The 267,208-nt window shown below is 40.3% G+C and overlaps 7 protein-coding genes and 2 long non-coding RNA genes across 10 annotated transcripts; 5 read left to right on the top strand and 4 right to left on the bottom strand.

The window, feature by feature from the left end:
• Nucleotides 1–18,167: 18,167 nt before the first annotated feature.
• Nucleotides 18,168–21,394, top strand: LOC124291983. Its single transcript, XM_046729061.1, has 2 exons — nucleotides 18,168–19,236; nucleotides 19,280–21,394. The coding sequence occupies exons 1-2, from the start codon at nucleotides 18,253–18,255 to the stop codon at nucleotides 21,392–21,394; spliced, it is 3,099 nt and encodes a 1,032-aa protein (XP_046585017.1). The 5' UTR covers nucleotides 18,168–18,252.
• A 6,810-nt stretch (nucleotides 21,395–28,204) lies between these two features.
• On the bottom strand, nucleotides 28,205–34,365 carry LOC124291995 (out at first protein-like). The gene is made up of 4 exons (XM_046729072.1): nucleotides 34,070–34,365; nucleotides 32,872–33,006; nucleotides 31,698–31,875; nucleotides 28,205–30,883 (listed from the first exon to the last, which is right to left on the bottom strand). Exons 1-4 carry the CDS (start codon nucleotides 34,277–34,279, stop codon nucleotides 30,687–30,689), a joined length of 720 nt encoding a protein of 239 aa, XP_046585028.1. The 5' UTR covers nucleotides 34,280–34,365; the 3' UTR covers nucleotides 28,205–30,686.
• A 2,343-nt stretch (nucleotides 34,366–36,708) lies between these two features.
• On the top strand, nucleotides 36,709–53,398 carry LOC124292010 (protein SMG9-like). Of its 2 annotated transcripts, none has more exons than XM_046729081.1 (13): nucleotides 36,709–36,873; nucleotides 38,444–38,527; nucleotides 40,251–40,494; nucleotides 42,635–42,729; nucleotides 43,311–43,423; nucleotides 44,621–44,732; nucleotides 46,013–46,108; nucleotides 47,168–47,253; nucleotides 48,022–48,119; nucleotides 48,731–48,838; nucleotides 49,572–49,685; nucleotides 49,877–50,009; nucleotides 52,738–53,398. In XM_046729081.1, the coding sequence occupies exons 1-13, from the start codon at nucleotides 36,805–36,807 to the stop codon at nucleotides 52,814–52,816; spliced, it is 1,431 nt and encodes a 476-aa protein (XP_046585037.1). In that variant the 5' UTR covers nucleotides 36,709–36,804; the 3' UTR covers nucleotides 52,817–53,398. The 2 variants fall into 2 exon arrangements, with proteins under 2 accessions (XP_046585037.1, XP_046585036.1); XM_046729080.1 differs by having other exon boundaries at nucleotides 40,248–40,494.
• Nucleotides 53,399–53,780: 382 nt separating this feature from the next.
• On the bottom strand, nucleotides 53,781–54,491 carry LOC124292008. The gene is made up of 4 exons (XR_006902341.1): nucleotides 54,465–54,491; nucleotides 54,230–54,351; nucleotides 53,906–54,019; nucleotides 53,781–53,855 (listed from the first exon to the last, which is right to left on the bottom strand). It is a non-coding gene; the product is annotated as an uncharacterized LOC124292008 (long non-coding RNA).
• Nucleotides 54,492–64,028: 9,537 nt separating this feature from the next.
• LOC124291998 lies at nucleotides 64,029–217,018 on the bottom strand. Its single transcript, XM_046729074.1, is given in 22 exon segments — nucleotides 64,029–68,336; nucleotides 68,732–68,878; nucleotides 69,724–69,918; nucleotides 71,340–71,488; nucleotides 72,409–72,598; nucleotides 73,854–73,996; nucleotides 74,490–74,597; nucleotides 75,210–75,286; nucleotides 75,783–75,927; nucleotides 77,317–77,345; nucleotides 77,347–77,420; nucleotides 78,130–78,288; nucleotides 81,227–81,326; nucleotides 81,849–81,926; nucleotides 83,244–83,366; nucleotides 84,272–84,364; nucleotides 89,970–90,197; nucleotides 90,806–90,893; nucleotides 92,595–92,686; nucleotides 111,826–111,919; nucleotides 212,952–213,016; nucleotides 216,852–217,018. Coding segments are annotated over 22 exon segments (6,705 nt in total). The 5' UTR covers nucleotides 216,903–217,018; the 3' UTR covers nucleotides 64,029–64,059.
• LOC124291999 lies at nucleotides 155,011–176,712 on the top strand. Its single transcript, XR_006902338.1, has 3 exons — nucleotides 155,011–155,022; nucleotides 173,352–173,355; nucleotides 176,616–176,712. It is a non-coding gene; the product is annotated as an uncharacterized LOC124291999 (long non-coding RNA).
• Nucleotides 217,019–218,830: 1,812 nt separating the features above from the next.
• Nucleotides 218,831–219,310, top strand: LOC124291982 (proteoglycan 4-like). Its single transcript, XM_046729060.1, has one exon. The coding sequence runs from the start codon at nucleotides 218,831–218,833 to the stop codon at nucleotides 219,308–219,310; it is 480 nt and encodes a 159-aa protein (XP_046585016.1).
• A 6,982-nt stretch (nucleotides 219,311–226,292) lies between these two features.
• On the top strand, nucleotides 226,293–246,327 carry LOC124291981 (coatomer subunit delta-like). The gene is made up of 15 exons (XM_046729059.1): nucleotides 226,293–226,405; nucleotides 228,059–228,098; nucleotides 228,867–229,090; nucleotides 229,563–229,742; nucleotides 230,723–230,916; nucleotides 231,456–231,547; nucleotides 231,892–231,964; nucleotides 232,763–232,850; nucleotides 240,199–240,252; nucleotides 241,459–241,498; nucleotides 242,368–242,591; nucleotides 243,472–243,651; nucleotides 244,829–245,022; nucleotides 245,528–245,619; nucleotides 246,215–246,327. Exons 1-15 carry the CDS (start codon nucleotides 226,403–226,405, stop codon nucleotides 246,289–246,291), a joined length of 1,755 nt encoding a protein of 584 aa, XP_046585015.1. The 5' UTR covers nucleotides 226,293–226,402; the 3' UTR covers nucleotides 246,292–246,327.
• Nucleotides 246,328–248,533: 2,206 nt separating this feature from the next.
• LOC124292011 lies at nucleotides 248,534–253,952 on the bottom strand. Its single transcript, XM_046729082.1, has 6 exons — nucleotides 253,733–253,952; nucleotides 252,176–252,475; nucleotides 251,362–251,484; nucleotides 249,773–249,794; nucleotides 248,721–248,776; nucleotides 248,534–248,559 (listed from the first exon to the last, which is right to left on the bottom strand). The coding sequence occupies exons 1-6, from the start codon at nucleotides 253,950–253,952 to the stop codon at nucleotides 248,534–248,536; spliced, it is 747 nt and encodes a 248-aa protein (XP_046585038.1).
• Between the last annotated feature and the right edge of the window lie 13,256 nt (nucleotides 253,953–267,208).

Raw genomic sequence — 267,208 nt, 5'->3', positions numbered from 1 at the left:
CTAATACCCAGTGTTTGATGTCTGTATTGCTGTTCGTCCTTATTAAATATGTTCATAAGGGCATGCTACCATTAGCCTTCACACAGGGATTCAAACCTGGGTCTTGGTGAGATAAGTCTTTACCCACTATACTACCCACTGTGCCAGGTACCACATCTTTATGAGACTTGTCAAAGGATGTATGTTGTGACCAGGACGTGCGTCGCCTCCGTGGTGTAGTGGTTAGAGCATCCGTCTGGAAAACGGAAGGTAGCGGGTTAGATTCCCGGCCATGTCATATCAAAAGACGTTAAAATATGGTACTTGTTGGTCCCTGCCTGGCGCTCGGCAGCAGTGGGTACAACAAGGACTGGTCTGCTCGGAGTCAGTATAATGAGTGGGGTATCCATGCTTAACTGTGGCATGGTATCTGAGTGAGTTAGCACTGTAAAACCAGCTGAAGTCTAGGCTAGTAAAAGCAGCCATGCATACACACGCACGTCATCATATGAGTGAAATATTCTTAAGTAAGACTTTAAACCCCGTTTCACCTCACCTCACCCAGGACGTGTGTTACAGTGACACTTGTCATTCATGCATTCAATTCCTGGTTTATGTGTCTTACAGTTCCCCATGATATGGCTTTCATGTTGTTGGCAGTTCATTGAATTTCGTACCACTTCACATATGTCCGACTCTTGTTGCCTTATTTCACAAACTGAAAGATCTCCAGTGAATGTTTTGTACCCTGTCTCAGAGCATGCTTTTTGATCTGGTTTTAACTCTGCGTGTCTGTCTCATTTGTAAGTAGGTTGCATGTGGATTCTACCACCAGGATCATTTGATTTGAGTGATGTTTTCAACTTAAACCATGTTATGGTTCATAAGGCATAATTTGTGTATTGTTTCATACAGACTTCAAGTGCCCAAGGTTGTTCTTGCACATGTAGAACAGCCAGCAAATACCTTATACTGGTTTAATGGAACAACATAGAAGTGTGTGCATGTAGAATGTCAGGTTCCTGTTGTTACTGTCATATTCAGTGAGTGAGCAATATTCCAGCAATATTCCAGCAATATCACACCAGGGGACACCAGACATTTGCTTTTCACATTGTACCCATGTAGGGTATCAAATAGTGTTTGGAAGTGGTTAAAATTTCATAATTGGTGATTGGTTCATTACAACCGATCAATCATCGGAAATAATTGGTTAGCGTCATTTATCAATTTATCATTTATTATTTTGTTTGTTAATGCGCCCCCCAAAAATGAAATAAAGAAAAAACATATAGTTCTTTGGTGTTTTTTTTATTTGCCAACTGCACAAAATGCATTTGCAAATAGAGGATGACTAGTAAGTTAGGAACATAAATTTCGAGGAGTCTTTAAGATAAATTCAATCATGACTTGGAACGAGCTTGTAGTGCTTATGAAAAGTAACAGACAAAACCAACCTTGTGAAAAATATTGTTAATGCAAACAAGTGTTCTCAAAATGTTTATGTTCGATTATGAGAAAATATGATTGATTGCTTGGTTGTTTTGGCACTGCAACCAATATTCGCTTATTACATTATTACATTCGCTTTAACCACTACTGCACTAGGCTACTGCACCGCCCCAGTCCTGCTCAGAGTTTCAGTATAGTGGTTGACAATATGGATTACCTCACACCCATGGCAGGTAAAACCTAACAGTCATGTTCTTCTCAAGTGACAATTGGACTTACTGAAGCCAAATCGTGCACTTTTTGTAATAATGGTTCATCCAAACAGTTTTGTTGCATAATATTTATGTGAGGTCAAGTGAATTTTTCAAGTGCAATTTGTCTTTGGATATATACTATTCAGCATGCATATCCCATAGGGATAAGATATGTCACTCTATTTTAAGACTTGACATAGTATGAGAATCAGTTTCGTGTGTGGTGGGAAGATACCCCTGTCAAAAGTGGTGTGTTTTGTGTTGTCCTGTGCATAGAGCTCAGGTCACAAATCAGTTGGAGTTAAGCAACGTTAAGCGTGGAGAGTCCTTGGATGGGTGACTGTGTTTGGCATCGTGACTCCTGAGTGTTTCTAGGACTTCAGTCCTACCCCACAACAAAGCACATGTGATACATGAGGTCTTACCTTAGGCAAGTGAGTTTGTTAAAAATGCTTCTGTTCACCCAGCAGAAATGGGTACCCGGTGGGACAAGTCATGTAATTATTAACCTTCTAGCACCTCACAGACAATATGGGTTATCCGGGGTAATAATTGTCAGCTTGTTATTAGCGCTAGGAGTATTCACCAAGTGAATGGAGTTATCGCATTATAAATGCACTTATTATGATTATTATCAAAAGTGGCGTACAATATTTGGATTTGTCAACCCTGGCATAAGTTCAAATACCAGCATGGACAACCGACAACCAACAACCTCACTGTGGTTAAGGACCCGAAAACAACCTAATATCTGCAAGTGCTTGAATGATCTGTGATACGGAGTAGCCATATTATATTCAATATATTCATGGCCGTCAGGTAACAACATGTTTGCTGCAGACTATTGAGGCAAAGCATAATCATATCGGCAGTTTTGATGAAATAGTTATATACTGTTCAATATGTTTGGTGAGACTGTTCAGAATTTCAATCAATGCTTCTGTGTCAATGCTGTGTTCATTGCCAATCAGAAAAATATCAGATTAACGTTCTTCATTATCCGCTTACAGTGCCGTGATATTCCTGCTAGTACATGCAGGTGTAGAAGTTGGAGTAATTATTTCCGACTTAGGATCTATGTTTTGTACACTGTGTTTTCCTGAGCCACTGTTGTCCTTCAGAAACAGTTATACTATAAAATAGAATAGAATAGAATAATACTTTAATGCCTTTTCAGGAATTTGTGTTACATCGGCAGAGCTACTGACACATTAGAGAGATACCAAACATATTTACATAAATTCTTTGATTTAGGTATCTTCACATTTGTTTAAGAGAGATATGGTACTTGGAATAAAGGATGTACGGGCTTTCTTAGTTTTCACAGTTGGAACTTTGTAGCGGCGGCCTGAAGGGAGGAGGTTGTATTCCGAATTTAAGTAGTGAGTACGGTCAGATATGATTTTGACAGCCGATTCACGATTTGCCGCTTATATATTGATGATAAATATTCAAATCTGACTCCAGCGATTTTACTTGCAGTGTTAACAATTTTGTCTATTTTAGATTTGAGATGAATAGAGAGACCCGTACCAACAATGGAAGGAAAATGTTAAAATACTCTGAATAAATGCTACATAAAAAGGTGACATCACAGATGGGTTAACATTAAAAGATCTCAGTTTACGTATGAGATGAAGACGTTGTTGACACTTTTTGTATAGGGCTTCCGTGTTAGAGTTCCAGTTCAGCTTAGAGTCAATGAAGGTTCCCTGATACTTATACTGATACTATCCTTCAATCCCTGTTTATTATTAATGTTTCATGTGTAGTAAACAATCAGAACACAGGCTGTGGAGACAGTCATTCTAATTTGAATACTGTTGTTGAAGGTTTTGCTGCACAAACCCGGATCATATATATATATGCTGATAATATACAAAATTGTAATTTTTCTCAAAACTTGTATCATGCAAAGTGGTGAATGTTATGAACAAGTGTAAATTATACACAAGAAGATAAAGACTGCTTGTAGGTTGCTCTACCAACATGGGCAATGATCTTCAACGACTGTTTCATCCTGAGGGCAGTTTGTAGACTGACATATAGTACATATAGTCCCAGAAATACAGTTATCATATTTCCAGATACCAAGATATATTAAAAAATCCAAATGGAGCCCACACAATATTTAAATTCTGATGCTATGTAGACTTGTCAAATCATTTTAGACTTAAACTTAGTAGGACTCGAATTTACTTTATTATTGGGGGTAACATTCCCTCTGGGTTGTGGTAGCCATTTCCTCCTCCGCTTCGTGGTGTATTATAGACTATCCCTAGTATACTAATAGAATTTTTAATGAACTACCTTGGTAATGTCCCGATGAGAACCAGCAGTTACATCCCTTAATGCACTCTCTTGAAAGTCCGCCATCTTGAAGATTCATATTTTCCTCTGTATCCACCACGTGTGAACCTGTTCGGACTATGGTTAGGAAAATTTTCACAAGAGATTCTTTTCAAGTGTGTCAGAACTTGGGAGACAGACTAGGCATTGTTTTCAAGTTATCATTAGTAAATGCAGGCTCCAGATAAGGGCCGTATCGGCGTATGTACGGATATAAAATAAGCACGATACGGTAGGAAATAATTTAGAAAACGTTCCAGATACGCACCACAGCAATGGTGTACGGTCTTAGAATCATTTACAGACGTATTTATCTGAAAAAGTATTGTTTCATTGCTTATTGACCTGTTTACACAAGAGTAGCAATGTTGTGGTGCATATATGAAACAAAACACAAGATTACTGATACTCCATTAAATTCCATTCGTACTCTAAATGTACTCTTATTGTTTTCCAGTACTCCTATATTGAAAAAATAAGAAGTACATATTCCTGATCATGAAAAATTATCTGGAGCCCTGTAAATGTTTACATATTTCTAGAGTGTTGACAGTGTTGACCATCAGTAAGTGATAAACATGGCATTATTGAGTACTTGACATATTCAGATATGATTAGAGGTTTCAAATGTCCAATGTAAATTTAAATAGCATTCGTCCTGTGTGTCACTCAACAGCTGTTAGTATACAATGGCAATACCAGAGAATCACAAGTCTTGATTATCACATGAAAAATGGATTATGTTAAATGTTAAAGGAAAATAGTCATTTAAATTTTTATGAATGGATTACTGAGTAATAGTCATAAAACCAGGTGTCATCACTAAATGGATGACCTAAATGGATGACCTCCTAATACATGTACCAAGGCAACTAAGTCTGATTAACAGAGAAAGAGATTTTGGCAGCTTGACTCCTGAGATATTCTAGGATTTCTGTGCTGCCCAACAATGAAGCACATGTGGTCTCACCTTAGGCAGGTGAGTTTGTTCAAAATTGCCTCTGTTCATCTAGAAAAAATAGGTACCTGGTGGGATAAGTCATGTGACTATTAACCTTCTGCCCTCACAGTTTGGGTTATCCAGGGTAATAATGTCCATTATGTTATGTGCGCTTTGAGTATGGTCATGCGGTGTGCAAGTCCGCGCTATATAAATGGCTCTTTTGTGATTATTGTTATACACACCAAGCATGGTAATCATTTTTTTTTTATGTGTTTCAAATTTTCTGCGGAAAATAGGGGCAGTGGGGTAGCCTAGTGGTTAAAGCATCTGCTTGTCACGCTGAAGATCCGGGTTTGATTCCACACATGGGTGCAAAGGGTGAAGCCAATTTCTGGTGTCCCCGCCGTGATATTGCTGGAATAATGATAAAAGCGGCATAAAACTAAACTCACTCACTCTGCTGAGAATATATTAAGTATTCAGACTTAATTAATGTCAGGTTTTAGAAGAGGCATAGCTCTTTGATCTTTTATCACATTGACTATGTGTCTCTTAAATACCGGATTTTGCTGTATAGTATTTACACATTTCCATGACGGTATCAACTTTTCAGAGGACACTAGTCCATGTCATTACCGAAAACCTTGACTGAATCTCCAACACGTTTAGGAAGACAATCAATATCCTAGAAACTGTACTGATCTGTAAGTAGCGCTGAAAATCTTGTGTCTTTTTATGGATCTTTGTATGTTTTAACTTATCTATACAAAATTCCCATGTTGTTTACAAAAGTGATATTTGATTTACAGTTTTTTCTTGGAAAACGTCTAAATGAAATAGGAAGTGTTTATTTAAATATCATTTAGTCGTTTATTCTATTTGGTAGTAATCACTGAATGGAAAATAAAGTTCACTCATTTTCATTAATTGCTAATATTGACCCAGTCAGTCCAATATTTACATATGCATGATGTGGTAACACGTCAATGTTGGTTTCCATGTTGGCATGTCATGAAGAAAGACATCAATACTCACATAAATGCCAATTAGTTTTTTCTCTGGTTAATGACAAAGCACTGGGTGACAGTCTGTGTGTCGTCTATGACAACGACTAGCTACATTCAGGTAGTCAGGGACATCGGACACAGCCAGCCTTAGCGTAAGCCTCTCACACGCACAGTCACTATGCTGCTGTGGACACCTCCTTGTTCAATGGCCGGCTGGCACCCTGGCGAAGTCAGGTGGATGTGATTTAGATAGTCGTTGAGTTCAGGAAAGACACGGCCATGTGTGGAAACACTTCTCTGCTACCTGTTTCAGTGTTTATTGTCATGGAACAGTGTTAAACATACTTGGAGACAACATGACATTCAGGTAGGTTGTCACACAGGTACTGAAATTGTCACCTCTCTTCCAAGAGGTATTTCTACGTTTTATAGCTTCAATGATACAACTTTTCTAGGAGCAATTTATAAGCGTTATTGTGAGTTTGTCATATACATGTCCCTATTTTAATATTTAAGTTATCACCCCTTAATCAAGTGGTATTTCTACATTTTATAGTTTTATTGATATGTTCTTTCTAGATGTAATATTATTAGGACTGCTAAGCGGTGGACTTGTGACAGACACAACTTTAGTTTAGATATTCAGGTTGTCTACACTTAATCAAGTGGTATTTCTACATTATATGGCTTTATTGATACATCCTTTCAAGGTGTGATATATTAGCAGTGTATGAAATAAGGCCAGTCCGACCGCCCGAGACAGACTAGATTTCTGACGGACGGTCTAAATTTACAACTAGCCAGCCCGATGGTCTTGTAAAATTCTTAGATATTCCATACATCTGAGTAAATTCACCATATCTTGGTGTTTGGTCTGGTTAAATCCATTTTGGGCTGGTAACTTTTTGAAGGGTAACTTATTTCATACACTGTTTATTAGTGGATTTGTGACAGATACCTCTTTAGTTTAGCTATTCAGGTTGTCATGGTATTTCTACGTTTCATAACTCTATTTGTGACTCCTTTCTGGGTGTGGTATATTAGCTCTGCTAAGGAGTGGATTTTTGGCAGACATGTTTTCCTTTTAACATTTAAAATGTTTGATTTGCAGCGAATATCATCTAAACTATTAAACCTCACTGAAACTGTTAAAGCTTAGATGCAACCAACAAAGAAAACATAATTAAAACACAATTATCATTTATTCATGACATATAATATACTTTGCTGATTATGAAAATAACCCAAATAAACAAAATTATAAGAGTACAATTGCAAATCAAAAGTGCAATATTTTGTACTTGGATTTACTACACTCGAAACGAAGCACCCGGGATACCGAACCCAGTCAGAGCAGGTGGGCGTGCACTTAAGTGTAACAAAGTCTTTCATTGGCTGGTTCATTTGCCGATGTGCTCAGGGCTCTTTGTGTGTGTATGGGCATCCCGGTTCAAGCCCGCACAACCTATTCACTGTGCATGCGCTATGTGCGCTGCACAGCACAGCTGTCGAAACTACTTTTCACCCCAGCTGGCGTGTTTTTAGTGAATCGTTTGAATTCCGATTTCACTGGATTTTTTTCATTGCGTTATTTTTCAACTTTACAAGTTGAATTTGCATTTTTGATAATTTGTTACTGTAAGTCCATACCGAAAGGTATCAGAATCTGCAATATTGTGTTTTGCGTTGCATGTAAGCTTTAAATTAAGTCTGAAACTTAAACCAATAGTCTGAAGTCTGAGTATACTTCTTTTGGTCCTTAGCTAAAAACAATCCCTACATCAGTGATACAATCTTATGTGTTAACTCGAAAGATTTAGCACAGATCCAAATCAAGGATAAATGTATGAAATATGTTCTTGTTCTCGAATTTTGCACGGCATTGTTTTGAAGAAAACAGTCATTTCATGATGGTAAATTACCAATTTTAAATCCAAGCTGAAAGACCCTTTCCTTTCCTAGGTCCTGTCATTGCACTTCAGTACATGGAACTATTTGAGATTCTTAAACTTCGGTGAAGTCCTGAAATGTAAAAGTAACTCTTGCAGTTGGATAAGTTAGAATTATCAGATCATATACTCAATTTTCAGTATTAAAGTATTTATTTTTCATATTACGATCCATACAATACTTAGATATTGAATATTTGGGTGGTCCTTAATGGTTTTTGTTGAGTATATTATTCATTTGGATCAGATAGAATTGTCCGATCATATTTTACAGATGGATAAGACAGAATTATTGGATCATTGTTTTTCAGTTGGATCAGTGGAATTACTGGATTATATTTCTAAGCTGGATAAGTTAGAATTATGGAACATATTTATGAGTATGAGTTGTTACCTAGGCTTTGTGATACCTATGTTGTTGATATTGAAAGTCAATGTTGGATTGCTTGTTTTTAAATTGTGTGCTATGACTTTTTCTATCTGTAAATAATAATATAATGAATAAATATGTTGTTTTTTTAAATCCCAACTCATTTAAGCTTAGTACTTAAAATGTCCATGTATGTTGACTTGGTCTCCTATATGGCACCCGTGAAGGTCAGGATTAGAATATTGATCTTCAGTAACCCATGCTTGTCGTAAGAGGCGACTAACAGGATCGGTGGTCAGACTCGCTGACTTGGTTGACACATGTCATCAGTTTCCAATTGCGCAGATCGATGCTCATGCTTTTGATCACTGGATTGTCTGGTCCAGACTCGATTATTTACAGACAAGCCGCCATATAGCTGGAATATTGCTGAGTGCGGCGTAACACTAAACTCACTCACTCACTCGTTGCTATATGGCTGAGATAATGCTGCTCAACTCAACTCAACTCACTAGAGATCATGCAGTGAACAGGCTCTGGGGGGTAGCCTAGTGGTCAAAGCGTTCAGTCGTCACGCGGAAGACCTGGGTTCGATTTCCCACATGGGTACAATGTGTGAAACCCATTTCTGGTGTCCCCCGCCGTGATATTGCTGGAATATCGCTAAAAGCGGCGTAAAACTAAACTCACTCACTCATGCAGTGAACCATCTATGCTGGGAGTAACATTTACTCAGGAAAGCCTGAAACATGCTGGTTCAGCTTGGATTTGAAGGTTTTCATGTTTGTTATTCTGGTATTGAACTGTCTCACTACATCCAGTATTAAGCTGCTGCCTTTCGATGTTGTACCAGTTGATTATATTGGTAACTCTTTCAGCGGTATGTTGACATATATTATTTTGGGTTATGTAGGACTTGCTATTGATAAAGATCATCGAGAAAGAGATCATAGGGGTCGATAATTGTTAAGTAAATATCAATTGATTCTTGATAAATATTGCAGAAACTTTGAGCAAATATGTATAATGAAGTCTGAAAAATCATCATATTTCATGTCACTAGTGGGTGGTGACACAATCATGCATGGATTGCTAGCAAAACCAGCATTTAAAACTTAATTTAGAACTGGCCCTTGAATAGATACATCGTTCTGTGTATTGTGAGCGTAAATTAAAACTTTTTTTTCCTCACAATAATAAACAAGATATAACAGTTTTCATATCAATAATCATTAAAAAAATTCCAAACAATATTTTAGACTATCAATATTTTTAGCAAGCCTTAGTATTATTGTAAAATTATTAAATTTGTCATTGTGATGTCAAATGTTGCTTTCGAGTAAACTATAGGTTAAATCCATTATTACTTATGTTGAATAGTAAAAATTGGCAATATGAATTTGATTTTGTATGGTTTAGAAGTACGCCTATACAGGCCCAGGGTAGCTAATACCAGGAATCAGCATGCACAGTTACTTTAGATGTTTCAGTACTTCGTTTAACACATATCCCGACCATGACTTCCCGGACGGTTTGTTTCGCTGTTGCCGTTGACTGTGGTAGCCTACTTGTAACGTGTGAGATTCAGGTAGGATCATCGGCTTACACAGGCGGTTCGAGCACAGGCAGGAAAGAGGGGAATAGATATTATGTTAAGTACTGAAATGTTATTTTAAGAAACAAGAGAAACTTGTTAATCCGTGTCTCTTCTACAAAGTCTTCTGATATACTGTTAGAAAAATATCTATGAAAACTATACTGTATTCTTATGTGGATTTTTTATTATCAGAATTTTTACCAGTTATCCTGATAATTATTTTGTAAATGTTGTCTTTTAAAAGGGAATAGTTGAAATAGGTTTGAAAATAAATTTAGTTTGAACCATCATAAATGAATAAACGATTTAAAGATAGCATGTTAATGATTAACAGTACATGTATGTCTGAATGTGTTGATTTTGACTGCTGTTTGAATCTTTCAAACAAATTATTTTTAATATTTCAAGTTTGTCAGTTTGTCAATGGAACTAAATCAAATGTGAATATAACATGTGTTTTCATGTCTTTGGTGTTAAGTTCATAGGGGTGTTCGGGTTGGCACAATAAAAAGTAGTCATACTGAGTTATGTACAAGACGTTTGATTTACCCTGCACAGTAGCAATCCTTAGCTGCTAGGATTTGCTGGTCGTTGGTTTAAATCACTGGATTTACACTGACAGTGATTCAGTGATACAAATACTAAAATGTGATAGATCTAGACTACTATCAAGGGAATAGTTGCCCCATCTCATTGTCATCAAGTTTATAACTGTATTGAACTGTAAACTGTTGACTGCCGACTTAATTATTGATTGACGTTCTACAATCGGCAGATATGAAATCAGCTTGAGTAATACGGGGTAAAACAGGCCAGGTATGCATCCTTTTAAAGCCGGCTTGGGTAACAGAGCCCAATTAATACAGGTAATATGGCAGGATAATAGAGCAAAGGAAATGCAGGCTGGGTAAAGCAGGTCAAAATAATATAGGCTTGGTAAAGAATGCAAGAGAAAAGAACCCAGTTAATACACCATGGTAGTATAGCACAGGTAAGAAGGAAGGGTAATGTTGTCCTGGTTATACAGGTGGGTAATACAGGCCTGGTAATATAACCCAGTATTACAGGCACGGTAATATACAAGTTGTCCTGATAATACAGGCAGGGTAATATACCCAGTAATACATGCCAGGTAATGTAGTACCAGTAATACAGGCAGGGTAATTTACCCCAGTAATATGTGCCAGGTAATATACCTCAGTAATACATGCCAGGTAATATACCCCAGTAATATGTGTCAGTTAATATACCCCAGTAATGCAAGCCAGGTAATATACCCCAGTAATATATGCCAGAATATACCTCAGTAATACATGCCAGGTAATATACCCCAGTAATGCATGTAATACATGCCAGGTAATATACCCCAGTAATACGTGTCAGTTAATATACCCCAGTAATACGTACCAGGTAATATACCCCAGTAATACATGCCAGGTAATATACCCCAGTAATACATGCCAGATAATATACCCCAGTAATACATACCAGGCAATATACCCCAGTAATATGTGCCAGGTAATATAGCTCCAGTAATACATGCCAGGTAATATACCCCAGTAATACGTGCCAGGTAATATACCCCAGTAATATGTGCCAGGTTATAGCTCCAGTAATACATGCCAGGTAATATACCCCAGTAATACGTGCCAGGTAATATACCCCAGTAATACGTGCCAGGTAATATACCCCAGTAATACGTGCCAGGTAATATACCCCAGTAATATGTGCCAGGTAATATAGCTACAGTAATACATGCCAGGTAATATACCCCAGTTATACGTGCCAGGTAATATACCCCAGTAATATGTGCCAGGTAGTATAGCTACAGTAATACATGCCAGGTAATATACCCCAGTAATACATGCCAGGTAATATACCCCAGTAATGCGTGTAATACATGCCAGGTAATATACCCCAGTAATATGTGCCAGGTAATATAGCTACAGTAATACATGCCAGGTAATATACCCCAGTAATATGTGCCAGGTAATATAGCCACAGTAATACATGCCAGGTAATATACCCCAGTTATACGTGCCAGGTAATATACCCCAGTAATGCGTGTAATACATGCCAGGTAATATACCCCAGTTATACGTGCCAGGTAATGTCATGCATACTGATCTGTCGCTCCAGATCGTTGGTGCATACATAATGCATGCTTACGGCACTCCCTGCCATTTGCATCTTTTGTTCAGCTGATGGAATTCTTTCTTTGTGCTCATGTTTATGTCAGTTGATGTGAAGAAGGTAGGTCAGTTCAATTACAAGCCATGTGCCAGTGTACACTAGTCATCTGGATGCCTGTGACAGGTACAAATGCTGTAAGACCATTAACCTCAAGACACCCAGGACTTCTTACTGTCTATGTACAGCTTTAAGCTTGGGGAAACCATGTACTGACTACAGAACTGGTGGCAGTTTCTCATACAGGTGAGCTATCGTATATATATTTATATCTTGAAAAGTTCAAACAAGATATGCAGATATATATCTAAAGAAGGTCAGTTATCAAAATTCAGACAAATTGAGACAATTTCTTTGGTATCATGCTTTTGCACAAATTGTTGAACCTGTCAAGTATGCATTCACTTCTCTGGTCTAAGTGATTGTAGTTTTATACTGCTGGGAAGGAGACTTGTATTTAGCTCTGCCTTCATCAACTTCATGTATCTCACTGTGTATATAATGTGAGGTTGGAGGAAAACTCACCAGAGATCCAGGTTGTGAACATTTGTTGAATATAGGATTAGAATCCAGAACTAGTCTGTCTTAAGTCCCTGAACCATATTATTTTCCCTACTGCCTAGCCCTCCCTGCAATGCTAAAGCCATAAATGAAGCAAGTCTAGATTTCCTCAGGTTCAGGAATCTGATTCTCATTATTATAGGATATTTATATTTATTTAGCGCACATATCCAGGCAACTAGTGCATGCTTAAGACGCTGGTATTTTTTCCCTTGATCATTGGATGTCAATCTCGTATTATCGGCACATCGTATTATCAATCTCAACTCCCTGGGGAGTATAAAACTCTTGCTGCCACTAGGCACACCGAGTTATTGTGGCTTTCTCATCCTAACGAGGTACCCATTCACAGCTTGGTGGACTGGGACACATAGTCACAGTACTTTGTCCAACTTCACTGCATGTTGCTGTGCCCGCAGCTAGGTGTTTGCACGTATTCATGTGGCCACCATCTGGTCGGATTCATGGGTTTTTTTAAGTGCACAGGGTTGTGCACCGTACACTAGGGGTTGTGACAACACTGAAAGAGTCTGCACACAAAGTTGACTCCAAGGTCTTTACACTCGGTCACAGGTGGGCTCGATCCAGACACCTCAACCTCGCAGGAGCACTAGCCTGGTGACTTAGCCAGCTCGCCCACCGCGCCCCCAACATCTCCCAACTCACTGGGGCTCCTTTTCAATTTAAATGGGTTTGTTTGTTATTATCAATTTTATATATATTCAGAGACTATGCGTTAGTCTACCCAGAACCAGTTGATAAACAGAACGACCTGTGCCCCCTTATACCACGAAAAAGACATCACCATACACAGTATTCATCTCCGTGATACAGTTCATGTTTGTAGCTAGGTAGGGTCTATCTTTGTAAATAACTCCCCTGTGAAGATCAGGGTTAGAATATGATATTAACTAGCGAGCTACAATGAAGTTCAGTTTATCTTTCCTGAGAGAATTAATGTTATTGATCCCGAACAACTGAAGTGAACGAGTGATCCATGACAACTGAACAACCGAATCTTGTTGAATCTAGGATTAGAACCCAGAACTAGTCTGTCTTAAGTCCCTGAACCACATTATTTTCCCTACTGCCTAGCCCTCCCTGCTGGGTGAACTGGGACACAAAGTTCAGTTTATCTTTCCTGAGATAAATTAATGTTATTGATCCCGAACAACTGAAGTGAACGATTGATCCATGACAACTGAACAACCGAAGCCAACGAAGGAACTGTGACATTGATTCCCAGCGGAAAGATAACCATTATTCCATTGTTAGAGTTGGATATTTTTTCCGTATCTATAATCAAATGTACTGCAACCATCTGAAGTGCAACCATCCCTAACCACCTTAAAATGTCTAGTAGCTGTAACTCAAAACAAGTGTATCGCTACGGAACAACAAACAGCCTTTCAACATATGAGATTGTGCAAAATAGTTTGATGTTACCGTTCAAATGTAGCATGTTTGTATCACTGACACTTGTACAAAAACAACATGCAAAACATAAAAAAGTTTTGTTGCTTTCAGTTCCTTCGACAAATACTGGCTGACATTTTAACAAGTCAAGTATTAGAATGTTGGCATCAGTATGAGAATGTTGGCATCAGTATGAGAATGTTGGCATCAGTGGGAGAATGTTGGCATCAGTAGGAAAATGTTGGCATCAGTAGGAGAATGTTGGCATCAGTGGGAGAATGTTGGCATCAGTGGGAGAATGTTGGCATCAGTATGAGAATGTTGGCATCAGTGGGAGAATGTTGGCATCAGTAGGAGAATGTTGGCATCAGTATGAGAATGTTGGCATCAGTGGGAGATGTTGGCATCAGTATGAGAATGTTGGCATCAGTAGGAGAATGATCAGGCATTAGTAGATGTTGGCATCAGTATGAGAATGTTGGCATCAGTAGGAGACGTTGGCATCAGTAAGAGAATGTTGGCATCAGTGGGAGATGTTGGCATCAGTATGAGAATGTTGGCATCAGTAGGAGAATGATCAGGCATCAGTAGGAGATGTTGGCATCAGTAGGAGAATGTTGGCGTCAGTAGGAGATGTTGGCATCAGTATGAGAATGTTGGCATCAGTATGAGAATGATCAGGCATCAGTAGGAGATGTTGGCATCAGTAGGAAATGTTGGCATCAGTAGGAGAATGTTGGCATCAGTAGGAGAATGTTGGCATCAGTATGAGATGTTGACATCAGTAGGAGAATGTTGGCATCAGTAGGAGATGTTGACATCAGTAGGAGAATGTTGGCATCAGTAGGAGACGTTGGCATCAGTATTAGTATTGGTGATTGTTATGTCAATCACTGGATTATCAGGACTGAATTATTAATGAATGCGACATCAAGCAACAAAGATCCTAATCACATACTGGTTTTATTTTCGATAACATTCACAGAATGACATGAACATAATAATAATACTAATAATGCTAAATTTTGCGCCTAGAATCCAACACGATGTCGCTCTCTGGCATTACATTACTCATTTAGGGAAAACAGTTAAATTTCACAATCAAAATTTGCATATATTAAATAACTTTTCTCTGAACTGGAATACACTATTGTGTGATGACATTCGCGTATGTAGCCTGTATGTATACACCTGTGTTGTTCTACATCTTTGCCGTAATCGACTTTCAGATGGGAGCTTGCTAACTGCTAATGACTGCTCTGCTATTTATAATGTGAAGAATATTTAGTCAACATGTACTGAATAATTCACTATCTTAAACAAAATAGGAAACTTGGTTGTGTTTGCTCTCATTGAACTGATCTGCAGAGTATCACCGCTGACTGAGCAACATCGATATCCTGCAGTTACAATCAATGTCGTCCAATTTCACGAACTCGCTGAAGGAAATAGTATTGACTTGACAGTGTTTTTGTGTTGATAACTGGACTGTGAAGCATGTCCATTGTCTACTCTATAGGTGTTGTCGATGCTGTTGTTACGAGCATTGACAATGTTGCTGAAACAATAATAATTGATGCAGTGGTTGAAACAGTGGTTGATACAGATGATGCTGATGTGGTTAAAACAGTTGTTGATGATGTTGCTGATACAGTAGTGGTGTTCCGATTAATTGAAATAATCGAACATTGGTCGAAGTGACCAAACGACCAAGCAATCGATCACATTTTCTCATAATCAAACACATCCAATTACTCTTATTTCACTCTTTGTTAAACTGGTCTTCTTGACCTAGTGAGTAGTGCCTACTTCAGTCTCTGGTCAACTGGTCTCCCTGACCTAGTGAGTAGTGCCTACTTCAGTCTCTGGTCAACTGGTCTCCCTGACCTAGTGAGTAGTGCCTTCTTCAGTCTCTGGTCAACTGGTCTCCCTGACCTAGTGAGTAGTGCCTACTTCAGTCTCTGGTCAACTGGTCTCCCTGACCTAGTGAGTAGTGCCTACTTCAGTCTCTGGTCAACTGGTCTCCCTGACCTAGTGAGTAGTGCCTACTTCAGTCTCTGGTCAACTGGTCTCCCTGACCTAGTGAGTAGTGCCTACTTCAGTCTCTGGTCAACTGGTCTCCCTGACCTAGTGAGTAGTTCCTATGTCAGTGCTAGTCAACTTGACTCGAGTGACTATTGCCTATTGACTATTTATATTAGCAAAAATATCATCACAATAAATCTACACCCGATCCTAATACTTGAAAATTTTCCAATTTGTAAAGTACTTCACACAAACATAAATGACAAACATGGTAATATAAGACTTGGGCTTACACCCATGACTGCCTCTTCACAGCATGCTGGCTATTAAACACAACCTAGATTTGTTCCAGATCCTATCTCACTCTGCCCATAAAACCATTGCATGTTGCTATTCATGTAGACACACTGCATCAAAGCCTGCCCAATATTGTTATTGGGATATCAGACTTGCTGTTTATAACATAGAGATTTGTATAACATAGAGATTTGTAGGATGATTGCCACGAGAAGGCTGTATATAATTACTGGGGGTTGATGAAATCAGTAAAATTGTGCTGGTTTATCAAAACTGGAGCTTGTGGTTGAACATGGTTTGATAATGTCTGTATTACTTTGTGGTGTTTTATCAGCTTTTGCAGCAGGTTCCTGTTGTGAAATATTGCTGTAGTTCCTCAAGCTGGTGGCACTGTAGGATATAGGTATTTCAGTCTGGGAAAGATGGTGTCCGGATATGGAAATCAATGTAGGAAAGCATTAATTTGCAGTCTGAGTTGTAAATGACGATGGGAGATTGTGTGTAGATAACCAGACGCTGTGAATAGTAAGCCTTTGTTCTCGTGATCGCCGATATCCTATGTCTACCGGGGCCGTCATGGTGTATGAATTGGTTCAAGGATTGCCCTGTTTGTGTTGCCAACTCAACATGCTGAAACATTCAACTTGTGTTGTGTCATGCAGCCAGCTAGGGCCAGAATAGGGCCCCCATGCTACCAATTGATTTTACATAAACTTGTTCAGAGGCCCAGATAAGCTGCGTATCTGGGTAAAATGCGCATAGAAAATTTCCAATTACGCATTGAAAAAATAATTGTTGCGTACCAAATATGCATTTAAAATGTTAGATACACAAAAAGTTTAAAACAAATGCGTACGGAATATATTTATAAAAATTGCTTGCGTAATGAAAAAGACATAGATTGCTATCAAGTTGTACTGTTAGTAATAGGACTAGTGTTGTACTGTCAGTATAGGATGAGTGATTTTTTATGAAATCATTTCCATTATATTAAAGTTGGTTTTGATGAGGTATGACATAAGGCAGAACATACCTGCTTAGTAAACTTACTCAATGACATATACTTAGGTCAGTAAAATGACTGAAATACGCACATATTTAAAAGCAGTGGGTAACGGAAAATGAAAACCGACTCAATATTCATAATACCCACTCCAAAAAAATACAGTGGGTACAGTACCCACATGAGCTAAATCTTATCTGGACCTCTGGTTGTGTGTTTGTTGTATAATGCCGCACTCAGCTATATTCCAGCTATAAGACGATGGTCTGTAATTCGACACTGGACTAGACAAATCAGTGATCAACAGCATGAGCATCTATGCAATTGGGATACGATATCAACCAAGCTTGTAGAAACATAATTTCAATCAGTTCTAATGTATAATTGAAAGCAACAGTAAAGTTGGGTCTTTTTATAGTACATGTATTATACTTAATTATGATCTGCAGAAAACTAAAAACACTGCTTTTATTAATTCATTTATTTTTTCACATTTCAGGTTTCATTGGATTCGTAAACCAAATTTAAACAATGTCTATTGATCTGTTTTCTTCGTGACTAGTTTCATGAACTAGTTATCAGCCTCCTTGTAATCTGTGTGTGTCTATTGCAGGCAGCAGCAGCAGCAGCATCCTGGCTTCCTTCTGTGTGTGGTGGCACTAACATGGTCGACGCTGCCGTCTATTATATTGAACACTTGATACTTTGATCTATTGTCTTCGTGACTACTTTCATGAACTAGTTATCCGCCTCCTTGTAATTTGTGTGTGTCTATTGCAGGCAGCAGCAGCAGCAGCATCCTGGCTTCCTTGTGTGTGTGGTGGCCCTAACATGGCCGACGCTGCCGTCTCCTGCCTATCATGAGTGTCAACCAGGATACATCAGGATACGTTAACAATTCACAGGGTAAAATACACACGCAGAACGCCGACCTACTTTCACTGCTTACAGAAAATTCCAGTGACAGTTTGACCCAGAAGTCCACTTTCACAGACACTCACAGAAGCCAAAGGAACAGTAAGGCTCCTTTAGACGCAAATAACAATTCGCAAAGTGAACAAGGGTCTCCTTTAGAGGAAGATACAGAGAGTGTTGGTAGACAATCCCAGACATCGCAGGTTGTATCATATAGACGGGACTATCCCCAACCGAAACCCAGTGCACTCCTCCCATCAGCTCGAGCTCCTTCCACAGATATAAAGGACGCGGGAAGGTCGAGTTCGACTAGTGTGTATGCTGTAGCGAATCCTGATATACTCAGAGCTTCAGGCCTCACACCTACTCAGCCAAATCAGTACTTTCCCAGATATGTTTCTCTCAAGTCCAGATCTCAGGAAACCCAGCTTACTTCTGCTGCTGTAGCAGAGGAGGAAGAAACCACACCGACACCGAAGTCAAATAGTGCGTCTCCAACGCCAAGGTCAGACACTGCGTCTCCAACGCCAAGGTCAGACACTGCATCTCCAACGCCAAGGTCAGACAGTGCCTCTCCAACGCCAAGGTCAAATAGTGAATCGCCAACGCCAAGAACAAATAGTGTTTCTCCTACAAAAGAAGCAGCTCCTGTGTCTGTGCAGTCAGGCTCCAAATTAATCCATTTTCCTGACTCCCTAGAGTTCACAGAGACTGACCTAGAGAAACATTTAACGTCCTTGTCTCCAGATCCAGAGGCTGAGAGTCGAGATCGAGATCCATCTCCAGCCAAGACTCCATCTGTTGTTGTTCAAGAGAACACTTTTGATGACACCCCAAAACACAAGGACAAGGTTGAAATAGATAAAAACTTTCTGCAAGTTCCTGTCAGAAAGTCCTCAGCCGGAAGCCCAGAATCGGGAGAGTCCCGTGTTTGAGCGAGACTCTCTCTCCTCCAGTGTCGGTGCAGAGGAGGTGGGAAGTACAGGGAGGACTGCTGACTCAGCAGATTCCAGCAGGAGTAAAGTTTTTCTGTTAAGGAATGAGTCACAGAATACTATGAGTGCAGCTAGAAACCGGAAAGTTTACGTGGAATCTCCAGCTTTCACTCGTGATGAAGAAGATGAGTTCCGATTTGTGAGTAGTCGCGTTGATGATTACCAGGATATGAGTGACACCTACAGGCAGCTTGATGAATCAACTGTCCAAAACAAATCCAAGAAGAAGAGTAGTGGCAAACACGTGCGGTATCAGGATAGCGATAGATTTGAAGACAAAAACCAGCTTGACCTTGAGGAAGATGCGAGGGCTGCTCACAGGTCAAGTCAAGGTCATGATGTAACTTACAAGTCAGCTTTAAGAAATCCAAATCGACAAGAATCTGTGTTGAGCCCTGCTAAGGGTTTAGTTCTTCCAGACAAGCCAACATTTGACCCAAGAGATGAAGAAGAGCTGGACCGTGAGTCCAAATATCAGGATGTGTTGAAACAAAGAATACATCAGAGCGGACAGACATTAGAAAGTGCGGAAATCCCTAAATTACCTTTATCCCCTGACACGGATCATGACTTCATGCAAGATTCTCTAGATATGGCTGGAGATAATTACCGTGAGGGCCGAGGCAGTGGACCCCGTGATTCCATGGAACTGTACCCAGGGCAATCTGATCGAGGTGTTGCCCCGAGATATGGACAGATGGAGAACACCACATGGAGGAACCCACCTCCCCAGCCTTTCTCGGCCCCTCCTTTCGAGGCGGAGAAGGAGGACGTAGGGGGTCAGTTCCATAGACAAAATGCTGTGGATGGGTACACCTCAGAAACAGACTACCGCCATCAACAACGGAGAGATGACTACCCGGAACCTCCAAGTGAACCTCCCTTCTATCCACAGGAACATCAAGGATATCAAAAGCATCCCAATCAACTTTCAGGTCGGACATACCAAGCCCAGCCTCAGTATTATGAGCCATCTCCTCAAGGGCAGCGAGACTACCCTCATCAACAGCAGTTTCCGACCTCTGGTTACTATGACAACAATCAAGGATACCCACAACGGAATCCTCATGTTTCTTCCTTTATCCCCGAGGATAGAATTCATCAATCATATGATTCAGAATCAAGTTATCGTCCTCAGTACAACGAATATGAACAAGCTAATCCTAATGGCGATTACATGTACTATGATGATGCAAATGGTAGGCCTGAGAATGGTCAGTATGACAACAGACCTGAGTTGAGAGGAGGATACCCCAACCAGAATAGAGTTGATCGATATGTGAATGAAAATGTGGAACCAAAGATGGAAATGTCAAGTCCACAGAGGCCCATGTATGATTATGTCACAAATAACAGGTTTGACTACGGACGCCAACCACCAAAGTCTTACAAGCAAATCAGAGATATCAAAAGGGAGGAAAAGTCCAAATTAGATACTTTTTTCATCAAACCCAAAGTGAAGCCTAAACATGATGAGGCAGGGCAGTCGTCTGCTCGGACTGTGAACTCTTTAGATGGAGCAGACGCACACCGCCCTCCCAGACCATTGAATCAGAAACCTGCCTCAGCTGAAGATTTGTGGGCCCAGAGAGCTGCTAAACTGCAGCAGAGGTCGGCCGGGAAACAAGGCACAAAGAAGAAGCCTGGATCAAAGCTTGTCAAATATCCCAGTGACAGTGGGTTGTCTGCCAACCCCAAAGTACCGTTACCCCGTCCAGCCTTCCTGCCTCAAGCTGTGAATTCAGGTCCACATAACTATGCCTCCCCTCCACACTCGTTCCCATCCTCCCCCCAGAGGCGCCCCCTGGAGCTGAAGCCGATATCGCAGGAAGTGATAACATCAGATGGTCAAAGGATAAGTGTGGACGTCAACCTGAAGCTTATGTCTCCACCACCAGCGCATCACCATTCGGACGGCTACCTGAACAAACAGGCCTACATACAGGACGTCACTGACCCAGTCGGTCAAGCTGGACATCAGTACATGGACCATGTCAACCAGCAGGTGAGTGAGTTGATGCTGTGTGTTCCAGAACAATATACCAGCTTTGTCACAGTGGCCAGCAAATGTTCTCCGCCATTCCAACAGTGAAAGAAATTACACACAATCAGAATCTGAGCAAATTGTTTCAGGAAATCATGACACAGATGTAATTCTACTTACTGTATATGACCGTTGATTTGCCGATCTTGATAACTTGACCCTTAAAATCAATATCAAAATGGTATGTCCAGTATGTAAGCCGGACCACCAACCTTCATACATTTTCTCATCGTGATTGGGGTAGTGGGGTAGCCTAGTGGTTAAAGCGTTCGCTTGTCACGCCGAAGACCCAGGTTCAATTCCTGAAATGGGTACAGTGTGTGAAGCCCATTTCACCACGATATTGCTAAGAGCGCCATAAAAAATATACTCACTCACTCATTCTCAGTCATCGGAAATAGAGTATCCCGCGCCCTCAGCCAGACAAACGTTATTTCAAGCAAACCTCATAGAGTTATGTCCCTTAGAGAGCTCTTTACGAATATCTTATGCACAACTTGTGTTTGAAACCAGTATTCAGCAAACACAGACAATCAATTTCAGGCAAGTCTAAAGGGATAATAAGTCTTTTATTGCATCAAAAGGAAGCTAAAGTGAGGGCATATGCCCCAGTATATAAAATATAGGCCTAAATATTCACGAAAAAGCGTAACATTATGCATATATGTTGAATGTATTATTTGTCCCCATGTTTCCCACCTGGATTAAAGAATTGTTTCAAAGTTGAAAAAATAACATCAGTCCATGATAGGCTGCTTATGCCTGAGAGCCATAGTGTTTATAAAATTATAGAGTTTGTTTACTGACAGATTGGATCTGTTTTCTGTCAACTCGTGATGAAAAGAACTGTCTCTTAGTAGATTCTCAGCTCTGCTAGTTTGCCTTCTGCAGACCGTTCCACATAAAGATTAGTTCTGGACTCGGTTTGGATTTTATTTCGTAAATTTCAGCAACAGCCTCAGATACCTACTGAAACTAAAATGTGTAATGTTTAGACATTGCATGGCCATGATTCTGTGTTGAGGTAAGTGTACTTGTACAATTTAAACTATTCAAACACGATAGCAGATGCCAAATATCCCAACTTGCATACTACAAAAGATAACATGATAAAACAGGCATGACAATATCAGCTCCAGATACTCTACAGTGTTCCCTGTAAGACATTGATGGTTGAAAGAGGCAGCTTTACCAGAAATAGGAAAGTCATCATGGATCTACAGGAATGTTCCTTTTAAAAACATTACTACTTGAAATAAACCAGTGAGAAAAATATCATTGACCAACATTTAAAACAAACCTCTATTTATTTCCAAGCTGGGCAATCTAGACTTATCAAGTTATTTCTGAACTGAGTTAGATTCCATATTTAATTCATTCTGTAGGATCTGGGAGACAGACGACAGAAGGTTTGGGTGGTCATTGTGTATTCTGAATCCATTGTATTTATCTGTATATTTATGTAAACTTTGATGACAATTTCTGCTTTGTCATTTATGTGATCAGGGCCAATTAATTGATAATGTATTGGTAGTTTGGTGAATACTGATGCTTGAGCAGACTGAAACCCAGTGGTTAGGAGGTAGGGGTGACAGGGTGGTGTGTGTTAGGGTTTGGGGCCTTTTGTACTGTGTGTGATTTACTCAGGATCACAATCTAGCCCATCATATCTGTTCGATTCATGAGGAATAAACAGAAGTTTGATTACGACATTAAGTACAACTCACTGATTCATCAACGTTATTTTTAGTTATACAGTCCCTCCTGGAATCGGTGACAATTTTTTAAGAATTCTGCGGCAAATTTAAGTAAATTCTGCATCCCATTTTTGAAAATTCTGCAAAAAATTCTGCAGTTAACAACTTGAAGAAAAAAAACACTCAAAATAATGCAATTTCAATCTTCAAAAAGATTGATTTTGCGAACATAATTGCAGTGTCAAATTCAAATTATATTATTGTAAGGTGCTGAAGAAAATATTACCTTATGAATAAATCATCTTTATTCATGAATATTTTGAAAATATCCATATAACAAATGTCTCAGTTCGTTTTCATGTAACTAATCATACTTTTGACATTTACCCCCTACTTTTCATTTCGGTTGATAGTCAATCTTGATTCAACTTTCAATATAAGTGAATTCTGCAGCAGAAAAATGGCAAATTCTGCATGAAAATGAGTTTTCCTTGGACCATACGTTTTTCTGCATCAAAAGGTAATTTCCGTGATTTATTCTGCAACCGCGGAATCCAGGAAGGACTGATTATAGGTCAAACAAAATCAAAATGAACTGACAATCACTTGTGTCATTCCAGTTTGAATATTACTCATTCATATCTATGATTAGAGAAGCAAAGTCTCTAAGGAATTAAAACTTACGCGTAAAATATGATATCGTTCGACAATGCTGATGGTATGAAATCACCAGTAATCTCAGGCAGTAGTATCTCAGTAGATTGAAACCTCATAAATTCAAAATTAGGTATAGCGATTTCTATTTTTATTATTTAGCCTTGAAGCAGAAACATATAATTTGATGATGCATGGAGTTGGGTTACTTCCAAGGTATCAATTACTATCATTTAATAATTCTATTTTCTTAACCAGTTAGTGATAGCATCATATTGTAATAGCCTTGTTTTGTTGCTGATAATGACATTGTGATTTGTTGAGGACCTCTTGCAGTCGTCTGTTGTGAAAAGTTACCCCAAGATATTCCTGGATTAGTGCAGGGAAGACTTTCACCATGGGATATCAGGACTTGCTATGCTCCATGTGTTGTGAAGGATTACCCTTGGGTATTCCAAGAGGACAGGACAGCTGGGAAGACTTTCATCTTGGGGTAACAGGTCTTGCTCTTACCCATGTGATGTGTGGGGTTACTCTCAAGTATTCCTGGAGGACAGGACACACATGGTAAGACTTTGACCCAGGGGTATCAGGACTTAAAATACCCTTGTGTTGTGTGGGGCTACCATTGGAAGACTTTCACCGTGGGATGTCAGGACCTGCTCTACCCATGTGTAGTGTGTGGTTACCCTCAAGTATTCGTGGAGGAGTGGACACACATTGGGAGACTTTGACAGTGGGGTATCACTATACTCCACTTGTGTGATTGTGTGAGGCTACCCTCAGGTAATCCAGGACAGTTGGGAAGACTTTCATCCTAGGATTATCAAGTCCACTTGATGAAACATGTCCAACTAATGTATTACAGTCATGTATAAACCTTGTAACTGATGTAAATGGAAGTGTATTATAGCTATCTAGATGTGCACAGATGTATTTGTTCATATGCATTAAAACATCACATACTCACATACTGTGTTTGAGTCTTTGTCATGGAGGAAGGCAACTTACCCAACCACAGTGGAGGAGTAAATATATTTTTACCCAAATTTGTGTTTTATCAGAATAAACTGTATGATTTAATAGATTTTTAACGAAATTTTTAAAAGCTCTTTGAGGATTTTTTAGCAGAACTGGGACATTGATTGTCTTGATTTGAAAAACAATTAAAAACATATACAATATATGGATATACAACATACTAATTGCTGCAGTGAATACACTATGGGGTGAATATGATGTTTCTCGAAAATGTGTTTAAAGAATACAAATCTCCTATGTATACATTTTCTGGTATCAAGAAATTAAATAACAAACGTCATGTAACTGTTGGGCTTGAAAGATTTCAATGACATTTTTCACATTGCCGAAAAACCCCAATACATTGTGACATTGAGACTTGCAACCCAATCACAGAAGCGAAAGAAGCTTTGGCAAATGTCACAAGTTACACTACTGCATGGCTTGTAAATGTTCCATGAGTTCAAAAAATGAAAAACATTCTTCAGAAAAATATCTGTAAATATCTGATTCTATTATCATGAATGACATTAAATTCACGAATGATTCTATTTATAGAATACACAAGTGAATTGTAACAGAACTAATAATAATCCTTGTTTGTCCAATATTGTTCATTCTATTCTGATAAACACTCTGGATCCATTCAACGCCATCTTGTTTTGGAAATGACATCACCTACTCAACAACTCTTATCAACTTCACGGGGGCTGTGGGGTAGCCTAGTGGTTAAAGTGTCTGCTCGTCACGCCGAAGACCCAGGTTCATTCCCCACATGGGTACAATGAGTGAAGCCCATTTCTGGTGTACCCCGCCGCGATACTGCTGGAATATTGCTAAAAGCGGTGTAAAACCAAAACTCACTCAGACGTAACTAATTTGATATGATGGACATTTCAACATTGATTGTTTAACACTGCACTCTGCAAAATTCCAGCCATTCCAGCTATATAATCGCTCTGGACCAGTGAGCGGACTTTACGCAGTCTGTATATAATCAAGTCTGGACCAGACAATCCAGTGATCAATAGCATGAGCATCATCTACGGAATTGGGATCTTCACGGGTCCCAGATCAAGAATCGAATCTACTATGATTATTATAGATGATGCCAATTCTAATAATATTGTAAACAGAATCATGTGGTTATAGAGCATCAGTCACTGTACAGTCAACATAAATACTTTGTGGCCTTAGTCTGATGAAGCATATACACTCATGTCATGTACATGTGTAAGTGGAAAATTACAGTGTAGATAGACAAGCATCCTAAGCTAAGGGAAGTAACTCTAATTTGTCATCCAACCAGCCAAATAGCATGTTTGCTGTATAGGGATGAGCTGCCCCAGAATCCATGTGTTCCAATCCCAGATGCACACTGATAAAGGGCGGTAGCCTAGTGGTTGAAACATCATCTCATCAGGCCGAAGACCCATGTTTGATTCCCCACATGTCTACAATGTGTGAAGCCCATTTCTGGTGACCAAGCCGTGGTATTGCTGGAATATTGCTAAAAGCAGCGTTAAATTTAACTCACTCACACTGATAAAAGATTACACTTGTCAGCCTCAGACACATACCTAAACATTTTCTGTTTCAATTTTTCTGCATTATTACGCATATTTTGGAGATGGTTCATACATTTCAACCAAAACAGTGCCTGGTACTTAAACTGAAAATCTAATTGAAAATTAATGCAAAAAAAGGACCTGGAAATATCATTTCACATCTCAAATGACTCACAACAACAACTGATAATAAAGTCTTTTATTTAAATATAAGAAAGCATATATAAATATGAAACACATGATATCAAAGCATGACATTATATATGACCAGCACTTATCATGCTTATAGAATACACTGAATACAGCATACATCCGGTGGATATCACACTGTTACTATGACAATGTGTGCAAAAAGTTCATTCGGTGGATATAACAATACTGTCACCATAGCAACAGACACATATATGAAACTTTTGATTTAGAGGGAAAAAACAGGACTACTTGAGAAGATGACATTATGAGAAGGGCTGCGCAATATAACCGATTTACCGGTTCAGACATGAAAACTATACGTATTGCGATACGCTGATCGAAAACCGGTATTTTGACATGCATTCGGAAAACTTCGTAACACTCGGAAATCTTCGGATATTTCCATTTTTTAAATTGTTCCTTTCCTTGTTTCATTTGTGCCAAACATTATTTACATTTTTATTTTGTCATGATTAAAAGTTTTTATTAACGCCTAATCAAGCATTGTGATTTTGTTGCGTTTTTACTTTATAAATCAAGCATTAACTCGATTATACATATTTTTTGTTAAAGATAACTTCTTGCAATATATTGCAATACATATCGCAATACAGGCTTTCGCATCGCAATTTATCGCAATATGAAAATTCCTTGCAATACCCACCTACTAATTATTAGTAGTGAGTCAGTATGGTTTTATGATGATGTGACAGGTATAAGACACCACATAATCACATCCAAACACTGTAATGTCAATACAGACAGGCAAGACAACTGGTATTTTAAAGCTAGATTCTACAATGTGACAACAGCAGGAAAAGAAACCTTTCAAAATTTCCAACTAGACCACAGGACCACAGTCTACGTAAACTTAGGCTCAGTATTTTTCGTTACACTGCTATACTGAGTCTTAACAAAACCTAGTAGAAGGTCGTGTCAGCTAACCTTTGAGCGACCTATGACTGTGCAATCAAACATGAGATGGACGAACAGATTTAACCATTCAGACAACGACTACTTGTTAGGGTTCAGCGGGACTTACAAAATGGTTTGTATTTACTCTTCCCTGGTCGCCGACACCGATCTATCAATAAACAAAAATCTGCATAAAACACAGATATTTGACCTGCAGTATATACGCTTATGGGTTTCTAATGACATGGTTACTATTAGCTTATATTTTTGCAAGATGACTTCCTTGAATATTGACAAAAACGCTATTTTCAGTGACTGTTTACTCACGTCCTCCATGTGTATCACTCGGAAGCGATCGTGCGGAAAATAGCATTCGGAATCGTTCAAGTTTTTTAGGTAAAGGTTCAAACGGTATGTTTAACTTTCACGATTTGGTAAGCTGTGTTCTGATTGGTCAGTCCAAAAGGTTAGCTGACGTGACCTTCTACTAGGGTTTGTTAGACTCAGTATTGCAGTGTAACGAATAATACTGAGCCTAAATTACTTAGACTGACAGGACCAGTGAGTGGACAATAATTAGTGGTCTTGTCTGTACTTCAATGGTCCAAAATAACATTTGTAGATTTAAATATCAATACAAAATTCACTGGCCACCAGGAACACTGCAGACTTATAATTTAGTGGTCCTGGTGAATTTTTACTAGCCAGGAACCACAGGATCAGCATAGATTTCGTATGCTGCAACAGTCACAGCAGAACGAACTCTTTGTGATCCTGGTTTTACAAAGAAATGCAACTATGGAAACCACAACCAGCATGGAATAGAATTTTATCACAATCCTGATTCTTTTTTATAGTTGAGATAACCACGATTTCCAACCTTTTTGCCAAATATATATCGTTCCACATCTAATACTGGTTGTTCATTATAAGAACTTTGGTAAACAGCAACAAAATCGTTTCTTCTGTGAATTTAAAGTCTAAGCCATGGAAATGGGAGGTCTAAATTCGTTCCAACATTGAGCCATCCCCCCACAGATGAAGATAATATGAAAGTATGAAATTCATCTTAAATGCAATTTTCTGAAGGTATGTAAAACAATACAGAAAAAATGTCTGACTCTGTTTGCTAGCAGTGTGTTGTGTCTGTTCGACGTGCGTCTCCAGTCAATGTGAGTCGGTGTTCTTGTTTCATGTGAGTGAGTGAGTGTGTGTTCCTGTATCATGTGAGCGAGTGAGTGTTCTTGTGTCATGTGAGTGAGTGAGTTTGGCTTTACACCGCTTTTAGCAATATTCCAGCAATATCACATCAGGGTACACCAGAAATGGGCTTCACACATTGTACCCATGTGGGGAAACGAACCCGGGTCTTCAGTGTGACAAGTGAATGCTGTAACCGCCCCTTTGTGTCATGCAACATGCTGTATGCTATATAACTGTCACAACATCGTTACATCACATACATGTGCTTGATCATGATAATTGACCTAAATTTTGATTAGGAATCAGATGAAGAATAAAATGTCATTAAGACTTTTCCTTAACATCACAAACAAAACACTACAACACATCATCGTACACCATCTGTACATGGTTACAATACATCTTGTAAATAGACTATCCTTCTCCCAATACAACAACGACAAAATGTAGAATGCTTTGGCTCATCAGAGTGAGTGAGTGTGTTTAGTTTTACGCCGCTTTTAGCAATATTCCAGCAACATCACGGCAGGGGACACCAGAAATGGGCTTCACACATTGTACCCATGTGAGGAATCAAACCCGGGCCTTCGGCGTGACAACGGACGCTTTAACCACTAGGCTACCCCACCGCCTCTTGGCTCACACAAGGTAGGTAGCCATTAACGTCATCTCAAGACCTACCTCTTCAAACAGCTCTGAACTATGTGACTGTGCGCGCCTCGAGCATGCATCAAGCATGGAGTAACATGCAATACAAGTGTCCTATTATTATTATCGTTGTTGTTGGACATACACAAGGTGGGTGATGTATGACTTAAATACCAACATGGAAGCTCTCCGATTGTCCCTGGATTGTTTTTGATTAATATTTTGACTTCGGAGTTGTACCAGGACAATCCTGATTATAAACAGTAGTTGTAAAAGGTCTACATGACATGCAGGGTAGATTACTTACTTGGTACATGATCTTATTTATTTATTTATTTATTTATTTATTATTATTATTAATTTTTTATTTTTTTTGCGGGGGGGGAGAGAGAGAAAAGAGGCCATTTACATTGTACATGCTTCTCCATACAAATTATCTTCACCCCCTAGCCTTATTATGAACGGTCTCTTATCAGGAGAGATGGGTCAGGAGTCATACGTTTTGTTAAGGGTCAGCATAACTTTCGTATTAAACAAACAGAACATATTGAGGACATGCATAAAGTGCATATCATAAATTCTAATAAGTTGTATTGGTAGTAGTAGGGCTTGAACAACGAGGAGAGTTCTATGGATATACAACTTCTTTGATATAATATGAGCGACGTTTCGGTGTAGCTACTCATATTATATTAAAGAAGTTGTATATCCATAGAACTCTCCTCGTTGTTCATCACACCAACTTCTAAATGCTACTCAAACAAGTTAGTAGTAGGGCTTGGTCACCGAGATGCATGTCTGTGTCTGGTAAATATGCATTATACTGCTGATCTCAGGGATTTCTTCAGGATACACACTTCACAAACAGGTTTCTTTTTTCAGCAGTTCCCTTTTTTCTTTACATGAGTATGTAAACATACTATCTTTTGGCTGTTTTGGCAGTGTTCAATAGAAAGCTGATCTAAGACAGTTTAGTTTTTTAACAGCTCTGGCAGATTTCTTAAACAACATATATGGATAGTAACATGATTAAAATTTGACCACAGTGGTGCTACACTTTTTGCTAGGTAGCTTCAGCTCCTGTAGCACAGACTCAAGTCCACAAATACTCTTTGGTAACACAAATTCAACATCATTACATCCGTTTAAGCAGTAATCCTAAAATTAAAGTTAGGAATAAGCATCGATATGAAATCCTGCATTTAAAGATTAATTTCCAGCTACACAATTAACCATCCTATCACCTTCGTTTTTTTCCACTTTTTGCCATCTTCTGTCACTAATATTTTCCCAATGTCATATAATAGCACTTACTTTTACACCTCTGATGTATAAAACAATCAAAATGATGGGTGTTCACGTTCACGAGTCATCCCACAGACACCACAATCGTTGCCTGGCAACATGTTCGAAAACAAGACACCTGCGACAGGTCTTGATGCCTCAACGGTAGCTGACGACTTTGCCAGTGGAGTCCTTGCCTCGGCAGTACTTGAGTCCACAAGGGTACCACCCCACACACATCTGGTAGTGACACAGACACGGCTTGCTCAGGTCGTTGGTATCATGACATCGTGCGTACTTGGAGGGGTATGTCTTCTTCATGGCCGACATTAGAGTATTATAGTCTTTATTCAATGCTGAAACAATGGAAATAACATGATGTATTTGTTGCCAAAACATACATTTCTTTGCAAACATGCTGGTATCTTGTTCCCATTTTATATACAGTATGAATAGATTTCATCCTAAAATTCATTTTGCCATACCACCAAAGTCTGTTACCTTCATCTCCTGAAACAAAAGAGAGAGATAAAGAAATGGTTACTGGGGCCATTTCTTACCTAGGGGCGGTGGGGTAGCTTAGTGGTTAACGCGTTCGCTCGTCACGCCGAGGACCCTGGTTCGATTCCCAACATGGGCACAATGTGTGAAGCCCATTTCTGGTGTCCCCCGCCGTGATATTGCTGGAATATTGCTAAAAGCGGCATAAAACTAAACTCATTCACTCTTACCTAGATTCCCCATGGATAGACAAGCATAGTGTATTACACTAACAACAATATGTTTGTATTGAGATGAAACCCAGTACAACTAGTACCTACATTTAGATATAGTAAAAATGGGTGTACTTATACCCATATATGGAAATCAAAATCACTGGCGAGTGGGGACATAATTAGGCTTGGACTACCAATTAAACACTTGGGGACATAATTTGGCTTGGATTACCAACAAAACACTGTCCTTAACATAACTTAGAAGCAGCTTTGTGTATTGTCTGTGTAAATCAACACTTTATACTCATCACAATAGTTCATTCAATATATCGATGACACAATTTTTGTATCAATAATCATTTACAGTTTTTCCTATCGACGATTTTTCCAATTATCGACCTTAACAGACAACCCTAGTGTACCTCCATCCATACACAGTGGTGGGTGTACCTACATCTAGATATGGTGGTGAGATCTCCCTCTTTGAAGAATGTGGTTTCCCTCGCCTCCTGGCAGATGTTAAACACATGTGGACTAATCATGTGACTTTTGTTCAGGTCGGTCAACAGGTCATACACCATCAGGTCAGGGCCCTTTTCCTCCTCAGGGCTCCTAATAGCAGTTGGATTTTTCTGTAAAAAGAACCGAAGTGATCATTGAGGTAACATTTAATACAAGTGTTAAACCATTTGGATTACAATATAGGATTCAATTCCAAATTTCGTGCCCTTAAAGGGCATATTAGGAAAGAATTGTGATAGTGTTCAAAAGGTATCTATAAAATCCAGTGAGTGAGTGAGTTTAGATTTACGCTGCACTCAGCAATATCCCAGCTATATGGCGGCGGCGGTCTGTAAATAATCGAGTCTGGACCAGACAATCCAGTGATCAACAGCATGAGCATCGATCTTCGCAATTGGGAACCGATGACATGTGTCAACCAAGTCAGCGAAACTGACCACCCGATCCCGTTAGTCGCCTCGTACGACAAGCAGAGTCGCCTTTTCATTATGATAAAGGTTTTTCATATAATCTGCTTGAATAGTCACATCTACAAGTGATAACATTAGTAGTTTAGATACAAGGTTATAACTATATTATTATTAACATCAATTGTGGAAACTATATTTCCATCAAATTTTTGCTGTGCCAAATATCTTATTCAGACTGGTTGTTTGTTATTTAATGCCATGCTCAGCAATATTCCAGCTATATGGTGGTGGTCTGTAAATAATCGAGTCTGACAATCCAGTGATCAACAGCATGAACATCAATCTACACAAATGGTATATGATGACATGTGTCAACCAAGTCAGCGAGCCTGACCACCACTAGGTGCCTCTTATGACATGCATGGGTTGCTGAAGACCAATTCTAACCCGGATGTATTCAGACTGTGTCAGACTGAGAGGTAGCGATTCTACTAGTGAACAATGTAGTTCAGACAATTGTAAAGGTTTTGCACAAAAAGTTACTAGGCAATATAACATTGCAACCTTGTGGATATTATATGAATTCCATGCCTTGTGCAGGACATGTGAAGGCTACTCAGTTACCACAGTACCCTACTGTGGCACAGACCAAGTAGAACAGTATTCACATGGTTCACGAGAGCTTCACTACCGTACCTGTCTGAGTTTTGACATGGCATCTGATGAGATGAAGTCATTCTTGCTGAATCTGCTGATGAAACACAGGACTTGAAGCTGATTCTGACCCCGTTCTTCTTCTCCAGCTACATATGCCCGGAAGATTTGAACTTCCTAATAATATAAGTAATAACAAACATGGATTATGCTGTAATTGAAAAAATATATAAGAATTGTCTATAACCATGACAACAGGTTTCTTTCCGAGCTGTCAATATCATGGAGTAAGTGGGTATGGTTTTATATCGCATTTAGCAATAATCAGATGATCCAGCAATATCACAACAAGGAACAACAAAAATAGACATCTTACATTGTTCCCAAGTGGGGAATTGAACTCGGGACATCAACATGATCAACCTAACACTTGAACAACAAGGTTACCCCACAGCCTCTTACCGCAGTGGAGACAAACTCAGGTAGACAAGATAAAACTCTGCCCCTCCTGTATATCATATATCATGGAATGTATGAACAAAATCTTGAATGAAAAAGCATTCCTGAAGATGTTTTGTCATCAATAATATGATGAACATGATGAAGGACACATACAAATATCTCATTTGGGGATTTTCCATTTCTTGAATTTGTTTTTGATTATCAGATTTTATCTATAAGTTATCGTATTAATTAGAGGATACATGTTCGACCCATAGCAAGAGTCATGCATTTTTACTGGGCACACATTCAGATTTCAATTAGCACCGAATCAAAGTCAAGATGGTAAACTGGATGTTAAGCTTGTCTAATGAGTTAACCTAATTACCCAACACCCTACCACAGAGCCATGGGCACTACTACAATTCATCAGCATGTGATTGTCTACCTTTAAGCACATGGAGAGTTACTATTTTGTCTGCAAAACTTGAAATCCGTTGTACAAAGTGTGCTCTTATTATATATACCTAACCAACCTCACAATTTGGTGTTAAAACCTAAGGGTCCTGGTGGAGTGTTTGACCACAAAAGGGTGCCTAACCCTAAAGACCGTAAATTGGCTCTTTAGGTAGCGCTGGAGGTAACCCCCCTACCCCTAACACAACCAACCCCAAGGATCGGAGAGACACACGAAACGACAACGAAAGTCGACAGCCTCAGCCAGTTAATAATTATTAGCTATAGCCTAGCCCCATAGAAAGCTTCATCTGGTAAATAATTGTTGTCAAAACAAAGTTACCGATTTAAAGTCAATAAATTGGGTGATCAGTGTTCCGTCTGTATTCTGATACTCGAGAGTGACGGTGTCCTCCGTTGTGTTGGCCTGTATCGACTCGACCAGCACGTCGCCACCTTTGTTCTTGACGTTCACAACCAGCTGACAACTGACCAGGCTCGCGCACAGCACCAACACAGACGACGAAAACACTGGAATTCTAAACCTATCCATTCTTCGAAAACAAAACTTATGAAGTATCAAACTTCAGTTCATTTCTGTACTTGTCACTTGGACACCATTGTTTTAACCTCATCAAACCAAAAAGTGTTATATTGTTCATGGCCTGATTGATGGTAATTTGTCAATATTATTCGACACTTGTGATAAGATAAATTACTTTAGACATGGTATTTAGACTTGATATACAAGATATTAACAATATATAGTATTTAAACCCAAAGAAATACAATCCTATTTGTACTTGAGGTTATATTCATGGTGCTAAATTTAGGAATTACGGAAACGAAAAGCGACTGCCAGACCATTCAGTTCACTTGACTTTCATGATGTGACTGAGTGTATATCGCAACTTCGTAATTTCCAATCTTTAAACGTTTTAATGACTTGAGATATGACTGAAATATTGACGATAAATCTTAAACAACTAACACCCTTGATAGTATTGGCTAAGAATTTGAGTATTTTACCAAATCAAATTTCAGCTGTTCCCCTCTACTCCTTACTGAATGACATTTTCTGAGGAATGCACATGTATCTGGTGTGTTTACATGAACAGTTAGTGTTGAAGGATATTCGGTACATGATGTGCGTCCTTTTTTTACAAACTCGAGCAATAAGCTGATTTGTGTTTCTTGTTTGAACTGAACAAAGAATTTAATACAGAAGGAGGCTTGTCAAAGTCGAATTTCTTCCGCAAACATTATAACCTTTGAGTGAGAAACATTTCACCATCAAATAAACTTGTACATAATCGAGAAAGATTAATGCGGGCTACGTTTGAATATCTCTTTCCAAATATATAGATAGTAGACATTTGCTTGACTGAACGTGAGTGAGTGAGTGAATTTTACGCCGCCTTTTGCAATATTCCAGCAATATCACGGCGGGGGACACCAGAAATGGGCTTCACACATTGTACCCATGTAGGAAATCGAACCCAGGTCTTCGGTGTGACGGGCGAATGGTTTAATCACTAGGCTACCCTACCGCTCCAGAAACGTGAGACAAAACTGAGTGACACCAACCCTGTGACATAAACAGTTTCGTGGTAAAATGAAAATCCTACAGAAGCTTTTGTTGGCAGAGTTTCCTCTTCAGATATGATGCCGACATTGTGTACAAATGGCTTTCTGGCCAACTGATTGGGATAAACGCAGATTTTCATTTAACTATGTCTATTTTGTTTTGTGCTATACAAATTAACGGTTTAGTCGTTCCGAACATATACGAATAGATTCGTCAAGATGAAGAAACACTCCACCTCCAAACATTAAAATGACGCGAACTGAATCGATCATTGCAGCGCGTCGTTCAGTCTTTACTTTCAGTTCGGAAACATATTATCTGTCAGCAGATGTTTTAACCTTATTTGCTGATCAGTATAATTAGCGGAATGTTACCAGAAACTCAAGTATACATGTAGCAGGGCTTGGAGTCCCACAGATGGCAACCTTACTTTGCCAGCTTGCTGACGGGGTTAACCTCTTTGGTCATGTGGTCATCCGACTTCGAATCAGAAGGTCCGTGGTTCGAATCCCAACACGGGACTCGGACATTTTATGGCCGCTACATATACTTAGTCTATATGCAGGAACCAATGCTTATCGTAAGGCGACTAACGGGATCGGGTTATCAGGCTCTCTGACTTGGTTGACACATGTCGTCGTATACTATTGCGCAGATCGATGCTCATGAAGTCGATCACTGGATTGTGTGGTCCAGACTCGACTATTTACACACCGCTGACATGTAACAGAAATATTGCTGAGTGTGGCATTAAACAACAAACAATATATACTAACTTTAAATATTGCCTGCACGCCATTGCCCGTGACTAGTCATATACGTGTGTGGTGCCCTTAAACCTACAATGGTCTTAGGTGCACAGGTTTAAGGGCACAACATATAGTGCTACGCTTTTTAACGTTTCAATCTTTTCGTTCAAATAAAGAATGCGATCACGAGCTAATATGAATGGCGAACGTATCCCCCTGAAACAAATGAAATTTTAACCACATGCTCAGCATCCCCGTTGACGCTGTCGTACAGGCGGTGGTGTAATAACGCGTGTGCTTGTTTGTTTGTTGTTTAACGCCGCACTCAGCAATATTCCAGCTATGTGGCTGTGGTCGAATCTGGACCAGACAATCCATTGATCAACAGCATGAGCATCGATCTACGCATCTGGGATAAATTCTAACCGATTCTTTTCGGGTTCACGGGTGAGAGCGTGGATGAGACATAAAGGCAGGAATAGATTTGAAGCAGGATCACTCGCCTCCATCTCCTCCACAACCCACCCACCCGGTCTTTCTGTTTCAAACGTATACAATTAACGCATAAAATTTGAATGGTACTTTTGTGTATGAAAACGTGTAAGCATTACTTGTTTCGTTTTAGTGTTTGGTCGCTCTTTTTGTTGTAACTACTTTTGGTGTTGCAGACGAAAGTGAAAATTGGAGCACGTTAATATCCAAGCTCCTGAGGGTTATTATTAATCTTGTCAACTGACTTCGATGTCGGACCCTTTAGATCGAGACAGAGGAGGAAGACGCCGCAGAAGACGAGACAGACCCGGAAGAAAAGTATGACGTTTGTGCCGCATGTCCTATTTTCGATCAGCAGTGACACGCAGCTGCTGTCTGGGGTGTTTTCAACAACTTTTTCTTGGTATTATCAAGTTAGCTATAAAAAATGTTACCGAATTACATGAACTACTGCCGTTTTCGTATGCTGATGAAGGTGTCAGAGAATTGCTTTCAGAACCTGAGTCGTATTTGTTTGTAGCAATTCCAGACCAATATTAAAGAAAAGCTCATATTCAGATGCTAAAATATGAAATCAACGATAAAACATAAATTACTAGGGTGCATGAAATACCAGTCTTGCAATAAAAAACACAGTGTATATCACCTGCTGTCAGCTCCTCAAATTGTCCATATTTCAAATTTTGTTTAATATATGCCACCAGCTAATACACTCAGGTATGATTGATGCTGCTAAAATGTATGTAATAAAAATACAAATGCATATATTTCCTAAGAGAGTATCTTAAGTAATACAGAAACTGTTCATTTGGTCTTCTTTGACCAGACAGTCCAAGTTATATCTGCAAACCATACAGATCCATTCACAAGCTACATTGATAATGGAACTTACAAGTAGTTCTGTTAAGCATTATGAGTTCTGTACAGTGTCAGTAATTAAGTCAGAATGAATCAGGCGATGATGATTTAGTTGATTGCATGTTGACCCCAACAGTTTGGGTCATTGAAATGCGGCCACCTGGTCACTGATTTGTCTGGTCCAGGCACAATATTTATTTGACTAATTTTAAATATGCATTACAATTCCTCAATGAATGATAGCCTCATTCTTCATCATAGCAGTAAATATATCTGCAATCAGTATCTGTGGGCACATAAAGTAGGGTTAACATTTATAACAGAGAGGAATGATATGTGCAATGATATGTACCATTGGCTCATAAAACATGTTTCTATATGTTATGACATTTTGAAAAGTTGAACTTTGAAAATAAAGTTAAAACAAACCATTTCCTTCAATTTGGGATATCCGTTAAAATGTCCATATCTTGATTTCTTCCAAAGTGTTTCCACAGCAATGCTGAGAGTGCATGGAACAAGGGCCCCTCATGAAAGTAAAATTGTATATGTTTTTCTTTTAAACCGTAGTTTTAACTCCCCATACTCCCAGTGATTCTAAGCCAAAGAGGGGAGGTGGGGTAGCCTAGTGGTTAAAGCGTTCACTTGTCAAGCCGAATACCCGGGTTCGATTCCCCATATGGGTACAAAGTGTGAAGCCCATTTCTGGTGTCCCCTGCCATGATATTGCTGGAATATTGCTGAAAGCGCCGTAAAACTAAACACACTCACTCAGTCACTATGCCAAAGAGTTTTTAATGATAGCTTTTGATGTCTCCTATACATATTGATTATAAAACAAGAATACACAGGATGGAGTACACTAACAGATATTTCTTGCACATCAAGCCTTGACTTCAACAAGTTGTTTATGTCATATTTAATGATTTTTGTTATCCTTTTATAAAATACTGTGATGTTAACAAGAAGTAATTATAATTGATAGGCTGTTTTATAGCACTATGTTGTATGTCAGTATGTTGATTTTCAGGAGCGAGAGCGTGAACCCGACCAGTCTCCTGCTCCCAACAAACTTCCCATCATCCTTGGCCTTGCGAAACCAGCAGTTGAACAGGTACACTGACAAATATCTATCTGAGTACTTTGAGAATTAAAGTTTAACTTTAATATTAACTTTAACTGTCAAGTGCCTTTGAATTTGCCTTTCTTATTTAAATCAGGATTTCAAAAGTATTGTATGGACCAGTGATTTACATTGAGTCCTGTATTTGAGGGTCCCTGGGACTCATACTCTTAATTTTCAGGGATCCTGGTCAACAAACTGGGGGTCCCAGACGCTTAAATATTATTATTAATACTGTTATTGTATTGTGTATCATGATCATCACACTGTTACAGTAATTAAATTGCAAATAATACCATAACCCAGCTAGCAGAAAACACGGTCATAACTTATTGTCACTTGATTGGAATTTTTACAAAAAGTATTTGGACTTTTTCTGATTCCCAGTGGATGCGCTAATAAATTTGGTTGTGTCCATTGTCAATTTTTATGCGTATAGGACGCAGGAATTCGCGTCCAGTAAATCCCTTTCTGGATCTCTACTGGTAATATTCTAGCTTAATAACAGCAGCCCAAACTGAATGACATCTGCGACACACATACCAGATGTTGATGTATTGGAATGTCATTGTGGTAGGCAAGTGGTTAAAGCATATGCTCATCTCACCAAAGTCCTGGGTTCATTTCGCTTCTTGTATGAAGTGTGTGAAGCCTATTTCTTGTGGCCCTGCAGGGGTGGAAATAACCCATTGCCCGACGCCCGAGTCCAGTGTTTTTTTCCGTCGCGCAAGCAAATTTGTATATCACACTGTACCTATGTCCAGTTGATATTCCAATGTTAATTATGTTGTTTATTTAAAAAATCAACAAGAAAACGGCCGGTATAGTGGAAAAATGATCAGGGCAAGTGATTTTACATGTGCCACTGTACCGGAGTACACTAGCAATTTTAAAGTTATTTCCACCCCTGCCCTGCCGTGATATAATTGAAATATTACTAAAATGAACATAAAACCTGACACTGGTTAATAAGAAAATATTTCATCCATAAAGTCTAACTTTATAATTTTTCGAGGAGCCTCTCATGGCACATCTAAAAGTTCAGCATGACAAATGAGTATATTGCGTAATCTCTCAACCTTACTTTTCACCAAACTGGAAAAAACAGTTTTATTGTTTGTCATCCCAAATTGAAATCTTTTCTCCATTGTTATCCTATGATTTCATGACAGACAATGTGTTCCCATCTTGGGGGGGTAACGGCAAATGATTATTTTCTAGCTAGATCATAGGATACAGTGTTCACGAATAGCGTCTGACCCTCTGACAAATCCGGCAGATTCGCCAACGGTCCGATAGAAGCCTACCACCCGCCAGCCCCAGTGTCTGACTGTATATTTCACAATGACTTTGACTGAAGTTTTTATATGTGACATTGTGACACTTGTTTGCTGTTTATAAATCTAATGTATGTTAATAATTTTGATGCTAATTATAAGAAATGTTTAATCTGAAATGTGTGTTTAATTGTATTCTATGGGTCCTGTGAATTTTCAATGGGTCAGACAGACATCTGAAACTTACAGGACCCAATGTCCTGTTACTTTGAAACACCATTCGTGAACACTGAGGATACAAAAAAACATAGATATCTAATTGTCATCATACACAAACAGATGTAGATAAATCAAATCACAAAAAACCTGGATGTTAGAAGTAAGGTTGACAAACTATAATTTTTAAATATTGAACTACATGTACTTCTGTATAGCAGGCTTCAGGAGGGGGCGCAGGAACCACAGCAGCCATGCAGACAGCCAATCTCTCCCAAGGAGGTTTAGTCAACAAGGCACAGGAGAAACCCATTGTTGTGCTTCGATCTCGAGATGAAAACAGGCCTGCACCTACCACCACAGCCACCAACCAGGCAACCACCACCAATCAAGGGGAGGCAACTATGGGGCCAGCAGCGTATCAGATTCAGCGCCATTCCTCTGTTGGACATTTAGCCTTTGAAAGTGAGTTTTTCTTATTTAAGCATCATTCACTAGCTCTGTCTGTACATTATGGTTTTGAATACTGTACATTCCTCCATTACCATGAATTAGTAAAAACGCAATCTAACTCTTATGCATATTACCTCAAGCTCCGGCTTAAAACAGTAATAAAACGGAAAATACTCAATGAACGCGGCTGATCTATAATCAAAACATCATACTCCGCTCTGTAGGAGGTTTTTGCAGAATTTTTTGTCCTAAAAATAAAAGGCTTGTTTAACAATCTATCATTAAAATATTGACACAGTTTTATTTTGCACTATTTGTTACGAGGGAGGAGTGCAGAGAAAGGGCTGCACAGCCAGGTGTTCGAGAACGGATGGAGACGACATACAGCACAGGTTAATGAGTTGACCTTTAAGTGGCAGATCATCTACTAATAAATGGACCCAGTCCTGGAGAGAGGCCGTTTGTCAACATAAAAATTGGGTTGATGCGCCCGGCCGTTAGGCTTCCTGTTGCCTTACATCCAGGCGGGGCGACCTTCAGTGAGTTCCTTTGCCCCTGCACTCAATGAGGTAGCAGCTGATCATAGTCTCCTGGACAACAATGGCATCATCTCAAGAAAACTGTTTTAGGCTATGCCAGTGAAGTTTTGCAGAATTTTTGTCCTGTTTCTTAACACCTATCATTAAAATATTGAACACAGTTCACTTTTCTGGCGGTCAAGTTACGAGGGCGTTTAGGAGTGCAGAAAGGGACAGCCAGGTGTTTCTCTTGAGACAGCGGATGGAGATCGACACCTCAGGTTAATGAATAAACAACTTCTGTGGACTGCCTCCGCGGCCGGCTGAGTGAACTGGCTGTCCCTGTCAATACTTTAATAACAAGATAGTTTGTTAAACAACTTTTATTAAACTTCGGTGGTTGCTCAGCAACTTTTACAGGACAAAATATTCTGCAAAACCTCACAGAGTGGGTATGATGTTTTGATTATGATCAGCCGCTCGCATTGAGTAGGTATTTTATGTTTATTAGTTTTCGGAAGCTAAAATTGCAATTCACTCCGGTCCGATACCGCTTTGCAGCCAAACGGACTGTAATGCATAACTGATTTGCAAGTGTAGTAAACACCAAATTAGCCCTTGACAACAAGTTTTCCTTGTGTATACATGATTCAGGTGCACTGTGAGTACATTATAGGATAGGACATTTAGGATAAAACAAGGACTGTGCGTGGGTATCCATGGTACACTGCAACATAATGTGCTTCAGTCCAGACCCATGAACATCCAGGTTACAATTGGTCTTCAGCAACCCATGTTTGTCGTAAGAGGATTGGGTGGTTAATGCTCATGCTGTTGACCACTTTGTTGTCTGGCCCAGCCTCGATTATTTACAGACTTCCACCGTATAGCTGGAATATTGCTGAGTGCGGCATTAAACAAATCAGACTAGAAGAAACACAAGCCTGCATAAGCACATGCACACCTTTGAGACAGTGTTAAACCCATTTCACCTCACTGAGGAGCACATTATAGCAAGGTATAAAATATAGCCGGTCCCACCGTCCTGGACGGTCTATTTTTGTGAAGGATGGTCTATGAAATAAGTAAGGCCGTCCTTTGGTCGGCGGAAATATTGGAAAAACTTAACTTAACTTGATTTGAACTCTGTCTTAGCAATCATGTTCTTTCTTGTTACAAACCATTTTCATTGATGCGACAGAGTTACTTCCCTTTGGCTGTTTACCGAACCAAGTTTACAAGCTAGCTTTCTATTGGCTGAACAGATTCCGCTAAACCAATCATGCTTAGTGATACTAAGCTCCAGCAATACTTTTCTAATGGTGGTAAACTAAAATGTTACGAACATTTCTTGGCTTGCCGCCAGGGAAAACCCCCAGCAACAACAGTAACACAATCAGAAAAATATTGTGATCAAACAACTTTTGTCGATTTTTTTATTGTTTTAGTATTGGGCACTGGCTGTGTTTGTTCATAACTGGTCACTTTTTTGGACAGCCAGTCCTGACAGACAGGCCACATTTCAAAACTGTTTTATACACTTGTTCTAGATTTCTGTGACATTGCACTAGACACCAGCTGTCCGCCATAGTTCAGGAGACAAGTGTTAATGTTCACTACTGATTTCGTTACAGACAGCTCCCAGAACCGCCTGGCCCCGCCCCCTGAGATGAAGCACTGTGTGAAGGTTGTGGACGATTCGTTCCGCTGGTGCGATGCAGGAATTGAGGTACATAGAGCCGACATAGACCTTTGAGCACTGGTTTTGTGCTGGCAAATAGAGGGTCATAGTCAGCAGTTCTTGGATTTAAACATAATAATATAAATCATACATGTAACTTATGATATATTTGGGATTACACTTTTTCAGTAAAGTACAAATTCTAGAACATTTTGGGTTAAAGTTGTATCCAGGATTTGAACTTACACACTCAGAGTCAGGCATATGATTACCAGCACACAAAGTCAGCCATCTGACCCACTCAGCCATCTGACCCACTCAGCCATCCTGGCTGCCACAAAGCTGGAAGTCGGACAACTGGTGGTCTAGATCACACACTTTTGACTTTGAGATTTGGGTTCAAATCTCAGATGGACTCAACCCCCAAAGTACTAGAATCTGTATTTTACTGAGAAAGTGTAATCATAATAAAATATGATACATTTGACCACTTTCTAAATGGCATTGTGTATTAAAAAAACACACATCTGGGATTTGCTTTTGATGTTGGGACTGCAGATGCCTCTGTAACAGTCCTTGTTGGTGTTTGGCGATGTGTGTGCTCCTGTATCTTGTCTGTTTTATGGCAGATGCTGCTGGATCAGACAGACTTCCTTGTAGTGGGAGTCCTTGGCCCGCAGGGCAGCGGCAAGTCGACCATCCTCTCTCTCTTGGCGGGCACCTCCCCTCAAGACTCATACAGGTAAACCAGTGTTGTCATTCTAGGTGAAATTGGGTGAGGTGAGGTGAAATTGGGTTTAACATCACGCTGGAGAATATTTCGCTCATATGACGACGTGCATGCGTGTGTATGTGTGGCTGCTTGTACTAGCCCAGACTGAAGCTGGTTTTATAGTGCTAGCCCACTGAGATACCATGCCGCAGTGAAGCATGAATACCCCACTCAGACACATTATACTGACTCCGAGCCGACCAGTCCTTGATATACCCATTAATGCTGAGCATTAGGCAGGGACCAACAAGTACCATGTTTTAACGTCTTTTGGTTTGACGTGGTTGGGGATCGAACCCGCGACCTTCCGCTCTCCGGGCGGACGCTCTAACCACTACACCGCGGAGGCGGTGTGTCATTCTAGGTATAAAAGAGGTGTCCTTGTACAGGTATCCGATTGTCATCATTATAAACATAGTAGAAGTGTCATTGTACAGGTATACGATTGTCATCATTATACTCATAGTAGAAGTGCCCTTCTACAGGTGTCTGATTGTCATCATGATAATCACAGTAGAAGTGTCTTTGTACAGGTAGGCTGCCTCCGTGATGTAGTGGGAGCATCTGCCCAGAGAGTGGAAGGTCTGGGGTTCGATCCCCGGCCACATCATACAAAAAAGTGTTAATATACCGTCCTTGTTGGTCCCTGTCAGTGTCTGGTGCTCGGCATTAATGGGTACAACAAGGACTGGTCAGCTTGGAGTGAGTATAATGTGTCTGAGTGGGTTATTAATGCTTCACTGCGGCATGGTATCTCAGTGGGCTAGCACTATAAAACCAGCTTAAGTCTGGGCTAGTACAAGCAGCCGCACATACACACACACACGCATGTCGTCATATGAGCGAAATATTCTCAAGTATGACGTTTCAACCCACCTCACCTTGTACAGGTCTCCGATTGTCATCATTATAAGCATAGTAGAAGTATCCTTGTACAGGTGTCTGAGTGTATTGTCTCATGGGGGTGGTGGGGTAGCCTAGTGGTTAAAGCGTTCGTTCGTCACGCCGAAGGCCCGGGTTCGATTCGACACATGGGTACAATTTGTAAAGCCCATTTCTGGTGTCCCCCCATCGTGATTTTGATGGAATATTGCTAAAAACGGCATAAAACCATACTCAGTCAGTCAGTCAGTCAGTCAACATTCTCTCATGTTTCTGTACTTGCAGGAGCTATGTGTTCCAGCCTCAGACAAAAGAAGTGAAGGAGAACGGAGCGCATCAGACAAATGGCATCGACATGTATGTGACACCAGAGCGGATCATCTTCCTGGATACACAGGTACTACTTTATAGTGGTTGATATTATCTCTTTGAGTGCATTTTCATGTTATTTTTGTCTTGCTAGTGCAAAAACCATCTGAGGACATCCCATTGCCATGATCCATTCTAACCAATCAGAGCCTTGCTTACCAGAACAGGAAAATGACATGTGTTTTCTGATGGTGTAAGTTTGATAATGTTAACATGGAACCGGAGTATTCAGAACAGCAGCTATGGGTTGTACAACTGATTCCATGTAAGTCATCATATATCCTTTGTCTCAATGGGATAAGGAGGGGTGGGGTAGCCTAGTGGTTCAAGTGTTAACTCGTCAATCCGAAGACCCGGACAGGTTCGAGTCCCCATATGGGTACAATGTGTCAGGGGTTGATACTGTACTCGGGTACAGTGGCACATGTAAAATCACTTGCCCTGATAATTTTTTTCCACTATACCGTCCGTTTTCTTGTTGCTTTTTAAATAAACAACATTATTAACATTGGAAAGTCAACTGGACACCGTACAGCGTGATATACAAATTTGCTTGCCTGACAGAAAAAAACACTGGACTCGGACGTCGGGCAATGGGTTATTTCCACCCCTGCTGTGTGAAACCCATTTCTGGTGTCCCCTGCCGTGATATTGGCTGAATATTGCTAAAAGTGGCGTAAAACCTTACTGACTCATTCTCATTCAGTCACACTTTCTTATTCACTCTCATTCACTGTAGGCCGCCTCCGTGGTGTAGTTGTTAGAGCGTCTGCCCGGAGAGCGGAAGGTCGCGGGTTCGATCCCCGACCATGTCATACCAAAAGATGTTAAAATATGGTACTTGTTGGTCCCTGTCCAAACAACAAGGGCTGGTCGGCTTAGTCAGTATAATGCGTCTGAGTGGGGTATTCATGCTTCACTGCGGCATGGATCAGTGGGCTAGTACAAGCAGTCGCTTCAGTCTGGGCTAGTACAAGCACATGCACACGCCATATGAGCTAAATATTCTCAAGCACGACGTTAAACCCAATTTCACCTCACCTCACCTCATTCACAATGTGTGTCACTCTCATTCAATCACACTTTTACACTCACTGTGGGGCTCATTCAGTAGCTCACATGCTCAGACTCACTCACTCACTCATGAAGCTAATTGTGAATGACCCTGTCATGATGTTGCTGGAATGTTACTCAGATTACTGGGATAGTTCTGCCTTGCCATAAAACAACACTCATACTTAGATTTTACAATATTCTCTCACATTTTGTCTGATGGCTGATATGAATTATTTTCTGTGTCATCAACAGCCAGTTCTCAGTGCTTCCATCCTTGACCAGATGATACACCAGGACAAGAAGTACCCTACAGAGTACACCTCCGTGGAGAACTGTATAGAGATGCAGGTAGGTATATGTGACAGAGTACACCTCTGTGGAGAACATCCAGGAAGATCTGGGTTAGAATTGATCTTCAGTAACCCATGCTTGTCGTAAGAGGCGACTAACGGGATCATGTGGTCAGGCTCATGGACTTGGTTGACACATGTCATCGTATTCCTATTGCATAGATCACTGCTCATGCTGTTGATCACAGGATTGTCTGGTCCAGACTCAATTACTTACAGACTAGCGCCATATACAGTCGAGCACCGTTGTCTCGATATTCATGGGACCAAGAAAAATTATCGAGTTATCCGAACTTTGAGACATCCAACCAAGTCATACATATCTTAACATATCACTATGAAAGAAAACAAAACACTTCTCAGTATGTTTTGATTCGAAACTTAAAACCGTTATCAGTAGTGTTTAGTCAGTAACAGTGGGTACTTCCCTAATTAAATCTTTCTTAATTAAACCTAATTAAATAACAAACAAGTGACACCTTCAACTCAATTAGCTCTAATTATGTTACACTACCACATCCCTTTGATTCATGCTGCAACGCGTGTAAACGCGTGGAAACAATCTCAGTTCAGAGGGATGTCATTGGTTCCCAATTGCAGATCGATGCTCATGCTGTTGAGCACTGGATTGTCTGGTCCAGACTTGATTATTTACAGACTGCACGCCATATAGCTGGAATATTGCTAAGTGTGGCGTAAAACTAAACTCACTCACTCACTCAATTCAGAGGGATACTTGCCCATGAAAGGTAGGTGAATATTGAGTTTCTTTGCAAATGTTGAGTTAAAGGGGTAATTTTGTTTGTTGGGACCATGAAATTATATCGAGATATCCAAAATATCGAGACATCTGTATCGAAGTTAAAAGAGCTGGAATAATGATAAATTATGAAGGATGAAGGATAAGGGACTGAGATGTTATATCGAGACAACCGAGATATCGAGTTATCAGAGTTCGACACAACGGTGCTCGATTGTAGCTGGAATATTGCAGAGTGCGGCGTAAAACTAAACTCACTCACACAGCACTGTCTAGTCACTCATGTGTGTGTTCCAGTCCCTGCAGATGGCAACCTTCCTGATGACCGTGTGTAATGTGATCCTGGTGGTCCAGGACTGGTTCACTGACGCCAGCTTTCTTAGGTCAGTCAGGGTGGAGTGTTCCTCTGTGTGTCGATAAGTTGATATGTTTGGGTGTCAATGTGTTTGTGTTGGTGTGCCAGTGTATCGGTGTGTCATTGTCAGTTTTGTGTCAGTTTGTTGATGTGTTAGTCCCAGTGTCAGTTTCTGTGCCAGTCTGTTTGTGTGCCATTGTGTTTGTGTGTTAGCAGTGTTCGATATAGCCACTGGCCTGCTAGCCCGTGGCTAGTAAAAATCCAGTCGGGGAAATAAATCTCCACAGTCACTGGCCCGACTGGCTAGAGACTTTTCGTGGGGCGAGTTTGTAAATATAAACCCTACTCATATATATATTTACTTGTTGAGTTATAACACACTTTTAAATCATGCATGTTTATGGCCTAATAAAAATGTTCATCATATCAGCAGCTTAATGATGAAACCTGTGTCTACATTCAAATTTCGGGCTTGTGAAAGTCTAGTAACTTTCAGGTATAGCTAGCCCTAATGGCTTGCAAAATTTGGAAACTATTTCGCACACTGTGTGTTAGTGTCCATTTTTGTGTCACTTTGTTGGTGTGTTAGTCTCAGTGTCTGTCTGTGTGTCAGTATATTGGTTTGTCAGTGTTTGACCTCTGTCGTACAGCTTGAATTGTGCTGACCTCGGCTAGAACAATATTCATGTTCTACTGTCAGGTGTGTATTTGTTTGCATGAATAAGTATGCATACTTCTTTTGTACTGATATTGATGAATCTAGTTGGGTTTGAGCTATATCTCTGCTCCATTGAAGGTTCCTGAAGAACGCTGAGATGCTGAAACCAGCCACTCCGTCTGGACACGAGGGCTCCTCACATCCTGAAGATGCTCCTGACTACTTCCCCCATGTTGGTGAGTCTACAGTATAAGTTGGAAGAGTATCTATGAAAGCTGAGTGCTGATGGCAATTGGTCTTATATATGCCACCTAGGTGGAAAATTACAGGAAGTTAACGATATAATCTTTGTATAATGAATGAATTACCACCACCATCTCTCATTTCTCAGACCCGTGAATAGCCTTGGGGGATAGAACAGAATATGACGCTCACATGTACTTCATACCCGTGAAGATCCGGGTTAGATATGATCTTCAGTAGCATATGCTTGTCGTAAGAGGCGACTAATGGGATCGGGTGGTCAGACTTGCTGACTTGGTTGACACATGTCATCGTATCCCAATTGCATAGATCGATGCTCATGCTATTGATCACTGGATTGTCTGGTCCAGGCTCGATTAATTTACAGACCTACGCCATATAGCTAAGCTGTGAAGCCCATTTCTGGTGTCTCCTGCCGTGATTGGCTGGAATATTGCTAAAAGGGGCGTTGATCACTGGATTGTCTGGTCCAGACTCGATTATTTACAGACCGCCGCCATATAGCTGGAATACCATACAGCGTAAAACTAAGCTCCTCCCTCACTCACTTCATCTTGCAACCTGTTGTGTGTTACTGTTACAGTGTTTGTACAGAACCGAGCTAACCGTGACGACTATGGCCTGGAGACTTACAAGATGATGACACAAACACTGAGCAACACGTTTGACATGACCAAGCTCAAGTGTACAGGTAGCAGATATGTCCCATACCATCACTGTATTGACTACTTCATTCTTGGTTTGTTATGGATTATATATATCAGCCAGTTTACTTTTCAAACCCTGCTATGGCCTATCATCATAGAATATCTATACTTCATATCATATGTTTATGACACTAAACAACAACAAATTGATGACGAGGGATGTTGTGTATGATGTCTTGTACAATGTCTTATGACAACAACAAATTGATGACGAGGATGTTGTGTATGATGCTTTGTACAATGTCTTATGACAACAACAAATTGATGACGAGGATGTTGTGTATGATGTTTTGTACAATGTCTTATGACAACAACAAATTGATGACGAGGATGTTGTGTATGATGTTTTGTACAATGTCTTATGACAACAACAAATTGATGACGAGGATGTTGTGTATGATGTCTTGTACAATGTACCATGACAACAACAAATGTACTTTGGGAAATAATAATACTTTAAAATAATAAAAAAAATGTTTATGACACTTAAACTGTTTTTGGGGTGGTGCTGTGATAGCTTAATGGTAAAAGCCTGCTCGCGTCACACTGAAGACTCCTGTTCAATTCCTCACATGGGTACAATGTGTGAAATATCATTTCTGGTGTCCCCTGCAGTGATATCACTGGAATATTGCTAAAAGCGGCCTCGCGTTATTTTTTATTTGATGATCCGCAACATTTGTGTTCCTGTTTGTGTGATGTGTGTTATCTCTGCAGGCACTGTCAATATGGTGCGAGGCAGCGTCATCCCCGGACTTACCTCCAAGACAGTCAAGTCCGATATGAATGTCTTCTGTATCCCCCAGATGGAGTACTACAAGCTAGAGCCAGGTGGGTGTCATAAATCTTACCTAGTAATGAAACATTGAACCAGGTGATTGTCGTAACTCTTATTCGTCAAGCTATTTCAAGCTAATTCAAGGTATTTTGTCAAGCTGGAGCCAGGTGAGTTTTGAAACTTGATGAAACTTGCACCACAAGTTGGAATATCATAACTTTTACAATTTACGGTATATTTTCAGAACCTATTCTCACCCTGCTGCCAGAATACCGAGGCTTCCCTACATTCATATCCCTGGTTCGATCGCTGCGGAACCAGATCTACTCCCTGCCACGCCACCTCCTCACACACACTACATTGTCTGAGAAAAACTGGTGAGCAGGGTATTGTTGTCTGTAGCCACAATCTGTGGGCATTGTTCTCTAATGGCAAAATCTGCAGGGAATTGTTATTCATTGGAACAATTTAGAGGACATTGTTATCTATAAGAACGATCTGTTGAACATTGTTCTTTATGGACAGTGAGAAGGGCATTGTTCTCTATGGACATAGTCGGTAGGGCATTGTTCTCTATGGACATAGTCAGAAGGGCATTGTTCTCTATGGACATAGTCAGAAGGGCATTGTTCTCTATGGACATAGTCAGAAGGGCATTGTTCTCTATGGACATAGTCAGTAGGGCATTGTTCTCTATGGACATAGTCAGAAGGGCATTGTTCTCTATGGACATAGTCAGAAGGGCATTGTTCTCTATGGACATAGTCAGAAGGGCATTGTTCTCTATGGACATAGTCAGAAGGGCATTGTTCTCTATGGACATAGTCGGTAGGGCATTGTTCTCTATGGACATAGTCAGAAGGGCATTGTTCTCTATGGACATAGTCGGTAGGGCATTGTTCTCTATGGACATAGTCAGAAGGGCATTGTTCTCTATGGACATAGGAGGGCATTGTTCTCTATGGACATAGTCAGTAGGGCATTGTTCTCTATGGACATAGGAGGGCATTGTTCTCTATGGACAAAGTCAGAAGGGCATTGTTCTCTATGGACATAGTCAGTAGGGCATTGTTCTCTATGGACATAGTCAGTAGGGCATTGTTCTCTATGGACATAGTCAGTAGGGCATTGTTCTCTATGGACATAGGAGGGCATTGTTCTCTATGGACAAAGTCAGAAGGGCATTGTTCTCTATGGACATAGTCAGTAGGGCATTGTTCTCTATGGACATAGTCAGTAGGGCATTGTTCTCTATGGACATAGTCAGTAGGGCATTGTTTTCTGTGGACATTGTCAGAAGGGCATTCTACATCATGGGCACATTCCATAAGGCATTCTTCACCATGGGCAGATCCCATTAGACATTCTTCATCATGAGCATAAGGCATTCTTCACCATGGGCACATCCCATTAGACATTCTTCATCATGGGCATAAGGCATTCTTCACCATGGGCACATCCCATTAGGCATTCTTCATCATGGGCATAAGGCATTCTTCACCATGGGCACATCCCATTAGACATTCTTCATCATGGGCATAAGGCATTCTTCACCATGGGCACATCCCATTAGACATTCTTCATCATGGGCATAAGGCATTCTTCACCATGGGCACATTCCATTAGGCATTCTTCACTATGGACATAAGACATTCTTCACCATGGGCACATCCCATTAGACATTCTTCATCATGGGCATAAGGCATTCTTCACCATGGGCACATCCCATTAGACATTCTTCATCATGGGCATAAGGCATTCTTCACCATGGGCACATCCCATTAGACATTCTTCATCATGGGCATAAGGCATTCTTCACCATGGGCACATCCCATTAGGCATTCTTCATCATGGGCATAAGGCATTCTTCACCATGGGCACATCCCATTAGACATTCTTCATCATGGGCATAAGGCATTCTTCACCATGGGCACATTCCATTAGGCATTCTTCACTATGGACATAAGACATTGTTCATCATGGGCACATCCCATTAGACATTGTTCACCATGGGCACATCCCATTAGACATTGTTCACCATGGGCACATTTCATTAGACATTCTACATCATGGGCACATTCCATAAGGCATTTTCTTCACCATGAGCACATCCCATTAGGCATTCTTCATCATGGGCATAAGGAATTCTTCATCATGGGCAGGGCATTCTTCACTATGGGCATAAGGAATTCTTCATCATGGGCACATTCCATTACACATTTTGGCGACTATGCTTGTCGTAAGAGGCGACTAACGGGATCGGGTGGTCAGTTTCGCTGACTTGGTTGACACGTCATCGGTTCCCAATTGCGCAGATCGATGCTCATGCTGTTGATCACTGGATTGTCTGGTCCAGACTCGATTATTTACAGACCGCCGCCATATAGCTGGGATATTGCGGAGTGCGGCGTAACACTAAACTCACTCACTCACTCATTACACATTTTTCATCATGGGCACATTCCATTAGACATTCTGCATCATGGGCAAATTTCATTAGACATTCTTCATCATGGGCACATTCCATTAGGTATTCTTCACCATGGGCATATTCCATTACACATTCTTCACCATGGGCACATTCCATTAGGCATTCTTCATCATGGGCACATTCCATTAGTCATTCTTCACCATGGGCACATTCCAAAAGGCATTCTTCATCATGGGCACAATCCATTAGGCGTTCTTCACTTTGGGCACATTCCATATGGTCCCCATCTCCCCTAAACTTTTATGAGAGCCATAAAGATTGCATGTTCAGTGAGTTTGATCTTCCTAAACATTGTACCCTGATCTCGTTCACGGTCCTGACTGAAAGGCTACCCTGATATAGCCACAGTATTGCAGCTCCATGAGCAACCACGAAACTCTCACACATGACATACCCCCATGAAAGTTCACACCAACGTCAGTTTTTATGTTTATCCAAAGAAGAAAAACAGATTGAGGTTATGTTGTTTGGTGAACTCTTGAACTACTGATTGCCTGACCACGGTCTGTAGTGTAGGCAATATTTGGCTCACGCTCATCAGAACAGTTTCAGTATAGAAAAAACTTGAATGCATGTATTATTGTTTATGATTTGTGACCTCCTCTTGTGTCCAGGTTTCACTATGCAGCGAGGATGTGGGACACTGTCAGAAAGTCCCAGCTGCTGTCTGAGTATAACAGACTCCTGCCCTGAGACACCCCCGGCAGACGGCAAAATCTTGCCAGATGGCAGACGTTCATCCGTATGACCTGAAGCTCCAGACAGCAGACGTGCATCTGAAACTTGCGAGAGAGCAGACATGCTTCTGCAATTTCCCAAACAGCAGACATCTACCCTGAAGCTCCAGACAAAAGATGTATGTTTGAAACTAGATGGACAGCAGGCGTGTAACTGAAATTCCAGACAGCAGATGTACATTTGAAACTTGCCAGACAGCAGACGTCTATCCAGAAGCTTGAAGCACAAGATATAGCCTGATACTTGCTGGACAGCAGACGTAAGTCTGAAACTCTAGACAACAGATGTGTATCTCCGACTTACCAGACAACAGGCAGATGTCTGAAACTTCTCAGAAAGAAGACAGTTGTCAGTTTGAGACAGGGTGGTGGATAATATGCAGTACACTGGTGGTTGTCTCTGGTAGTCGGGATTTGGGACAGCAAGAGATTCAGTAGAGGAAGGCGTCAGGACATAAGGACAAGGAAACTGTTAGCATAACTTTCATAGCTGTGATTGAATCTGAATATTTATATAGTTTACAGTCAATCTAAGGCTGAAAAACCCAGATTAAGTTATTTTTGTTATTTTAGAATAAGTGCTTGAAATATGTTATTTCCAGAAGGTGAACCCAATGGAGATAAACATGGTCACTTATATAGTACATGTGACATACAGATGTACCTACAGTGATGACATACAGTTGTACATACTGTGATGACATACAGATGTACATACTGTGATGACATACAGATGTGATGTACATTCTGTGATGACATACAGATGTACCTTACTGTGATGGCATACAGATGTACATACTGTGATGACATACAGATGTACCTACTGTGATGGCATACAGATGTACATACTGTGATGACATACAGATGTACCTACTGTGATGGCATACAGATGTACATACTGTGATGACATACAGATGTACCTACAGTGATGACATACAGATGTACCTACAGTGATGACATACAGATGTACCTACTGTGATGACATACAGATGTACCTACAGTGATGACATACAGTTGTACATACTGTGATGACATACAGATGTACCTACTGTGATGACATACAGACGTCCCAGACTTCAGCATCCAACTATGCTCCAACTGTTGACACGCTGTAATGACGTACAGACGTCCCAGACTGCAGCACCCGACTACGCTACAACTGTTGACAAATTGTGATGATATAGAGACGTCCCAGACTGCAGCACCCGACTACGCTACAACGGTTGACAAATTGTGATGACATACAGACTGCAGCACCCGACAAAGCTACAACGGTTGACAAATTGTGATGACATAGAGACGTCCCAGACTGCGGACTCGACTACGCTACAACGGTTGACAAATTGTGATGACATACACACTGCAGCACCAGACTTTACAACGGTTGACAAATTGTGATGACATACAGACGTCCCAGACTGTGCAACCCGACGCACTACAACGGTTGACAAATTGTGATGACATACAGACGTCCCAGACTGCGGCATCCGACTGCTGACAAACGGTTGACAAATTGTGATGGTATACAGACTGCAGCACCCAACTTCGCTACAACGGTTGACAAATTGTGATGACATAGAGACGTCCCAGACTGCGCACCCGACTACGCTACAACGGTTGACAAATTGTGATGACATACAGACTGCAGCACCCGACAACGCTACAACGGTTGACAAATTGTGATGACATAGAGACGTCCCAGACTGCGGCACACGACTACGCTACAACGGTTGACAAATTGTGATGATATACAGACGCCAGCACCCAACTACGCTACAACGGTTGACAAATTGTGATGACATAGAGACGTCCCAGACTGCAGCACCCGACTACGCTACAACGGTTGACAAATTGTGATGACATACAGACGTCCCAGACTGCGGCACCCGACTACGCTACAACGGTTGACAAATTATGATGACATACAGACATTCCAGACTGCAGCACCCAACTACGCTACAACGGTTGACAAATTGTGATGACATAGAGACGTCCCAGACTGCGGCACCCGACTACGCTACAACGGTTGACAAATTGTGATGACATACAGATGTTCCAGATTGTAGCACCCAGACTCACGCTTACAACGGTTGACAAATTGTGATGGTATACCTGCAGCACAACTACGCTACAACGGTTGACAAATTGTGATGACATACAGTCATAAAAAATATGGTATTGGTAATACAGTGTTTTGTTTCAATCAGAAAGGATAGAGTAATTTGATAAGGTGTCTGTTTACGGTTTTGCCTAAAATTGAAGCTAAGTTTGTGAATGTTTCCAGGGTTTAGCACACAACAGAATGTGATATATATAAACTGCAAAAATAATGCTGCAAATACTTCAAAGAGCCAAGTCCTGCCACGTACACTCAAAATTTCATGGCACAGTATGAGTGTCCCCTAATTCTCCAGTCTTTTTATCAAAATAAGATGATTAATAAGGATTTGATCGGTTACTTTCAGTGTATTTTTGTCGCAGACTAGTGAAGACGGTAAGAATGAATACACAGGAAGTGGTCAACTTTCAGATCGAAGCTGGTGACTGTTATCACTGGAGCTCGTCAGTGAAAGTGTTTGAGGAATCAAATGGCAATGTTTGATTGCACAGGGTGTGCAATGTCAGACAACATCCCTGATGAGGGATTAATATCAGCATTTATCAACACTTTATACTTTTCATGATTTGTCACTTCTTGTGATGCTATCGTATAGTAAAATAGTCATGTTAATGTGTGTTACTACGGTAACTGCCCCTTTGATTAAAGTGAATAAATTCTACTCAACTCTATTTTGGGTCATATTATTTGATTGAACAATTTGATGCAGTTGCCAGTGGAATTTGAAGGCAAAGCTCATTTTGTTTTCATATACAACATAACACTCCCCAGGTAGTTGAGTTGGTTAAAAAGTATGCCAGAAAAAGAGAGACATCCGTTGATGAAGGGAACACTCCAGTGCCTTGAGCATGTACTAGTTAGCGTGGATATGTGCGCTATATAAATATCCTATCATCATCATCATCATGACAATAGTTAATCAGTGTGTGAATGTAATGACATTTGTGCTCTATGATTCTGTATGTTAACGCATTGATTGTTTAGGTCAAGGGGTCAGATATCGCATGCTGGTACTGGTTGTTGGACTGTAAAATGTTATATTGCACTTCTTGGTGCTGTGAGACGGTAGCTCAGCGGTTAAAGCGTTTGCTCATCATGCCAAAGGACAGGGTTTGATTCGCCACATGGTTACAATGTGTGAAGCCCATTTCTTGTGTACCACGCCGTGATATTGATATAAGGGGCGTTAAAATAAACTCGCTCACTCACTCTTGATGCCGTCATCAGTTCTTTTGGTATATATACTACCCATCAAAAGTTTAGACTCACTAGTGTAAATGTAGCCACTTACTTCAGTCAACTGTTCTAAACTAGATTTTGAAAAATATTCCATACTGTTTAAAGGTACTGTTGACGCATCAACTGATGTATTGTAAAACAAATTCGTAACATTGAAAAGATTATTGTCATGAGTTAAATAAATGATGAAAATTGGCGAATTTTTAACAACACTTTACACCCAACGCAGCTGTTCATATCCATGATATTTGCACATGCTTTTCTGCAATTTGATCAATAATGCTCATGCAATTCATCAGCATAAGGTTTGCAGTTGGTTCCCCCCAAGTTAGGGGAGAAATACATCTACGATGTAACCACACCTACCTACCTACCTACCTACATACATACATAACATGTAGTAAATGCTTTAAGTGTGTCTAACTTTTGATGGGTAGTATATGAGGTGGCACTTTTCAAGGTATGTGCTTAAATATCCAGTGTTCTTCATTATAGGACAAAAGCAGGAGAAACCGAATTACTGGTGTTCTGCTGAGAGGTCTGAAAGCGTTCTTTCCATTGATATTTGCCCAGTCTTTCCTGTTAACATGTTGCTTGATCTTTTGGTGGTGTAGGAACTTGGTGGGGGTAAATATTCTGTTTCTCAATATTCCTCTCAGCTTCAACTGTGCAACATTCATTATCTCCCGCAACACATTTTGTGGGGGGGTATTAAAATGGACTCCGTATGTGCGCCCGTGCACATTTGTCTTTTCCGGGAGCAGAACTCTGAAATCGTTTAATATTTCTTCACCAAATTAGCACATAGATAGATCTGGTGGTGTACTGGTGACTTTGGGTAGTTTTGGATTTCTGAATTAAATATTTTTGGCGTTTCCATGGCAACAGATTTGACTTAGACTAAAATTGGTGGTAGTGCTCTTTTCCAGAGCAGAACTCTAAAACCGTTCACTGTTTCTTCACCAAACTTGGCACATACATAGGTCTGGTTGTGTACTGGTGCCTTTTGGTAGTTTTGGATTTCTGAATTAAATATTTTTGCATTTCCATGGCAACAAGTTCGACTTCGACTGACATTGGTGGTAGTGCTCCTTTCTTGAGCAGAACTTTAAAAACCTTTCAATACTCTCCTTCCACTTTTCTATATACACACCAAAACATTTGACATAATCATAACGCGTAGACAAATTCATGAAGAGTATTTTGCCATTGCTGGGGATATTGATGACTTTGTCTTCTTGTTAACCTTAAAGTTTTGGGGTGAGGTGAAGTTGGGTTTTACGTCGTGCTTGAGAATATTTCGCTCATATGACGACGTGCATGTGTATGTATGTGTATGCGCGGCTGCTTGTACTAGCCCAGACTGAAGCTGGTTTTATAGTGCTAGCCCACTGAGATACCATGCCGCAGTGAAGCATGAACACCCCACTCAAGACACATTATACTGACTCCGAGCCGACCAGTCCTTGTTGTACCCATTAATGCTAAGCGCCAGGCAGGGACCAACAAGTACCATATTTTAACGTCTTTTGGTATGACGCAGTCGGGGATCGAACCCTCAACCTTCCGCTCTCCAGGCGTCGGACGCTCTAACCACTACACCATGGAGGCGGTCTAAAGTTTTGAAGAAGAGTGAGTGAGTGATGGGTTTACACCGCTTTCATCAATATTCCAGCAATATCATGGAGGTGGACACCAGAAATGGGTTTCACACATTGAACCCATGTGGGGAATTGAACCCGGGTCTTCATCATGACTAGCGGACGCTTAAACCATTAGGCTACCCTTTAGAAGAACTATTGCTGATTCTCTGTCAGCCAACAAGAAACAAGAAGCACAACATGTATCAATGATCAATTTATTATTATGAGGTACCTCAGCTCCATACAACGCTATTGGTCTAAGGTCATGTGACACACAGCACACTCGCTTCAATATCATTGGCTAACATACGATGACATCACTAGTTTCCATGGTAACATAAATACAGCGAACCACATGAGTTTATTCTGAAGCAGTGGTCAATAATAACAATAGGTGAAGAAAGATACTGTCGGTGCTGACTGATCCAGACAACTGGTTCAGGACTTATCATTGCTGTAGTTAGCTCCACATTAGCCAACAAGACATGCATTATAGATTGCCTGCATCTAATGAGAGTGGCTCCATACTGATATTATCAACAATAAAGCATATTGGTCCTAAGTACAAGGTCTCCATGGCCTATCTAAGTGGAGACGAACTCAGGTCTCCGGTGGAACAGGGCACAGATTTTTAACTCTATGCTACACCCTTCTCTTCAATATCTTAACATACACATGTCCATATTTATATTTGTGCTCATAACATTCTACATAAATCTGATAAAATAATGTAATATTTACATATTTTGTTTTCCATTAATTAAATGATGTTTCAATAGATTATTTTATTCTTTAGGAAATATTTTAATGTGAATTATAGGAAATATGTAATAGAGGTGAAGGTAAATGGGTTCTTCTGATAAATAGTTGCTCCTTCGAAAACCTAATAAATTATGAAATAACGAAATCCCAATTAATATTCAAGAGATGTACATTGTCAGGGGAGGTCGCTTATATAGCTGGACTATTGCTGGCTGAAGAATTATGTGAATGAGAGAAGATTAACCTGTTGATTCTTGTAGTCTCTGTCTGTGTGTGTGTGTGTGTGTGTGTGTGTGTGTGTGTGTGTGTGTGTGTGTGAGAGTGAGTGAGTGAGAGAGAGTGAGATATGTTGACCCTGAACCACTTCTCTAGCTCATCGGCACCGACAGTTGTTGGAACTGGACAACTAATACAATAAACAAAATAAATAAACATCTATTTTCTACAGTAGTGTTAGTTGACAGTAGTAATGGCCAATTAACCACTCATAAGCACGATATTCAACTGACAATATGGAAATTATACTCTGTTATCAACAAAACAGCTGATTGGTCAGAAACTGTCACATGACCAATTTATAGCTAGATCATTGGTTGGTTTGATGGAGTGACACTGTCCAATTCTGTACAAAGATTACATAAATTCTGTTATGATCTGGCTCATGACTTGTATGTTGTGAAGCTGAAACCTTGTTCATCAAATCTATGAAATCTTTCAGAGATATTATCTTGGAGTAATGTTATGAAATATATAAAATTAAAGAAAATATTGCCATAAATATCTGTTGTCATATTTTGCATGATATAACCTAGTTATCTCCCTTTCATAACAAGGTAATTTCTAAACAATATGGGACTTTTTCTAACCCTCAAAAGCAACACCTTTATATTTTCTACTAGATGATGCTAAACACATCTCATCTATGAGAAATCACACCAGTCATGAGTCATACGTAAATACACTGCCGATATTCTATGCATACATTTCATGACTATAAGTCATTGGATAATATATTTGATTATGGGTTAAAAAGATACAAAGCGACAATTCCTGAATAAAGATAAAACTGTTCAAGATATAATCTTTCCGGAATGTTCACTCTGAACTTTGGCTGGAATTGTTATCGGAATGAACAGCGTCCTACAAGGATGACGACGACGACCGTGGGAAGTGCAGCTACCATGGCCAATATGTCCCCACAGTAAATACAAGATACAGGTGGGGAGGAGATGTCTGTACAATATTGGGAGTTATCTGTCAGTCATGTGACCATCATGTGACCATGTACACATCATGCATAGAAACAGTGACGCTCCGTTGCCAACTGGAACTTATGTCACTCCATCAAACCCTGTCACTTTACACCACCAAGCTGTTTCATCGGATATTAAAGACTAGCATTGTAAGTCACATGCTACCTTCTCCAAACTCTAGGGAAACAATTTTACCCTGAAACAATAACAAATAAACACATGTTCATGTATAGTTGCAGGTACAGACATCTGGAACAAAAATAATTGCCATTTCATGAAAGTAAGCCGGTTAAAATTTGAAATATTTACAGGTTCAATTTGGAGGCTGAAATTCAGGGCCCACTTGCACAATGTGATGTCTGTGCTGCGACTACGGGAATGACAATCATTGCAGTAGTAATATTGCTGTCTTCAAAGTGAGCCCGATCTACTTTAATATGAGATTGTATTTTGAATTTTTTAATGTCAAGTTTAGATTGGATTTGTTTCAAAGAAGTTGGAGGGTTACATCCATGTCCCCAAAACTGACCAGATTCAACACACTACAGGAACAGATGCAGCTAAGAGGATGCGATCATGTATGTAAGTACAGAAGCGGGATGACGACGATGCCATCATATGTCAGGTCGAGATGTCCACTGTTTGTGCAGGAGACGTCATCACAACTAACAAGACTCCTATTGTCTTAAACATGGCTCCTTATGTGTCAGCACTGAGCAGTTTGTGGACTGACCTTGTCCCAAGGGAGGTAATCAGGGATTCTGTTCTTAGGTAAGTTAATGTCTGACTTTCTGGATAAAACTTATTGACACAGAAAATTGGACACACTATACTGTAAATCATGAGTTTAATCAGATACTATCCAGGGCCCCCGTTTCTCAAAGCGATTGTAGTTCTACAACAGTCGTAAGTCAATGTTAAAGTATGAGTGTTACGATCATCTTAGCTCTATTTTCGCTTTGAGAAATGGGGCCCAGATCTTAAAAGGTTTAAATTTGAGAACCCAGATCAAAGATACTGAGTGACAATTATGTTTTTGATACATAAATGTTTATGTTTTGACCTAACATTAAATCTCTGATGGAAAGAATTACACATACTTCCTACTGGTCTCCAATTCATTTTAGTAAAGTCACAAATCATCTTGACCAAAACACAAGAGACCATAAAACAGACTGATTGGCCACTCATGCTACACTTAAGCATGAAATAGGCTGGTCAACTATCTACAGTGTTCTGGCTGTCTGTCCATGATGGGATCAACGGATCTCCTGCACACACAGCTGTCCATCCTGTGACCTGTCAGAAGGCACATGAATACTAAAATATTGCACTTTCAATGCTTAAACCAACAGACAGTGTTACATACAGAACAGCTAACTAAGATTATTTATATATATTCTGCAAATATATACACTTTGTATGCAAATAAACAAGTTTTCAACAAATGATTCGCAATCTTCTCATTGCACTTCATTCTGGCTGTGATCAGTCGAAACCGGTTCTAACCAGTTCTGACTGAACCTGCTTCTTGTTGGCTGTTGTCTGTTAGATGGCTGATCTATGTTGTATTATGCTTCTTCTGAGACCAGTATTACAGAATCGGCAAGAATTAATAAAAAAAATTGCAGATATATATGCAAAGTTAGTATTTCATAGACCATACAACACCTTGTGCAGAAAGTTGCTCATATGTTCTGCTGAGAAAACAATCCTCCATCGGACGAAGAAACAACTGTACAGGTCTTAAGTAATAAAAACATCACAAGGTGGATCCTCAACTAAAATGATAAAAATAGTCTGGATGGAGAGAGATGAATGAACAGCGATACTTCCAAATACTGTTTTAGAAACAAGTACTGCCCAGTAACAGAAACAGAAACGGAAATCAAAACTGAGTAGATCTGGACACAAACATTGTCTATACTGGTAGTGGTGGATTATCATATCCATTGAAGCAGACGCCTAACAAACAAGGGGAGGTAACTCCTGTCAGCATCTGTTGAAGACATCCCTGAGGTAACACACACCAATATGTTGACAGTATTAGAATGCCTTATTCAAAATTGAAACAAACAAAATCAAATCCTCACACATTTTCTCATACTTGATTTTCATCACTGCTGCAATGTGGACGACAATTTTATTTTACTTGTAACATAGGTTTTGAGTCGTTTCTCAGACAGTCTTCAGGACCTATATACAGAAAATCAAAGGGAAGGATTTCAACAAGAGAGGAGATTTTCTGTGAATGACACATCCGAACTCGTTAATATACAATGTGCCTCTACTGAGCAGATCAGACCAGCCATGGTATGTGAATGAACTATACACAATGAGATATGAAAACCTAAAATCAGTATTTACAAACTCTAATGCCGAACTAGTTTCTAATATATTAAATGCTTTGATATTCGTGTACAAAAAACATGTTTCATTCCATTAATGATTTTGATTTTGATTTCGGTTAAAAAATATAAATAAAAGGCAAGACATCGATAAAATGATAACGACAGCGAATTGAATATTAGCACTTGTAGGCTGTGGTGGAGATTCACCATCATCTCAGCTTGCATTGCAGTCTCTACATACAGCAGTTGACCAGAAACCTCCACTCACAGACATCACACGCGTATCACACAATGAGTATCTGTCGCCTCCATCCATTCAAACACACATTTCATGGTGTTGTTTCAATACAGTTGAGACGGTATGAGCAGGGACGGAGCCTTACATTAGATCCAGTAGCCTCCTCAGTATCTCTGGTAATAGATATGTCAGGAATGGGAGTAAATCTAAGGGTAGTGAGTGAGTGAGTGAGTGAGTTTTGTTTTACGCCGCACTCAGCAATATTCCAGCTATATGGCGGTGGTATGTAAATAATAGAGTCCGGACCAGATAGTCCAGTGATCAACAGCATCGATCTGCGCAAATTGGAACCGATGACATGTGTCAACCAAGCCAGCGAGCCTGGCCACCCGATCCCGTTAGTTGCCTCTTACGACAAGCATGGGTTACTGAAGATCAATATTCTAATCTGGACCTTCACAGGTTCTAAGGGTTGTAATAATGGGGGACACTGATAGTGAACTTCCCTTTCAAAGTACTACTGAAAAATGGTCTACAACCACTTTGAAAGTGAATATGGTTTTGTGCTGCTTTTAGCAATATTCCAGCAATATCATGGCAGGGGACACCAGAGATGGGTTTTGTACCCATGTGGAGAATTGTACCCATGTCTTGAGCGTGACGAAATGTGGACACTTTAACCATTAGGCTACTCCTCAGCCCCACAACCACTTTGGAAACAGGACCCTTTTCAGATGAGATCTGAGAAGTTCATAAATAAAGTGTTGGACAAAAACTGAAACTTTATCACTGAACCCTGCTTAGCTGCATGTTGTTTCTTTTGAGGACAGAAGTTTAAAAACTGAAATAAATGGGATCTGACGATTTTTCAGAAGTCTGATCAATAGTTTGGAATAATCTTGATTCTGGCTATTGGATCTAAGGTTAAGCTCTATCCCTGCAGTAATGAGTAATTTGGTCTTGTAGAGATTATTTCTTGACCCCGTAGAAAGGTTTGGGCCCGAGCCTGAGAGGCTGATTTTTGACACCTCCTCCTTCATTGATGGCGATTGCTGCAGAACTAGGAAGCTCCAGGCTGAATCTGTAACTGGGTGGGGTGGAAGCATCCACGGCAGGGCGTGACACAGCTCCTTGACATGGGGACACACTTCGCACACGACCTCTCGTTGACCTTGGTTTCACAGGAGGTGACCTTTCATCTTTTTGTTGAACTTGAACTTGACCTTGACCTTGCTCTTCCTGATTTTTTTGCCTCTCGAAATAATCCATGAGTTCCTTGATGCTACCCCTTCTCTGTAGTCCTGATCCTGATTTCTCGTGAGGACTTTCGTCGCTTACATGTCTGATGCTTTGTGACCTAGGGTCAGACCAGTCCTGAGACCTGTTCTTGTCTCTCAGGACTGTGTCGCTGCCAGAACTGGCATTGTAATCACTTGACCGACTGTGGAAGGAACCGTCCATGTAGTGTGACCCTTCTGACTCTGACGTTGATGATTCACTCTGTGTGCGCCCATGTGACCCGCTCCTGTAGCGGGGTGGCTTACTGAAGTTGTTGTATTTCTCTTTTCGCCTTGCTCTGTACTCACGCCCGACCTCAGCTGGGGGAAGATGGAGGGTGACGCTCTTCCACAGCCCGGTCATGCAAAACCTTCTGCCTAGTTGGTGTCGGGCTCCTTGATGTGATCCTGTTCTCTTTGTCCGAGCCCATACCACTGCGTCTCATCCTCTCGCGAGATCGTGACCTCCGACTGAGACTGGTGTGTACGAGACGAGGCGAAGGGGCTGAGGCCTCGTCATCAGTGTCCATGTCTCCATCCAAGCTTCTCAAAGCGCTGGAGGGCAGGGACATGGACAACTGGGGAGAAGGCTGACAGTCTTCATTGGGACTGGAACTGTCAGCCAGGTTCTGGTCCGACCCCTTCTCAAACAGATCCATCAAAGACTGCATCTTTTGACTTCGTTTCACTCGCAACGATCCTGTGTGGTAGGTTCCAGATTCTTCAGAATCAAGATCTTCAGGTCCGAAAGTGTCATGGCGTTCAGCTGCAAGTTGGAGGACTGATTCATCCAGGGACGACCTGCTTCCAATCATGTCCTCGAAATGTCGGGTTGCCATCACAGGCTTGGACGTCTTCACATGGAGGGGCTGAGAGTACTCAACCATGTTGCCCTCTTCTATCATCAAAACATCAGGGTCGGGGGTGAAACGAGGATGAAGTGGGAGTCGCTGGCGATGTGAATCAATGTCTGAGAAAACATCGTCCTCCTGACTTGAGATTCCTGAAGGGTCAGCATCAGAAGGACCTGTGCTGGAGAGGTCAGGGGTCACAGAGTCTGACATATCATCCACACCCTCTGCCAGTTGCCGAGGTGGATGTGGAACTCTTTTGGCACGTACAGTCTGTATACTCTTTTTAAGGTTTGGACGTCTTTCTATCACTAACTTAGCATCTCCCTTTTCGGATGTAATTTCTTTCACGATAACTGTCCTAGAAATATTATCCTGGCCGAAGGAGAGCGGGGGAGTTTCCTGTCTCTCGCTTCTTTTCACTGTGGGTCTTTTGACCTCCATGACCTCTTGGCTTGGAGGAGCGAGGTCGGGCATTTGTCGTGGGGAGGGGGCGCGAATTTTCACAATGGGTGGTTCCATCAAGGACCCCCCATACAGAGAGGGCATGTCATCACAATCAGGGGGAGGAGCATGTTTTTGCTGGCGCTTCTTTGGAACAGGCACTGACTTCCTTTCTCGTTTGACAGGAATCTGACTCTGATGAGACACAGGCTCTTTTCCAGTCATTTCCTTCCCAGAATGCAACACGTTTTTAAACACTTCCGACCGCACCTCATCAAAACTTTCAACTTTTACAACCCCAGTTCCTCTACTTTCAGACTTTTTGTAACTACTGTGAACATAATTGTGACTGTTTGATTCAGATGAAAGCATCAGTGACGTCTCCACCTCCATTACCTCAGAGTGGTACGAGGATGACTGAGGGTTGAGGGTGAAGGTCACTGAGGTGTCAGGAGTCACTGTACTGTCAACCCCAAACTGGGAGTGCTGCTGTAGGTTACCGGAGTCAATACTGTAAGAAACAGAACAGGGGGATGTCCGGTCCGACTGAACACTGTCGGACATATTGCACACATGATCCACATCCATCATCTCACTACTCCTGTCATGATCATGTCTATATGCCATTCTTTGATGGTATCTTTTCTCGGGATCCTTCCTGGGAAATGTTTTAGAAGAGTATGCGTCTGAAACCTGTTGTGACGTCTTGTCAGCAAGTTTGGATTCGGTGGTTGATCGCTTAATTGTTGATTTCTCCACAGTGAGAGTGTCATGGACGACATGGACTTCAGGGAGTGACGGAGACATGTGGAAGTTGCTTGGGGAGACGCTTCCACGGTAGCTGACACTAGGATACTGGGGGTCTCGGTGTCTGGAGGTCGGGGAGTGAGGAGGACCTCCAGGCTGACCTCCTGTGCAGTAGAAGTCTCCTGGCAGTACGAGTCTATCTCCCCCAAACCGGCCATCATGACTCCCCCTGTGGTCCAAGTTCTGTACAACATTGGGAGAGGACCGAGGGCTGAGCCGAGGACTGCTCTCTACTGAGCTGTTGCTTGCTGTATATGGGATTCTAGGACTGGATCTTCCCATGCTTTGGGGGCTGGTGATATTACCTCTTGGTGTTTGAGATCTTAATGTTCCAGTGGGTGTGTCCTGACTGCCACTATCTGAGAATATCGGACTGTCCCTCCACGTGATGGACTCCTGGTCCACCATGTCAGAGTCTCTGCCGCCGGAGGAGCTGTAGCCGGGAAGGCTGGCATTGCTGTTTCTTAAAGAACTTTGCACCATGGCAGAATCCGATATGTGGCTTTCAGAGAAACTTTGTGGAAAACCTGTGGCAAAGTTTGTGGGCTGAGAGTTGTTGTGACACACATACTCAATGCTGCACTCACTGTTGTCTTCTGACTCTGTCTCTGTTGATGACTCGGAATCAGAAGAGGTGGTTGAGGAGGAGGAGGAATCTTCCTGAGCACATATATCTGCGACATGAGCCCCTGACCTAGAACTAGACTCACCAGAAGACTTTGCTGGAGCCTTCAGAACCCTTGGGGCTGCTACGATTTTCAAGTCAGTAGGTTTAGCAATTGAAGTCTGTTTGCTGCTGTTGTTTCTTTCACTGAAACTCACAGCACCTGTCTGCCCATTCACTACACTGAAACTCACAGCACCGGTCTGCCCATTCACTACACTGTCACGAACAGTCCGGTCTTGATGTGGTTGTTGAGCTGATGGAGGAACTGTTTTCACATTCCCAGAAACAATCTCAATTTGATCAACAGGTGAAAACCTCATTTTAGGAACACTACTACTCTCCTGTTTTTCTACTTTATGCTTTGTTGTTTTGGATTTGTCTATTCGAGCATAGTCAGGGATCTCACTGGGGAAATCTGTCTCTTGTGGATTTGTAGGTGTGAGCACATCTTCTGATATATGGAGAGGGGGAAGATCGTCGACAGGGCTTTCATGCCGACCATACCCTTCTTCCTCCATCTCCAGTGCACGGTCAACATTCCTCTTGAAGGCATTGTCAATCTGCATGTTGATCTCCTTAAGGGTGCGGCTTAACGGTGAGTCTGTGAGGCTGTCTAGAGAAGCGCTCCGTCGGCGCCGAGCCTCTCCCATCGGGCTGTCATCACAGAGGCTCAGGTTGAAGCTGTCTGCGGACTGAGACAGTTCACTGATTGTCACAGACGACAGGAGGTCGGACTGACTGCCTACATTCACATTCTCTAATGATTTAGCTATGTCTGACGGCACACTTAAACACTTCGACATTTTAGGCTGGGGCTGACTGTGATGCATTTGCTGTAAATTGCTCTCCAACGTTTTGATTTCAGAGTTCAAACTTTTATTGGACTCGGGTGTTTTTATTTCCTTGTATTCATGAGGACCAATTTCTCGAAATTCGACTGGGCGGTTGGGAAGGTGTTCAGTCTTCACTTCCATTGGAGGAGCATGTTTCTCCTCTAAAACCTTCCCACCACCGGCTTTCTGGATGGTCTTCTCAGGAGGAGAAGGAATTGTTTCATAGATACCATACTGCATCCCAGTGGAGGTCAACTTATTGTCCAGTTGATCAATCAACTCACTCATACTAGAAGGAGATCCCATGATCATGGTCTCCCGAACTTTTGGACTTCCATTTTGTTGTGAGTCCTCATCCGAAAGAATCTCAGCGTGATCGTGATGCCGTGAGTAGAAATACTGTGTAATGATTGGTTCATTTTTATTTTTGTCACCACTTTTCTCGGATTCATTTTGTCCTTTTCTCCTAGCACCAGGACTTTCAGGCAGCTGCACGGTCAGGATGTCCTCCTCACTCGAACCAAGGCTGATATTTTTCTCAACATTTGCCTTCTGTTTCTTTCTCCCAATTGGCGGCATTTTAGCGCAGCGTTTCTGTGGGCTGATCTCCTCACTAGATCTTGGTGGTTTTCCATCACCATTTTGGCGCACCACATTTCTCTGAATTTGAGGAGAGTCGCCTTGCAGACTGCCCAGCCACCGATCCGTCTGCTCATCTTCATCACAGCTGCCGGGAGATGAATCCATATCCCGGCCCAGCTCAAGGTGGGGACTCTCTAGCGAAGGCTGAGACGAGGTTTTATGCCGAGATGACACTTTACGAGATTCACTAGAGCTCCGATCATTGCGGGGTGTGTTTGGAGCAGACGGCGTTCTACGATGTAAGGCCTTCCTGGTAGAATCCCCTCGAATAAATGACTGTTTCCTCTCAGGCTCTCCCCGCTTCTCTGACCTTGACCTTCGACCAGTTTGGTGAGGATCAATGCCTTGCTCTGAAACAAAAGAACAGAAATTTAGGGTAAAGAAACATTTACCAATTTGTCTAGTGTTGAAAGTATACTGGGGTTGGTTGGTTGTTGTTTATCGCTGCACTCAGCAATATTCCAGCTATGTGGCAGGGGTCTGTACATAATCAAGTCTGGACCAGACAATCCAGTGATCAACATCATGAGCATCGTCCTATGCAATTGGGATACGATGTGTCAACCAAGTCAGCGAGCCTGACCACCCAATTCTGTTGGTCGCCTCTCACGACAAGCATTGGTTACTGAAGACCAGTTCTAACCCAGATCTCCATGCTGCTGGTGGTTTAAGAATGATCAGACCATATTGGGGCTGGTACATGTTTCAACAGGTCAATATGCATCCATTGAGTTGATGCACCCACCATGAGGAGTCACGGACAGGTCCACGTCGATCGGGACCTCACGACCGCTGTTGGTGAAAGGGTTGTCATAAGAATGATGATGGAGGATGGCTGTGGCGTCGGATGACAGGGATCGCTTGTGGTGACTTGTGTGCGGGTGCTTCTCTTCTAGGGGGAAAAACGAATTAACATGAAATAATTAAAGCTCTGCATGCAAACACTAACACCACTATACAACTGTGTTACTATAGGCCATTACAGACACCATGCAGACATGTGATATTGTTGTTATTATCCATGGAAGAGTGAGTGAGTTTAGTTTTACACCACATTTAGCAATATTCCAGCAATATCACGGCTGGGGACACCAGAAATGGGCTTCACACATTGCACCCACTTGGGGAATCGAACCTGGGTTTTTGGCGTGATAAGCAAACGTTTTAACCACTAGGCTACTCCACTGTCCCTATCCACGGGAGAACATGGTTATAATAAACATAGACCATAATAACATAGTGCACTATGTACTTGCAGTCATAACAACCTATATCAAATTATCACTTATGCCAGTAATTGACTTTAGGAAAATATTTTGAATTCACAATTTTTATAAACTGTAGTTCAAAATTTCAGGACAATTATTCAAACAAACATAGCATTAAATAATTTTGTCATATTTAGGTTTAACACTAGTTCCCAATTCAAACACACACAACAAATGAATATTAATAAAATAATTTCTAATTAATATTTTCTTTCAATGCTAGTCCATAACTTAATAAGTCGAAAAACACAAATATTTCTGAGTGACAAAACATGCTACATGCAAAACCAAACTAATTTACTTCTAATCTAATCTGCTAATCTACCAATGATGCTAAGAGCCAAGCAAGACTCAAAAGTCTTTGGCACAGACGTGTTCCTGGGAGTGGGGTCGGGCGGGGGTAAGTGACAATGCATGCTGTCTGCGAGTGTATGAACCATCACAAGGTTGAAACAGTAGTGCCCCGTACCTCCGTAGACATTGACGACCATGAGGTTGTCGTTGACCTTGGAGCACCTGCTGCTGGAACTCCGACTGGAGCTTGCCAGAGAGAGCAGAGACTCGGCACTCTTGGCCGTCCGGAGTCTCTTCTTCCAGTTGTGGACATCCTCCTCCGTCAGGGCCTTGGCCTGGCGCGACCCCACGCCACCAAGACTCACAGTGTCTGCAACACAACGCGGGGTGAGTAGGAGGGAGGCCTGGCTTGAACCCCGAACAATATGTCAGGTGTATGTGGCTATATCAGCTCTGAACTGTAAATTGCCGCTCCTTAGTTGATTAATGATAAAGGAGCATAATGATTGGGTCATGGGGGAATTGATCTCAGTGCCGGAAGATTGTAGAAGTCTTATCACCTCTGATACCTTTATAAACCAGTGCTGACAGACAAAGGGTAATATTGAAGAATAGATAGGGTTCAGTGGATCCTGGCACAACTATGGGACATAACTCTGATAGATACTTGAGGGACCAAAGTTATTACAGGAGGAGTGATGTAGGAATGAGACTGAACAGAATGAGAAGAAGATGTGACAGCAGTGACAGCAGTGACCAAGTACGTGTGCCGCTTATGCTGTACCCTAGGATTTCTGTCTGTAAATTATGGAGTCTGAACCAACCAGTGATAACGAGGACTAACTGGGATGTTTAAACAGAATTTCAACTGAATTTAGATTTAAGGAGAGCACGTGAGTCATGAGAGCACGAACGAGTTGAGTGTCAGAGAGAGGAACATATCTTGAGCCATACAAGCATTATCTTGAAAGGGAACAAATATGTATGACTTCAGGTACTATTTCGTACCCTGAGGCCAGAATGAAATAATTTCTTTCAGTCTATTAAGCAGGTAAGCTTTGCTATAAATGTCCATACATTGATACCAAGAAATGATATCAACTGACAGTTTCAGAGAGGACTGAAAGTTCTCACACAGTTTAATAAGCAGGTAAGCATTGCTGATGAATGTCCTTCATTTAACATTAGAATCTACTGAAAATGATATCAAGTGACAGCCTCAAAAGAACTGAAAAGTTTTAGCACAGAATGCTGAGGCTAGTAAAATTTCTTTCAGTCGAATAAGCAGGTAAGCTTTGCTGATGAACGTCCTTCACTTAACACCAGAATCTATTGAAAATGATATCAAGTGACAGCTTCAAAATGATATCAAGTGACAGCTTCAAAATGATATCAAGTGACAGCTTCAAAATGACAGCCTCAAAATGATATCAAGTGACAGCTTCAAAATGATGTCAAGTGACAGCCTCAAAATGATATCAAGTGACAGCTTCAAAATGATATCAAGTTACAGCCTCAAAATGATATCAAGTGACAGCCTCAAAATGATATCAAGTGACAGCCTCAAAATGACTGAAAAGTTTTAGCACAGAATGCTGAGGCTAGTAAAATTTCTTTCAAGCTATTAAGCAGGTAAGCTTTGCTAATAAATGTTCCATCCAATCTACTGAAAAACATATCAAGTGACAGAGGTAACTGAAAGTTTTGGCATGGACTGCATATAGGTTTTCTCATTAAAGATCTGAGACAGTAGCAGCAGCAGTAACAGCGACAGCAGCGTCGTAGTCCTACCCAGCTCCTTGTGGCTGCCCTGGATGCTGGACTTGCGGGCCTTCTTGATGCTGCCAGCCCGGGGCTTGGAGAAGAAGGATTTCCACCCGCTCACCGGCGACTTCTTGTTGCCCTTGGACGATGTCTCCTTCACTGTGTTGGCCTTCTTCCTGTAGAGGTAACATGTGACACTGTACTCATGTGAAAATCACAGTATGTTGACACTGAACACTCTAACAACCCTGGCTTATCTCTTCCACTGCATATCTCAGACAGTGTTTGCAGACAGTGTTTGTCAGTGTTCATTAGAAGACAGGTAAAGTTTGAATTTTGAGAGAAATACAATGATAACAGAGCTCCCCTTATATATATGTTTGTATATTTCCTGGAAATAACACTGGAGTGAGTGAGTGATTTAGCCTGCAGCCAGCAATAGTTCACCTATATAAATAAGTGAGTGAGAGTATGGTTTAACGCCTGTTTTAGCAATATTCCAGCAATGGTGGGGACACTAGAAATGGGCTTCACACATGGTTCCCATGTGGGAGATGATGGAATGCTTTAACCACAAGGCTACCCCATAATGAGGGAAAGCTTTAACCACAAGGCTACCCCATAATGAGGGAAAGCTTTAACCACAAGGCTACCCCATAATGAGGGAAAGCTTTAACCACGAGGCTACCCCATAATGAGGGAAAGCTTTAACCACAAGGCTACCCCATAATGAGGGAAAGCTTTAACCACGAGGCTACCCCATAATGAGGGAAAGCTTTAACCACCAGGCTACCCCCAATGAGGCTACCCACATAATGAGGGAAAGCTTTAACCACAAGGCTACCCCATAATGAGGGAAAGCTTTAACCACGAGGCTACCCCATAATGAGGGAAAGCTTTAACCACCAGGCTACCCCAATAATTGAGTCTTGACAAGACAAACCAGTGATACTGTTCTCCTATGTCTGGCTACAATGAAATGCAATGAATCAAGTGATACAGTCTGACCAGCTTATCCATTTAAAAGAGAACTCATCAACTGTTATTCCCAGAGAACTGATCCACATGTGTTGACAGATATTGTTGTTTACATTACCTGTATCCAGGAAGGTCGATGACCGTATGGTATTTGGAAGGCAGACTGTCAGGGCCACCCCCAACGTCGATGTAGCGCTGGTTGGGGTTGAGTCCCCCGAGGAAGGCCCTCTCCCTTGCCTCCTCCAGGGTGAGCAGACGGGTGGGGGTGGAGATCGCCAGGGACTTGGGCCGCGGCTTCTTGTGAGATTCTGTAGAAAAACACAACAACTTTAAAACCTTGCAAATCGACTGCGACTATACTCCAATACTTTGACAAGGACTTACAACAGGTTCAGTGTAAAATGGTATCCAACTGATTAGGGGGCAAGTAAGACTTCAAATTTGCAGTTGTAAGACTTTGGCCCAAGCCTTATGAAAACGTCCTAAGCTTTCATGTTTTATACAAACTGCATTTAAATCAAATCTTCAAGATGTTCTGTACATTTTCAGCAGTGGTCTAGAATGGTTACACTCTTGTAAGTGTATGATGAAATATTTATGACTGATTGAACAGTCACATTCTTGTAAAAACTGATACAGGTTTGGAGGCAGGTGGTACAGACATCATAATGGCATAGTGCCACTTGATAAATTACAATTGATGTTGTTCTGGCCCAATTACTAAACTGAGAGTCACAAAGTGGATGTATATGTCCCTGTAGTCTCGTGTTGTACAAGACAATTCTGAGTCTTTGAACGGCAGTTTGAGGCGATACACATAAAGGCAAGAATTTATGGATGTCATTTTTTTTATTTTAAGGGATGCTACGTTTCGGAGTTTATTCTTACTCATTCATCCACCTGAAAAAGGAGTAAGAATATACAGTCAAATCCCGATGAGTCGAATGCTGGTGTCTCGAATATTATGCATAACCTCGAAGTACCTGTCGGTCCCGACCATTCCCTGTTATAGTTGTCATCATTTGATTTCCGGTTACACGAATTCGTCTCAAAAATACACACAATGACTCGAGAAGGAAATTTGGTCCCATGAGATTCAAACAACAGCAATCTTGTATACATAAGCCGAAGTCAGTCAATGAGAAGTTGATTGGTGTAGCAAACTGATCCAATTAACAAACCAGCGTGGCTCACATGCACCTTTCCGCCATTGACGGGTGAGTTCAAAAGGCAGATTACCGGTAGTGATTTCATGGAAATCACTGTCTGTGCTAATCAGACTGGAACTGATAAGGTGCCCCTATTAGTGATAGGGAAATCATTAGGTAAACAAATGCTTAGGTGGAGGAATTAGGACTGGATCATCTTTTTTTCTACCCTCACAGACATACCTATGTCTCGAATACATCGATAAGTCGAATTCGACTCATCAGGATTTGACTGTACTCTGAAACGTCGTGTTCCTTAACATAAAGAAGTTGACATCCATAAATTCCAACCTTTAAGACAATTCAGTTTGTGAAACTGCTCACACTGCAACATGGTAGACTGGTGAATACTTACTCTGTAGCTCTGGTGATGAATATGAAGGCATTTTATCACTGAAGATGATATCACAGTAGCAGATGAGACACTCCGTCACCACGGCCTGTATCCCCACCCCCTGAAGGGCCGCTGCCCTGCCCCCCATCTCAAGCTCCTTGGACCTGCACACATCAACAGCAAAGTAAGGAAAATAGTTGGCTCATCACGCCGAAGACCCGGGTTCGAATCCCCACATGGGCACAATGTGTGAAGCCTATTTCTGGTGTCCCCCGCCGTGATGTTGCTGGAATATTGCTAAAAGCGGCGTAAAACCAAACTCAGTCAGTCAGTATATAGGCGACATTTCGACATAGATTCTAATGTCGTTGTCAAGCAAGTGGTGAGTGAGTATGGTTTTACACCGCTTTTAGCAATGTTCCTGCAGCATCATGGGGGAAGGAGGCACACCAGAAATTGGCTTCACACATTGTACCCATGTGGGGAATCCCGAGAGAATAACTAACTTTAGAAAACTGAAAATAATATATACATGACTTAGAATGATCAGATTTCAGAAGGTTTAACCCAGAATAAATCTTCCCACCAAAAAATGATACATGTTAACTCTCAAGTACACTGCCATGCCAACAAGTCTTGACATGCTGATGACAGTACCTGAGAAGGTTGGGTGCCCAGACAATGGCCAGGTTCTTGGAATGCATGCCAGTGTCGGGGCCGAAGCCTGCCACCCTTGCCAGATGACGCATCAGATACTCCGTGGTTCTGTAACAAACAGGATACACTAGTCAGCAATATCAGTTATATCACATCAGTCAGTAGTCAGCAATATCACATCAGTCAGTAGTCAGCAATATCAGTTATATCACATGTCAGTAGTCAGCAATATCAGTTATATCACAGCAGTCAGTAGTCAGCAATATCAGTTATATCACATCAGTCAGTAGTCAGCAATATCAGTTATATCACAGCAGTCAGTAGTCAGCAATATCAGTTATATCACATGTCAATAGTCAGCAATATCAGTTATATCACAGCAGTCAGTAGTCAGCAATATCAGTTATATCACAGCAGTCAGTAGTCAACAATATCAGTCATATCACATCTGTCAGCAATATCAGTTATATCACAGCAGTCACTAGTCAGCAATATCAGTTATAATACAGCATTCACTAGTCAGCAATATCAGTTATATCAAAACATTAAGTCAGCAACAGCTATATCAAAACCTTAAGTCAGCAACAGTTATATCACAACAGTCAGCATTTAGCAATATCGCAGTTATATCACAGCAGTCAGCAATATTATAGTAATATCACTATTATCTGCAGTCAGCAACATAATGACAGCTGTAATGATGTCGACAACAAAGCCCACCTGTAGTGAGGTGGAGGAAGCTGCTGCACCACATCGTGGATCTTGAGGAGCTTGTTGTCCTCGTCCCGAACAGCATCCTGGAACACAAGAAACACTGAGGTGGAGGCACACATACAGCTTCCCAAACATCTAGTAGGGAGGTGTTGTCTTACTAGAGTGTATTTACACTATACTAACATCCAGCTTCACCCAAAACCCAAATTCACATAAAAACAATCCTTTTTCAAAATTGATAAATAATCGTCTCCAGTGATCACGAATAACAAAATGAATTCATGAAGAGGTATGGTTTGATTCATAAAATAATTAAGTGCAACGTAACAGCTCCAAACCACACCATCAAGGTTGCACGGTTGGAATGTAACTGCAGGAGCATGCTTACAGCTAGACTTACACTTAGTCTCTGTATGTATATAATTTTGATAGAAACGAACACTTTCTTTTCGTAAGGGAAATTCAGCCCTTAACCTGTGGAATTCTATACTTGCTTCACTAAGGGCTTCAGCATTGCAGAAAGGGCTAGGCAGAAGGGAAAATATTGTACTTCAGGAACTGTGAGACAGACCAACTTACAGCAAACTTGTCATACAGCTGGTATGTGAGGAGAGGGTTGGGGAGTTCACGGAAGTACATCTTGAGGAGTGAGCTGATACTGTGGATGTCCTGTAGGTAGCAGTCGGCCGTCAGATCCGGTACACGGTCCTCATCAAACGCCAACCTGTCACAGCAGATATACGGAACTCACGTGACTGATGAGAAAGCGTAGATGACAAATCTCAGATCAAAGAATTAACCAGCTTCACATCAGTGTGACATCATGCTCTTTATGCACCTACAATTATTCTGACAAAGCTGTTGAATAATCAAATTCTTGATACATACATCTATCTGAACATATTCATAATAATGTACCCATGAAGGTAAGGGTTAGAATATTGATCTTCAGTAACCCATGCTTGTCATAAGAGGTGGACCAACGGGATCAGGCTCGCTGACTTGGTTGACACATGTCATTGGTTCCCAATTGTGCAGGTCGATGCTCATGCTGTTGATCACTGGACTGACTGGTCCAGACTCGATTATTTACAGACCCCCGCCATATAACAGGATTATTGCTGAGTGGGGCGTAAAATTCAACTCACTCACTCACTATTCATGAGTGAGTGAGTGTTGTTTTAGACTGCAGTCAGTAATAGTTCACCTATATCACAAAGTGAGTGAGCGAGTGAGCTGGGTTTTAAGCAGTGTTCAGCAATATTCTGGCAATATCATGGAAGGGGACACCAGAAATAGACTTCACAAATTGCATCCATGAGGGAAATAAAACCTGGGTCTTTGGCGTGACGAGTGAACACTTTAACCACTAGGCTACCCCACCACTGCTATATCACAAAGGCGTCCAAGTATAACATGGAGGACAATAAAGTGATCAACAGTTAGGGCAACCACTTCCATGCTCACCAAGCAAGGTCACTCGAACCATACTGGTCAACTCTCAGAACAAGGACTGTGAAACTGAGCACTTTCCTCATAATCAGAGACATACACATCCTCGATAATCTCCAGGGTATACGTTACGATCACTCTCTACTATACCCTGGATGCATCCATGGCTTTGGACGATGATTTGATTACCTCCCTTGGCTGGCTTTTTATCCAATCAGGTGCCTACGCTGGGAAGTTGAGCATACCACTCACAACTCACTTTCGCTTCTTAAATTATCTAACCGTTTCAACTTGGCAACACAATTGATGCAGAGGTAATCTGTAAGTAGTAGAAGGAGTTCTTTCATATATTTTTTTTTAAAGTTTCAGATCTGTGAATTTGTCTTTATTATTTCACCAAAAATCTGAGTGGCACTGCGAACAAACCTAGCGACTGCGACCGCTATCTTTGTTGACACTGGCAAGCTCGGTTGTAACGGCGGCTTAGCTGATTGGCTACTGTGAGAATGTGGAGCCAGCCAAGGGAGGTAATAAATCATTGCCCCAAGCCACGGATGCATCCAGGGTATAGTGGAGAGTGATCGTAACGTATACCCTGGAGATTATCGAGGATGACACATACACAGATAATGATGTTATACACTCTCCCAACTGTACATACCGGAGCTTCTGGATGTTGGAGGTGATGCCGGGAGAGGCGGTAGATGCCGTCCACGATGCCATGCTTCTCTATCACCTCTGTACAGCTCTTCAGCACCAGCGGGACTGCAACAGACACAACACATTGTACACATACAGCACAGAGTATACTGTCCCAGTAGAGTCTGGGTAACAACATTCAGCAATACGCTCCAGCAATATCAACGGTGGAGACCTGACCCGGGTTATCCTCCAGTGATTAGAGAACACATACCAGCTATTACAAAATTCAGTATTTTTGTGGATATTTTTCTTGCAATAACACAAAAAGATAAACTTCCTTATATTCATTGGTCCTAATGACAAGGTCCTAGGGTCTCAGCTGACATGGGACCCGTGAAGATCTGAGTTAGAATTGGTCTACAGCAACCCGTGCTCGTCTTAAGGATGACTGACGGGATCGGGTGGTTTGGCTTTCTGGGACCCGTGAAGATCCGGGGTAGAATAGGTCTTCAGCAACCCATGCTTGCCACAAAAGGCGACTATGCTTGTCGTAAGAGGCGACTAACAGGATCGGGTGGTCAGGCCCGCTGACTTGGTTGACACATGTCATCGTATCCCACTTGCGTAGATCAATGATCATGCTGTTGATGACTGGATTGTCGGGTCCAGACTCGATTATTTACAAGCTGCCGTCATATAGCTGGAATATTGCTGAGTGCGGCGTTAAACAAACAAAGAAACTCAGGAATCTTCACATGCTGCCACACAAGGGAGTTGTCACCAGGACTTGGTTGGGAGAACCGGGAGTCAGAGAGAATGTTGAAGTACTTACTCAACTCCCCATCATTGCCCGAGTTGAGGAGGTGTTCCCCGAGATCGCAGCCGAAGACTCTCTCCTTGACGATACCGGACTGCTTGAGCTGGTTGCGAGCTGGACGGGTGGAGAAGAACGTCCGTAAGAAGGACATCAACTTGCCATGCTTTTTCATCACTGCAAAAACAACATGCATAATGCTAGGTTCATGCATCAAGCACACACACAGGTAGGTAGGTTAGTGTTGTTACAGAGGGGGTTGTCTCCCTTCCCTCCACATGCTGGGGTCAATACAGGAAGTGGGAGGTTTGGGGTAGGAGTATAGTGTCACTGAAGTCACCATTCGACTAGACTGATGCTTAGTGTCTGAATATATAGAATTTTGATAGTAACAAACAAGCCCATTTAAAATGATAAAGAGCCCTAGGGAGACCAGAGATTCAGAGGAAATCTAAACTTGCTTTATTTAGGGCTTTAGCACTGCAGAGAGGGGCATGGCAGTAGGGAAAATAATGTGGTTCAGGGACTGTGAGACAGACTACCTTTTGACATATCTTGATACATTCCTACAGTGTAAAGAGCTGGCAACATCAAAATGTTACTGGCCCAAAATGTATTTAACCAGACCAGACAATTTGCAGAATTCGCATCGGTAGGTATCGTTGTTTTAGTGATAATGTCAACACAGTGCTTTGAGCTTGGGATACGATAGTTCAATGTTCAAACAGTACTTGTCAAGTCTAAATGTAATGATAGATTTGAAAAATTGATTTTAAGATATGGTGAATTTACACATATGTATGGAACATGTTATATAAATTTTTTACCAGATCATCGGTCTGGTTAGCTGTGAATTTAGACCGTCTGTCAGGAATCTGGCCCATCTTGGGCTGTCGGATGGGCCTTATTTCATACACTGGTAAAGGTGCTAATCATCCCCAATTTTCAGTGTCCTTGATAGAAATTTTGGGCCTTAGATGCAGCCATAGAATAAATCTGGGGTTGAATGAATGAATGAATGCCAATCTTCCCGCCACATTCTGTAAGGCTTTGCATACTTAAGTCTGGACCAGAACATGAGCAGATGTTGAAGGCAGCAATACATCTGATGAATGGAAGGTACATGTACTAAGCATAACCATTTCAGGAGGGGGTTGTAGCCCAGTGGATAAAGTGTTCGCTTGTCATGCTGTAGCCCGGGTTCGATTCCCTACATGGGTACAATGTGTGAGGCTCATGTCTGGTGTCCCCCGCCGTGATATTACTAGAACACTGCTTAAGCAGTGTGAAACTAACCTCACTCACTCACAACCATGTCAGGTAATTAAATAAATCATCTAATGCATCGAGTCAAAACAAATCCAAGATTCATGCAAGTCTGTGATAACCAAGGATTAAATAAACCTCCTACTCATGCCCACCTACATAAAGGGAAAATATAAACACTGTTGTTAGTGATATACCACTGGTTTAGTAGCACATACACAGCTTCAGTAATATGCATACAAATCAGGATATATCTTAGACAAACATAGATGAATACATATATTGGAACACAGAAGGGGTGTTGAAAGCAATTGTTGTCAGGCACGTTATTCCACGTTACTTGTCTTTGAACAATCATATTAGCCTATGTCACTTGTCTAGTCATAAGCATGTTATTCCATGTCAATTGCCTATTCACTGGCATGTTATTTCACGTCAAGTGTCTATATACAGCCTTGATATTCTAGGTCACTTGTACAATCATATTAGCCTATGTCACTTGTCTAGTCATGAGTATGTTATTCCACGTCAATTGCCTACTCACAGACTTGATATTCCAGGTCACTTGTACAATCATATTAGCCTATGTCACTTGTCTAGTCATGAGCATGTTATTCCACGTCAATTGCCTACTCACAGACTTGATATTGCAGGACACTTGTACAATCATATTAGCCTATGTCACTTGTCTAGTCATGAGCATGTTATTCCACGTCAATTGCCTACTCACAGACTTGATATTCCAGGTCACTTGTACAATCATATTAGCCTATGTCACTTGTCTATTCATGAGCAAGTTATTCCACATAAATTGCCTATTCACTGGCATGTTATTCCACATCAAGTGTCTATATACAGCCTTGATATTCCAGGTCACTTGTCTTTGCACAATCATATTAGCTAATGATAGTCCATTCATCATGCTAATCTGGACTCTTAATATTTCTTGGTTTCAATGTCATTTTCAGATACTGCACTTAATAAGTTCAAGTAAAAGTAGCCAGTGCATGGCCAGCTAATGTAATGTAATATCAACACCCCGGTTAACACTTCCAGTAATCAGGCCCACAGTGCCGTTGTACAAAGGGGTCTTAGCGCTAAGGTGACCGTAACTCACATACCTTAACATAGGCTTAAGGTAGCCTTAGCGCTAAGCCAGAATTACTACATACCTTAACATAGGCTTAAGGTAGCCTTAGCGCTAAGGTTGTTTTGTACAACGGCACCCAGGACACAACCATGCTGTTATTAACTCATGCACAAACTTCCAGCCTTAGTCAATCACAAAATCCTCACATTCATGAGGCAGTTCAGATATTCCATCCATTCAAGTTTTTCAAATGTTCCAATTCAAAGGATATAAGTACACACAGCAAAACATGCTATTTTAAGGAAACAAACTGATAATATTTTATGCTGAAGAAAAACTTGCTAGTAGGAATATCATCTGAATTCTTGCCAATCACAAACCTAAAATATCGTGAAATGTTTAGGTCATAATTTGGTTCACAAACATTACTCATTGACACAGGGATTATTAATTTGTAAGCTTTTTCACTCAAATTAAAACTGTAAAAAATCAGATGAGGACAAATCAGATCCTTCGATTTGTCATTTCTGATAAATGTACAGAAAATGGAAGAAAATTTATACTGAATTCCCATCAAAATAGGTTTTCATCAGATACTCTGATATTGTTTTATAATTTCTTGAAAATGTAGAGAAAGTAGTTGATAACTGATTGTTGGAATCCAGTGAGTTCCCCGCAATGGTGTAACTGCACGTAATGGATGCTGTGACTCCTAACTAACTGCTTGCCTGTACATCAGCTGTTTGAGGGTCTACTTACAGGGCTTCTTGGAAGCTGGAGGTGGAGGTATACGCGATGCCATGGATGGCGGCACCTTGTCCCCGATCACCTCCACACACTCACTCGGGAAGAAACCAACCTGCCAATACAAACATTGACTCAATATTGTAAATTGAAAGGGTTGGTTGATTGGTTGGTTTGTTGTTTAACGCCGCACTCAGCAATATTCTCGCTATGTGGCGGTGGTCTGTAAATAATTGAGTCTGGACCAGAAAATCCAGTGATCAACATCATGAGCATCGTTCTATGTAATTGGGAACCAATGACATGTGTCAACCCAGTCAGCGAGTCTGAACACCTGATCCCGTTAGTCACCTCTTACGACAAGCATGGTTTACAGAAGATAAATTCCAACCTGGATCTTCACGGGTCAAAAATAAAAGGGAGTGTGCCGTTATAGGATTTGTTTAAATATATAATTACGATAAATGGATTCAAAACCAAGAGATCTCGCAGACTCTTTACTGTGCATGGACAGAAGTAAATTCTTTCATAAATCACAAATTTGAATGAAATAATGTCATGAAATTATTAAGTTTGACTAATGTTTATCGCTATATTTGTAAGTAAACATCCAGAGTTTTGGATGGTGCCATATTACCTCAAACCCTCTCTTCCCTCGCCACCAAATGGTATCATCCGCTGGAGGCATGTCGATCACAGACACAATGTCCCCCACCTGTAACAGGGAGCATCTCATAATCAGTATTACTTTTTCAAGACATGCATTGCATTGCAAGAGTAAATTGCGAAAAGTGAAAAAGTGAATTTACTGTAAATCTTGAACACAGTGACATGGTTTGATTAGACGGATGAAAAAATTGTGTCTGATGAGTGAGTTGGTGTGTAAATATTTAACATTACATCGGCAATATCTCAGCCATATTGTGACGATGTGTCTGATGACATACAAGTGTTGACGTTACTTCGAGTAAAGAAGGCAACAGATATCAGTCAGTTCATTGACCATTTCAGGTACCACATGTTATCAAGACTCCTGTCAGCCATGTTCTCCAGCATATGTAAATTATTTGTTTGAAGTGGCATTCTAGAAGTTGGTGGTATAGAGATGACAAAGCTTTATGTATGATCAACTTCCTTATTTTAACAATGGCAACGTTTCGGTATAGATTCCAATACCGTTATAGGCTTGAAAATGGTATAAGAGTGGGTGAGTGAGTCTAGTTTTATGCCGAACTCAGCAATATTCCAGCTATATGGTAGTGGTCTGTCAATAATCGAGTCTGGACCAGACAATCCAGTGATCAACAGCATGGGCATCGAATGAAAATGGTACAAGAATCGTCGCTATTGTCAAAATAAAGATGTTTATCATCCTTAAAGTTTTGTTATCTCCAATGGTGAGGTGAGGTGAAATTGGGTTTTACGTCGTGCTTGAGAATATTTCGCTCATATGACGACGGGCATGCGTGTGTATGTGTGTGTGCGGCTGCTTGTACTAGCCCAGACTGAAGCTGGTTTTATAGTGCTAGCCCACTGAGATACCATGCCACAGTGAAGCATGAATACCCCACTCAGACACATTATACTGATTCCGAGCCGACCAGTCCTTGTTGTCCCCATTAATGCCGAGCGCCAGGCAGGGACCAACAAGTACCATAGTTTTACGTCTTTTGGTATGACGCGGTCGGGGATCGAACCCGCGACCTCCTGCTCTCCGGGTGGAAGCTCTAACCACTACACCACGGAGGCGGTATCTCCAATGGTAAATTGCTGACAAAAAAACCCCACTTTATCTGAACACCTTATTTGACACTATATTTATATTTAACACTGTCTCCCATCACTGTGCTTTAACACTGTACCTAATCATTGTATTCATGTATAATACTGTAGTCAGGGTAACCATGTAACAATGATTCTTCTTATTCATTGGTTCTGTCAATTGACAGGTCACCTTGACCTCAGACAGGTCACCTTGACCCGAGACGTGCCAGGTGACGCGTAATGTGTGTTTAAATCCTTCTTGACTTACATCGAGAGATATTTCATCTACAGCTTGAGCATTGTAGCGCTTGACAACGTGTGCAGCAGCGATGGCAGGGGTGTTGATACCGGAATCGTCAACAGCAAGCAGGCGATTACCTCGATTGTCAATCTGAAACATGAACATCAAGAGGGATGTCAAGAGAAGTGAGTGAGTGAGTTGAGTTTTACGTCGCTTTTAGCAATATTCCAGCAATATCATGCGAGAGACACCAGAAATGGGCTTCACACATTGTACCCATGTGGGGAATTGAACCCGGGTCTTTGGCATGATGAGCAAATGCTTAAACCACTAGGCTACCCCTACCTCCCCTCGAGAAAAGAAGTCATTCATGAATCTTTGTATTAAGAACGTAACTTTTAGGAGATAAACATCATGTGTTGGGTTATTTCCGGGTGTTATTGAGTATTTGAAGCACGGGAATTCATTTGGATCCGACGGCATCAGCTTCAAATACTCAATAACACCCGGAAATTGGCCAACACATGATGTTTATCGACATTGTAAACACAAAAGTAAACCAAAAGGTCCACACATATTTTTGTGTCTGCAATCATTGACATCGAGTTCGGGTACAGCAATGAAATGTCATCAGCCGGCCGTTTCGGCTCTCTCCCATCTGGAACTGCTCATTTGTGACGTCATTCGAACTTTATGCCACAATATGATTTGAATGACATCATCACAGCTGACGACGTAACAATACAGTGGTGTGAGCGATCTTTGTATGTATTATTACGCAGCAAATTTCCGGGAATCAAATACCATTTGATCATGTTTTTCAACCAATCAGATTAAAGAACACAGTGACTTTTGGTTTACAATCAATATTATCATTTATATTTGACTGTGAAATGTGCAACACAACATTCATTAACATCCATCATAATGAAGATAAACAGAAGGAGGCTTCAGAAACATGGCCATGTGAGAACATGAAAGCAGGTCTTTGATGGAGAGTTAACATTTAAACCACTAGGTGACAGAACTATCTATAGAGCTGTTCCACAGCCTACCTCTAACCAGTTGAGCACCGACCCACAGTTGATCATACTTCCAGCAATCTCTGAGAAGTGCTTCAGGTACCTCCTCAACACCCTCTCCAATTCCTGCAACATCAACAACATCAGTGAAAAACACGCACAAAAACATTTGAGACTAACACACTGGGCATGTTATGGAATTATCGATGATCTCTCTCACATGATCAGATCTTTCAATTCAGACATTATACAACCCAACTGAGAGATTTGACCTTTCAGTTGACCACTAAGCTGACGATTCAGATCTCCTAAGTCAGAGTTCAGACCTCAGTATGAGAGTTCAGGGCCCCGTTCCTCAAAGCGATTGTAGTGCTATGACAGTCGTAAGTCTATGTTAGAGTATGTGAGTTACGATCATCTTTGCACTACAATCACTTGTAGGAACGGGGCGACGACCACCAAACTGAGTATTCATACCTCAAAATCAGAGTTCAGACCACCAAATTGTGAGTTCGTACCTCAAAATCAGAGCTCAGACCACCCAGTTGCGAGTTCAGATCTCAATATAAGAGCTCAGACCACCCAATTGTGAGTTCAGATCTCAATATCAGAGCTCAGACCACCCAATTGTGAGTTCAGATCTCAATATCAGAGTTCAGACCACCCAATTGCGAGTTCAGATCTTAATATCAGAGTTCAGACCACCCAATTGTGAGTTCAGATCTCAACAAGAGAGTTCAGACCACCCAATTGTGGTTCAGATCTCAATATCAGAGCTCAGATCACCCAATTGTGAGTTCAGATCTCAATATCACAGTTCAGACTACCCAACTGTGAGTTCAGATCTCAATATCAGAGTTCAGACCATCCAATTGTGAGTTCAGATCTCAATATCAGAGCTCAGACCACCCAATTGTGAGTTCAGATCTCAATATCAGAGCTCAGACCACCCAATTGTGAGTTCAGATCTCAATATCAGAGTTCAGACCACCCAATTGTGAGTTCAGATCTCAATATCAGAGCTCAGACCACCCAATTGTGAGTTCCAATTTCCAAATTCCACCATCTTTAGAACATAAAATAAAAACCAACATTCATATATAATATCATGACAAAGCACATGCCTTAGAACAGCTCATATTCCTGTAGAATAGAAAATATGACGAATAATCTCCATTTGCTCTTGTCACAAAACATCAGTGGCAGCATCTAGGCTGAAGACGCTAATCCAGCATGACACAAGCTCCTCTGAATACATGGATCAGGTAAGAAACAGTTTGTTCAGAGTGATCCGGAGACACTAGTGATCCTTTCCAAACTGGGATGTCTTGTTTAGAATCAGGTAACTTGTGTCAGGTGGGCTTGTAATATATCTGGACTTGTGTGTCCTGTTGTTGAAATCACCACACAATGAATGTGATTAGAAATGAATCACTGTTGGTAGATGCACTGGGCTCCAAGACAACAGAGTTGTCTCCCTTTGGCTATAGTAATCCCATGAACAAATCCTTGTGATGAATAATAGCTTGGAGACATTAGTCATAGACAAACAAGAGCATAGTTAGATCACTGCCACACTAATTATCTTAGCCACTTACAAGAAAGTCTGCCAGCTTGTTGCTGACCGAAAGTACATGTTTAACTTCTTGAAGAGGTCAGGAAATAAGTGATTGTTCCTGCTGTAATCATACACCAAATATAATCTTCTTAAACCAATATTCATGATTTGATCAAGGTTACAGTAACATAGGAGTGAGTGAGTGAGTGAGTGAGTGAGTGAGTGAGTGAGTGAGTGAGTGAGTGAGTGAGTGAGTATGGCTTTACGCTGCTTTTAGCAATATTCCAGCAATATCACGGTGGGGGACACCAGAAATGGGCTTCATACATTATACCCATGTGGGGTATCGAACCCGGGTCTTCGTCATAAAGTCATCCTTAGACAGATATACTTGCCTCTATCCAGGTCAGAAAGAATTGTTTATCAGATTTCTCTGAGCTTGTGTTACTTCAAATGCAAGTTGTGCTCATTGTATGGATATATAATGGCTTCATAATTATAACATGTGAGGGTAAGTTTTTCGAGGTTGTACTTGACACTTCCTGTATTAGCTGACCTTTTATGTGATGATTGACTTCACTGGAAGATTATCCATGTGTGGTTGTCCTGGTTAAATAGGCAGACATTTTCTTGCAAAGATTTGTCAACAACTTATGAAATCTTGTTGACACATTTCTCCCACCAACCACCTTGACAATGTTTCTGACACTGTCACCACAAGCTAGGAATAGGTCCTCAATTCACTGTCTAAAAAATATGATGGAACAAATCTTCACATTCATTGTACTAGTATCTACCGATCCATATGACTGACATTACATGTCATGTTTCATTGGAGTACACCTGGAGGAAACACATGACAACACAAGCACCTGTCATGTCACAATCACATGACAGTCCTGTAGCGCCACATACAAGGCGGAACTCTTCAAGTCAAGCCTGATGTTTTTTATCCAGTTCTGAACATCAAAACTTCTGCCCAAATGGAACCTTTATGTCAGAAGTAAGATTCTGTCTCAGTGAAGTTTGAAACAAATCTTGACAGACTCAAGAATCAATATCCACGTCACATGTTGTCTTGATGCGGGATCTGTCTGATGTACATAAGAACACACTCTGATGCAAGCTTGTCGTCCATGGCCATGGGCTTCAGGCTGAGAGTCACCTTTATCTTTTCATCTTATTCACCCATTGTGCATAAACACTGTCACCAAACTCCACATTGCAACTTCCACTACACATCCTCTTCAAAACACGACTAATCCTTCATCTCTGAATCTTCTCAGGAATTACTGTCACTATATATCATTATTACAGTATATTTATATAGCGCACACATCTACTCAACTAGTACATGCTCAAGGTGCTGGTATTTTTCCCTCGATCATTGGATGTCAATCTCAATGGCACATCGTATTATCAATCTCAACTCCCTGGGGAGTATACAACTCTTGCAGCCACTAGGTGCACCAAGTTATTGTGGCTTTCTTATCCTAACGAGGTACCCATTCACAGCTGGGTGGACTGGGACACATAATCACAGTACTTTGTCCAAGTTTACTATACGTTGCTGTACCCGCAACTAGGTGTTTGCACGTATTCATGGGGCCACCATCTGATCATATACCAACAGGGTTGTGTAATGTACACTAGGGGTTGTGACAACACTGAAAAGGCTGCACACAAAGTTGACTCCAAGGTTTTTACACCCGGTCACAGGTGGGCTCCATCCCGACACCTCAACCTTGCTGTATCACTAGCCTGGCGCCTTATACAGCTCGCCCACCGCGTCCCACCGAAAAACAACTAATTCATTAACACGTCCCCTCCAGCACCTTAGAATTCAATACTCCATGTTCATTCAATCAATGTGAAAAGTCATATCAACATTGTCAAGTCCATGTTTCTTGATTACAGTTTCTTCTTCTGCAGTGTCCAATATTTCTAGATATTCCTCCGATGTTGACAGAACTCACCTGAGAAATCAATATTCCAATACTCCAATATTCCATAATTCCATTCCACAATCACATGAAACGATCCAGATTTCTTGATAACGCTTTCAGTGTCTCCACTGCTGTCTCTAGCATGTTGAGATATTCCGCTGATTATAACTGAAGTTATATATCAATATTTGAACCAAACCTCCAGATTTCGTGATATGCCTTCTGTGTCTAAACTGTTGTCTCCAGAATGTTGACAGACGTTATGTCAATATTTCCACCAATTTGTCCATCATGAAAACACATGAAGATCCATCCTCTCTATCACCGAGCTTGGCAGTTCCACTAAATCCATATCACAAAAACATGAAACAGAATATGCCCACAAGTTCAGGTTTATGAAAGTTTCTAGAATAAAATCCTCATTTCCTTTCGTATGATGAAAACGGCAGTAGTGGTTCGAAATCTGTGAACATTTTCCACAGCTATAACTTCTTAGCTGTTGCCATTAACAAGCCATGGCATTTGTGGAAGTGTGTTGTCGAGAGCTGTTCAAACCAGGCAGTGACTCAGCCAATCACAACCACTTTACATGTCGTACACAGGTCTTGATCAACACCAGAGGGAGCCACACAATAACATGTGCTTTTCTCTTCACCACTCATTTTATTCAATTATCCCCAGGGTGATTCACATGCCTGATGACTTCACCATCATATGTTCACATGAAATGATGACATCACATAATTATGTGCACACAAAGTGATGACATCACACTTTCTATGAAGGACTAACATGAACACAAATATAATATCAGAAATCACTGTTGTCAAACTCATTAAGAAGAAACTCAACACATTGTGTATTGTTTAGACTAAAGGAACATTAGGCTTCACTTTTCAAGTCTTTGAAGAACCTCATCAAGATATTTGAAAAGTTACTTATAACATCCATCTTACACCATTTTGAAAGTGATGACAAGATACTGCGTTGTAAAATTGAACTGTCATCTTAACAAGACATGTTGGGTCAAAGCCCCCTAAAGCACTTTACCTGCCTGGAAACTCAAGTATGTATGACTTGTAAAATCACTAGCTGGGTGCCCATACATGGGCATTAAGTCAATTTCACACAGGGTTCATGTTACACAGTCTAGACCTAGACCCAAACATGGGCTCTAAAATTTAAACACAGTCCTGGATCACAAAGTGATCTTACAGCTATCATGATGGGAGATTCAATTGTCTCAGTGCGTAGATGGCTTTCTGAGACCGGTTCCCATGGCCTGTTTCATCATCAGGATGAGATGGTTTCAGGTTAACTACCTACGTATCTAATTGCTTATTCCAAGAACATCCCGAAATTAAGTCCAGCTGCTCCACTTCACGCTGATGTAGTCCAGGGCAGTAAACATTTGCCTAACATTTCCCTGAAGACTTTGTTTGGTGCCAACAACTATTTTCATCTGATTGTTGGCAAAGGAAAACATTGCACCTTGGCTCCAACTTATGTAAAAATATTTACATTAAAAAGGTATTCTTGCATGTTTACATGACAAGAGACGCATACAGATATTGTAAGCTAAAGGTTTGGTACACCACCAAGGAAAAGAGGTCATATTCTCATTTGAGTTCATACTAGCCGGGGCGGTGGGGTAGTCTAGTGGTTTAAGCGTTTGCACATCACGCCGAAGACCCGGGTTCGATTCCCCACATGGGTACAATGTGTGAAGCCCATTTCTGGTGTCCCCCGCAGTGATATTGCTGGAATATTGCTAAAGGCAGCGTAAAACCATACTCACTCATACTAGCCCTTGGCCTAGTCCAAGGTTAAAGTTTCCAGCATGGACTGTTTCATAATTACTAACATTTAATTCTAAGAGCTATCAACTGGCTGAGTGAGTGAGTGAGTGAGTGAGTGAGTGAGTGAGTGAGTGAGTGAGTGAGTGAGTGAGTGAGTGAGTGAGTGAGTGAGTGAGTGAGTGAGTTTATTTATTTTTTTTACAACGGGGAAACCAGAAATAGGCTTAACATATTGTACCATGTGTGGAATCGAACCTGTGTCTTCGGCGTGGTGACCGAATGTTTTAAGCCCTAGGTTTTCCCGCCACCCTGACACAGTAAGACAGCTCCGTTGTTTTCCAAATATGTAGAATATTGCATATAACCACAACAATATCTTGACACCCAAGTCCACGATGGTCATGATTAATGTCTGACATCCAACAAACCTTGTTATTCTTGCTGCTGTCCACCTCTTTCTGCAGCTCAGGCAAATGGCTGAACTTGCGGTCAAAGATACACTTGTGGAGCTGCCTGTCCAACATACGAAAGTTGCTGTATGTCCGCCGCACGTTCCACGTCTTGTCGTTGGACTTGACGCGGAGGAGGTACGAGTATTCCCCATTCTCTTCCTCATTGTGGTGGTAGTTCTCCCTATCTTCCTCACAAAGCTGGACCTAGGGGAGATAACCAGGAAACTACAACACCGTCTGTACGGGAATCTGGAATCATTGAAAGCTACAAATTTTTGTATGGACAATCATCGGAATATCCTTATCGCAAAAAGGTCACTTCAAATCAATACCATAAAATCCCCATCTAAATGGAGCCGACATGGAGATGGTACAATCCCAAGATTTGTGTTGGTAACTAGGGGTGGGTATTGCAGAGAACTTTCATATTGCCATATATTGCAATGCGAAAGCATGTATTGCGATATGTATTGCAATATATTGCATGAAGTATTTTTAAACAAAAACTACTTATAATCGAGTTAATGCTTGATTTATAGAGCAAAAACACAACAAAATCACTATGCTTGATTAAGTTTTAATAACAACTTTTAATCATGACAAATAAAAATTTGAATACTATTTGGCACAAATGAAACAAGGAAATATCCGAAGATTTCCGAGTGCTACGAAGTTTTCCGAATGCAAGTCAAAATACCGGTTTTCGATCAGCGTATCGCAATACTTATCGTTTTCATGTCTGAACCGGTAAATACCGGTAAACCGGTTATATTGCACAGCCCTATTGGTTACTTCTGTAGTTGCACACTTACCTCTAAAGGTCCAAGCTCAACCGACTCATAATGGAAGTGAGCACATTCCTCCAGCTTTGGGAAGCGTGTAGAACCGTCGAACACCCCACTGTGGACATAACACACAGTGTTGAGTATATGGTACAAAAATGAAAAAATACTGGCAATATAGTTGAAAATTTGAATAGGATAAAAAATCGGTACTATGATTTTATTTTGTGGTCTGTGGTCCAGGGCTCTAGATAAGGGCCGTATCGGCGTATGTACGGATATAAAATGTGCACGATACGTTAGGATATAATTTAGAAAACGTAGCAGATACACACTACAGCAATGGTGTATGGTCTTAGAATCATATTTATCTGAAAAAAGTATTGTTTTATAGTTTATTGACCTGTTTACACAAGAGTACCAATGTTGTGGTGCATATATGAAATGAAACACAAGATTACTGATACTCCATTAAATTCCATTAAGTACTCTAAATGTACTCTTAAGGTTTTCCAGTACAGTAAGGAGTATGTACTCCTGATGTTGAAAATTTATCTGGAGCCCTGGTGGTCTAATGTTGGGCCTCAGGTCTGGTACTTATATATGGTTTAACATTGGCACCGAGACAATACTGAATTCTATTGTCTAATTCCTACTAATGTACCTGTACTAATATTGTCAAATACAGATGCGATATAAGGTATAACATCAGCATTATTACGTTTTGGTATAGGTTCTAACACCGTTATCAGGCAAGTGGTAAACAGAATATGAATTGACAAACATCGCCTCCCTGTAGTAGTGAGTGAGTGAGTCTGGTTTTATGGCTCTTATAGCAATATTCCAGCAATATCACGGCAGGGGACACCAGAAATTGGCTTCAAACATTGTACCCATGTGGGGAATCGAACCCGGGTCTTCGGCGTGACGAGCGAACGCTTTAACCACTAGGCTACCCCATCGCCCCCCTCCCTGTAATAAAGTTGTTTATCCATATCTCGTTTTCCAACATAACCCATAACATAAAATGTATGTCTTTTCTTATCATGCACTCAGTAAACTCACAAGTATCAACGTTCTACCAAGGAATCATTTTCTAAAAAAGAAATTCACTTCTACAAGAGCCATTAGGTGTGTTGATGCAGCTGTAGGTACAATGATGCTGGACATCTGGCCCATCTTGGGCAGGAGGACATTCACCTGTCTACACATCACACATACACAGGACCATACTTGTAAATACACCAGATGCTTCGTGGACCCAGCTTATTATCACTCCCTGGTTTGGGATTTACATTACAGACCAGGGTAGACTGAAGCAGATGTAAACAGTGGTAGCTGCAACCATTACGTAATGTCACAGAGTGTGGTGTGGTGTGCACTTAGAGCTAACATATGCAGCGTTTGTAAGTGCTGCAATGTTATACCATGGGAACACATCAAATTGTGTCAAGTGCACATAGTGGGACCAAACTATGTATGTTAACCCATCTATTGACCTAGATAGTCTATTCATCTACCGACCTTATAGTCTGCCTACAATCTACCGACCTGGATAGTCTGTCTACCATCTACTGACCTAGATAGTCTATTCATCTACCGACCTAGATAGTCTGTCTACCATCTACCCATCTAGATAGTCTGTCTACCATCTAACCACCTTGAGTGGTGTCGTATTTCCATGCTACTGCTGCTGCTGCTACATCTGGACTCCAGGCTGGAGGAGCTATCATACACTGGTAGTATATCTAACATCTACCCACCTAGATAGTCTGTCTACCATCTACCCACTTAGATAGTCTGTCTACCATCTACCCACCTTGAGTGGTGTCGTATCTTCATGCTACTGCTGCTGCTACATCTGGACTCCAGGCTGGAGGAGCTATCATACACTGGTAATATGCCTCCGCCCTGAAACAAAACCAGAATACATTACGTCAGGAACAATATTAGTATTGATGAATGATGGATCTAGAGGTAGTGTTTAGTAGTGTTGGGAATTGGTTGAAATCTCACAATTGATGATTGCTTCATTACCAACGAACAATCATCGAAGAATATTGGTTAGCATCATTTTTCAGATTTTCCTATCCAGGTTGTTATTGCAGATATTTATAACATGATGCAACTTGCTACTTTAAAGTGATGACTAATATACCATGACCATAAACTTCCCGGAGTCTTCAAGAAATATTCAGTCATGACTTTTCAGTTAGTGTAGTGAGTTTTCTAAGAATTAAACAAGTTTGTAGGCCCTGACAACTTCGAAGATATGTTCCACTGTCAAGTGTTTCAAAGACTAAAACAGTGTTCCCAAATCGTTTGTGTTCGATTATGAGTAAATGTAATCGATTGCTTGGTCGTTTGGTCACTGCGACCAATCTTCGATTATTTCAATTAATCAGAACACCACTAGTGTGTAGGGGAGACTGGTGTGCAGTGTTAATCTTTCATCCCCATCAAGTGTGTTGATTTTGCTCTCCTCACCGAAAGTTGGAACATGCCAGGGTGTTCCTAAATACAGAGAATATATAATTGAAGAGTTGTTGCCCTTGAACAACTCTTCAAGTTGAATCGGCACAATAAGTCTAAAATCAATATTATCTGTAAGATATACAAGTTATCCCACATTAGACAACAGGTTCTTCCTAAGCATAAGTTCATAGCCTTGTCTGATCTCATTCAGGGCTACTAGTTCCATGGAGCACCCTGTATCAATATCACTTTGCCACAAACGTGGGTGAGGTCTTACTTCTTCTGGATAAACAAAAAAAACCCACCAAGCTTCATGTTTAATTCAAATAGTTTGTGAGTACTTCCCTAAAGACTATTGACAGTGCCACAGTAAAGGTCGCCAGCTTCATCTGGAAACTATCCTGGTGTAACACATTTCTAAAATACTGGCAAAGTTTAACAAGATTGTATTAAGGATTGTTCCAATGAGGAGTTGTGAACTGTCTTGCCTGAAACATTCCGAGAATAACATCTGTGTTGTTCCACCAGCTGGAAGTAGTAGGCAATTACTGCAGTAAGATTGTGTCAAGGCTCGCTCAGTAAGGGTATCAGTTCTCACAGACACTGAACGACCTTCTCATGAGGTACAGCTCTGAGTGACAGTTGTAAGGCAGATAGTATCTCGCAGTGTCACTGCAGGGCTGCTGTCAGGGCAACAGTACACAGTGGCAGTGAGAAAACAATTAGTTCTGCTTCTCCATAAGCGTTCTTTCTGACATAAGACTTATGATGCATGTCTGAAGATTGATAAACATCCCGTTGTGGACAAAGTGGTGACAGGGCTCCATCCTCTCCTTCCATTTCGGTATCAGGTAATATTCAGGGTACAACTGATTGTTTATAATTACATTAATAAGTGAGTGAGTGAGGGAATAGGAGTGAGTGAGTGAGTGAGTGCGGTTTTACGCTGCTTTTTGCAATAGTCCAGCAATATCACAGCAGGGGACACCAGAAATGGGCTTCACAAATTGTACCTATGTGGGTAATTGAACCCAGGTCTTGAGCGGACGCTTTAACCATAAGCTACCCTACCAAGGAGGGAATAGGAGTTATTGAGTGAGTAGGACTGACAGTGTATGACACAGACATAGAGGTGTAAGCGACTGAATGAGAGTGAGTGAAGGTGTAAGAGTGAGTGAGTGAGTGAGTGAATGAGAAGCTGAGCGAGTTTAAAAGTGAGTGAATGATAGTGACAGGAAATGGGAGAGTGCGAAAGTTTAAGAAACTGTATGAGATGTAAGTAAGAATGGTTTTACATCATTTACATGTGAGTGAATGAAAGAGTGTGACAGTGATTAGAGAGTGAGGAAGGATAGGCGATTGAATGAGAGTGAGAGTGACACTGACACTGAGAGTGAGAGTGTGAGTGAGTTGAGTTTTACGCCGCACTCGGCAATATTCCAGCTATATGGCGGCAGTCTGTAAATAATCGAGTCTGGACCAGACAATCCAGTGATCAACAGCATGAGCATCGATCTGCACAATTGGGAACTGATGACATGTGTCAACCAAGCCAGCGAGCCTGTCCAACCGATCTCGTTAATCGCCCCTTACGACAAGCATGGGTTACTGAAGGTTCATTCTAACCTGGACACTGAAAGAAAGGCAGGAATGAATCAATGTGTAAAGTTACCACAATCATAACACTGCTGGGGCGGAGGGCTAGCCTAGCGGTTAAAGCGTTGGCTCATCACGCCGAAGACCCGGGTTCTAATCCCCACATGGGCACATTGTGTGAAGCCCATTTCTGGTGTCCCCCGCCGTGATGTTGCTGGAATATTGCTAAAAGCGGCGTAAAACCAAACTCAGTCAGTCAGTCAGTCATAACACTGCTGGACACTTAGACTGACTTTGGTGTGAGCAGCGACTGTGGTAACCACTTATGTACTTGATACACAGAACTGAAACTGCTTATTGTTGGTTCAAATCTAATATTTCTTTCAGTCTGCAGACGCATTACCAATATTTTGAAGAGAAATCAATGTGAATATACATAACCCAGCCTAACACTTAGTCTCTGAATATATATAATTCTGACAGTGACAAACAGAAAATGAGACCTGGTGAGATGGGAGATTTGTGAGGGAATCTAGACTTGCTTCACACAGTGGTGTAGTGGTTAGCATGCTGGGCTCTCACGCCAAAGGCCTGGGTTCGAATCCCGGTGGAGACACCAAAATTTGTGACCTGGGTCTCATACTGTGTTGTGTCCCTGGGAATGGCACCTCATCCACATTGCACTCAGTCCACCCAGCTGTTCAAATTGGGTACCTGAGAAGCGAATGTACGGACCTATAAGGTCGCCCGAAGCTCTTAGTAACGGCTTTGAAAGTACAATTCTGTCAGGGTAATAATGTAACGCCAGAGAGCAGCATTGTGTTGAATTCTAGGCGCAAAAATTAGCATTATTATTATTATTTAGGCCTTAGCATTGCAGAAAAGACTAGGCAGTAGGGAAAACAATGCGTTTCAGGGGCTGTGAGACTAAAACATCCCCCGAAACTGTCATGGATTGGGATGCGTCAGCCATACCTTGTCCCCGGTAGAATGAAAAGGTGTCCCTGAAGGCATTTCTATCAGAGTGAGTCCCAACAGTCAGTAAGTACACCCAGTAATATATTGCCTCATTTGGCTCCCAGGCTTTACACCACCCATGGAGGAGCTTCATCCCAACCACAAGGCGATACATGAGACAGTGAGTGAAACAAGTCATACTACTTTCCTGTAAACTGATCCACACATCCTCCACTGCTCCAGAACCAAGAAACAGGCCATGCTCTAACAAAGAGACCAAACTGCAACCCCTCCAACCATATTTCAAAGATCGCCACTCACTTTAGTGTTAAGTGTGTCTGGGTTGGATATCAATACCACTTATCATAGATCTCATCCGTCAAAATGACAAAATGTTCGCTCATTTCTGGGGAGAAACTGAACTACAGGTCAACGATTAGCTCGGTGTACACATCCAATCAAAACAAACATTACAAAGAAAAAACACCATTTAGACTGACAAAAGAAACATTTCAACGTACAGAAAGAATGAAGACAATACATTTTTGACTACTGAAAGAAATTATGATTTTAAGAATTATGAATATCAATAGGAGTGAGTGAGTAAGTGACATCAATACCTATTGCCCATGTAGTATTATTTGGTACTTAAACAATAAAAACGACACTTTACTGAGTTTTCACTAAATGTCCACCAATGATGGTCAATATAACAAATTTCTTCAAGAATTATTTTGACCTGCACACTGCAGCAAAATATTGCTAAACTGTATTTCATTATTTCCCCAATCTTTTTTGACAAGATAGTTATAAGTAATGAGATGGTATAGTCAAGGTCACATGTATTTCACTAACAGCAGGACCAATAAGTGAGAGTAAGTGAGCGAGTATGCTTTTACGTCACTTTCAGCATTATTCCAACAACATCACGGCAGGACACCAGACATGGGCTTCACACATTGTACCCATGTGGAGAATCGAACCCAGGTACTCAGCGTGATGAGTGAACGCTTTAACCACCCGTCTACCCCACCCACCCTATCAACAGTAGACTATAAGAATGAAGACAACTGAGGCAAAAGCATCGAAAGTTTACAAAATCAACTCTCAGTGACATAGAGACTATTCAATATCCTCCAGGTGATGGTAAATGTCTGAGATTACATTCCGTCTGGTGAGTTAAATGTGCGCATTATAACCCTTTTGGGCCTACCTGGTCTTGCTGCAGCAGCCAGAGCTGAGTGCCAGTGAACAAACCATTTCCACTCAACTGATGCACCATTCTGAGAATAACCCTCGGCAGATACACAAATTATATCTTAGGCGTGGACAAACATTAAACTTGTATAGCTTACCATTACATACATGATTGTGCTGAGATCTCTGTCTGCCTGGGGAATACGGAATGTATCATGTGGAGTATATCAGCCATATCACACAGTATACCATGGAATCAGTGGTTGGAATCGGTTCTCCAAGACCTGCATCATTGGGAGTGATACACTAAGAACAGGTCAATGGAAATCCTGGAATGCAATCGCTGCCTATATTTGTGAACACTGACAAATTGACCTGGCCATGAGGCAGGGCTAGAATAAAATAACTGGCAATTCCTTTCAGCACACAGAACCAGAATAATTCCCGAGCCATCCTGCTATGACCACAGCTTCATTTCATGCCTTGGGTGCAGGAGGGTTTGTAATGATATTGCAGCTGTCTAAATGAACGGTCACAATCCATTACCGTCCATAACACGCAGGGCAACTGCACGATCTAGTCCAAGAGATACACATGGCTGCAAAATAGCCAAACAAATAATGGACCAATGAAATACCCCAACAACATAAGTGAGTGAGTGAGTGAGCAAGTGAGTGAGAGTGTTTAACACAGCATACACAGTGATACTGAAACAATATGATGGGACCTGTAATTAAGGTAATTGGGGTCAGACATCCCAGTGGCTGATGTTATGAGCTACATGAAGACAAGCAACTGGCTGAGTAACAGATGTATCTGATCCAACTCATTTGTCTCTTATGACAAGCAACAGTGTCCTGGGACACTCCACAGAAGTAGAGCCTCAAAAATGGTTGGATGAAGGGGAATAGATTTATAACCATACCAGCTAGACTGGAAAGTCTTCCTAATACATGCACTGTGGGAGTCTGGCTCAACGTGAGTGAGTGAGTGTGCGTGGGACTGTGGGAGTGAGTGAATGAGTGAGTGAGTGTGTGTGGGAGTGAATGAGTGAGTGTTTATGGGAGTGAGTGAGTGTGTGTGGGAGTGAGTGAATGAATGAGTGTTTATGTGTGGGAGTGAGTGAGTGTGTGTGGGAGTGAATGAGTGAGTGTGTGTGGGACTGAGTGTGTGTGGGAGTGAGTGAGTGAATGTGTGTGGGAGTGAGTGAGTGAGTGTGTGTGTGTGTGTGGGAATGAATGAGTGAGTGTGTTAGGGAGTGAGTGAGTGTGTGTGGGAGTGAGTGAGTGAATGAGTGTGTGTGGGAGTGAGTGAGCTTTAAGCAATATTTCAGCAATATCACAGTGGGAGACACCAGAAATGGGCTTCACACAATGTATCCTCCTAAATAGTAATACTGGAATAGTCACTGTGAGTACAATCAGTTACCGTTAACTCACAGAGTCAGCTTCATGGTGAGAAACTTTATTCAGCTTATGTCTTACTGAAACATACATTCTGTTCCTGGCTTATGTCTGTGGGGAATCGAGCCCGGGTCTTCAGCATGACGACAGACACTTTAAGCATCAGGTTACCCCATTGCCTCTTCAAAGTTGACAACAACCATGGGTATGACTAGTCCAGTCCGACAAATACCTGCCCAATGGGTAATGACCGAGATGTGTGATCTGTTTGGGCTCCTCATGCCAGAGCTTTTACACAGCATAGTTCCGCTATATAAAGAGAATGCTAATTCTGCGGAACAGGGAGCCTCGAATGTGATGATGTGTCTAACAGAGGGAGATATTTCCCTCACTGCCATCCTAGGCCGTGGTAAACACAAGAGATGAATCATACTGGCAAGCCTGTACACTCAGGAGTGTATCAGGATGATCAACCTGACCCATGGTACATCTGATATAAGTGCATTGTTTTCTGCCGCTGTCAGCTATTTACGTAACATGGCAGCATGTATGTTAACAATCTCCGCAAGACAAGTGCTTGAAAGCCTGAACAAGTGATTGATACCACAAACAAACGTTTGAACATATGTGCTTCATAGTATGATTGGTTGGGTTGTTGTTTAACACTGCACTCTGCAAAACAGCATAAAACCACATTCACTTACAAAATATATTTATATTCAACATATGTGCATGTGAATGTGTTAATAAAAATAAAGTTGTTTGGCCTTATTTCCTTCACAGTATACCAATACCTAGAAATCCTTCTAGTTTGTATCTTATCCATGAAAGAGAGTGAGTGAGTGAGTGAGTGAGTGAGTGAGTGAGTTTTAGTTTTAAGCCGCTTTTAGCAATATTCCAGAAATATCACAGTGGGGGACACCAGAAATGGGCTTCACACATTGTACCCGTGTGGGGAATCGAACCCGGGTTTTCGGTGTGACAATTGATTGCTTTAACCACTAGGCTACCCTACCGCCCCTATCCAAGAAAGAGACACTTGACCTTGTGGCAGTCTCCGGACAGATAAGCAAGACTTAATCAGAATCAATTTCCTCTGAATGGCCACATTTACGAATAACTGGTAGATTGAAAAAACATACTCTACACCTTTCTGAAAGATAAATGCTTAAACTTTGTGACAAAAAAGCAGAATGACTCAAACCCATAATCTACAAATTTCATACCCTTTAAGTTCCATTTCCCTAAAGAATGTCACACACAATATCTTTTTCATTTTATTTGAAAAATAAAACCACCCCAAAACACTGATAAAATCTTTTTTTGTGCAATAATCTGAACTCTACTAGATACAGCAAATCATGTACAACAAAACACATTGTTTCAATTTCATTTCAATTTAACCAAGGGTCATAACATGTTGATAGAATGTGAAACAGTTGTGAGGTCATCAGTACCAACATGGAACACTATGTGTGTGTGTTGCATTGCTAGAAGGGGGGGGGTTGGTGTCATGGAGTGTCTGCCAAGTCAGAGAGAAAGACTTCATCTGTTTGTTTTATCTGAAATAGGGGTCGTAGGAGTCAATGAAACTGTGAAATCCTTGCATGGATGGAGAGTCTTGTCAGATTGGTATGTCAGATAGGTCCATCTTCTGTTGTATTCCAGCTCTTCCATGTAACGGCCAGCTCTCTATCTGGACACACAACCCTTCAATTGACATTTCAATGTTTATGTAATCATTTGACCTGGAGACGAAAACATCCACCACAGAGTTTTTTCTCTCTCTTCTACAGTTTTTACAGCTGTCTTTTTTCAGAAGCCCTTTACATAGAAAATATGTTTTGTGAGTCACTAAGTCTGTTGTGTTTAATGATGCTAATTATAGTCTATAGAAATACTCTCGATAAAAACACACCAAAAATGTCTCTATTACACAACCTTATTTTTTTAATAAACCTGAATTGGGTGGAAATGTGAACTTGCATTTCCTTCAAGGGATAGTGTTTTCCTAACAACTATAATCTACAAGAAGAGGACATAAGTTGAATTTAGCATTATCATAATGTGACTTACAGCCCGAACAGTAATTTTTAATAGAGGTAAGCATTCAAAGAATTTAAATAATGTCAGAACATTTGAATAACCAACCTGAGTTATTCACATTATATATTTAAGGACAAACCTCATGCCCTGATTGGCTGGACTTTGGTATTGAACAAGGTAACCTTATAGAATTATGACGCTTGTTTAATTCCCTAATAACCTTCAAATTATAAGCTGCCATATAGCTGGAACACTGGTGAGTGTGGCGTAAAACTAAACCTACTCAAATTCTAAACTTACTTAAAACAAAATTTTACTGAGCAGCATAAGACCAGAAATATTTATTTTGCTGTATTACATGTTTGTTGTAAAACTCTTTGTCAGGATAAAACTGAAAAAAACCCAAAAAACATTATACTAAATACTTACTGTGGTTCTGTAATTACCTCTTATACTCTAACATTAAATCTAAGCTTTAGTATTTATTGCTAATCCCCTGGAATGTGGACCTGGCAAAATCTCAAATTCAAGAGCGTTGCTCTGGCAACCTACTTAAATATAATTTAAATGTTTTGGTTACCATGAAGTGTGGGCTGGAAGTGACTTCATTTTGAGCCTGACTGATGCCAGACATGAGTCCTGAAACAGGAAGGTGTTGTTACCTCCCCTTTCTCCGCTCACATCAACTGGATGACCTCTTGTGGCTGTTTCTGACAGAAGCTGACTTCAATCAGAGGTAGTCTCGGCTCAGTTGCATAGACTTTCATGTATCTGTGTCTTTCAGGTGAGGTGAGGTGAAATTGGGTTAAACGTCATGCTTGAGAATATTTCGCTCATATGACGACGTGCATGCATGTGTGTCAGTGTATGTGTATGTGCGGCTGCTTGTACTAGCCCAGACTGAAGCTGGTTTTATAGTGCTAGCCCACTGAGATACCATGCAGCAGTGAAGCATGAATACCCCACTCAGACACATTATACTGACTCCGAGCCGACCAGTCCTTGTTGTACCCATTAATGCCAAGCGCCAGGCAGGGACCAACAAGTACCGTACCAAGTAAACAAGCAATGCCGACCAGATGGTTCGGTAAAAGAAAACATGATAAGGTAGAATAAAACGTTTTAAAGTTTGTGCATCCAAATAATCATTATTTCAGATTATCGATCTGCAGTTTATTTGTAATCAAAAATGGTTTATTTTGACTTAGATCAAAACGATTAACCGATCCTACGATTAATCGACCCAGCACTAATATGTTTACTATTTTGTGCGTGTACGGGACTCTTGCTGCCAGACCACCAGAAATGGACCTTACACATTATATGTACAGGAATTGAACCTGGGTCTTTGGCAACTGCTTTAACTGGTATCCTATCCCAGTACATGGTCTTCATATTAGAGTGAGTAAAGCACTCATGCAGTTTGTGAAAGTATCGCAGTGATCATGTTTGGGATGCCAAGAACACTATGGGGAATCAAACTCAAGTCTATGGTGTGACAGGCCAACACTTTACCCACTGGGCTACTGGCCACTATGTTACTTTTTCTTTGGGTGTATTAATCCATCATTTCTGTTACAAGTTAATCCAGTGATCAGAACGAGCTTCAACTTCAACCTTCAACTGTGTTGTTAAAGACACAGATTCTTCTTGCTAACCTTGACCTGTGGGATTTCTGGGTGAAAACAACTGTACATAAAGGGCGGAGAAAGGAACAGCCTGGTGTTCTAACCCTGGATTGAGTGATGGGTTGGCTGTATGGCAGCCAGCTTCATGTAAACACTCCCCAGTGATGTGCCCAACCTAGCACTCACTGGTTTGTTCTCAATATGCAGCATTACAAACATACATCAACTGCCTTTGTCCTATACTATTACTGCTATCATCATCATTATCATCATCATCACACACTCCATCACCATCCATCATCATCACATCCACCATCATCATCATCATCATCATCATCAAACAATCATCATCACACACTCCATCACCATCCATCATCGTCACATCCACCATCATCATCATCACATCGCCATCATCATAATCAAACAATCATCATCACACACTCCATCACCATCCATTATCGTCACATCCACCATCATCACTATCATCATCATCATCATCATCATCATCACCACATCAATATCATAATCACAACACTCATCACTATCATAGTAACCAAAATCATCACAAATTCCATCATCATCATCATAATGGTAATCACCACTACATCACTGAATTATACTGGATAATCTGGATTATATATTTATACACCTCAAAAGTGCTTCAAAACATTTTAAATTGTCTGTTTCTGATCTCTTTAAATTATGCATGCTTGATGAAAACTTGGAGAAAATGAGGTTATTTGAAGTTGACTTGAACATCCTATAACTCTCAAAACTAATTTTCACAAACAGTAAAATCTGTTTAAATTTTCAGGCAAAAGAGATCTCTTAATGATAATATCACCTTTTGATGCTAAACCAATTTTATTGAGTAGCTGCTTTTGAATTACCCCGGCTTCAGAGGGCTTCCAGTACAGAGTGCATAATGACCTCTAACTACAACAACAACAGCAGCGTCTCCAGCACCATCTCCACCACCCCCTAGACCCAGCCATCACCATCTGTGAGATGTGTGCCACCAGATGTACAACTCATCTAGCTCTTCCTTCCAGCAACTCTCACAATCATGGCCGCCGCTGTAGCTCACCTGGATTGTAGCACACTGTTGTGGAGGATTTGTTTGCTTTCAGTTAGACTAACATCTAGTCTCTGAAAAGATATTTTACAGAAAAACGGATCCTAAATGGGGCCTGTAAGTCTTGTGAGGTGCTACTTCTGGTACTAAGCTGGTTCCCAGCTCCCTTTGCGCATGTCAACTTACGCTATGCAAGACAGGGCCCAGCTTACTTCCGGTACCAGATTTCCGGTGACAAGTGTATATATTCAAGAACCAGTTTGGGTTCAAAATTGCACAACCGCCCAGTATGACTTTACTAGGCCGGATCAAGTGTACAGCCATACTTGGCTGTCACAGCTGTTGACAGTCATAATAGTTGGTTAATTTGGGGATGGCTAGATTGGAAATTTGTTATTCCTGCAAGGATTATTGTCTCCTTACTGTCAACTGACAACCATGAGACCATTGGAAAAGGTATGAAATGTTTGTCACCGGAAGTAAAGGACTCGTGGAGTGTCGTGACCTACTGACGGGCCCTATTATAATCGTAAAATATAATGAAAAGGAGCCCAGAGACTTTCTTCATTTTCAGAAACTTTGGTAATCTAGACTTGCCACATATTCTAGACTTGCATGTGAGAGACACCAGAAATGGGCTTCAGATATTGTGGGAAATTGAACCCAGGTCTTCGGTGTGACTAATGCTTTCCCCACTGGGCTACCCCACCACCCTGGGGCACCAAGGAAAGGCACTGGCTTGGGACACATGTTTACCCAGTGAGTGAGTGAGTGAGTGAGGAGAGTGAGTGGGTGGGTGGGTGGGTTTGGGTGAGTGAGTGAGGAGTTGGTGAGTGAGTGAGTGAGTGAGTGGGTGGGTTTGGGTGAGTGAGTGAGTTGGTGAGTGAGTGAGTGAGTGAGTGAGTGAGTGAGTGAGTGAGTGAGTGAGTGAGTGAGTGAGTGAGTGAGTATGATCGTAAGATGCTTTTGGTAATACTACGCTACATTACATTGGGGTGCACACATAGTAAACACTTGATATCCTTCACCTTACAGTTACACTACTTTGTTACAGCCCACCTCAGCCACAGTGCAAAAATCCACCCATCCCCAATACACTACAGGTGGTAGGGCCTGCCAACATTCTTGACACTCTCGTTGATACACGCAAGATGATGATTCACTCACACACACTGTACATTAACAGTAATCCACTATACAAGACAATAAACTGCTCCATCATGGACACACGTAATCTGATAACAGACATGATCAACTCATGAAGAACAATAAAAAACAATGAAGGACAGTGAAAGAACACAATATGTCCTCAAGGGAAATAATCCATCAGTCTCAGTCACAAACATCTACATATGATGAAGTGTCTCCTGTATTTTACCACAGGGGAGACAGAACGTTGTCAATATCACCATCAGTAATAGTACATGCCGACTAGAAATAACCATGACTGCACTCGGGTAACAAGTGAGTGAAAACAACAGCAGTGATCAGAGTGAGTGAGTGGGTGGGTGAGTGGGTGGGTGGGTGAGTGAGTGAGTGAGTGAGTGAGTGAGTGAGTGAGTGAGTGAGTGAGTGAGTGAGTGAGTGAGTGAGTGAGTGAGTGAGTGAGTGAGTGAGTGAGTGAGTGAGTGAGTAGGAGTGAGTGAGTGAGTGAGAGTGAGTGAGTGAGTGAGTGAGTGAGTGAGTGAGTGAGTGAGTGAGTATGACCTACTAATGCCCAGCAGTTTCCTATGCTAACCCCATAGTATGAGTGAGCCCTGAGAGTAACATAGCTCTGAGCTTCTGTTATAGCAAGGAGTCATTCAGTGCACCGACTTGAAGCTCCATGTTAAACGATCATATCTATATTTATACACACTAAACATGCGACCTAAGCCTGGAGATTTTACAACAACTATATACACACAATACCTGTTCCAGCACTATATCACTCCATGTTTCATCCATCCATGATTAGCATAGCACATCCAGTGAAATACGCCTTGTAATGACCCCCACATGTCATGTGACTGACCAGTGGTCAAGCGTTATAGCCATTAGCTCCATCAACATCAAACTATTGCCCTTTTGGGGGCTTGGTCCGCTTAGCTCTCCATTCCTTCCATAGTGACTGACTGACTGACACAACACTAAAAGCTTCAAGCATGGGTACATCCAGAGCTGAGCTTCCAGAGTCAGTGAGCTTAGCAGTGGCAGGTCGTGAGACGAGAAGCTTCAGGCTTCATAGAGCGAGTCTAGTTTCACAACGATGACGAAGCTCAGGGAGGGCCACAGTCTCCCCATCACTTTCACATACGTCATCTGCGTTCTTCAACACCGTGGTATTGCTGCATCTATTTCAATAATGACGCAAGAAATATGACCTACGAGCAACAGTTACGTGCAATGATTCCCACAAATAAGATATTGGATAACCTAAACATTCACCTATAAAACAACATGTTTGATCCTCCACTTGACGATGTTATTCTAGTTTTTAATAAGACACCAAAATTTTGGTTGGTGATCGCTTGGCAGCACCTTGTCCCAACTGGAATGAACACTGCCCTTCTATCAAAGAGAATATTTTCCAGTGATGTTGAACTTTCTTGATCCACCCTTAGTTACAGTGTAATACTAAGGCCTAATGTTCCAGTAAGACTTATTACAATAGGCGTGGTGGGGCAGCCTAGTGGTTGATTTTGATTTTACAGGAAACTGATACACATTAGAAATACCTTGCAATGACAGTAGGTGTTAATTACTCTCCATCACGAACCAAACCTTTCCCAGTGTAGTGATGTAGCTAAGAGTTATCTCCCTCTGATGGTCAGCCCCACATTTGACCAACCTTGTGTGTATTCACTACTTAAGTATTATATGTGTCTATAGTTCCTTAAAGTTGGGGGCAGTGGGGTAGCCTAGTGGTTAAAGCGTTCACTCGTCATGCCAAAGACTCAGGTTCGATTCCTCATATGGGTGCAATGTGATAAACCCAAACTCACTCACTATTACATTAGTTTAAAGGAGTTAAATCTCCGTATCAACTATCCAGATCTATTTTGTACAGATATATTTACTTTCTTCTAGTTATAAAGTTTAGTGAGCACATACTCCCACACAACATAATGTCACAGCATGTATGTGGCGGCCACTACAAGAACTCTGATACAAATTGATTTTAACCACAAATAAAATCTCCTGTCTACTATACCAACTGAAGGCCACACAACATCTGTACACATCGAAACATGACTGAAAACGACTCTCAAACACAAATGTGGGCTGGTAACCTTGCAACATACTCTGTACATTAGTGGTGGTCCGATTAATTGAAATAATTGATGATTGGTCACAGTGACTAAACGACCAAGCAATCGATCATGTTTTCTCATAATCATCCTTTGAAGATGTGAAAATTGCAAATACATTGTGTGCATTTTGAAAAAATAAACAATAGAAAAAACTATGTTTTTCTTTGTGCATTAACAAACAACCAGGAAAATTTGATGAAAAATGCTAACCAATTATTTTCGACGATTGATCGGCTGTAATGAACCAATCATCAATTATGAGATTTTAACCAATTCCCAACACTACGGTACATACCTTTGACAATTCTTCAGTCAGAAGGTCATATCACTGTGAAGACTCAGCACAAATACTCAACAACTTGTTGTCCTAGAGACATCCTGCATCAGCACCACAGCAAGAGCTTGTCATCACTCCACATGGACACATGGGCTAAATAATTATCTGTGTGGCTATAACCCCGGCTGTTGTATACGAGGGAGGTAGTAATGTGTATATCTCCCTGTGAGGCATGCATGCCCACTGTGTGATGAACCTTGTATTATAGGGTTAATACCCACACATAATGCATTGTGTCATGTAGCTACCAGTCAAGTACACCAGTCACATGTGGACGCTGGATTAACCCTGCTTGTTTACAACCTTATTCCACAGACGTTCATGTAAGAGGGCTCAGGCCAGCCAGGAACAGTATGTACGTTTCATTAAGACATAAGCTGAATAGAGCTTCTCACCATGAAGCTGACTCTAGAGTAAACTCTCATTGTCCTGTGACTATTCCAGTATTACTATTTAGAAGGATACATTGTGTGAAGCCCATTTCTGGTGTCCCTGCCGTGATATTACTGGAGTATTGCTAAAAGTGGCATTAAACTAAATTTACTAACTCAATCACTATTTAGTAACATTTTGTATGTTCTTGCAACTCAATAACATAGGAAATCTAGTGAAAGTAATGTTAAGAGCAGGTGTCTGCAAGTTGACTCAACACATTTTGGCACAGACTGCATATATAGTATCTGTTGTCATAGAAAAACAAACCCACAAATTGAGTCTCGAAAGTGGAAAGCATCACGGTCACCATTATAAAGAAGTAAAACCTACTGAAACCTACCTACTTTCTGTTGTTTGTTGTGTAACGCCACACTGAGCCAAAACGTAGCCATGACCAGACAATCCAGTGATTGACATCATGAGCATCAATCAATGCCATTAGGATACTATGATACACATTGAGCCTGGCCACATGATCCGGATGTCGCCTCTTGTGCCTATAGTTTGTTTGCTGTTTAAGCCATACTTAACAATATTCCAGCTATATGGCAACAGTTTGTAAATAATCAAGTCAAACCAGACAATCCAGTGATCAACATCATGAGCATTGCGGTTGACGCAAATTGGGATACGAGTGAGTGAGTATGTTTAGTTTTATGCTGCAATCAGCAATATTCCATCTATATGGCGGCGGTATGTAAATAACCGAGTCAGGACCGGACAATTCAGTAATCAACAGCATGAGCATCGATCTGTGCAATTTGGAACCGATGACATGTGTCAACCGAGTCAGCGAGCCTGACCACCCAATCCTGTTGGTCACCTCTTACGACAAGCATGGGTACTGAAGATCAATTCTAACCTGGATCTTCATGGTCATCTTTACTAAGCAGCACCCTAATCTGCTGGGACCAGAACTATCAAACATCTGCACCAATGGGTGACTTTGAATAATTCAATCTGAACCAGTAAATACATAACTGAACTATGAGCAACTATCTGCACCTTGCGAAAATAGATCACACACTGTCATTCCCATCCCATTTAAGCTGCATAAAAAGACTGCTCCCAATTCTAACCCGGTGCTTCACGGGTCTTGTGCCTATGGATGTGATGCTGAATATGAGCATGAGTCTTCCGAGTGGTCATCCAGCTAAGTACTCACAGGCGCCATCTTCCACTGCCCTACTCAGACAAAAGGAACTACAGATCATGTCACTTCCTGAGCAAGTCCTGTACCTGTCTAGGTTTTGACAACAGGATCAGTGCCAGATTAACATCACTGGTCAGGCAGAACATTTGTTCTGACAACTGTCAACAGATTTATCACACATTCCATACAAAGTGATCAGTTATTCCTATAAAGCACTTACACATCTCCTTCAGGGGTGGTTAGGTAGCCTTGTGGTGCCTTGGATGGTCATGATATTGCTGGAATATTGCTAAAAGCGGCGTAAAACCATACTCACTCACTCTCTAAACTTATCCCTCACACACTATTAAACTACAAGTCAATCTTACATTTTTTTATTTTTATTATAGGATATTTATATAGCGCACATATCCAGGCAACTAGTGCTTGCTCAAGGCGCTGATATTTTTTCCCCTCGATCATTGGATGTCAATCTCAATGGCACATCGTATTATAAATCTCAACTCCCTGGGGAGTATACAACTCTTGCAGCCACTAGGCGCACCGAGTTATTGTGGCTTTCTCATCCTAACGAGGTGTGCATTTTTAAAAACAGTTTTGATGAGATATTCAGCCAGCAACACAATGAGTGAGTGAGTTTAGTTTTACGCCACATTCAGCAATATTCCAGCTATATGGTGGCGGTCTGTAAATAATCGAGTCTGGACCAGACAATTCAGTGATCAACAACATGAGCATTGACCAGCAACACAATGAGACTAGATGGCCTATGAAAGATCATCAAGTTACAGTGACTAATGACGGGATCTGACTGCAACTGATGACAGACAGACAACACTCACAGTTCACTGACAGACATCACTACTCAACACTGTAAGTCGGAGCCATCACAGCGAGTGACTCACGGAGTGGCATGGGGGGAGTTGGGGGGTCACATGTAGCAGCCCAATTAAATAACATATCCTCGCAATGTACAATGAGTGAGTTTGGTTTTACACTGCCTGTGGGAATATTCCAGCAATATCATGTCCGGGGAAACCAGAAATGGACTTCACACATTGTACCCATGTTGGGAATCGAACCCAGGTAACCAGCATGACAAGCGACCACCTTAACCTCTAGGCTAGCCCACCACCCTCACAATGTACAAAACAACCAGGGCAGCTCATAGTTTGGAAGCTGACACTGGACAAAACATAGTGTTCTTGACTCTGTGGTTGGAAGGTCCAGAGTGACCAAGGTTAAACAGTATTTCAGTTGCATCTTGGCATTTAAGTCAGAGACTTTTGGGATACCCACAGGTAACATTAGAAACATCCTTTACGAACCTGTGATCTGAACCTGTGAACTGAATCTAGAGACTGCAGATTGTGCAATGACAAACACCTCAACAGTTAAGTGAAGGATTCAAATCTCGACCACAAACTAGCACGACACAAAGCTCAAGAACAAACTGGAATGACCCATATCTCAACAGCAAACTGGAATAACCCAAACTTAAATAGCAAACTGGAATGACCCATATCTCAACAGAAAACTGGAATGACCAAACTTCAATAGCCAACTGGAATGACCCATATCTCAACAGAAAACTGGAATGACCAAACTTCAATAGCCAACTGGAATGACCCATATCTCAACAGAAAACTGGAATGACCCAACTTCAATAGCCAACTGGAATGACCCAAACCTCAACAGCAAATTGAAATGACTCAAATCTCAACAGCAAATTGAAATGACACAAACCTCAACAGCCAAATGTAGGACAAAATCCTAGACATATAACTGTGGCCTGTGGTCTATGTGATACTACAATTGGGAATAAAGGGACATGCTGTAGGAATCAACTAAAACTGCCATGTACTGTAGATGCTGACCACTTTGCGAAAGACCAGCACTGATCTCAAGGATCATACTGGTGTACAAATTCAAGAACAAATAACCATCAGATCCTGACATTGACAAGGGACATAACTCCACAGCTTCCACACAACAATGAGAGAATGCACACTGCAGAGCAGCAAGGATAGATGTAAATTGAAGAAAACTGAAAAAGTCTAGATGGGATGCTGGACCATGTTCAGGAAATGTGGGCAGTACTGACAGACCACCCAATTAGCCAGCCCGAAGCTGGCCACAGTAAATGTTAGTGCTAACAACTGTCTTACTCCACCAGCATGGCCATTATTTCAGGCGTGGCCTCATCCTCAGACATTAACACTGATATAAGGGGAAACCAGATTGCTGTAAAAATATTGCCATGTAATTAGCCTCAATCCACTTTCAACCTGACATGTTCGTTCCACAAGCACATATATCCATGGCTGGAAACACAAAAACTTCACAAGACGTCCTTTGGGGATGGCCATGGAGGAAAATGAAGCCAGTACATATTAGGTCATTCCCAAAATGTATAATGTAGGGGTGTCGCGATACATTGATACATCGATACATTTTTACTGACGATACGATACGCGATACATGCTTGCATGTATCGATTCCTATTTTAAAACTTTATCGATTCAAATTTTTATGCTATATCCATCTCCTTCAAAGTCTTGATAGTAAAATTATACGAGACCGCTCCGATAAATAGATGTAGCTAGCTTTACTTAAAAAATAGGTTGGAAACTAACAGCTTTTGTGATTGGCTAGACTATTTTGATGGACCAATCAACGAGCGCGTACGTTGCCGGTAAGGTAATGCTATGAAAAGGCGCGAAAATTATGTATCGCGATACGTATCGTACCGTGACCTTAAAATCGTGATATGTATCGTATCGTGAGATTGGTGTATCGTGACACCCCTAGTATAATGTAGCATTCTTCTGTACAAAAAGGACCAATCATCTGAAACTGTTAGTCGCTTCTTATGGCAAGCATGGGATGCTAAAGACCAATTCTAACCCCGGATGTTCATGGGTCAAGTCGGAAGTGAAAGGGAGGCTGGGTTCATATACGTCTTCTCAAAAAAAGTTTAAACCTTGGGACAAACTGTGAAGTCTCTTGATAATGCTACATTTTAGAAGTAAGCGAAATATGTAAATAAAAACAATAAACAGTAAAATAGTTGTTTGATTGGCATTTTAGAAGATGCTATCTGATGAACATAGAGAATTTCCTGGGTTTCATCTTCTTTCGTTTCAGGGCTTGTTCTGGCCCCATCATCAGATGAAACCCAGGAAATTCTCTATGTTCAGTAAATTAGTTCGTGAGAATTGGCAAATATGGAAAGGCAGTGGTCTCAGCACCTGTTTCTTCACATGGGTGGGTCATAGTGGAACATTTGTACATTGATTTGTGTATGTTATGAATGCATATTTGCGTGTGATATATTTCGTATCAACCATAAGGAGCTAATGTAGTGTTACAACACTGCTGCAGAGTACAAGCTTGGAGTCACATGACCATGGTATCACTGGTCTAGTGGCCTAATGACTGTGTGTGACACTCACCTTGGCATAGTACTGGCTGGCTCCGCCCTCGGAGCGGATGGTGCCGGCACTTGACTTGCGCTGCGGAGCATCTTCTTCTGTTAGTGGCACATTTCTGTCAAACAAAGAGTGAAGAATAAAATGACCATCACACTGTCCACCAAAGGATCAAACAATCAATAGACGCCAAATGTCAGCGACATAGATCAATATATAGATCAACTGTGACCAAATATTGCAATTTGTAAGAAGCAGGATGTTACTGTGTGCTGAAAGATGTTCAGAACCGTGAGGTCAAGCTGTGCAACCAGTGGTAACTGGGCTGATCTTAAATATGTGGGAGGCAGTATGTGTCTTAGTTGTTTAAAAGGAAGGGGTATTAATGCTACGGTAAAACACATCATGAGAATGGACCGGTGACCGAATGCAAGTGCAACAATTCATGCAATTGGAGAAAATAATATTCGATGAAACAGAATGATATATGATGACACAGAATGACACAGAATGACACAGAATGACACAGAATGACATGCACAGCATTTCCAGTATATGTCACTACTGGACTGGACATGTATCTACATAAACAGCGAGTGAGTGAGTGAGTGGTTTTACGCTGCTTTTAGCAATATTCCAGCAATATCACGGCTGGGGACACCAGAAATGGACTTCACACATAGTACCCATGAGGGGAATTGAACCCGGTCTTCGGCGTGATGCGCGAACACTGTAACCACTAGGCTACCCCACCGCCCCTCTACATAACAGAAAGGGTTACTGTTCAACTACACACAGAAAAGTAACAACACTGATCGTCTGTCTAACAGTCCCTGAGCTGCAGTAATTTCCCTTCCTTCTAAGTGAAACAATTTTAAATATCCTCACATTCTGAATTTCCCATCCCACTGGGGCTCCTTTTCAATTTAAAAGGAATTATTTGTTCTGTGACAATTAAATACATTCCGAGACAAAGCGTTAGTCTACATCACTATACATGCTGGCATGAAACAAAGTCACGAAGGAAACAGTTTCTGCAATAAACTTGACAAAACAAAAATTGCCGAATTCAATTGGATTCAGAGATTAAATTCCCAATGCGCTGCAATCTAAATGAAACGTCTGGCATAAGATGGAGATTGGCGCTGTAGTCCTCATTCCATAAGTCAGACAGGCATCGATTTCACAGAAACCCACGACAATAGCAGATTAGTGACATCTAAACATTGATTAAAGAGGAAGGACTTTCAAAGGCTTACTGGTTGAGTAGGGTGTGTTTGCTTAAATGTTCCTTTCAACAGGTAGGACAGAAACAGCAGGTTTTGATCACACCGTGTATAAATGTACATAATAATAATAATGGGCATTTGTTATACGCTATAATCCACACACTAGTGCATGCTCAAAGCGCAGATACATGGTATACTAACAGAGGATACTAAACGACCTTCCGTGTAATACCATTTTTATTAAACAAGTTAAAAATTTGGTATCAAACAAGCGAAAACGAGTTTGATGCTAAATCTTTCACGTGTTTAATAAAAATGGTATTTTGGCTAAGGCCTAACTCTGGTACTCCTTATTATGATCTGATCATCAAAATTTAGAAAGGTATAGTAAATATAGCCTGGCGGTTATTTTGGTGGCCATTTTGAGTTCTGGGTAATATATTAAAATTTCTAATAACATGCCATCACTCTAGAAGCAAAAGCGAAACAAAAACAACTTGTTTTAGATACAAAAATAATGTTAACTTTCAATAAATACATCACCACCACTCAATTCCATGAAAAGTTGGAAAAACGCTAAAATACCCCTGTCTCAAAGAATAAGCTGTAAATCATTCTATTACCACGATATGACCATACAAAACGACTTATTTTGTGCCCAAGACATCACTCTAGGGGAGAAAAGTGTAAAAAGACATCAAAAGTATCAACTTCGGTTATAAATGGAAACATTCGGTGTTCATTTCTATGTAAATCTAAGCTCTTAGAAGGCAAAACACGCTAACACAAAATGGCGGCCATTTTGATTTTTTTTTAAAAACAAAAATATGTCAAATAATTTTTACATCCTTTAGCAACACTCAGAAGTAAAAATAACTGTGATCAGATTGATAGTAGTAAAAATGTCTATGATTAACTTTGAGGTGTTGTCGGGCAGAAAACCAAATGTGGCGAAAATGCTTGCAGACCCCCACCACACATATAAAGGCCTGTGAAAAAAACCTGATACCACAATCGGAGTGTATTACAGGCCTTTTCATGAGCCCAAGACATCATACTAACTGAAAATAGTGTCAAACAAAATCAGTACTGGGGAGGCTACGAAATCCTATTCCTAGGCCTCTTTTGAGAGTCTCCTCCTGGACTAAATCCAAAATTTCACATGGAGGTCAGAGAAAGGATAATCAGATCCCCTTCAGACAAGAACCTATGATGAGAAGCTAAAGTTTCCACCCTACACCACAGGGCAAATCCTGTCCTAACAAAATCTTGCACTCAACGGACAACAAGAACACCCTGTCATCATGGCCGACTCGATTATTTTACCGACTGCCGCAATATAGCTGGAATATTGTTGAGTGCGGTATAAAACTAAACTCACTCATTAATGTACAGATCCATCTCAACGATCCACGTTAACCTCAAGGACACAGGTCGGTCAGTAGAGCTGTGACGATATATCGTAGTATCGATAATCGTGATACTTTATCTGACGATAAATATATCGATACGTTTTTTTCGTATCGTGATATGTATCGTTGACCTTAAAATTGTTAATTTTCATTAGATATTGATGGTTATGTCAAAATTTCTTGATATTAACATATAATTTTTAAAGAAAATAACTAAAGAAAGCATATCGTGATATGCATCAAATCGAATCGTATTGTTTCAAGATATCGCAATACGTATCGTATCATGAAATTTCTGTATCGTCACACCTCTATCACTCAGTACCGCAACCTCCAATGGAACATATTTCCATGAGTTTCAAAATATACATGACAGCCATATCCTTGTACAAACCCAGCAATAAACACCTCCAGGAATACCCCCTACACCGATATGCCTTAGTGCTATCTCAGCTTGTATAGGTATGCAGGACACTGATATACCGCTAGGAACTCTCAAATACTAGTCTTAGTCTTCCTCGATATCAGCCATGATTTATAAATATCTGAAACCTGTTTTTCGTTAAAACTTGTGACAATGTGCCATTTGTATGTAGTTTTGTCTTCAAGAATCAGGCATCATTTGTGATATTTCTGTTCATGCCTTAATCAATCAATCTTTGTTCACCCATATATACTACTCACATTTTGCTAAGGATCACAAAAATTCGCAAATTTACTTAAATGTAGATTTATAATTTGAAATTGTATCCATTTAAAACTGGGTAAATAATGATATGGTAACACATCTGTAGGAAAACAGCCACTTTAAGCTAACTGTATGCACTTGATACATGAGTAACCATAAAAATGGTTCTCATGGCACCAATCAACCATTTTGCAAATCATGGAACGAGTCATTGACAAGTACACAACACATGTCAATAGCAGGTAGAGGATCCACAAGATGCAGTGACATACTGAAACCTAGGATTCATGCTTACAATAGGCTTAGATATTTAAACCAAATTTGACCCCACATCATAGTTTTCTGTTGAATCAATGATTTGATCCTTAGCAAAGTGTGAATAGTATGTATACATGAAACCTTAAAGCATGTTCCACTGTGATAATTGTGTCAGGTTGTCTGCTTGTTGCCAAGAGATTGTACTACACAGACATATCAAATGAGTTTCCAAAAATATCCCGAATATCTCAAAACTGGTTTTAATGAAAAACAAATTAGTATGTAACAGAAGTAGCTGTCTCTGATATTCTCATCAATGTCTTCATTGACATCAGTATTGGTTCATACATATCAGGGAACAGTTATAACAAAACAACACATTTTACTCAATAATCTTATAGTGGCATGCAGTAGCCTGTATGTTGCCTACAAGGTACAGGCATGAAAGGAATTAAGAAGTGATAGATCTATTTCAACAGATAACAACTTTTCTTATTCTTTTTACAATGTTTCAGATAGATTTCTTGTTCTTCTTCAAAGGTGAGGGGCGGAGGGATAGCCTCGTGGTTAAAGCGTTCGCTTGTCACGCCAAAGGCCTGGGTTCGATTCCACACATGAGTACAATGTGTGAAGCCCATTTCTGGTGTCCCCTGTCGTGCTATTGCTAGAATATTGCTAAAAGCAGCGTAAAACCATATTCAGTCAGTCAGTCTTCAAAGGTTATTTGTACACAACTAAGTCTGGACAAGGCAAACCAGTAAGCAACATATTACCAGCAATGATCAAAGCCATGAATATTCAATAACATGTCATCAACCAAGTCCACAAGCTAGGTCAGCTCTCACAACCAGCATAAGCTACAGGAAAGCTATTCTAACCTGGCACTACTTTCACTGAAACCACCAATTCCCAGACCAACAAGGAGACTTACCAAGTGTGGCGACATATATTCTTAATTGCTACTCCAAGTGATTACTTTGTATGTACACTATAAACAAACTTTTAAATTTAACCATATATTGAGATACAGCTGTCACTGATTGAGAACTTTGGTGGGGTTGACTGCACTTTATGGGTCCCTGAAAATTTTACGCCATTTTTTGTTTACCCTTGCGATGGTTAGGGTTAGGGTCCCAAAGGCAGGGACACGTAAAGTGCAGGTGTACCCTTTGGTGTCAACCTAATGACTCAAATGTACATGAACACATGATAAGAGAGAGAATTACCGACAACATTAAAACCATTAAAAATCACTATTTTAGAAAGACCTAACAAACACATCTGAGAGAACAATTCGAGTTTTCAACTACAGTGGCACCCGGCACTCATCGGGACTAAAAAAATAGTCCGGTTTAGACAGCGTGCCGGATTGTACAGATGACATGGTTACCTCCAACTAGAAGTGTACAAGTTTCGTCACTCTCATATACATTGTTCTATCACAATAAAACGTCAACCTACCAGTTACATGTACAAGTATACCCATGCTGAACTAAGATTAAAATGTTTTTGTCGGCAACCATGTAGTCTCAACGCAAGATTAATTGGTGACAATACACATCCAGCCGAATCCTCGCCTCGCGCCGGATTAGACAGCGCTGACTACAGTATAAACCAATATTCGGGCGGCTCATTTCATGCCAAGATTCAGAATTCTGCTGCCGGATTGCAGCAGAATAAATGATGATAATCACACTAGCTACGGATGGGCCTGAGATTTTATACCGGTGTTGACAACTTGCCGGATAGGACAACTGCCGGTTTTGACAGCTTCCACTGTACACTATTTTGCCTACATCTATTTCTCAAATCAAATGTCTCGAGACTTTCATTTAGTCCAACTAAAGTAAGAAATACTTCAGAGTTATGAAAAATGGCCAAAGTTCAGCAGCTGTTTTCCATGTGTTACTAATTATTTGTATTCAAATGGTATCACAACACTGTATCTGGTCGTCTGACATACTGTCATATGACAACCCTGTCACACATCCTCTAAGACTTGACAATGAACAGATGACATTCAGCTCTTCATCAGATCACACAGGACAATCTAATCTACATCACAAACATCTTAAACTATCTGAAAAGGCCAAACTGTCTTTGATTTACTTTTCCAATATTTTGTCACATGCTTATGGCATGTGATGCCATCTTAGGTAACGCCTGTACGTGCATAGCAACTGGTAGACAAGGCCTAGTTACGTCTCTACGTGCATAGCAACACTACACAAGGCCCAGTTACGCCTGTATATGCATAGCAACACTGTAAAGCCTAGTTACGCCTCACATGGGAACTAGCAAAGCGGACCAAGATACATCTGGAGGATACACAGTGACACGAAGCAGACCAGACAAGACACTGTCTGAAAAATTACAAAAATTCCCCGTGGAAACTTCAGTTTAACATGTTCATAAATCGTGTTGAACACGTCGCCTGGAGGGAAAATCCCATCCTTTCTATTAATGTACCATCCCTTGGCATAAAATATTTATATATTCTAAAAGTCAAGCATGAGGAAATGACTCAGCAAATCTCCAGCCTGTGTTTTCCATCACAAATAATATATGGTGCAACTCAGAACTGGGCACAGAAATCATACAAGGTGTGAATGATAAAGTGAATGTGTTTGTCAATTCCGTGTGAGGCCACACATCTTAATGCAGTATCAAAGCTCTTTGAGGTTGGATGAAGTTGGTCTAGACCAGCAATGACAGTAATTTTAGTCTGTTTGGAGTTGAAAGTCAATAAATAATATTGGAGTTGAAAGTCAATAAATAATATTAGAACTCCATAATAATGGCATTTGTTGAAATTTGAAACATTAATCTCCTTAAACTATTTAATCCTTGGTATCTTTTGGTGAGTGAGTGAGTGAGTGAGTGAGTGAGTGAGTGAGTGAGTGAGTGAGTGAGTGAGTGAGTGAGTGAGTGAGTGAGTGAGTGAGTGAGTGAGTGAGTGAGTGAGTGAGTGAGTGAGTGACCGACCAGAAATGGGCTTCACACATTGTACCCATGTGGGGTATCGAACCCGGGCCTTCAATGTGACGAGCGAACACGTAACCACCAGGCTACCCTACCGCCCCACACAACTGAGTGTTTAAACTGTAGGAGACAGATTGTAGAACATATTTGTACCAGAAACCAGGAGCTGTGACCCTGTGTTGAGTACAATGAAGTCAAGGACTGGTGAACTAATTAATGTGATGGTTGTAAATACTATTACAGAGGGTAACTAATCGCGACATCATCTCGGTACCGTATTGTCTGACCAGCATCACCTTGTGTCTTATCATGGCTATGTAGAGCAAACGGTTCCACACATACATGATGCATTCACCAGAACATCTCTGATGACTTTACATAACCAGTAATCACTTAACCTGCGAATCCTATAGAATCCTTCACATCACCTTGACTTACATATGGTTTCAGCAGTAAAAGTTGCTGAATTTCACACTTTTTCACTTCTCATCAACCAATAACTGCATCCTCTACAAAACTATCCCTTATTAGTCGTTTCTCCATGTATCTTAACAAAACCGCCCATAGAAGATTCCCTTGATATAACCCCATCTCATTCTACCTCAACCCTACCTCCTATCATTATCATCCCCAGTACTGCTCCACCTTCAATCCCTTCAAACAACAGACCCCTTTTTCCTTACAACTGTACCCCACTTATTGCCATATATTCCCATACACCTTTAATTCCTACACATGTGAACACCATTCTGTTGTAATTATATCAGTCAATCCTATGTTAAACTCCAACCCTCAAAATCTCCGCACCCCACACCACATGCAAACTCCTGGTCCCTCTCCCCATCTCACCCTACACCCTCATCTGTGGGTCCCTCTCTCCATCCCAAACACATACCCTCACCTGCTGGTCGCTTTCCCAACCCTATTTTATATATTCCTGCTCCACAACCAGTCCAACTTCCATTCCTTAAATACCCCACCCTTAAGTCTCCTCACCCCATACTCCCAACTCCCTCCCCTCCAATCTCACTCCCCCTCTCCCCATGTTCCCTACTACACCAGACTCCTCTCACATGTTTCGTGCATCAGTTATGCAACCCGCATGAAAGGCAATCCAGTCTGTGATGTTAACCCTTGAGAGGCTGACTCAAGTAAAAGTGTTCCTCATATCTCACCATCTAGCTATGGCATAACGCTATTATACCTCACATGCTACATAACCCTTTTGAAGTAGAACCCTGGAGTATAACATCATCAGATGCACACATGGAAATGGTTAATTCTACAATGTGAAAGTTCTCCATGCATACGCAATGTCCTGATGTCTCACACACAAGGTCTGCAGTGTCTAGTGCAGCTGCTTCCTGAACTCACGCAATGACATTCTCAGGAACCAAAATGTGAAGTATCTGTACCTTCTGACAAATACAGGAACCCCAGGGGACCCAGGGCTTCTTGTTATTGGATCCACAGGAATCCAAGAGTTGAGGGCTCAGAGATCAACATACTGTTTTATTCAACATGCAGATATAATTGTCTGAAAACTGAATTCATATCCAGAAGAAGCTATGAATATTTTGGTTCTGTGATCTGCGGGATTAGATCATAACAAAAAACTATGTCAAGGGCTGGTTTCTTACAGTTCCTTGAGGTGGCAGAGTTCAGTATACAACGCAATCATTAGTCTTTTTTCACAGTCCATGAACTGCTTAATTTCCCTTCTGCTTTCCTTCCCTGATTTCCTTAGGTTCAAGATTTCCTTAGGTTCAAACTCTTTAACCACTAGGCTACCCACGCCTCCCAAAATAAATCTTTAGTATTGATGTGCACAGATGGATGAGGTATCAGAAACAGGATAGACCCATGCTGGATAATCACATTACTTGCAAGTATTTCTAGAATCCTTAGATAATAGACTACATGGCAGTGCAAGGGTATGAGGCTTGTCTCCACATAATACGAGCAGTCGCTCTTCCACAGGTTTATTCACAAATGTGTTTGGTTGACCTCCAGATAGTATCATCACCCCCCACTCTCAGTGTGAACTGCGAGACAAGCAATATAGACTGACTGAGTTTAGTTTTATGCCGCTTTTAGCAATATTCCAGCAATATCATGGTGGGGGACACCAGAAACGGGCTTAACACATTGTGCCCATGTGGGGAATCGAACCCGGGTCTTCTGCGTGACGAGCCAACGCTTTAACCACTTGGCTACCCAACCGCCCACAAGCAGTATAGAAGACATTCCTGTAGTGCCACCAAAATAACAACATTACGACCAATTTACAAGTAATGATAACCTTGATTACACAATTAATAGCGACAAAAACCTTTCCACAATCCTAAAAAATATCTGATAAAGCTAAAGTCCATTTTATGATTCTGACCACAGCATCAACATGTGTCAGTCAGTCAGTCACAATCAATTAGTAACAATGCCAATGTGTTTCGGAACAAAACACTTATGCACATAGACTAATCCCTGACTTGTCCCTGAATATATATAATTTTGATTGTAACAAATAAACCCAATTTAAATTGAAAAGGAGCCCCAGGGAGACCAGAGATTGAACCTGGAGAAATCTAGACTTGCTTCATATAATTTAACCAGACATTGACAATGGCCACAGTGAGAGCTATATTCATATGGTGGACATAGGTTCCAGACACTGACAATGGCCACAGTGAGAGCTATATTCATATAGTGGACATTGGTTCCAAACACTGACAATGGCCACAGTGAGAGCTATATTCATATGGTGGACATAGGTTCCAGACACTGACAATGGCCACAGTCAGAGCTATATTCATATGGTGGACATAGGTTCCAGACATTGACAATGGCCACAGTGAGAGCTATATTCATATAGTGGACATAGGTTCCAGACATTGACAATGGCCACAGTGAGAACTATCACTGTCATACTTTATTGGTTCATAAATAAAAAGCAACCAGCCCAGTTGTACAATCATAAAACGATATTTTAAGATAGCAACTGTATCATAAAGATTGTGTTTATGAACCAGAGGCATTTAATGATAACCCCAGGTGTTTACAAACATAGTCAGCATTTCCTTCCCCACAACTTCACAATTCAACAACATTACAAGAATATCCTATACTACTACTATTAATTGTTAATCTAAAGAACCCCTAAATGTATATATTTTAGCAAAAGAACCTAGCATCCTAAATCTTGAAACACAGAAACTAGTAATGATTACTCCCACCATTACTCATGTCACTCCCAATCATAAAGGCAAACGTGAAACAAGGACAAGAAATCCTACTGACAGTTATTGAAAAACAATATGACCTGCACTGTCAGATTATAGCTGATTAGGTCAGTGTAACCAATCTGATCAAAAATGTTTGAATCTGGACAGAACCTCACTCTACCTATATTTATCAGTAGACTTACTGATTACATACCTTTTTAACTTCAGTGAAGAGATTTTAAACCAGATTTATACGGTTATATTCTGTGTACACATAAGGCAGCCATTATGACCATCGAGTCACCATTATGGTCAATTCTGAAGATAAAACATCCATTCTGACCCTTTAGAAGATAAAACCTCAATACTAGCCCTCAAATTACCAATACCATTAGTTCTGAAGACAAAACATGAGCTTTGACCCTTGAATCACCATTCCGGTCAGTTCTGAAGATAAAACATCCCTTTCCGACCCTTCTGAAGACAAACCTCAATACTAGCCCTCAAATTACCAATACCATCAGTTCTGAAGACAAAACATGAGTTTTGACCCTTGAATCACCATTACGGTCAGTTCTGAAGATAAAACATCCCTTTCCGACCCTTCTGAAGACAAACCTCAATACTAGCCCTCAAATTACCAATTCCATCAGTTCTGAAGACAAAACATGAGCTTTGACCCTTGAATCACCAATCCGGTCATTTCTGAAAACAAACATCCACAAGAGCCCTATCCCAAGACAATCATTTTCATTTCCTGGTGAAATGGTTAATTATATTCTAAAGGAAAAACAAAGCGAAGAGTAATGATAAGTCTATTGCCAGCCACTTGACCTTCACTTCCTGTTATAGTGAGCGTATCCTAGGTTAAGTCAACAAGCTCGTACAATACTTCCGGGGTTGCACAGTCTCGATAACAACTGCAGCAATGAAGACTCTCAACCTGGACTAACATTTTGTGTCTGAAATAGAAATATCTGAAGAGTGTTTCAGTTAAATATTCCGGCCCCATTTTCCTGAAACAAACTTAAGTTTTTACTCAAATTTCAAACTGAGTTTGACAATTTGAAACAGCTGAGCTGCATTTTAAAAATAAAAGATGCCAAACAATTTATGTAATCTTTCCACTAAACTCAAATTGTATAGTATGTTTGAGTTTAATATAGATTTCAGTTCATTCTGGGAAATGCATTTCTCAAGTTTGAGTAAAAACTCAGACTTAAGTTTGTTTCGAGAAATCGGGACCAGGGCCTAGATTTTCGACGGACTGACTGACTGAGTTTGGTTTTACGCCACTTTTAGCAATATTCCAGCAACATCACGGCGGGAGACACCAGAAATGGGCTTCACACATTGTACCCATGTGGGGATTCGAACCCGGGTCTATGGTGTGACGAGCCAACGCTTTAACCACTAGGCTACCCCAACGCCCCTCTAGATTTTCGAAGCTCTCTTAGCGCTAGGATAGTCGTAAGTTAATGTTAATGAATGGCACTTACAACTATCTTAGCGCTAAAAGAGCTTCGAAAATCTAGGACCTGGTTAGATAAAAGGAGCAAAGAGAATCCATTCACTTATCTTGACGTGACATTTCTGACATACTAGGCAGTTTGTGAGAGAAAGCAATTTCCTTCTGATTTTCTTAATATATGGTGTCAGTTGCATGACCCTAAGGTTAATGACAGGCACATCTGTGGTTGAAGAGCATGACACCATAAAAGTGAGGGGATTGTGAAGGGGAAGGCAGAAAAACACCTCCTCAAGTTACCCTTACCCTCCCAACTCCCTGGCTGTGTCTCAGGCATCATGTGTGTCATAAGAGGAAACTAACGGGATCGGGTGGTCAGACTCGGGATCGGGTGGTCAGACTCGGGATCGGGTGGTCAGACTCGCTGACTTGGTTGACACATATCATCGTATCCCAATTGTGTGGGTCAATGCTCATGCTGCTGATCACTGGATTGTCTGGTCCAGACTTGATTATTTACAAACTGCCACCATATAGCAGGAATATTGCTGAGTGCGGCGTAAAACTAAACTCACTCGCTCAGGCATGATTGTGTATCATCGCTCATGTTATCAACCACTGGTCCAGGCTTACGTATTTACAGACCAGGCATGAAATATCACTCACTCACTCACTCCAGAGATTCCAGGTCGTATTACATCCCATGCAAATCAGACTCAGTTACCTCCATGCCATAATACTCCGATAGTACAGGATATTTAATAATTTAACCCTACCCGACTATTCATTGGATAATTGTGCAGTTAAAACATCTGCCTGCATTTCCAAATGGAAGTCACTTGGTTCAGTGTCACCTCCTACCATCTAATCTGATGCATGGATCAACCAAAGACACACCTTCACACACGCATGCACACACACCTTGCCTAATGCTATGGTCTGATCAGGGTTTACGTAGCCTGCTTCTTACACATTATTCCAGCCTACTATTCAAATTCTTGCAATAAATTATTAAGCAGTCGCTCAATTTGAGCTATTGAGAATGCTTTTTCCACGCATAGGTTAATGACAGATTTAAATAACACAGATATTCTCTTTCAATGTGTCAAACAACAAAACACAATCAGTATTCAATACAGTAGTCTGGTTTAGATAGTATTAAGCAATTACAATCATTTTGATGTGTCTTATGACATTCAAAAAGCAATCTTGTCACAAGCATCAAGATTATTTGTACATCCTCATCATCATCAAATATGAGATTTACAGGAAAAACATTCAATCACTGTCTGAGATTATATTATTGTTCAACAAGCGTAAAGCAAGACGGTGTCGGATGTTCCGGTTAATACAGCTATGTGTAGCCTAGCTGGTGAATAATTAACTCGTAGCTCCATGTAATGGCACCTGGGGAGGTGTTTGGTCAGCCATTGATCCAGTATGTTCCCCAGCCCCCCATGTCATCCTCTCCCTCATCTCTATGATGGTGTCAGGGATGCTGAACATGTGCTATCAGCTCAACAAAAGGTCTGAGAGTGTCACAATGTCACCACCAGTAAGATGCAGCTGACTATGACTGCATCCCACATCCTGACAATCCTACAGCGTGAAAGCAGCATGAAACTCAATCACACAAACCCTTAACAATCAATAAATGATGAAGTAAATGGATCAAGCTGGAAACCTATTACAGCATTACAATGCATGCTGCAGCACCCTGCATCCCGGTGAATATGACTCGTATTACCGCTAGTATGGCAATGCATGCTGGACCAACCCTACACATGGTAAAGATCATTGAGACTACACACATCAACACACATCTCATAACACTCCCATCCTACCTCTTCATACTGATGCCAGTCCGCTCCAAAGTATGTCCACAAATTTACATCCACAGTCAGTCATTATGGGGTCTCAGGAGAACAAAACAAAGAAGCAGCTTGGGGAAGGGTGCACATATCCTTCTGTATCCGTCCTCTCTGTGTGTGTCTACTAACTAGGCCACAACACATGCTCTGTCTCTCCCACCTGACCCCATGACCCTGATGCAATCGGCAATGGCTAATGAAGTAATTGGAAATAATCTTCCGGAAATTACAGATGATAAATTCCTTCACTTGGAAGAGGGGAGTTTCCAGCATCAGAGTTCCTCGTTATACCACAGCATGTTCAATATAGCCTAGCTGTGTCCCCCCTATTCCACGGCTTCCTACAGCACCAGCACCAGCCGTGTGAATGGCTCCCTCAGTCACAGATCCCTCCTTGGGGGACAATAGGAAGACACTCTAACACTGACAGTCACCAGTGTTTGCCTGTCTTTCAAAACCAATAAAACCAAAATAATCCAGTAATTTTAAAACATCTGTGGGTGTTAAAACGATTCAAGTTACACACAAAATTCAATTGTCTTCATCAGGGTGATAGTTAATGTGGCAATAAATCACTTCCAAAGACCAAAGCAATTAAAAACCCGGCTATCAAAACTTAATATGGTGATTATCCAGAAAAGGTTCCAGAGAGAATTAAGACAACACAACATCACACCATTCCCGAAACTCCAGTCTGAATACTCCACACTTTGCTACACAATAGCTAGGACCGAGATCCTGATCCGCTACTCAGGGAAACAATTGTGACCTTAAGGACAGCACAATGAATCTGAAAGTATATCTCCACCTCGTGCACTTCCCTTCCTCCTCCGTCAGTCAATACATCCTGACTGGGGGATAACCCGGCTGCTAATTTACAGTTACAGGCACTCCTCTCTACTGCTAAAGAAAATTAGGCTGGCAATGAAACCCTGTTTAGAGGGAATGCCTGCTCCATCTGGTGGACTTTCCCAGTCTGCAGGCATCACTGCTGTTCTACCATGTGTGGGGGATACAGGGTTAGCATCCCGTTATGTAACTGCTGGCCGATTCCCACATCTCGTCTTACAAGTCAAAGCTGTAAAACAAGCTCAGGGACAGGAGGAAGTATTGAAATTTGTTTATTGTTGTCCAAGTGTCAAAGAATGCCTTAGACCATGTGTGAGATATGGCGTATAGCTTCTCCTTACATAATGCTTCTGCCAATGTTCAACATCTCAACTTCCAGAGAAAGCTACAGGGCAGATTCAGGCAGGTTAAAAACTTAGTTTACCACAGTGTCACACGATGTCCTTTGGGACAAAAGTTGATGATGCCCTCGTATTTCTACACTAGCAGACAATCAAAACATGGAATATATTGGACTTGAAATATCCTTGTCCAATAACAACTGAATGAACAAATGCTTAAAATGCCTGTTTAAATGACAGAGAGGAAGTGGTAAGAATTGTTTTGCACATCAAACACACTAATATGTTTTGGAATAGTGTCTCTAATACAGATTCTTAACACCACAATAGCTGAAAACACCCAACAAATCTCTAACACTTTGGTGAGTAGAATTTATCAAGTTCCTGAAAATGAAGTGATTTTCTGGGTTCATTTCTTTAAAATCGGGAAAATCAGCTCAAAACAGTTATTGTATTCTTGGATATAACATGATATATGTCATGTATTTTCCCACCACCCATAGCTAACTTAATTTGACATATTTCTTCCAATCAACAACAAGGTCACAGAATATTGTCCCTGTTTTTGCATTTGTACTTTGTACAATTGTATGATACAAGTCAGTGCCAATCTACCCCAAACCTCCCTGACACATGGCCAGCCAGTACAGTTATTGTATTGGTGGATATATCTTGATATTCATCACAAATTGTTGATCTGTGGGTTCCCACAACCCATAGCTTACTTAATCTGACTTATTCGTCCAAACAACATGTTCACAGAATATTGTCACTGTTTCTGCATTAGGATCATTGCATGACACAAGTCAGCGCCAACCCAGCCTCCCAACACATGGCCAGCCAGGAATGTTGAAGAACAAAGTAGATGGATGCCCTCAGATTGTACGTGTATACTCTGACATACACCAGCAGACCATCAAGAAGACCATCAGGAAGACCATCCATCTGGTCTGGTGGCCAGTCTCTCCTGTCTCAGTCCTTAGTAATTAGGCCAGGCAGAAACTGAAGCCAGTAAACAGCAACTGCCTCACTGTCCTAGACTAAGGCTTAGTCTCTGAATATATATAAATTTGATAGTAACAAACAAGACCATATATATTGAAAAGGAGCCCTAGGGAGACCAGAGATTGCTTTATTTAGGGCTTTAGCACTGCAGAGAGAGCTTGGCAGTCAGGGGAAAATAATGTGGTTCAGGGACTGTGAGACAGACTATCACTGTCCCTGCAATGCTCAAATTCTAAATGGAGCAAGTTTAGACTTCCTCAGGTTCTGAATCTTCCATTACATTGGGGCTCCTTATCAAAGTAAATGGATTTATTTGTTATTTGTGGACCAGCCTGTACATATAGGAAGATCTGGAAGATGAGACAACGAAGGACAACTAAACATTATAGTCTGTATTACAGTCTCTGAAACATAATATTTTCCCTTCTGCCTAGCCATCCCTGCAATGTAGTCTGTTTTACAGTCTCTGAAACATAATATTTTCCCTACTGCCTAGCCATCCCTGCAATGTAGTCTGTTTTACAGTCTCTGAAACATAATATTTTCCCTTCTGCCTAGCCATCCCTGCAATGTAGTCTGTTTTACAGTCTCTGAAACATAATATTTTCCCTTCTGCCTTGCCCTCCCTGCAATGTAGTCTGTTTTACAGTCTCTGAAACATAATATTTTCCCTTCTGCCTTGCCCTCCCTGCAATGTAGTCTGTTTTATAGTCTCTGAAACATAATATTTTCCCTACTGCCTTGTCCTCCCTGCAATATAGTCTGTCTCACAGTCCCTGAACCACATTATTTTCCTACTGTCTTGTCCTCCCTGCAATATAGTCTGTCTCACAGTCCCTGAACCACATTATTTTCCTACTGTCTTGTCCTCCCTGCAATATAGTCTGTCTCACAGTCCCTGAACCACATTATTTCCCTACTGCCTTGTCCTCCCTGCAATATAGTCTGTCTCACAGTCCCTGAACCACATTATTTTCCCTACTGTCTTGTCCTCCCTGCAATGTAAAATCTTCATGGGTTCCTCACTAGTCAGGGTATAATGAACCAGAGAGGCTGCCTAACCCTGACTAATCTCTAACCAGGCAGATGTCTTGAGTACCTGACTACAACAACTAACAGCAGCCCGGCCCAGCTGGACACTAAGCAGAAGCTTGAGAGACTGATATACATGGTTAATGCGGTTGTTTGCTGGCATTTATACCTTAACACATCGCAGTGTTTCTGGACATTCAGGGACAGATGCAAGGGAATGTAAGTTATGCTGCAGTGCAATATGAACCTGGCGGGGAAGGGATGACTACAACATAGTAGGACCTGTCCAACAGTCTGGACACACACCGATGCTTCAAACACAGATAAACCATGATGGCAGACAGGGGAGTAATGATGGTTGCATCAGTAACACGGTGAGAGGAGACCAGAATTCTGGAGCTTCTTTAATATGAATTCACCTAATGCAATCCAGATGGTGTATGGATCAAGAAGAGCACGAGGTCTTGGAATGTGGGAGGGTTGTACAAGTGAATGGGGAAGGGTTGTACAAGGAATGTGGAAGGGTTGTACAAGTGAATGTGGAAGGGTTTGTGGAGGGGTTGTACACATGAATGTGGAGGGGTTGTACAAGTGAATGTGGAAGGGTTGTACAAGTGAATGTGGAGGGGTTGTACAAGTGAATGTGGACTGGGCAGTCCAAGTGAATAGGGAAGGGATAGTACATGTGAATGGGGTGGGGGTCGAGAACCTCTCCAAGGCATCACTACCCCAAAATCAAGGTTCCGAACAAATTAATTAGACATGAACAGAAAAGGGCAGAAACATTACCCCAGAATCCTTGACTCAGCCGGACTGTGCCAGGCTGGTGAGACACATACATCCTAACATGGTCTGTTACAATTACTGACAGAACCAATCTATCAACAGCAAGACTGGACAATGATCTGCGAGACACATATATCCTAAGATGGTCTCTTCTGATGACAGAGCCCATCCATTACCAAGCTACGCTGTAGAGGTATATGCAGGGATGGACTGCCAGGGCAGCTGCCATGCTGGAGAGAGATGAGTACAGGCAGCTGGAGCAGGGAATGGGACGGGAAGGGAATGGGGCGATTGTTTTATTAAATATATGGCCCAGAGTCTGCCGAGACTAATGGCATCTAATGCTGTGTTCAGCACAGGGTTAAGTTTGCACAAATGTACTTCCAGTGTGAACAAATGTAGAGAATGGACACAGAAAAACAATATCCATTTGACACCAATAACATTGAATGTGCCTACAGTGCTTCCAGATCAGTTGTGGGTGTCTGTTGTCGATTTCATCTGGCAATCTGGACCACTGTCGACATGATCATTAAAGGTGGAAATATTCATGGACGTTATGTTTATGAAGAAAACTGCATTTTGGAACATATTCTTCCTTCTTCATGAGGTGAATGATGTCGGTTACAATTTCCCAGGGATGTAAATAACTTTAAAATTGCTAGTGTACTCCGGTACAGTGGCACATGTAAAATCACTTGCCCTAATAATTCTTCCACTATACCGGCCATTTTCTTGGTGTTTTTGTAAATAAACAACATAATTAACATTGGAATATCAACTGGACACCGGTACAGTGTGATATACAAATTTGCTTGCCCGACAGAAAAAAAAACACTGGACTCGGGCGTCGGGCAATTGGTTATTTCCACCCCTGTTCCCCTAATTTACTTCCAAATGCCATTCAAGGACTTCACATGATCATTGATTCAAGGCTTTACACGTTGTACCCATCGGGAGAATCGAACACAGGTCTTTGGCGTGACGAGCAAACGCCTTAACCACTAGGCTACCCCCCCACACACCCCAACCCCCTGACAGAATGGAAATGTCAGTTACATGTGCCCTTTCGATGGTTTAACTATTCAAATAGTTTTCCTAGCCTTCCAAGAAGTCCTTGAATTTGTTTAAAACATGCAGTACAACAAATCATCACATTACTTCACAGGTTCCTCATACTGCCTGCACCCCTTAAAGATCAGGGTAAGGATAGACACTTCATTGTATCCCAATTGCGTAGATCAATGCTCATGATGTTGATCACTGGATAGTCTGACTCAATTATTTACAGAACCGTTGCTAGTATATTACCGAGTGCATTGAAAACAAAACCCCACCAAAACCCCCCATATTGCCTGTAAGGACCTTCTTATGAATTATTGGTCATCCATTGTATTCGAGCTTTCATTAGCCAAGGTAAAACACTGTGTACAGTGACTAACCAGCAGAGGGAATCCATGGCAATATCTCCCTCAAAGCCGAGCAGCAGTTTCCCATCATGCTCTAGGGGTTAATGGTGTAATGGGGCCATTAGCAGGAACCATCTCCTTCACAGAATGCAGCAGTGATAGCTACCACTGTTATAAGCTGTATTTGTCAGTAACGATAGGGTAATACTATAAGCTGTGGTACAGACTGGTGTTTCTCGGACACGAGGAAGTAAGTCCCCTTGTGATTGTGTTCATAACTGATTGAACTGATTCTTAACGGTTTATGAACACAATAATAATTCAATACAGGCTGATCAATGAAACTTAACCACAGACCACATATCGGTATTGCCTCTGACTTAATAACACACTTTCTTGTGCTATAAATACTATCCCCCCCACCACTTCACATATAGGACAAGTTCTCTACATGTCCCTGACCCACATTAAGACTGGGATGTAAGATTTGTTCAAATGTTTGGCTTGGGGAATGGGGGGTCGAGGAACACCCCCTCACTTCCCCTGTGAGATCCTACAGCAGGATGTTTATTATAAACACCTATCACTCAAGTGCAGGTTATTTCCTGACCATATCGGAGATCCTACACACAGGCTACATGCAGTTGTCAGGGGAGCAGTTTTCCTACACTATACCACTATTGTCCTGGCTTAATGGACCCTACATACTAGAGTCTGGCGTAAGCAAACCTGTGAATGATGGCATGAGCAACAATACTCTGCTTTGGGTCACAATGACCTGCAATGACATAGATCACTCATTGTAACCAGGCCCTGATTTCTCGAAACAAACTGAGGTTTTGACTTAAGTAAGAGTTTTTACTCAAATTTGAAAGCAGGAAAATGCATTTCCCAGAATGAACTGAAATCGATATTACACTCAAACATAGTTGATAATTTGAGTTGGGTAGATAGGCTACTTAAGTTGTTTGGGCTTTGTTATTGAAAAAAATGTAGTTGAGTTAAAAAAATCAGCAGTTTCAAATTGTCAAACTCAATTTGAAATTTGAGTAAAAACTTCTTTTTTTTTCGAGAAATCGGAGCCTGATGTTCATTACACTGACTGACTGACTGAGTTCGGTTTTACGCCGCTTTTAGCAATATTCCAGCAACATCACGGCGGGCAACACCAGAAATGGGCTTCACACATTGTACCAATGTGGGGATTCGAACCCGGGTCTTCGGAGTGACGAGCCAACGCTTTAACCATTAGGCTACCCCCGCCCCAGATGTTCATTACAGGTCGATGAGCTGCCATAACAGGTGCCCTCCATGATGGTCACCTATCAGATCTTTGCTCGTCACGCTGAGGTCTCGGGTTCAATTGTCCACATGGGTACAATGTTTGAAGCCCATTTCTGGTGTCCCCTGCGGTGAGATTGCTGGAATATTGCTACAAGCGGCATAAAACCAAACTCACTCACTCAAATATCAGATCACAGCACAATCTGTCAGGCAGCATCCGGTGTATAATTCTATTGATCAAGTGCATGTTTCTCATGATTCAATATGTTTCCTATGATTCAATGTTTTTTTGCATGATTCTGTGTAAGATGAATTATTCAACATTCAATGGATAATGAACATGACTGAATGCAAGGATGCCCAATGATGCATGCACGATTCAAGATTCAATTTAAATGTTTCATGATTCAATGGATGATTCCAATGATTCAATTCATGGTACTATCAATCTGTCCTGAAACCAGAAAGTCTGCATCATGTGATCTCCATATAAGGCAAGACACTATAGCTACTGCTACTGTTGATTGTCAAGGCACTTCCAGCTATCATCACTATTTAAGAAATGTTCATCAGTGACAAGGCGGTGAGTTCCTGTATGTAGAACAGAGAGTCTGTAGAGTCTGGTTGCTGGACCTACCAACTGCAGGTGCCCTGGTAATTGCCTGTAGGAAGTGCTGGGAGGGCAGGTAGTGTACCCAGCAGGGTAAACCAACACAGTGTGTGTATATCAGGGGCAGCCCAACACCAGGAACTTTGTCCAACATCTTGTACACAGACAAAACACATCTGGTCAGCCATTGCTCTTAGACTTGGTTCTGTTCTGGTCAGATTTACTTGATAGATCTGACACAGTTTGTTGGACATTAAAACTGATAGACTTGATACAGATGTAGCCTAACATCATAGACTGAATACTGATGAGGTTAGACAGCTGATAGGCATGGTGCAAGTCTGGTCAGACAACCCTGATAGATCTGGTCAAACATTACAGATCATTGGCTATATACAGAACCATCTCTGTGATCAATGCTCAGATCTTGAGGATGAAGAACACTATTTCATGTCTTGTAGTAAATATTCAGATGTAACACACTTCGGAGATAAACATACTATGTTCAAAATCAGAGGTACATAACAGAATTATAATAGCTCTAAATTTGATTTACCACTACAGAAAAATTTAACCTCCTGTTTACAAATAATGAACCAAATAGTATAGACATAATCTGCTACCATATGTACAACCTTATACAAATATAGAAATTGTCCGAGGCCATTATACACATTTGTTTTAGGATATGTATTGTTACTCTGATTCAATATATATCTCGTTTATGTAGTTTATAGAATATTGTCACTGTTTCTGCATGGAACTTTTACGCAATAAATATCTTGTATCTTGTATCTACAGGTCTCTTGAAAGAAGGGGTGACATTCATCCCAGACTCACAAGACAATACAATTTCGAACCCCCTCAAGGGTACAATGTGTGAAGCTTATTTCCAGTGTCCCCTGCCATGATATTGCTGGAATATTGCTAAAACCTTCTAACCTTACTCATTCACCCACTCCCCTTCTGAAACACATGATGCAGTGACCACATGAACCTGTTACGCTAGCCTTGCTCCAAGGCTGTACTGAGTGCTAAGCCCAAGGATGTATGGTAATTCTATCTTTTAAAAAGGCAAGTCTAGAAAAGCGGACAGTATAAGTCTCCTATTTATATTTTTTTAGAAATGATATTTTAAACTCTTAATTATTACCTTAGAGACTTGTGCAAGTCTAACGTAACCCTTAGTGATTCAGTTCCATCTTACCTAAATCAATGACAACAAGAAGACAAAGTCATCAATATCCCCTGCAATAGCAAAATACTGTTCATGATTATGTCTACGAGTTATGATTATGTCAAATATTTAGGTGTGTATATAGAAAAGTGGAAGGAGAGTATTGAAAAGTTTTTTAAAGTTCTGCTCCAGAAAGGAGCACTACCACCAATTTCAGTCTAAGTCAAATCTGTTGCCATGGAAACGCCAAAAATATTTTATTCAGAATTCCAAAACTACCAAAAGGCACCAGTACACCACCAGATCTATCTATGTACCGAGTTTGGTGAAGAAATATTGAACGGTTTTAGAGTTCTGCTCCGGAAAAGACAAATGTGGACGGACGGACGCACGCACGGACGGAGTCCATTTTAATACCCCGCAAAACGCGTTGCGGGGGATAATAAATGTATAAGGCTGGTAAATGGGCTGCACAATGAGCTATCACATTGCATGGTGTCACACTGCCGTATCACACAGGCAGAATAAGCCTGTTTATTGCATCCTCTTATCGACTCAGGATTCTTCATACTCTGCGGGGAGTTATGAGCAATTATCATCCACACTGTACATGTGAGCCCAAGCAGGTTGTGTTAAAACAACACAGAAATGATACCACTGATATGTGGACACTTTGGAACATGTTCTCATGTTAGTTAAATGGGCAACACTGACAGGACATTAGTCTGATCTTAATTAGTTTCCTCTCACAAGCAGCTTGGTTGTTGTCGGCCTATTCTCATTCTGGGGATCTTAACTGATAGGGAAAGTATTCTGCATATTCAAATTATGGTGAACAAATTCACACTTATATCAATGAAAGAAAGAAATTTTAACTTTTCAAGTTAGAGGCAATCTAGGAGTTAAAGCTTTTGCACGTCACGCCGAAGACTTGGATTCGATTCTCCACATGGGTACAATGTGTGCACCCATGCCTTGCATCTAGGCTACACTGAAGGCAGCAAATGTACAGACTTATCGTTTAGTACAGCCTTGCAGCGAATGTACATCAGATGTATCATTCAGTACTGCCTTGCAGCAAGGCTACAACATAGGCAGCAAATATACAGACTTATCGCTTAGTACAGCCTACAACGGTGACCGGAAAAAATCCACCCCACCCTTCTCAAATTGCTATTGTTAAAAGTTTTAGTGTGTCCTGATCTTCGATCAAGTTGTTTTTCTCAAGCATTGTTTTGATAGCATTTACGTTTTCCTAATTGGCTGTTGTTCCTAGATGTTGTTTCAAACATTAAAGGTTTCTCCATTTGTCACATTTTGATCACTACTTTCCTCTTTCATGTATCATTAAGTAGTCTCACACTTTGATCAGTACGTAATCCCCTTAAAGAATTAAGATGTTTTTGCAAGCCTGATTGGAGCCCTTTATACTTTTTATATTGTATATCATAATGTATGTAAAATGTTTAGTCATAGATATGTCTGAATGTGTGATATATTTATATATGTATTGATGCATGAATGATTCATAAATGTAAAATGTGAAAATGTGCAATTGTCATATTTATATATGCAAAAATGTGCTTACATATGTATTTTGGTTGTTTTTGTTATCGATTATGAATGACTGATATGAATATAATTCATTTCTGTGACTAAATATGTCATAAGTTTTTTTTTTCTTAGGGTGGAATTTATTAGGGGTGGATTTTGTCCGGGTGAATTTTGTCCTAGGTTGCAATTTTGGGGTGGTTTTTGTCCGGGTGGATTTTGTCCTGGATTCGCCTACAACAGGGGCAGCAAATGTACAGACTTAAAGGTCACATGCAACCAAAAACTCAAACATAATTAAAACACAATTATCACTTATTCATATATGACATATAATATACATTGCTGATTATGAAAAAACATATAAACAAAATTATAAGCATACAATCGCAAATGAAAATTGCAATATTTTGTACTTGGGTTTACTTCCCTAGAAACGAAGCAGACGGGATACTGAATCCAGTCAGAGCGGGTGGGTGTGTACTCAAGTGTAACGGCTGGGTCATATGCCGATGCCCTCATGGCTCATTGTGTGTGTATATATAGAGATGTTGGGTTTTGTAAATACATGCTCATTTTTTGTGTAAAGCACTTTGCAATCAACAGACATCATAACATGTCATGTGTACAAGTATCACACCTGCCTGTCTGTGTAATTACATAATGTGACAGAGACCGAACTCGGGCCATAAATCAATGTGTTTTGTTTATGGTGTATAGCCTGATAGGTGTTAAGTTCAAATTGCATGTGGTCAGTTGTGTATTGAATATTGTCATTAGCAGACAGGCAGGCAGACACATAGGTGTCAATAAAACAGACATTGAGTTTTGTCTGTGACAACGACATATCTATATCACAGTTAAAAATTCTGTCAACGCTAAATAATGACATTGCTTTTAAGTATCGAACTGAGAAAGTGATTCGGTAAGAAGAACGTGTGGTGAAATAGACAAATGAAATTATATAAACAGTTAAATCGGTAATCTACTGTCATAACATATAAAAAGCTTGCGCTTGTGAAATATCAACAAAACATTAGAAAAATAGCTCACATCAAAGCCTTCACCGAGTATTCACCGCCAGCGAAGGTTTTCCGTTTTTTAAATGTCGAACACCTCACTGGTTGACACATAGCTGAGTAGATCTAGATCCTAACAAGGTTCTTTTATGTAATGAGTAGATTATTTACTATTTGTTTTGATTAGACTACTCCTGCTCACGACCGTATAACCCAGACAACCCGATTCGAAGCTGCACGAACCTATTTCACTGCGCATGTGCTATGAGCGCTGCCCAGCTCGGGGAAAATTAGTGAATCGTTTGAACTCTGATTTCACGCGGTTTTTTCCATCACGTTATTTTTCAACTTTATAAGTTGAATTTGCATTTTTGATGATTTGTTTCAGTAAGCCCATACCGAAAGGTATCAGAATCTGCAAAGTTGTGTTTTACGTTGCATGTGACCTTTAACCATCAGTACAGCCTTGAAGGAAAGCTACAACATAGGCAGCAAATATACAGACTTATCGTTTAGTACAGCCTTGCAGCGAATGTACATCACATTTATCATTCAGTACAGTCTTGCAGCAAGGCTACAACACAGGCAGTGAATGTACAGACCTATCGTTCAGTACAGCCTTGCAGCAAGTCTACAACATAGGGAGTGCATCTACACACTGAGAATGGTGGTATAACCGTGGCACAAGGCTCCAGGAGAAGATCACTGTGACTCATCCCTGACTCAGTGAATGCAGACATTACAACCGTGCTTCCTTCCACTCTGTGGCCTCCCGTCCAAAATCGTGTTATGCTTTCATAATTCTCCCCCCTTGTTAACGCAGCCTCTGTGACAAGCCTGACAGAATATTGAATCAGTTGTCACAGAAAAAGCGATGAGACATGCCTAATGACCGACATGTTTTAATTTTACTATCTCCATCTCTAACACGTTTCGGAATGCATCAGGACCCATCATTGTTGAAAAATCAATGGTTTTAACAGCAAAGTCCACATGCAGACAAACTCATGTATTGAAATTCAGCCACAAAAATGAGGTGAATGTATGGATTATGTCATTCTAGCAATTCGCCAGACTATGTGATGGTTAAGTGCTCTTGTCTCCCTTCATTCATCACACGGTACAAGCACTGAAATAGCTTTTTTGTAATGTTCTTTTAAAGTCTTATGAAGCACAAGCCAAATTAATTATTGGACCAAAGAATTGGCCTTAGTCCAAAGACATAACTCAATGGGGGCGAAGGGAAAGGGAAGCGGGACGGGAAAGTGGGGTGGGAAAGTGGGGTGGGTGGGGAGGGAGTCAGGGTGGATAATGTAATGGTGAAGTGAGGATTACCGTATACCAGTATATCGGGACATGGTATGTTTGACTGGTGCTCTAACTAGGGGTGGGGTTAAAGGGATATGGGGTGTTGTGTACGGGGTGTTGTGTAGGGGGTGAGAGGTGAGGGATGGAAGTATTAGATATTGAGAGGAAGGATATGTAGGTTTGTAAGGATAGCGTTATGGCCTCTAATTCGGGTAAGGTTTATAAAAGTGTGTTTGGTGGAGAGGCAGTTTGATGGGGGTGTAAAGGGGAGAGGAGTGATGGTGTTAAGTAGCAAGTGGAAGTGGGTGAGGATGAGGGGGATGCGGTTTGAGGTGATGAAGGGATGACAGGGTGAGAGGGGAGGAGATGTGAGGGGGTGAGTGTAAGAGAAGGTTTAGGGATGAAGGGGTGTGGGGGCTGGAGGTATTAGGTGTTGACTGGCAGATGGTATGTCAGTATATCAGGACTCTATCAAGGACAGACAGGAGGAAAGAGTGCATGTCTCAAGAATCAGCTTTACATCTATGGTGTTGATCCCCGAGACTAAACATGGTTCTGATTCCTGGTGTACAGAATCTGCCCTCCATAGCATCGTGATGACACACTGAGTGCACCAACATGTGCTGCAGCAGTCATCAGTGCAGCGTGACATTTACACCAAACACCGGCACAGATCAGCTGATCCTCATTGTCTCATGCAGGCTCTGAATGTCAGATTGGGAAACTTGGGGAACTACACTTGGAGAAGGGAGCCCAGAGATTACGAACACCGTGTGTATGCGGATATGTGAATGTGGACATTTTGGATAAGGAGTGTACTAAACTACAAGTCAATCTTACATTCACCGGTGTGTTTTTTAAAACAGTTTTGATGAGATATTCAGCCAGCAACACAATGAGTGAGTGAGTGAGTTTAGTTTTACGCAGCACTCAGCAATATTCCAGCTATATGGCAGTCTGTAAATAATCAAGTCTAGACCAGACAATCCAGTGATCAAAAACATGAGCATCTATGCAATTAGGATACGATAACATGTGTCAACCAATTAGCGAGTCTGAATTCCCGATCCCGTTAATTGCCTCTTACGACAAGCATGGGTTATTGAAGATCAATTCTAACAAGGATCTTCACGTGTTTTGGATAGGGATGTCAGCCTGTATCAATATATGAATGCATTGGTAAATGTTTCATGTGGATGCTGTATTGCAACACATTTCCGAATATTGACAATAAAGTAATAACATATCCATTTATCTTGCCTCACACATAAATGTCATTTTCTGATAGGCTGAGCGCTCTTCTATTATTTTCAATGTACCTCGCTTACAAGCGAGTAACACTTTCTATGTACCCTACTGGGACTCATTTGGTACTTCGAAGTAGTAATTCTTTATCTCGAATAACACTGAGGCGCGTATGATGTACGGAAATTACTGATGTTTTGCGAATGCAAATCGATGGAAGGGAGATAACTCTAAAAAGAAAAAATCTTGTCGTCTTGTAGTCTGATACTCCATACTATGATCCGATACCCGTGCTTCAAACAGTTCAAAATTACCATTGAGGTGTTCGTTAAGATAAATACGTTGTTAACTGGCCCCTCGGGACCCATGGGTTGACGTACCCTCGATATTTCTTTATGTTCATAACATAACAAACATCGAGGGTACATCAGCCCATGTCCCCCTCGAGACCAGTGAACAACTTATAATATCAAAATTAACATAAAGGCTGAAAACTCAATTCTTATCATTTTATGGAACAGTAGTCTATTTTTAAGATTGAATTGCAGGTCTACATGAGTAACATTTATCTATACACTAACATTAATCTTTTAATTATGATAGTTAATTTATTGTTTAATAGTTGTCAAACAGTCAAGTAACATTTGACGCATGGCTAAATTCGAATTCTTCTTCGCCAAACCCACTTTAAAGAACGCTACACCCCAACATGCATTTTGTAGATCACGGTTATTAATCAATGCCACTCATTAAAATAAGTTTATCATGCTCCAACATAGCTCACGAAACCACCCAGTAAGCTACATACAATGGTAATAGACATGGTTGAGCAATACAATATATTCCATACGCCAAGCCGTGACGGTATTCATACTCGAAGTATTGTAACATGAATAGAAAGAGCATTGCAATACATACACAGAGACCTGCCCCCTACCGATAACTGTTTACTGCTTATGTTGTGACATATTCTACGCCCGTACTTATATACATATAATGCTTCTGTGGTGCTCTTCTTTGATTTACACTATCGTTTGTAAAGCAAATTCCATGTCTAAGAAGAAAACTAGTTCGTGAAGTGGGCTTGAAGTTTGTCCCTACACAGGTGTACACAGTAAAGGGAATTACGCTGCTAAGTTATTTTTTTTAAAATTTGATTTTTATGTGGCTTCACCAATTTTTTTTAGAATAATTCCAGCAGCCACTAGGTTTTTCGTGCATGCTGGGGCAATGTGTGTTGTTGTTTTATAAATAGAGGATACTAAACGCCCTTCCATGTAATACCATTTTTATTAAACGATTTAATGATTTGGTATCAAACGAGCGAAAACGAGTGTGATACTAAATCTTTCATGAGTTTAATAAAAATGGTATTTCACGGAAGTTAGTTTACTATTCTGTAAATTACTCTCCAACATAAATTGATAGAAACTGCGGCAAAATTGCCTACAGTGTGATGACTCTCAGCTTTCTGTGAGTCAAGCAAGGTCTGGTACCATTACGACAGCGGCTTTAGCATTGTGACGTCATAACTGTAAACCATTATGATGTCATACGTCTAGCGGTATTACACTAGTGTAATATTGCCGTAAAAATATTACACTGCAGTATCTTCCACGGGCGAGTAATAAGTGTTAATTGAATATGGATATGACATGTTATGTGCAGTATGTACTTTGTTGACAACTTTTTGGGTCTTGATATTCAAGATTTGGGGTTGTCATAACAATACCTCAGTCTTATGATGCCCTAGATGTTTCAGTTAGGATAGCCACATGGACTCTATGTGTGTCAGACACAATACACATGACGAACCAGCTGAACTGGTGTCATACCAAAATATCATTCATGTAAACAATCGATTTACAGAAACACCAAGTCAACATTGTATTTGATAGCTTTCAAATAGAAGGCAATATCAAACAAATAGTGACCACCTGAAAACTCAAAACAAAGAAATAGTGAGAAACATGTTGCTTACAGTTTACAGATAAATATTGGTCATCCATTTTGTCATCGGCCACTATAATATATATACAAGCATCTGATTTGTGTCAATGAAGCCAGAATACTGGTACAGCAGACCAAGGGTAACACCAAAAACTAACAAGGACACAACTAGTCCTTAGAATTCTAACTAAAAGCAAAACACTTAAAAATTGCAAAACACAAGTCCTGAGTATGGCATGGGCAAGTGCTGTTAGCTGGTTGCCACAAGGGAGATAACTCCTCCCACCCCATGAGCTGACAAGCACACAGCTGCAAAAGTCTGCCAGCGCTGACTCAGTGATGGGGAAGCTGTACGTGCATAAGATACCATAGTAAATAAGCATGTTATCACCTGTCACCATCTTCATTACAACATTTGTGCCTGCAAAGTAAGCGGTGTAGAAAATGTTGAAAAAATAAACATATAACTGAAGAATTGTGCAAGACATTTATTTCACAACATGCTAAATATGAAAATACACAGCATGCATGATACACAACAACAACTGCAAGCAAATTAAAGAAACAGTCTAAACTGTAGAACATTTCTAACATAGCACATCAAGGGGTATGATAGAGATGACACAATAACAGTGTTAAAAAAAGCCTGTCTGGGAACTGTTCAAAGACAATGCATTATTAAATTCTTACTGTCCACTTAGTGAGCGTTTTCAACATGGATGGTAGTGATGAAGCCGTGACAACACTGAGAAGCTACATCTATCACAGAATACAACAGCAACCAGGCTAAAAACAGCTGGAATATTAACTTCAGCTGAACAAATACTTCAGCCCTTGGGATAAAATACCATTGTCAACTGACTAGGAACTTCAGCTTTAAGCTGACATACCATTATCAGCGGAATATGAACTTCAGCTTTAAGCTGAAATACCATTATCAGCGGAATATGAACTTCAGCCGTAAGCTGAAATACCATTATCAGCGGAATATGAACTTCAGCTTTAAGCTGAAATACCATTTTCAGCTGACTAGGAACTTAAACTTTAAGCTGAAAATACCATTATCAGCTGAATAGGAATTCAGCCTTAAGTTGAAAAAAACATGCATTATCAGCGGAAAAGGAACTTCAGGCTTAAGCTGAAATACAATTATCAGCTGACTAGGAACTTCAGCCCTCAGGCTGAAACACCCCCTTCTGCTGAGTAGGAACTTCAGCCTTTGGCTAAAATACCAACAGGTGACCATCGGCTGCTGAGCTGAGGTCAGTGCTCAGGAATACAGCTAGGTACAATGACCAGAAAGGCCAGGTTACGACAGTTCAATCCACGATGCAGGAAGTTGGTGAGCATGCAACACACTGGCAGGAAGTGAATTCTGGGAGGGATACATGTACCAGTACCTGAGGTCAATTAAGGTCATTCGTCTCGGTCGAAGACATGGTCGCTTGCGTGGTATTTGTGGTGTGCCATAGATGTTCTGGACGTCGAACATGCTGGACGCAGATTCCATCAACATGGGCCTTGGTCTGGTCCTCCTCCTTGTAAGTAATCCACAGGATAAGACACCTATCCAACTGGCAAGAAATCCTCTGGTCTTGGACAACTGTTGATAATGCCACTAAGCCATTCAAATCCTGCACACAGCCGTTCCACAAAAACTACAGTTCTTCAATAACACATTTCTCCTCGTTAATCTCACTTCCTCATCTCTGTACACAAGGTATCCAATTTAATGACAACGAGGTGCAGGAAATCAGTTATTCTGCATCATCTTCGCCGACTTTCTTGAAGAAAGCTCGGTTACTAAGGAGTCAAAAACACGTCGTTCGTCTTCCTCCGACACGAATAACAATCCTTCATTGCCATACGGTCAAAATCAGGCTACAGCGAAAGTGTATTAAATCAATTGAAACTTTTTGTACAAGTTTTTGGGTGGTATCAGATTGATACACATGTTAGTCGAGGCGTACGAGGACCTCCCTCCGCTAGGGATTCCACAGCGTCCATATTGATCTATCCCACGATCCTCTACTCCTCTCTCTCAGTAACTGCAATGGTGGACACACATTTACATCAGGATTTCAACCAGCCCTACAAACGACTATTTGGGGGCAATTTTGAAATAAAGCAATCTTTCAACTGTGATTTATGATAACATGTTATGACAACTTGGTTGAACCTTGCTGTCTGGAGGGCAACTGTGATTTCAGGGCACAAGTGGCTTAGTCACCAAAAAGAGTTTTTGTGAAATGGATTTTTTCAGTAGCATGGATTATTTAGAATTGTGGCAAATTTTTTGGTTTATAAACAAGAGAATCATGCATGTGAACTTACCCTTTGCCCTACAAAAGGCAAGCACCTGCTGATTCTTCAGAGAAGGTTTACACTGAACATGCTGTTTAGTGTTTCTGACTTTATCTTACTTGATCTGACTTTGACCTGATTTGTATGGTAGTCTGTACCATACTGTTTAAGTCTACCTGACAAACTATAAGCATCAATTTCAGTAGTTTATAGTGATGATACCTAAACTGACCGACTGACTGAGTATGCTTTTACGTCGCTTTTAGCAATATTCCAGCAATATCACGGCAGGGGACACCAGAAATGGGCTTCACAAATTGTACCCATGGGGGGAATCGAACCCGGGCCTTCGGCGTGACGAGCGTATGCTTTAACCACTAGGCTACCCCACCGCCCCGATAATACCTAAACTGTTATTAATTAATCTTACCAGACAAAGCAGCATTTTACTAGACCCAGTTTGGTTTTAGTGTCAGAACATACAGTTGGAGAAGACTTCACTATTTGTTCCTTATGGGTGTAACATTTCACAACAAAATTCAGGCACTACAAGATACAAGTTAACACACAGTCCCTCGGCCAAAGCCTTTATCTTCAATGGAACGTTGAATGCTGTTCATGTTTGAAAAACGAAATTATGACCACTCTTACTATGTTAGGTTGCGTAATATTGTTAGGTTCAGTCCAATAAGTTAGTTATCTTTGTCCAGCTTGTACTACTTATAAATTACTAAAAATCTCGCTAAATATTTTCATTAGATTGCCGATCTTAATTCTTAATGACTGCCCCTGTCCCTGATAGCCTAGTGGTTAAAGTGCTTGCCTATCATGTATCATGCTCAAGAACCGAGTTTGATTCCAAACATGAGGGTACAATGTCTAGAGCCGAATTTTGGTGTCCCCTGATATTGACGGAATATTGCTAAAAGTGACTACAATCTAACTCCAGCCAAATGGTATTTTCCTCATCTGCAACTTCATGGGGACAATTTCATCATGAAACTCTATAAGTTACATACTCTCACCATTGTCTGATCTATAATGCTTGTCATACAGAAAAGTAAATTTGCAAAAACATTTACGTACCTACTCGGTACTGATATGCCAGAAGTAGATTTTCAGGGACGACCTTGAACTAACTCACAGCCTCCAACCACTGTCAGCGTCTACATCAACTACTGTACACAAGGTAGCATCACATTCTGGAGCCAGCTGACCATAAACATGAACTTAATATTGTTTCTGTTAAGTAAACGGCCTGCTTGAGTTTCAAAGCATGTCAATAAAAGACCTCTATTTCACCTTTTTCACTTCAAAATTAACTTTGGGATACAAAATTGGAGACATTTCCAATTTTCATCCATGCTTCTAGAAGATGTTCTGACTGATGTGTAAGGTATTCACAGACTGCTGCCCATAGCAAGGGCACATTAACAGCCTTAATACAGGAAAGGCACAATTAGTCATTTAGACTAGAAAGGTATCTTATTAACAGCTAGACTGCCTCAAAGTTCAAAACTAAGTAGGTTTATCTCCTAATTAATGGCTCAAAGACTGGTTGTTACTTGGTGGTTCTGAATTCTGATCAATGCCATTCTGATATGAGACAATTACAGCAATTATCTAAATAAACTATCTGTCATAAAAGGAAACAAATACTAATTACAAAATTAAGGATAAGGTTTCCACTTAATAACATCCTCAGAAACAAAACAACATTTTGGTATTCATTAGTCACTTGCAATAGAAATATTTCTTCAAGATCATTTGGGAATTAAATAAACACTTGATGCAAATTTTCATTAAGAATTTTACTTTATTAGAAGTCTTTAATTTCTTGATAATTCTTGTATGTTTAAAATGTTATCAGAAAAAATATCATTGTGTTGAAGAATGTATTTTACCAAACAAGAAATATAGTAATACCAGTGATAACCCAGGCTAGATCGAATCCTGCTCTTCGTATGTCTCCAAGACATGAAGAATTAAAATTGGAACCTTGCTCAAATCTGAAATGGGTCATCAAGTCTAGATTGCTTCAGTTCAAGGAAATTATTAATTGTTTGGGCTCATCTTGATTTTATTTAGTTTTACTTTGACAGACCTATATCTTAAAATAATCTGACTATAATGTCAGTCTATTCACCTCCCTGTGTCAGAGTGGCAAGCCAGGTGTCATGACGCCAGACAGACTGCTTTCAACACAAGGACAAACATTACCGGCTGAGTTGGCTAGGTCAGGACTGGCCATCTGGCAACCTGAGGCTCCGGAACTAGGCTCCCCAGAACCAGGAAACAATCTGGACCGGGCCAAGAGGAGAAGACCATGTCCCATCATCTTACTGATGAATGGGAGGGTCCAGAGTCTCCCTACCACGCTATTTATTGTCAGGTGGTCTGTGTTTGTTTACAGAAACAAATGACAGAGTGTTAGAAACTAGGAAGGTACTTGAGGAATTTGGCTGAAGTAGTTACTGAATGGACCATAAATTACATTTAACATTGGCTATGATGTTAACCTCTGTATTTTATCTTTTATTTTGAGCAGTACATGAATTATTTTCTCTTGAATAAACAAGAATGTCATCCAGGTAATTTAGTTATTGAGTGTGGACAATTTACTTTAATGGCAGATGGAAGATTACATGAATTATTGATGCAATTCAACTTCAGTGTTTATCATTATTATTGTAAATTACATGATTCCAAAAATGATAGGGTTAGTACACAGGTCACTGGTGAATACATAAGTAATATCATTTGTGAATAGCAATATAACACATCTCATCACAGTGCTATAATGTTAGTAAATAACCTCATCTTTATCCAATTGGGGGTTAGATAACAAGCTTGGTGAATATTTACCGTCTGTTATAGTGAGGGGCATCAATGGCAGCCAGTGGTGCTCCAGTGTTTTGTACTTCCAGCATTTCTTGTCAGTCCTGTAAGTCGGACCACAGACCTTTGCTTCAAAGCATATTTCTGGTACAATATTCCAATGGCACATTATCCTTTATCGAATAACACTGTTTGCCCATGATAAAACTTTCTTAGTGAAATATATCCTCTTCAAGTTGCTCAAATTTGGTATTAATCCTGAATTTCCAACATGGCGGTCACTGACGTCTGCTTGTGTCTTCCAGTTCTGGTTACATGTTTTACACACTGGGATCTAAGTTCTGAAAGAAGATGAATTATGATGATGTGACAACAAAGATGACAAAAGTGCAAAATTAAAAATAACAAATCAAGAAATAATGTGACTGTGCAAACAAATAAACACATTTAAGGACATAATAACAGTTATTTTTATAATTCTTATCCAATTCAAACAAATCACAAGAAAGTTTAATTTGGCTATTGAAGTTATTGATTTTCCAAGCAGAATTTGAAAGACATGGGAATTACAATATTGTCAGCTCCCTGCACGCATTAACATGCTAATTTAACCAGATACAACTCCAACTCACACTTAGAACCAAGCACCCTTCACAATTACCATTCAAACACACCAACAAGTTGCAAAAATGTTCCAGAGAACACTTCAGAACAGATCAAGTATGAAAAAGACAAAAATACAAAATACGGTTGTGCAACTGCACAGCCAGCACAAAACATGAGTGAGTATGGTTTTGCTTTTAGCAATATTCCAGCAATATCATGGGGGGAGGGGGAAACACCATAAATAGGTATCTTACATTGTGCCCATGTGGGAAATCAAACCTGGGTCTTTGGTGTGACGAGCGAAACACTTTAACCACTAGGCTACACCATCGCAGCGCATGTCATGGATGTACATCTTCATATTCCACACAATAATTTGAAGTATATCTGCAGCCAGCACAATGCATGGATGAATGGCTGCACAGCAAGCAGATCAGCACAGAACAATATCAGAGCCTACAGCTCATCGCCATCAATCTGAATGATAAAGTGAACATCACAGTAATCTCTCAGTTGAATGGTCGAGTGCTTGACTTCGCTGTCCTGGATTCCCAGAGGGAAGGAGGTGTCAAGGGCAAGGTTTGATGTTGTCACAGCTCGATGAATCCCTCACACACCTCAATAATCACAACCACTTGTCCCACCTCTGGGACTGTCTAATACACCTGACCTGTCTGGCATGTGCGATATTGCTTCATACAGTCTGGGAGATATCAACAATAATGCACCGACTTTTGCAGACCTTCAGTGACACGTGAGTAACCCAAAGCTGTGAGGGAATCTACTGCAGAAATCAAACAAGCAAAGAACTATCAAACGATAACTATTGACTGATCATTAAACTGTCATTATCATCTTCTTTATCAGCAAATCAAATGATCCTACTGATACATGGTAATGAGTGGTTTAATATTTCCAGGCATACTTCATTACACAAACTGGCTTTCTACCACTTCATTCCAACCAGCTTTCACTGGCATACAGATGGCTGCTTTGGAAGACAATTAGTGGAATCTCCCAATAAACACGTTCAAACCAATAAAATTCAGTGGAAAATTCAAACAGAATCTATTAATCATATTTTGTGCTGCTTTCACTCAGTCAGCAGAATGTCTTCACTGCAAAATGCGATGACAAGATAACAGTCATGTCTTGGCACCGTAAAATCCTTCATCCAGAAAAACAAAATCGAATATGTCTACACATTAAGAAGCAGTTTGGCGGATCCCAGTGCGCATCTCTCAATCTCTCAAGCAGGAGAGTTCCTTATCCTAGCGTCTCTCTCTGGGAGGTAAGTGACAGCTAATAGTCTTGTTATCTTTATTAGGGTATCCTGTTAACATAGGACGTACATAAACTGGCTAAGTGATTGAAAAACCTGGACTCATCCTACAGAGACATGCAGACTCGATCAGCTACGAGACTGAAGCAGACGGCACTGGCTGCCATCTTGTTTTCTCATTCAGATTGTGGGATATTAATATTTAGTTTACGATTCAAGTTATATTGTGATATGTGAAACTTTATATGCTGTAACTACGTTCATTCATTTGATCATGAATGGTGCATTCAAAGACTTCACTTCCTGTATAATCAACTGTCTATAACCTTTCAGCTTCTTTCAATAAATGAAGTTTTATAGAAATAGTAATATGTAGCTGGTGTTGGGATTGGTTGTAAAATGATGATTGATCAACCAACTGGTGTTTCTTCAAAACTAATAATTTACGGGGTTTTTAAATGTAAAGTTTAGTTAAACAAGGTCACAAAAATGTAATGTACTTCAAACGACAATTGCCTTGAAAGTCACAACCCACACAGGAAGAATGATTGTCTTGATTACAACTGTCAGACAAAACTCAGAGTATCCTGTGGTCTGAAATCCTATAAATATTAAACTTTAAACATTACAGCTTTGTCAAGGCTCCCTTGACCTTCATGCCTAATTTAAAACACTGATGTGCCTTGCTTTTCCCTTACATAAAATGAGTCTTTCTGCGGATTAAAATTGAAATCCAAATTCTTACAGTTATGTAAGCATGGAAAAAAGTATGGCATGATGCAAGATCTTTTACAAACCTCACATAGTTGCAGAGTCTTATATTTTCATAATCATGTTAAAAGAGCTCCAGAATCAACAAGTCAGCATTATAAATCTTTATATTTCCTTCCAGTGGTGTGTGGAATTCCCTAAACAATCACACTTAACACCCTCACAGTCAGATGTATCAATACTTTACAAGTCTCTCTCGTGAAAAGTGCAAATAAACCGCCAACTATTGATTTAAAACACCCTCAAAATTTGCTCTATTTGGAACTGCAGGATCTAAAGCCATGTTCATCACCAATTTATTGAACAGACCGTTCTGAACCAATGAAGTTTCAGTTGTATCCCAGCTAACCAATCACAACAGGTTTCATGATTGCTCCCTGTAGTTAATTAAATACCCCATATCAGCTGAGATCCCCCTCAAGGTGACCACTAACACTATTGATCAGTTTTCCCTAGGGACCAGTCATTGTTGTGTTTTGTGTAGAGCTGCACCAATTTCAATCAATGTTACAAATAGACGCAATGAAGTCTCCCTGTTGCATTGACTCGGACCACAGTAGCTGTGAGAATCTTGGTTGATGATGAATGACTGGAATCGCCATTCATTTACACTGCTGTTAAGTTGAGCCAAATGTCCATTATCAACCACTGTTTGATACGAGATCTAAAAGAGGCATTATCAATAGATTAATTTCCATATCTCATCTCATTAACATCCCCCTGTGTTGATAATGTCCGTAACAACCGTATGAAAAGACACATGTTACAAATCCTTCATACCAAATCTGCAAACATAATCACTCTCCTACATGATCACATGAATGTGAATTCTGACAGAATAATTTTTTTGACATTCTTGAACTGATATTAATCAGGGAATATAAAACGGACTCCATGTGAATGACACAATTATTTGATACCAAATCTGAAAACCAAATAATATTTTATGATAACATCAATGATTTGACGTAGAAATTATGCATTCTTTAAATTACTTTTTTGCCAACCAGCTGTTGAAATCAATATCCTCATCCTCCCCTAAAAAAGGTTCATCAGAGTGCAAATCACCAGTCAAAAGCAGCAGAATTTGAGTTGCACTGACTTAAAATATATTCTTTTTACAATGAGACTATTCCCATTACATTTAACCACTAAGTCAACTAAGAGCTCACCACCTCCCAGCTACCTACAATACAGCAGACACAATTCTACAGTTGTCACCAACAGCGGAACACCTAATATATGTTACAATAGGAGACATTGCCAGGTGGAACCAACTGAAAGTTGCAGATCGCAGAATTGCAGAATGTGAGTGACACAATAGTACATCAATAGTGATACAATAGTACATCAATAGTGATACAATAGTACTGCAATAGTAACACAATAGTACATCAGTAGTGATACAATAGTACTGCATAGTGATACAATAGTACTGCAATAGCGATACAATAGTACTGCAATAGTGATACAATAGTACATCAATAGTGATGCAATAGTACATCAATAGTGATACAATAGTACTGCAATAGTGATGCAATAGTACTGCAATAGTGATGCAATAGTACTGCAATAGTGATGCAATAGTACTGCAATAGTGATAAATAGTACTGATAGTGATGCAATAGTACTGCAATAGTGATAAAATAGTACTGCAATAGTGATAAAATAGTACTGCAATAGTACTGTAATAGTACTGCAATAGTGATACAATAGTACTGCAATAGTACTGCAATACTGATGCAATAGTACTGCAATAGTGATGCAATAGTACTGCAATAGTGATGCAATAGTACTGCAATAGTGATGCAATAGTACTGCAATAGTGATACAATAGTACTACAATAGTGATACAATAGTACTGCAATAGTGATACAATAGTACTGCAATAGTGATACAGTAGTACTGCAATAGTAATGCAATAGTACTGCAATAGTGATAAAATAGTACTGCAATAGTGATACAATAGTAATGCAATAGTACTGCAATAGTGATACAATAGTACTGCAATAGTGATAAAATAGTACTGCAATAGTGATGCAATAGTACTGCAATAGTGATACAATAGTACTGCAATAGTGATAAAATAGTACTGCAATAGTGATATAATAGTATTTCTTTCAATCAATGGACTCCTTTAATAGTCATCCTGATACACAATACAGCATCGTATACACCACTCTTCTCCAGGCTGTATTCACATAATCCATAATGAGAGCTGGAAAACCAGAACTGTTAACGACTCCAAACCAATTAGTCCATTACGTGCTGAGCTGGACCGATTCCAAAAGTGCCAGCCCACAGAATAAAGTTCCTTCTGAAACGACCTCAAAACCTCATAGAACAAGTTCTTACACATCATACTACACACTCAAACATGATAGCTCCACATTTGGGACGAGCCCTTATATCACCACATCAGCCACTGTTCCTGCGCTTAGAATCAAGAGGAAAACTGAATTAACCTGAGTTGAGGTAGCCAAACAGAAATGAAACTATTTCATACGTTTTTCAGAAACACAGCTTTGTAGTGAGTGGCCATGGTTTTACACTGTTTATAGCAATAATTCAGGGTTGTAACATAAAAGAGAAGACAAGAGAATCTTTTATGAAACTGAAGAAATTCATTTCCAAACTTCTGATACAAATTTTCTGATGGTTTTGCACAATTTTCAGTAGGTAGAAGAAACATTATAGCATCAGTCTCAAAGAATAGGATTCAGGATTAGTGGTGTGACGATTCATCGATACGCATAGATCCATGAGCCACCGATACAGTGAATCGATACAAAGTTTTACATTGTCGTATAACCCGATACAATACTTCAAATGAGCCACGATACATCAATGTTAACTTTGAATATTGCCGAATCGCGACATCTGTCAATAATAAAAGACTTACTTTTGTTTGATGATTTAAATGTATGCTTACTTATTTTCCCTTCTTAAGTAAATGTCTTCTCGGAAATTCTTGCGTCAAGAACTGTGTCAGACATAGTGCTCGCATGTTATCAACAATCACAAAGTCCGTGTATAAACTTAATTATCTCGTTTCCAAATGAACACTGAACAACGCTGGCGGAATTTGCCGAAATACCTTAAAATTGCTTTTGTTTTGATCCATTATTATCTGAATATTTGGAACAGCAGGAGACACCTTATATGTAATTCAAACCTGGGTTAGGCGTGAAAAGTGGTCTAAAGTGCCATGGTGGTGGGGTAGCCTAGTGATTAAAGTGTTCGCTCGTCACGCCGAAGACTCGGGTTCGATTCCCCACATGGGTAGAATGTGTGAAGCCCATTTCTGGTGTCCCCTGCCGCGATATTGCTGGAGTATTGCTAAAAGTGGCGAAAAGCTAAACTCACTCACTCGCTCAAAAGTGCCACATTATAGTTAACGATCTAAATTTACAACTGATAATACTACTTTTGGCTTTCTGTAATGGCCCAGGGGAAATGAAGCCAAAGATTATGCTGTGATTTCTGATCAATACGGTGAGATTCCTAGACACAGTGACTCACCCACTGCATCCATCATTTCCTGGATAAAGCTGCCCCCTGCCACCATACCCAGGACATAAATCCCCTTCTTTCAATTATCTCTCCCTACATGGCCCCATCTCATGGTCACATGAAACCTTCCATGACTCCCCTAGTAAACGGTCATTCTGTGTCTTCGTCTCCCATAAATTATGATATTTGACTCTGAATAAGCCATATCACAGAAAACATCAGCCTATAACAGTCTTCAGGTTGAGATTAGTGAACTCTTCAATGCTATAATCCTGCCACCTCATGTGATAGATCCATACTGCTGGCTCCATAAACCAATCTTTGGTAGTCTTCAGTCAGACTGGTGAAGTGATATAATTCTGTAAATGTATGCAATTCGTGAATGAGTGAGTTGGGTTTTATGCCATTTTTAGCAATATTCCAGCAATACCATGGCAGGGGACACCAGAAATGGGCTTCACACATTGTACCCATGTGGGGAATTGAACCCGGGTCTTTGGCGTGACGAGGGAACGCTTTAACCCCTGAGTGTGTGAGACATACCAGAAGACCAGAAACTCATACACCGTACATACTAGTATTGCTCTTTTCATGAACAGTTTTCTTCCGTGAACTGAAAAAAGTGTCTTAAGAGTACAACTGGAACAATAAATTAAACATTTTCATCTTGATTATCGGTGATAACTGAGGTAAATTCTTCAGTCATTTATCAATTCAATTCAGCATTTGCGGCCTCAGGCCCATATACATATAAACATAATGTCACACATACGTACATTGGTAATGGAAATTTAACATATTTGGCATTTATGGTTTACATTTTTTCTTTCATTTTTTCGTATCTGATAGAAATGGTGTGTTTACAAAATTTACATAAAACAAAATCAACTTGTAGTTGACGAGACATCTTTCTGTCCATGTTGAATGTTCGGTTAAATTATAATCGGAATTCAATTGGATAAGTTTTACCCAAACTTACCAATTTTTAAACATGTCAGAGTACATCCATACCCACATATTTGTAAAGATCTGTACAAAGCTGTGGTTCTGTACAAGTTCTAAGCTTAACTGACAGGCTGTGGAGTTTTCAAATGACAGAAATAAATCATAAGCACTCAGCTCATTATACACATTCGTAATCAGCAAAGCTTGCACAGTGAGTTTACTGTTGTGGAAGATCAACAAATCCAGCAAATATCATCAGACAAAGTGAGAGCATGACGACAGAGTGGTATCCTCGCCTCCACAAACACCAGGCTTTGTCCACACAGGGATCACTTCTCATCAGGCAATTTCTAAATCCCATCAGCACACACAGATTCATAATAACACGATCAGCTTAAATTCAAGCTGTGCCTGTTAGTTTGTGCATTTGTTAACTCAGCTAGAGAAATTGAGTGAGTTTAGTTTTACGCCGGCACTCAGCAATATTCCATTTATATGGCAGTGGTGTGTAAATAATCGAGTCTGCACCAGACAATCCAGTGATCAACAGCATGAGCATTATCTACACAATTGCGATATGATGACATGTGTCAATCAAGTCAGCGAGCCAGACCACCCAATCCCGTTAGTCTCCTACGACAAGCATGGGTTATTGAAAATCGATTTTAACCCAGATCTTCACGGGTCCAGGAGAAAGAGACAATCCATTTTTTCTCGACTGACATTCTGACTATTAACCAAACTACTGTATGTTGCTTCACACTGCCAAACAGTGTAGTCAATCATCCCTCTACAAGCAAATGTAGCATATGTTATATTAGGTAGGTAGATTCCAGTACTTTTACAAGGTCTTTGTCCACTGACATTCATACCAAACTACTGTATGGTGCTTCACACTGCCAAACAGTGTAGTCTATCATCTCATTAAAGACAAATGTAACATATGTTATATTGTGTAATACCCTTTCTCGGTAAAGTACAGATTCGAGGTTGAGCCCCATCTAGAATTTGAAAGCCACACTCTCAGTGTGGTGGCGATAAGGTGCCTGATTCTGAGAGTGGGTTTGAATCCCGAAGGGAACTCAACCCAACAGAATCTGTACTTTACCCAGAAAGTGTAATCCCAAATATAACATATACTCATAGAAACAAATAAGGGAACACATGAAAGTACAAATGTTCCTTTATTCATTTCCAGAATTCCACTCACAGTGCACTACATACCTTATGAGGAAACCTGGGAAAGAATAAAGGAACACCTGTACTTTCATGTGTTCCCTTATTCGTTTCCATGAGCATATGTTACATTTGATCAATTTCTAAATGGCATTGTGTATTCATCAAAACAAATGACTATTCTTTACACTAACTGGGCAATCAAGACTAAGCAATATTCAGGTCATCAGAGCAGTACCTATACGTACTGAAGGTGTCCTGAAATACCCAATTGAGTACAGATTTGTTCTAGAGACTGACGACCCAGATATTTACCCTAACAGATACACACATAGACATTATTTCAACTGTATTGAATAGCATATCTCTATATCAGATACTTGTAAAGCCATGTACCTTCACACAGAGCTTCTGTTGATATCCATGAGTCACGATCTCAAACAGAATAGTCTTGTCACAACAACATTTAGATTCTGTCACTTAAAATACTGACTGTCAGTGACAGAAATATCTTCTGTTTTACCCCAAAATAGATCTGTTCCTGCAGTGTTTCCCCTCCTTAATCCTGCTGGTGTATATATCCCCAGGACAGTCAAACCCAGGCTACACTGAGTGCTGCCACATACATACATTACATGTTGATGGATGGTCAATTAAGGACGTCACTCACCTATGTGTTAACAGCAGATAATCCCAGGAGAAGGTATTTACTTTGATCAGCGTGGTATAACTAGGTTATTACCCTGACACTGGCTGACAACTCAAGCAGCAAGTCCTCTGAATGGTTGTAGGATCACCTACAAGTGCAACGACAACATTCCTAGGAGTGTCTGTAGCTTTAGTGTTTGAAGACTCGTAAGACAAAAGGTGCAGTGAGTCCTCTTACAATGTCCCGGCAAATGTCCCACGAAGCTCCTCACTCTACGTCACATGACACAGTTCAATCAAGCGTGACACGGACAGCTGTTTGATATGGTGCTAATACTCACCAAACCCGACACACACCTTTAATTATACACTCAGCTAAGCAAATAGTTTAAATTCCGCAGCGTATATAACAACATGGCCTTGAGACTTGCAGTATACAAGACGTGTGGGTATATATTTAGACAATGCATAGCAGTGTGAGGTATTTGCAATTCTTCCTGGCTCAGCCAGATGTTTGTCAGCATGTACCAAGTAGTACTACAATAGACAGAAATATCCGCACAGCTGCAGTATCAGATTACGATATCAGAAACAATGAGGCAACATTGAGACAATGCGACTGGCCACAACATATGATAATATTACACCAATACTTTCAGCCTAACAGTTTGTTATTAATATAATCTTGTCTCTTGATAACCTGCACACATCACTCAAACACTTAGCTATGACAGAAAAGAATGAATGTCCCAGAAAAACAGAATATATTTACCTCAGCAATACAATGGGACAACAGTGAGTTTGGTTTTACGCTGTATTGCAGCATTATCACAGCAGGGGACACCAGAAATGGGCTTCACTCATTGTATCCATGTGGGGAATTGAACCTGGGTCTTCGGTGTGACGAGCAAACACTTTAACCACTAGGCTACCCCACCACCCCCACAATGGGACAACAGACTTTCAACAGCATCTACAGTACACCTCAAACCTGATGACTCTTGTTGGTGAATATCCAGTATTAATTGAGACCTCAGCATCAGCAACAATGTTCCACAATCTTCTGACACAACTACAGCATCTACACCAACACCTCAAACCTGATGAATCTTGCCTGTAAATATCCAACACTGATGGAGACCTCAACATCAGCAACAATGCTCCAGCATCTTCTGTTACACAACAGCATCAGTGACACTACCACAACAATGTAAGTGACACAGTTCCCTGGCTAGGTATGAGATGAACATATAGCTGCATCTTAGCAGGACATGCAGTGACAACCCAGTACATAATCTCCGTCAGCTATTGGGTGTAAACAACTTACGTGTGCTCCGACAGTGGCTTGAAGCAGACATACCGGTCCTGCGACAACAACACACGAGTTTGACGTTCAAGTCTCAAGAGTTGATTAGTAAACAAACGAAGATGAAGAACTAACATGGGACATTCCTGTGTAATTCTGAGCTGTGATGAACGGGATGAAACGAGGAGTGTACTGGGGAGAGAATCAGGGTAATGCTATTGTTCTAAGGGGGGACTATCTCAGGATGTCAAGTCAATCTGCTTCACCTGAGGTACGGACAGCCAATCAGCCAGTGATACAAAATGTGGATCGACAGATCAGATAATACTAACAGCTAGTCTCTGAAATGAACATATTTTACAGAATATAAAAGTTTTTAAATTAAAATCATAAGTACAATAAAAAGGAGCCCAGAGACTTTCTTCATTTCTGAAGCTGTGGAAATCTAGACTTGCCACATAATCTAGACTTGAGTGGGCTTTCTTGGATATATTTGCTTCAGGGTCTGTATGACAGACTAACGATTAGATTGAATGGACAAAATTTTCTCTTATCTGTACTGAATAAAAAATGGACGTTTACAAAATGCTATCATTCTATATAGGATATTCTTCAAACGCTTTAAGGCAACAAGTAGATATTTTTTAAGTTATCTTGTTAGAATATTCTGGTTAATTCTCAAAATATGGACCACTATGATGTTATGTTCAATTTGGTGAGTGAGTGAGTTGGTTTAGAACAACTTTAACCAATCATATCACAGCATGTCAGGGTCATTCAGAATGTTTGTTTGTTTTGTGTTTTTGTTTTACACCGTACTCCACAATATTCCAGCTCTATGGTGTCATTTTGTAAATAATCGAGTTTGGACCAGACAATCTAGTGATCAACAGCATCGAGATACATTGGGATACAATGACCTGTGTCATCCAAGTTGCGAGTTTGACCACCTGGTCCCTATAGTCGCCTCTCACGACAAGCATGGGCTGCTGAAGACCAATTCTAACCCGGATCTTCACGGATCTCATGCAGAAGGAAAGTCGTAAGAGGTGAATCCCATGACAACAGGTATGGTATAAACAGACCCATGATAATACAAGTAAAACTAGGATTCAAACCCACGACAGCAGCCTGGCCTATGGTCAGATGACCATGCATATCCCAGCAAGCATGTGATAAGATAAGCAAGTTGAGATGGTGGTTCATCACTGATGTCCAATCTTAGTCTGACCTGAGGTTTGATGACCATATCCCAGCAAGGAGAACAAGGTAAGCTAATGTCCTGGTCATTGTGTGACCAGGGCCCAGCATGGGGCAACTGCATGGTGGGAGTACATTTATATTTGGAAACAAACTGACCTTCAGCAGCCAGGGTTCATCAGTGGTCCACACCTGGCACTCTATGCTCCTATACATGGGAGAATAAGTTCCTTATGATGAAAAAAGCACAGGATTTGTGTTTGATGTTTAGGTTGAAATCAAGACATTTTGGCATTTTGTAGCTAATTTTAGCCATTATATATAGAACTATGCCTTTGAAAATGTTTTGAACAGTCCCTGAACCACATTATTTTCCCCTCTGCCTAGTCCTCCCTGCAATGCTTAAGCCCTCAATGAAGCAAGTCTCGATTACCTCAGGTTCTGAATCTCGCATGTGACTGGCGCTCCTTTTCTATTTAATTGGGTTTATTTGTTACAATGAAAATGATATATTCAGAGACTGGACGTTACTATAAAGGATCCTGTGCTCCATTATTTCAGTAATTTCTTATTCCCTTCCTCATAAGCAAGATTGATGCTTAACTTATGCGAAACTTTGATACGCGAAAGATTGATGCGAAACTTAACATCATGACACCTCTATTTGATACTGCTTTCTAATTCATATGGAAGCCATCTAGTATTACTGTTTGGAAGGAGTGAGTGAGTATAGTTTTATGTCGCCTTTAGCAATATTCCAGCTATAATATAGCTGGTTTCAGGCATTTTATCCATATCGGGAATCAACCCCGGTGTTTGGCGAGGCAAGTGAACACTTGACCCACAAGGCTACCCCACCTCTTCTTGTTTGGAAAGAACCATACTTTGGTGAAGCAAGAGACACATTTAGTGAAAAACTCCCAGTTGTGAATGAGCCATAATTCATCCAAATGGCTAATGTGATCCCAGATGTTAATGTTTATGTCCATACCACATTATCTTTAAGCTGGGAGGAAAATATTACCATGGATATAAAGAGCAAGAGTATGTGATCAAATGTGTTAAAACGCTTTAGCCCGCTACACTGTCAAGTCATTTGGCATATGTTAGAGCTGTGCTGTGCTGTGCGACTGTAAAAGTACCAGTTAATTATGTGTGTACAGTGGTGGCCGGAAACCTGGCGTGTTGGGCTACAAATGCCCCACATGTATGGAAATATGATACTGTCACCAGGGCTCACATGTCTCACACCATTGTGTTGTGGACCTGCTAATTACAGCCACAACATGCCAGCTCTGTGTGGGGTCGAAGGAATTAACAAGGGGAGGTGGTGAGGTTGCATGGCCAACTCTGTGTAGGGCCAGGGGGACGGCTATGGGTGACAGCGTGGAGACCAGGGGCAGGTGGTGAGGTAGCAGGGCCAGTTCTGTGTAGGGCTAGGGGGACTTCTATGGGTGACAGCGTGGAGACCAGGGAGAGATGGTGAAATGGTGAGGTAGCAGGGCCAGTTCTGTGTAGGGCTAGGGGGACTTCTATGGGTGACAGCGTGGAGACCAGGGAGAGATGGTGAAATGGCGAGGTAGCAGTGCCAACTCTGTGTAGGGCCAGGGGGACTTCTATGGGTGACAGCGTGGAGACCAGGGGAGATGGTTAGGCGACAGCAAGGTGATGAGTGTAATATGGTGACTACAAGGTGGTGAAGGAGAGCTGGTGGTGAAGAGGGGGTCATGGTTAGGTGACAAGGGGGTGATAATACAGGGACCTGTAATTGAGGGTATCAAGGAAGTCAGAACAGATAACAGGATGTTTCCATTACTGGGACCACGTTTCGAGTAGCCGAACCCTTGGCTGACAGAGCTTTGTCCAAAATCTGATGACACTGTCACAGTCATTTAATCAGAGGGTATGCCAACACCACACACTGTAACATCCCACCTTGTATCACACACCAATATATTCCACTGACGTAAAGAACCTGCTGACAGTTTCCTCATCTTCTAAAGGTTGACATGCCAACACCATACACTGTAACTTCCTACCCCGTATCACCCGTGAAGGTCCGGGTTAGAATATTGATTTTCAGTAACCCATGCTTGTCGTAAGAGGAGACTAATGGGATTGGGTGTTCAGGCTCGCTGACTTGGTTGACACATGTCATCGGTTCCCAATTGTGTAGATCGATACTCATGCTGTTGATCACTGTATTGTCTGGTCCAGACTCGATTATTTACAGACCGCCGCCATATAGCTGGAATATTGCTGAGTGCGGCGTAAAACTAAACTCACTCACACCTACCCCATCTTAACACTGATGTTAAGAACCTGCTGACAGTCCCCCTGTCTTCTATTGGGAGGGAAATGTCAACACCCTATGCTGTAACATCGCACCTCGTATCACACACCAATATCTACCACACTGACATATACCATACATGCTTTTAAGAGGAGCTGCTGATGGGGAAAACATAGACACCCAACACTTAACATCCCACCCGTATCCCATACCTGAAGTCCATCCCTATCACACACCTGTAGCCCTGTTATTCGACCCTCTGTGAAGGTCAGGAAGTTCTACATAACAGAGGGCCTGGAAGCCCCTGACATGTCTCTCACTGAGCTGTCAGATAATGCTGGATTCCGCACACAACATCCAGGCCTGGTTCACTTTGATCTGACTCTCACACTAGACATGCGTTACTCTGTGTGATAAGCAAGGTATTGTTCCGTACACACTGATCTACATTCATGACAATGGATGAAGGTATTTATATTAGCTGTAACACACTGTATACCACATGGGAAATATTTCTGTGTAATCTGGGAGACAATGAAACAAGAAATGAGCTAAGAAACAACATGATTGAACTTACAAAACAAGTCTTGAATTTCAAATCCAAGCTTGGCAATCATAAGTAACCTACTTTTGAAACTTAAAAATAACTTTCTGCTCTGTGTAAAGCAGAGGTTTTTTTTATGTAAATGAATATCAGTTTCAAAATAATTAATAAACAATATCTTGCTTTTCACTCCTGAAGTATGGCTTGTTTATTTGTTGTTTAAGTGAGTAAGTGAGTTTACTTTTACGCTGCACTCTGCAATATTCCAGTTATATGGCGGTGGTCTGTAAATAATCGGGTTGGGGCCAGGCAATCCAGTGATCAACACCATGAGCATCGATCTGCGTAATTGGGAACCAATGACATGTGTCAACCAAGCCAGCGGGCCTGACCGCCCGATCATGTTAGTCGCTCTTACGACAAGCATGGGTTACTGAAGATCAATATTCTAACCCGGACCTTCACAGGTTTTGTTGTTTAAAGCCGCACTCAGTAATACATGTATTCCAATAAGTACTGGTCTTATTGCTGACAACAAATAGTGTAGGTCCTAAGAAATACTATAATGCAGGTCTTAATCTCATGTTTTGTTGATCAAATCACCAATGATTGCAAGGGTTGGTACCATGAAAAAGTACTGAAACACTCATCACCTTGAGCTACAACAGGAATGAAGAGTTATCTGCACTTGGCTGGACCTGGATATGCTTGTTACACCTGTTCAGTGTTGAGTGTTTCTCTGTTGTCCTGGGTATGTTTACAGCCTACCCGGCATGTCCAGTTATATTGCTATAAATCACACACAGGGTCACTACTGTCAACACGACTGTAAACACACTTGCCCTACAAACTCTTGCTTTCACGGAGGTATGTGAAAAATTCAGACTGCACATTTATATTCCATTTACTTCGTGAAATTAATGTGGATGTTTTCAAAACCTGTTTTAATAAAACTAGGACGGAGATATAAATACACCTGTTCTACAAAGTAAATGTAATGCAATACTCAATAGTGCTCAGTGTGTAGTGATTGTGTGTAGTTTGTGTGATTATTGGAGTATGGGGGGGTACGTGGAGGAAATATGGTATTGAATTATTTAGATGGGTTTTTTTGAGAGTTTACCCACTCAAAAATTGAGTTGCACCAGGTGCAAGTTCAGCTAATAGCAAGATTGCACTTTGTATTATAGGGTTGCACCAGTGCAAGTAACAAAGTACTAAATCGAGCCCTGTGTAAGGTAAGTCGTATGTGTGTGGTTGGAGTGAGTGAGGGAGGGTGTGTGCAACTGAGCGAGCACGCGTGCATGTGTGTTGGAGTATGGGGCCATGATTTATGTGTGGCATGTTAGGTTCGCAGGGAATAACGTGATTGGATGGTCAACTGACTTGGTTGAAGCATGTTTGTTGATACTGAATTCTTTACATGAGTGCCAATGATGTCAGTCACTGACTTGTCTGGTCCACACTTGATTCTTAACAGACCATTGTCATACAGCAGGAATATCAGTGATTTGCGCTATCAAACAACACAGAAGATCCAGCCACAATATGCATATATGAATTCAGAGGTGAGGTGAGGTGAAATTGGGTTTAACGTCGCACTGGAGAATATTTCGCTCATATGACGACATGCATGCGTGTATATGTGTGGCTGTTTGTACTAGCCCCGACTGAAGCTGTTTTTATAGTGCTAGCCCACTGAGATACCATGCCGCAGTGAAGCATAAATACCGCACTCAGACACATTATACTGACTCTGAGCCGACCAGTCCTTGTTGTACCCATTAATGCCAAGTGCCAGGCAGGGAACAACAAGTACCATATTTCAACGTCTTTTGGTATGACGCGGTCGGGGATCGAACCCACGACCTTCCGCTCTCCCGGAAAGACGCTCTAACCACTATACCACGGTGGCGGTCATATGAATTCAGAGACCATATGATAGATGATATATCATATGGTCTCTGGTGAATCACAGCTATTTGCATATACAAACATGGACACTCCTTTATGTACTTTTAACATAATACACTTTCCTTAACACAGATTTCTTCTGGCTGAAATGACTACCTCTGTGAGCATATGAACCTCTAACCAACAGAAAACAAGATAAAGGGCACCAGTTTACTAAACCAGTGTCTCAGCATACATACTAGACTAATGCTTAGTCTCTGAATATATATAACTTTGATAGTAACAAACAAGCCCATTTAAATTGAAAAGGAGCCCCAGGGATACCAGAGATTCAGAACCTGAACCTGAGGAAATCTAGACTTGCTTTATTTAGGGCTTTAGCATTGCAGGGAGGGCTAGGCAGTAGGGAAAATAATGTGGTTCAGGGACTGTGAGACAGACTACATTGCAGGGAGGGCAAGGCAGTAGGGGAAATAATGTGGTTCAGGGACTGTGAGACAGACTACATTGCAGGGAGGGCTTGGCAGTAGGGAAAATAATGTGGTTCAGGGACTGTGAGACAGACTACATTGCAGGGAGGGCTTGGCAGTAGGGAAAATAATGTGGATCAGGGACTGTGAGACAGACTACATACATACAACACCAGTGCCAGATTGCTGGTTGAGTTCACCCAATCACATTCCAGGACCTTGGTGTGTGTATATTTCTGTTATTACCATATGTTGCTGGGAGTGACCTCCAACAGAAGCCAGAAATAATGGAGTGTGTCAGACCTCATCCTTTTATCTCTGACAACAGCATATGTTATACAGCGTATTCCATACCAGTGATTACAGAGCTGTATCATGTACTTGGAACCATGCCTGGCAGGAGAGACTAATTCCGCAATTAGTCAGCTAAAGTGATACCTTGAGAAAAACACACCTTCTGCTGGGATCAACTCCCGTACAGATGGGTTTGTTTACAAATTGGTTTCAAGGAGGAGGTAATTATTGTGCTGAGATGATAAAATTCTCACCGAAACTGATCCTTAAAAGAAGTGCCTCAGTTTCAAATATCAGTGGTAGGTCATTCTTGATCCCATCACCACTGGAATGTACTCTGATTACTACATGCTATATAAGGCGATATAGGCTAAGTCCGTACTTTTTCAGGTTATAGACCATGGATCTGTGTGTATATTGTAGTACAGATAATAAACTTGATATACCATTCAATATCCATGGTATATTTTGAACTCATGGAAACCTGATCCACCCAGGAAATATTCTTAGTTTGGAACTGAAAATTGTCTTTGGCCAGTATGTAAGGATAACCTATTATGAGATTAAAATTATACTTGACATCAGAGAACACTGAACGTCTGACAAACTGACATGGGCTATCTGGCTATCACTACTTACCATCCTCAGAATCTGAATTCATGCTTTGTATATAGTAGTTTATGGCCATTGATTTTGCAAAGTGATCGAAATTCAATTTAGGAAAGACAAGAATATGTTTTCTTAAGTAGAAATACACATATTTGGAAGGGCATTATCAATCACACACCAGCAGTGTTAAGCATGAGTGGGTGTGTGTGAGTGAGTGAGTGAGTGAGTGAGTGAGTTTAGTTTTATGCCACTTTTAGCAATATTCCAGCAATATCACGGTGGGGAACACCAGGAATGGGCTTCACACATTGTACCCATGTGGTGAATCGAACCCGGGTCTTCAGCGCGACGAGGACCACTTTAACCACTAGGCTACCCCACCGCCCCTGTTAAGCATGAACACTCTCAATGCTTAACACAACAAAACCTGATCTGTGACAGTAGTCAGTGATATTAACAGAGACACGACATTCTAGAAGTTCATCAGCTGTATAATCACTGTTTACCCTTTGTTCAACAGTCCTCCCTTCACCAGGATTAGCACAAAAGGGAGTCCTCAATAAGGCTAATACATACATTATTTGTCTTCTCAACTGTGAACTTTACCGACATTTTGACTGGCACTGTAAGTGCTGTACAAGCATAATGTATGGAGATATAATATTGTGTCCCAACATCAGACTGGTTGGGTAGGAAAATATACAGTAGCAGGGCTATACGACATTTATACCCTAGCAGTGTTGTTGCTGACAATAACACTTAACTTTAAATGTCAACAGACTCTTTTATGTGCCTTAGCTGAAGTTGTTGCATACTTCGGACCTTGTTGCATATACATGTACATTTCATTCAGAGCTTGCCCATGTATGTTTCTTGTTCTATATATCCTGTGATTACGAAAGTTGAAATGGTTCTACTTCATTGTTTGTTTTAGCTGAAATGTAAAACCATAATAGTAAAACTACCGGTACTCGAACACATAATGCTGAATGATTTAGGTCAATAGTAAGTTCCAAGCAATGTATTGCAACTTTTAGCTGGCAGCAGATAGACAGCACATAGATAGATAGATAGATAGATAGATAGATAGATAGACAGATAGATAGACAGATAGAGATAGATAGAGATAGATAGATAGAGAGAGAGAGAGAGAGAGAGAGAGAGAGAGAGAGAGAGAGAGTGAGTGAGTGAGTGAGTGAGTTTAGTTCTTAGCAATATTCCAGCAATATTATGGCCAGGGGAATAAAACCCGGGTCTTCGGCATGACGAGCAAATATAACCACTAGGCTATCCCACCGCCCTGCAGCAAAAGAAGCAAGGCTTCAAATAAAGTTGTTCGAATCCCCACATGGGTACAATGTGTGAAGCCCATTTCTGGTGTTCACCGCCGTGATGTTGCTGGAATATTGCTAAAAGCGGCGTAAAACCAAACTCAGTCAGTCAGTCAGTCAGTCAAATAAAGTTAGTGAACCTTGGCCCCATTGTTCTCCATTAAAGAAAACTACAAGAAACTGTTCCTTTTCACTTACTCAGTCACACATAATGGGCACAATCTATTGGTATATATGTCCTCCTTGGTGGTAGATATGATCACTGAGTGGAGTATACAGCGGTTGTACCACAGCTCCTGACCCATATACACCCTGTGACAGTGTAATTACATACATGCCTACACAGCTAGACCAACGATTACCAGGACCTTTCAGCCAGGGCATTCTTCTACAATGTTTCCCAAACATATCATCTTCCATTCACCGAAAGGTATGCAGAAAATCACCTAGTTTCCCACGACAATGTAGTCCATATTCCCTGACATTCCACAACAATGATAGACCTGTACAGGTGAGAGAGATTGTCTCATGTCCAGTGCTGGGGGCCATGTTACCAGGTGAGATACGCACATCATGACAAGTTTGTCTACAATGCTCAGCCAGTGGAGCAGTTAATAACACTATTTGCTATACAACTGATCTTAAACAAGCGGACAACTGACCTGTCCAGTGTCCAGTGCTGGGGGCCATCTTACCAAGTGAGATACGCACATCATTTGTCTACAAATGCTCAGTCAGTGGAGCAGTTAATAACACTATTTGCTATACAACTGATCTTAAACAAGCGGACAACTGACCTCGAACAGGATCATAGGTTACCCAAGTCAAGACAGGAAAAGAACTTGTTATACTTCCTTGTGGATTCGCTTTCATTCAGCAACTGACGAGATTGGGCGGTCAGGCTTGTTGACTTGGTTGACACATGTCATCGCATCCCAATTGTGCAGATTGATGCTCATGATGTTCATCACTGGATTGTCTGGTCCAGACTCTAATATTTACAGATCACCGCCATATAGCTGGAATATTGCTGAGTGCGGCATAAAACAACCAACTGATCTTTCATTCAGTAGACTGCAACTCTGCAGAAGATCATTTCTTAAATCTGGTGAAAACTATAATTACATTGTAACCATGAACTGTGTTTATGGACAGATAACTCTTTGCTGTACAAATGCCACACAACATTACACAACATTGATCAATAATATAATAAATCTACACTGATATGATAGAAATGATTTCTTACCTCTACTTTTATTGTCTTAAATCCATAGAGAATAAAATAGAAATATAACTATTTGTCCAATGTGAGCACTGTTCCATATTCAAATCTGATCAAAAAAAGGGGAGATCACTCTCGAACTTCTGAACCACAGTGTTGGCCATTTAAGTGACATTTTGTCCTGTTTCTCCTACAATACTCCTATATTTGATTACTTCCTCACTTAAACTTTGACAGTTAGATGCAGGAAGCTGGAGAGAAAAACGACTCTAACAAACGGGTTTTCCGTGACAATGCAACATGCCTGAGAAATTGCTGGTGCTGCAGGTTACTGGTTGTGTGTGCAGAAAGAAGTGCAGGTTCCATCAACAGGGGAAACGTGGCAAGAAAACCAAACAGGCAGGAGCATCATAACGACAGTTTTTATGCAGCTACAAAAAAGCAAAGTTCAAAACTACCTCAAACTGTTGTTCCTAAATAACAATTTTGACATTTTTTTCAGTCAGAATAACAGAGATGTTGCTGTAAACAAATGTCGAGAGTTTACGAGTAACGCGTGTTCACAGCGTAAGGTGCACAGATGTGCTACTGCTGATGTCTAATCAGAGATACACTGGTTCAACATAATGCAGCTAAATATATTCACATTTGAAACATCTTTTGAAATGCACAGATCTCAACATCAACAGTGATCATGGTGACTCATTCACACATATGTTACTATATGTTAAACATACTGATTAAGTTTGATAAGAATCATTCCCCATGGAGGGAGGGAGGGAGCAAGCGAGTGAGCGAGAGGGAATGAACAAGGGTTGTTCCTTGTTGAACAATACCTGCATGAGTGAGTTGGATTTTACGCTGCTTTTAGCAATATTCCAGCAATATCACGACGGGGGACACCATAAATGGGCTTCACACATTGTGCCCATGTGGGGATTCGAACCCCGGTTGTCAGCGTGATGAGCCGACACTTTCACCATTAGGCTACCCCACCGCCCAATACATGCATGAAAGAAGCAAAAGTAAACAGTGACCCATGCTTGTTGTAAGAGGCGCCTAACCGGATCGGGTGGTCAGGCTCGCTGACTTGGTTGATATGTTATCATATTCCAATTGCGTACATCGATGCTCGTGCTGTTGATCACTGGATTATGTGGTCCAGACTCATAAAGCTGGAATACTGCCGAGTGTGGCATTAAACAATAAACAAACTAACAGTAAGAAGCTATATTGTTCGGATTTGGAGAATGCGCCAGATCAAACATCGACTATCCCTCAACCCAACACAGATGAACATTTGTACCAGGTTGTCAACATGGCGTCGTGGACCCTGACACCCCCTTTCCTTTCACTGTATCTCACACAGCTTAATCGGCCTTGAGATGTGATAACTCTTTTCCTAGCTAGCTCCTCCAGACAATCAGTTAAGATAAGAAACATCTTCAAGCCATGTGATACGGAACAATAGATCCTGCTGCTGATGTTGGCAGCAAGGATAAGCAACTGTATCCCTATCACAATAAACAACTTACTCTGGGAGAGGGGAGAGAAATTTAACACTGGAAATACATTCAACATTCCTCTCCCACATTTGCAATTGTCATTTTGTAGGTATATACATTTGTAGTAAATATTTGTAATGTTAATCAGCATTAACAAGCAGCAAACACAAACCAGATGCTGATCAAATTTCATTGGCCAAAAATAAAAGGAAACATTCTAGTTTCAACAGATAATGTACCATTCAGTAAATAAACTTTTAACACCTAAATACCAGTTTGTTGCCCATTGCTTCATCAATGTCCATGATGTTGATCACTGGATTTTCTGGTCCAGACTCAATTATTTACAGACCACCGCCATATAGCTGGAATATTGCTGAGTGCAGCGTAAAACAGCAAAAAAACAAACCAGTTCTTTGAGTGTGTTGCATTTTTCACTGGTTACACGTCAAATTTGATCAGTTGTAACCACTGCTGATGTCTAAACAATCATGCACGGTAGACTGAAATAACTGGCTACTGAGGTTTAGATGTCAGTCTGCATCAGGTGGAAGCTCTCTCCAGAAGCAACACATCAACCTCTCCTTCACCCATGGAATACAATCAGTCTATCAACAGACATCAGACAGATCTGTGTCATGAGATACACAACAATAGCTCCCCAACGGCTGCTGCAGTCAGAGCACCTGGTATGGAATACACACTGTATATACCTGGCTCGTATCAACACCTGTACATCTGTACATCAACACCATCACAGTGGGGATGGAGTCAGCACCTTCTGCAGCATACTACAGCGTGGGAGGAAGGGGAGGATATACCACTTATTACGTTCACACAAGAAAATATCATATCTCTGAAATGTTATTATATATCTCTGCAATAACTTGAGATAGTTCCTCTGATACCTGCACCATTCAGTCCAAACCAAAACACAGAAGTTCAAAACTGATTCAGTAAAAAGTTTCAGATTTCTCAGTCCTGGAGGTGACTTTCACCAAGGTTATCTCCCCTTGGTAGTTGCAGACGTTGAATCAACGAGGTTAGCGCTTCACACTAGTGTTTTCGACAGTAACAAAGTGTTGTTATTAAAGTATAAAGGCCAAGGTTAATGTGAGATTGCATCCAGCCTAACAGGACATATTTGGTAAAAGTCCTGACTCTTGTCAAGGCTCATGGAACTACTGTCAGTGTAGTTGTTATGGTAACATGAGGGCACCTGCTGACATCTGAGTTGTCATCACCTGTAGGTTTACCTACATTTAAGTACATCAACACACACTATGATGACTGACACCTGTCAGGTGAGATACCTTCACAATTCAAGCACTGACTTTTTCATGATTGTTCATGCTATATTGTTTGGCACATATGCTGCTTAGATGATTAACTATGGCTGTCAGAGATGACATACTTGCTTAATGACACACTGACTTTCAACACTGACTATTTAGTATGATACACTAGTCATTCAATATTTGCACAATAGGATACACTGGTTATTCAATATTTGCAGAATATCATTCACTGGTTATTCAATATATCTGTATCTATATTTCTTGTACCTACTGTGTAAATATTTGTAGCTTATAGAATATTGCCACTGTTTCTTCATGGAATGCTATGCAATAAATATCTTATCTTATCTTATCTTATTTGCACAATAGGATACACTGGTTATTCAATATTTGCACAATAGGATACACTAGTCATTCAATATTTGCACAATAGGATACACTGGTTATTCAATATTTACACAATATGATGCACTGGTTATTCAATATTTGCGGAATATCATTAACTGGTTATTCAATATTTGCATAATATCATACATTGGTTATTCAATATTTGCAGAATATGATACACTAATTATTAGATATTTGCAGAATATGATACACTAATTATTCAATATTTGCAGAATATGATACTCTGGTGTGTGCTGCTGGATAGAACCAAATATTGAAAAAAGCTCTACTGATACAAGACCAAATTGTGAACAGATCATTTCTAAAATATTACAATAAACAAATAAACATACATCAGATCAAGAATACCTTTGTCATTAATCAAATTCTTTCATTTCTAGATACAAGGTACGTAAAAACCATTAATAATTTCACTGAAACATGAAATATATCTGAAATACATCCTACCTTTTTGGATTAATCATGCCTTGAAACATTCACCCCCTTTGTTCAAGCACCTGCTGTTTTCTGTGATAGCAACATGTTGCACCGTTCCTTGTAACAAGAAACTCTGGTGACACAGTGAACACACGACCTAACAGACAATAAACTGCCTGAAAATATCAGGTTATAACTGTTGCTGGAAAAATTAAATATGGGCTGCAACAAAGTCGCACAAATCCATAGTTCTACCTGAAAATCTGTCAATCAATACTATCCCTTTGTAGTGTGGAAGAATCAGGCGATAGTTCAGGCTCACAGAGGCCTGACAAAGGCCAATCAAAAAAGCATCCAGTGATACCATATTACTCAACCGCTTTCATTGAGAGGGTCGTGGATCAATAAACAGCAACTCTTGTGACCTGTCGGCCAGGATGTCAGTGTAGGCTTCAGAATAATTCATGCAGTTATGTCATATCATTCCTGTGCCTTGGAACAGCAAGGAAGTCACATCACTTCTGTGACTCGGAACAGCAAGGATGTCATATCACTCCTGTGCCTTGAACAGCAAGGATGTCATATCACTTCTGTGCCTTGAACAGCAAAGATGTCATATCACTCCTGTGCCTTGAACAGAAAGGATGTCATATCACTCCTGTGCCTTGAACAGAAAGGATGTCACATCACTCCTATGCCTTGAACAGCAAGGATGTCATATCACACCTGCACCTTGGAACAGCAGGGATGTCATATCACTCCTGTGCCAAATGGAACAGCAGGGATGCCATATCACTCCTGTGCCTTGAACAGCAAGGATGTCATATCACTTCTGTGCCTTGAACAGCAAGGATGTCATATCACTCCTGTGCCTTGAACAGCACGGATGCCATATCACTTCTGTGCCTTGAACAGCAAGGATGTCATATCACTCCTGCCCCAAGGAACAGCAAGGATGTCATATCACTCCTGCCCCAAGGAACAGCAAGGATGTCATATCACTCCTGTGCCTTGGACAGCAAGGATGTCATATCACACCTGCACCTTGAACAGCAAGGATGTCATATCACTCCTGTGCCTTGAACAGCAAGGATGTCATATCACTCCTGCCCCAAGGAACAGCAGGGATGTCACATCACTCCTGCCCCAAGGAACAGCAAGGATGTCATATCACTCCTATGCCATGGAACAGTAATGATATCATTTCATTCACTATACAAGCCTGATATATTAACTACATGTATTATAAAAATGTCTGTCACGTGTTTAAACAGTTCAGCAAAAGTACACTTCACATTCAGGAAGAAGATACACATGACAGAGGTCCAGATGAAAGCTGAAGTGGTGAAATGGGAAATGTCCCTTAGGCTTTCAAACTACCATTGCAAAAAAACACTGCCATGCTTCACAGTCTGATTACATTAAATGCACACTCACACATTAGCAGGTTCTAGAGAAGTTCCATCCTCTACAAAATAAATACTACAACTGACCCCAATTACACAGAAGCCAAGTAAAGATCAACTCTGACAGATGACAGGGATGTAGAAAACCCACATCTGCAGAACTCTATCACAGCTTTTGTAATCAATGGGGTCATTGTGAGACCTAAAAAAGTGTGTTGTGGTTCTGATTACCCAACCGACCCTTGAATTCTGGCGCTGACCCTATTTTTTTAAGTGGTATGAATAAAATATGCGTTCAGATACCATTGTTTTTCACGGCACCGATGGACATCGGTCGTTCTGATAAAGTCGACATGATGGCCGCAAGCTGGATTAAATAAATAATTACACATTGATAAATGTGTTATTAGTTTGTACTTTACTTCTAAAAGAAATGAAAAAAATGAAGAAAAAAAATCTGACCTACCTACCCTAAATTTTAAAGAGCTGTAATCGGAACCACAACATTGTTTTATTTGGCCTGATTATTCTACTGAGGCTGTGCTAAATCTTTAATTTTAACAGAAGTGTTACGAGGATCCTGGACTTCATAGCAGTGTAGATCTGCCTCATATACAGCAACAAATATACTGACAGAAACAAATAAAGGAACACAGGAAAATTCAAGTGTTCCTTTAATAATTTCCAGTTTTCATCATCAGCTTTGTATATTGCTGTGGCAGAAAATCTGAGAAGAAATAAAGGAACACTGCCATGAAGTAGTGTTCCCTTATTTGTTTCCCTCAGTATATATATATACCAAGGCATTACTCATGAGTCTTCAGATTTATAGACTAAGTAGTTTACAAAAATATATAAAATATACATATTTCAGAGAGTGGTTGATATTCTTTATATTGCCCACAGCCAGGCCTAGGTGATAGTGTCTTGGAAGGAGGGAAAACCTGAGGTTGATAGCATGAGCATAATTCAGTTGAATCAAAATGACATGTCATCCATCATCATTAGGAAACTCTTACGACAAATCTGGGGAATTTTGGACCTATTCTGATCTTGAAGAATAACTGGGAATTAAAGACAGACTAAAAAATGCCCTATGTCCATTTGAACACTAGACCAACAGCTCCCACAATTAACAGAATATGGAATAACAGATGTGATCAGTTCAGAAAATAGGGACATTAATTGGACATGTAGATTTAGGAGACATCAATATTCCCAATTGGAAGAAGGATCAGCATCTGCATCTCATATGGTAAAGGAGACTGTGAGTGAGTCTAGAAGCAGAGGACATTGACCCCAGCTGGCTTCAGCAGGGGCTTAACCTCCCTCTAACCCTCCTCCATCTCTGTATCCCACTCCTGGAAGGTGATATTGATTCATATTGTGCCGGGATATAACATTAGGTGGTACAGAGATGTGGCATCTAGTGTTTCACTATTTTGAAATGATTTCTGAAACTGGTACCGTGACAATAACCCCAACACATTGTATTAAAAAATTCCATTTTATCATATCTGTTTTATAACCTTATTTTCTGTGAGCATTTTTTAATATGTTACAGGAAAACAAATAACAGTGACCTCTGGGGGATATAAAATAACATCTAGCTGCACAGATGTGTATACAGAAATAGAGCAAGACACATCTCAATTCCTTTTTGGAACATTTAGATTTATCATCAATATCTGGCTCCCACAGTACATTGTGTTGGACATCTCTGATGAGATATCACTGTAATGAAGCAGTTTTACAGTGCTTTGACGACCACTGTGACATCACTGGTTTCTATGGCATCACAATCAAATGTCATCATCTCTCTGTAACTGTAGATTTATTTCATACTCGACACACTGGTTAGTTATCACAGTTTATATAATGATGATCTGGGATAAGGAACAGAATCCTCAAAGCCTTGAGATGTCCAACAAACAGCATATGAGAGCCATTTATTGGAATGTATTGATATTTTTGACGTAAAAAACACAAGGGGAGATCCTCTATGTAATTTGATACATTGACATTCATTCCCTATTGACTAAATAATCTTCAACATAATCTTCAAGTCTAATCAGGTGAGTAGTTCATTAATTTGAATTAAACATGCAAAGTGTTGAAATTCTTTGAGGGGCATTTCAGAAGTTGAGTTGATGAAGAATGATGACAATTTTTATGGATATACAACTTCTTTTATTCTGTGAAGGGCGACGTTTCGACATAGATTCTAATGTCACTTGCTTGACAACAACATTAGAATCTATGAATAAAAGAAGTTGTATATCCATAAAAGATTGTCATCATTCTTCAAAGTGTTAAAAGACAAAAAACATTTACTGATGCTTTAGTCGTGTACCTGAGATGCTGATGAGTATTTCATGCAGGTATTATCTCTGATGCTGCTACAGGTAGGCCACATCAAACGGCATCAGCTGCACTCACCACCTCTATGCTAATGAGTGCAACTAACTTACAGGAAACATCAAAATAATATTTTTTACGTTTAAATGAAGTTTTGAAACATTTAAAATTATTTATCTCGTATCTTCAAACAGTGAAGTGCTTTCTACACTAACAGTGAACATGATCAAAGCCCAGCATTTCATTTTCCTAATATCTTCCTCCAGTTCATTCTGACACTATGGCTGTGCTAATGGACTGACAGACTGACTGAGTTTGGTTTTACGCCGCTTTTAGCAATATTCCAGCAATATCACGGCGAGGGACACCAGAAATGGGCTTCACACATTGTGCCCATGTGGGGATTCGAACCCGGGACTTCGGCGGGACGAGCCAACGCTTTTACCATTAGGCTACCCCACCGTCCCCCTGTGCTAATGGACAAACTGGCTAACGCACAAACATATGGGCAGATATATTTTTTAAATTTACAGATTAACATGATAGGTACATTCCAACACTGTAGTTTCGAACTTTGAAGTGTTAACCTATTCATGGCTGCCTGAAGTAATAGCTAGGTCTCTGCGTAACTCCTATTAAATCATTATTTTTGTTGTTGAGTCGAACCTCGAACCTCCGAGAGCACTTGACATATATGTCCCTTTGACTTGAACACATTGGTGTTTGACTATTTCAACCTCAACAAGATATGCGAATGGATCATTCAGAAAAAGATATTGAAATGATTCCATTTATAACAAATGTTTTGGATTTTGATTGTTATTTGAGAATTTGGTGTCCATAAAGATTGTCAATTCGTCTGTTACATGCCACTGACCTTTGAAGTTGTAAGTTGGGTTTTACGCCGCTTTTAGCAATATTCCAGCAATATCACCGCAGGAGACACCAGAAATGGGCTGCACACATTGTACCCATGTGGGGAGTGAGTGAGTGAGTGAGTTTAGTTTTACGCCTCTTTTAGCAATATTCCAGCAATATCACGGCGGGGGACACCAGAAATGGGCTGCACACATTGTACCCATGTGGGGAGGGAGTGAGTGATTGAGTTTAGTTTTACACCGCTTTTAGCAATATTCCAGCAATATCACGGCGGGGGACACCAGAAATGGGCTGCACACATTGGACCCATGTGGGGAATCGAACCCAGGTCTTCGGCGTGACGAGCGAACGCTTTAACCACTAGGCTACCCCACCGCCCCTTCGGCGTGATGAGTGAACGCTTTAACTACTAGGCTACCCTACTGCCCCTTCGGCGTGACGAGCGAATGCTTTAACCACTAGGCTACCCCACCGCCTTCGGCGACGAGAAAAAACGCTTTAACCACTAGGCTACCCCACCACCCTTCGGGCGTGATTTAATTTAACGCTTTAACCACTAGGCTACCCCACCACCCCTTCGGCGCGGACGAGTTTAACGCTGTAACCACTAGGCTACCCCACCACCCCTTCGGTGGATCGGCTTAACGCTGTAACCACTAGGCTACCCCACCACCCCCTTCGGTGACGAGCTTTAACGCTGTAACCACTAGGCTACCCAACCACCCCTTCGGGCGACGATCGAGCGCTGTAACCACTAGGCTACCCCACCACCCCTTCGCGCGACGAGTTTAACGCTGTAACCACTAGGCTACCCACCACCACCCCTTCGTGATGACGAGTTTAACGCTGTAACCACTAGGCTACCCCACCACCCCTTCGGGCGGACGAGCTTAATGCTTTAACCACTAGGCTACCCCACCACCCCCTTCGGCGTGACGAAGCGCGCTGTAACCACTAGGCTACCCCACCACCCCTTCGGCGTGACGAGCGAACGCTGTAACCACTAGGCTACCCCACCACCCCTTCGGCGTGACGAGCGAATGCTGTAACCACTAGGCTACCCCACCACCCCTTCAAACTTGTGAGATTTGTCAAAGTGACCTGGTGTTTGAACAACTTACATCAAATTTTCTTGGACTAAATATCTGCATCTTTGGATTTGCTCTCGAAAGAGGTAAGCCTCACAACAGCCCTTGTACAAAGATTGCTTTGTGCACGTGGGCCTGGACCCCTGGTACATCATCTTGATACATGAATCTGTCTAAACTCAGAAATGATTCTTCAGTTACGAAGTGACTCACCAACTGTCCAATAAGGAAGAAAACAGCAACCTGCAACCTACACACACGCTTGTCATCAGCTGACTGACTCACTCACTCAACATATCCCTATTCATATCCGGGACAATCTGACACCCCCACTTCATCCTGAAACTGTTTAGTTTTTTGGTATGTTGGTTAACACCATGGCCACTCATTCAGCTGTAGCCTAATGCCGTGTTATCAACAGATGTCTCTTCGCACAGATTTTATAAAAAGATCTAAATTGAATTTTGGATTCAGTGGCAGAGGAGCTGTGGCATGAGTTGAAATCAATATCCGAGATCTGTTGCTTTTCACATCCATTGTTGGCAGGGAGTTTTCATGGGATTGAGTGAGTGGGTGAGTGGGTGAGTGGGTGAGTGAGTGAGTGAGTGAGTGAGTGAGTGAGTGAGTGAGTGAGTGAGTGAGTGAGTGAGTGAGTGAGTGAGTGGGTGAGTGGGTGAGTGGGTGAGTGAGTGAGTGAGTGAGTGAGCGAGCTTTCAACAATATTCCAGAAATATCACAGTGGAGAACACCAGAAAAGGGCTTCACACATTGTACCCATTTGGAGAATTGAGCCCGGGTCTTCAGTGTGATGAGCAGACGCTCTAAACACTAGACTACTCTAAACCAAGAAAACAAGAAGAAAAATGGCCACTTGTTTAGCTTTATCAATAGTCTATAACATTAACTGTGTACTAAAATTACAACTTACTGGAATAAGAACTCTCTATTTTGGGTACAAATATTCCTCTGCTGGGAAATACAAAATAATTTTTTCCACAACTTTTCTAGGAGATTTAATTAATTTGCAAATCCTTAATATAAGGTGAGTATTAATGTCAAGTCTACTGTGGACACTGGATCTACAGAAATATTTTTGATGTACGTTGCTGTCTAACGCTATCACTGGCACAAATTCTCCTTCTGGGTGATATTAAAACATAATCAGACATTAGCCAAAGAGAAGTGAGTTAGTGAGTTTGGTTTTACGCCGCTTTTAGCAATATTCCAGCAATATCACAGTGGAGAACACCAGAAATGGGCTTCACACATTGTACCCATGTTGGGAATCGAACGATTTAACCACCGCCCCTTAGCCAAAGAGGAAGATTATCTTCACCAGGGATGTATCAATGTTGGGTCTGAATGCGCAGCTATCCATTGTCTGATGGCAACACTTCCTGAGTACCAGGAAAGACAGCTGTCTTCAGAAATGACTGCAATTGTTATTTCCACTTCCAAAATTTTCATATCTCTACTGACTGTATTCTAAAGTATCCTGAAGATTTTTATTTAATTTTTGTAAGGCCAGACCAATTGTATTTCTTGTCTTACGGATTCTTGTCCTCAGAAAACATAAAGGCAGGAGGGGGAAGAAAGAAAAAAGAAATCACCAGCCAAAGTAATATTCCTTTTAAATACATTTTTGGCACAAACAAAAAACACATTAGGATTTTATTTGTTAGCGGGGAAGATTCATTTTCTTTTCTTTTCTTATTCTTGATAAAATACGACTGGCGGGTTCCGTAAAACAAGAAATAAATTGGTCTGGCCTAATAACTGTTAATGTTTTATCAAAAGTTGACAAAATTATGAAAATGTCCTAATCCACTTGTTCTTGGTAAAATCCAGGGTTTTATATAGCTCTTTGAAAGTGGGAGTCCTGGGGACTCAGGGCATATTGGGAGTCCATCAATTTGCATGAAACCAATGATCATAGATTCTTCTCATTTGATAATGGTTATGTTATAATTGTGTTACTTTCAATGATTGTAAACAGAATGTTTATATTTTAATATGGTATATCATTACAAACTAAGAAAGTTCTTTCCCGGAAAAAATTATATTGTGTCCACAAGGACGCAGAGGATTTTAGTATGGCGGTACTTCATCAAATTTCTGCATCCAAATACGCAGGAATCACACGTCCCGTAAAACCCCGGAAATCACTGATTACAGTACAGGTCAAATTTGATATAAATAGCTTTTGCCTCTCCAGTTGTATAAGTCGTACTCCCTGAACACATCAATCAATGAATCAATATTTGATGACCACACTGCAAAAAAGCAGAGGAAACTTTCAAAATATCCCGTTCCACTCCTACGAAAGTATATATCAGACGGGAAACAAACAGACACAATGGAAATAATCCAAATTGAACATATATTCTTGGAGATGTAGACAAGAACAAGGACAAGCTATTCAACTGAAGCACACAATAAACACTATTCCGGATGCCTCTGTTGTGTGGTCGGAGCTGACGCTGATGTGAAGAGGATGATGGACAACAAACAGAACTGAACATGTTAGCCTCCTAATTAAACAAGGTACAGGACTTGGAACACACACTGCTAATTAGTGAGAACAAACCTCCACAATGGCCAGAGTCCACATCCCTGCTGTAGACTATCGAGGTACTCTGAGCTTACTCAGATCTGTCTTGTGCACCAAGGTCAAGGCCACACAACTGTCAATAATCCACTGGTGATCACAGCTCACATTCAGAGTTCGCGCACGATAACAATAAGCCCCTGTCTGTCAGGTTACAAAAATTCCCTGGGAATGGTATAACAAGCATATCAAACGTCCAGTCAACCAACAGATGGTGACATCGTAATGCTGCAATCTAAATACCTGTGGCCATACGATACAAGCAGTTTTGGACTTGTTACGCAGAAACAGATTCACTGGAGCTTGAAGTTCATGAATTATTGGTCTGTGTACTCAACGGGTTCATCTCAAACACGCACTATCTGACCCAAAATGGCAACACGTGGTGACATTGACACATACAAAACCTGCAGCGTTTTAATTGATAGACAGCTTGACTGCATTAGCACAGAACAAAACCAAAACCAATTCAACAATTGGAACATGCTGGGCTGTCTCAAACTTGAAAAAAGCAAACAGTGTGTCAATATTGGCAGATATGAGTCATATCATCAATATGGCAGTATCCACATCAATGCTGTCCATTATGGATGTTAAAGCGTCTGCTGCTTAATGCTGGTAATCGGTTGGAATGTTGTGATTGATCATTGGCCATAATTAATTCATCTCAATAAACCAATCATTACCAATAATCAGTCAGCAGAACATCAATACCTGAACATATAGCTGACAGATCATAATCAATCATCCTTCCCACAGTCATCCATTAATGGTTGTATTCAATAATGACTGACTGACTGAGTTTAGTTTTACGCCACTTTTAGCAATATTCCAGCAATATCACGGCGGGGGACACCAGAAATGGGATTAACACATTGTGCCCATGTGGGGAATCGAACCCGGGTCTTCGGCGTGACGAGCCAACGCTTTAACCACTAGGCTACCCCACCGCCCCTATTCATTAATGAACTTGACCAGACAATAGAAAACAAATCATCCCCAGAATCAGACATTTAGTGAATGGATAACCAACAGCGATAAAGGTTCTTGAGAGGCATATAGAAGTTGGTATTCAAGTATAAGACAAAATATTCTGGATGTCAACTTCTTCTTTATTGTATACACAACGTTTCTGGGCTATTCCTTGTCCCTTCGTCAGGTGAATGCTAAAAAACAGATATACAGGATATATATACTAGTAATCCACTGTAACAGCATCAACCCTGCCTTTCGTATCTTATCCCAGCTTATGTATATCATTAGGCTATCAGCCACCCTTTTGTACACCTATTAGACTCGGACCGCCTCCGTGGTGTAGTGGTTAGAGCGTCCGCCTGGAGAGCGGAAGGTCGCGGGTTCGATCCCCGACCGCGTCATACCAAAAAGACATTAAGATATGGTACTTGTTGGTCCCAGCCTGGCGCTCGGCATTAATGGGTACAACAAGGACTGGTCAGCTCAGAGTCAGTATAATGTGTCTGAGTGGGGTATTCATGCTTCACTGCGGCATGGTATCTCAGTGGGCTAGCACTATAAAACCAGCTTAAGTCTGGGCTAGTACAAGCAGCCGCACATACACATACACATGCATGCACGTCGTCATATGAGCGAAATATTCTCAAGCACGACGTAAAACCCAATTTCACCTCACCTCACCTATTAGACTCATTGGCTTCTATCATTTACCCACTTAATCCACTGTAACAACACCACATCTGCTTTTGTATATTTCATTCTCTTTCATCTTATAATCCCCTATTTATTGTATACATGCTTAAAATCTCTCTGGCTTCATGTACATTACTAGTATATATATCCTGTTATCTGTTATTTAGCATTCACCTGACGAAGGTGCAAGGAATAGCCCAGGGCCCCGATCCTCAAAGCGATCGTAGCGCTACGACCATCGTAAGTCTATGTTAAAGTATGGGAGTTACGACTGTCGTAGCGCTATGATCGCTTTGAGGAACGGGGCCCAGAAACGTTGTGTATACAATAAAGAAGAAGCTGACATCCATAACATTTTGTCTTATAACAGTGATAAAGATATCCAAACTGGGTCAAACACCTGTAGAAAGTATTGCGTATGTCAGCTTCTACATAACCAGTCCTTATCAAGAACGTCCTATCTCAACTGGTTACACACATCAGGTACAACAAGTTCCCAGCCACTTACATGAGAGAGCTGTGAGGGAGTTGAAGCCGATCCACTGGCGTATTGTCTACACCTGAGTTGGTAAACTCCAGTTGAACTTGTTATATCCACACGTACCTTGGTATATAAACACAACATCCACATCGGTTCTGTAAAGATTTGTATCACCTTGTCGTGTAGCCCACACAGCTATGTCACCCTCAAGGTAAACTCGAGGTGAATAAATTACTCCAGACACAAAGAAATCTTCTACAAAGGAGGCTGAAATATGTGAAGTGTTTGTTGTATGTTAAACGCAGTCACTACTGCGTTGGGCGAGAGCTGTCATCACAAAGGCCAACCAGACACCAAACAGGCTCTCAATCCGAGCTGATTTCCTCTATCTTAGCTCAATACACAAAGACAGCCAAGCTAGGGAATTATCACGCGTATCTCACTCCCATTGTCTGCCATGATTCAACACTGTGACATCAGTTATCAAAGGCCAATTTATTACTGATACATTACTGCTGTGCAGCTACAGGTTTCTCTCAGATTTAACACGCTGTATCTCAGGATTCAACAGTGGAAGCCTGTTCGCTACGGAGGCTGATCCTCGGCTCCTGCAGCCGTGAGTTACGACTGTTACAGCCGGTGAGCTGGAGGGGGTAATGGAGCATGCCTCTCATTAAGCGTAATTGATGAACACAGCACAGGAAGCTGCGACCACGGGCTACTACCAACAGTCCCCGGAACATCCACCACTAGGCTTTGTGTAGGCACACACCTCAATAATAGGTATTTATTTCACATTAATTTACTCAGGTGAAGAGCATATGTTCTTTGATTTCGTTCGTGAAGCTGGAACACTTTTGTGTAGAAATCTATCTTTAGGCTATAAATATCACTGCTTCATAGGTGAATATAACTACGACTGTGATCAGAGATTACAGAGAATCATCCAATCTTTCAATATAGGAGAATCCTATCCTTATCCTAAAACATTCGTGATTATCTCCAAAATCATCTAAAATTATCAATTTTCTTAATCATCTACAACCACAAATATCAACACTTGTTTATGAAAGATATCATTCATCAACAAACATTCCCCATCAACACTGCCCAGCTCCTTGAGAACACATTCATACTGCCCTCCATCAATTACACATCACCATCAACAAGGAATTGTATACCAACCTATAGGGAATCAGTCCACCGAGGTGTCTGTATATCCAGTTATTCCCCAGTATCAATCATACCTCACAAAACACCATGAAGAAGGCATTGTACATCAACCTATGGCGAGCTAGTCCGAGGAGGTGGTGTGTATCCAGTTATTCTCCAGTACGAGCCGTCCAGCAGGACGACACAGTGTGTAGTGGGTGATACTCCAGTACGAGCCGTCCAGCAGGACGACACAGTGTGTAGTGGGTGATACTATCTACGTTGTGTTACGAGTGTTTATGCCCGTCTCACCCACAGTCTCTCCTACACACACACGGCCTTCATTTCCCCTGCTTCACTTCCCTCTTCTCCTCAATGAGCAGTTGGTCACTCCATTATACCACACATTTGGGATCATGCAGCTGCCTCATTATAACAACTGATTGAACATTTATCAGGGCCATATTAAATATCATGGATGAATGAATTCATTTTCAATCAATTTGGACATGATGTGAACACAATTTTTTGGCTATTTTGTACTTTTACGGAAGAATAAATCAATCTTGATCAATTTCTATAACAGTATGGCTAAAACACTGTTAACAAAGAACGCTAGGGATTCAGCTGTAATATTCCATTAGTAGTAGCTGGTCTTTCGGAATATGCCTGACTAAATCCTTATTTGTGTGCAGCGTCTTAGACTAATGCTTAAGTCTCTGAAAATACATAATTTTGATAGGAAATAACAACTCAATTTTCAAATTGAAAAGCAGTCCCAGTGATAGGAGATTCAGATTCCAGACACTTGGGAAATCTAGACTCACTTCATTTAAAACCACACCATTATGGTAAGAGCTGTTCAGAAAGGGAAAAAAATATGGTTCAGGGAGTGTGAGACAGATTATCAATATCTCAGAAACGGCAGTTGTTTGTAGAGTAACAAAAAGATACAAGCATATTACCGATAAATCATCACAACACAAAAAATATTTTGTATGTTTAACACTGCATTCAGCAACATACAAGCTATATGATGGTACTCTGTAAAGAATCATGTCTGAACCAGAGAATCCAGTGGTCGATATTATGAGCATTGATCCAGATCATCAGGATTTGAAGACACTCTATCAACCCAGTTAGTTGGTTGTCCAATATACATAATATTAAAGCAAAGGGTATTTCATCTTTCAACCTGAGTGAGTGAGTGAGTGAGTGAGTGAGTGAGTGTGTATAGTTTCACACCGCTTTTGCAATATTCCAGCAATATCACAGTGGGGGACACCAGAAATGAGCTTCACACATTGTACCCATGTGGGGAATCGAACCTGTCTTCAGCATGACAAGCGGATGCTTTAACCATTAGGCTACCCTACCGCTGCCTTAAGCCTGAGATAGGAGAACTTGCTGTACGATGGAGCTGACTTCACACAGCTTCACTACACAAATGTACAATAATGCTGATCCTGATTTAATTGAGCAAAGCCAGCCATTATACCTCCATAGATACATCTGTATCAGACCTTGACGGTGTACAGACATTATATAGTGTATGTAACATACGCTTGTCAACACACCTGTCACAGGTGGGGAACCAGTACACAAAACGCACATGTGTGCTCGTCAGTTTACCTGTTGCAGGTGGGTAAACAGGTAAATTCAATATGCAGTCCTCAGTGTAAGCATAAATAGCATAAAGTAGTCTCTGTGATATTATTAAACGTCCTTGGTGCATTGAAAATTGGTGTACTTATCCAAATCATACGTGTTTTCAGAGAAGAGGCAGTACTGAACAATACCGGTTCAAATGTTGACGAAACTAAACTGTTTTCTAGGTACATGTATTCATACAGCCCCTCTCCACTTCTGATGTATTTCTGACACTAATCATATTAAAGGAAATCCATGTTTCCAACAGCTCGTGTATCTGAATGAGTGAGTGAGGTGAGGTGAAATTGGGTTTAACGTCGTGCTTGAGAATATTTCACTCATATGACGACTTGCATGATTGTGTATGTGTGTGTGCGGCTGCTTGTACTAGCCCAGACTGAAGCTGGTTTTATAGTGCTAGCCCACGGAGATACCATGCTGCAGTGAAGCATGAATACCCCACTCAGACACATTATACTGACTCCAAGCCGACCAGTCCTTGTTGTACCCATTAATGCCGAGCGCCAGGCAGGGACCAACAAGTACCATATTTTAACATGTTTTGGTATGACGCGGTCGGGGATCGAACCCACGACCTTCCACTCCCCGGGCAGACGCTCTAACCACTACACCACGGAGGCGGTCGAGTGAGTGAGTGAGTGAGGATTGCTTAATGCTGCAGTCAGCAATATTCCAACTCTAAGGCACATGCCTATAAGTGGGTGAATGAGTGAGTGAGTTTAGTATATGGTGGCAGTAAAGATTGAGTCTGGACCAGACAAGTCAGTGAGTCTGACCACCCGATCCTGTTAGTCGCTTCTTATGACAAGCATGAGTTACTGAAGATAAATTCTAACCCAGATCTTCATGGGTTCCTATAAGTACTCAAGTGTGGACCAGACAATCCAGTGACTGAAAGCATCAGCAGCAAGCTATGCCATTTGTTTGTTGCTAAAAGCTGCACTCAGCAATATTCCACTGCACCTATGTGACTTTGGAAGTGCTTGAGTGAGTATGGTTTACTGCCGATTTTAGCAATATTCCAGCAATATCACGGCAGGGACACCAGAAATGGGCTTCACACATTGTACCCATGTGGGGAATCGAACCCTGGCCTTCGGCCTAACAAGCAAACACTTAAACCACTAGGCTAGCTCACCGCCCCTGGAAGTACTTGAGGGACTAGGGCCTTCTAAATGTCTAACGTTTAGTATCAAGGGTTATGAGAGGGACCCCTAAACTTTCATGCCAAATATTGAAGAATCCAAGAATGCCTGGAACAAAAGAATTTGGTCATGTGATCCCCACAGGTTGTTCAGCATCCTCAGCTGTAGAAACTTGGTGAGTACTAAATATGACAGTCCATACGCCTTCGATGCAAAACACAATCATCTTAAACGTACAGAAATGATTTTGCAAAACTTTTGTTTTGAACCAAGAAACCATTGCACCTGCCATAAAGGTCAGTGAAGGTTATTTAGCACCACAAACAGTGAGTGAGTGAGTGAGTTTAGTTTTACGCCGCACTAAGCAATATTCCAGCTAAATAGCGGCGGTCTGTATATAATGAAGTCTGGACCAGACAATCCAGTGATGAACAGCATGGGCATCGATCTGCGCAATTGGGAACCGATGACAATTTTCAACCAAGTCAGTGAGCCTGACCAGCCGATCCCGTTAGTCGCCTCTTACGACAAGCATAAGAGTTCCCAGGAAGCAGTTTTATCCTCGAAGAGTTCAGTGAATATAAAATTAAAATAATCGAGATTCTGTAAGTATTAACATGGTATGGCTGCACGTTACGTCCAATGCATACATGAATACTGAAATATTTTCCAAAGATGCGTGCCTCCACTGCAGTTGTCAGGCTTCATTTACATCGATATCATTCACCCATACAACTGTGTCTGGTTCTGTTTGGCTGTCAGAGTAAAAGAATGAGTTGTGTATTGATCCACATGATTCATTGCTCAGATTGTTTGGGTATCCTTAACACTGGACTTTGAGAACTGTTGCAGTTTGAGTTTATACGACACTAGTGTTGGGAATTGGTTGGAATCACACAATTGATGATTGCTTCATTACCAACGAACAATCATCGAAAAAAATTGGTGAGCGTCATTTTTCAGATTTTCCTATCCAGGTTGTTATTGCAGATATGTATAACATGATGCACCTTGCTACTTTAAAGTGATGACTAATATATCATGAGCATAAACTTCCTTGAGTCTTAGAGAAACATTCAGTCATGGCTTTTCAGTTAGTGAAGTGAGTTTTCTAAGAATTAAACACGTTTTCAGGCCCTGACAACTTCTAAGATATGTTCCATTGTCAAGTTTTTCAAAGACTAAAACAGTAGTTCCAAAATCGTTTATGTTCGATTATGAGAAAATGTGATCGATTGCTTGGTCGTTTGGTTACTGCGACCAATCTTCGATTATTTCAATTAATCGGAACACGACTATATGACACAACACTGGGTATTGTGCATCTTTTCTTTGTACGTCAGTGTTATCATATGGTCTAATATTAGCTAAACATACCAAAACCCCTAAAACTTTCTAAGATTTAGTTTTTAAATATACAAATAATTATAAATCATAATATAGATTAATTTCCTATAAATATTTGATGAAACATGAAAATGACCTCATCACATTAGCCCCTGATAGAATCACTGATCTCTTAAAACATGTTTAGTTTGCATGACTGAATAACTTGTGAAATGTAAAATATTATTATTACTTCATTTTCATTTTCTTTATTAAGTATCGTAAGTAAGGCCCTGTAGAGTAGAGACCTATCTGAAGAAAGTCTCTGGGCTCCTTTTTATTGTATTTTATTTCAATTTAAAAACTTCTTCTTCTGTAGAATACGTTCATTTCATAGACAAGCTTTTAGTCTGGGTAAAGGCCATGTTGAATATTTCTAATAAATTATATAACATTTAAAAATCGAGGACAAAACCATTTTATGTGAGAATGGTATGAATGTAACATAGTTCATGTATTATTCATACGCAGTAACACCATGGACAAAGGTGGCAAATACGACTATTATCCCGCCACGCTACATTCACCAGACATTATGATGCATATCACATATTCTCCTCAACTGACAATGTCATACAGGAGACAGGACTACAGGTGATCTCTTACAATCAATATTTCACTCGAGGCATGTTCAGGAACAAAGGGGTCCTTTATTCCATAATAACCATCTCAACTTCTCAATTTATATCTCTCGGATCTCGCTAACAAGATCTGAACTTTGAAATTCCATGGAATCTTATTTGACAAAAAATAGCTGTGGACTAAATGCTGAACAAAGTATTTTTGTTCTTTAAAAACAATTTTAGCTTTTGAAGTTTCATTCGAAAATTATACTTCTTTATGAACGAAAATAATTCGTCCATTAAGGGGCACCGTCTTCTGTCAAACTGCCAGAGCCAGCTAGTTATTTGAACAAAGTCATGTACACATTAATCTTGTAGTCACTTACTACCTTCATAATCAGATACAATAACTCAGTTGAATAAAGAGCAATAAATATGTTAAACAGACTGGAAATGGTCACCAGGTTTATACACAGTCCATCTTTAATGAGAGAAAAATAAAGGCACTGAAAAGACTGAGTTTGTTTCAACAACACTGTGAACAGTATTTGAAATTATAATCCTTAAGTATGTCAGTATTCCATATATATATCTTATGGCTCTGGGCCATGAGAGCCGTGCCAATTTACACTTATCAGAGGGGTACACAAAGTCCGCAGTCTAGACTACCAGTTGTCCGACTTCCATTCTTGAGTTGTGGTGACTGAGTGGGTTAGGCAGCTGACTATGTGTGCTGGCGAATAGCTTATAGGTGCCTGACTCTGAGGGTGTGGGTTCGAATCCCGGATGCGACTCAACCCAACACAAGTACTAGAATCTGTACTTTATTAAGAAAGTGTAATCCCAAATGTCAGTATCCCAGTCATCTTGAGTTAATAACCTAGGTGTGTACATTGACTTGGGGGAAACCTTAGGTGCAGGCTACTGAGGCTGACAAACCAAGATCTGAACCAAGTGAACCCCAACTCTGTGAGTAAAGGCACTGACTACTGTGCCAACAAGCTGTACAAACCTATAGATGTGGTCCAACTGATTGTTGCTTCCTATGGTTAACAAGACAAATGTTACAAAATTGTCATTCGAAAAACTGCTTATATTTTGTGTTATTGGAAGCTTCTTACACAGAACCACCATTTCTTCATGATAACTGCAGGAAAAAATTCAGTTATTCCATTATAATATTAGTCTCTTAAACAGTTCCAGAAGCAAAAATACTATGCTAATTTTCCATACTGACCGATGCTTGGAGTCAAATATCGACTTCGTGATGATTATTTGCAAATTGAGCAGTTGTACTTTATCGCTGATAAAGTATAAAATCAAAGACATTTGCACCTTAATGTGTGTCATGTGCGTCTCTGGAGGCCTCACAGGAGCAAGGCTGACCATAAAATGGACTGACCATTCATCATATTCCCCAGTGAAAGTGACCGTTCAGCATAACTAGGTGATAAAACAGAGCTTGAGTTATTATACCATGGGTCATGAATCACCCCAATAAATGGCCTGGACGGAAGATAAAAAGATTGGAAGGCTGTGACTGACATCAACTTGATCAGAAAACCAGTTTCTTCCCCAAATTTATTCCTCCTGAGAAGTCCCGAAAACCATCATCAGCAGAAATGAGAACAAGACCATAAAATAAATTGACCAATCATAATGTAAATTTTGAACTGACCAACCAGAATTAATATGTTCAATCTGACCAATCAGAATGGTAATAAAAGACTTGACCGCAGGCAATCAGGAAGTCCAAATCAGCTGTGAGACCAATCATCCCAATGGACTATAGTGATTACATTACGGACAGGTCTAGCTGCAATGTTTGCATGTGCGAAATGAACAATCGGACAATCTACTGATTGCTTGCCCTGAGATTTACTAATCTGCACAAGTTGGAATTACAATGTAATGGCCAGCATGGTACTGACCGAAGGCAGAGAGGTTGGGCCTCCTGCAGCCATTTTGAACCAGCGACAGAAATGCCATCCTTTCCTCAGCACCAACCTTAACCAGCAAGACAGCTGGTAGGCGAAATATAATCAGAAACTGACACTTATACGACAACTAAACAAAACAGTGATTGATATTTTGAGGAATGATCAACAGAGTAAGTGAGTGAGTTTTAGTCCGCTATAAGCAATATTCCAGAAATATCACAGCAATATCACAGCAGGGGACACCAGAAATGGCTTCACATTGTACTCCCACACAACAGAGGTACGTTGACACACTATCAGTCAAGTGAGTGAACCTTGCTCCACACAGGTGCCTCTCACTAACATAGATCTGGGGAGGAATTCTTACACACAGGTTTTAACACACTTTAAGGCTTGCATCAGATATTTTGGGACAGTCTTTATATACGACTTCTGTACGAGAGACAACAGCACTCTTGCCTGCCCTGCCAGGATGCAGTGTACTGTACCCTTTGACCGACCAAGCGCTGTTATTCCTGGAGAACCGGTGCGATACCATCTCATCCTAAGTGCTTCAAACATGCTCCATCTTAAACCTACTACACACTTGGAAGACAAAGGAGAGGAAGTCGACCACAATGACGCCACCACTTTCTGTGGTTAATGACTGTTATCATGGTTACTGCAAGACCATGCAATGGTGTCTATATTCACATATCTACCAGTATCCGACAGGGATGAAAATAACCCATTGCCCGACGTCCGAGTCCAGTGTTTTTTTCTGTCGGGCAAGCAAATTTGTATATCACACTGTACCGGTGTCCAGTTGACTTTCCAATGTTAATTATGTTAAAATCAACAAGAAAACGGTCGGTACAGTGGGAAAATTATCAGGGCAAGTGATTTTACATGTGCCACTGTACCGGAGTACACTAGCAATTTAAAAGTTATTTTCACCCCTGATCTCAACACTTACATTTTGTGGGAGAAGGCTACAGTATTTCAGATTGGTAAAGAATTTAGCTCTGGTATATTGAATTTCAAAATCTAAAGACATTTTGAAAATATGCGAAACAACATTCACAAATGTTCGATTATGATGTTTGTTTGTACATTTGTATGCTGTTTAACGGCACACTCAGCAATATTACAGCTATATGATGTCGGTCTGTGAAAATCCAGTCGCGAACAGGCAATCCAGTGATCAACATCATGAGCATCAATCTACGCAATTGGGAACCGATGACATGCATCAACCACGTCAGCGAGCCTGACCAGCCGATCCCGTTAGTCACCCCTTAAGACAAGTGAGTGAGTGAGTGATTTTAGTTTTACGCCGCACTCAACAATATTCCAGTTATATGACGGCGGTCTGTAAATAATCGAGTCTGGACCAGACAATCCAGTGATCAACAACATGAGCATCGATCTGATCAACAACATGAGCATCGATCTGCGCAATTGGGAACTGATGACATGTGTCAACAAAGTCAGCGAGCCTGACCAGCCGATCCTGTTAGTCACCCCTTACGACAAGCATGGGTTACTGAAGCCCAATTCTAACCCGGATCTTCACGGGTCCCTACTATCCAGAACTAACGACAGACTGACTGGTCGTTTGACATATGCACACATATAATTCAGTTAAAAACTTCACATGTTATACATACCTCAGTGAGACAATTATGAATCATGAATTATTCATTATCCATAGAATTGTCCTCAACATGTTTTACAATATAATGTTCTTTCTGATGTAGCACAGCTTGCTCATCAACATACAAAAACAATGAATTTCCATTATGATGAACTGTTAAATGATACATGTTGTCATCTCAGTGGCGACGTGTCAATGCCAAGTCACATAAGCCGTAAACAAAACACAGGTCCCTCTATGGATCAACCAATGAAAACTGCTTGTACACATGCATTATCCTGACATGCACAACATGTCGTCTCCAGTGTCCTAGGATCAGACCGGAGATGAGTGATTCAATTACGGAGTGACAATCAGGTCCTAATTGAGATCTTTGTTAGAGTCACATCAAAAGATGATCCTAGCATCAGCGACAGTCTGCCTGGGTCTGATATCATTGACAACACTACCTCCATGGCCTGCAGCTACCCTTCTAATTTATTCCATTCCACATAGCCAGCATTCACCAATTACATTCACATTATAGAACATTTCTTGAGTATTTTTTTACAATGAAATTGCATCAATTTGAGAACTAATAAAAAGTAATTGTTCTTAATTGACTTTGATTTTTTGGTATCAGCGGATGGTGAAGATTTGGTCTAACAGAGAAAACTCCAGATGTCATTGTAGTCATAATTACACTTCAAATAACTACAATTTAGACAAATTTTATGGATAACAACTTCTTCACTTTGTGAGCTGACTTTTCGACAACGGTATAAGAATCTGCATCGAAACGTCGCACTCCCGAAATAAAGAAGTTGTTATCCATAAAGTTTGTTGGATATTGTACTTCCAACTTCTCAAATGACAAATCAAAGTTAAAAAGACTTATAACAAATATCCTTCAGTGACTGACAGTGAAGAGATTTCAAGTGAGCACCTCCCAGATCCAAATGTTTCTACAGCACTTTACACAAACCGTCAGTAAAAACATTTCCACATGCTTGGGAAGAGTGAAATATTTGCTTTAAGCCAAAATACCACATTAGTTGAGACAGATCCTCATCTTCAGCTAATGCCAATTAACTCCCATCTTGTTATGTGGAGGAAGCAGGACTCGTGCCTGTAATTGAACAGATTAACCCCTTTAAGCCCCACAAAGGAACACCTTCTTCGGTGAAGATCAGGCATGTTAATACCACTAGATTTTATTTAAGAATTTACTATTTTCCCATTTACTGGGTATTAAAGTGATAACCGATGGACACAATTTGAGTATAAGTCCGCAGTAGACTTGAATAGTATACTAACTGGTTTTTAGGTCTAAACATTTCTAACACCTTTAAGTTTACTTTCTAGTATTAAGTGAGGTGAGGTGAAATTGGGTTTAACGTCATGCTTGAGAATATTTTGCTCATATGACAACGTGCATGCGTGCGTATGTGTATGTGCGGCTGCTTGTACTAGTCCAGACTGAAGCTGGTTTTATAGTGCTAGCCCACTGAGATACCATGCCCACTGAATACCCCACTCAGACACAGTATACTGACTCCAAGCCGACCAGTCCTTGTTGTACCCATTAATGCCGAGCACCAGGCAGGGACCAACAAGTACCATATTTTAACGTCTTTTGGTATGACGCGGTCGGGGGTCGAACCCATGACCTTCTGCTCTCCAGGCGGACGCTCTAACCACTACACCACGGAGGCAGTCTAGTATTAAGTGACTCCAAATGTTAATTATAGGCAACTGAGACATAATGGAACCATTATCAGCTCTGTAAAATGTCACTGGTGAAAACATCCTCACTCTATGTTTAGCAATACAAATTATAATCAGCTTGAAGTGAAACAAAATCAGACCTGTGAAGATCCAGGTTAGAATTCAGTAACCCATACTTGTCGTAAGAGCGACTAACGGGATTGGATGGTCAGGGTCGCTGACTTGGTTGACACACATCATCGTATCCCAATTGCGTGTATGGATGCTCATGCCTGTTGATCATACGATTGTCTGGTCCAGACTCCGTTATTTACAGACCGCCTCCATAATATAGGAATATTGCTGAGTGCGGCGTTAAAGTAGAACAAGCCAACCAACTAAAGCAGATTCAAACTACATGGCACTGATGGGGTTAACTGAACTACGGAACTCAGAAACATCACACTTGTTAACAAATTTACCAAAAATAAAGAAAATGGAAATAGATACATTAGATAATGACAGATTACTCCATTCTCCAACACAGCTCAGTACGACTGTGTGTTGTCAAGGGAAGCTGCATTTCCAGGGATTGGGAAAGGCAGGGGCCATGGGACATTTTGCACATTAGAATAAAAAATGGTGCATTAACAGTTTGAAGTTTACTATTGATGCAAAGGCAGTGGCCCATTCTAAAATCAGAAAATAGCTAATAATCCTGAAAATAGCCCATTGTCAAAGTTCTCTATCCCAATCCCTGCATTTCCTTCCCCAATTCTGGTCAATGTCAGACTCGTCTGTAATGTGACTTGATTTTCAAAAAGATATTTGTTTATGCAGCTGGAAAACACTGTCATGGTAACCATTCTTTGTTGTTTACTTTTATTCATTTTTAGATTATGCCAAGGAAACGGATTCACTTTGATTATGTAAATAGACATGGCTTGCAACAATACTCGAAACTTGAAACCAAGATTAAGCACATCTAACGATAGGCCAATCTGTTGATATCATTAATTCCATATTGCTCTAGAGGGATGATATGCTCATATATGTCCTGGGAGAAATATAACAAATATCATCTAGTGGTGGATGATGTCATGCATTATTGTAAGCAAAATCTTGATAAGTTTATATAATGTTATGACATTCACTGAATTTAAAGACAATAATCATGAATAAAATATTCACACCGTTTCATTAATACCAAAAAGAGTATAGTTCTATGAATAAACAAATTCCTTATCACCATATATGTGACGTTTCGGTATATTTCATCAATATCATTTGAAGGACAGTTCTATGGATAAACAAATTCTTTATTACAATACATGTGACATTTCAGTGTAGATGTAACACCGTCATCAAGCAAGTCATGCAGACCCTTTTAAATAGTGAGCGTACATTGCCTGTTCATACGACTGTGTATTCCATTGTGAGAAAGTGAGGCAAGATATATATCTATGGACATCATTACAGTTCTTGTTGCTGGTTTCACATCCCCATTAGGCTAGACTGTAGCAGGAACTGACCACATGGAAGACCAGCTCCTGGCCACGCCCATCAGGGAACATCTCCATTAACTTCATAAATTCATAAACCATTCAACGCAGCAAGCCCCGGAACCTGCATATCATAAAACAGCAGGGAGGCAAAACATAGAGGAAGTTGGAGATGGTCAAGACTAATTGAAACAGACTCCATACAGTGCAGATGCCAGTGAGTGGTGCATTACTTATGGCTGTCAGCCCTGTTGTGAGTGTGCAGGAAGTGTATCATGTGCTGTACATCATGGCTGATGTTAGGTACAGTGTAGCCAGCGGGAGCACCTGGTCAACTTGTCTACCTGGTGGGTGGGTGGAGACTTAGGGGCCGGGCCCCAGCAATCTATGCTTGCTTTAATAATAGTGAATATTTATAATGCTCGTAAGCATGCTCATGGCGCTTCATCACGCCGAAGACCCGGGTTCGAATCCCCACATGGGCACAATGTGTGAAGCCCATTTCTGGTGTCCCCCGCCGTGATGTTGCTCGAATGTTGCTGGAATATTGCTAAAAGCGGCGTAAAACCAAACTCAGTCAGTCAGTCATGGCGCTTCAACACATTATTACCCAGGATAACCTGAGCTGCCTATAAGGCGCTAGAAGGTTATAGTCACATGACTCGTCACATGACTCGTCACATGACTTGTCCCACTGGGTACCCATTTTCTGCTGGGTGAACAGAGGCAATTTTTAACAAACTCACTTGCCTACCACATGTTCTTTGTTGTAGGGCAGGACCGAAGTCCTTGAAATTCTCAGTCAAGCTGCCAAACATGCCACCCATCCAACTAATCTCAGACACCTTGTCCACTGTGGTAATGGCAGACTAATCTCAGACACCTTGTCCACTGCGGACATAACTGACCAATCTTAGACACCTTGTCCACTGTGGTCATGGCAGACTAATCTCAGACACCTTGTCCACTGCGGACATAACTGACCAATCTCAGACACCTTGTCCACTGTGGACATGACAGACCAACCTAAGACACTTTGTCCACTGCAGACAAGACCAGTCTGGAGACATCTTGTCCAGTGTCTAACGATTGGTTCAGATTAAATGACAGAAATTACAGAACAAGACACATTTCTATAACTGAACTTCATTGTAACATGAAAATATATGGAGAAAGCCAAAGACTTGTACTCTTCAAGCTCCCTGTCAGTCCTTGCCACATATCACTTATACTTCCTCAGTAGACCTGTATGTTCAGATGATCACGTCTCCCTTGTGCAGCCTTCTGCAGATAGGAAGCAACACAAAGTATAAAGGACGGAAATTGCTTTCTGGTTTCTGCCCACAGTTAGAGAGTCGTGAAATCTCATCCTGGATGTACACAGAGCTCTGAATGCATGTTGAAATGAGCACATCATAAAGGGGAAAATGACGTTGTGTCATCAAAACGTCCAACAGAGGATACACATCTCTGGGTTTTATTGGAAGATGCTTTCACCCTCAGTGATAGAGCTACATACTTCACAATCTGCAACTATAGTCTCCACTACTGAGTCAGCATCCAGTGGAAGATCATCTACACACATCTTAGACAAAAGCATACAGTAAAGAATTCAGAAGCACCTCTTATTAAAACTTCAGGCTGGTAAAATGCAGTAGACTCTAATGGTTTTGGTCACCTAGTGATCTCATGGCAAGAGACAGCAAGAATCAGCTTTTTGACCTTTCCAAATTTGTGATAACGGGTGAGTGAGTGAGTTTGGTTTTACGCCGCTTTTAGCAATATTCCAGCAACATCACGGCGGGGGACACCAGAAATGGGCTTCACACTTTGTACCCATGTGGGGAATCGAACCCGGGTCTTCGGCGTGACGAGCCAACGCTATAACCACTAGACTACCCCACCACCCCATATAATCTTGACCCAAACATACAGACTTGGCTAAACGGAACCATCTTGACCCAAACATACAGGCTTGGCTAAACAGACACTATCTTGACCCAAACATAGAGACTTGACTAAACATAAATCTTGACACCAACACATAGGCTTGGCTGCTATCTGGAGGCCAACATGACTGACTACCATGTCTCGAAGCCCCGTAAACAGGTAATTACAGCATCTATTCAGAGTTTCATCACAGCCCCGGATCTCACTGTGGAATCATGCCAAGAAAAACCACTAACTCCTCAAGCACTTCATTCTCCACTCACAATGACTGATCTGCAAGAACAAAGACTCTCCTGTTCCTGGAACTAGGTTTTTGGTGTCACAGTGATGCTGGCTGGTATTGATGTTGGTTAACCAGACTACAGGCTTGTTCAGCAGTTGCTTTGATCCTACTTGTTAAGCTTGCAGTGGAGTATGTGGTCGCATGCAATCTTTAGCAATTCTCGGCAACCAATGACACAGCCATCACAACCATTAAACATCATAGAGAACAATGAGCTAAAAAATGATTCCTTTGTGTGACCAGTAAACTACTCAAAGCCTATAAGTAAGGATTGAAGTTTGTAGTATTTGAAGTATTTGGTGACATTTATCACTGATGAGTGAGTGAGTTTGGTTTTACCCTGCTTTTTGCAATATTCCAGCAATATCACGGCGGGGGACACCACAAATGGGCTTCACACATTGTGCCCATGTGGGGAATCGAACCCGGGTCTTCGTCGTGACGAGCCAACGCTTTAACCACTTGGCTACCCCACCGCCCCTTATCACTGATGAAGACAATTCTTCATGTGAGCAAAATCTATGACTGAAAACGTGTGAAGATGCGGGTTAGAATTGGTCTTCAGTAACCCATGCTTGTCGTAAGAGGTGACTAACGGGATAGGGTGGTCAGACTCACTGACTTGGTTGACACATGTCATCGTATCCCAGTTGTGTAGATTGATGCTCATGCTGTTGATCACTGGATTGTGTGTTCCAGAATCAATTATTTACAGACCGCTGCCATATAGCTGAAATACTGCTGAATGCAGCGTTAAACACCAACCAACCAACAATGATGAGAGAAGCCTTGGCCAAATATATTTAGACACCAGTATCATCTGATCATATATTCTAGAAGAAGGTTAAAGCTTTATCTTTACTCAAACATTTAACACATGCCATAGTGACTGTCAGTGTAAACAAGGACTTTTGCTGTCATTAAACAACATATCAAGGGTCTGGTTGCTCCTGTGAGTATGCAATTCCTGTAAGTGAGTGAGTGAGTTTTAGTTTTATGCTGCTTTCAGCAATATTTCAGCAATATCATGGCAAGGGGACACCAGAAAAGGGGAATTGAACCCAGGTCTTTGGCATGATGAGTGAACACTTCAACCACGAGACTACCCCACCGCCCCCGGATCTATATGGAAAAGTAAGACTTGCGTAAGCAATCCCAGCCCAATAGAAACCATACATTAACATATAGAATAGTTCTAGTTTTAAAATGTCTTTTTGGACATTTCTTCTCAGGCCTTGTGGAGAGTCTAAGCTGAAATAGTCCCCAGCAATGTAGACCAGTTGTAAGAGATCAATGATTTATTTGATTGGTTGTCATCTCACCAAGATGATTTCTTGAAGAGAACCGTTTTTAAGCTGGAAAATCCTAAACTGAAGCCATGGTAGTGTAGTGACTGGGAGGATTCTCTGCCTACAACACTGAAGTTCCCATACCTCGTTTCCACGCTCTCCAGTCTGGCTTTCACTTAACAACCTCAGCCTACTTAAACAATATATGTCTCATCATATTCCTGCCTATTCTTCCACAACATTGCCAAGCTGATATACATAAAAGAAGCATTAAACGTAAAGACTTGCACTAGGTGGAGTGTTTGGTAACATGCTACATCCATCATCCAACACTGACAAAACTCATTGCCTGGCTGGGTCCCAGTGAGAGGTGGGCTCTGTTACTACACCTAACTTCAGCTTGTGTCGGTCTATGTAACCTATAGGTGTCACCTTGTGTCGGTCTGTGTAACCTATAGGTGTCATTATGACAGTTGAAGCTTTCTCTCTGTTTGTGTCGGTCTATGTAACCTATAGGTGTCATTATGACAGTTGAAGCCTTCTCTCTGTTTGTGTCGGTCTATGTGACCTATAGGTGTCATTATGACAGTTGACACCTTCTCTCAGCTTGTTTTGGTCTATGTGACATATAAGTGTCATTATGACAGTTGACACCTTCTCTCTGCTTGTGTCGGTCTATGTAACCTATAGGTGTCATTATGACAGCTGACACCTCCTTGCTTGTGTCGGTCTATGTAACCTATAGGTGTCATTATGACAGTTGACACCTTCTCTCAGGTTGTGTCGGTCTATGTAACGTATAGGTGTCATGACAGTAGACACCTGTCTGCTTGTGTCAGTCTCATATATAATGACACTTGACACCTTCTCTCAGCTTGTGTCGTTCTATGTAACATGTAGGTGTCATTCCAACACCTGCTCATTATTTGAATCACTGGCTTGCCTGATCTCCACAGGCTATTATCAACAGTCCAAAGTCCACAGCTAAAATACTACTGACTGCTGAAATGAAAACTCACTCTCTCACTCATTCACTCAAACTGTGACTGTGACCGATTATGTGTTATGATACTCCAAAGACATGAATTGTTGCTCATGATTTCAATCACTGGTCCTGACAGGCTATTGTGATACAGCTAGAACACACTCACTCTCGTCACTCACTCCGACTCATGCCGACATATGCACTTTTTACTTTTTCGAGGTACATAGATCATCTCGTGCCGGACCTGTCTGTCATAGTTAATCTGACTGACTGACTGAGTATGGTTTTACGCCGCTTTTAGCAATATTCCAGCAATATCACGGCGGGGGACACCAGAAAATGGGCTTCACTCATTGTACCCATGCGGGGATTCGAACCCAGGTCTTCGGCGTGACGAGCCAACGCTTTAACCACTAGACTACCCCACCGCCCCTCATAGTTAGTCAACATTCTGCTTCCAGCTATAGAAAAGGCACTGGGAAGGTTCAGTTGTCATGTTTAACTGTCTGTTTATTGTGTGCTCAACGCATCTTCATGACGCAACACTGCAGGTTTTTGCTCATTTCCGTCGAAAATATCTGTACTCAGCATGAAGTGCAGGTGCCAGAAGAAATAGTCATGTTGGAAATAACCTTGCAGGCAGCTAGTTCTCTGAGGGTATCCGTGAGATATGATCTCTGGGTAGGCTGACATTCATCCCAGAAATAGATATCTTAGAGAACAACAAATGAAGTCCAAAAGGGGCTGGGAACAATTAATTTCAGCATAACTGATTTAGAGATAAGTCAATCTAGACTTTCCTCATCATGTTGGACTTGATTTGAGCTCTTTCTTCATTTATACCGTTGGGTCTGGGAGACAGGGTTGCCGGGACATTACGATCAAGCATTCCAATCACGTGACAGTTGGACAGCATATGGCTGTGGCTGGGTACCAGATACACCTTAGATGATATGAGCTATATCCAATATACACAGGTCATGCTGTACATGTGCTTTGTCAGGCAGACTAGTCTGTCATACAGTTAGTCTGTCATACAGACCCTGAAGCAAATATATCCAAGAAGCCCAGGCAAGTCTAGAAAATGTGGCAAGTCTAGATTTCCACAGCTTCAGGAAGTCTCAGGGCTCCTTTTCATTATATATATATTTTTTTCACTAAGAGCTTTTTTCTGTAAAATATGTTAATTTCAGAGACTAGTTGTTAGTATAGACTACAGTATGTGAGTGAGTGAGTTTGGTTTTACACCGCTTTTTAGCAATATTCCAGCAATATCACAATGAAGACACTAGAAATGGGCATTGTACCCATGTGGGGAATCGAACCTGGGTCTTTGGCGTGACGAGCAAACGATTTAACCACTAGGCTACCCCACCGCCCGACTACAGTATATACGATGAGTTGTGTGGCTGAAGGTTGCAGTGGTGTTTGTGCCACTGGCAAAGGATCTGATATAATTCAGTTACAACAGAAAGCTTCCAATGTGAGGATGAAAGGGGACGACTTAAAGCCATACTTTGACCGTTACTATTGGTCAATAATGACCACATTCCTTGAAGTGATGACAATATCCACTCCCAAGGGATGATGTTAATCAATTTATAACATGTCCATCTGGCAAGACCGGCTGTCCTATCCCAGTAATTGGCTTAGTTTTATGTGTGGAACTGATTACAGCAGTATACAGCCATCATCACCCTTGGCCCATAGGACATGCTTGGTCAGAGGTGTGGTAATCCTGTTACAGTGTAATATGGCAGTATCACCCCTGTGCATGTGTTATGACAAGGCAGCAACCAATAGACATGGCTGGTAACCCTGTTATAGAGAGGTATAAGTTATAACAGGCTGTTTCACCCCCAGCCCAACTGGTTGGACAAGGTAGCTGTCCTTTTGCATACTACTGGGTACTGGCAATATGGGAGACAAAAGAAACCATCTTAGCCAAAAGTCTAGTCTGTCGTACAGACCCTGAAGCAAATATATCCAAGAAAGCCCACACAAGTCTAGAAAATGTGGCAAGTCTAGATTTCCTCAGCTTCTGAAAATGAAGAAAATCTCAGGGCTCCTTTTCATTATATATATATATATTTTTATTTTTTTTACTATGAACTTTTTTCAGTAAAATATGTTCATTTCAGAGACTAGTTGTTAGTCTACCAAAAGTCCAGCTTAGTTCAATAGTGAACAGACACTCCCAGCCAAATGATTGGAATGAAATAGCTGTCCCTTTGCATACTCCTGGGTACTGGCAATATGGGAAACAAAAGAAACCATCTTAGATAGAAGTCCAACCACCCCAAGCCAAATGTTTTCAGACAAGATAACTGTGCCCTTGGACACTACTGGGTACTACCACTCTAAGGAATAAGAGAGACCATGTTTCAATCTTAGCTTAAAGACTGCCCAAGCTCATAAACAGAACAGATATGGCCGGTAATCATTCAGTAACTTCTGCTGATCTGCATTGACAAGGCTTCTGTTTCCTTGGTCCATTCCAAATCCTTGGTCAGAAGCATGGTAATCCTATTATAGGGGAGCCTGCCCGTATTTCCTCCTGCCCATGTGTTATGACTAGTCCATGGTCATGTGTTAATCCTGTTATAGCAGCATATTCTGACACAGCCGGGATATAATGCTATTAGACAGGCTCAAATCACACAGATCATGACAGTCAATACATGAAGTCAACATGCGAGGTAGAGAAGTAGTGAGCAAGCTTGTTGGTTTTTCAACATTTGAACAGTATGATACATAAGCGAATAGCATACACAAAGCTCAGAATGACTCAGGTGTTTTCCAACAAGTTTGGTGCAACCATTAACCAAGGATATGGTGCTGACAGACTGGGTGGGTGGGGATAATGATGTAGGGAAAAGCAGATCTGGGTTGCTGAGGGATGACTTTGACATAGCACCAATGAACTGATTATGTCAGATGAAATCTGGTGTGTTGACAATTAAGACTGACTGACTGACTGACTGAGTTTAGTTTTACGCCGCTTTTAGCAATATTCCAGCAATATCACGGCGGGGGACACCAGAAATGGGCTTAACACATTGTGCCCATGTGGGGAATCGAACCCGGGTCTTCGGCGTGACGAGCCAACGCTTTAACCAATAGGCTACCCCACCGCCAGTTCTGAGGAACATTCCTATGAAAAATGTCAACTGAAGTTGTTGCAGTTATCAGCAGCAGTTAGAGTGAGTGAATGAGTTTGGTTTTATGCCGCTTTAGCAATATTCCAGCAATATCACGGTGGGGGACACCAGAAATGGGCTTCACACATTGTACCCATTTTGGGAATCGAACCCGGATCTTTGCTGTGATGAGCAAAGGCTTTAACCACTGAGCTATCCCACTGCCCCTCCACTCAAAGAAGTTAATGAACAAGTTAGTGTTAAATAATTGGAATGACCATCATAAGCCTGAATTATAGCATACTTCATACTTTTCTGAAGGTTCACCGAAAGTCTATGTTAAAGTACAGGAATCTATCTGCAGGCTGTGTCCCCTGACCTGACATTAACCAAGGGTTACATCAGCGGACCATATCACCTATCAGTACAGGCTGTTAATTAGGCAGGTCATTAATTATTGACCTGCAGTGTATAGGGTGTGATGCCAGACACACCAGGGCTGGTCCCTGGGGACTCACGGCACACTTGTGTGGGTGGGGCCACAGAGATACCTCCTGGGTTAATTACTGTAGTCTGCCCTTTCCTTCCTGTTAAATCCTTCAAATGGATCTATAGTGTTATACAGGCCGCTTACCTGGGGCGGACTTTGATTCCCGGACTGACCACAACCGAAGACCCACAGATCAATACGTGGTGATGAACGAGTATATTCAAACACAATAATCTTTTATCACTGACCCTTGCTTTACTGATTCTTCCTTTTAGGGTTTAGCTAAATTGGATGACACGTTACTTTTATCTTCAAGTTCAAAGAGCATTGATCTACAGCATGGAGATGACTATTGCTGACTTATGCCCTAGTGGTCTCAGAGGTATCCTTCACGAAAAAGCAGGCGAGCTATTCTCGAAACATTCGTAGCCCTACGAACTTCTTAAGCCCATTCTTAACACATTGGCTACGATCAAAGTTAAGAATTCTTAGGGCTACGAACGTTTTGAGAATAAGGGTCCTGGTCTCCAAGGCAGACTTCAGAAACAGACTTAGAGTTGAAAGTTTCAAAGTATAATCAGTCAGTGTTAAGACAGAGCTACAACAGATGGGTTAGAAACTGAAGGGTCCTATTGGGTCCTATTGGGTCCTTCGGCTTGTTGCTCGTGCAGTTAAATAGAGATCCATAAATCCTTGACATAGTGTAATGAGTGAGTGAGTGAGTTTAGTTTTACGCCACACTCAGCACTATTCCAGCTCTATGGCAGCGGTCTGTAAATAATTGAGTCTGGACCAGACAATCCAGTGATCAACAGCATGAGCATCGATCTACGAAATTGGTATTCGATGACATGTGTCAACCCAGTCAGTGAGCCTGACCACCCGATCCCGTCAGTGTAATGAGTGAGTGAGTTTAGTTTTACGCCACACTCAGCACTATTCCAGCTCTGTAAATAATCGAGTCTGGACAAGACAATCCAGTGATCAACAGCATGAGCATCAATCTTGACATGGGAGTAATGACATGGATCCCCTTTTTTCAAACAGAAACAATGACCGATCTTCAGAAGAAAACTGACTGACACAGGTTGGCTTGTTTGTTGTTTAATGCTGCACTCAGCAATATTCCAGCTATATGGCGGCAGTCTGTAAATACTCAAATCTGGACCAGACAATCCAGTGATCAACAGCATGAGCATCAACCTACACAATTGGGATACGATGACATGTGTCAACCAAGTCAGCGAGCTGACCACCCGATCCTGTCAGTTGCCTCTTACAACAAGCATGGGTTACTGAAGACCAATTTTAACCCAGATCTTCAGGTGTAGACTGACACAGGTGTCTTGACTGAGTTACAGCTTGGTCATGTATTAAACAGTGATAGCAATCATGAACAATTCCCTTGTCATACGGGGCGGTGGGGTAGTCTAGTGGTTAAAGCGTTGGCAATCGTCTATAAGCTACAGACCCGGTTCGATTCCACACATGGGTACAATGTGTGAAGCCCATTTCTGGTGTCCCCTGCCGTGATATTGCTGGAATATTGCTAAAAGCAGCGTAAAACTAAACTCACTCACTCACTCACTCCTTGTCATACATATCATTATGGATGATCCGATGTGGTATCAATGTCCAGCAACCATTTAACTTGCCACCACTGTAACTTCCATCAGTCATAGGCAACTGCAGTGCAGGGAGAGCTAATCAATCACTCCAATAATGACAACATCAGACATATACTCTTACACAAGTCAGCAAGGTGCTCCTTCATTCCTTCCTGATACTGATTCTAGTGATATGACCCTTTATCAAATGTCAGGACGACCCAATCAAAGAGCTAGGATTATTTATATCCCTTGGGATGTATTTACTTATAACAGCTGAGTGAGGCCCAGCTGAGGAAGATAAGGAATCCTGGTTATATGGATGCTGGTGTAAGTCCTGAGGGTGTATCAGATACAACAGCACAGTGTCCGGGAGATCAGGACTCTACTTATAGCCACTCAGTGTATCAGCCATGTAACCTGAGGGCAAACATATACTATAGTCTGTTTGCAGTGAAACGTACCAATGAATTTCACTTTAAACAAAAAGTAAATCAAATTAAGTGAAATTGCGAATCCTCATAATTTTACCTTGCTAAATGAACATTTAAATCTCAGAATTTTATTCAACTTAGGATGAAAGTTGTTCAACAAACGATCATAGATTCAAATCGCTATTATTGGTTTGTATTACAAGGGGGTAAGCGCCGATGGAACAGTGAAATAAATGCACGTGCTGTACGTGATGAGCGTTAACTTAGACCAGCCCTACTTTTTCTCGGTGTTTCATCCCTGTGGACGCTCTGATAAATTTTGTTGCGTCCATTGTCAATTTTTATGCGTATAGGACGCAGGAATTTGCGTCCTGTAAATCTCTGAAGATCTGATGCCTTCTTGTTACAGCAGTTGGAGAGTGCCCACTTCCTGTTGTGAAGCAGTTCCTGCAAGTGCACATCAGTAGCTGACCAACCCAGTTATCTCCTAGGTATTGGAAGAGTTTGGCGCTAATTACATACCAACCCTAGAAGCCATCACATCAGCACATCGGATCAATAGGAAGGCTGTATGTTAAATACACAGAGCAATGATTAACACCAGGCGAAGTAACACATTTCACCATCTGCAAATACTAAAACCTCCTTTTCGAGGGCTTTCTGAAGCATCAGTCTCCTTCCAGTCAGCTGGCATTTCCTTGATTCCATCACAGAGACAGCCAGGTCTCCTCCACTCTACTACCCTAGATCTATACCATGACACTCTTCTTGGGACTCCTCAACAAGTTATATTGATGTTTGATGTTCTTCAACAATTAACCTTCATGTTTGATGTTCTTCAACAATTAACCTTCATGTTTGATGTTCTTCAACAATTAACCTTCATGTTTGATGTTCTTCAACAATTAACGTTCATGTGGATGTTCTTCAACAATTAACCTTCATGTTTGATGTTCTTCAACAATTAACCTTCATGTTTGATGTTCTTCAACAATTAACCTTCATGTTTGATGTTCTTCAACAATTAACCTTCATGTTTGATGTTCTTCAACAATTAACCTTCATGTTTGATGTTCTTCAACAATTAACCTTCATGTTTGGTGCTCTTCACCAGAACCTTCATGTTTGATGTTCTTCAACAATTAACCTTCATGTTTGATGTTCTTCAACAATTAACCTTCATGTTTGATGTTCTTCAACAATTAACCTTCATGTTTGATGTTCTTCAACAATTAACCTTCATGTTTGATGTTCTTCAACAATTAACCTTCATGTTTGGTGCTCTTCACCAGAACCTTCATGTTTGATGTTCTTCAACAATTAACCTTCATGTTTGATGTTCTTCAACAATTAACCTTCATGTTTGATGTTCTTCAACAATTAACCTTCATGTTTGATGTTCTTCAACAATTAACCTTCATGTTTGGTGCTCTTCACCAGAACCTTCATGTTTGATGTTCTTCAACAATTAACCTTCATGTTTGATGTTCTTCAACAAATATTTCATGAAAGAAAAAACAAATTGATCTGGAACTTCAGGACAAGGGATCTGACTTCATTTTGTCATCATTAAAGTATTTGGTCTGGTAGGTCTATTTTTTATTTTGTAGATAAAAGTCTCTAAGGTAATAATTAATAGTTTCTATGAAAACTTCTAACAAATATATAAATAACAGACTTTGTACTTTGCACTTATCCAGACTTGTCTCTTTAAAGGATAGAATTACTATACATTCATGGGCTCAGCATTCAGTACAGCCTTGGAGCAAGGCTAGGTAAAACCCTGCTTACCACTTTTGAGAAATGCCAAAGTATGGGTAACTTACCGACAAATTAAGATCCATAATCAAGTGAATCAGGGCTTCAAATCCATGGTTACATGTCTCTGGACAGCTTATTGATACAGTGAAATGTGGCATATTAGAGTGAGTGAGTATGGTTTTATGCTGCTTTTAGCAATATTCAAACAGTATCACGGCAGGGGACATTGTAAATGGGCTTTACACATTGTACCAATGTGGGGAATCGAACCCGGATCTTCGGTGTGACCAGCGAACGCTTACACCACTAGGCTACCCCACCACCATCTATACTTGACGAACTGTTACAGCAGTAACACAATAGTCAAGTAGTCAGTACTCAAGTCTGAACCAGTCATACCAGTGACTGACATCATGAGCATTTGTCTACACTGGTTGGAGTGAGTGAGTTTGGTTTTATGCAGCTTTTAGCAATATTCCAGCAATTTCCCGTCGGGGGGACACCAGAAATGGGCTTTACACATTGTACCCATGTGGAGAATCGAACCTGGGTCATCGGTGTGACGAATGAACGTGTTACCCACTAGGCTACCGCACCACCCTGGCATATTAGAGTGAGTGAGTGAGTTTGGTTTTACGCCGCTTTTAGCAATATTCCAGCAATATCATGGCGGGGGACACTAGAAATGAGCTTCACACATTGTACCCATGTGGGGAATCGAATCCGGGTCTCCGGCGTGACGAGCGAACGCTTTAACCATCAGGCTACCCCACTGCCCCTGGCATATTAGACAACTGGGGGGATCCTTCCATAAAAAGACTGTAAAGCTTGTGCAATAAATCAGCACAAAATCCTCATTCTAGTGTTTCCGAAAACAGAATGGCACAGTTGTGAAACATCCCATCACACAGAGGTCTCAGGTTCAAATCCCACAAGTTTTGAAGCCTATTTTTATGGCACCACTATTATGGAATCCAATCCTAAGCCCCATGAAAACAGATTACAGCAGCCGGTGAGAGCCTTGTGAAGCTGGTATTGATGGTTGTTTGTGACATCCCACATCTTCAGAAGCTGATACTGACATTTGTTTGTGTAATCCCTCATCGCCATGCCCACGACATCCACCCACCTAATCTGTATCACATTACAATAACCTACTGAAATTAGATCGAATTTCTAAAATGTTGGAACATTCCCGAAAATCAATAATTCAGAATTTTCATCAAGGAAGGTTGCAAATTAAAATGCCCTCCATCAAATGGTTATTGACCTGAAAAAATCAACTGTGTGAATTGTCATGTTGTCATGGAAACTGGTTATTCAAGGAATGAAGCAAAGGTTCTCATTACCACTCAATGACGAAGTAATAATGAGTGTTTCAGTCTTGATGGAATCTTTCCAAGAACCTTTTGGAAGAACCTGGCCTTGACACTTCTTGCCCACAGTGGGGTAGCCTAGTGGTTAAAGTGTTTCACTCACAGCATGAACTACATCAAGCAGTGTTCTAAAATGGGGGTCTTTAGGGCTTTATTTGAATTGAGAACGCGACAAGAACCCTTTGAACCTTTTGCTAAATTTCAAATTTCAAACGTAGAAAAGGTCTTCAGCAACCCATGCTAAAAAGTGGCTATTGCTAAAAGTGGCTTAAAAATAAACTCACTTACTCTTCCCTTCCCAGAGAGACACAGCTGACAAGACACGACATTAGCAATCAGGGGTCCACAGGTTGACCGTGTGTGGAATCAAAGCAGCCATCTGGAAGCACTCTGCCCTTGGCTCTCAACCATCATGTCATTAGTCAAGGAAACAATCCAAGGTCAAGGTCACATTGAATCCAGGGGAAGTGGTCAGTTCAGAGAGCTGACACAAGAACTGGACAAACAAACAACAAGATAACGTTCCCAGGTGGACCTCATCTGAGTCAACCGTCACTGCTACTGCCACCGCAACACCTTCACAGACTTGGAATAAAATATGCTGTACTGTCTGAAGGTGATTATTGTGTTAACAGACATAAACAGTGTCAGCTTGCAGTCCACGAAAGGTCAGCTTAACAATGTCCTGTGAGACAATAGGAAAAGTTTAATGAAAATATTGCGGATATTTTAGATATCTAAACAATGAGTGAGTGAGTGAGTGGAGTGAGTGAGTGGAGTGGTGGAGTGAGTGAGTGAGTGAGTGAGTGAGTGAGTGAGTGAGTGAGTGAGTTTTTGGTGAGTGAGTGAGACTTGGTTGGGTGGGTAAGAGTTGGGCGAGTGAGTGAGTGAGTGAGTGATTACCAGTGAACACACCATCAATAATCTGGTAACTCTTTGCTACGATATCTGAATATCATGATGATTGAATCTCTATACTCAACTTATTACACTCTGAGATTCTCAGGATTAATGTTACTTGCATAAGTTGACCAATTCCTCAGAAACATGTATTCTTCCATAGCTGCCCTTATTCTTTAAAAATATTACCAACTTACCAATGACCTTTCCAAAGTTCTAAGCACACACAGCAATCAGACAATTTCCGCTGATAGGTTCTAATTAAGCACTCACCAGAACATAATCGTTAATACGTCCCAGCCTCACACATCTGGCTGTAGCACAACATGCAACTCACTGAGCTCTTGTGGTGTGGGTTTCATGTAATCCTTACAACCTACAAGGACTATGTATACTGGTGATGTAAAATAAGGGAACATAAAGATTATGATGAGTCAGCAAAATGTGAAACAAGTCGTTGAGCACAATACTAGACTAACACTTAGTCTCTCAATATATATTATGTTGATAGTAACAAATAAACCTATTTATATTGAAAAGGAGATGGGAAATCTAGTCTTGCATCATTTAAGGCTTTAGCATTGCAGGGAGTGAAATAGGGAAAATAATGTGGTACAGGGACTTAGCACAATATATCCTATACAAATTTCTGCTGCATTTGTTACACATTGTTTTCTATCCGTGCAGATCTGGGTTAGAATATTGATCTTCAGTAACCCATGCTTGTTGTTGGAGGCGACAAACGGTATCAGGTGGTCAGCTCGCTGACCTGGTTGACACATGTTCATGCTGTTGATCACTGGGTTGTCTGGTCCAGAATCGATTATGTACAGGCCGCCGCCATATAGCTGGAACATTGCTGAGTGCAGCGTAAAACTAAACTCACTCACTCACACATTGTTTTCTTTGGTCACAATATTAAACTTTAGTTGAACCACAACTGTTTATTCACTTCAGTTTACGCTGATTTTTGAAAAACCAAATCCTTATGCGTCATTAGTTGACATGACACTATTATAAATGGCTGCCGTGCCTGGCACATCTGGTAACCCCCACCCATCAATGACTGACCCCAACATTGAAATAATATGCTTCAAAACCAATTCCTTTTAAAGACTATTTTATCACCGATGTGACAGCGGTTTACCAGGCAAACAGGGACTTGTGTTTATTCAAAACTCAATTATATTTTCCCAACTACTTTCAGATTGTTTTATAACTTACCAAAACACTCATGAAAATACAAGTCGTGATTTATTGAAGTAGTTTGCCAAACAGTTTTGTATTTACTGACGACCCTTCTCAATAAACCCCATTTCTGACTTAACCTGATACATGAAAGCAACAAAACATGCCCACGTTGGCGACTGTCCAAATGGTTCCTTCTCTATCTCAGAGCTGAAGAGTGCATTTCACACACACACACACACCGAAATAAACGGTGCTTTGTAAAAAGTACTGTATCATTTAAGATCGTCTTTCTGTTTATCATTGAATCCTGGTACAAGGAGAACCTTGGCTCACCAAATATGGGGAGAAGGTTTCACTGGTAGGTACAGGTTTATCATCACCCTCACTGTACAATCAATATATCACAGTTATAACACAGTAAGTGAATACAGGAAAAGCCAGTGTATACAACATTATAGACCTGCACCATACTGGAATATAGGCATCAAATGAAACCTAAAGCAATATAACTTTGAAAAAGCAAGCCCATCTACCTTTGGCAGCAGAATAACTCTTTAAGAGGAGTGAAAATATTGCAGAACAAAATACTTTCCAGGTTATGTTAGTCTGACACCACTCCTGAGGTGCACAGTGCGTTAGCCTTGTTCCAAGGATGTACTGAATGCTGAGCCCATGGATGTATAGTAATTATCCTTTAAAGAGGCAAGTCTAGATAAGTGGACAGTACATCTAAGGACCCCAGTCTCTTATTTATCTTTTCTTTTTTAGAAACTATCATTTAAACTATTAATTTTTAGCTTAGAGACTTGTGGAAGTCTAGTGAGGTGTGTACAAACTGGCATATTCAGGGCACAGCTTAAGCTATCTGATAATGAATATGGTTCTATATTGGTCTATGGGGATCATTGCTTCACATGGTTGAAGTACCCCAGGAACATCTAAACATAGAACATAGACATTTTGACAGTTCAAGGGATAGAGATGATATCCTCCTTCAAAAGGACAGTAATTGTCTGTCCAAGGAAGACAGATACCAGCGGTTCTACATCCATCAAATGTCTGGCACACCATGAACACACGTAGGACATGGAGACAAGTCGGATTTCAATGGTTTTATTTCAATGTCAATGTCTAGACTGTGTACTAAAAACGGTCTTTGCATACAGCCCTTCTTCATTCATGGAGGAAGGAAAGAATGCTGAAGAACACCGCAGCATAAGTCACTCATTCTTGACACCGAAACTCTCCCTCCTTAATTCACTGGAAGCTATAGTTTGTAAACACCCTAATGATCACCGTTCTGATTGAAACTGAATGGAACTTGATCCAACACCAGACATTCAAGATTGCAATCGATACGCACCATACACACCTTCAGCCACTCCTAGACTCCCAGAACAACAGGAGGATGAGCATGTAAATGTCCTTCCAGAGAGACTCAGTAAATCAGCAGGTAGTTGAAGGAACGGCTTGAATTATTCTGTTGAATGGTTGTGGATTTAACAGGGATGGAATGAGGTGCCAGGTGATTAACTATCCTCAATCACCAGCAGAGATGCCACACATCACACCTCCAGGATCTTACTTGACTCAGAAATGATGCAATCACACACAGAGAATGGACACAAGAAACTCCTCCGAAGACCAAGATAAAAGTACATTCTGTCCAAAGGGATCACAATGACATTGACTATACCAAATCTTTGACAAGAAATTTGGAAATTTTAATATAAATTGTATATTTATATACTTATCCTTATCTCACGACTTGCACCTCTCTCTCTTGCTTTGACTTTTAGTGGAACGCCTGTAAACTTTTTTCCATAGGCCTCCTTGTCCATTCACCCGTGCACTCCATGCTGCTCTCCTTAATTAGCTTCCTAGTTCCTAATAAAGCTTGAAGAATGCTCCACTAATTGCCCATGTGACTACCTTGAAGTCGTGAGATAGGATAAGTTTAAAAATATAATGTTTATTTAATTAGAGAAATTATTATATCTAACAGAAAAAGTGCACTACACTTTCAAATACATTTCTATCAGACATTGTTCACATACCTGCAGAAAGCACTACATGCCCAAGCTCAGTCTAATTAATTATTCTTATTTCTTGAACACTTGAGAGTTAATTATATACCAACAGGAAAAAAATGCAGCAGTCAGTTTGTTGAAAGCATGGCATGTATTTCCTCAGCATACATCTGCCACAGATAATGACCTCTCATACAGCACACTCAGCCTAAGTCCCGCCAACAAGAAACATCCACACTCACCATAAACTTTCATATGTCGAGAGACCCTAAAAACTAACGGAAAGGTGTCTATTTTGGGGAACAATTACATATATTTAAACTTCAAGAGGCAGGCTTAATGCCACAGCCACTTAAACGCCAATTACCATCACAACTCAATCCCGAAATCATGAATTGTACGATTCATTTTTTTAAATAGGGAAAAGCTTTTCTTTCTGCCCCAAAATACCCTGAAACAGGCAATTAAGGGTGATGAGTGTTGATCTGTGGCTCTATATTAATCTGTGAACACAGGAAGAGAGTATTAGATAGCTGAACAAATCTGGCTGAAACTTGCCTACATCCGCCTCTTTTACGACCCACTAAGATAAAGCAAGTAGGGCTTTGTGTTACATGGAGCAACAGAGCATAGTCTCTATATTTGAAGCATCACATAGAGGCCAGAGGTTATGAGTTCACCCCATGTTCTTAATCTGACACAGGGCACTTGGGGCTATGGCAGCACTCAATGACTTTACCTCCAGTTATCTCCCCTCTTTGACCCCATTCTCACCAAGGGGAGATAATTCTCAATGTAATACAAGAACAACACACAAACATTAATTCAACATCAATATCTGTGAAGGCAATGACACAACAAATATGAATCAACATAACCCTGGAACAGAACTTAAACATTTTTGCCAAATCCGGCATCATGAATGACAGTAGTATACCAAGCCATATGTGACTAGAAAAAGGAAAAAATTGCTTGATAAAAAAGACAAAAACCAAAAAACAAGATCTAAAAATGGAATAATAAATGTAAGATGCTGAAAGCAGATCCAGAAGCACAGATAATGGAATGGTGATTTATGTCAATCCAGTCTGTCGGGCAAAAGCCATGGGCAGAAGTAAGAAATAACCAAGACAAATCATGGATTAAAAAATCCAGTATTGTATGATTCTGCCCTATAACTCTGCAATTGTCTGCACTTCAAATGACATGACTCACAACAAAGAACAGCTCATAATGCCATACGCCATTATGTGTAAGTAACAAAATGCTGTGTCACAGAATTACTAGTTGATCAAAGAATATAAGGAACACCCATTGTTTCACTGGGTATGATGCTACACTGGTGATGCCAGCCAGGGCTGACATTATACCTGCTCACACAATCGAATTGAGTATGGTTTGACGCCGCGTTTAGCAATATTCCATCAATATAACAGTGTTGGATGCCAGAATTGGGCTTCACACATTGTACCCAAGTGGAGAATTGAACCCGATCTTCGACGTGATGAGCAAACACTTTAACCCCTACCCCACCACCCATCACTGTATTTAACTGGCAAGACGTCTAGTCAGTAACATATGACCTTCATAGTCAAACAAGAATTCTAGCACGACAATGTGTGATACTCGATTCTGATTGGCTGAGAGCTCATCAAAACCGTACTTAAATGACAGTTTAAGGACCGCTAATTGAAGTGACCGATTCACCGCGTATGAATACAACAAACTCATTGACCCGAACGCGTCGGTTTTTTAAATTACATTTAGCGGTCTTAAATCAACGATAAAGGACCGCAAAATTGAAAACAGAGTAGCTTTATCTTCTAAACAGCATTCATATCTATAAAATAGTCTTCAATTTTGGTTTGACTGGCAGAATATGGTTGTTTGGAATAGTAGAATAATCAGGAAAGTTCACTCACTCATGTGTTTATCAAGGTATTGGTTTATCTAGGAATTTCCACTACATTCTAGCCTTCAAAACATAAATGTCACCATAAGTCATGAAGCAAATGTCCTTCCAATCAGAACAGAATATAGAAGGTGTATCTTCAAGGCAGACGTCTTTTGACTGAAATCTTCTGACTATGACCAAAAAGACAAAATCCGGATTTGCCTCTCACTGAGTTTCCACTGGTTTAATCAATTACATCCAAATAGCAGTCCTTGCAGGCACTTATTCCAGACAGTCGTGTCAACAAGGATTCATGGTATGTACTATGTTGTACATGACCTGACTGCACCAGTGGGTCAAATACAGCAATATTGTGTCTGGAGGTGCAATGATACAACAGACATATGATACAACAGACGTGGGATACAATCTGTATCACCAGCCAGAAGGGGGATAAGGTTCATATACTATTCACACTTCGCTAAGGATCAAACCATTGAATCAACAGAAAACTATGAAGTGGGGTCTAATTTGGTTTAAATATCTAAGCTTATTGTAAGCATGAATCCTAGGTTTAAATATGTCACTGCATCTTGTGGATCCCATACCTGCTATTCACAGGTGTTGTGTACTTGTCAACGACTCGTTCCATGATTTTCAAAATGGTTCATTGGTGCCATGAAAACCATTTTTATGGTTACTCACGTATCAAGTGCATAAGGTTAGATTAAAGTGGCTGTTTGCCTAAAGAGGGGTTACTATATCATTACCTATCTACTTTTAAATGGATACAATTTCAAATTATAAATCTATGTTTAAGTAAAGTTGGAAATTTTGTGATCATTAGCAAAGTGTGAGTAGTATATTACAATCAACCAAAGCAGAATTGTTGATGTAAGTATGATCTTTACTGATATTGCTGCAAATGTTGGTAAGACTGCCATCATGATACACAGCTTGTCGTCTGCTGTGTATGGTAGCTGGGTTTTGTGACACTGGACTGTGTATCAGTACACCTAGACTCTCTAAGGTGAAACACTGAAAGGTGACAGAACTTACCGGGAACAGAACATCAGCACCCCACGTAATCCTGCACACGGGTTGGTCAGCTTACCCGGTATTCCCTGAAACAAACATACACGCTATCAGATCACTGACTACAGTTCTACATTGCTGATAGATGCAGACAAATTGGGGTGAAAAAATTATTATGCTCAAATTGGTCTGTCAAATCCAAGTCACCTGTGAAGTTATACCATAAGTAATTATTGTATAAGAATTGGAAAATTTGTTTGTCCAATTTCAGGGCTCCAGATATTGGTGTACGTACGGATAAAAATATGCACGATACGGTAGGAAATAATTTAGAAATTGTAGCAGATACTCACCACCGCAATGGAGTACAGTCTTAGAATAATTTACAGATGTATTTATCTGAAAAATTATTGTTTTATTGTTTACTGACCTACTTACACAAGAGTAGCAATGTTGTGGTGCATGAAACGAAACACCAGATGACTGATACTCCATTAAATTCCATTCAGTACTCTTAAGGTTTACCAGTACTCCTGAAATTGAAAAATTATCTGGAGCCGTGAATTTGGGATGTTATACTGACATTAAAGTCCCTGAGCAGGTGAGACACTGATGTCATATAGTTGGAACTCACTCACTCACTCACCAGGAAACAGTATAACGCAGACCATGAGCGAGAGGTTCATGACAGTCTGACATCAATAGTTTACGCTGACCTGAACAGGATATTGATTGAAGCTGTCTCATGCTCCTTTATACTAGTGCTAAAGGGTACATCAGATGTGTTTTAGTATGATTAAACAGTTATCAAGAATGAAAATGTAAAACGTTAAATATTTAAGGGGTCTTCAGATTTGGGTCTTCAGATTTAAATACCACATGAGCAAGCTCCAAGGACATGTGACATTAATGGTCTTCACAGACTAAATATTTGCTATCTTTGAAAATGCTACTAAAAGGCAGCCAAAAGTAGGCCCATGTTGGTCATCTGGCCTTCATCTGATCCTTGTAGGTCATCTGACCCTTGTCTGTACCTGTGTTGGTCATCTGACCCTTGTCTGAACCCATGTTGGTCATCTGACCCTTGTCTGTACCTATGTTGGTCATCTGACCCTTGTCTGTACCTATGTTGGTCATCTGACCCTTGTCTGTACCTATGTTGGTCATCTGACCCTTGTCTGTACCTATGTTGGTCATCTGACCCTTGTCTGTACCATCTGACCCTCTGTACCTATGTTGGTCATCTGACCCTTGTCTGTACCTGTGTTGGTCATCTGACCCTTGTCTGTACCTATGTTGGTCATCTGGTCATCTGACCCCCATTGTCTGTACCTGTGTTGGTCATCTGACCCTTGTCTGAACCTATGTTGGTCATCTGACCCTTGTCTGTACCTATGTTGGTCATCTGACCCTTGTCTGTACCTATGTTGGTCATCTGACCCTTGTCTGTACCCATGTTGGTCATCTGACCCTTGTCTGTACCTGTGTTGGTCATCTGACCCTTGTCTGAACCTATGTTGGTCATCTGACCCTTGTCTGACCCTTGTTGTCTGTACCCTGTCTGTACCTATGTTGGTCATCTGACCCTTGTCTGTACCTATGTTGGTCATCTGACCCTTGTCTGTACCTATGTTGGTCATCTGACCCTTGTCTGTACCTGTGTTGGTCATCCCCCTTGTCTGTACCTATGTTGGTCATCTGACCCTTGTCTGTACCTATGTTGGTCATCTGACCCTTGTCTGTACCTATGTTGGTCATCTGACCCTTGTCTGTACCTATGTTGGTCATCTGACCCTTGTCTGTACCTATGTTGGTCATCTGACCCTTGTCTGTACCTATGTTGGTCATCTGACCCTTGTCTGTACCTATGTTGGTCATCTGACCCTTGTCTGTACCTATGTTGGTCATCTGACCCTTGTCTGTACCTATGTTGGTCATCTGACCCTTGTCTGTACCCATGTTGGTCATCTGACCCTTGTCTGTACCTATGTTGGTCATCTGACCCTTGTCTGTACCTATGTTGGTCATCTGACCCTTGTCTGTACCTATGTTGGTCATCTGACCCTTGTCTGTACCTATGTTGGTCATCTGACCCTTGTCTGTACCTATGTTGGTCATCTGACCCTTGTCTGTACCTATGTTGGTCATCTGACCCTTGTCTGTACCCCTATGTTGGTCATCTGACCCTTGTCTGTACCTATGTTGGTCATCTGACCCTTGTCTGTACCTATGTTGGTCATCTGACCCTTGTCTGTACCTATGTTGGTCATCTGACCCTTGTCTGTACCTATGTTGGTCATCTGACCCTTGTCTGTACCTATGTTGGTCATCTGACCCTTGTCTGTACCTATGTTGGTCATCTGACCCTTGTCTGTACCTATGTTGGTCATCTGACCCTTGTCTGTACCTGTGTTGGTCATCTGACCCTTGTCTGTACCTATGTTGGTCATCAGACCCTTGTCTGTACCCATGTCAGCTTACTGTGCTGTTAACATTATTGCAATGACAATGATCTGTTGACTTTCATGAGCAATTTCAAACAATGACATGACAGCATGAAAAATGATCCAGACCAACCATAACACAATCAGTCAAGTTATACATACACTGAAGTACCAAGAAAATGGAACGAAAAAGGTCATAATACTTGGATCATTGTACATAGAACCACTACCCACTGCTCCAGAGTGAGTGACAGAGTGAGTTGGGTTCTACGCAGCTTTTAGCAATATTCCAATATCACGGCAGGGGACACCAAAAATGTGCTTCACACATTGAACCCATGTGGGGAATAGAACCCGGCATAATGAGCGAACATGTTAACCACTGGGCTACCCCACTGTCCCAGAAGTCAGTTCACAGGCAGTTTAATCCAGTCTAAAATCATATACAAGGAATATGTTGACCAGCATTCTTCAAGGTAATAAATTTGAATATCCTATCAACCATATTAAAATATGAACCATTCCCCCTTCCCCTCGTCCCCCTTCCCGATTTTCTCATCGACCACTGACAGCTGGTCCGATGAGTGTAAATACCTAAGATGGTCTATACTTGATGACCCATTTACAGTGACACATTGGGAAAATGTCCGAGGCAGTAGCATAGATGGACCAAGAGGTTGTGTTTACATTCAACTGACAGCACTCTTCTTCACTAGCTGTCATTCTCCTTCAGTAACTGTCATTGATTTGCTTGCAACTAGAACCACAGACTGACAGAGTGTCCAAGGGATCATCCCAGTCATAGTCATTCATCTACCCTTCATCACCAATACACATTTAATACAAGAAGCACAGAAGCTCACAGATTACCATATTGGACCAACAGCCTGAGTCCTTGAGGATGAACAACACCATTTCATGTGTTGCACTAAATATTCAGATGCAAGACCTTATTTAACTCCCTTTCCTCTAAAATTATAACTTTTCAGACTTACTACCACTGAAAAAATTTAACCTCCTTTTAGAAATAATGATCCAAAAGCCTTGACCAATGATCATAAACGACAATGGCCACTATTCTGTGAGAACCAAGAGGAAATTCAGTAACAAGGATTCCCAACTGGAACACTGACAATTAATCTGCTCCTAATCTGAACTATCTCAGAGTCTGAAAGGCAATTCCTGTGGCGGAGACTGAGTGAAATCAAGAAGCCACCCCCTACAGCCACTGGCCATAGATACATTACCCACAGATGGCTTGACTTCATAATCCAGACATAATCTCACACATGTATATAATCCTATAATCCCCCTTGAGATACACTGACCAGCTCCTGACCAGTCCTGGCTGTACATGGGCAGGCTTAAAGTGCCTCAGTGGCGTCTGCCTCAGTGGCTGCTGAGAACAGCCAAACAACCACCATTGATCACCACAAACACTGTTGTTGTAATTATCCAATCTCAATGAACATTGACAGACCTTGACCAAGTTCTTGACAGACAGGAGTATGGTATCCTCTTTGGAGATCATTCCTTAATCAAATCCTTCCATCTTGGATGCTTGAGAAAATATTTTCTTATATTCTTGTGTTTGAAGCAGACGCACCAAGAGCAGACGGCTGTGGCAGCAGATAATGAAGAAGATACTACTACTGTAGTATGGAGAAGAGAGAGTATCTGATGCCAGATAGGAAATGGCTTGTTTTCTCTCCCTGGAAGTGCAGGCAGCACCACTCCTGGTATAAATAGATCCACAACTTACAACTGCTTCTCCTCATTATAACACCACATGTGGGAGCCAGCACATCAATACCAGCTCTGCTGCTCCTCTCCTTATAAGGCAAACACTACTCACTATATTTCATACAATATTTCATTCCTGATTATTTTCCGAAAAAACAATCTCACAAGTGAAAAAATAGAGATATTCTAATTTAAAATAGAAAACCAAATAACACCAGATTTTTAAACAGAAGCCCATTTTGTATATAAACCCTGGAATGAGCCTTGCCAAATTTCAATCACACGATACTCTTGGTTAATGATAGTGTTTATGATAACCTTTTCAAAACGTTAACGTAAAATACACACAGGACTCCCCAAAACAAGTGTTTATTTGTGTCATTCTGTTAACATAAACATTTCACGAAGTGTGTATATTTGAAACTTTAAAAGTTCATTCCTTCCTGTGTATGTAAATACACATTACTACAAGGGCTGTTACGATTTACTTGTGTATTCTATGAATCATATCACTTCATGAATCTAATTTGTTATTCGCGATGACATAATAAAAATATTCACAAATCTTTAAAATAGGGAGGATTTTTACTTGAATTTCGGTGTTATCAAAATGCGTAAAATGGAATATATCCAACCCAGACAAGATAATAGCCAACACTTTATATTTGACCTGGCAATAATGTGTTGAATGATCATTGCGTGATAAATTAACACTGTCTCCCAAAAACATGTCAAATAATTGTTTTGTTACTTTTTCACTTAACATAATGAACAATAATACCCAACTGCTGGCTTGTTATTGCATTTGCTACCAAATATTCGTGATATGTAGCATATTCCTCTCACAATGGAATCTTTGCCTCTATAATTACTACATGGCTGTGAGTGAAACTACTCCCTTGAAAAAGACCGACAGGAATATTTCTCTGAGTACCGAATAAATGCACATTGGTTATGAGATCTTTCTCTGGATGGTCTTATCACTCTTCTTTCAGTGTCTCGAACTACCTAGGTGAGCTTCAAGCCTCAAGACTTCAAAGACAACACGATTATATTTTGTGTATGACATTTTTATCATAGCCAATCCCTATATTCATATCACAAGAAGGCAGTGAGTCAGAACACAAGCAGTCATGAGACAAATAACGCAAACAGCCATCATACATAAAAAGCAAAAAAAATGCAAAACAGTGATCAGTAAAAAAACCTAAAGCTAAAGCATTATTAGCATTCATCAGCAGCAGACCATCATTCATCACGAGAACATTCATCAGCAACAGACCAGTATCAGCAGCATACAATCAGTCAGAACATAAACTGTCAGAACCAAACAGTCATCAGCACCCGAAAACAAGCATTCATCAGCAGCAGAATACAAGCAGTCATCAGCAGCAGAATACAAGCAGTCATCAGCAGCAGAATACAAGCAGTCATCATCAGCAGAACACAAGCAGTCATCAGCAGCAGAATACAAGCAGTCATCAGCAGCAGAATACAAGCAGTCATCAGCAGCAGAACCCAAGCAGTCATCAGCAGCCGAATACAAGCAGTCATCAGCAGCAGCAGAAAACAAGCAGTCATCAGCAGCAGAATACAAGCAGTCATCAGCAGCAGAATACAAGCAGTCATCAGCAGGCAGAATACAAGCAGTCATCACCAACAAAACCCATGCAGTCATCAGCAACTGAATACAAGCAGTCATCAGCAACAAAACCCATGCAGTCATCAGCAACAGAACCCAAGCGGTCATCAGCAACAGAACCCAAGCAGTCATCAGCAACAGAACCAAAGCGGCCATCAGCAACAGAACCCAAGCAGTCATCACCAACAGAACCCAAGCAGTCATCAGCAACAGAACCCAAGCAGCCATCAGCAACAGAACCCAAGCAGTCATCAGCAACAGAACCCAAGCCCATCAGCAACAGAACCCAAGCAGTCATCAGCAACAGAACCCAAGCAGCCATCAGCAACAGAACCCAAGCAGTCATCAGCAACAGAACCCAAGCAGTCATCAGCAACAGAACCCAAGCAGTCATCAGCAACCATCAGCAGTCACCAGAATACAAGCAGCCATCAGCAAACCCAAGCAGAACCCAAGCAGTCATCAGCAACAGAACCCAATCAGCAACACCAGCAACTATCAAACAGCAAATTCAAGCAACTAATAAGCAAATTCAGCTGACACTGTACAAATGAAACCATAATGTTCAGAAATCTGCATCAATTGCCTAGTGGTTCTCTAATTGGTAGGTGGCTTCTATCTACAACACTAAACACATTCTCTTTTTTGTAGTGCAGTTTGACAGTTTCTACCTTCTCAGTGAATGTAGGTTACTTACACAGCTGCACCTGAGCTGGTCTAATTCCACCTCTACACTACAGCACAAAACCTCCTTCAACTTCCTTCCCCTCTTTAAACATCCGTGGGATAGCAGACAAATGCACTAGAAATACGGGAAATCACGTAACACCAGGCCAAAATACATATCTCCCTACTTCACATCAGAACTGAGAAAGTCATGCTTAATACTAAGCTTTACGATTGGCTGTTTCTCATGTTTATCAGATTGTGTTGTATACACACTGATATCCATATCCAACATATTACTATGTTAACAGGATGTGTTATAGTGAGGCTGTATTGAAGCCATGCTATAATGAGATGTGTTATAATGAGAATGCATTGTGATCGGGGCACACCTGTTGCCGATGTCAGTGGCCCCAAATCTGGACTGCCATGATGCAAGTCTTTGCATGTGTCCAGAAATATACGGAATGCATTCCCCTGCCAGAACCTGTTGATTCCATGAGGAATCGGTAAATGTCAAACCCCTGCTACAATGTGGGCTTGTTGTAGACTTGTATACATATCCTTGAACCTCCTGTGCACACTGTGGATCCATGCACATCTCAGTGTCCAAACAAGCACCCCATTATGTCAGACAACTTTCACTTATACAGCTCATCATATTCATTCCACTCAGTAAATATTTGCATAACACGGTACATAACACTTTTCCCCCCTTTGTAAGTAATACTTTTGCACAAAGAGGTTTTGTTCAGTGGTTGTTCCCCGATAGAGGGAAATCTAAAAAAGTCCAGATTGTTTATCAGTAAGTGAGGGAATGAGTGAGTTTAGTTTTACGCCGCACTCAGCAATATTCCAGTTATATGGCGGCGGCGGTCTGTAAATAATCGAGTCTGGACCAGACAATCTAGTGATTAACAGCATGAGCATCGATCTGCGCAAGTGGGAACCAATGACATGTGTCAACCAAGTCAGAGAGTCTGACCATCTGATCCTGTTAGTCACCTCTTACGACAAGCATGGGTTACTGAAGATCAGTTCTAACCCGGACCTTCATGGGTACAGTGAGTGAGTCCGGGTTATTGCTGCTTTCAACAGCATCCCTGCAATATAACATTGCAGGAGTATGACGGGGAAAAACAAACCTAACATGATGCGGGTCTCATTGAGTGAGTTTAGTTTAGCAATATTCCAGCAATATCACAGTGGGGGACACCAGAAATGGGCTTACACAAAATATAATAAAGGCTCCAGATGTGGGGACATACTTGAAGACTTCTGGGTGTTTTACACTTCTTTAATGGTGACAAATGGAAAATTGTGGAAACAATTTCTTCACAAAGGACCTAATCTAGATGTCTTTAAATTGTGATTATATGCCAATTAGGTAAACACTACAGCTTGTAAAGACAGAAAATGAAATTGGGATTAATTGTTAAAGGAATTTCCTTACGGGTGTTTGGAGCTAAGAGTTGAAAATATGGCTGAGAGATAAAATAGACTGTTGAAGCTAACATCACTTGTGAAACAAGAAGACAAAGTCATCAATATCCCCATAATGTACTCTTCATGATTATGTCTGATTATGATTATGTCAAAAGTATATGGAAGGAAGGAGTATTGAAAGGTTTTAAAGTTCTGCTCCCAAAAGCAGCACTATCACCAATTTCAGGCTAAGTCAAACTTGTTGCCATGGAAACGCCAAAATATTTTATTCAAATTCCAAAACTACCAAAGGCACCAAGTACACCACCAGACCAATCTATGTGCCAAGTTTGGTGAAGAAATAGTGAACAGTTTTAGAGTTCTGCTCGAGGAAAGAGCACTACCACCAATTTCAGGCTAAGTCAAACTTGTTGCCATGGAAACGCCAAAATATTTTTATTCAGAATTCCAAAACTACCAAAAGGCACAAGTACACCACCAGATCTATCTATGTGCCAAGTTTGGTGAAGAAATAGTGAACAGTTTTAGAGTTCTGCTCGGAAAAGAGCACTACTACAATTTCAGGCTAAGTCAAACTTGTTTGCCATGGAAACGCCAAAATATTTTATTCAGAATTCCAAAACTACCAAAGGCACCAGTACACCACCAGATCTATCTATGTGCCAGGTTTGGTGAAGAAATAGTGAACAGTTTTAGAGTTCTGCTCGGGAAAAGAGCACTACCACCAATTTCAGGCTAAGTCAAACTTGTTGCCATGGAAACGCCAAAATATTTTATTCAAATTCCAAAACTACCAAAGGCACCAGTACACCACCAGATCTATCTATGTGCCAAGTTTGGTGAAGAAATAGTGAACAGTTTTAGAGTTCTGCTCGGGAAAAGAGCACTACCACAATTTCAGGCTGTCAAACTTGTTGCCATGGAAGCGCCAAAAATATTTAATTCAAATTCCAAAAACTACCAAAAGGCACCAGTACACCACCAGATCCATGTATGTGCCAAGTTTGGTGAAGAAATATTGAAACGGTTTTAGAGTTCTGCTCCAGAAAGACAAATGTGCGGACGGATGACGGACGGACGGACCTATGCTTACTTATATACCCATAAAAAGCGTTGCGGGGATAACAAATAAATAAATATTTAATGCAGATCAATTATTATTAATGAAAAGCATCATTTAAAAACTGCCACTAAAAACTTATAGTGATTTTTTGGTTCCAGTCTGTCCTATGTTAAAGCTATCTCCCTCATGTGAGGAGTAATTGTATATTCATGAGTGTTTTCCTCTGCATCATCAACACTCAGGCTGACATAAATCTGTACCTCATAATCCAAACCCCCTAAACAGTCCTTAAGGTTACAGTCAGAATCCATTTCTCAAATAATCCTGAAATCAATTATTCATCCCAGTAACATGGAAAGGTATCAGGCTGCATTGGTGTTGAGGTCCAAGGGAGAAAACTCTGTGAAAAGGATCGGAAGGACAAGAATCCTGTAAGAAGTGAGGTGAGGTGAAATGGGGGTTTAACATCACACTTAAGAATATTTCGCTCATATGACGACGCGTGTGTATGTGTGGCTGCTTGTACTAGCCCAGACTTAAGCTGGTTTTATAGTGCTAGCCCACTGAGATACCATGCCACAGTGAAGCATGAATACCCCACTCAGACACATTATACTGACTCCAAGCCGACCAGTCCTTGTTGTACCCATTAATGCCGAGCGCCAGGCAGGGACCAACAATTACCATATTTTAACATCTTTTGGTATGACCCGGCTGGGGATCGAACCTTCCGCCCTACGGGTGGACACTCTTAAACCACTACACCACGGAGGCAGTGGAATCCTGGAAGAAAGCAATCCTCCATACAGTCAACTGCTTCTCCATTCACAGTGAAAAGTGAATACTAAGGACTGACTGTGTTTGGTTTTACGCCGCTTTTAGCAATATTCCAGCAATATCACGGCGGGGGACACCAAAAATGGGCTTCACACATTGTGCCCATGTGGGGATTCAAACCCGGGTCGTCGGCATGATGAGCCAACGCTTTAACCATTAGGCTACCCCACCGCTCCGAATACTAAGGAAGCGATCCAGGAAGTGAACATAAGCAGCTAGTTATTAATGGCAAATATGCAAATCTAAAAACAAGATATACTTCTTTAGGATCTAAAATTTGTGACCAGCAAATGAGTTAACCACTAAACTAGTTTGGTTTAAAGACTACTGACAGCTGTTTTTATTTTGTATTTAAAGTTAAAATTGTTTCTGCAAGTGCTGGGAAGACTTCTCAACCACCACTCTCACACAGTAACAGCAGTTTGTCATTAAACCTATATTAACATCTGGACTCCGAAATAAACGTTTAACAGAAAAATACAGTTCCTAAATTATAACTATAAAATACAAGGAAAAGAGACCCATAAATTTTCTTCATTTTCTGAAACTGCCACATATACAGAGATTCTTAATAATAAATAACAGTCTGCCATGGCGCCCATATTCAGGCACATTACCTGCTCATTGGCTCTACGCACATTACTATCCCCAGTTATAGCACACCATCGTACTTCCTGATACTTTTTCAACTCCCTGGGGATCATACAGTCATGCTGCCTGTTAGGCCCAATGAGCTAATCACTCACATTGCCAGCACAACCTCACGGGTACCCATTTTACAGCTGGGTGAACTTATATATATTTGTTTCAGGGTCATAAATATAGATCATGAGACTAAAAAAGTTGATTGGTTCTTGATTCAAAATAGCAACTCTAACAGAGCTCAGATAAGATTTAGCTCATGTGGGTACTCAGTACCCACTGTATTTTTTGGAGTGTATTATGAATGTTGTGTGGGTATTTCATTTTCCGTTACCCACTGCTTTCAAATATGTGCGATTTCAGTCATTTTACACACCTAAGTATTATGTGACTTGAGTAAGTTTACAAAGCAGGTATGGTCTGCCTTATGTCATACCTAATCAAAACCAACTTAAATATAATGGAAATGATTTCATAAATAAGCACTCATCCTATACTGACAGTACAACACTTGTCCTATACTAACAGTACAACTTGATAGCCATCGATGTCTTTTTCAATACTCTGGCGATTTTTATATATATATTCCGGTGCGCATTTGTTTTAAATTTTTTATGTATCTAACATTTTAAATGCGTGAATTGGTACGCAACAACAATTATGTTTCAATGCGTAATTGGAAATTTTCTATGCGTATTTTACCTGGATACGCAGCTTATCTGGGCCTCTGGCGTTATCACCAACCGGTCACAAGTACATCTCATGCAGCCAAATGCTATCACGTTCAAAGAAATATTAAGCTCAAGATCCCATGCACTTTCTCAGCATCACGCTCAAAGCTCTTCAACCCTTCCCATTTCATCTCATGTGTTTTATAGTCTCAACATCAAACAGGACAAATTCAGGTAAATATTTCAAAGCTATTTTAGTTAACATCCCAATGAACTACCTGATATGAAGTGATTACCAAGTGCAAGTAATTATACCTCCTGTCTGGCTCTGAGCCAAGATATATGCCGGCTCACCCTCAAACACTGTGATCCCTTGATGATCTGTTGAAATGTTATTGTAATAGTAAAATCAGAAATGTCAGTAAACAATCAAGCGACCTCTGTGAAGTCTGAGACATATCGTCTTTAACTACTGGTATCGGCAAAGTTGACAGTTCAACTGTTAAGTAACGGGATATTTCCATATCCCTACTGACCCCATGGTTAGAATTGATCTTCAGTAACCCATGCTTGTCGTATGAGGCGACTAAAGGGATCGGGTGGTCAGACTTGGTTGACATGTGTCATCGGTTCCCAGTTGCACATCGATGCTCATGCTGTTGATCACTGGATTGTCTGGTCCGGACTCACATTTTTACAGACCCCCTCCATATAGCTGGAATATTGCCGAATGTAGCGTAAAACTAAACTCACTCACTCTGAGACATATCATCTTTAACTGCTGGGATCAGCAACGTTGACAGTTCAACTGATCAGTAACATATAATTTGACTCTAAAATTTAACTTTGTACTTCTGTCACAATGACCTCGTCGGGATTGTTAAGTTTGGGTGAGAAAGCCAGATGAGACACGGGTGTCTAATGTCAACAGACTCATTGAACACTCCTAGAACTGATTCAACACTGTCAAACACCTCAAACAAAATTTATTAAAATCATATGCGTAATTCATAACGCAGATATAATCCGTTCACCAAACTATTTTCAAAACTGACGATAAGTGGTTCAGTAGAGAGTTTAAGTTACTTCTCAGCTGGTCATAGCAGTCAACGATAACTTCTTTACTCTGACGATTTCTTTGTAGCAAATCAACAGAGGCCGCCACATGTGCACAAAGGATATATTAGTATTTGATTGGCCTAAAATAAAATGTTCAAGAATGATGTGTATTGTAGTGGTTTTATATTTTTGTGAATTCAAAATATACTTAGTACTACTACTAATATTAATGAGGGTACTTATACCACGCAATATTCCACACCAGAAAGGGTAGGGCTGCGCAATATAACCGGTTTACCTGTATTTACCGGTTCAGACATGAAAACGATACGTATTGCGATACGCTGATCGAAAACCGGTATTTTGACATGCATTCAGAAAACTTCGTAACACTCGGAAATCTTCGGATATTTCCGTTTTTTAAATTGTTCCTTTCCTTGTTTCATTTGTGCCAAACGTTATTTACATTTTTATTTTGTCATGATTAAAAGTTTTTATTAACGCCTAATCAAGCACTGTGATTTTTGTTGTGTTTTTACTTTATAAATCAAGCATTAACTCGATTATACGTATTTTTTGTTAAAGAATAATTCCTTGCAATACCCACCCCTAACAAAGGGGAATGCTCAAAGCGCTAACACCCTGATTATTATTACCCCAGATAACCCAAGCTCCCTATTAGGCGCTAGAAGGTTATAGTCACATGACTTATCCCACCGGGTACCCATTTCCTGCTGGGTGAACAGAGGCAATTTTGAACAAACTCACTTGCCTAAGGTGAGACCACATGTATTACATGTGTTTCGTTGTAGGGCAGGACTGAAGTCCTAAAAACTCTAGTATATATTGTAACTATAACGAGCTGATAACATTCTCTTATTTTGCTCTGACATTTTTCTGACATGTAATAATAGCACCGCCGTGTACTTCCGGCTATGTGACGTGGCTATCGTAAAGCAAACAAAAATCATTCGAAAGTACTTCCAAAATAGATTTATCTCTTCTCAATGCATACTGTATAGATTTGACACACATATCAACTACCATATCTAGTTTATTCTGATGCATTACACAATGTATCCAAAGGTTGTTTATAGGTAGCTTAATGACACATCTCTTATGACGTGGCCACCACCAGCTTGGAAGTGCCCCCACAGATGATAAATAGCGATGACCGTGGAAGATAGATCACAACTTCGTGTACATGCATGTGTAGTTAAGACAACTTACAAAGAGGAGTATATATTTTGTGCACTACAACCATGGTAAGTATACTTTCAGGAAGCTTATCAGAGGTGGAAATAACCTAAAGATTGCTAGTGTACTCTGGTACAGTGGCACATGTAAAATCACTTGCCCTGATAATTTTTCCACTATACCAGCTGTTTTCTTGTTGATTTATTAAATTAACAACATAATTAACATTGGAAAGTCAACTGGACACCGGTACAGTGTGATATACAAATTTGCTTGCCTGACAGAAAAAAACACTGGACTCAGACGTCAGGCAATGGGTTATTTCCACCCCTGCTTATATGTCTTATGACACAGGTGAGTGTCACACATTGTAGGCTGTTTTCTTACAACAATTAGAATTATTTACCGGTCTTATCTTGTAATTGTCACTGACATGTCATCAAAATAGCAGGGCAATCGTCGGAGTAAATATTATTTATTTGTGTAAGAAAATTGAGAGAAAGTGTATGTTCATTTAAATGGACTTTTGAAACACTTCCATAATCTATTTCTCCACATTCACTGCCAGCAAAAACAGGAAGATGTATCAAACACTGACACTGACATTTTCAGTTTGCTTCTTAAATTCATTATCGAAATCATCGAGTAGTTTTACTAAACTTTGGTGATTTTGTTATTGAATTTGTTTGAAGTATGGCTGTTGACAGTGGATCATGCTTCACACATCTTGTGTACCTCTTCAATCCATGGGTTAATGGTATTAGCATGATCAGGGCAGGTTACCCCCAACTCTGTCATTGTAAATGAATGACTCCTTTTTAACTTGTTTAACCATATGACTCAGGTTCTGGGTCTCCTTTTTGATCAAACACCCCTCCACGAACTTTAGGTTGGACTCCTTACCAATCAGACGTCACTTTTACAGTGCTAAATGCTAGTCGTGAGATAAATTTAAAGAAGAATGACTATTGTTGTCTTTATGGCAGTATAGACTGATGCTACAACGTCAAGAGAACGGTATCGTCAGCTGATGCACCGTTTCATGCAGCAATACAAGAATCTGTTGTACACAGTGATGAGAGATGGCATGTCATACACAATTAATCCAATGTAATTTGCAGAATTTGTACATTTTTGTTATTGAAGTTGCACAGCGAAAATGCCTTCTGTTCACGCACGTTTAGATAAACAATCAAATGCTGATGACTTGGCAGTCAAGTGCTATATTCCTTTAGAGACACCTGTGGCCCCAATGCTCTGGAATAATGTATCCTGAGTCAAAATTGTTTAAATTCTATTTAATAGGATGTATCAATCATGTTATTTCATTGTCAAATTTATATGATTCTTTGTAGTACTGCATCCTACTGGACGCAATAGGAAAAGTGATATTTGAAGAAAGGACCGACTGACTGACTGAGTTTAGTTTTACGCCGCTTTTAGCAATATTCCAGCAATATCACGGTGGGGGACACCAGAAATGGGCTTAACTCCATTGTGCCCATCTGGGGAATCGAACCCGGGTCTTCGGCGTGACGAGCCAACACTTTAACCACTAGGCTACCCCACCGCCCCTTGAAGAAAGGAAATGGCATGTTCGTTTGCAGGCTTCACGCTCATATTACATGCTTTGACTAGAATGTTTTGTAATAAGTCTGTAGCCAAGTGGTATGTACAGTGTATAAGTTTAATAATTATGCATGTTCCTTTGCTATATTCAGGTTCTTTTGGCTGCAGCTGTGAGCAATAAGGCAGGGAAAGGTATGTACTTCAATGTCATGTTTGAATTGCAGTAATGTATACTTCATTTAAGTAATCAGTTGAGTAGGAAAAGGCAAATAAAAATAATTATGTCCCTTTATTCCACTAAGAAACTGTTATTGAACTTAAGGCTATGTAGATCATGTTTACTTAAATTACAGCAAAATATTACCTAGCACTTTGTAACTATGTGGATTTTTAGCTCTGCTAAGACTGTGAATTGGTGTCAATAGCAAACATTTACACTGTATTTTGTTCTTTGAAAATAAACTCCATCAAGAATAAAAAAACTGTTAAATTCAAAACAAATAATAGATTTACTACAGTGATAGAAATGAATTAACTATTTTACCCAATCACTCAGTCAAGCGGATGTTTGGATGATCTGGACAGATTGACATGAGTTGTGTCCCTTGTTTGCCGGGGCCTACAGGATGGATGTATATCATAGGAGGTGGTCTATTCCAAAACAATTGTGGACACATAACCTTACTTGGGGAACTTTCAGGGATTCTGAATTAAGGGATTCCCAAATTGTATTTGTGACCAGTGATTGTTTAAGTTCCTGCATTCATATGTCCTTCAGAAATCATTTTTACCCCCATCAGTCACTCAGTCAAGTGGACTCCCGGTAATGTCTTGATGACCTGGACAGATTGACATATGCAAGGAACTGTAGTTAGGTTTCACCAGAATCATACCTGTAGTATTGTCTTAATCTATATTTCTTGAGGCATTGACTTCATATATGCTCTTTGTACCCAACAGCCATAATATCCCGACAGTTTGTGGAGATGACTCGATCACGGATTGAGGGTTTACTTGCTGCTTTCCCCAAGTTGATGAACACCGGCAAGCAGCATACATTTGTTGAGACAGAGAGTGTGAGATATGTATACCAGCCATTAGAGAAACTGTACATGCTGCTCATCACCACCAAGGCCAGCAATATCCTGGAGGATCTAGAGACTCTTCGTCTCTTTGCTAAAGTGGTAGGTATCTTATTTGTCATTAGTCATTATGAACAGAGATGACTTTTAAAATCTAAAAATATGTTCTAAGTACTCAGGCAGCAGAGTCTGAGATCAAAATCATAGTCGCACATGTGTCCCAGCCATCTTAGGCTCCTCCATTCCCATGCAGAGTTATATCCCTTGGGCATGCCAGAAACCTATGATAGTTGATTCAAATCCTATTTTGTGGTTTTCACGAAAGTTAATAAATGTCTGATACCTGCATCACTTCCGGATCTCCTCCCACTGTTGTGCCTTGCCATACTATTTAAGCAGATTTAGAGCCCAGCTCATTCATACACACTTTCAACCTGATTGTTCAAAGGTTTCTGAGCACCATGTCTATGTATGGGTGTGTGCAGACATGTAAACTTTCTGCAGCTCCGATCAACATGTCCCCAGTTCCATGTCCTCTGTGAGCCACTATTACAGCTTCGTTCCTTTCATTTAGATACCTGAGTACTGTCGCAACATGGAGGAGTCAGAAATAGTCGACCAGTCATTCTCACTGATTTTTGCCTTTGATGAGATTGTTGCCCTTGGCTACAGAGAGAATGTCAACCTTGCTCAAATACGCACATTCACAGAGATGGACTCCCATGACGAGAAGGTGTGCCGGGATGTCAGACAGGTGAGTTGTCTCCTTTGATTACCTGCACTGGATACCCGTGAAGATCCATGTTAGAATTGGTCTTCAGCAGCCCATGCTTGTCGTAAGAGGCAACTAATGGGATCGGGTGGTCAGGCTCGGTGACTTGTTTGATACATGTCATCGGTTCCTATTTGCATAGATCAATGCTCATGCTGTTGATCACTGGGTTGTCTGGTCCAGACTTGATTATTTACAGACTGTTGCTGTATAGCTGAAATATTATTGAGTGTGGCATTAAACAACAAACCAACAAACCAACCAACCTGCACTGGACTGGGGCTGAGGCCTCTTCATAACTACAAGGAATACAGAGAAAAAAATAGTTGCAGTTTTGATCCCATTTTCAGTTTGAAGTTCCAGATAACATCACCATGATTTGTTCAGGTCCACACGTCAAATACTGTCGCATTTATGTTCATGTTATGTATTGATTGAAATTGTAGGATTGAAACAATATTCTTGACCAAGCTGCACCTATTAGTGTGCAATACAACACCAATCTGGTGGAGCCTTATGGTTGAGGTCTTTGCTCGTCATCCTGATGGCCTAGCTTTCAGTTCTTGTGTCCATTGGGATGATCTTGCTGCAGTACTGCTAAGACCTGTGTAAAATCATAATCACTCCCCACAATGCCTGGTGATGTGGTTGGAGACTTAGGATCTAGATTACAGTTCTTGACAAATATTAAATTCATTCGTGGTTAAACCAGGTTCACAGACAATATAAACTGTTTAAACTGTGGAATTGATGATAATGATGACTGATAGTGCTATGGAACCTCACTGACTCAAGATTGTTGCTAATTCTGTTGTATGAATGGTCCAGGCTTGATCATTTATATTGACTAAAATATTGCAGCAATATCATAACTCTAGATCAATGCTCCCCGAAAAACAATTTTGTTGAATTTGATTATTTTGTGCCAACATGTATTCCAATTTGACACTGCCATGTTTCAGACCCAAGAGCGTGAAGCTCGGAACCAAATGAGGAAGAAAGTCAAGGAAATACAACAGAGGCAGCGAGATATGGCAAAGAGCTCTCGTTCAGGCTTCAGTCGCTCTAGGGGATTCGGCAGCAATTCTTACAGATCAGACACAGTATCTGAACCGACACCTGTAGAGCCTGTCAAATCTTCATACTCTCAACCAAGGTTAGTCAGTAACTCAGCTGCATCATGTCAACTTGTTCATCATGGTGACTGACAATTTGTGAAATACTGTCCTAGGATAGTTTAAAGTTTGGACAAGCATCATCAGACAAATACAAGTGGGTTATAATGTGTTTGTCCCCTGATACTAGGTGTGAAGATCCAGGTTAAAATTGTTCTTCAGCAATTGTGCTTGTCATCCGAGGCGAGTACAAGGAATGGGTGGTCAGACTCGTTGACTTGGTTGTCGTTATATGCAAATTGCGTAGATTGGTGTTGATGCTGATGATGTTGATCACTGGTCCAGACTGGAATATTTACAGATTGCTGCCATATAGCTGGCATGTTGCTGAGTGCAACAAACAACCAACAATATCCATTGGGCGTATGATTTCTCAGTGTTGTCATTTTCTAAATATTGTCTCTGTGGTACACTACTGATGTGAAAGATATGACAGCTAACTTCCAATGGATGCACCCTGATCAAACTGTTGATCCTCGTCATGTATTCTCTGTAACATGTCCCCTTTCTTGTCCTCCAGCAAACCTGCCGGTCCAAGCAAAGCACTCAAGCTGAGCACCAAGAAGAAGGATGTGGACACATTTGTAGGGCAGCTAGAGTCAGAGGGAGAAAGTAAGCCCAGCTTTTGGTCTGCCTCTGTGATTCTTTTGTATACTTTTTTCATGCAAAATTTGAAATTTTCTTTTGCCAATCATTGAAGTCTAATTTTCAGCAGTTGTCTCATTGAAAGTATGTGGCTGTCCTACATATCCAATCAGCCACACATATAAAGATGTTAAACCTAGTTGTCTTCAAAATTACTCCTTGTTATTAGGGCCCAGGATCAATTCTTTCCCCGGGAAGAATATGTGGAAGCCATTTTTGTCAACCCTGTTGTGGTGCTGCAGGAGTATTGTTTAATGTGCCATAAAATCATCTTCAGTCACTAACTCAATAATTGCTGTATAATTTTGCAGAGGTGGTTGATTTCAACAAGTCCATGTCTTCAAGTGTTGCCAAACTGTCCACACCAGTAGCCAATCAAGAGAGGTAATAAGAGACATGTAGTTGATATGACCAATGTGATTTAGTTGTATGTGTTGGGGCGGTGGGGTAGCCCAGTGGTTAAGGCGTTTGCTCGCCAAGCCGAAGACCCGGGTTTGATTCCCCACATGGGTACATTGTGTGAAGCCCATTTCTGGTGTCCCCCCACCATGATATTGCTGGAATATTGCTAAAAGTGGCGTAAAACTCACTCACTCACTAGTTGTATATGGAGGATATATTGACATGTTTAAATAGCTCTACCATCCTGCCCATTTCACCTCATGTGTTTTATACTAGTCTAAACATCAAACAAAACAAATTCAGGCAAACATTTCAAAGCTATTTTACTTAACATCCCAATGAACTACCTGATATGAAGCGATTACCAAGTGCAAGTAATTATACCTCCTGTCTGGCTCTGAGCCAGGATATGTCAGCTCACCCTCAAACTCTTTCTTTGAAAACAACAAAAAGGCTGGGTGTCCAAATAAACAGCAGACGTTTATGTTTGTGGCTTAATTTGGATAGCTCCAGTACCTGTATACAGGTGTCTGTTGAAGTGTGCAGGATAAACTACTATAACCTGCTCATATACGGCTTTCAAAGATAAAGACTTCTCTTTAGCCAGCCTGCCAACCAACTTGAATTATTTTACTAAGTGGGGTTTATATCCAAGTCTGTATTTAATTAGCAGTGATTAAATCTTGGAGACAAAAAAAGTTCTTTCTGAAAAGATCAGTCCAATTAGGTTTCAAAGCTTTCTCTAAAAGAAAATTTTGTAACTCCATGCTGTTTTCAAAGCTTGGCAAAGGAATATCTGATTATCAAAATGACTCTTATGAAGAACCCCATCTCCAGTATTGTTTTATCTCAGGAAAATAGAATTTTGGTAGTGCTAAAATATTAGCCCTCATTAGAACAAGGAAGGGCAAGTCAAAGATCAACGTCCCTTTGAACAATGTCAGGGCATGAAAATCTACACTCGCCCTATAGGGCAAGTAATATGAACTTTCCACTCGTCCTTCTAAAATTGTACTTTCCCTATAGATCATGCATCACAATGAATATAAATTTAATTTATTTTATTTCAAAATGTTTGCTTGGAATATAACTACAATAAACATTACTTACTTTGCCTTTTGTACAAAATCTTTGACAAAATTGAATTCATTCACCATTTAAGATAGCTGAACTTAAAGGAAAAAGAAAAATGTTATTTTGGGGTAAAAAAACGTACTCATATGAAAGCAAATTCATGTTCACTTGCCCGAAACAAATTTTACCCAGGCCTTAGGCGTCACAAGCTGGCACTAACCAGAAGGCCAGCCCATCGCCCCTCAACTTTGTGAAAAACATAAGCGATGACAAGTAGCTGACATATCAGTTTAACAAGAAAATGGCCATGGGTACTATCCCCTGACATTGAGAAGTATTCACCGCCATGGAGCACTATCCATCGCCATGGGCACTATTCTCGGACTTTTCGAACTATTCTCTGCAATGCTGCACTATCCCATGCTATGGAGAGCTATTCTTCTCCATGGTTCTTATGCTTGTTCATGTTGTAGTGAATATACCGAGAGAAAGAGAGGATCACTCAAGAAAAACATTACAGCATCAATGTATTAACTCAAGCTTGACATCTTTCAATATAAAAGTTATTAAATTTGCTTCATCCATCCATCCATCCAGGACATGTTTACCTATCCATCTAGGACATGTTTACTAAGGCTGTAATGATTCACTCGCATATTCGGTGAATCTAACCGTAGCCCTTCATGAATTCAATTCGTTATTCGTGGTCACCAGAACCGAATATTAACGAATATTTACAACTTTTTTAAGGGAGCACGTTTTACTTGAACCCTTGTATACTTTTGGAAAGTGAGATATGCAAGAATGGAATATGTACTAGCCTTGCAGTAACGCAAGTCATGTTAGTTTGCCAAGGTCACACATGGTACTGTCAACTATAACTATTGCATACTAAATTTGAGTGTCATGAGATCACTGGTTATTACTGTGACAAATTAACACAATCAATTGTACATCAATCACTTAACCACAATATTGTATTCGTAAATAATTATTCGTATTCATTACCCAATATTCATGATACGTATCATATTCGCCACATAGTGTATTTGTTGCAGCCCTAATGTTTACCCATCCATCTAGGACATGTTTACCTATCCATCTAGGACATGTTTACCCATCCATCTAGGACATGTCTACCTATCCAACTGGGGCTTGTCTACCCATCCATCTAGGACATGTTTACCCATCCATCTAGGACATGTTTACCTATCCATCTAGGACATGTTTACCCATCCATCTAGGACATGTTTACTTCATCTAGGACATGTTTACCCATCCATCTGGGACATGTCTACCCATCCATCTGGGACATGTTTACCCATCCATCTAGGACATCTACCTATCCATCTGCATGTCTACCCATCCATCTAGGACATGTTTACCTATCCATCTAGGACATGTTTAGCTATCCATCTAGGACATGTTTACCCATCCATCTAGGACATGTTTACCCATCCATCTAGGACATGTTTACCCATGCATCTAGGACATGCTTACCTGGGACATGTTCTCATCCATCTGGGACATGTTTATCTAGGACATCCATCTGGTGCATGTCTACCCATCCATCTAGGACATGTTTACCCATCCATCTGGGGCATGTTTACCCATCCATCTAGGACATGTTTACCCATCTATCTGGGACATGTGTACCCATCCATTTAGGACATGTTTACCTATCCATCTAGGACATGTTTACCCATCCATCCATGTTTACCCATCCATCTAGGACATGTTTACCTATCCATCTAGGACATGTTTACCCATCCATCTGGGACATGGCTACCCATCCATCTTACATAAGCTTACCATCCATCTAGGGAATGTTTACCTCATCCATCTCAGACATTTACATGTTTACCTATCCATCTAGGACATGTTTACCCATCCATCTAGGACATGTTTACCCATCCATCTAGGACATGTTTACCCATCCATCTAGGACATGTTTACCCATCCATCTAGGACATGTTTACCCATCCATCTGGGACATGTCTACCCATCCATCTAGGACATGTTTACCTATCCATCTGGGACACGTGTACCCATCCATCTAGGACATGTTTACCCATCCATCTGGGACATGTGTACCCATCCATTTAGGACATGTCTACCCATCCATCTAGGACATGTTTACCAAACAATCTAGTACATGTCTACCTATCCATCTAGGACATGTTTACCCCATCTGGATCCATCTAGGACATGTTTACCCATCCATCTAGCCATACATGTCTACCATATCCATCTAGGACACCCATGTCTGGGGTTTACCCATCCATCTAGGACATGTCTACCCATCCATCTAGGACATGTCTACCCATCCATCTAGTACATGTTTACCTATCCATCTGGGACATGTTTACCCATCCATATAAGACATGTTTATCCATCCATCTACAACATGTTTATCCATCCATCTACGACATGTTTATCCATCCATCTACAACATGTTTATCCATCCATCTACGACATGTTTATCCATCCATTATCACATATTTCCCCATAAGCCAGCATGTTAGAAAACATGTGCCTTATTGTCATATTTAGATTATGCTACAGTCTTGAAGGCAGCTAAAGCACTCACTGAAGTCCCGAGGGAGATAAACAAGGTGACAGAACATCTGCATGTGTTTCAGGACTGGTGACTGTGACTTGAACATGTTGAAGTGAGCAATACAAGGGAGATAACCATGTGGACAACACCTACCTTGACAGAGCAAACCTCTCACATGGGCATTCCTCCTGCAGTACTCAACATCTGCGATCTGTGAAGACAAGAACACAGCATTCTGAAACTAGTGCATAAATAACAATTTACACAAAGCATATCACGGAATGTTCACGGAAAGATGCAATGACTATTACAAGAATTACAGAGGCAGTGGGGTAATCAAGTGGTTAAAGCGTGTGCGCGCCATACCGAAGATCCGGGTTCAATTTCCCACACGGGTATTTCTGGTGTCCCCTGCCACGATATTGCTGGATAATACTAAAAGTGGCGTAAAACAGCACTCACTCACTCACCCATAGGAATTACACCTGGGCAAAAGCTGACATTTGCGCCCTGATAGTAGATGTGAGTAAAGCTTCAGTTCATGTTATCCTGGTTCTAACTACTGTTGTTTTTCTTTACTAGTATTTCACTCATATCAGTACAGGCAAGTTGGATACAGATAGTTGGACTGGTGCAGAAAATGTGTTTACGAGAAGTAGGCGGTGCACGGCAATGAGCAAACCCATTTGGTTTGTGAAAGGTAGAGCAGATGATGGCTAGTGCACGCACATTACATGACAATGAAACTGATTCCGCGCGTAGCTGCACACGCCTTGCTCATAAGACTCTCACGTCATGTAGCAAGTCGCACTACACTTGATTGCGGATAACCTGGGGTCCCTTCGTTAACAATGACAAGCACCAGTGGGCGGCACTCATAGTGAGTGAGTGAGTTTAGTTTTACGCCACACTCAGCAATATCCCAGCTATATGGCGGCGGTCTGTAAATAATCGAGTCTGGACCAGACAATCCAGTGATCAACAGCATGAGCATCGATCTGCGCAATTGGGAACCGATGACATGTGTCAACCAAGTCAGCGAAACTGACCACCCGATCCCGTTAGTCGCCTCTTACGACAAGCATAGTCGCCTTTTATGGCAAGCACATGGGTTGCTGAAGACCTATTCTACCCCGGATCTTCACGGGTGGCGGAACTCATACATGCTAATATGTGTCAATTGTCAGGTTGGTGCTCAACTTATCCTTGTTTGCCAATGCCAGTAAGTTTGTTAGATTTTACATTGTTTCAGCAAAATCAGGGTGGAGGACCAAAAATTGGGATATATGTAGCAGCGTAGACTAATGCTTATAGTGCGTTTGGCTCAAAAGCGGACCGATGAATTGCAATCTAACTCAAAAACTAATAAACATATAATACTCAATGAAACACTGATCATAATCAAAATATCAGACCAACTCTGTGATTTGTTTGCAGAATTTATGTCCTAAAAATATAAAAGTTGTTTAACAAACTATTATTAAAATATTGACACAGTTCACTATTTGTTACGAGGGAGGAGTGCAGAGGGGAGGAGTGCAGAGAAAGGGACAGCCTCACTGATTCTCTGAAACAAGGTCAAGTTTCTGACCTTATTATGATAAGGAGCTAATAATGAAGAACATCATTAGTAAAGTGGACGACTAAACACTAATTGTAGATCCTATCGCTGGATTATAAAAAACTGGAATAAAACTAATGAAATTGAATTCCCTTTAACTCTCAAATGACTTTACCAATACAATGTTTGTAAATAAACAATGGAAACAAACAGTTTCATACTGTCTGGGGATCTGCTTTACAAACAATTTAGAAGAAGAATTCTCTTCACTGACCACAGCTGTAAAAACTATAACAATTACAAAATTTTCACTCACTGAACCTATTCCCCGAGACAAGGTGAGGTGAGGTGAAATGGGGTTTAACGTCGCACTTAAGAATATTTCGCTCATATGACGACGTGCATGTGTGTGTATGGCTGCTTGTACTAGCCCAGACTTAAGCTGGTTTTATAGTGCAAGGTCACTGAGATACCATGCAGCAGTTAAGCATGAACACCCCACACAGACACATTATACTGACTACGAGCCGACAAGTCCTAGTTATACCCATTAATGCAGAGCGCCAGGCAGGGACCAACAAGTACCATATTTCAACGTCTTTTGGTATGACGTCTAACCACAACACCATGAAGGCTGTCCCGAGACTATTTAACTATTACCATAAAGAACACACGCCATGGCTACAGTACAACACAAAATTCAAAATACTTCCTCACTGAAATTAATTACATTGTTTCCTGTGGTTTATTGCATCTATGATAATAATATGCTGACAGATGATATTCCTGATTCAGAGCTACACAAAAACAAAGCTTTACTATTATACAGAGATGCCAACCCTATTTTGGGCCTAAGTGTAATACTGGAGGTCAAAAAGTGTAATTTGGACCTAAAAAGTGTAATACTTAAAACACTTACATAGTGAAAGGTGATAACTTTATAAAAATTACTGTTAAAAAGGTTTATTCACATGAATAGGAAAGATTCTAGACAGAAATACACGTGACCAATCATTATGCAGTTCCATACATCAAAAATTGTTGGTCAGGTGACACAAAATACTTTAATTCCTTACAAGTTAATTTGAATGAGCGCAATGCTAAGAGTAAGCGATTCCTGTAGGTGTAAGGCCATATCTGAACCCCTGCACTAGTGCGTTACGAAAAATATTCCCTGTGAAATTTTATCCACTTTATTGATTTTTGCAAAACAGGTTGAAAAGCATAATTTTCACAAATTAAGTGTAATGGCGTAATTTAATGATCAAAATCGTAATAATTATGCCCAAAGCGTAAGGGTTGGCATCTCTGTATTATATACATTTTCAATACACATTCAGTGGCAATAACGTCATGTTATGAGGCAATGTACGTAGAAGAAGGAATATCGATCGATTTTCTTCGGGTCCAAACTGTACTCGGGTATTAGACCTGCCAACAAGCCCTGGTGTTTCAAAGTTGCTTTGCTTCATATAATTATGTTTCATGTGCTTAAGACTGGCTGAGTATGGTTTTACGCCGTTTTTAGCAATATTCTAGCAATGTCACGGCGGGGGACACCAGAAATGGGCTTCACAAGTTGTACCCATGTGGGGAATCGAACCCGGGCCTTCGCCGTGACGAGCGAACGCTTTAACCACTGGGCTACCCCACCGCCCCCATATGCTTAAGTAACATTTACTGTTCACTAACTAAACACATGAACAACTGTAATACATCTCACTAACTCTTAAAAGCAGGGGATTGTCCGAGTATGTACATTATCCTTGTTATATAGCTTGAGTAATCGTCTTCTGAAAGTGTAGGATGTCCGAAAACATATATATTGTTGGATCACAGGTTTTCAGGCATCACATATCTCCTGGCATTGTAATAGGCACATTGAGTCACACAGACATTGTTAATACTGGGGTGATGGCTTGTGTTTAAGATACAAATGCCTTTAATTGAGTTAGTGACATATTTTACAATTATTCATGTGATAATCAAGCAACAATGGATGTTGTTTGGTGTCCGAATGATACATGAGTAAGGTACCAGTTTTAAACAACAGTGTGATCCCTTGATGGTCTGTTGAAATGTTATTGTAATAGTAAAATCAGAAATGTCAGTAAACAATCAAGCGACCTCAGTGAAGTCTGAGACATATCGTCTCTACTTATATCGGCAACGTTGACAGTTCAACTTTTAAGTAACGTATAACTTGATTCTAAAATTTAACTTTGTACAATTTTATATTTCTGTCACAATGACCTCGTCGGCATTGTTGAGTCTGGGTGAGAAAGCCAGATGAGACACGGGTGTCTAATGTCAACAGACTCATTGAACACTCCTAGAAGTGATTCAACACTGTCAAACACCTGTCAGTGTCAAATTTATTAAAATCATATGCGTAATTCATAACGCAGATATAAACCGTTCATCTTACCCAACTATTTTTCAAAACTGACGATAAGTGGTTCAGTAGAGAGTTTTAGTTACTTCTCAGCTGGTCACAACAGTCAACGATAACTTCTTTACTCGTGACGATTTCTTTGTAGCAAATCAACAGAGACCGCCATTCGCAGATGTGCACAAAGGATATATTAGTATTTGATTGGCCTAAAATAAAATGTTCAAGAATAATGTGTATTGTAGTGGTTTTATATTTCTGTGAATCCAAAATAAACATAGTATATATTGTAACTATAACCAGCTGATAACATTCTCTTATTTTGCTCAGGCATTTTTCTGACATGTAATAATAGCACCGCCGTGTACTTCCGGCTATGTGACGTGGCTATCGTAACGCAAACAAAAATAGTCCCATAGTATTTCCAAAATAGATTTATCTTTTATGAATGCAATGCTGTATATATTTATCACACATATCAACCACCATATGTAGTTTATTCTGATGCATTACACAATGTATCAAAGGTTGTTTATAGGTAGCGCAATAACACATCTCGAACGACGTGGCCACCACCATCTTGGAAGTGCCCCCGTGGAAGATAGATCACAACTTCGTGTACATGGTAGATTGTTAAGACAACTTTACATAGAGGAGTATATATTTTGTGCATTACAACCATGGTAAGTGTACGTTCAGGAAGCTTATATGTCTAATGACACAGGTTAGTGTCACACATTGTGGGCTGTTTTCTGATGACAATTAGAATTATTTACCGGTTGTATCTTGTAATTGTCACTGACATGTCATCAATTTGATCAAAATAGCAGGGCAATCGTCGAAGTTAATATTATTTTTTTGTGTTAGAAAAATTAAGAGAATGTGTATGTTCATTTAAATGATCTTAGTTTTGAAACGCTTCCACAGACAATCTATTTCTCCACATTCACTTGCAACAAAACAGGAAGACGTATCAAACACTGACATATTGACATTTTCGATTTGTTTCTTAAATTCATAGAAATCATCGAGTAGTTTTCCTAAGCTGTGTTGATTTTGTTATTGAATTTGTTTGAAGTACGGCTGCTGACAGTGGATCATGCTTCACACGTCTTGTGTACCTCTTTAATCCTTTGGGTTAATGGTATTAGCATGATCAGAGCAGGTTACCCCCAACTCTGTCATGTTAAATGAATGACTCCTTTTTAACATGTTTTACCATATGACTCAGGTTCTGTGTCGCCTTTTTGATCAAACACCCCTCCACGATCTTTAGGTTTGACTCCTTACCAATCAAACGTCACTTTTACAGTCCTTAGGCTAGTTGTGAGAAGAATGACTAACGTTGCATTCATGGCAAGATATGCAGTCTCAAGACTGATGCTGTGATGTCAAGGAACAGCAATGTTGCATTGTCAGCTGATGCACAGTTTCATGCAGCGATATAAGAATCTGTTGTATACAGTGATGAGAGATGGCATGTCGTACACAATTAATAATCCAATGTACGTGCACATGTTCAGATAAACAATTGAATGCTGATGACTTGGCAATCAAGTGCTATATTCCTTTAGAGGCACCCATGGTCCCTATGACCCTAATGCTCTGGAATAATGTATTCTAAGTCAGAATTGGTTAAACTCGATTTAATAAGATGTATCAATCATGTGATTTCATAATCAAATTAATGTGATTCTTTGAAGTACTGCATCCTACTGGATGCGTTTTGGAAAAGTGATATTTGAAGAAAGGAAATGGCATGCTTGTTTTAGAAACTTTATGCTCATATTATGAGCTTTGAGTAGAATGTTTTGTAATAAGTCTGTAGCCAAGTAGAATGTACAGTGTAGTAAGTTTAATAAGTATGCATATTTCTTTGCTATATTCAGGTTCTGTTGGCTGCCGCTGTGTGCAATAAGGCAGGGAAAGGTATGTACTTCAATGACATATGTGTTTGAATTGCAGTTATGTATACTTAACTTAAGTAATCAGTTGAGTAAGAAAAGGAAAAATAATATAATTATGTCCCTTACTAAGTTGACTCCACTCAGAAACTCTTGTTGAATTTAGAGCCATGTAGATAATTTTTACTTTTTAGCCAAAATTTATAGCAAAATAAACCTGTTTACTAGCACCTTGAGTACCATTATGTCAGATTTTTTGAGCTCTGCTAAGACAGTAAATTAGAGCCAATTAGCTTAAAACAGTAATGCAGACTTTTACACTAATGGTTTTTTCCATGATGAAAATAGAATCCATCATCAGAATAAAAACTCAATCTTCAAAATTTAAATCTTTGCTGATATCTAATGTCTTGGTGATGTAACACTGCACAGAGTTGTGTCCCTTGTTTGCACTGGGGCCTACAGGATGGATTTATATCATAGGTGGCCTATTCACTAGATTTTTGTGGATATCTAATGTCTTGGTGATATAACACTGCACAGAGTTGTGTCCCTTTGTTTGCCGGGGCCTACGTGGAACTTGATTTTTGTGGACGCATAACGTAACTTTCAGGCTTTCTGAATTAAGGGATTCCAAATTGTCTTTGTGACCTAAGGATCATGACCATTGATGACAGTGATTGTTTAGGTTCCTGCATTCATATGTCCTTCAGCAGGAATTTTTACCTCCATCAGTCACTCAGTCAAGTGGACTCCGGTAATGTCTTGATGACCTGGACAGATTGACATATGCAAGGAGCTGTAGTTAGGTTTCACCAGAATCATATCTGTAGTATTGTCATAATCTATATTTCTTGAGGCATTGACTTCATATATGCTCTTTGTACCCCACAGCCATAATATCCCGACAGTTTGTGGAGATGACTCGATCACGGATTGAGGGTTTACTTGCTGCTTTCCCCAAGTTGATGAACACTGGCAAGCAGCATACATTTGTTGAGACAGAGAGTGTGAGATATGTATACCAGCCATTAGAGAAACTGTACATGCTGCTCATCACCACCAAGGCCAGCAACATCCTGGAGGATCTAGAGACTCTTCGTCTCTTTGCTAAAGTGGTAGGTATCTTATTTGTCATTAGTCATTATGAAAAGAGATGACTTTTAAAATCTAAAAATATGTTCTAAGTACTCAGGCAGCAGAGTCTGAGTTCAAAATCATAGTCGCACATGTGTCCCAGCCATATTAGGCTCCTCCATTCTAGTGTTGGGAATTGGTTAAAATCTCATAATTGATGATTGGTTCATTACAACCGATCAATCATCGAAAATAATTGGTTAGCGTCATTTATGAAATTTGTTAATGCACATAAAAATAAGGAAAAACACGTAGTTCTTTTGGGTCTTTTTTTGCAAAATTTCACATCTTTAAAGGATGACTAGTATGTTAGGAACATAAATATCTTTGAGCTTTTAAGATAAATTCAATCATGAATTGGAACGAGCTTGCAGTGCTTACAAAATGTAACAGAAAAAAACCGTGTGAAAAATATTGCTAATGAAAACAAGTGTTCCAAAATTGGTTGTGTTCGATTATGAAAAATTATGATCGATTGCTTGGTCGTTTAGTCACTACGACCAATCTTCGATTATTTCAATTAATCGGACCAACACTACTCCATTCCCATGCAGAGTTATATCCCTTGGGCATGCCAGAAACCTATGATAGTTGATTCAAATGCTGTTTTGTGGTTTTCACGACAGTTGGTAAATGTCTGATACCTGCATCACTTCGGGATCTCTTCCCACTGTTGTGCCTTGCCATACTATTTAAGCAGATTTAGAGCCCAGCTCATTCATACACACTTTCAACCTGATTGTTCAAAGGTTTCTGAGCACCATGTCTATGTATGGGTGTGTGCAGACATGTAAACTTTCTGCAGCTCCGATCGACATGTCCTCTGTGAGCCACTGTTACAGCTTCATTCCTTTCATTTAGATACCTGAGTACTGTCGCAACATGGAGGAGTCAGAAATAGTCGACCAGTCATTCTCACTGATTTTTGCCTTTGATGAGATTGTTGCCCTTGGCTACAGAGAGAATGTCAACCTTGCTCAAATACGCACATTCACAGAGATGGACTCCCATGAAGAGAAGGTGTTCCAGGCTGTCAGACAGGTGAGTTGTCTCCCTTGATTGCCTGCACAGGATACCCGTGAAGATGCAGGTTAGAATTGGTCTTGAGCAAGCCATACTTGTCATAAAATGCAACTAATGGGATCGGGTGGTCAGGCTCACTGACTTGGTTGACACATGTCATCGTTTGCCAATTACGTTATTTACAGACCGCTGCCGTATAGCTGGAATATTGGAGTGTGGCATTAAAGAAGAAACCAATGCTCATTCTGTTGATCACTGGGTTGTCTGGTCCAGACTCAATTATTTACAGACTGTTGCTGTATAGCTAAAATAATATTTAGTGCGGCGTTAAACAACAAACCAACCAACCTGCACTGGACTGGGGCTGAGGCCTCCAGAACAACAGGGAACACAGAGAAAAAAGAGTTGCAGTTTTATCCCATTTGTAGTTCAACTTCAAATACTGTCTGGGGGCGGTGCAGGAGCCTTATAGATAAAGCGTCCCCTCGTCATGTCGAAGACCAGGGTTCGATTCCCCACATGGGTACACTGTGTGAAGCTCATTTTTGGTGTCCCCTGCTGTGATATTGCTGGAATATTGCTTCAAGTGGCGTAAAACTAAACACACTCACACACATTCAAATACTGTCGCATTTATGTTCATGTTGTGTATTGATTGAATTTTGAAGAAGGATTGAAACAATATTCTTGACCAAGCTGCACCTATTAGTGTGCAATACAACACCAATCTGGTGGAGCCTTATGGTTGGTTGAGGTCTTTGCTCGTCTAGCTTTCAGTTCTTGTGTCCATTGGGATGATCTTGCTGCAGTACTGCTAAGACCTGTGTAAAATCATAATCACTCCCCACAATGCCTAGTGATGTGGTTGGAGACCTACAGTCCAGATTATAGTTCTTGACAAATTTTAGATTGATTTGTTTTCCCGGTTAGACCAGGTCTGCAGCCACTATAAACTGTTTAAACTGAGATTGATGGTAACGATGACTGGCTAATACTGATAGTGCTATGGAACCTCACTGACTCAAGATTGTTGCTCATTCTGTTGTATGAATGGTCCAGACTTGATCATTTACTGGAGACTAAAATATTGCAGCAACATCATAACTCGAGCTCAATGCTCCCCGAAAAAAGAATTTTGTCAGATTAGATTATTTTGTGCCAACATGTATTCCAATTTGACTCTGCCATGTTTCAGACCCAAGAGCGTGAAGCTCGGGACCAAATGAGGAAGAAAGCCAAGGAAATACAACAGAGGCAGCGAGATATGGCCAAGGGCTCTCGTTCAGGCTTCAGTGGCTCTGGGGGATTCGGCAGCAATTCTTACAGATCAGACACAGTATTTGAACCGACACCTGTGGAACCTGTCAAATCTTCATACTCTCAACCAAGGTTAGTCAGTAACTCAGCTGCGTCGTGTCAGCTTGTTCATAAAGGCGACTAATAAGGTGTGATGTATTTACACCCCAGAGCAAGGTGCTATTTCACCATGATTTCCATATCCCTATTGAACCCGTGGAGATCCATGTTACAATTGATCTTCAGCAACCCATGCTTGTTGTAAGAGGTGACTAACAGAATCGTATGGTCTGACTCATTGACTTGGTTGACACATGTCATCGTATACAATTGAGTAGATTGATGCTGATGATGTTGATCACAGGTCCAGACTGGAATATTTACAGACTGCTGCCATATAGCTGGGATGTTGCGACAAACAACCAACAATATCCATGGGGCGTATGGTTTCTCAGCGTTGTCATTTTCTAAATATTGTCTCTGTGGTACACTACTGATGTGAAAGATATGACAGGTAACTTCCAATGGATGCATGCTGATCCAACTGTTGATCCTCGTCATGTATTCTCTGTAACATGTCCCCTTTCTTGTCCTCCAGCAAACCTGCCGGTCCAAGCAAGGCACTCAAGCTGAGCACTAAGAAGAAGGATGTGGACACATTTGTAGGGCAGCTAGAGTCAGAGGGAGAAAGTAAGCCCAGCTTTTGGTCTGCCTCTGATTATTTTGTATATTGTTTCATGTAAAATTTGAAATTTTCATTTGACAATCACTGAAGTCTAATTTTCAGCAGTTGTCTAATTGAAAGTATGTGGCTGACTGTGTGTTGACATGTCCTATCAGCCACTGGTTGGAGGATGTTTAACCTAACTGTCTTCATAATTACTCCTTTTTATGACCCATGAAGAACCAGGTTAGAATTGATCTTCAGGAACCCATAAGAAGTGCCTAACATGATTGGGTGGTCAGGCTCGCTGACTTGGTTGACACATGTCATCATATGCCAATGGCATAGGTCGATGCTCATCTGATCACTGGATCGTCTGGTCCAGACTCGATTATTTACAGACCGCCACCATATAGCTGGAATATTGCTGAGTGCGGCGTAAAACTAAACTCACTCACTCACTCACTCCTTGTTATAAAGGCCCAGGATCAGTTCTTTCCCCGGGAAGAATATGTGGAAGCCATTTTTGGCAACCCTGTTGTGGTGTTGCAGAAGTATTGTTTAGTGTGCCATAAAATCATCTTCAGTCACTAACTCAATAATTCCTGTATAATTTTGCAGAGGTGGTTGATTCCAACAAGTCCATGTCCTCAACTGTTGCCAAAATGTCCACACCAGTAGCCAATCAAGAGAGGTAATAAGAAACGACGTATAGCAGATATGATCAATTTGATTTAGTTGTATGTGTAGGATATGGTTTCATGTTTTAAGGAGCAACTCCTAGTACAAATGCCCTCAAGGCTGTGGGGGTAGCTTAGAAGTTCAAATGTTTGCTCGAGACGCTAAGACCAGGGTTTGATTCCCCACATGGGTACAATGTGTAAAGCCCATTTCTGTCGCCCCCACCGTGATATTGCTGGAATATTGATAAACGCGGCACAAAATCATACTCGCTCACCCTCCTCCAGCGGCCCTTTATTAGACGGTCGTACTCCTGCAGTGGGTCCCCTTTATTTGATGGCCATAGACCTGAAATTGGTACTTGGCCGTGGGGTAGCTTAGTGGTTAAAGCTTTCGCTTGTCACGCCAAAGACTGGGGTTCGATTTCCCACATGGGCACAATGTGTGAAGCCCATTTCTGGTGTCCCTAGCTGGAATATTGCTGAAAGGGGGTAAAATTAAACTGACTGACTGACTGCAGTTGGTACTCTCCATAACATGGGCATTGACCTCCCATGGATCCTCTCTGTAAGCTGCGTATGGTCCTCCATTTAGTCCTCTTAATAAGGCAGGTTTGGCCCTCCATGGGCTTACTTGTAAGAAAGAGAGGGACATAAAGAGAGGTGATGATTATAAAGAAGCACTTGTCACATCGTGTTTCCTACACAGAATCTCATACATCTGAACTGAGACACTTATCATATCTCTCATAGGTTAAAAAAGCTCTACAGGTAAAGAGAGATCAATTGTCCCATGGGCAATTAAAGTTACTAGCAACAAAATAAATTGGGTATTGATGGATTCTGATGGAAAATAGGCCTTGAGTACTCCATGATTCCAGCAGTGAGAGGAATGATGCATAAAATTTCTAATCTTAACCTTGTGTTTATTGGTTCCATTAGTATTTGAATCTGGTCCCTGTGTCCCTAAATTTAATATTAGAGGTATGACAAGGACACATTGATCTTCTTGTTAAGTTCCCATTTGCTGCTAGTGAGTGGAATTGCAGATCTTCTTTCACCATAATCCACCACACCACAGATTTCTGTCTGTAGGCTTCAGAATTCATCTAGTCTTGATTAAGTATTGATTGTATTCAAATCTGGTCAGTGATATAAGAGGAGATTAATGGGATCATATGGTAACTCTCACAGACTTTGAACCTGTGAAGGTCCGTGTTAGAATGAACCTTCAGTAACCTATGCTTGTCGTAAGAGGCGACTAACAGGATCGGGTTGTCAGGCTCGCTAGCTTGGTTGAAACATGTCATTGGTTCCCAACTGCTCCGATCGATGCTCATGCTGTTGATCACTGGATTGTCTGGACCAGACTCAATTATTTACAGACCACCGCCATATAGTTGGAATATTTCTGAGTGCGGTGTAAAACTAAACTCCCTCACTCACAGACTTTGTTAATGCATGTCATCTTATTCCAAATGCATAGATTGATGTTCATAATGTCAATCACTAGATTGTCTGATGCAGGCTCAAATAAGACTTCTTTAAGTGGCATTTAGAAGCCAGTATGATGAAGAGGAACTCTTTTTATGGATAGACTTACAGGGGCAATGGTGTAGCTTTATGATAAAAGTGTCCACTCGTCACACTGAAGATCCGGGTTCGATTCCCCACATAGGTACAATGTGTGGAGCCCATTTCTGGTGTCCCTCACCGTGATATTGCTGGAATATTGCTAAGAGCAGCGTATAAAGTCCCTCACTCGCTCACCCTTTTTTGCTATAGATGCATCATTTGCTAGATAACAGTGTTACACAGATACACTGAAACGTCACAGCTTTTGCAATAACGAAATTGTCTGTCCGTAAAAAGTGTTCCTGCTCTGCTGTCATGGCTTGAATAATGCTTTAAAATCAAATTACTTCGCTCCGAATCGTGCATAGTTTTGCTCTGATAGCTATGTCGGTTTGTTTGTTGTTTGACGCCGCACTCAGCAATATTCCAGCTATATGGCGGCGGTCTGGAAATAATCGAGTCTGGACATTGAACTTCAGTATAATGAAAGGAAAAGATATGACACACTCGCGAAGAAAGTACGTCCAAGAATGAATATTAAACGAGATGAGGACATTATGAAGACATTTAGGTCCACTTAAAAGTGCTGACACAATATGTTACATTGTGCTGTGAATTTTGTGTAGTTTCACTCTTTAAGTCATTCAAGGTCATAGCGCTGGCTATGAAACACGATGGCATATACTCACCCATAATCAGCGTATTCTCTCTCTGAAAGTTACAATGTTCTACAGTTAATGATGAACTCAAATTGCAAGATGGATAACATATATCACCCGTGAATTTTTTCATTATTGCACACGGATATGCGAGTTTTGTACTTTTTAGACACGTTTGAGAAATTACAAGTGTAAACGACTTACGACACCTACCTTCTATCTCCTGGTAGCTCCCGTCTGTTCCCGAGTCCCGGGTGTATGTGACAACGCTGGGGAAAAAGAATGTTTAAAATAGAAAGAAATGCGAGAATGTCGGATTAACGAGAGTAATTATCACTGTTTTAAATGGTTCCCTAATTTTTTGTCGGACTATCGTGATTGTCGGATTAATGAGTGTCGGATTAACGAGAGCTGACTGTATGTACATATGAGCATTAATTAACCACCACCTGAACCCATACAACAAGCATGGGTTGCTGAAGACCAATTCAAACCCCTGATCTTCACGGATTCGTATCCAGTACCATAAGAAAGAGGCTGCTTGTCTGGGGGACACACAGTGATCAACGTTATCAATAAGAAGTATGGGATGCCGTCGTCGTGCCACACTTTGACAACCATCCATTTTCCAGTCGCCCGATATTTACGCATGACAACGTTAGACCACACAGGTCCGATATGAACAAAATCGAACGTCTTTTGGATTATCTCTCATGGCAAGTTCGAGCTGGAAGTTCGAGCTGAGTGATCCTCCTCACTGTTTGATCCTTCTGTTTGAAATCTTCAGGAATTGACTTAGGTCTCCATGAGGAATGGCAGAGGATTCCAATGATGAGAATTCAACGCTAGATTGCCAGTATAAGGAGTCTGCCAGATGTTACCCATGAGACAGACGCCTACACCGGGTACTAATGGGGTCGCCAGTGGTGGTCCATATAATAACCACAATCATTATTTGAGAAATGCGTAACAATCCAGTTGGTGGCGCACTGATAGGGATCATACTTTCACGTTTGTGTGTAGTCCTCTCAGATTGGTCGTGTTTTCGTACTTATCACATACAAAGTGAAGGTGCTAGATTAATACTCTTTGAATACATAAACGTCAATGCAGAAGAAAGATCAGCCTTGACGATCCTCAGAAAAGTATTATAGATTTAGATTTTACCTGACAAAGGTAAGTATTTATTCCCGGACACCAGCAGCCAATCTGTGGTATCCTATCAATTAAGATTGTATCAGAAATTTCATAGCTATTATACTCACCGATTATGAGTGTATCCCTTCCCTGAAAGTTATAATTGTGTGAAGATTATTACACGTGCAAAATGTTAGATGGAACATATAAGATAAACGAATTGTTCGTGTAATTGCAGATATTTGAAGTATAAATACATAACATAAAATTTGCAGAACAATTTTTGACACAAATTTTCAAAAGAGAAGGAACAAAATGTCAAGCAGATACAACGCTAGTGGTTTTTACTTTACATCACGTCTGGGGTGAAATTGTATCATATATATTCTGTTTCCAGACAGTGAAAGGTTTTGCATATGATATTAATACTAGTGTCTCTTAAAGAGTATTAATCCTGCCTTAAAGGCTAGTCTCAGATTTGTTTTCCCCACAAGGAGGCAGTTTTCTTCCTTGATGAAAACTAGTGAGGAACACCAAGGGCGTGTTTGCACTTAATCGAACTCGAACATAATTAAACCCATCGGCTGTTGCATAAATCAACAGATATAAATAAGAGAAGATGCTCACATCGTTAAAGATCATAATAGTAGATCAATATGATGTCAAATACTGGTCTGTTAACTTTACACTGAGCGGTAATGACAATCATACTCATATACACAAGAAAAAACCCTGATGATTTAGAACTAAAGTTCATACAAACATTTCAAATTTTGTAACGATAATGTGTATATTTGTATAGACTTATGACACTATAGCGGGACGTACAAACTGCATGTAGCCTATACATCATTTAGCATTACACACCATTTATCTCCCTTTGCAAATATTTACCCAATTGTTACATATGTTATAAATTGTTATAAATTTGATTACAAGACATTTACAGTTCTGTACAGATCATATTTACAAAATTGTAAATGTCTGGTAAATATCTTCTTTACAAAACATTTACAAGCTTGTAAATGTAGACAGTTTTGAAGTGTTGAGTTCTATAGTCAAAGAGAAAACAACACATATGTAAACCTGTGCTTATTTTTTGTATAGGTGTATGTATCAGTTGTGGGGAAAAAAACACCGCTTACCTCATCCACACTGGCATAATTTTTTCACTACATAAAAGAACACTACTTTTTAGTTCTACTTTCTTCTTCCTTCATTTTTGTGCATTGAGCTGCCTAAAAATACCTCGCTATTGTAATTGCAGGAAATAATGTATCAATAGCAACACACCATTAAAGTATTTGTAATTGTATAAACGAAAGTGCGAAAGAAGTGCTTTTGAACGTATATAATCTTTCATGTGATTACACAATACCATTTACAAAGTAGTCAAATGTAACAGATGTTATATTTGGGATGACACTTTCTTAGTAAAGTACACATTCTAGTACTTTTTGGGTTGAGTCCCATCCGGGATTCGAACCTACACCCTCAGAGTCAGGAACCTAATCGCCAGCACACAAAGTCAGCCGCCTAACCCGCTCAGCCACCGCAACTTCCACCATGGTTGTAAGTTCAAAACCGAATCATGGGCTAGCATAGATTTGATAACACGTACAGACAAACATGAACGCAGGGTTCTAACATACCGTGTTAGGACACTTTACGTGACTCTCAGGTTACGGTCATTCACTCTCGCATCACACCGTATTACCTCCATGTCTCTGTTTCCTACAAACAACAACTATGACGACAACGGCGATGACCACGATCAGGACGGAACAGACAGTAGCAACGGGGACGATGGAAACGGCAACAGATTCAGTTACTCCACGTGCTGAAACATTTAATATGGAAAACATGCAGTTTAGTAAGTGTTAAATCATGTTTGACCCTTGAATGACAAATGTTTAGGAGTGTGATATGCTGGGATTTTTTGCGTCTAAAGTGCATGAATATGCAATACCTAATCTGCAATATCGGCAATATCTTATCTGCGTTCTTTGCGTATGGTACGCTCTTTCTTGGGAAGCCTCTCGGTAGTCCATAATACGTTATATTACAAAGGAAATACGGGGACATGTGTTCCCAGTTGCGCAGATCGATACTCATGCTGTTGATCACTGGATTGTCTGCTCCAGACTCGTTTATATACAGACCGCCGCTATATAGTGCGGGGTAAAACTAAACTCACTCACTCACTATAATCGAATGGCAACATTATAGTAACAAATCAATTATCAATAAATATTACGGGCTACAAACCTAAATGATTACCCACAGAGAGAGAGAGAGAGAGAGAGAGAGAGAGAGAGAGAGAGAGAGAGAGAGAGAGAGAGAGAGAGAGAGAGAGAGAGAGAGAGAGAGAGAGAGAGAGAGAGAGAGAGAGAGAGATACCCATATTTATCGATATATATGCAGTTTATGACATGTGTACATACTGAGATGTACATGTGTGTGAATACTGAGATATGAAAGATAAGATACACGAGGTTCTTATACCGTAAACAAAGTAAGTTCTTACTCACAGAGAACATCCAGTACATGTCCGTGACTCCAGTTAGACTTCAGGCCCTCCTCCACAGTCTGGCAGCTGTAGATGTCTCCATGGTTCTCTCTGCTGACGTGGGTTATTGTCAGGTCATCTCCACCTGTAGGAGACCCATCACCAGATTCTAGCAGGGTCCTGTCCCTCCTCCAGATGTAGGTCATGGTCAGTGGGTGGTGGTCCGGGGGTAGACTCCGGGAGGAGGAGGAGCATGTCAGGGGGATATTCTCACCTGGTACAGGTGAGGCAGGTCCGGTGATGTTAGGTGTGGTTGGCTCCTCTGTGAACAAATATTATACCGTATGAGTGAGTGAGTTGGGTTGTACGCCGCTTATAGCGTGGTTCAATTTATGATTTTGGCAATATTACAACAATATCACGGCGGGGTACACCAAAAATGGGGTTCACACATTGCACCTATGTCGGGAATCGAACCCAGGCCTTCAGCTTGAAGAGCGAATGCTTTAACCACTAGGCTACCCCACCAACCTTATACCATGTGAATACACAGCAGTGGGTGTCTATGACCATGGTTTCACTAATATCTTTGACACTTTTATTGATGAAGTAATCATCGTTAGTGTCAATAAGCTGAAGGCCGGGGACACCCTTATACCCCTAATCGTTTTGTTGATTAACTATACTAACTACTACACAACTACTGACTCCTTGGTCTAGTGAATAGAGTTTTTTCCCGGAGAGAGGAGGATAAGAGGTTTGAATATTATAAGGGTAATGCTATTTTTGAGGGCATTATCATTTGCAGAAGCGCGAGGTCTTCCATTAATTGCCCGACGAAGGAGGGTAGTTGAAAAAGACCGAGGGCTTCTACAAATGATAATGCTCTCAAAAATAGCATTACCGTTATTATTGCTAAAATACATGGAATTTGTGTTGAAAAGAAAAAGGAAACAATGAAGGAATTTGACTGTAAGTTTACCCAAATCAACTTCTGACGGGCTTGACTGCCCGAATGCAATAGACCGATCCAGTCTGTCAATCAAAACTGGCGCATGCGTCAATTTTGGCCAATCAGCAGTCCGGGCGCGCTGTGTGGATTTGTCAGACTTATTTCCGGGGTCAAACGTTGCATCCGAAGCGATGTGCTTCGAATTATGCCATTTACACTCGCTATATTTATTACATATTGCTACGATTTGATGTGTACCTTAACCAAACCATTACGGTCAAGACAACGAAAATGGAGGCGGATCAAGAAACGCGATAGGCCTGACGATCAGTTAAATCAGGGATACTCTACAATAGAGTCTCCCCGTACATACGAAGAAATGTTTTCCTCGGCTGTGGTCACGAAGTATGTTCATATCGAGTTGATATTTGGGACGATCAACAAATGTATATCGTTGATATTTGTCAGGTTTCTGTCAGCTTGGCAATGGAATAGCAGATATTATTAGGTACAGCAGTCCGGTGTCGAGTTGTAGCCCGTTAATTTTACCATGATCACAAAGTTGATTAAACGTCGATTTTTTGTTTTGAAAAGTCTGCTCAAAGACGATAAATAGTTCAGCCAGACCGTTGATGTCGGACAAATGGTGGTCAGTTGTCAGCACTTCACCCAGAGTTTCATGAGGCAAGCCAGCATAGTATGCTGCCGTCAGCTGACAGCTGATGATGATGAAAAAAAACCCGTTAAACCCTAAATCATCATCATCAGCTGTCAGCTGACGGCAGCATACTATGCTGGCTTGCCGCATGGAACTCTGGGTAGGAGAGTGCTGACAGCTGACCACCATTTTGTCCGACATCAGCGGTCTGGCGGACCAAAGACGTATATACGTCTGGCGGACCAAAGACGTATATACGTCTTTGGGCGGACTTTTCAAAACAAAAAAAAAATCGACGTTTACAGTCAACTTTTTGATCATGGTGAAAAGGTGTGGCTGGGGTACCTGCAACTCGGACACGCGGTACCCGGAACGACTTGCTGGTGGTATCACCTTTATTCCATTTGCCAAGCCTGACAGAAATTTTGACAAATGTCAACGATGGATACGTTTGTGTGGTCGCCCCAAATATCAACTGAATATGGACATACTTCGTGACCACAGCCGAGGAAAACATTTCTGTTGCGACCAGAACTGGGATACGACCAGAACTGGGATAACTAATATGGAGAATTATACGTGTTACTGTCAACTATGTATTTAATCGACAAACAATTATTAAGATCAAAATCAGCTGCACAACTCGTGTCCTTTATTTTAACTACTGACTGCTAAAAATGCCAATGGCAGCGCTCCATAGTCGATGTCCGCCATAATAGCTAAATATAGCAACGCAAAAAATGTAGAAACGTGAAACTGAAACGAAATAGAATTCATTTTCATACGCTTTACTCTAATTACTCTACTGGCTTAAAATAAGTGATGTTCCTGGTTGTGGATGCTGAATTTAGGTGTCAGGTGTTTTTCATTCATTTTGTATTCATAATGGTTCATTCATTCCCAGAAATGGTTACTGCTCAACTTGAAATATGACTTTCTTGCAATATCTAATGATATTTTAAAATATAGCTAATTATTCCTTTTAACAATATATGTGTATGCCCACAAATAGAACCAGAAAATATATGATGTGAATGGTATTGGATTTTGATTTTATAGTTTAATAATTATGCTAATATTTGTAAAAATATAGTAAGTTGTATCTAAATATCGGCCAGCCCAGCCATTTTTGCACAGTGTTTTATGTAATAATACAGTAAATAGTTTCTTTTAAAGTAAGAACGGGGAATAAAAGAAAATTAAATTATGTCATAATTATTTTTTTAATGATGTTACATCCATTCTTGATGGGTATGTATGTATAACAATTCAAGTTTGTTTTGGGGGATTTAAGTTATTTGTGTTATGCCATTTGTGAGAGTATATAAGAGATTGGTATGTTGCTTGGTCATACTTTTCAGAGAATATTTCTTATGAAATACTTCGAAAATATACAGGTTCATGTACACATTCATGACACTGTAAAAGAGTGGTGATCTATTATTTATAATGGTAGGGTGTATTCAGTAACATCACCATCACACATAATACTATGCTGATAATGCTGAGTTAAAGGTCCAGTTAAAGTTCTCATCCCCAAAAGTTCACATGGCCCCTAAGTTAGTTAGTGGCTCCTTTTTATAACATGTTTAGCCTCCAAGTAATGTTGTTTTAATATTACTGCTATTATCATATAAGATTTGCCAGTAATGATCATTTATAGCTTTCATCATTATTGTGTTCATGGAAGCTGTTTGTAACAGACACCAGACATACAAGGCATAATTACTTCAGAATGATAAAAAGTGGGAGAGTTTGTGCCCCATCTCAGAAGGCTATAGTTATAACTTTGAAGAAAAATGATGGTGTAGAAATTATCCAAAACATTTCTTTAATGTTCCTTTGAAAATCCTCTTCCTGGTCAGCTTGATATAAATGGGAAATTCACTGAGCCCTTCATAGCAGCTTGAACTTGTTATTCCATGCATTGTCATCAATAACATTATATTTGCTGAACTAATTCAAGCAGTTAGAGTTGTCCCCCTTCACTATTTGCTTCAAAGGGTCATCTGCTCATTGTGTTAGAAGGCCAAGCAGCTGAAGCTTCTTTGATGACATATTGTTAATGAGATGAAACTGTCAAGGTAAATGATGACTTCATATTTACTGTTTTGTGTGTAATTTTCCCCAGAAACCAATGCTACCTGATGTGGATATGGTTGTCAGGCTCAATGACTTAGTCATTGTCTAGCATCAAGTCTCAATGATTGCATGTGTGGATGCTTATGATCTCAATAACTGGATTGTCTGGTACAAACTCAGTTATTTACAGATATCATGTAACTAGAATATTGTGTAGCAACAAACAAACAAAAACAATTTATGCCAGCTCTGGATTAGGGAATTTGTGTGATAAATGTAGTCAAGGAAATTAAAACATGCAATATTGCCCCCACTACTTTTAGATTTTGCCCATAAGTATGAAGTATAAGAACCCAAAAGAAAATAATAAATTCCATTAAAATATAGATTTTAAACTTGTTCCACTTCAAACACTTTTGGTTGAGGGAATATAAGTAATACTATTAAACAAATCTCTTAAAGTTAGTACTGTAGATCAGCCCAGTGTGCTCATAAATATGAAGTGTGATTTGCTATGAGCAGCCAAAATGAAATCAGAAGATTCCATTGATTGTAATTTTATGGTGTTATCCCTCTTCTGGTTGAATCTGTATGTATTATACTAATATTGTACAGATTCTCTGAAAATAAGAGATATTGTCCTGTTCAAGATTCAGCCCACAATTTTTTAAATGTCAGATTATTCTGTTAGTATTAGACTTAGGAGACATTATCCCTCTCCTGGTCAAAGGCATACAGGATTAAATCAAGTTAACTCTTAAAGTTGTACTAATTAATGGCCTATTTGCTTTCATAATCTGCTTTCTACTTGTCTGAAATATGATCTACTATCATCAGATTTTAAAGTTGTTTTCCTTTATCTAATTAAGGGCATATGAATAGTAAAAATAGTTTAAAATCTCTAAACATTGGCAATATTGACCTGTTGCATGTAGACTCTGTTTCATTAAGTTTCACATATGACTAAATACTATCAACAGCCAAGAGGAATCTTTAGATTCGATAACTGTAATGTTTTAGTCAACTTTACTCAAGCAGATATTGTCACAACAAGGAATAAGAACGCCATAATAATCTTTTACCAGATAGATATAACATGAACCTAACAGTTGACACACTCACACACCCATTCAGCTTGAGTCAAATAACTATCACCCTTCAAGGGCATCACACACAGCACATAGTTTAGACACAAATCAAACGTTGCACAATCACTGTTTCCCTCAAAATACTAAATGTTACTACATGCAAATCACTAATACATTAATAGTGTGCTAACAATCAACCCTTCTCATACAATACATCCAACTGTAGATTTTTAGGCATATTCCCACTCTTGGTTAAGGACATGTGAGTATCATTATTACTATTGCATTATTAATGCTATACTATTATTTCATTCAGAATTTGCTGACAAGTTGGAATTGTTATTTACCACTATAAGCTCAGATGAAATCTTGAAATTCCATAAACTGTAAGTTTTAAAGGCTTTATCCCACTTCGGCAAAGGGCATGTCATTCATGATAACAGTTAAAAGTCTCTGAAAATAAGAACTATTGACCCAGTTCATTCATAATTTGCTCACAGGTTTGAAATGTTATTCAATATCATCAGCCAAGATACCATTTTGAAATTGAATAAACTGTAGGTTTAAAGACAGTATCCTACTTCTGCTCAAAGGCACGTGATTGATAATAATAGTTAAATGTCTCTGAAAATTTGAACTATTGACCTAGTACATTAATAATTTACTTGTAGGTTTGAAATACTATTTACTATCATCAGGCAAGATAACATCTTGAAATTCCTTAAACTGTAGGTTTTAAAGGCATTATCCCCTTCTGGTCAAATGTATGTGATTAATAATACGGTAATAGGTAAAAATCTTTGAACATTTGTATTACAGACCCAGTACATTCATAATTTGCTTGTAAGTTTGAAATGCTATTTACAATCATCAGCCCAGATAACATCTTGAAATTCCTTCAACTGTAGGTTTTAAAGGCATTATCCCACTTCTGGTCAAATGTATGTGATAAATAATAATAGTTAAAAATCTCTGAAAATTTGAATTATTGACCCAGTCCATTAATAATTTACATGTAGGTTTGAAATGCTATTTCCTATCATCAACCAAGAAAACTTCTTGAAATTCCATAAACTGTAGGTTTTAAAGGCATTATCTCACTTCTGGTCAAAGGCACGTGATTAATAATAATAGTCAAAAATATCTATAAAATAGATTTATAGACCCAGTACATTCATAATTTGCTCACAGGTTTGAAATGCTAATCTATATCATCAGCCCAGACAGCTTCTTGAAATTCTATAAACTGTAGGTTTTAAAGACATTATCCCACTCCAGGTCAAATGTATGTGATTATTAATAATAGTTAAAAATCTCTGAAAATTTGAATGATTGACCCAGTACATTCATAATTTACTTGTAAGTTTGAAATGCTATTTCCTATCATCAGCCCAGATAGCATCTTGAAATTCCTTAAACTGTAGGTTTGAAAGGCATTATCCCATTTCTGGTCAAAGGCACGTGATTAATAATAATAGTTAAAAATCTCTGAAAAATTTGAATTAGTGACCCAGTACATTCATAATTTGCTTGTAAGTTTGAAATGCTATTTACAATCATCAGCCCAAATAGCATCTACAAATTCCTTAAACTGTAGGTTTTAAAGACATTGTCCCACTTCTGGTCAAAGGCACGTGATTCATAATAATAGTTAAAACCTCTCTGAACATTTGAATTAGTGACCCAGTACATTCATAATTTACTTGTAAGTTTGAAATACTATTTCCTATCATCAGCCAAGAAAACTTCTTGAAATTCCTTAAACTGTAGGTTTTAAAGGCATTATGCAACTTCTGGTCAAATGCAGGTGATTAAAAATTATAGTTATAAATCTCTGTAAAATAGAACTATTGACCCAGTACATTAATAATTTACTTGTAGGTTTGAAATACTAATTTTTATCATCAGCCTAGACAGCTTCTTGAAATTCCATAAACTGTAGGTTTTAAAGACATTATCCCACTTCTGGTCAAATGCACGTGATTCATAATAATAGGTAAAACCTATGAACATTTGAATTATTGACCCAGTACATTCATAATTTACTTGTAAGTTTGAAATGCTATTTCCTATCATTAGCCAAGAAAATTTCTTACAATTCCATAAACTGTAGGTTTTAAAGGCATTATCCCACTTCTGGTAAAAGGCACGTGATTAATAATAATAGTTATAAATCTCTGAAAATTTTGAATTATTGACCCAGTACATTAATAATTTACTTGTAAGTTTGAAATGCTATTTCCTATCATCAGCCAAGAAAACTTCTTGAAATTCCATAAACTGTAGGTTTTTGAAAGGCATTATCCCACTTCTGGTCAAATGCACATGAATAAGAATAATAGTTAAAAATCTCTGTAAAATAGAATGATAGGCCCAGTACATTCATAATTTGCTCACATGTTTGAAATGCTATTTCCTATCATCAGCCAAGAAAACTTCTTGAAATTCCATAAACTGCAGGTTTTAAAGGCATTATGCAACTTCTGGTCAAAGGCACGTGATTAATAATAATAGTTAAGAATCTCTGAAAATTTGAATTAGTGACCCAGTACATTCATAATTTACTTGTAAGTTTGAAATGCTATTTGCTATCATCAGCCCTGATAATATCTTGAAATTCTATAAACTGTAAGTTTGAAAGGCATTATCCCACTTCTGGTCAAAGGCACGTGATTAATAATAATAGTTAAAAATCTCTGTAAAATAGAATTATAGACTCAGCACATTCATAATTTGCTCACATGTTTGAAATGCTATTTGCTATCATCAGCCCTGATAATATCTTGAAATTCCATAAACTGTAGGTTTTAAAGACATTATCCCACTTCTGGTCAAATGCACGTGATTAATAATAATAGTTAAAAATCTCTGAAAATTTGAATTATTGACCCAGTACATTAATAATTTACTTGTAAGTTTGAAATGCTATTTCCTATCATCAGCCAAGAAAACTTCTTGAAATTCCATAAACTGTAGGTTTGAAAAGCATTATCCCACTTCTGGTCAAATGCACGTGATTAATAATAATAGTTAAATATATCTGTAAAATAGAATTAAAGACCCAGTACATTCATAATTTGCTCACATGTTTGAAATGCTATTTACTATCATCAGCCCTGACAGCTTCTTGAAATTCCATAAACTGTAGGTTTTAAAGGCATTATCCCACTTCTGGTCAAAGGCACGTGATTAATAATAATAGTGAATAATCTCTGAAAATTAGAATTATAGAACCAGTACATTCATAATTTACTTGTAAGTTTGAAATGCTATTTCCTATCATCAGCCAAGAAAACTTCTTGAACTTCCATAAACTATAGGTTTTAAAGGCATTATCCCACTTCTGGTCAAATGCATGTGATTAATAATAATAGTTAAAAATCTCTGAAAATTTGAATTAGTGACCCAGTACATTCATAATTTACTTGTAAGTTTGAAATGCTATTTCCTATCATCAGCCAAGAAAACTTCTTGAAATTCCATAAACTGCAGGTTTTAAAGGCATTATGCAACTTCTGGTCAAAGGCACGTGATTAATAATAATAGTTAAGAATCTCTGAAAATTTGAATTAGTGACCCAGTACATTCATAATTTACTTGTAAGTTTGAAATGCTATTTGCTATCATCAGCCCTGATAATATCTTGAAATTCCATAAACTGTAGGTTTGAAAGGCATTATCCCACTTCTGGTCAAATGCACGTGATTAATAATAATAGTTAAAAATCTCTGAAAATTTGAATTATTGACCCAGTACATTAATAATTTACTTGTAAGTTTGAAATGCTATTTCCTATCATCAGCCAAGAAAACTTCTTGAAATTCCTTAAACTGTAGGTTTGAAAAGCATTATCCCACTTCTGGTCAAATGCACGTGATTAATAATAATAGTTAAATATATCTGTAAAATAGAATTAAAGACCCAGTACATTCATAATTTGCTCACATGTTTGAAATGCTATTTACTATCATCAGCCCTGACAGCTTCTTGAAATTCCATAAACTGTAGGTTTTAAAGGCATTATCCCACTTCTGGTCAAAGGCACGTGATAAATAATAATAGTTAATAATCTCTGAAAATTAGATTTATAGAACCAGTACATTCATAATTTACTTGTAAGTTTGAAATGCTATTTCCTATCATCAGCCAAGAAAACTTCTTGAACTTCCATAAACTATAGGTTTTAAAGGCATTATCCCACTTCTGGTCAAATGCATATGATTAATAATAATAGTTAAAAATCTCTGAAAATTTGAATTAGTGACCCAGTACATTAATAATTTACTTGTAAGTTTGAAATGCTATTTCCTATCATCAGCCAAGAAAACTTCTTGAACTTCCATAAACTATAGGTTTTAAAGGCATTATCCCACTTCTGGTCAAATGCATGTGATTAATAATAATAGTAAAAAATCTCTGAAAATTTGAATTAGTGACCCAGTACATTCATAATTTACTTGTAAGTTTGAAATGCTATTTGCTATCATCAGCCCTGATAATATCTTGAAATTCTATAAACTGTAGGTTTGAAAGGCATTATCCCACTTCTGGTCAAATGCACATGAATAAGAATAATAGTTAAAAATCTCTGTAAAATGGAATTATAGACTCAGTACATTCATAATTTGCTCACATGTTTGAAATGCTATTTGCTATCATCAGCCTTGATAATATCTTGAAATTCCATAAACTGTAGGTTTTAAAAACATTATCCCACTTCTGGTCAAAGGCACGTGATTAATAATAATAGTTAAAAATCTCTGAAAATTTGAATTAGTGACCCAGTACATTCATAATTTGCTTGTAAGTTTGAAATGCTATTTACAATCATCAGCCCAAATAGCATCTACAAATTCCTTAAACTGTAGGTTTTAAAGACATTGTCCCACTTCTGGTAAAAAGGCACGTGATTAATAATAATAGTTATAAATCTCTGAAAATTTGAATTATTGACCCAGTACATTAATAATTTACTTGTAAGTTTGAAATGCTATTTCCTATCATCAGCCAAGAAAACTTCTTGAAATTCCATAAACTGTAGGTTTGAAAGGCATTATCCCACTTCTGGTCAAATGCACATGAATAAGAATAATAGTTAAAAATCTCTGTAAAATAGAATGATAGACACAGTACATTCATAATTTGCTCACAGGTTTGAAATGCTATTTCCTATCATCAGCCAAGAAAACTTCTTGAAATTCCATAAACTGCAGGTTTTAAAGGCATTATGCAACTTCTGGTCAAAGGCACGTGATTAATAATAATAGTTAAGAATCTCTGAAAATTTGAATTAGTGACCCAGTACATTCATAATTTACTTGTAAGTTTGAAATGCTATTTGCTATCATCAGCCCTGATAATATCTTGAAATTCCATAAACTGTAGGTTTGAAAGGCATTATCCCACTTCTGGTCAAATGCACGTGATTAATAATAATAGTTAAAAATCTCTGAAAATTTGAATTAGTGACCCAGTACATTCATAATTTGCTTGTAAGTTTGAAATGCTATTTACAATCATCAGCCCAAATAGCATCTACAAATTCCTTAAACTGTAGGTTTTAAAGACATTGTCCCACTTCTGGTCAAAGGCACGTGATTCATAATAATAGGTAAAAACCTCTGAACATTTGAATTAGTGACCCAGTACATTCATAATTTACTTGTAAGTTTGAAATGCTATTTCCTATCATCAGCCAAGAAAACTTCTTGAAATTCCATAAACTGTAGGTTTGAAAAGCATTATCCCATTTCTGGTCAAAGGCACGTGATTAATAATAATAGTTAAAAATCTCTGAAAATTTGAATTAGTGACCCAGTACATTCATAATTTGCTTGTAAGTTTGAAATGCTATTTACAATCATCAGCCCAAATAGCATCTACAAATTCCTTAAACTGTAGGTTTTAAAGACATTGTCCCACTTCTGGTCAAAGGCATGTGATTCATAATAATAGGTAAAAACCTCTGAACATTTGAATTAGTGACCCAGTACATTCATAATTTACTTGTAAGTTTGAAATGCTATTTCCTATCATCAGCCAAGAAAACTTCTTGAAAATTCCATAAACTGTATAGGTTTTAAAGGCATTATCCCACTTCTAGTCAAATGCATGTGATTAATAATAATAGTTAAAAATCTCTGAACATTTGGATTATTGACCCAGTACATTAATAGTTAACTTGCAGCTTGGAAATGCTATTTCCTGTCATCAGCCAAGAAAACTTCTTGAAATTCCTTAAACTGTAGGTTTGAAAGGCATTATCCCACTTCTGGTCAAAGGCATGTGATTAATAATAATAGTTAAAAATCTCTGTAAAATAGAACTATTGACCCAGTCCATTAATAATTTACTTGTAGGTTTGAAATGCTATTTACTATCATCAGCCAAGAAAACTTCTTGAAATTCCATAAACTGTAGGTTTGAAAGAGATTATCCCACTTCTGGTCAAATGCATGTGATTAATAATAATAGGTAAAAATCTCTGAAAAATTGAATTATTGACCCAGTACATTCATAATTTACTTGTATGTTTGAAATGCTATTTCCTATCATCAGCCCAGATAGCATCTTGAAATTACATAAACTGTAGGTTTGAAAGGCATTATCCCACTTCTGGTCAAAGGCACGTGATTAATAATAATAGTTAAAAACCTCTGAACATATTAATTAGTGACCCAGTATATTCATAATTTACTTGTAAGTTTGAAATTCTATTTCCTATCATCAGCCAAGAAAACTTCTTGAAATTCCTTAAACTGTAGGTTTTAAAGGCATTATGCAACTTCTGGTGAAATGCAAGTGATTAATAATTATAGTTAAAAATCTCTGTAAAATAGAACTATTGACCCAGTACATTCATAATTTACTTGTAGGTTTGAAATGCTAATCTATATCATCAGCACTGACAGCTTCTTGAAATTCCATAAACTGTAGGTTTTAAAGATATTATCCCACTTCTGGTCAAATGCACGTGATTCATAATAATAGGTAAAAACCTCTGAAAATTTGAATTAGTGACCCAGTACATTCATAATTTACTTGTAAGTTTGAAATGCTATTTGCTATCATCAGCCCTGATAATATCTTGAAATTCCATAAACTGTAGGTTTGAAAGGCATTATCCCACTTCTGGTCAAATGCACGTGATTAATAATAATAGTTAAAAATCTCTGTAAAATAGAATGATAGACACAGTACATTCATAATTTGCTCACAGGTTTGAAATGCTATTTCCTATCATCAGCCAAGAAAACTTCTTGAAATTCCATAAACTGTAGGTTTTAAAGGCATTATGCAACTTCTGGTCAAAGGCACGTGATTAATAATAATAGTTAAGAATCTCTGAAAATTTGAATTAGTGACCCAGTACATTCATAATTTGCTTGTAAGTTTGAAATGCTATTTACAATCATCAGCCCAAATAGCATCTACAAATTCCTTAAACTGTAGGTTTTAAAGACATTGTCCCACTTCTGGTCAAAGGCACGTGATTCATAATAATAGGTAAAAACCTCTGAACATTTGAATTAGTGACCCAGTACATTCATAATTTACTTGTAAGTTTGAAATGCTATTTCCTATCATCAGCCAAGAAAACTTCTTGAAATTCCATAAACTGTAGGTTTGAAAAGCATTATCCCATTTCTGGTCAAAGGCACGTGATTAATAATAATAGTTAAAAATCTCTGAAAATTTGAATTAGTGACCCAGTACATTCATAATTTGCTTGTAAGTTTGAAATGCTATTTACAATCATCAGCCCAAATAGCATCTACAAATTCCTTAAACTGTAGGTTTTAAAGACATTGTCCCACTTCTGGTCAAAGGCATGTGATTCATAATAATAGGTAAAAACCTCTGAACATTTGAATTAGTGACCCAGTACATTCATAATTTACTTGTAAGTTTGAAATGCTATTTCCTATCATCAGCCAAGAAAACTTCTTGAACTTCCATAAACTATAGGTTTTAAAGGCATTATCCCACTTCTAGTCAAATGCATGTGATTAATAATAATAGTTAAAAATCTCTGAACATTTGGATTATTGACCCAGTACATTAATAGTTAACTTGCAGCTTGGAAATGCTATTTCCTGTCATCAGCCAAGAAAACTTCTTGAAATTCCTTAAACTGTAGGTTTGAAAGGCATTATCCCACTTCTGGTCAAAGGCATGTGATTAATAATAATAGTTAAAAATCTCTGTAAAATAGAACTATTGACCCAGTCCATTAATAATTTACTTGTAGGTTTGAAATGCTATTTACTATCATCAGCCAAGAAAACTTCTTGAAATTCCATAAACTGTAGGTTTGAAAGAGATTATCCCACTTCTGGTCAAATGCATGTGATTAATAATAATAGGTAAAAATCTCTGAAAAATTGAATTATTGACCCAGTACATTCATAATTTACTTGTATGTTTGAAATGCTATTTCCTATCATCAGCCCAGATAGCATCTTGAAATTACATAAACTGTAGGTTTGAAAGGCATTATCCCACTTCTGGTCAAAGGCACGTGATTAATAATAATAGTTAAAAACCTCTGAACATATTAATTAGTGACCCAGTATATTCATAATTTACTTGTAAGTTTGAAATTCTATTTCCTATCATCAGCCAAGAAAACTTCTTGAAATTCCTTAAACTGTAGGTTTTAAAGGCATTATGCAACTTCTGGTGAAATGCAAGTGATTAATAATTATAGTTAAAAATCTCTGTAAAATAGAACTATTGACCCAGTACATTCATAATTTACTTGTAGGTTTGAAATGCTAATCTATATCATCAGCACTGACAGCTTCTTGAAATTCCATAAACTGTAGGTTTTAAAGATATTATCCCACTTCTGGTCAAATGCACGTGATTCATAATAATAGGTAAAAACCTCTGAAAATTTGAATTAGTGACCCAGTACATTCACAATTTACTTGTAAGTTTGAAATGCTATTTCCTATCATTAGCCAAGAAAATTTCTTGAAATTCCATAAACTGTAGGTTTTAAAGGCATTATCCCACTTCTGGTCAAAGGCACATGATTAATAATAATAGTTAGAAATCTCTGAGAATTTGAATTATTGACCCAGTACATTCATAATTTACTTGTAAGTTTGAAATGCTATTTCCTATCATCAGCCAAGAAAACTTCTTTAAATTCCATAAACTGTAGGTTTGAAAGGCATTATCCTACTTCTGGTAAAAAGGCACGTGATTAATAATAATAGTAAAAAATCTCTGAAAATTAGAATTATTGACTCAGTACATTCCTAGGTTTTAAAGGGGTGCTTATCTCATTTCTGGTCAATGGCATCTGCCCAATAATCATGCTCTTCCATAATGCAGAAAACAAAACAAAATTGAAGATGAATTTAAAGTAAATTTAATTTTAAAGTTACAGTAAACTGAGAAAATCGCATTCAGTAGATTTAAACCATGCTGTACAACACTTTGTAGATACTCTCTCTCTCTCTCTCTCTTTATATCTCTCTCTCTCTTTCTTTGTTTGTCTCTCTCTCTCTCTAATCTCTCTGTCTCTCTCTCTCTCTCTCTCTCTCTCTCTCACTCTCTCTAAGACTCCATTTCAGTGCACTCTCTATTGACATCCATGTAGTTGAGTTTTGTGGATTTCTCAGTGAGGTACAAGCACTTCTTCACTGCTACATAAAAATGTAGTGTGTTGTTGCACTGTAAAAAGAAACAGAAAGACATAATCAACATACCATGTTTGCATTAGGTAGCTACATAAAGAAACATTCAGAAGAAAATGCCCCTCTAACCACTGTTTTATAAAATTGACATTAGAGAAACAAATTGTGAATATATATTACCACATGTACTGCAGAGTCAGTTCTTTGAGTTTGTCGTCCCACATTGTGCAACATCCAAGACAGTGGTCATTGAGCTGGTGTAGGGGCAGCTGAAATAAACAGGTTCTTGATAGTAGTAGTACATGTCTTAAAATTGCATTAATGTCATGTTTAACTTTAATGAATGAATCAGTGAAATGAATTAATGAAATATAAATTGATGAAGTTAAAATTTTTCATGAAGACAATTCATAACAACAGTAGGATGTGTAGCTGAAACTCATCTTGGCAAGAACAGGATCAAGCAAAGCACATTCATTATATACTGATTACTGTATGTTGTTGTCACTGGATAATAACTAACCTTTTGTCTTTGGGGATGTGACGTGTAAAGTTGGTTTCCTTAAGCCACTTCAGGAGGTGTCCATAGAGCTGCAGATTCAAAAATTCAAACATTCTCATGAAA

Source organism: Haliotis rubra, unplaced genomic scaffold (genome assembly GCF_003918875.1).
Source record: "Haliotis rubra isolate DU_JTF1 unplaced genomic scaffold, ASM391887v1 Scf504, whole genome shotgun sequence".
Lineage (NCBI taxonomy): Eukaryota > Metazoa > Mollusca > Gastropoda > Lepetellida > Haliotidae > Haliotis > Haliotis rubra.
This window is presented reverse-complemented; position numbering and strand designations above follow the sequence as displayed.

Bases quoted from the DNA above. Each gene is read 5' to 3' on its own strand.
- LOC124291983 (XM_046729061.1), top strand. From the start codon at position 18,253: ATGAGTGTCAACCAGGATACATCAGGATACGTTAACAATTCACAGGGT. The intron at 19,237-19,279 runs GTTTGAGCGAGA...GGTGCAGAGGAG, and splicing joins CAGAATCGGGAGAGTCCCGT to GTGGGAAGTACAGGGAGGAC.
- LOC124292011 (XM_046729082.1), bottom strand. From the start codon at position 253,952: ATGGTGGTCAGCTGTCAGCACTCTCCTACCCAGAGTTCCATGCGGCAA. The intron at 249,795-251,361 runs GTAATACGGTGT...TATAACTTTCAG, and splicing joins TAGGAAACAGAGACATGGAG to GGAAGGGATACACTCATAAT. The intron at 248,777-249,772 runs GTGAGTATAATA...CTTTTTCCCCAG, and splicing joins AAGGGATACACTCATAATCG to CGTTGTCACATACACCCGGG.
- LOC124291981 (XM_046729059.1), top strand. The intron at 231,548-231,891 runs GTAAGCCCAGCT...ATAATTTTGCAG, and splicing joins GCTAGAGTCAGAGGGAGAAA to AGGTGGTTGATTTCAACAAG. The intron at 245,023-245,527 runs GTTAGTCAGTAA...CTTGTCCTCCAG, and splicing joins TCTTCATACTCTCAACCAAG to CAAACCTGCCGGTCCAAGCA.
- LOC124291982 (XM_046729060.1), top strand. From the start codon at position 218,831: ATGCAGTCATCAGCAACAGAACCCAAGCGGTCATCAGCAACAGAACCC.
- LOC124291995 (XM_046729072.1), bottom strand. From the start codon at position 34,279: ATGGATAGGTTTAGAATTCCAGTGTTTTCGTCGTCTGTGTTGGTGCTG. The intron at 33,007-34,069 runs GTAACTTTGTTT...TTATATTATTAG, and splicing joins AATTTATTGACTTTAAATCG to GAAGTTCAAATCTTCCGGGC. The intron at 30,884-31,697 runs GTAGGTACACCC...CCATTGTTTCAG, and splicing joins TCTCACCACCATATCTAGAT to CATTGAATAAAGACTATAAT.
- LOC124292010 (XM_046729080.1), top strand. From the start codon at position 36,805: ATGTCGGACCCTTTAGATCGAGACAGAGGAGGAAGACGCCGCAGAAGA. The intron at 38,528-40,247 runs GTACACTGACAA...ACTTCTGTATAG, and splicing joins CGAAACCAGCAGTTGAACAG to CAGGCTTCAGGAGGGGGCGC. The intron at 43,424-44,620 runs GTAAACCAGTGT...CTGTACTTGCAG, and splicing joins TCCCCTCAAGACTCATACAG to GAGCTATGTGTTCCAGCCTC.